A 288358-nucleotide genomic window follows, 5' to 3' on the forward strand; every position below is an offset into this window, starting at 1 on the left:
AGATATTAGTGAGTACAGCTGCTTTCAAATCCAGATTGTCAGTTATTGCAGTAAAATCCAGGTTTCTAGCAACAAGATGAGACAGTGCTTCCTTTGAATACTTGTTCCAGCACTTGATTTTATCTCTCTTTTCTTCACGTTCACTCTATTCATTCTCAATATAAATGAAAATTGTTTCATGATGCGTTATTTTAAATTTGGCCTCTATAAAAAAATGAACTGTATTAAAATTAGAGAAAACGTGATCTGTTAAAGATCTACTTTTTTTTTCGAAATTCTTGTAACTTCTGTTACAGTCTGTTTCAAGTTTCAAAAATCAGATAGTTGCTTCAATTGCCTCGAATTCTGCTCGTTGAGCCAGTCGATATTGAAGTCACCAGCAACTACATTCAATTTACTGGAGTCAATGAAACTCTCCCACCAGTTTTCTAAAATTTCTAAAAATCACTAGAACTGGGGGAATGATACAAAATTCCAAAGTTTCCCATCTGCATACCTCTTTACACTGAAATTGCCAGGAACCAACTATTTTCAACAGATTCGTTTAACTGAATGTTAAATTTAATCGATTCTTTTACGTAAATAGCAACTCCTCCAGTGTGTCTGGAATGTGAAAGGCAAAAAGCAACTTTGGTTGGGGAAAAAGAAATGTCGTATATTATCAATATATGGCAACACTTAAACATATCTTGTGTTGTACTTATCGCACCGGGTCATTTAAAGACGACAATCTGTGCTACAAGTGTCGTTTTGACAGTGTTGTGATTGCCTTTTCAGTCTCAAGTTGTAGCGCGTCAAAGATGGAGTCCACCAAGCAAGCAATTCGCCATATTTTACGTTTTTACTACCTGCGAGGTAAAACTGCAACGACGGCGGCCGAAAAAATTCGTGTAGTTTATGGACCCGATACTGTAACGATTCGCACAGCACAGCGTTGGTTTGATCGATTTCGTTCTGATGTAGTGGCTCTCGAAGATACACCCCGTACTGGTAGGCCAATCGTCGTGGAAACCGATAAAATCGTTGAAATCATCCAAGTAGACCGGCATGTGAGCACTCGCTCGATTGGCCAGGAACTGGGTATAGACCATAAAACCGTTTGGAACCATTTGCAGAAGATTGGATTCCCAAAAAAGCTGGATGTATGGGTGCAACACGAGTTGACGCACAAATTTTCTTTTATTGAAATTTTAGGATGCGGCTAAACGAATGTCCACCCTGATTCCACATATTTGAATTACTTAGAAAACAAAAAGTGAATTTATGCTTTTTTTTAGAATGAATTCGATGAAAATAAACAATAATCGTCTTTTATGAACAAAACTGTACAAATAATTGACTTATTTTTAAAAATATTGAGAAAAAATAGGGTGCGGCTGAACGAATGTCTACCACTGTAGTAGCTCTAAAATGACCCTCCAAATTGAAATAATTAATTTAGCTGTAGTTCAAATATCACCAGAGCATTGTAGCGTTGCACCCGAAGTGACACTGGAAATTATGGAAGTAGCAAGTTTCTATATTATTTTGATAATTCTGTGTGTTTGATCTGTATTTTCAGTTTCGATTTCTAGTTGGCGTGTTTATGTAGATGAGTAAGTTTTAACCGCTGTTGAATTAAATTTCAGATAGCCGCGCGAGATAGCTGGTGGATGAAAATCCAGACGACCGGAGTTCGAACCCGCATCGGAGCAGTTTTCACCAAACATCAATCTGTGCCATTTTAAACATTCATATTCCACTCCCAACACAAGTCAATCACACAATTATTATTTCTACGAACATAAATACTCATATATAAAAATGGCGATTCGTGAGGTTGTAATAAACATTTCACGAAAATATTTTGCACCATTTGTTTTTTTCTATGTCTGTAATAAATCGTATATAAGTATGGCAAAAGTCGTATTTGGTGCTTTGACAATTCATGAATATATTCATATTAGATCGCAATTCAATTCCAACATAATCGCTATTATAGCCGGTCAAAGTTGCATATTCATCCAAACAAATTCGGTAAGCATTTGCCATGTATGTATATGGCCTCCACTTTTGCATGCATATGCCAGTTAGGCGCATTATATGCCAACCAAATTTTAGGGCATATGATGTTATATATACGCTTGTTATGCGATTTAATGTTTGCTGGGTAATAATGGATTATATCGCTGTTCTTATTGGTTTTAGAGATGTTTTCACGGTTACCTTTTCAGGTTTCCCAAAAATAACTCTCCGTAGTTGTCGCTGGTCTTATTGGTTTTAGAGGAGTTCTCTCGGCTACCTTCTCGTATTTCCCAAAGGTAACTTTAGCCCGTCGTGTTTGGAGCTCGATAAATGTACGTGTGATAATGAACAGAATATACAGCCGATCCAATTAGTTTCACAGGTTTTCCTTCTCAGGATACCTAAAGATAATCTCCACGTTTTTAGAATCACATCACTTACCGCAGTGAATCTTGATTTTTCTTAACCATTCCCACTAACAACAATCCCTTCCATGATAAACGCTAGGGAACCAAGCTACAGAGGCGACCCTTCTGGCCTTCGGGCGGCGAATATCATACTAATATTCCTTCCCTTCCCCTGTAAGGACGTGGCCGGCGTCGTTATTGACCATTCATAGCTCGAATAACCGAAAACAACGAGAATGATTTGCTAGTCCCAAGCGTCATTCTGTGTATTCTTTGTGCAATTTGGTTGGTTCAGGTCAATCACGGAGAGCAACTACTTCTTCTTCTTCTTCTTTGTTTTTAAGAGGCTTTAAACTTTGCAGTTCATTTGCCTCTATGAGAGCAACTACGAATTGTACAGTCTACCCAAGCTCAAGCTCAAGCTCAAACGGCATTGGTGCGTCGGGTTCATGAAAGGTTCCCTTCAAGGGCACCAGCACCAGCTTCGATAAGGCTTTCCGCTTAGGGAGATAAAGGCTGGGTATTGAAGATAGCCACCACACACACATACGCACAATTCTTTTCGTTTGTTGTTTTGAATTATACAGACTTAAAACTTCTTCAGTTCATTCGACTCTATCAATAGCTTGCTCGCATCAATAGTTTGTATGTAGTGCATTTAATTCATGTTATTTCCTTCCACGAAATGCAAGAAGTTGTATATTACAGTTGTTGAGCGTACGTACCGGAGTAATCAAGATCTGATGCGTCGTTTGATTTTTAATGTTTAACGACAAATTGAAGGCGGAACATCTTCAGGAGGAGAAACCGTCCGATAGTATGTAGCGGTCAGTGGAGTCGTCAAGTTGCTCTTTTGTGGGGAATATCGAGAGAAAACTGAAGGATTTCCAGGGTCCGACTGAAGATCCTGACGATGTTAAATCAAAGGAAGAAAGGGATGGTCCGACGATATTTCGTTGAAGACTACGAGCCCTATCTCCTGCTTTTGACTGAATTCAGGATTACATTGCCCTTAAAGAGGCAGGACAGTGTCGGTTCAACCAAATAGTTTATTTGAACGTACTTTTGCTCAAATTTGATATTAATAAGGTCAACATATGCAACTGAAGCTGATTGGCATGAAACGATTGGGATTGAATCGATTCGTGTGCTACCTCAAGACAACGACTGATTGTGAGCTCTGATACACCTATGTACAACTGGAATGTTTTGTGGGCCGGCAATGTGTTCGATCGCAATCAAGTTCCGATTATTTTTTCAAATTTCGTGGTGGATCCATCTGATATGGCTATCACAAACAAAGGTACGTTGTATTGTCGACCACTGAAGACGAGCATGTATGTTGTATCGGCGGAGTTTCCTCAGGAGCTTCAATGCATTCGAAAGCTCATAGAGCTAAAAAGAAACAATTGAGTTCAAACCGGCCTTTTTCGAGGAGGAGTGTAGACGAAAAGTCTATTCTAGAATTTGCCACACAGAATACACCCAGAGCGTGCTATTTGGCATAGAATTCTCAACTAAGTACTTATCAAAAATAACCCAAACTATTAAGGAACAAATGGTATGATTACAGGTCATCATATAGAAACCGCATTGTTGAAAACACCAGTGAGTGAACCAAATCGATATTTCCATGAATTTGCAACTACAACAATTGTTCGCGCTCTAACATTTAAGTTTGTTCCGACTGTTTACTCATAGTTTTATCGTGTCAAGTATTGATGAAAGAAATATTTGACAAAGAACACTTAAACAACAGAAGAAACAAGAGAATGGCGGTTCTTAAAAGGATAAATGTATTCATGCAACGAAACCCACCACGAGAAGACGAGAAACAGAAACTAACGAAACCAACACATAACAATGGGACATGTGAAAAGCCGATAGAACACAAAAGAAAACAATGATTTGAGAATATTTTCAGCACTTGTATTATTGTATACCATTAAAAATATTATTACTGCGTTAAGAAATAATTACAATTTAACATTTACTACAAGTCTTACATTGTACACATATATTCTAGAGAAGGAAAATATTTTACACTAGAGGTACCGGCTAGTAAATTACGAGCTAAACAAACTAAGAGTATGAAAGCAGCACAATCGATGGTGCGAAAACGAAAAAAAAACACACACAGAACGAGTAAGAAATTAAGTTTCATTACAAGCAAAATGGCCTTTTCCGTTCCGGTGTCGCGCGCCAATCGGTTGAACATGTTAGCTAGAGGAAAAAAATCAAACTAAAATTGTGCTCGAACATTTACTCCTTCCGGGTAATAATGGTGGGACGAATATTGGACGCGCCAGCATATCTAGCGCTGAAATTAGTGATACGAAAAGTGAATTGCTTTAAAACGAAAGAAGCCATGTTCGAGAAATATACTAAAAGTCTATCCAATGTGCTACACGTTACGTGTCACACTTTTTGTTTATAATTTTTCTTACTTAAAAAGTAAGTCCTAGTATCAGACAAAAATTAATTTAATTCAGTTTGCCACGAAATTTTTATTTAATAAAAAAATTTAGCTCAGTCCAAATGTCAGTGAAACTAATGTGTGCATTCATTTCCTTTGATCTTCGTGTTTCGGCAGGAAATTTTGTATGCAGAATCCTATGATGGAGTCGTGAAAAGAGCAGCATACCTCGCGTTTGCTAACTTGGGTGACTTTAAATTTGTGATTATAAACGAGTGCCAGCACTCGACTCTTCTCCCGTCCCGTTGCCCGTCAAAATGAATACTATTCCATAATGGCAGTGGCATATATGTCTATTTTGGTGTTTCCCTCCCTGACTCGATTTCATTGAAACCAATTTGATTTGTTTGTTGTTTTGTTCTTTTTCCTAAATGTTTTGGGATAAATTTAGTTAATTTTGAAAATGTAAGTATATACTTAGTCTATTTTGTTAATTTATGGCAGTGTCAAAATCATTGTTTTAGGTTCGAAATGAGTTGGTTCGAAAAATGGTTACATCACGTGTTTGTTTGGGTTGGTGTGAAACATATTTGGTTGCGCGATGAACACTGCACTAAAACAACAACACAACATGTTGCGCAAATTATTGAAATTGCTCTCCCATTCATCCGACGTGTTTCTTCCGTATTCTTGGCGCACCATTTTCCTGTTTTTTTTCTGTATTCGCTCTTATTTCCTACGGTGGTTTATATTACCACTTAAGTGTTTTGTTTTTCATCTTCACTTGACTTTAATCACTTAATCAGTCATTTGTTTTGGCAGTGATCTTGTTTCGACAGAATACTCCCTTCAACACATCTTCGTAACGAAAGTTACATGTTTTTTCACCTTGTTCTTTAATCTTGTCCTCCCCTTTTCCTCTTACGCGGTTTTCTATTGGATGAAACGAGTGATTAGAATTTAACGCAATTTCTCTGACTCTTTTCATATTGTTCAAAAAATTGTTACTCGATAGACACCGATAGTATTGTTGGCCACCTCCCCCGCGCTATTGATCTTCACGGGTGCACTCTTCCGAGGGGATGCGTGCCGGCATTATGTGCTTGTGTGTGTGTGTATTGATATATGCGTAATATTTGCGACAATGAAATTTTCGTTTTAACAGTACAGAAATGCTCGCGTTCCTCTCCCTCTCATTGGTTCAGCGATACCTAGAACTTAGCTGCTTAAAATCCTACCAGACTTCGTAAACTAAATACACGACGGATAAATAGATTCAAATACACATTGTAATCTCGCGCTCGCGGAAAGACGTTCTTGGGGCTGGAAAAATGGTTTGTGGTTTTTTCTTTGCAAAATAGAAAACTCTGAATAGCACACACTGATCGAGGGAAGCTATGGAAGATTCTCGGCCAGTATTGGTTCAAAGTTGAATTTATGAGATAATGTGTCCGTACGAAAACGGACATTTGGTTAACGGTTCAAGCCGGTTTTTGTTTTTGGTTTGTCGTCGTTTTGGGACGCAGTATTCTGCACAGATTAGCAGAATTGGAGGCGAGCGACATCTGCAGACACGTTACACATTATTCTCTCGGATCATTGCAGCTCTCCTGCTTTTCTGTTGAATGTATTTGCATGTTTTTATTTTTATTTACAGATTGCGATTGATGTGTTAAACTATTTACAAGCGTTAGGTACCAACGCTCGGACAACGGCCGGATGATCGTTTGTCGTTTCGGAGAAAGGAAAATGTGAAGCACACATGCTGAATGAATGGATCGAAAGCTTGCTGTATGAGATTGCAATTTGCTTCCGGGATGCCAGATGAAGTAACCGCAATAATCGGGCATAACGCCCAGACCTCATTGTCCACTAAGAAAGAACTGTGTCATGCTACCAAGACAAGTCTACACTTGAGAGAGAGAAGTACCCTTAACTACCCAGAAGTTCTCAAAGAAAATAGTGTGAATGGCATGCAGAACTAGCGCGATTAAACCCGCAGATATTTACCAATTTGAGCCGAGAGATATCCGTTGTGAACATGGATATCCCTAACGATCGCTATTGGCACCAAAATTGCTGAGTAGCTAAGCTGTCACCCGTAGATACGTTAGCCGCACAAGAAAAACAATACCAAAACAGCAGTGTAACTCCGTCATCGTTCAATGTGTTCTGATTTAGTCCGTTCAATGTAAATATTTCAATTCGTTTATAATTTACGTTCGAAAAAGTGTTCAAGACACGGCCGCATTGTTGATGTAGATCTACGCTATGGTTTAATTCAAGTCGCTTGTTTATAACTGCGGATATTATTTTATAATGCTACGAAAATCTTGAAATAACCATTCTACCGGTTCGGTCGCCCTGAAATGTGTTTCTATTGTAAAATCATTTGACGATAAATGTTTGATGATTCGTTCTTATGCCCGCAGAACAACCCATGCTCGAGATAAGCGCAGCTGTCATCCTTAGTGGAGAAAGTTAGTTGCTACTGGCAAGCGAAACCAAATTACATACATAATTCCAAAACGACATTTACTTTTTGGTGACTAAATAAACAAAAAAACTCTATCTGTTAATCTCAACAACCTCGAAAAGAGTAGCACTGCTTCATTATGATCAAGATTAGCGCAAATGCAATCCTAGTTGAAAGCAGTTTTGCGACTGGCACGCGAATCCAAATAAATTAATAACTTAATATAACTTATTGAATAACTTGGTATTCCCCAAATAATTTTTTGATGCACAACCTTAACACCTGCTTCATCATAGCGTCAGTTCAATACATTGATGACAGAAAACAAACAAACGCCTTGGAAAAAAACTGAATATTTGCCTCAGCAGAGATTCATTACTAATACTCTAGCGTAAATATTTCCCTTCCGCTATCTCCCCTCCTTGTTTATATTTATCATTACGACTGCATAATTTGCAACACAAAACAATCGTTAATCATAGCATTAAAAAAAATAGGCGATTGTTGCATCGTTACAGGGCCACTTCACACGGCAGCAGATACACATGGGGTTTTCAGCGTAGCGAAGATGCACTATTTTTACGTACGGGTTATGAAGCACGCACGTACGCACACAAATATCCAACTAAATATACACACTTATCTCCGTTTTGCGCTCTTCTCATCAGAAGCCCTTTCTGATAATATTGCCAGTCTAGATTAGCTTAGCTGCCATCCTTTGTTGAGAGAGTTCCTCCTCTGAAGTTAGGGGGGGGGGGGAGGTTTTGTGCGGGGGGTTGGTTCCTATAGAAATAATACGCATATTTCAATCAAACATTCCAACCAAACATGACAATTGAAAATTTTCGGAAAACTCTGAAGGAAATGGGAAAATTTGCGAATCAATTCCCATATGTTCTACAATTTCATAGTGACAAGCATTGTTAGTCCATTTGATATTTGCGCTAACGGACCTGATCTTTTTTCGAAAGTGGAAATGGATTTTAATGTGATAAAACGCACTCCTATATCGGCTTCTATCTATATAAATAAAAATGGATCGCCGAATGTGTTGATAAAAGCAAAACTTGAGAAAGGAATTGTCCGATTTAGGGCTGTCTATTTCTTAAGAAATATGTTATTTGCAAGTGGTTGAACATTCTTGAACAAGAATTGTGTCTGAAAATAATCTGATATTATAATGACGTGTTTTGGTAGAAGTGCTAGGAATTTCAAAGTAAAAGGTAATTTTAAGGGGTCGGTCAGAAGATCAATCAATGAAATTCTGCGATTGGACCCATGAACGTGCGCTTAGTAAGAATAAAGTGAATGTGATAACGAAAAATAAATTGTGGGCGGGACGAAGTTTGCAGGGTCAGCTAGTATTATATATATTTTACTACTGATTTGATTGTTTCATTATCTACCTGAAAATTCAAATGCAGAAATTGAAGTAGTTACAACACAAAAAAATTGCTTCTCTACGTTCATCGCAGTGCGTTTTTTCAAAATTGCTCAAATGTTTGTTCGCATGTTCAGCATACGTATTACTTTCATCCCCATTCTGTTTTCCGACGGATTCGTTTGAAACCGTTATTTCGTTCGAGTTCTAATTTCGCATTCCATATTTCGAACGTTTTGCCCATTTAATGTTTGAAGAGAAACAGATCGAACGAAATGCAAAAACAATTCGAACGGAATACAGAATGGAATTTTATCAAGTCGTTTGAAATATTTCGAATCGATCGAGATACAGAATTGGGGTGATTGTGTAGAATGCGTAACAGCGAAAAGGTCGATTTTGTTCATTTTGTCGTTTACGTATCCTATACAAACATGGGCAGAATAGGAAGCCCACAGGAATGGACCATGCATTATCGTATGACGAAACACCGATGAAAGTAAACATCTTTAAGTCAGTTGAAGATATTTACGCTTTAGAATCATCAATGAATCAACATTATAAAACAGTAACTATCCACGAGCAACCTGAAGCCACAAAAGAGTGTTAACAAGGTCAGGTACAAATTTGCACATACAATAGCGACGACAATGACAATTATAATCAATGCTCGCTCAATAAAACCTATAACCAGCGACGGAATAATATTTGATCATGAAGGAACATGATTGCTGAAAAGAGGAATGTCGTAATCCCGCGAGAAGACATCCAAACTATTGTAGGAATAAAGACAAATTTGACTCAAGCTACGAAAAATTCGGAAATGGTATTTGAAGATTCCATCTTAAATCGTATTGCAACATCGCTGGAGCGTTTGTTTTGATGCAATTCAAGAAATCGGACAGCACTCGAGTTCTAGACATCAGACGCAGTAAGAATCAGTTCTTGAATGGAATGATGGAATTGTTCAAGACATACAACATAGGCGTATTTAGTAAGCGAAACCCAAAAAAAAAACTTAGAAGACACGATTTTGTAAATTTTTCGTTCAGAATGCTTTCGGGTTGTCTACACTTCAGTTTTATTGATTTGAAGTGTAACATTATAATCGTATTCGTGGTATTCGTATGAGTAGTAATAATGTAGAAAATTAATAGCTGTGTGAAATAACGAATTTTAGATTCAAGAGTTTTTATAATATACTCGTCGGTGGAAATCGCGTTGTATTCATGTTCGTAAAAATGATAAAACCGCGTGAATTTTTTCCTCGACTGGTTGCAAGAGGAAAAGGGCGGATCTGCAGTAGCTGAACTGTTTTAATTATTAAATCTGGAAATTTCGTGTTGACCTTTTGGATTGAAGGACATTGTTAAGAAGGCTGAGCCTGATGCTGCCTGGTTACCAAACGACGGTAAGGCGCACACTCTGATCGGGTTGTCCATTGAGGATGGCCCATCTTGCCGCTTCATCCGTTCAACAAAAGCACGCGAAATGTTGAAGGCGTTGTCGAAACATCACGCTCGTTCGACGCACTCATCGAATATTCATGTCTTGCGGAAACTTATCCGACTGCAGCTGCCGGAACACGGAAATATATCGCCAAAATCATTCGGCTCTCGAATCGTCTTTCGAGTGGGGGCGATCCACGGAAGAACTATTGGCTGGTGGCAATTATTTTATCCAGTCTGCACGAGTCATACGATGGGTTGATAACCGCCTTGGAAAGTCGACCAGAGAACCACTTGAACTTGGAGTTCGTTAAAGGGAAGCGCGTAGAACAAGAAAGCTCATGCGCAGATGCGGAGATACATACATTCAAGATTGGAGCAAAGCCAAAACAACCCGGGAAGAATAAGGAAAAGGTCTACCACTATTGTGGCAAAGAAGGGCATTTCCGGAGCGAATGCCGAAAGCTGGAAGACGATCGACAAGCGAAAAAGACGACGGAGGAAAATTGAGTTACGAGCAAATCTTCTAATCAGAACGCGCACTAACAGGGTCTTTCAGATTAAACGCTCACGCAAAAAAAAAATCAAATAGCTCCATATAATTTTTTTTTCGCTTCATCGATGGTAACACTGCATTCGCCACTTCGGGACGATAATATTCGGCTACTCGTTCAGTCTGACCGGATGGGTTTTAGTGTCAAGATGTACAATTTACAACAACGTGTATTTTTAGTGAAATCGTATCACTCGAGCAATCGAAGCCTTAATGAAACTTTGTCCTCTTATGGTAAGAATTTCAACATTTCTCGTCGTCGATTACTACCTCTGGAGGTACGTGAAGTTGTGCATGAAGAATTTTGTTCGCCGTTTAAAACGCGTTATCGAAAAAAGGAGTGATCACATCGAAAATGTCCTGAAATAAGCTTTATTTTGGTTTTTTTTAATAAAAATCGGTTCACTTTTGCAGAAGTTAATTAAATTTGTTGCGTGAGCGTTTAATTTGAAATACCCTGTAGTTGTTGCAGGAGATAAACAAGAAGCGGATGAGGTATGTTTGACGGCTGGACCTGTACCGGAATGTGGTTCTACGTTGTGGTTCCTCGACTCAGGGCCCTCATATGACCAGCAACGCATCGATTCCGGTCCGACACAATCACGAGTACTGGCCTGGCCGATGGAGAGATGATCCCTGCAGCGGTGTTGGGTTCCACGAAATTCCCAAGTCCTTCTGAGAAGATAGTAGAATATATCAATATGATGCAGACTCAGTTTGGTAAATCGCCTAGAGTGATTCGTACAGGTGGTACGAAAAGATCCACGGCACAACATTAACGTTTGCATTTCAAAAATTGGACAAAAATGGCCGATTTTTCATGGGTTTATGGGTGTGTCACTTTGTGAACGCCGGATACGTCCGTTCCGGCATCTACAACATCTTGGCACTTTTGTACAACAATCAGAGCATCGGAAGAAATGCCGATTCCGGACGGCCAACGACCCTGAGCGACAAGAAGCTCCAAACGATGCTGAAGAGAAAAATCGAGGGAAAAGTGGCTACATCACTGCGTGCGCTTGGCCGGGAGGTCGGTGCAACCGGCCAAACAGTGAAAAAGGACCTTGCGAACATGGACATACATGTCAGGAAGCGGAAGTTCCGTTCACTGGTCTCGAAGCTCCAGGCAATGACGCAGCGGCAGCGGGTGAATAAGACGATCAAGCCGATTTTCCCGGCGAATGGCAACGTGGCGGTGGTGATGGACGACGAGAACCTAGGCACTTCGTATTTTACTTCTCCCACGAAGCAAGTGAGCTCCGAAATGAAGTTTATTTCACACACCAAGTTCCCCAAGAAGGTTCTGCTGTGGTTGACAATCAGCGAGAAGGAGATGTCGAAGCCGCTCTTCTTTAGCTCCGGACTGGCCTTGAACGGGGAAATTTATAGTACGAAGTGCCTGCCGGAAGTAGCGTCGTTCATCAAGCAATACCATAAGGGCGAAGACACTAGCGTTCGGAAAAACGGAACATCCAGCTAAAAGTTGTTAAAAATGCGACACATTGACTTTCTCCGATTATGCAGCCAATCATCAGCCAGCGCGCTATCACGAGAAAACGGATGATGCATCATGCTCCCGACCAATACTTATTAGAAAAGAACGACTCAACAGCAGCAGCAGCTACAAGCTAGAATTTGGAAATTGTCTAATCATCATCATGTGCCTGTCTCATTCTCCCATAAACTCTGACTTATCCGAACTTAGCACATCATCATCCGATAAAGTGATTATCGTGTAGTTTTCCTTTTTTTTTCACTTACTCTGAGATCAACGAATTTTTGCTCACTTCTAAATTGCTTAAAAGTCTTTTTTTTCCATTTAAATTAAACCTATCGTTTCGCCCCTAACGCGCGCGGGCGAAGGACGTAAAAAATTAGTCTAAAAACTGTTTTACCACATACTCTCACATATGATATTATGTATAAAAAATGCGCGCACCTTAAGCTTACACAAAAACACTTTACGCTTCCTCTAAGAAAAATAGATCTAAGTTAAACTAAATATTTAAATATCCTTACATTTCGCCACGACCCTTATTTGTGAGTGTGCGTGTATTTCCCGCGTCTCGCGTCTTCATGGACTAACTTTTTTTTTTTAAATGCACCTAAAAGAAATACGGAGACAACCCCTTCCGCACAGGTGTTTCGCAAGCGCTAAGCCTTCTGAATGCGGATCGAGGGTCGAAATCATTGATGGCGGCAGTTTCGTGGTTTTGTTTGTTCGCTTACTTGAAATAATTTTACTCTACAGACAAAGACACCCACACTTATCATCGTTCCTATGTACAATCGGTTTTTTTTTCTCACAGCTCGCTCGCTCTCGCTTTTGGTGTATTGTTCCCGGTTTCAACCGATCAACCGTTCGTTACCTGCCAGGGTGACTTTTCGTGTTGTGCGTCGATTGGGGGGACGAGGATATCGAATCCGAAACCGTCGAGAGGAGGGGCAGAATTATTATTACACTCTACACAGCTAAAAGGTGGAAATTTTCGGCTTACAACCTAGTTTCGAATTAATCGGTCAGAAGTTTAGTGGTTTCGCGCCGGCGGATACAGTTGAGTGCCTTGCGCATGCGTTTCTGCGCCAGTGATCCCGAGAGCATCATCTGCAGGGCTGATGAAGGCTGGGCTGACATCGGTGTAGGTCAGGATGAAGAGGACGTGGTACTACTACTGCAGCTGCTGCTGCCGCTCGAGCTACTGCCACTCGAGAGCAGCGATGAGGACGATGACGAGAGCACCGACGAGAGCTTTGAGGATGATGATGAGTAAGGTTCCTTGAGAGGCTTTCTCAGCTTCTTCGGCTCCGTTCGTGAATTGAACGGAATGGGTGTGCTGAGAGAACTTCCGGCGCTGCTGCATCCACTGGATGAACTTCTGGAACTACTACTACTACTGCTGCTGCAGCCGCCGCCACCGCCGCCGCGGCTACTGATGCTGCAAGCAGTGGCATCCGCTTGCAGTTTCAGGTTGAGCTCACGCAGACACAGAAGCAGCTCTGCGTTTTCTTTCCGATTGGTTTTCAGGTGGGCCTCCAGCTCGAACCGTTGGTCTGGATTGAGCTCGTGTAATGAGATCTCTTTCGTGAGGGAAATCGCTTCCGCTTCCGGTATCCAGTCGTCGGAAATGCTGTGAGTTAAAGCGAAAATAGAGATGGGAGTTAGCGCATATTCGTTCGAATTCGAAAAGGATGACTGTATTCACTTACATATCCGCTGGAAGCCACCTCACGTACACCTCCGTCCCAGCGCTGGTAACACGCCGTCCTGCGGCCTGTCCACGGAATGTCACTGTTCCCCGGCGAGCGCTGGCAACACTGCCTGCTAAAATCAGTCTATGCTGCAGTCCTTCCATTACTCCAATGTCGAAGAAATCGAAACGGCGGGCTGTTGGTTGATAGAAAAAAGAAATTATTATTAGCAAGTGCCCAATATGAGTATAATACTAAATAGTATTACCGATCTCCTCTTCGCACTTTGCTTAGAAATGATCTGTGCAAATAAAACTGTAAATCCAAAAACAATCTTCGGAAAATTATGATTATGCGGTGTTGTACTGCCATTGAATATTTAATGTCCATATTATCTGCTTGAGCAGCATTTTGACGAAGTGCAGAAAATCATATGCAAAGCGACGAAAATTAGGCGCCAAACCCGTCAGATTCAAGGCGCCAAGGTAGTAATGCTCTTTTTTCCAGTGCTGAAACCGAATCAAACTGCCACGGGAAAGTTCTACAGGCAACCAATTGATACGTTTCAGCGAACATTCACCAAAAAAAATTACTTGAATTGAGACGACCAGACACGGAGCCGCAATGCACCATCATGATAATGCTTGGCCTTATGTTGCTATACCTTTGTAAATTCAAGGCTAATACTGACATAAGTGCTGCCGTGGCCGAGTGGTGAGCGTCACACGTGATCATGCCGAGGGTTCGGGTTCGATTCCCGTTCTGGCCGGGGCATTTTTTCATCAAAGAATTTCTTCTGACATGCGCTGTAGCCACGCGTATTCTACAGCTTGCCACTTAGAATACATTCAGAGCGTGTGATTTGGCATAAGCCTTCTCAACTAAGTAATAATAAAGATTACACAAGTAACACAACACTGCCCATGTTTGTATAGGAGACGTAAGCGACAAAATGAACAAATTCGACCTTTTCGCCGTTTTGCATTCTACGCAATGTAATACGTTTGCTCAACATGCAAACAAACATTTTTTGTTCGAAAATATTTGAGCAATTTCGAAAAAACGTTTCCGAAAAATCGCGCGACCATATTAACGATGAGAAGTACGACTATATCGAAAGTTTGCCAGATATCCGTGATGTAACGAACATCTGCGGCGGTACTTGGGAGACCTCAGTACAACATCGCGACGGGCACATGTGGTTAAGAAGGGAGGAGGAAAGTTGTGATGAAATTGGAGAGATCCAGCTATCATCGTTGGAGAGAACGATGTTCGCGAAGCCTCGCAGTACTGGACAACACCGGGCGTCGATGGTATTCAGAGCTTTTGAAACAAGAAGCTGACCGTATTTTCAAAGATAGCTGAGTGCTACGTGACCCACACAACCTTTCTGAATTCGATTTTCGTCCGGGTATTGTAGTTCTACAAAATTGACGCGGCCGTCGTGAAGTTCCTTCAACATGCGATGATTTAGTGGAACACGTTTTTGCATCTCAGTGATGGGTAGAATGTGTTGCAGACTAGAACACTGCAGATAAAGAGGGAGATATTCCAAGGCGACTCTTTCAGTCCGCTTTGGTTTTGCTCCTCAGTAGGACGCCCAAGAGAAACGATCATGGCTATGAAACAAGGTATGGCGACGGCGCTCACGAAGATGTGACCCATTCCTTTTACATGGACGTTCTCAAGGTCTGCGCTGATTCATAGCGAATCTTATAAATATCTCGGATTCCGACAGCTCACCACGATTCGTCACTCCGACATCAAGACGGAGCTGAGAGACCAGTTTTTGAGACAAGTGAACTGTGTCCTGAAGACTTCCATCAACGCGAGTAACAAGGTACGCGCGATCAACGCTTTCGCTTGTACTGGCCTTCGGTTTTGGAAAAGTTAAATTAGCTAAAAATGATCTTGAGAGGAGAATGAGGTGAGCATTCAGAGAGACCGGAATGCACCATTCTCAATGGGCGCTGGAGAGAGTAACACGCAAAGGGGGACTTAGAATCATCTACGTATCTGCACTGTTCATTGCCCAGGTATGACAACTGCGCGAGTACCTCGCGGAGCGCGCCAACCAAAACGCGCTATGCCGGGCTGTCTGTGCCGCTGACAGGGAATACAACGTTCTGCATTCGGTGCAAGCGGAATACCAACTCAACTGCACTCTGTAGAGTGCAATCTTGGAAGCAGGAGGCAGTGCATGGTGCACCCCCATCAACTGGATGTCGACAAGGCCGCATCTTATCTTAGACTAACGCGTGGTGAACTCTCTTCAGTAATAGCAGCGGACATGATATCCATCCAGGACAGGATAATGCAGACAAAAAACTGCTGGCGGTACGTTTGGTATTAAGACGTTGATGACATTTACCGGATGTGCCATCAACCCGGAGAAAATAATGAGCAAATTATGGGAGGCTGTCCCGTTTTGGCCAACGCACCTACACCGAGCGCTACAACAACGTGGCCTGCATTATCCATCGACCTAACCTAACTATCGGTGCCTGTCTGCACTGGAAAATGACAGTCGCTATTGCACTGAACCGAAAGCTGGAGGAGACCCACGGTCGCAAAATTTGCAAGTACCGACCGTTGGCCGTGGAACTTGTTCCAGCCGTTCTCTATGAAACTGGAATCGTCCCGAAGACTCTTCTGGAAGCGCCTAAGCGGTGTTGTACATCGAGAAGAAACTGGACGGCATCCGACAATTCCTTGGTCAAGACTAAACGAGCATGTGCATTTTACAGAGTCTAGTCCCCTTTGACATTGAGAAAACCGGAATTTTGGTTGATCTGCTAGATTATGTAAGAGAATGAGCGTGTTGACATCGAATGAGAGATAAGCCAACAAGAATATAAATGCATAATTCATAGGCAATCCTGACAATCAATGACAGCATCCTACTATGTAAATATGACAGTTGTAACTTGTTTTAACAATATTAAAAACAATTCCCTCTCGAGGTAGCTTCTGATTTAATTCTCTAGATAATTTCTGTATAATTTCATTGGTTGAAAAAGAGTCAGAGACCAAATTTGTAGATCGAATACATTAATTACAATATTATCATCACTCCTCATTCCCCTACAAAGGTTTGAGCGGGACGAGTTATCTTATTGATATTAATTATGACTGTGCTTATTTTATGACATCACATTAACCAGTTAAATTGAAGAGAAAACGGACTGGTTATCTCGCCGACTTACTCACAGGCTTTATTTATCTGAACTTGTTTATTTCATGGCATGTCGAGAGAATTACCAACCCGGTAAGACTCTAAACCGATCGGGAATTGGACCCAATATATTAGCCTTGGATTTATAAGGGAAATCCCGCTTTCTAAGATCTCCGGTCCCGGTCTGCAAAAGTGATCGTTTCTAGGAGCTGAACAAACCCAAGTCTAATTCTAGTCGATACTTCGGGCCCATTATTTCACGCATCCCAAGTCAAAAAGGCATCTTTGGAAAAAAAAATTTAAAAAATATTTTTGGACCACCCTAAAATGGAAATGGGCACCTCAATGAAAACAATAAAAAAATACGGGTCTAATATTTAGCGATAAGGAACAAAACTACCAATTGTGATATCAGTCAACTTAATCTGGTACAAATTTCATCGCCATTATCCACAGCATGAGCTTCTGAAAAATGTTCAGAAGTTACTACTCATAATCTATATGCATTAACTTGCTTAAAAATTTCAAAGATTATCTATGACTTTTGTCCAATCACGTGTTGAATCCATCGTAAATATACAAAGCGTAAATATACAAAACTTCAATTTTTAGTTGCCACCTTTTACTTTTAGTTGAGCATTATTAGTAGATCGGCATCTACCCATTACAATAGAAAAGAGTCACGTTGTTTGTAAAAGATTTTGTTTTTGCAAGATAATGCACTGTTCAGGATCGTCACAGCTGCAGAATCCAGTTCCGATTAGGCCAACTAATCGCAATGCGAATATCGATTGTTTCGTTCAAACTGCACACTTACACCTAGAACACTACGCACTGTAATCTTATAACTAGAAATAAATATTCAGTCGTTATCAATAGTCCAATCTATCCAGACGTGTTTATTCAATCTGCAAACGAAACGATTTTGTGTGAATTTGGTCCGTCGATGACCAAGTGATCGTTGAAGTGGTGAGTCGCTGCCAATCCTGTAGGGTCCGCCAAGCCATATCCTGGCACTCTTGAGCCGTTGCCTCAACATAAATTTGGTGCCGTGACCAGAAAGCGGCATTTACGTGAGTGAAAAGTCGCCGACTGTTTCTATCATTACGCCCCGGAACAACGAGTTCCCGTTCGACTCGCCATTTTGGACGCCACGCTCGGAACAAAGAACTTCATTGTGTCCTTTTAAGTGGAACAATTTGAATACCATCGCCATCCTGCGTATTGACCTGAATAGGAACAAAGGCCTCCTATTGTGAACTGGAGTAGCGCCAACCGCCATCATTACCACATCGATCTGGATCATTGAATACCAGCAATTATTCCCGTTCTGGTTCCTGATTTATAAAAATTCAAGGCCTGATTAGATCAGGCAGAAGGTAATTGCAGGTCCAATTGCTCTTCTTTGTATTTCGGGTGCTTTTAGATTTTCTATTTTGCATGTGCATGCTGATTCGCTGCTAATCGATCTGCTACGGTGGAAGTGAACATCCGCCTTCTTCAATCTGCTCCTACGTCGAGCGGTCAACATTTTCCTGCTGGTTGCCGACGATACCCAACCACGCCGTGGTTCTACGTAATCCTAAATTGGACACTGCCAGTTCCAAATTCCGACGACAACCAGTTGTGAATCCTGAAGTTTCTGTGCATGCTGACATCAAGTAGTGGATACGTGTTGACGACCTCTACCTTCCAGTAGAATTATTCCGTGATCTGTGGAGCAAATATTTCGTTGGCGTTCCGCTGTGTTGCTGCGTACTATAAATATACAAGGCAAATTCTTTGCCTTTGTCAGGTGAGAAGCTCTCCAAGTGTATTATTTTCCTACGCCGGTGCTTCCTGGTCTTTTGTTTGCCAGATTTCGCTGCCATACCAGACGTCGGACCATCAGCATCATGGCTGATGCTCAGAGGAAGCAAGTTTTAATATCCCGTCGCGCTATCCTACTCGCCTCGCTGGGCCGTGCGGAGCGTTTCATGACGGAATACCAGGAGGAACGGGACATGCTCGAGGTGGAAGTAAGGCTGGAGAACTTGGACGTGATCTGGAAGGGGTTGGAGGATGCGCAATCCGGATTGGAGGAGATGGAGGAAGACAATGAAGATATGGTGAACAATTTGTCTTATCGTTCTAATTTTGAATCGCTGCTCTTTAAAATAAAAGCTTTTCTACGCTCTAAGCTTCCCACTCTTACTATCATGCACGCAAGCAATCCTCAAACTACTACTACTGGGGCTCCTTCCACTCTAAAGGGTCTGAAACTGCCAACTATCTCTTTGCCCGAGTTTTCTACAAAGACTGGCTAGCTTTCCTCGACACTTTTCTAGCACTAATACACAACAATGCGGATGTGGCGGACATCCAAAAATTTCACTATTTAAGGGCTGCTGTCAAAGGTGAAGCAGCCCAACTTATTGAATCGATAGGCATCAGCACAGCCAATTATCCTTTGGCTTGGGATGCTCTGGTAAATCGTTATGCGAACGAATACCTCCTCAAAAAGCGCCACTTGCAAGCCTTGTTGGACTGTCCAAAGATGAAGCGAGAATCTGCGTCCGCTCTGCATGCCATAGTCGACGACTTCGAAAGGCATGTGAAAATTCTCGGTCAGTTGGGTGAAGCTGTTGATGCGTGGAGCACCATCCTGGAACATATATTATGTACGCGACTTCACGACGATACACTGAAAGTTTGGGAGGATTACGCGTCTACTTTGAATTCCGTTACCTACAAACATCTCATCGAATTTCTTCAGCGTCGTATGCGGGTCCTCGAATCGATCTCGGTGAATCAACATCATCAACCAGCGTCTATGCAGACTCAAGTTTCGTATCCCAGAAAGCCGTTCCCAACGAAAGTTTCCTCCCATGCTGTTGTAGAAAGTTCGTCGTTGAAATGTCACGCCTGCAATCAACGTCATCCGCTAGTAAAGTGCAATAAATTCGAGAAGTTGCCAATCTCAGAGAAGCTGAATATACTTAACTCCAAACGACTTTGTCTCAACTGTTTCAGCAGAGATCATTTCGCCCGGAATTGTGTTTCAAAATATAACTGTAAGGTTTGCCAGAAACGTCACCATTCATTAATTCATGCTGCGTACACTGAGAGTTACATCCGTTCCAACGTCGATTCGTCATCGTCAAGTTCACCTAGGTCCACCGTGCAAACTAATGCGACCACTTCCAAAGAAACATCGCTATTATCAGCATCAACTTTAAAGAAACCAGAGAAGCGTGTATGCTGTGTGCCAATGCAAAGTTGCAATCGGAACGTTTTTATGTTGACTGTTGTTCTCAAAGTCATCGATTGCTATGGTCAGGAGCATCTCGCGAGAGCTCTGCTCGATTGTGCATCCCAGCCGAATATAATCTCCGAAAATATGGCGCAAATTCTACGTTTACGACGTAACAAGGTGAATGTTATGATTCATGGAGTTGGTGAAAATCCGCAGCTCGCACAAAATTCCGTCCGAACCCAAATCCGTTCACGAAAAGAAGAGTTCTCACTCGATGTTGAGTTTCTGGTACTGAAAAACGTCATCCCTAAGCTTCCTGCCTACAATGTATCCGTTGATGATTGGAATCTACCACAGGACTTATTTTACGCTGATCCATACTTCAACAAAAGCTCCAGTATCGATATGATAATCGGAAACGAGCATTTCTTCTCCTGCTTCAAAACTGCTGCTCAGATCCATTTGTCGGAACATTTACCACGGCTAATAGACAGCACTTTTGGTTGGATAGTTTCTGGTGCTGCCAGCATTCCCAAAAATTCCCGAGAAGCATCCGCTTGCTCCATTACGACCGTATCTCTAGTTACCCTCGAAGAAAGTCTGAAAAAGTTTTGGGAGATAGAAGAGCTTCCATCCAGGTAGCGTGACGTAGGTAGGTGACGTTGAAAAAATGTACCGCCAGGTTCTTCATCATCCTGACGACACATCGCTGCAGCAAATACTGTTCAGATTTGACAAAACTGAGAAGGTGCAAACCTATCGTCTTCTGACCGTAACCTACGGCATGGCACCGTCTGCTTTCCTAGCTACACGCACTTTAGTGCAGCTAGCCAATGATGAAGGAGATGCCTTTCCACTAGGAGGACCAGCACTCAGGAAAGGATTTTATGTTGATGATTTGATCAGCGGAGCTCAAACTATTCCTGAAGCAATTCAATTGAGGACCGAACTGGGAGAACTTATGGCAAAGGGTGGATTCTCCTTGAGGAAATGGACTTCCAACAAGCTCGAAGTATTGCAGGGGCTCGAACCTGACCAAATCGGAACGCAATCTGCGATCCAATTCAACAAGGATGACACGATAAAGACGCTGGGAATCAGCTGGATGCCCGAGGCGGATGTATTCCGATTCGAGTCCGCACTGCGATCACTACAAGGACCTATCACGAAGAGAGCCATCTTATCCGGAATTTCTCAGCTTTTTGACCCTTTGGGAATTGTCTCACCTGTGGTCATTCGTGCAAAAATTATGATGCAGCTCCTGTGGTTGCAGCCTTACGGCTGGGATGACGAAGTTTCAAAATCGATCACTGAGAAGTGGGAAAACTACACAAAACAGCTGCCGAGACTATCCGAGTTCCGTGTACCACGCTACGCTCTGCTTCCAAATGCCAACATCCAGTTGCACACATTCTCAGACGCGTCAGAAGCAGCATACGGTGCATGCACGTACGCTCGATCTATAGATACCGAGGGCAATGTAGCTGTTCATCTACTAGCATCCAAATCACGGGTCGCTCCCCTGAAACGCATCAGCCTTCCACGGATAGAGCTTTGTGCAGCCGATCTGGCAACGAAACTTCACGCTAAAATAACCGATGCACTCCACATCGAAATTTCTGATTCCTACTTTTGGTGTGACTCCACCGTAACGCTTCAATGGATCCGCGCTCCACCCAACTGTTGGAAGACATTCGTGGCTAATCGCGTTTCTGCCATCCAGTCAGCAACCATCGGGGCACACTGGAACCACGTAGCCGGCAAACAAAATCCAGCTGACTTGGTATCCAGAGGCATGGAGATTGACGATTTCTTTCAATGCCAGGAATGGAAGCACGGACCGAAATGGCTATTCCTACCCACACAACAATGGCCATGTCAAAGAGTACCAGAGTACCCTGAAGACGGGAAAGAGCGTCGTAAAGCCGTAGTGGCCGCAGCAATCAGAAACGAATCTCGCGTAAATCCCTACTTTGATCGCTTCTCGACGTATACAGGAATGGTTAGCATCACTGCATACTGCCTTCGATTTGTCCGCCACTGTCGTGAGAAAATTCGAACACAACCCTCTAGTAGTAGTCCACTCCACAGCAAACTACTTACACGAGATGAGTTTGCCGCTGCCGAATCAGTACTCGTAAAGCTAGCCCAGTTCGATGGATTTAAGGAAGAATTAAAAGACCTCCGCAGCAGCAATGCAGTTTCCAAAAAATCGTCAATTCGCCGTCTTTGCCCCATACTCGACCCAGAAGGCATCATCAGAGTGGGAGGTAGATTGAATTTGCTAGAGCAGCCATACATAACAAAGCATCCCATCCTCCTACCTAATCCTCACCCCTATACACGTCTTCTCACTATACTTCACCAGCTACGACTAATTCACGGTGGCGGCCGCCTCACCCTGGCCTCCATGCGTGAAAAATTTTGGCCCATCCGCGGGCGACAGTTAGTTCAATGCGTCATACGTGCCTGCTTCCGATGCACCCGAGCAAATCCCGTTCCACAAACCCAGCAACTAGGACAACTTCCAATTCATCGTATCCGACCTGCTCGACCATTCAGCATCGCCGGCGTAGATTTCGCCGGACCTGTATACTTGAGAGCAATCCACAAGCTAGCCCTACCAGCGTACCTTTGCATCTTCGTGTGCTTTAGCATAAAGGCAGTTCACATCGAACTGGTCGGAGACCTGTCGACAGCAGCATTCCTAGCAGCGTTCCGCAGATTCGTGTCCCGTCGGGGTCGACCATCTGATGTCTACTCCGACAACGGAAAAAATTTCGAAGGTGCGAAAAATGAGCTCGAGGAGATCCATCGACTGCTGCGGAACAACGCCGAAGAGATCCACTCCTTCTGCACGAAGGAATCTATCAACTGGCATCTGTGTCCACCTAAGGCGCCTCATTTTGGTGGACTTTGGGAAGCGACGGTAAAAGTCGCCAAAGCCCATTTGTACAAGCAGCTAGGGAATTCTCGTCTCTCGTTCGAAGAAATGTCGACACTACTGACCCAAGTAGAAGCAGCAATGAATAGTCGTCCTTTGGTGCCACTCTCAGAGGATCCAAACGACCTAGCTTGCCTAACTCCTGCCCACTTTCTAATTGGGTCAACCATGCACGCGGTACCTGAGCTGGATCTGACGAAGATCTCTGTGAGCATTTTCGACCGTCATCAAGCAACTCAACGGCTATACCAAAAATTTTGGCATCATTGGCGCAGCGAGTATTTGCAAGAGTTGCAGCTTTCGTTCAAAAACAACAAGCCGAACGACGCGTTCCATCCAGGTCGGCTCGTGATCCTCGTCGACGAACAACAGCATCCTGTGAAATGGCCACTCGCTCGCATTGTCGATGTCCATCCTGGCCACGATCAGCTTATTCGTGTGGTGACCGTGAAAACGCCCCGTGGTATAGTCAAGCGGCCGATAACAAAAATTTGCCTGCTTCCTGGCTATGATCGAGACTCAGATACTGTTATTAGAGACGACGAAAGGCGGAATGACACCGACCGAGATGACAGCTATCAACCACCAATACGAGGAGAATGACAGTAGATACGTCAAGAAGTAGAATGAACTAGTTCACATATTGTTGAGCAAAGATTAATCTTTAGTTGAACTCTTTACTTGAATTTTGTTACATACTATAAATTATAGCATTAGGTTTTTTGAAATTGAGCATTTCAAGGTGGCGGCGATGTTCAGGATCGTCACAGCTGCAGAATCCAGTTCCGATTAGGCCAACTAATCGCAATGCGAATATCGATTGTTTCGTTCAAACTGCACACTTACACCTAGAACACTACGCACTGTAATCTTATAACTAGAAATAAATATTCAGTCGTTATCAATAGTCCAATCTATCCAGACGTGTTTATTCAATCTGCAAACGAAACGATTTTGTGTGAATTTGGTCCGTCGATGACCAAGTGATCGTTGAAGTGGTGAGTCGCTGCCAATCCTGTAGGGTCCGCCAAGCCATATCCTGGCACTCTTGAGCCGTTGCCTCAACATGCACCGTTTCACCGAAAATTTGCATTTCTATCGCATGTATTACGGGATGAATATGGCTTCTACTGTTCCTATAGTATAAAATGGATACTAGCAACTAAAGATTGTACTCGAAAAAAATGCAACACTTTCTGTTGTGTATAGCTTTTTATTGCATGGGTAAACATTGATGAACTTTTTCGTAAAACTAGTTTACAGTGTAATGTTTACATGTGTAAATTTTTGTCACAATCTGTCAAATGATTATCGAGAATCTAACGGTGGGTTTAGACTAGTGATACATTCTTGTGAAGAAATCTTCTTCTTCAATGGTACTAACGTTCCTAGAGGAACTTCGCCGTCTCAACGTAGTATTACTTGCGTCATTTTTATTAGTACTTAGTTGAGATTTCTATGCCAAGTAACACGCCTTGAATGCATGCTGAGTGGCAAGCTCTAGAATACGCGTGATCACAGTGCAAGTCGGAGGAAATTTCTTTGACGAAAAATTCCCCCGACCAGAACGGGAATCGAACCCGAACACCCGGCATGTTAGTTGTGACGCTAACCACTCGGCCAAGGGAGCACTTGTGAAGAAATATGATGAGATTTATAGAAATCGCATCAACCATTTACACTAGCGCGAACTTATATAATGAATATATTCATGTTTTCGGTGAATTCATTAACCTGAAGAAGAACTGCTTCCAACAAGAATGATTTCTCACCAGTGAGAAATTCACCAGTGTTTACAAATGCCTGAATTTATTCTATTCATAGTAGTTATATATCCCTCGAAGAAATGTTTACATCTATTTTCGTGTGAATAAATCCATCTATAGCTATAGATCTCCCTGATGTAAACCCACCATAACAGATGGATCGCAAAACAGTTGGGAATCGACTATTCGACCGCGTCTCGTTTGGTAAAATCGTTCAAGGATACCCAGACAACTAAGCGGCGAGCTAGCTAGTGACGGAAGAAAAGCGAAGACAATCGACACCGTGAATGCATAGAAGATGATGGATTACTTCAAACGCAATAGGCGTCTAACCGAATAACACAAAATACGGTGCCCAAACAATCCGCCAAGGAGCTGTACCGCCAAACAGATCCCCGACCTGAAGTTTTTCGTCTGCAAGTCCCGCCTGAATGTTCTGAAGAAGTTCCGAAAGAAAAATGTCGACAAATTTGCCATGAAGTACTCAGTGTGCCGTCGATCTGTGGGCGCGGTGAATTCCGCAAGTTGTACATAACGATCGGCACCATCATCGGCCAAATATATAAAGAAGAATGCCTCCAGAAACGCCTGCTGCCCTTCCTCCGGTCTCACGAAGGTGACACTTCGTTTTGGCCGGATCTTGCATCGTGCCATTACGTAAAACCGGTGATGGATTGGTACGAAGCCAACTATGCTGTTTTTGTGCCGCCAAACTCGCCAGAACCTCGCCCAATAGAAAAATTATGAAGGGCAAGCTCCGGAAAACAAGGAAGGTCTTCAAAAACGACCAGGATTTGAAGAAAGAGTGGATGAAAGTGTGTATGAAAGATGGTGCAAGTGTTGCACAGGTTTTGATAGGTAGCGTTAGGTCCATGGTGCAAGCATTTAGTCTAGGAGAGGAGGCTGAACAAACCAACTTTGCAAAAACATAGCTAATATGTGTTTAATAATCCATGTAAGTTTCTAAAATTTCCGACTTAAAATGAATTTTGGTGATTATTTTTGTCAGTTGCATTTTTTTTTCGAGTACGGTATGTAGTCCGTCGCTAGCTGCTACTTTTTCCTATTTTCTGGCAAATTACTGATTTCGTCGCGAAAGAAGCGTTCATCTCTGGCTAGTGACCATTCTATCCTGGATTCCTCGAGTCGAGAAAGACGCACCACGCTAGATATGAGGTACAGACTAGGGGGGCGTTGCTGATTAAGGGTCAGCTGCATCCCAATAGGAAGTATCCCGTGTCGGGCACACGTACAGAGCATTGGAGACAGCAACATCCCAATTACGAAACACTTGTAATACTAACCTCGAGCCAACCGCGAGTAATCGGTTACATATTACTAACATAGATAATAAGAAAAATTGTCAAAGTATTGAACTCCCGGCCCCGCGAGGCTAACGCCATATGAGCCTTGATCAAAATATATATTTTGGAAAAAAAAAGCGTTTATCTTTTGAAGCCAGGAAGAATCCAGCCAATTTTTGATACGCTGTTCTGCGAATTCCACTCTGAGCGTTCTACATCGATCGATCAGATGTTAGTCGGAAGGGGCAAGATGTGGGGTATATTGCGGGTGAACCGAAATTTCTCATCCACTATTTTTCAAATTGTTTTGAACTCGAACTGCCACATGAGACCGAAAGTTATTAATATTATCGACTCGTGTATGCCCGCATAATCCGGACGTTTTTCGGCAAAAGCTTGCTTTGAACGGATCAATTGTTGCCTTTAGAAGTCTCCAGTGTGGATCACACCCTTTTGAACCTACCAAATACAGAGCATTACTTCAGCACTGTTGATGTTCGGCCTCGGCTATGCTTCTGCAAGCACCGTTTTACTCGATCACGAATGTCTCTTATTTTTCAACTTCAATCTATTTCTGATGACCGGCACGCTTTTTTATCTTTAACACTGAAATCACTACTTTCAAATGGCTCTACGAAATCCAGCCGATGGTGCATATGCTTCAAATAGCACTCGATGCGCTTCCCGCAAATGGTGCTTATTTGCAACGAAACTCTACATTTTCGACGCAGTAAAAACTGAACTTGTACAAAACTCAAAGACATGTGACTTATGTTTGGTTGACAGATGTCGACACGTCGCAATGCAGCAAAAATCAGCTATTCGACTATTTATTATAACACCTTGAGCGATAACGTGGTTGAACTCGTACTTGACTGGAAAAATACTTCGGGTGCGACTCGGTTCGTGCATCTCTTCCGGCGTACCGCAGGGAAACAACCCGGGCCCAATTCTGTTCATGTTGTTCTTCAACTTGACATCCATGTTCCCCGAAGGACTTTGCGGCAATCATCTCTGCTACAGCCAAGTTTTCATCGAACTCTGTACGGGTATTATAAACCGATGACAGTGATGATTCGTGATTTTCTGTTATGGAATCTGTGTTCGAGCTCGGAGAATCGTCAGACCGATTTAGGAATCGATTGAGGAGAGCATGATTGTTTTCATTCATGTATTTATGTCATGTTTCATGTATGTATTGTCTTGTCTAAGTTTTTATTCGATAACACAAACACATTGTCGGATGAATTATACAATATACAATCTTGGGTAAACGGAACGAATTAAGTTGTACATCCAATAGAAATTTAAGGAGAGGCCTTTCCGGGAGATATATTTAAGCCCTTTAACAAAATATGTTCGAAATAAATTAATGTCCGTTTGGGAGTATATTGAAAAATAAATTTCCTTTAAATTATATGAAGTGTTTCAATACTTTGTACTTCAAGATTCACCAGTCGCTCACGAATCGATTAACGTTCTGAAAACAACGAAGGAATTCTTTAGCTGTTATGGAAAAAATCGGTGGATTGATTCAATCCAGCTTCGAATACATGTACCGATTACAATAATCGGTAGTGTCCTCTATATAGTACATCACAATAGCATCGATACCAAGCGATACGATTGGTCATAAAAAACAAGAAATTCACGTTCACTTTTTCAGAAGTGTCATTATTATTGAATGAATCATAATGAGCGGTTGTTCTAAACACAATTTCTACGTTAGGATCCCCTAATCGATAGACTCACCTGACCACGGTTGACGGCGGTAGCGCAACTTTTTGCCACTCTTGCGCAAAAGTTTCGGCAGCGGCGGATCTGACGATCGCTTGTTCCCACTGACGTTGTCCGTGCTGCTGAAGTGATTGTTGACGTGCTTCTCGAGGGCCAACTAAAAATCAAACCAATAATATCCAATAAATACTCAAAGATATCTCGGGGGCCAATAACAACACTCACCTGCGACCCGAACCGCATTCCGCAACCTGCTACGATGCATTTGTGTGGCTTGGAGCCACCGTGCGAGAGAACGTGCCGCTCGAGCCACCGTCTGCTGCAGGACTCCTTGTTGTGCACCTTGCAGCCATCCCACAGGCAAGCGAACGGCCCGGTCTGGCTGTTGACGTGTTGAATCTGCAGATGATCCAGCAGCTTCGAGCTGCTATCGAACTGGGCGTCACAGTTGCTCCAGTAGCAAACCCCAAACAGCCGCCCATCCGACAGCCGACGGAAGCCTTTGCGGCCGAAATTGTGATGCGCCCCGTTTAGAGCCGGAAAGCGGATCGTCTTCGGCTGCGAGAGGATTGGACTCTTGGCACATTCGGCCAAGTGTGCGGGTAAGTTCAGGAAGTCCGTATCGATGCTCGGCGGGGAAAGATCCGCCGGGGTGGTGGATCGATGCGACTCGGAGGGAGCCGTCGAGGGGGGCTGCTGCTCGTCCAGGGGGCTCTGGCTGCTGGTTAGATCCTGATCGGAGGACATCGATTCCTGTGGCTGGACGTCTGGTTGCTCCGGCAGTTTCAGCTTGATCTGCTCGAGGATCAAGCTCTTGGGAGATTTTTGGCTGGGAGGTAGATTGGCACTGTCCGCACTGTCCATTGCCATGGTTAGCAGAAACAGTGGTGGTGGTGAGGGCTGAGGAGGGGGCGGCAGAGCGGCGGGTGAAACGTCCAGCGCGGTAGCTTCTTCAGGTTCGGGTTCGGTTTCTGCCTGATCTCCATGGTCGTCCTGTTCCATCGGTTCGTCACTCTTGGGACATTGTTCCACCAATTCGGGCATTGATGATGGAGAGAGGGTGGCCTGATCACGACATTCGTCTTCTTCTTCCACTTCTGCTGGTCTCTTCTGGGGTGGAGAGTCCGGAGTTGTGGGCGAGCAGAGATCAATGGTTAGCGACTTGTCCTCGGTGTCGCTGGAGTTGGCAACAATACCACTGTCATTGCTGCTACCACAGTCCAACGAGAGTGGATTCAGCGCCGGTGGTGAATTGTTCTCGAGCGCCCGCGAGGAGACCAATGTCGCTGGCGATGGGATGGTAATCGGAGCGATCGGCGGAGGAGCTGGAGCCAACGACGTCAGCTGTGACAGCGATAGATTTGGTTTCGAGATCTCCTTGAGGGGAACGGTAGCTTGGGTGGCTTTGGTTGCGACCGATGCGGATAGCACTAGCTTCGGAACCGGAGCCGACGGGGCAACCAGCTTTGGTGGATGGCTCGACGACATCACGGGAGTGATCGAGATCGACGGTTTGCCCATTTGCACCGGGACCAGTTTCGGTGGTTCGGTGCTGGAGATGGGTTTGATGACCTGCGGCTGCGGTGGTTTGGCAGAGGCTGACGTTGTTGTGCTGGTCGAGGCGATGGCGATGATCTTCTGACTGTTCAACGTGTTCATGATGGGTTTGTGGGTGGTGGTAAATGTGGGAACGGTGGCAACCAACGGTGGCGGAGAGAGCGGCTGCGCTATCGTTGTGGGTCCAGAGCAGATGGACGAAGTGGAGATCGTTATCGGGGTGGTTAAGGAGCCGGACGAAGAGTTACTGGTGAAGGTGGTAGGCGTTGTTTGGTTGAGGAATAGGTGGGATGAGATAGGAACGAAATGAGGCCCTTGGCCGAGTTTGGCAGAGGCTTGCAGATTCTGGAGAACCGCTTGGGGGATATTGGCCAGTAATTGATGATAGTTTGGCTGTGGCTGAGAAGATTGCGACTGCTGCTGCTGTTGTTGTTGCTGCTGCTGCTGGATAATTGCGGTGATATTTGGTAACTGCGTTGATTGAGGTTGGCTGGGTTGAATCGGATGAAGCGCCGGTATGTTGGCTTGGGCAGCCTGGTTGAGTGCCTGCTGGAGACTCGCTGCGGTCAATCCGGATGTTAGCATCGTTGGCAGAGCGGCTGCGTTGAGAAGAATTCCTCCGGTAGGGGTCATGAAAAGCTGTTGGGGTGCAAAGGCAGTGGCCGTGGCAGTGTTTGTCTGCTGGAACAGCTGAGTCGGCTGCTGCGCGTGCAGTGCATATGTCTTACTTTGCAGCGTTTGTTGTTGATTCGGGTTGACAGACGAGGATGCTGACAGGGCGACTGCGCTTGACAGACCGGGTGGCTTTGATAGAAGCCCGTTAAGACTCATGTTAACTGCGGTTTCCATTGACAGACTCTGCTGGGAGGTTGGGGTCTGCTGTGCGGATGACACCGTTGCTTGTTGCTGTTGCTGTTGTTGTTGCTGGATTTGGTGCAGCTTGATGACTGCCCCATTCATGAATAGCTGCGTTGTTCCGTTGTTCAACCGGGTTGCTGTCAATCCGTGGGTTGCATTGCTCATGAGGAGGCTTGTTGCTGCCGAAGGGCTGCTGGTGGTCGAGGTAACACTGTTGGCAGCTGATGCGCTTATTTTGGGGGCCGAGGAAATGGGTTGCGTTGGGACAAGGTTAGGTATCTGGACCAAATTTGGCATGACGGCTGTGGCTTGTGGGTGAAACTGGAACACAGTGGACCCCAACTTTGTGGGCGTTCGAGGAGGACTACTGATTTGGGGCTGTTGCTGGACCACTTGTTTGAACGCCTGTTGGGCTTGTAGTTGGGCCTGAGTGGCGGCAGACTGTTGCGACTGTACAATTTGGCTAGATTGCTGCGACTGCGTCTGCTGCTGCTGTTGTTGTTGCTGTTGAGGAATTCGAATCGCTGTCAGCAACACAGTAGGCTGTTGAGCTTTCAAAATTTGCTCCTGCTGTGACTTGTTCTGACCGTTGTTTGGAACGCCATTCGCAGAGTTGGAAACCAGTTGTTGGTTAAAACTCAAACCTATGCTGTTGTCCGCTGTTCGAGGAGCAATGGTTACGGGTTTTTTGGGCTGTCCCACCCCGATAACGCCCTGGCTAGTGTGACTGATTTTGCGGGTAAGTGAAACGGTCGGCGCTATTCGCGCCGTCTTGCGTTCCACTTTCTTCAGTGATGTCGATGGGCTTATCGTGGTGGTGAGGGTCCTTACATCGAGGTCCGTTTTCTTAACCAGCTGCTGCTGCTGGAGAAGGTTGAGATATTTCTCCAGACTCGCGTTGGTACCCTTTATCGGGCCGGCACTGGTCTTGATGATGCTCTTCTGCTGCAGCACCGTCGATGTGGTTGTCATCAGTTCGGTGGTGGTCGTGATTTCCGCTTCCGCTTCCGCCATCGCTGTCGTCGTCGAGGAAGCCGTGGTCGTCTTCAGGGTCGTGGCTCGTCCCGCTATAGTTTTAATATTTTTCTTTAGATTATTAAAAGTGTTCGTGGTTTTCATTTGGGACTTGAAGTAACCTGTTATTTTGTTAGCGCTCGCAAGGTCGCTGTTTCCGTTGGCAGTGAAGTTTTTCGTATTTCTCGTGATGGTCGTCGTCGTTCCAGCAGCCGTATGGATTTGCTGGTGCTGCTGCTGCTGATGATGGTTGATGTTGCTGGCGGTAACGATGGCCATCTGGGTGAACTTTTTATTGGCTGCCGAAGTCGCTACACCTACACTACCACCATTCAACGCCGATCCGACCGCAACTAGACCGGGTGGACCGCTGAGGCCTGTGGTGTTCGTTCCAACCGATTTGTTGACTTTCTCCACGCTGTTCGAACGTATCCTTTTGGCACCGTTGGCATTACTGCTGCAGGGTATGGTGTTTGTGGTAGTGGTGGCGACTGCCACGGCAGTGTTATTGCTTCTGCTGGTTCCACAGACCTCCGACTGTACCGCCGCCGATTGTAGCCGTTTCAGCTTGTTGATCGGAGTGACTGATACGGAAGCGGCTGCGACAGCCGCAGCCAAGGCAGTGTTCTGTTGCTGGCCCGTTTGTGATTGTTGCTGCTGTTGCGTCAAACTCATCGCATTGACTGAGGATGAACTGTTGTTCTGGCTGTTGTTGCTATTATTACTAGTGGCTGTGTTGTTGCTATTGTTGTTTTGGGCTGTACTATTGCTATTGGTGGCATTGGCATTGTTGTTGCTGGTGTTCCACGGCCATTGGTGGGGCTGGTATTGCTGTTTTATTGACAAGTTGGTTGCTTGTGTGTGTGGTGCCATTTTGGTACTCATGGAAGCTGCTTCGACGGCTTCGGCGTCGAGGTTGAAGAATGTGGCGCGCGCTTCCGCCTAGAACCTTCCGTTGCAGTCTCGCTTTACGCCACCACAACACCACAATTCATTGCTGGAGCTTTCCTGAGGTGTAAAGTTGCGGATGCGCTGCGCGGGGATCGTTGATGCAACTCAGCGTCGTCAGTACACGACTGTGGGCGAGAAAGAAAGAAAGATAGGCACAATTAGTCACTTGTATATTTCCTGTGATGCTGTGATGAATGAAGCGTGAGACCCACACGTTGTTGTTGAAATACGCCAAACAAAACCATGAATGGATAGGAGAAGAGTCGAGCCCACCTGAATGAGTAAGTGCTCAATCTATAGAAGGAGTAGGTTTACCCATTTAGAAAAAAACTACCAAAATGTTTGTCTGTATGTGGCAATCATGTTGTTTGAAATCGAGACGCGCGAGCCGGAAATGTGTAGGATGTTTTTGGGCTATCAGACAATCTCACACCGTTTCATTCACAAACGCGCCGTTCGAAGCAATCGCTAATCGCGTAGAAGATTTCCCGTGTATTTCAAACCACCATAGAAACGCCTAGAAAATCGGTGTGAACTAACGCCCATGCTAATTTTTGGCATGTTTCGGGCTGTGATGTCACATCCACCCCGCCATATGTATACGCGCTGCGCTCTTTAGCATACCAATTTTTTTCGATTAATCGTTGTGGCCAAAACCGGTTTTCGTCAGGATAGCAGCAGCAACGCAACGTTAGTCGGACCATGCCGTGCCCGATTTGCAATCTGGAGTAAGTTTGCGGGGCCATTCATGCCGCGGCTTCGGAAGCCGCGCGCGTTGGACTATAAATTAAACATGAGGGGTCATAAAATAGGAGCAAATTGGCAAAAAAAGAAGAGCGAGCGAGTTGTGCCTGTAGCGTGTCACCCCGCTCCTGGCAAGGTGTTAACAATGAAGATTTGGTGATTTGTGACTTTGTACGACGAGTTCCAACCAACCGAAGTTTTATTATAATATTGTTCATTTTTAAGATTTTAAAACAGACCAAATCATCCTTTGTGGAATTGGATGGATTAGTTTATTTTCAATCTGAAATATTTCGAATCGAAATGCCGAAAACACATATTTCATACCAATACAATAAGGGCATATGATTAAAAAACTTTATTTCAAGTGTTTTCTAAATAGTTCTCAACCGATACAGAGCATTTGGTTGATCATTCTATGGTTACCTTGGTGGATATTTGGCTTCGGCATTGTAGTTTCTTGTTAACATATTGACTTTCGACTTCTCGCCAGGGTTACCATCAAGTATGGAAAAGTTCATTCGCTCATTCCTCCACACCTAATTATAGATCACTCTTGTATCTGCTCAGAATAATCATGGCGAAAAGAATGCAGCAAGCAATCATGAGATTGCAGGATTAATCATTTTTCACTCTCCGGCCATCGTCATTCGGAACTAAGAGTGAACATAACAAAACAAAGAGTGGAAAACAACATTCAATGAATGAATATTCCTTTGGAAGGATCGCACGAAACAAAATAACGAGTGAGTCAAAATAGAATGAATCTGTGTGTATGTATTTTATTTTCCCTTGTACTCTTTTCCTTGTCAGCATTCAAGTGCACATGAATCCACATTCCTGCTCACCAATAACTTGCGTTAATATGGTCTTTTGCGTTGGCTTAGATCGTTTCATACTACACCCAAAGTTAATTTTAGCACATGTTCTGGTATCCCGATTTATTACATTAAATGAGCTGAAAGATAACATAAAATGTTCTACTCCCCAATACATGTGTATTATTTGTATAATATATATGCTAGAGCCAATACGAGGGAGCGAAACAGGAGACACATTTAAATGAAAGCATATGAGAGCTTTACGTATAGTTTGCCAAATACACAGCCCAGACAGAGAAAGATATATTCTCGTTCATGTTCTTCTTTATCGTCTTAGAAAACACCTTCCAACTAAATTTTATGATGAGGTGTAATATTATCACGTTTCTTTATAATAGCGCTGGCAGCTATATGAATAGCGTGGTCGTGTAAAGTAACTTTGAATTCCAGCCGGCCTTGGTTCGATCCCCATCGACGTCGTATGAACTTTTTTTTTTTGCATAATTCCAAATGAAAAGAGAAAAGAAAACAGAAAGAGATGTCTGCACGCATACATACAAACCATTTTTAAGCTTTCAAAATAGCTCATTATTTGCGCATTTGACTCTCATGAACAGGAAATGGCATCATTTTACTGCCGCGATCGAGGCTTCAATGATTGCTATTTGAGTGAAAAACGAATGATTGTACAGAGACACTCGCTGGCTCAAGCAAAAGTTTCCGATTTGATTCTCTCACCATCTAACGTCATTCCAAGAGGCAAATGAGAGAATGCAAAATTCTCTGAGAATAGATGAGCGGAATCGAGACAGTATTTTTCCGTTCAAATCGAGAATGAACTTTGCGAAGATGATAGGTGAATGTTTTTTGTCTCAAATAAAGTGAGGCATAAACGGAGAATAGAAGGGTGAGTTTTATCTATGAATAAGTGTTGTTAAACGAATTTCGATGCGATTTACCACACCTGCCATACCTGCCCGCTACTTTTTTTTAAATGTTTGGTAATTACTGCTTAATTCATTACTAATAATTTTGCAAAATTACATTGCGTTAGCAACGAGTTTTGATCGAGTAGTGCTTCCAACTCAATGACTTGATTTTTTTTTCAAGTCCAGGTCGTTCCTTTAATTCAAAAAAGTATCTTCGCCAATCGATGACATTCAGATGAGGTTTTCTCTGCAAGAAAGAAGCTCACAAAAAAAGAACTTCGGCAAAAGTAGTTTTTTCTGAATAGTCCATTGATATTTATAAATTAATTTAGGGAGAAATCCCAGTTTTACATTCCTTACATTCCCATTTGATTCGATTTTTCTCCCATTAAACCATTTTTTAACGCTTGGAAACACAAAGATATTACAAACAGCAAATCTGAGCAACACGGCGCTTGTCATAGAAATCAATTCTAATCACAATTTATTTTGTTTCTCCCTTACAATGATGGGCACAAAAAAAATATACACCCATTCGAAATTAAAGTATTTCAATGTTGAAGTTTTTTCAAAAAGTTTTTTCGGTATTCCAGTCAATACTACGTGAAATTTCGTTAATTGGTAGACTATTTTGACATTTCAGTATCGTTGATTTTTTTTTTAAAAAAACCCAAAATGATGTTTGGCTTGGGTACTTGGGTACTTTTGGGTACCCATGGGTACTTTTAGGGTATGACATAAAGTAGTATAGTAGTTTTGAAGTGATAGCGGATAGCGCAATATAATTGCGAATGAAATTCACATGCGATTACATTTTGTTCTATCAACACTTTTATTTAATCAAAAATTTGTGCGTATGATGCAAACATACAGAAGCACTCTCCACAACACGGCATGCAAATCGACGCTGTGCCTCCACCGAACACAATTGCACCAGGATATACGTTGTATTGATATAACAATTTTTTTTTTTTAATAAAAGGCTTCGGTAAAAACGCTACGCACTTATTTCCCAACCCAATAAATCCGGTTTCGCCGAATAGTTCAGAGTTCCCGTTTTCAGAATCACATCAGTAAGTATGGACGTGGCCATAAATATTTGTTTTTCTCCATGAAAAAAAGTCGTGAGTTACGGCATAATTGACGTAGGATTAAGGTACGGTATTAGTTGCATGTTCATTTTGAATATATTTGAGAAAGTCGAAAAAAAGGCAGTCGCATTACTTTCTCTCGCTCGGGGATAACGAGAAAATGGATACTGTATATAATTGGGTTCGCCCTGCACTACGCAACTGGAATAAAAATCAATTTTTAGCGAATGTAACGCTCCTAGCTGAAAAAAATCTACAGGTCAGGGTTCAAAGCATATGACGCAAAAGGCTAAGTTATAGTTATTAGCAGACTATCATCGGTTATGAACCATACTTAAATTATCGGGCACGAAGACTATGGAGAGCGCAACCAGGCCAAATTACCCGGTCGCTACCTCGACCCTCTTCGTTTTTTCATCAAAATGTTGTACAAAAAAGTATTCAAAACCATTAGAGCCATTAGAAACAGCTGGAAGATTGCCATTAAAAAAAACTGGATCTTGTAAAATAGTTTTATTTTAAGAAGTTCGGCTTTGGTTTATAGGTTCGGCTTTGTCTTTGGTATATCAAAAAATTTTTTACCCATTCCAATGCTTGAGAAATAGAATTTCCTTCGAAGCTTCGTGTAGTACAGGTCGGACTCGATTATCCGGAGTATTGATTTTTTTTTCACTCCGGATAATCGAGTCAAAATAATTTTTTTTCTTTGTTTCTTTTGCATGTATTTTTCGTTTTTTGAAAATAAAAGAGGAATTTGATTTTTGATTCATCCCCTTAAAATCAGAAAACACCTTTCTCACATGAAAAAAAATAATTTATCCAGATTCTCTCATTAGGTGATAGATGATCATATTTGATGAAAAAAATCCTATGTTCGAATTTGAACAATGACAGAGACAGAGAACTTTTTTTTCGGACTCTGTTGCTTCATACATTAAAAATTAAAAAGTACGCTACGGAAGACGATTCTGATGATTTCATTTGAAAGGTGAGAAAATTTAGCACAGGATATAGTAGTGGAACAACTAAACTAGTGAATTTCAATAACATTTTGGAAGTGAAACACTCAAAAGTTAACAATTTTTTAATGTGTTATCAATTATTCAATCCTAAAAAATTATATTAAACTAGATTGTTTCTATCAATTAAAATGAAGTTCTTTAACCGCTCCACAATTTGTTCTTTGGCGCACAACTTCTATCTTTATTAATTTGGCTGCAATATCGATATAAACAATTCCTGATGAAAATTCAAGCAAAATCTTCAAAAATCACGATTTTACCCCACTGTACATGTAATAACCGCTTAAACTTCACCTTAACGTTGAAAGTATACATTTCTTCATGCAATAAGTCATATTTGAAATATAAAAAAATATTTTTTTCCCAAACTGAATATAATCGAATCCAAAATTGTATATAATCGAATCACATATAATCGAGTCTGTATATTCGAGTTCGACCTGTACTGTATTCTATTAGTCAAATCATTTCATTTGATACCAATATTGAGGGGATTGCAAAAAGTACAAAGTCGACCATTTTGTGGCGGCGATCTTTTCGGATTTATGTTGTTCATAGTGTAGTGCATTCTCCAAATCAAGCCATTCAGCCATTTTTTTTGCGGCGGCCAAACTGAATTTTTCAAGATCATGGAATACGGAGTTTTATAATGACAGTAGAATTCAATGTATGCTCCAAATTTCAGATCAATCATTCAACAGGAACGGGGTCAATTTTCTATTAATGTGGGACAACCCAACAAACATTCAAACATACATAGAAACAGGTCAAGCTGAATGAAACCATTCAAAAAGTAATTACAGGTAAACTTCGATATAACGTACATTTCACTTTCAAAATTATACGTTGAATCGAATTGTACGTTATATCGAAGCATAATAAAGTACTCACAAACGTGGTCTATAATACATTATTATGTTGCTGTTTTAGTACATTTAATGAATAACTTCAATCAGAAGACGAACCCAGCCTTTCTCATGATGTTTCCCTTCGTACTGTTGATTAAAGATTGATTGATTTAGAATCCGGAATCACAAAACCAGCTGTATTTCGGGATTGATTGAAGGTACAAAACTTGTTTTAGCATCACAATACAGATAATTCATTGTTCTATAAAAAAAAATATTGAAAAAAATTTTCCTTCACACTTTGGAAATGTCTACGTTATATCGAGGTAAAATGTACGTTATATCGAGGGTACGTTATAACGAGGGTACGTTATATCGAAGTTTCCCTGTAATTGTTTGGGGACTGCGGCCATCTTGAAATTGGATTTTTTATCATCTGCTATGTTCTACTAGTCGAGAACTTTCTTTTGATACATTTTGGGCATTTTTCATAAATAACTGTGTTCTACTAGTCAAGCATTTTCATTTGATACCCATATTGATGGAGTTCTGAGAAAATAGGTAATCCGTCATTTTGTAGTGGCCGCCATCTTAGATTTACATTTTTCATAAATAACTGTATTCTACTAGTAAAGCCCTTTCATTTGATACCCATATTGATGGAGTTGTGAAAAAATTATATATGGCGCCATTTTGTGGGGGTGGCGATTTTGGATTTGAATTTTTCATAAATAACTGTATTCTACTAGTCAAGCCCTTTCATTAGATACCCATATTGATGGGGTGTTAAGAAAATATATGTAATCCGCCATTTTGTAGTGGCCGCCATCTTAGATTTGCATTTTACATGAATAACTGTATTCTACTAGTCAAGCTCTTTCATTTGATACCCATATTGATGGGGTTGTGAGAAAAATATATATGGCGCCATCTTGCGGTGGCGGTCATTTTGGATTTGCATTTTTCATAAATAACTGTGTTTTACTAACCAAGCCCTTTCATTTGATACCCATATTGATGGGGTTCTGAGAAAATATGCAATCCGCCATTTTGTAGTAGCCGCCATGTTGGATTTGCATTTTTCATAAATAACTGTGTTCTACTAATCAAGCCCTTTCGTTTGATACCCATATTGATGGGGTTCTGAGAAAATATTTAATCCGCTATTTTGTAGTGACCGCCATCTTGGATTTGATTTTTTCATAAATAACTGCATTCTAAGCCCTTTCTTTTGATACCCATATTAGCTATTCAATATAGAATTATTATACAAATTATTCAAAATTTCCGAAAATCTAAAATAAAATACTCCGGATAGTCGAGTCTAAAATTCCGGATAATCAAAGTCCGGCCTGTGTTTATAAGTGGTTCATAAATAGCGAAAAAATCATTAATTGAACATTCGAGCAGATCAAAATAATGTTTTCCATAACTCGAAGATTACTGTGAAATAATATTTGAGGATTTTTTTTCTAGAACCTCTAGGAAATGTGGTTATATTTGTATAAAACTTGAAAAATCTCGTATTTATTGCTCAACAATAAAAAAAAACTCTGCCTGCGAATGATGGACATGTGGCATCTCCGAAAAAGCATTTGAAACTATTGCGAAACAGAGCAGAGGGCCCAAAGCCCCTAAGGAGAACGGTTGTAATAGTTATTATCCATGGCTATTACGTAAAAAAAGATAACTCCCTGCTGTCGCGAATGAAGTTCGATACAGAGTACGCGCGATTAATAATGGAATATATCGCCGGGAATATTGGTATTAGAGGTGTTCTCTCGGTTACCTTCTCAGGTTACCAAAAGATAACTCTCCTCCGTGGCGAATTAATTTCTATAAAGTGTACGCGCAATGCATAATGGTTACATATCTCCGGGACGATTGTTTCTAGAGGAGTTCTCTCGGCTTCTTAAATTTTCAAAAGATAATGCGAATGAAGTTTTATAAAGTGTATACGCTATGAATAACATGAGATATCGCCGGGATTATTGATTTTAAAGGAGTTCTCTCAGTTACCTTCTCAAGTTTCCCACAGTTAATTTTCCATCATCGTGGATTTTGATTTAAAAAGATGCGATAAATAATTGAATATATAGCCAGTCCAAAAAAAAAGTGTACAGGTTTTTCTTATCAGGTTACCTAAAGATAATCTTTGCCGCATGTTGTGACACAAAAGATTTTCTGATTTTCATTTCGTGAAATGGCCAATTGATGAGAACGGATGTAGATGTTCACCAAGGTAAATACATCTTGGATCGATCGAACTAAAATTGGTCAAAGAATAGGAAGGATGAGGAACGGATAATATTAATGCATTGTGAATTTATTTTACATAAAATTGGTAGAACTGAAGCACACATATAAAAAAGCTGGATCAAACTGGACAATATTTGAAAAACTGGAAGATTTTAGGGTTTGACTGTTTGACTGGATCGAGGAAAAAAACTGGAAGAATCCAGTTTAAACTGGAACATTGGCAACGCTGGCTGACAGTCGCCGCTGACTTGATCAAGATCGTTCGACGTGAATCTCAATCAGAATTGGCTTCTGCATTGAATGTACATCGACCGACTGTTCAAAAGCAAAGCATCGAACGTCAAAAAACCATTAATGAAATGTTTCTTCAACGACAACAAAATACGAGTTTTCTGCATCGAATTATTTCTGGAGATGAGCAATGGATTTATTTCGAGAATCATACACGCAAAAAAGCATGTGTAAGGCCGAGTTAGATAAAAAGAGAGAAAAAAAGGTGAAATGTTTATTTCGACCAAAAACATTGCTTTTGCAACCATGATCAAGTAACGCTTCCAAATCTGCATCTTCGAAAAATCTTCTATCGCTACATCGGTCGTCGACTCCCAAGTCATAGTTCATGAAGTGTTGAAAACACTCACTATCCATAAGCATTCGGGAGCATTCCGTGAACTTCGACCACAGATTTCTTCATTGCGAAGCAGAAAATTAAAATAAATCGAGATAAAATTTTAGATGCAGGCACAAATTGAAAATTCCGTATTCCTATGTTCTACTTTATAGTATAAACCACTTAAAGCCTTCATTGGAAAAAGACAATCACACAATTGCACACCTAAAAATTTATTTTAACCTTTCGTTATCATCGTTCACTCATCTTGAATGCAATAATTCCTGTCACTGCAATGAATTTTGCACCTTTTCTAGCGCCGTCCACGCCATCCGACTGTGAGTCGGAGCTTTGACCACACGAATCTCAGTCAGACCGGCGGCGACGGTGGCAGATGGGCAATAAATTATAAACATTAGGAACAGAACTCTCCCTAATCTTAATTAGCAGCAGCAGCTGTCGAACGGGACAGAATGGGTCATATTTTTATTGACTCGAGATGGAAGAAAAGTCAATAAAGTCGCTCCGTCTGAGAGAGAGAGAGAGGGAAGTCATTGGCACGGATGTAGACTCCTTTTTTTGCTGTTTTCTTCCCATATTTTGACGCTATCAAAGGCGTCGCGACGTCTCTGCGGGGACCGACCTTTCGGGAACACACGCCATGAAAGATCAAAACAAAAGTGAAACCGACCCGGCATGCAATATTCCCATCTAGACTCTCCAGGCGCGCTGCTCCCGGTATAGCTTGAAGCGCACGATCCCCACTGTAAATGCGCATTAATTTCCGTGAGTTTCGCGTGATGTTAATAATTTGGCTGCACGAACGACGAATGCGGATCTGGGCAGACATGCAGTCGAAATCAGCCTAGCAAGTAAGCGCGAATCATCGAGACGAATTCGTCAGAATTTCTTCGGTCCCAGACGTTACGAGAAACACGCGAAGCCTTCTGGTTTTGTGTGAGGGATGTTAAGGACTCAGTTAAGATTGGACGAATGCAGTGACGGGACTATTAGTCGAAAACACCAGACGAAGAAAATAATTTACCACGCAATAACCCAGTTCTTTCCACTGCTCTCCATCATATGTTACGGAGAGTTGTGAACCATTTATTTGAGAGAAGGAGCACGGCAACGGCATCAACCGAAGGTGCAAAGTGGATTCGAACAGAAACTAACCAGCAGATGATGAAAATTTACAAAACATGAGAAAAAAGACTGCCTCCCTATCGTCCCTCACCTCACACCAATTGAACCGCAGTAGAAAGAACAAGTATCGCTTGAAGAAACCGGTTCTGGAAAAAGAAGGTGCATGTGGTGGAAACTGCGTGGAAACACCACCGAATCCACGCATCTTTAGTTCGATCCAGCATCATCACCAAAGTGTGGTGCACGTGTGTGGTGGACGCGCAGTTCCTCCTTATACGCTACTAGACTACTTGTCCCGAGCAGCAGAGTTTGCGAGGTTCGGGTCTTTATCGTTTGTTTAGTAGGTCTTAGGATCAACGGACTCGAGCGCACGGTGAGTTCGTGGAACTACGTTGGTGGGAAGAAAAAAAGATTGGGGCGAAACACAGAATAGACAACGAATAGAGCTGCTGCTGATGATGCTGCAGCATAAACAACAATCCGGGCGAATGAAACCGGTGAATCGCGCCGCGCAGGTATTTAAATCTTTCGGCCTGCCGTCGCGACTGGTTTTATTTTCGGTTCAGGAATAGTAAGAGTTAAATTTTGTCGGTCGATGATCTGCAGAAATGAATGAACATTGCATCGCTCTAGTGAACTTTTGCGCCGCAAATTATATTCTCGCATAATTGGAGGGTGTTGTTTCATTTCAAAAAGTGGTCGGTTCTGTCCTGAACCTCTCCGATTTCTCGATATAATGAAGACAACTCAAAAAGCCCTTTTAATCTCCATGGGATCTTTTTTAACTGAGAGTAATCATTTATAAGAACGTGTCCAAAATTGGGAATTCTTTCGACTATTAGGTGCACAAGTACAGTCATACCTCGATATGAGGCAACCTCGATATAAAGCAACCTCGATATAACGTAACTCGATATAGCGTAACTTTGACCTCGATATAACGTAACTTTTTCAGATGTCTTAGAAGTAAAAATAAGCAATGCAGAAATAGTTTTTGGAGTATGAATTATGTTTCCAGTAAGTTTTCAAACAAATAAGTACCGTGAAATGGGGTAGCATTGGTTTCTTCTCAATGCTTTGTGAATATGTCCTATATAAACCAAATAATATTACGTTTCATATTTTCAAAACAAGTACTAACCTAGTTGAAACGGAAAGAAATAAAGCTCACATTTAAAAAAAAATAAAATATTTAAACTTTTTAAAATAAATGTTTCATGTGCAGTTTTCATTTTGGATCTCAATCTGGATGACGGAATTATTCAATAAAGTTGAATTCAATTAGTTCTGGAAACTTCCGACGCATATCGATACATGGTTGAATTTGTATCTAATGGACATTTCACAAACGTAAACAATGACGCCGATCGGTACATTTAGCTGATTGAAACATTTCAGGAAATATGTTTATCGATTCGTGAACATGTTTCGAGAACAAAATTCAGAGGTAAGTAAGTAAGTCAAACATAGAAACTACAAAATAAACATTGATACTAGAGATGAAAAGGATATCTGGTCTATCCGGCCCATATTTGCTATCCGGACGGATACCGGATATTGGAAAAATTAACAATTAATCATTAACACAACATAAATCATAACAAAATTAGCAAGCTAGTATAGCATAGCAAAACCATTTATCCATAATTAAAAATAAGGTTTTGTTACTGAAATGCCAAATTGTTTTTTTAAATTAATATTTACTCATAACATTGATTTATGAACAGTACTAAAAATTACCCAGTGGTAAATTATGATGAATAAATAATAAATATTCAGATGTTGATAATGATTTTGCTTCGTACATCAGACCAACTTACATTAGAGAACAGTCTTCGCTGTAATACTACTGCCAAGAGGTGAAAGATAAACTCTAGGAATCCTTGCCCTCGATTGATTGCTTAGATTTTAATGACCACCAAATTTTGAACCGACCGCAATCGTCATTCACATTTCGTCGATTTCGTTAGCAACGGTTTTTTTTCCTGAACTCAGCGCTAACTATTATTTTCATTTGCCACTTCGTTGAAACAGTCCCAAAAGATGGGCCGTAAGTTTCGTGTACCGTTTTGTCTCAAAGTACGAACAGTCTCAAATTCCGAACACTTCACTTTTGAATGTAAATTTACTGAACTTTAATGTTATAAATAGTTTAATAAAAAAAAATCCTGACATTCTTTGTGGTATTTTTTTTTATTTCATTTTGACATTATTAAGCATATGCAACGATGAAATGTTCTCGAAATTTGAATCAAGTTTCGAAGAACAAATTACATTTTTTGGGGTATAGTATTTTTCCAAAGAAAAATATGTTATTTGGTTTAATTTTATACATCGATCATCTGAATCGGTCTAGTAGCTCAAAGGTTATGATTTTTAGAAGAAAATTGCATTTTTGCTGTTCGGAATTTGAGACAAATGTAATCAAACATATTTTTAGTTTTTGTATCTAAAAACCACATTAATTCCGCGAAAAAGTAGCATTTTGAGTAATGAGACTCTGTTTAATGGCCAACAAAGCTTAAGAGAGACTTCGAGACAAAGCGGTATAAGGTTTGATTCAATTTCGTCTCTTTTGTTTCATTTACAGGTCTTGAAGACGACAATGAGCTGTTACTCTCAGAAGATTCGTCGCAAGATATTTTATGTACTCCAATAATATTTCCAGCAAGACTGTTTACGTTTCAAGAACTCCTAAATAGTCTGACTTGATCCTCGGGTCTAAAAAGGATGCAATTAAGTAATTCTGATCTTCTCCTAAGTAGTTAAATCCTTATCAGAAAAAACCCTGTTGAAGATGACTTGCAGAAAACTTGAATCTCTATTAAATGATATACATGAAAACGGGAAATTTATTCGTAGTGCATTATTTTTATGTAAAAATGTGTTTATTTGTAATCCTTTATTCGCTTCGCGGAGAAACGCAGTGTCATCCAGTTTGCAAATAAAAAGCCGAATATCCGACTGCCAGACATCCGGCTATCAGGTCTTGTAGCTATATGGTATTCAGACAAACTACTATCCGTTTCATCACTAATTGATACCAATTTCCCTTAAATTTTTTCTTTTTTCTCTACTTAAAACTGATCATGTTTGTTTACGAAAATTATCTTAAATAGGCATAAGAAAGGTTCATAAATTCTGCTGGGTGATTAAAAATTAGTTTTTGCGCATTCTTGAATAATCAAGAACGGTTCTGCATCAATCAACGAAAGGTTTTTTTTTTTGCTGCGATATAACGTAACTGGATATAACGTAACGAGGAAATAAATAAAGTTGCCTTATATCGAGGTATAACTGTATTAGTTTACGTTTTTTTCATACAATATAAAAGGAATCGGTAGCCACAATCTTGGCTCATCGTGACCAAGTTGAAGTCAGATTGTTTTGAAACGAACTAAATTTTTGACATTGCGGATCGCTCACGAGTTTTCTCGTGTTTCGCGTTCCGTCTATTACGGATGAATCACGAAATAACCCGTGTTTTCTACACTTCATGGTTAAATCCTTGATCTGCCAATAACCTAACAAGGCCTACCGATGTCTCATCCACGCCGAAGGAAGCGATATCATTCGTGGAATCCGAACAAATGAAGCGCACGAGGTTGCCCAAAAACGTGCGGTCCTCAATGTGTTAAAACCATTTTAAACAATATCCGAATATATATGGGAACACCTTGCATCATCGATTTTTTTAAAGACTGCGTAAAATCAACGCAAGAAGGAATTAGAAACGTTAACCATTTTAAAGGTTCACGTTTCTAGTTTCAGAATGTTTTATGTTAATAATTGCATCTTGCTGTGTAGATGTAGATGTAGTAGACATAAATAACAAGAAATAAAAAAGTCGATTACGTACTATTTTTTCGAAGCTTTCATAGACTAACACATTTTTTGCTAACTAATTCGATAGAAAATTCAATTAACCTTATCAATCAGCTTTCATTTGTTTCATATAAAAAGTTCCTGAAAGACCTTCTACTGCAAGGATGTTCCTGATTTGATGGGGAACTACTATTTCGTCCTCAGTGATGAATTAGTAATAAAATAGTGATAAATAAGTAATAATCGCACCGCAAATCGGAAAGCAGTTTTGAAAACTCCGATAAATTGTGTACAAGATTCGTTTTGAAAGATGATGAAAATTGATTTTTTTTAATTGTCTACAGCGATTTTCAGTCGTTGTTCTTAGCTAATCGATCAATGTTTAGAGTAAATTAGAGGAGCAATTCACCTCAAATTGTACCAAAGATACAAAGTGCCTCTATAGAGAGCTTCTAATATTTTCCAAATCGTTTCCAGACCATGAGAATGATAAAAACAAAAATAAGGAATTTGGATGCCTTTTTGGAATTCTCCTGGAAATGATACTCATTTATATCTATATAAATAAAAATGATTTGGAGTCCGTTCCTCACGATTTAACTCAAGCAACAGATTTAACAGTCAGTATCAGGATTGATACCTCTTAGTATGCGTCAGGTTTATATCCCAAAAAAGTTATGAAAACCATTCGGAAAGTTGGAAAACTCAGTTCATTCGCTTCTAGCCTTGAAAAGGACCAATTTGAAAATTCAAACTAAACAACTTGGCTTTGCAAAATACCATTTGGAATGCAGGACTGCCGTTCTGGCGCTAGCTAGATGACTAATAAATCGTGAATAACTTATTTGTGCTTTTTTTTTCAAACGATCATACAATTTTCATGAATACTGCAAGTGAACGCAGGACGCAGGATTTGTTTGTTAAAAACCGTTCTGGAAATTGCTATGTCAAAAATCGACCTCGGTCTAACCATCCATTCCCTGAAAAAGTCGAAAAAATTTTGCAACTGGTCTAGCATAACCGGTAAGCAAACTGTCAGGAGATTGCCAATATACTAATAATCAACCGTGTGACAATTTAGAATCATTTGAAAACCACAGAAGCTCTACGCAGATGGAATTATTGAATTACCTAAAATATGGCGAAAGGTTATTATTGATAATGACCAATATATATTTGATTGGAAATCTTATACATAAAATATGTTTGAGGTGTATTCATTTTGCTGTGTTCATCAGAATGATGGAATGAATACACGGATATTGAAGAAATATAGGAAAAAATCGAAAAAATAAATTACGCATATGTTCTGCAGCGAATAGTTTGTCCAATAAAAACACATTTCTTTAATTAGAAATAACGTTGACATTGACAATCGTGTTCCGTTATTGCGAAATATAACTCATCAAAGTGAATAAGAGGTATTAAAGTCAATTGAATTCGAATAGCATTTAATTCATTCACTTAATGAAATTCTAAAGGAATCATCGAAGATGAAAATTACGAATGAAAACTTTCTTTGTTGTACATGTCGAATATCTATTCCATGTAATAGAATAACATGTTTTCTTGCAATGAAATCAAAAATCTTGAACGTGAATTGTGTCTGATAAAAATTTTATATTAGAATGATCAGTTTTGGTAGAAGTATTAGAAAATTTATAGAAAACTAGCTGACCTGGCAAACTTCGTCCCGCCCAAAATTTATTTTTCGTTATCATATTCACGTTTTTTTACTAAGCGCACGTTTATGGGTCCAATCGTAGAACTGTTCATTGATTGATTTTCCAATCTACTCTTCAAAATTACCTTTTATTATAAAATTCCTAGTACTTCTACAAAAACTCGTCATTATAATATCAGATTATTTTCAGACACAATTCTCGTTCAAGATTTTTCAACCTCTTGCAAATAACATGTTTCTCCGTTACATGGAATAAATGTTTTATATAGAAAATATGATAGAATATAGACAGCCATAAATCGGTTAATTCCTTCCTCGAGTTATGCTCTTATCAACACATTCGGCGATACTTTTTTATTGGTATAGATAGAAGAACATATACGAGTGCGTTTCTCACATTAAAGTCCATTTCCAGTTTCGAACAAAGATCAATTTCGCTAGCGCAAACATCAAATGGACTAACAGCACTTGTCACTATGTAATTGTAGAACATATGGGAGTTTAATTTTCCGAATTTTTTCCTTTTTCCTTCAGCATTTTCCGAAAATTTTCAATGGTCATGTTTGGTTGAAATATGGGTAATATTTTCGTGGGGCCCCCTCTCCATTCCAGAGGAGGGAGGCATGTCATACCATCATAGAAACATTTCTCATACCCAAAAACCCTCACATCCTAAATTGTGCTTGATTAGTTCTCGAGTTATGCAAAGGTTTGTATGTGTGTGTCACCTGTAATTTGTGTTTCATGTGTATGGTACCTCCCCCTTAAAGAGGGGGGTGGAGTGTCTAACCACCGTAAAAACATTTATTGCACCATAAAACTTCCACATGTCAAAGGGCCTGGCCGGGTAAGGGAGTAAAAAGTGCCCCCAAACCAAATCACTAGCTGTATGGCAAATATTGTAAAGGATATTAAATAAGAAATTTTGGTGGTTTATTTGAACCCCTATGTGGTTTGACGTAGGATCTATAGTGAAAAACGTACTTTTTCGATTATTTCACGCCATCCTCAAAAGGTCCGAGATAAAAATTTGAAAAAAATACTGAATGTGGATCTTACTACGGGGTATCAAAAAAAATTATCAAAAAAAAATTTCATCAAAAATTTTAGTACTAAAAAAATATTGAAATTTTGAAAAATTTTTTTTTTAGATTTAGAGATTCAGTACTACTCTAATTCATATTTAAATTTGTTTCTACGGCTTTTCTAGATATGTGTGATTTTTTTCAGATTTTTTTCAGTGTTGCGCGGTATCAAAAAATATTTTTTTTATATTTCAAAAGAGTGGTTAGGTAAGGGAGTAAAAAGTTCCCCCAAACCAAATCACTAGCTGTATGACAAATATTGTAAAGGATATTAAATAAGAAATTTTGGTGGTTTATTTGGACCCCTATGTGGTTTGCCTACGTCAAACCACATATTTGAAAAAAAAACAGTTTGAAGATAATTATCAATCCAGAAAAGCCGTAAGAGCACATTTAAATATGAATTAGAGTAGTACTGAATATTTTTTTAGTACTAAAATTTTTGATGAATTTTTTTTTGATAATTTTTCTTGATACACCGTGGTAAGATGTACATTCAGTATTTTTTTCAAATTTTTATCTCGGATCTATTGAGGATGGCGTGAAATAAACGAAAAGTACGTTTTTCACTATAGATCCTACGTCAAACCACATAGGGGTTCAAATAAACCACCAAAATTTCTTATTTAATATCCTTTACAATAATTGCCATACAGCTAGTGATTTGGTTTGGGGGCACTTTTTACTCCCTTACCTAACCACTCTTTGGAAATATAAAAAAAAAATTTTTTGGTACCGCGCAACACTTAAAAAAACTGAAAAAAATCATACATATCTAGAAAAGCCGTAGAAACACATTTAAATATGAATTAGAGTAGTACTGAATCTCTAAATCTCAAAAAAAAAAATTTCAAAATTTCAATATTTTTTTTGGTACTAAAATTTTTGATGAAATTTTTTTTTGATAATTTTTCTTGATACACCGTAGTAAGATGCACATTCAGTATTTTTTCAAATTTTTATCTCGGATCTTTTGAGGGTGGCGTGAAATAAACGAAAAAGTACGTTTTTCACTGTAGATCCTACGTCAAACCACATAGGGGTTCAAATAAACCGCCAAAATTTCTTATTTAATATCCTTTACAATATTTGCCATACAGCTAGTGATTTGGTTTGGGGGCACTTTTTACTCCCTTACCCGGCCAGGCCCTTTGGTTTCATTTGTTTAATTAATTCTCGAGTAATGCAGAAATTTGTGTTTCATTTCTATGACAGCCCCCCTTAGAGAGGGGGGTGGAGAGCATCCTAAAACCTCAATATGCCTAATTTGGTTTCATTTGCTTGATTAATTCTCGAGTAATGTTGATCGGTTCAGTAGTTTCCAAGTGCATAAGAATCAGACAGACAGATAGACAGAAATCCATTTTTATATACATACTAGCTGACCCAACGAACTTCGTCCCGCCCAAAATAGATTTTTTGATTTGAATACTTTATAGATATAAGATATGGAAATGCGTTATTTCGCCTGAAAATCCGTTTCCACTTACGAACAAAGATCAATTCCGATAGCGCAAATATCGAATGGACTAACAACGCTTATTATGATGTAATTTTCGAATATGTGGGAATTCAATTTTCCGAATTTTCCGACCTTCCTTCAGGATTTTCCGAAAATTCTCCGGTTTTTCTCTCCACTACATTGATCTACGGGAAGAGACGAATACAACGAAATAAAGAAGGCTAAAATCGGACCATCCCTTCTTCGGGTTTTCCGCTTACCAACAGATTTTGCCTTACATTTTTATTTATATAGATAGATAGATAGATATAAGATATGGTAATGCCTTATTTCGCCTGAAAATCCATTTCCACTTACGAACAAAGATCAATTTCGATAGCGCAAACATCGAATGGACTCACAACGCTTATTATGATGTAATTTTCGAACATGTGGGAATTCAATTTTCTGACCTTCCTTCAGGATTTTCCGAAAATAATCCGGTTTTTCTCTCCACTATATTGATCTACGGGAAGGGACGAATGCAACAAAATAAAGAAGGCTAAAATCGGACCATTCCTTCTTCGGGTTTTCCGCTTACCAACAGATTTTGCATTACATTTTTATTTATATAGATATAAAATAGATGATTAGGCAAGGGTCAGGACTATGTGTCTCAATCATTCGAATAACACCAAGTAATAATTTTAATTACATTTATACCATTTTGCTTTCGAGCAAAATTATTGCTGATAGAAATAATTACTTCATAACACTGCACATTCGTTATCGCGAATTTATTGCCTTTTTTCTATTAGTTAGGCTTTAGATTGCAAAGTTCATTCACCTTTAACCTTGAAAAAGACCAATTACCAATTAACACCGTAGATCACCGAGATTCCACTGTACTTGATATTATTTAAATAAAATTTAGGCCTTTTATGGCAAACAACGCCTTTAAATGCTCATCCGGAGTAGAGGTGCGCAAACCAGCTCATCATGATGAACAGCTCAGATCAGCTCAGCTCATCTAAAAGAGCTGTTCTGTTGCACCTCAGCTGTCAGTATCGACGTCTGGTGGCGACTTTCAAACTCCCAAACTCGATTGTGTAATCTCTATCAGATTAGAAGACACGAAGCCAGTTTTAAAATTTTTAAATTTGTATGAAATTTTTCACAGTACAGGTAAACTTCGATATAACGTACATTTCACTTTCAAAATTGTACGTTGTATCGAATTGTACGTTATATCGAAGCATAATACTCACAAACGTAGTTTATATTACATTATTGTGTTGCTGTTTTAGTAAAGTTAATAAATAACTTCAATCAGAAGACGAAGCCAGCCTTTCTCATGATGTTTCCCTTCGTACTGTTGATTAAAGCTTGATTCATTTAGAATCCGGAATCACAAAACCAGCTGTATTTCGGAATTGATTGAAGGTACAAAACTTGTTTTAGCATCACAATAAAAATAATTCATTGTTCTATCAGAAAAAAATATTGAAAAATTTTTTCCTTTACACTTTGGAAATATGTACGTTATATCGAGGTAAAATGTACGTTACATCGAGTGACGTTATATCGAGGGTACGTTATAACGAGGGTACGTTATATCGAAGTTTCCCTGTATGTTATTAAATTACTTGAAACACGTATTGCTGACTCTCGTTTAATCATTTTTCTATACATTTCCGACATTTTTACTGAGACTTATCATTATAATATAAAGTTGTTTTCAAAAACAATTTTCTTATAGGATTTTTTCACCGCCTACAAACAAAGTGTTTTTCATTCAATTAGAATACTAATTTGATACACAGAAGTGAATTTTCATTCATAATTTTAATTTTAGAAACGTGTTCATTCTGCCTAAAAGTCAATTGTTATCTTTGGCGCCCCCTACACTAGTAAACGAAGCTCAATGCCGTCAACGCGAATATAACAGCTGAAAAGAGGAACAAATGAAACTGAACTAATGTCATAACACGAAAAGCGAGAGGCTCTTTTCCCTCCTGCATCATTATCAAAGTGAGCTGAAGAGCTAACTTTGTTTTTTTTTGCGAGCTGTTCCGTATCAACTCACTTCAAAGGGTCGATTCCTCGGGCGGATGGAACATCTCTAATTCCGAGTCACCCTCTTCGAGTTAATAATGTCGCATATAATTTCTGAGCGCTGCGTCGCCGGCCATCATTTTTACTTAAATAAATTGAACTGTCAGTGCAACAGCGTTTTTTTTTTGTTTCATTTTTATAATAATCAAACTCAGTAAAACATAACGGTAAAAAACCTAGCATTAAACGCAAATCATCAGTGAATAACAAAACAAAAAACACTATCTGTTTCAAGCTAATGAGAGCAGCGAAAAAAAGGCGCGCAAATATTCCAAACCATTCGCACGAAACGAAAGAAAACAGAAACAGGGGCAAAAGAGAACAAACGGAAAAAAAAGTATACACACATCACACCGACGGTCAGCCGATTGAACCCAAGAATCATGAGAAGAGAGAGGACAAAAAACTGCGCTTGCAGCCACTGACCAATAAAGCCAGAAGAGAAAGAGAAAGAGAGAAGAAGTGCAAAACGAACCAAACGGTGTTCGGAAACAACCGACGAAAAAACAGCGTCAGCCAGGTAAGTCATAATTTTTCAACCTGACTTATCGACACTGACTGTGTCGATTCCGTAAGCTGGGTAGGCGCAGGAAGGCAGGAAGCGGTGTGTGAAGTCACTCTTCGTGACCTTGGCTGTTCAGGTACAATGACCGCTTCCCGATTCGAATGCGCGTTCTTTCTCTTCCCTCACACTTTTCTCTCGTGACGGATGCTCCCGCTATTCGTGCTGTTCTACAGACTGCAAATCTTTCTGCACGCGAGCCCTCTTCCTTCAATCGAGGATGGAGGCACTGACGGCTGAAGGCCAGCTCTCACTGAACGTCATGTTAACGCTACCAAATTCACCGTCAGGTATTTTTTCCCACGAAACATTACAATTGTTTTGATACAAATCCATTCCGGTGCCATTGCGTTGGGCGCGGATGGGACTTGATAATGACTGCGATGATAATTGTTTTCCGCTCGGCTTCGGCCAGAACTCGGGGAGATGACCAACGACGCTCGTCGCTACGATCGCTAAAATATGCACCGCAATCTTGTAAGCTTTATGGCTATGTGTCGTCATGAAATCGACATCGTATTATTTTTTTTTGTCATGTGGCCGAACCCGGGTATCATTATGAGAACGAATCGTGTTTCGGTTTTGCTCGGATAATCATCGGCTCCGCTCGATTTCGTTCGGTCAGCGCTCGTGGGTGCGGAATGCAAGCGACATCATACCCTTGGCTTTGCGAAGAATCAAATGCAAGAAATCAAACGAGCTCGAGCAGCTTAAACAATCGCCAAAATTCGTGCCCCGTTCGCGCTAGTAGCGCGACAGTGACAGTATTGCACTCTCGCTCTCGCAACGCCTCGGAAAATATTGTCTCCTTCGCCGAAGCTGGGGGGTTGTTCGCAGATGAGTTCCACTTTTTGTGTCGGTGAGAACCTCTATTTCTCTCTCTCACTATTATATGATTATGCTAATCTCTCGACGTAGGAGCATTTGCCCGGTCTGAGCTGGAACTGAACACTCACACACTAGGAAAAAATCTCCCTTCCGTGAACCTTCGTATTCCTTTCAAGTGTGTGTGAGAGAGAGAGCATTTCTTATGATTTCGTTGCATAAAACAAAATGCCTGTAAGACGAACGAATGCGGGTGGGAATGGTACTCCTATTCTCCATTTCTCGCTTCTTTATACTTCTACTGCCCTTTGCCACCCCCTAACATTCCACTGTATTCCACCCCAACCACCAGAGGTTCGCACTGAAAGCGGCTAGCAATGCTTCTCTCTTCGTGTGATGAAATTTTATCACCATCGGAACGTGACGGTTTCCTACGAAGCCAAGCATCGGATAGCAGCACTACTCTGTCCTGTTCTGGCATTCTTCTTTTTCTTCTTCTGCCAGCGAAGTTACCTCGGGGCTTAGTAGCTGATATATCATCGTCATCATCATTAGCATGCGTGTGTGTGAGTGTGTTATCAATGCGGAAGATGAAAAGCGGGTTAAGAAAAATGATGTTTGCTTTGATCTCCAAAAGTTGTATTATATGCTAGGCGAAGGTGTTTGAAATATTGGTTCTCTTGAATCGGAAGTTGGTTGAAGATGAGAAGATGCGAAGATAGAAGCGGGGAACACAGTTGGTGATGAAAGCGGAAGTGTTGGTGTAGTTCTTGGAATGGCTGTGTGAATTAAAGTGAAATCACGTGTCTGGAGAACTGCTTCCACGAAATTTGTCGGGACGGAATGAACGTGAGCCGAGGAATTGAATAATGTTGTTTCACGTTGTTTGAAGTGGAATCAGTCTGATTCGAAGTATCGCCAATAAAAGATATCAATTGCTAATGATTTGAAGGTTATTTTACTAGCTATTTTTGAAAATTTGTAAACGTATTCTATTTTGAAAACGATCAGTTTTAGGTCCAACGCTATTATCTGATTCTTCATACAAGAATATACATAGAATATTCTGCACTATGATCTCGTAAAGTCATATCTGGAAAACCGGAATTCACATTTTTTATAAATCCGACACGGTTTAACTATACGTTAGATTTTCAGAAAGGCACTCATTAATTTTCAGTTTAAACCAAGGAATGAAACAACTTTCATTTATATGTTTTCTCAATCATTTTTTCGAGGACCACGAAAAAAACATAATTTTTTTAGAGAAAAGGTGACTGGATTCAAATAAGGCTATCTAGGGCGATTCTTTGGGGTTTTGCTTATTTTCAGCGAATCCAAATTCATTTGATCTTTCACTCACTTTCTTCGACATTCGGTTGTCGTATTAAACCACTACAACAAGAAAGAAGCACTGATTTCCACTTACACAAACTTCTTCAACAATCCGATACAAACGCGAACTGTCACTGCATTGGTACTCTCACTGTTAGAAACGCGCGTTGTTGGTCCACGACTTCACAAACAGACTAGAAAAATTTGACTGATTTGTAGAGAACGTCTGCCAAAAGAAAACAGAATCTCTACCTGATGTACCATTGTACCAAAAAGGGTGCGGCATATACAGTATCGAACAAAATTTAATAAACAAATGAAGTTAGGATTCGGTAACAGATGAATTCTATGGATTTAGAATTTGTTCTTACTGCGGGTCACAAGGAACACTTAACTTGACGAGAAGAGATCAAACACTTTGGTTTCAAACTAAGTTTTAGTTAATGCGTGTGCTGAATATTCTAAAACATTAATTAATCAATCTTTAAAAAATCGAAAAACATTTTTTCCATTTTATCTACTTATTGTATATGACTATTGTCATGATTTCATGATTCTATTTAAAAATTTAAAGCAGCTTGTTTCGCTTCATGTTGAGAAGCCACAAAAAAGTTAGATCTTCGAAAACAAATGTTTTCCAGAGCGTTCATCTTGTATCATCATGGATCATCATAAATTAAAAGAAGAAGGGTCTGAGCCTAGGGGCACGGACGGAAGTATGACGTAGGACTGTGATCGTTCAGAACACTTGGTTATTTTAAGTGTAATTCTTTACATTGTTCAGAAATCTCTTAGTTTACCTCTTTCGAAACTCTAAATAGTAGCCCTGAAAAGGGTCGTTTGTTGTATGTACTCATAACCTTCAAACGGTTTGTAACGAACAAAGAAAGGCAATGAGCTTCTGGCAGGAAGTTCAACTGTCTAATTGAAAATAATTAATGAATATCAGTGGAACACATAACAGGGCGGAATGGTAGATGAAGTATATGTGAATGGGTAAACAAAAAAATTATATCGTCATTGATTACATTGAATTTGAAATTTATCGGGAAGAAACGAAAAAAACAAGTTGTAAATACTCACGATTTCGTGATATTTTGAGGTAAAATACACATGAAATCATGAAATTGCTTTATTTTTAATGAATAGCTATGGTATTGTGATTTCTTTCCATTGTCTTTTTCTTATTATTAGGCATCGAGAGCAACAGCTTTTTCGGTGAAATTATGAAATTATGTTTGCAGACTATCACAATCAAATCGTATTGGTTCTACTGCTCAATCTAGCATAGAAGGAATCGAGTCATTGAGAATTATGAATATGAGTCATGATAAGATTATTAATATTTCATTTCGTTTCATTTTTGTGATGCGATGTAATGCCGATATCAATAAGTCCTCGCATGATAATCGCTACCTCCTCCTAATTAATGAACGATCACTGTATGGGTGACACTTCTCTCGTTGCTTTGATGAAATCTTGCATAAAGTTTGAATGATGCATGAAATCTTGCATCTGATTACTTCAACATCTTGCTGATTTGTTAGATAGAACGAATATTGCACGCAATTTTGTGTTACATACAACATTCATGGGAACGAAGTTAGAAGAAAGAATGCATAATGCATGACTTACCTTTGCATCCGCTCGATATAACGTACATTTCACTTTCAAAATTGTACGTTGTATCGAATCGTACGTTTTATCGAAGCATAATAAATTACTCACAAACGTAGTCTATAATACATTATTGTGTTGCTGTTTTAGTAAAGTTAATGAATAACTTCAATCAGAAGACGAAGCCAGCCTTTCTCATGATTTTTTCCTTCGTACTGTTGATTAAAGTTTGATTCATTTAGAATCCGGAATCACAAAACCAGCTGTATTTCGGGATTTATTGAAGGTACAAAACTTGTTTTAGCATCACAATACAGGTAATTCATTGTTCTATCAGAAAAAAAATATTGAAAAAAATTTTCCTTTACACTTTGGAAATGTGTACGTTATATCGAGTGACGTTATATCGAGGGTACGTTATACCGAAGTTTCCCTGTATGCGTTTGAAAACTCATAATAATCGTTACATTTTTCGTAGAGTGACCCCCCTATATAGAAATCAAAGACGTAGTCCTACGTCAAAAAAAAATATTGAAAAAGCATCATTCAGACGTTCTCTACAAATCAGTCAAATTTTTCTAGTCTGTTTGTGAAGTCGTGGACCAACAACGCGCGTTTCTAACAGTGAGAGTACCAATGCAGTGACAGTTCGCGTTTGTATCGGATTGTTGAAGAAGTTTGTGTAAGTGCTCCCGTGGCCGAGTGGTTAGCGTCATAGCCGAGTGGTTAGCGTCATAACTAACATGCCGGGTGTTCTGGTTCGATTCCCGTTCTGGTCGGGGGAATTTTTCGTTAAAGAAATTTCCTCCGACTTGCACTGTGATCACGCGTATTCTAGAGCTTGCCACTCAGAATGCATTCAAGGCGTGTTATTTGGCATAGAAATCTCAACTAAGTACTAATAAAAATGACGCAAGTAATACTACGTTGAGACGGCGAAGTTCCTCTAGGAACGTTAGTGCCATTGAAGAAGAAGATCATTAGACACTCAACAAAAAAAACCTTAGTAGCTGTCGCTAGTTCTGAATTTGTACGGAATTAAATTTTAGTCAGAAAATGAAATATAGGAAAATTGAAACTTTCATAAACAATACAAAAATATATAAATTACGCTGCAAAATTGAAATTCATTCTTCTCAAAAATATATTTGTTTTTAAATTCTTATAGAAACTTATATGAATAGTCTATACAACTACCATTCTGACTCCGATACATCGCAAAAAAGATACTGTTACAAAGAAAAACAAGTAAGCGGTCATTTTACCAATTTATCCTCAATCAACAGTATGAAGGAAAACATCATGAGAAAGGTTAGCTTTACTTTCTAGTTGGATCCTTTCATCATTATTTACTAACTCTGTCCAAACAGCATCACAATAAAGTGATATGAGCTATGTTTTGAGTTCTTTATTATGCTTCGATATAACGTACAATTCAATACAACTTACACCTTTGAAAGCGAAATGTACGTTATATCGAAGTTGCCCTTTACCTACAAAATTTTAGTCAGAGAATGAAGTATAGGAAATAATTAAAAAAATAATAAAAAAATGCAAAAAAAAAAATATAAAAATTACAATAAAAATTACACAATTACACTTGGTTCTCAAATGGGGATCAACATAGGGTAGGAGCCTGCCTGTTGGTCTCAAATGTTCCTATCTCACGCCTCCACGAAGATCATATGACGACATTTTTAGATCGGGCGTGAACTGGAAACACACACCTGGTCTTGGCTCCGAGAACGGGTGTCGAAAGTGGCTAAGTGAGGGGGTGCGAGCGAGTCAGAGCGCTATATCTCTCCCGGGGAAGGCCTCCCGGGTCATGGAGGCCTTGCCAACCCGCTGTCTCCCGGGCAAAGGAGATACACCCAATAACATGGAGCTACGATCACGAAGATTAATTAGAATGCGATCACCCGAGGAGGGTCCCCGAACTGGAGCTGGTCCTGGAACGGGCGTAAGAGCGAGCGGCCAGCGGCTGGAGGGCGATGTGCAAGAGCGGGCCACCAGCCGGGTTCAACCCGAAGAGCTACCGCCACACGGAAACAGCAGCCATCGACATCACCCAAGAAACGCTGCGCCTACGAGACGTGTTGCGACTGCCAGACGACAGTCGTCCACACTTGTGGGTACCACTAGGCGCCGGATCATGTGGACACACGAAATGAATGAATTCGTGATCCGCGCCTATTACATCTGCACTGCTTTGGAGACGGACATGAGCGGTCGCCCTCGAATACTAACAATGTTCGAGGAAGCGTATCCAGAGTTCGTCGGGAGGCTTGATCAGAACGCGATGAACGCGAGGCGTAGAGCGATAGTACGCAACAACATGCTCTCCCAAACGCAAATCGACGAGATCAAGCAGCAGGTGCAGAGAGAAATAAGCTCCAGGAACAACAGAGCAAGCGATGTGTCGAGACGAAGTTCAGTACGGCTGAGCAATTCATTCGCGAGTGGGGCACGCGAATCAGCACCAGTGGAGGCCACAGTACTACAACCCCCTGAGCCGGAAGACCCACAGCCAGATCAACAACTACTACGCGATCTGGTCTTCCACTACGACGAGGCGATCTCACAGTTCCGCGACACAGACCCATTGTCGCGCCCCAGGATCCCGAAGTTGCAGCATTCCCGCAGGCTGACAAGTGCAGTAAAGCTCATGAACGAGCACGTTCTTCCGCTGCACTTGGTTGATGCTGAGAACATGGAGGAGCTGCAACTGAAAGTTTACTGTGCTGCTGTGGCGACCGCCAAAAGTTTAGGATACCGTATTAGGCCAAGAGGCGGACTGCTCCAACATCTCCGTGAAAGGCGTGAGCCTCCATGGCGAAGGAGATTGGAGCAACGGATCCTAAACAAGCGCGCCGCAATTGGAAGACTGATGGCGTACAAAAGAGGCAACAGATCGGCGAAATTATGTCGCCAAGTTGCTGTGATCGTGCGGCCTACTGAACTTCGCCAGCTGGGAGCTCACCAGCTGACGGAAAAACTCGACACACTGGTACAGCAATTGAGCGTCCTAACTAAACGGCTGAAACGTTACTCTGACTCTGCAAAGCGCCAGGAACAAAATCGGATGTTCAGAGATAACGAAAAAGCGTTCTACGACCACATTAGCGACGAGAAGCCCGACTACCGCGAAGGTTTGCCAGATATTAGCGATGTGACGAACTTCTGGGCTGGTATTTGGGAGACCCCAGTACAACATCGCGACGGGCAAATGTGGTTAAGACGGGAGGAGGAGAGTTGTGGTGAAATTGGAGAGATGCCAGCTATCATCGTCGAAGAGAACGATGTCCGCGAAGCCTCGCGGTACCTGAGGAACTGGGCAGCACCGGGCCCCGATGGTGTTCAGAACTTCTGGCACAAGAAGCTGACCGTCGCACATCAAAAGATAGCTGAGTGCTTCAACAAGGTGCTACGTGACCCACACAACCTCCCTGAATTCGCCACCCGTGGCGTCACATTCCTCCTCCCGAAAGACAGCAACACATTGAACCCATCAAAGTACAGGCCGATAACGTGCCTATCGAGTCTGTACAAGATATTAAGCAGCATCATAACCGCCAAAGTTTCTGCCCACTGCGAACAACACCATATCATCGCAGAAGAGCAGAAAGGATGCAGGAAAAATACGCATGGCTGCAAAGACCAGGCCATCATCGACGCAGCCATAGTCGGCCAGGCGGTATATAACCAGCGGAACCTAAGTATGGCCTACATCGATTACAGGAAGGCTTATGACTCCATACCTCACTCGTTTCTCGTCCGGGTATTGGAGCTATACAAGATTGATCCCGTCGTCGTTAGGTTCCTGCAGCATGCGATGAGGCAGTGGAGCACGTCTCTGCACCTCAGTGATGGGGAAAATGTGTTGCAGTCTAGAACGCTGCAGATAAAGAGGGGGATATTCCAAGGCGACTCTTTCAGCCCGCTTTGGTTTTGTCTGGCACTGAACCCCCTCAGTAGGACGCTCAATAGAAACGGTCATGGCTATAAAATAAGGTATGGCGACGGCGCCCACGAAGAAGTGACCCATACCTTTTACATGGATGATCTCAAGGTCTACGCTGATTCACGTCAGCGTCTAGGTGTAGCTATCCGGGTTGTCGAAGACATAAGCAGGGACATCTGCATGGAGTTCGGCCTCGACAAGTGCCGCTGTGTCCATCTGCTGAAAGGGCAGCTTACCGAATCCGGAGGTTACGAGGTCTATGACGGCGAGTTCATAAGAGACATGGTTCGTGGCGAATCCTATAAATATCTTGGATTCCGACAGCTCACCGGGATTCGCCACTCCGACATCAAGACGGAGCTGCGAGACAAGTTCTTGAGTCGAGTGAACTGTGTCCTGAGGACTTTCCTCAACGCGGGGAACAAGGTACGCGCGATCAACACATTCGCGGTTCCCCTGCTGACCTTCAGTTTTGGTGTAGTCAAATGGAGCAAAACTAACCTAGAGGACCTTGAGAGGAGGATGAGGAAAGCATTAAAAGAGGCCGGAATGCACCATCCTCAATCGGCACTGGAGAGAGTCTCACTGCCACGCAAAGAAGGGGGACTTGGAATAGTCGACATATCTGCACTGTGTGTTGCCCAGGTACGACAACTGCGCGAGTACTTCGCAGAACGCGCCAACCAAAACGCGCTATACCGGGCTGTCTGCGCCGCCGACAGAGGATACAGCGCTCTGCACTTGGCGCAAGCGGAGTACCAACTCAACTGCAATCTGCAGACAGTGGAGGAGAAGATTGCAGCTTGGAAGCAGAAGGCAGTGCATGGTGCCCACCCCCATCAACTGGACCGGCCACACGTCGACAAGGCCGCATCTAATCTGTGGCTAACGCGTGGTGAACTCTCTTCAGTAGTAGAAGCCGACATGATAGCCATCCAGGACAGGATAATGCCGACGAGAAACTGCAGGCGGTACGTCTGGCATCAAGACGTTGATGACATTTGCCGGATGTGCCATCAACCAGGTGAAAACATAGAGCACATTATGGGAGGCTGTCCCGTTTTGGCCAACGCAGCCTACACCGAGCGCCACAACAACGTGGCCCGTATTGTTCATCGACAACTGGCGCTCCAATGTGCTCTACTGGAAGACAACGTACCAAACTACCGGTACCTGCCTGCACCTGTCCTGGAAAATGACCGTTTCAAGCTGTACTGGGATCGCACTGTTCTGACCGACCTCTCGATCCACCACAACCGCCCAGATATAATGGTTTACGACAAGAGCGACCGCAAAGTCACCATCATCGATGTCGCTATTCCACTGAACCAGAATCTGGAGGAGACCCACGGTCGCAAAATCTGCAAGTACCGACCATTGGCCGTGGAGCTCAAGGAACTGTGGGGGCTAAGGGAGGTCCCAAGAATTGTTCCAGTCGTTCTCTCTGGAACTGGAATTGTCCCGAAGACACTTCTGGAAGCGCTAAAGGTGTTGAACATGGAGAAGGAATTGGCCGGCATCCAAAAGTCGGTCATCCTTAGCACCTGCGCGATTGTCCGACAATTTCTCGGTCAGGACTGAAACAGCACGAGCATGCAGATACGTGCATTCCGCAGAGCCTAGTCCCCCTTTGGCATTCAGAAGCCCGGGGGCAGGTGAAAATTCTGGCTAGGTTCGCCTAGTTAAGAAGTGAGATAAGTCTGACACAAAACCACACACAAAAACACACAAAAGATATTTTGAAAATTGAAATTCTATTTTTTTTAATTCTGAACGAAAAGTATGTGAATAGTCCTTACAACTACCAACAAATCAAGTACATCGGAAGAAGGGCACTGTTACATGGAATTTTTTTTACATCTATTTACCCTCAATCAAGAGTATGAAGGGTAAGGTTAGCTTCACCCTCTAGTTGAATTTTTTCATCACTATTTACTAACTTTACCCAAACAGCATCACAATCAAGTGATATGAGCTATGTGTCTAAGTTCTTTATTACGCTTCGATATAACGTACAATTTTGAAAGTGAAATGTAAGTTATATCGAAGTTTCTCTGTAGTTTTATTTTTCTTTGATGGCACTAACGTTCCTACAGAAACTTAGCTGCTTCAACGTAGTATTTCCAGCATAATTTCCAACGACTATGTCTTTCAGTAAGGGTATCAAATCAGAATACATTCTTAACGTCACGTTTTTATGAAATAGTTTTAACGATAATAATTTGAATTGCATACGAATCGAATCGATTTTTTTAAAGATTTGTTATAAATAAATAAATAAATAAATAAATTAACTGTGCATTCCCGTGCAATGATGTTTAACTAACGTAGCTGCGGGGCTCAGTTTTATATACCACTTCCATTGAGAAGCCAGTTGGGCGCGGATCGCTCACTAGAAATGCAAATGTATTGTCGAAAGGTGATAAAGGAAAATATTGCATGAGCTCCGCTTTTGCACAAGGTTGAGTATACAAAAAATATCGATTACGATGTTTTCTGTTCACTGTGCGAAAACATGGTACACCTATCTCCCTATTTACACGGTACCTGTTTTACACGATTTCGCTTTTACACGATTTATGAAAAATTTTTTTTTGAAAAACTTGAACATGTATATTTGTAGTTCATATGTAAGCAAGTAAAAAAGGATTATAATTTTGACTACGAGTGCGATTCTATGTTCCAGAGCTGGCAAGTCATCAATTTATTACCATTTTTGGAGTCTTGACGTGTAACTTGCGTCAATTTTTCAAGCTTTTAGAATGCCAAGAACATCGACAAAAATGAAAAGTAAAGGAAAGTTATATCTTCGGCTTTCGACTGGAAATCTCTTTATTAAATTTAATGATAAATAAAGCAAAACAAATCTACGCAGCTGTTAATTGAATCTTCTATCACTTATTCTGAAGTCAAATCTGAGATCTTCCCGAATCCGTCGACTATTGAACCAGAATCGCATCAGGAATGCTGAAGTGATAAAGATGACATCATACTAGTCAGAATAAAAATACTGGTAGTTCCTTAAAGTGGCGAAAGCAAATAAACTTATTACAATTTAGCTTCTTGAAGAATTATCTGTTTATTTTTATCCAGAATCTATAATGAATTCCATAAGTAGATTTTTATAATTGTTTTACTTAAATAAATGCTTGAATTGAGTATATATTGAGGGCTTATTTCGTTTTACACGGTTTTACATAGCAAAATCGGAGATTTCATTCTACACGGTTTTATCGGGAACCGATCTCCAGTGTAAATCGGGGAATAGGTGTACACGATTTTATAGCCCATTGCGTGTTCGTATTTCTCGCAGTAAAGCTCCGTAGTATTTAGAGTGGCTCATGCGCTCCTTTTGACAAGCCGCATCAAATAAGTGGTTCGCGGGCGTTTGTTTATCCCTATATCCTACACTTCATTAAGCAACAAAAATATAATTTGAGCAAATTGTGAAATTACTGAATTAACATTCAGCATCAATATGTAGTGTTGATTGCTCGCTGTCTGGACTATCTATGTAGTAAACAAGTACGTTATTTCTGTATCTTTTTGCAAAATTATATCTCCGACGCTTCCAAAACACCATTTCCCAAAGAAACCACAAATTATGCTACGCAACACCTTCCGCACAACGGCAACAGCAACCGACGCGGGACAAATTTTCACCTTCAGTTTTCCACCGAAAAACACAGCTCTCACCGCTGGAATACTTTCTTCACATCCGACTTGAATAGCGCCGCACAAGCCGCGAAACTGTCTAAATGGTCTTTTTCAAGGTTAAGAGTTCCGATTTTCAAGGTTTTTTGAATTGGCCTGGAGGCGGATGAACCGAAACAGAAACAGTTTAGAGTCTCTGTAATTCGAACATCATCATCATAAGCACCAATAAGTTCGAAGACTCTCCTTAATAAACGCAGGCTCCTATCATTTAATAATTCTTTTCTGCTTTGCTTCTGTACTTCAGGGCAAGTTCTGTGCTATGATTTTTTCGTGCATATTCTGAGAATGCATTTCAAGGTGAAAAATAAACATTTGAAGGGAAGTACTACTTCGATGTTTTGGGAGTTTGCATAGAGTAATTCGGCAGAAGCGAAATGTTTCGTGAATTTTGCATCATGATAGCCTCCCGCCACATAACGTCATGATTACATGATATCTTTATCAGCAACATTTTTATGATCGATCGGGAAAAATCGGAGAAGAGTTTTTAAACCTTATCATATATGTGGTTAACACGTTGAGCCCCGACCGAAATAGGGGACCGGGAGTGAACCTTTCGTCTGGCCCGTGTCGGTCCCAGCGAATCGATAGTGGACTTTTCTAAATATCATTTTGTAACATTGTTGTTACCATTCCCAATGCCGACACTATCCGAACGAAAAGTCAACTGTCGGACCGAACCGGTTAGGCAAATATTTTAGAAGTTTTTACCTAAAAGAAGGCATTGAAAGGGGTATACAATATTTTTTCAGAAAAGCCTATTTTCATATATTTTTTATCTACATTTTAGGAATCGTAAATCATAATCATGCTGTTTCTCATAAACGAAGAAATATACGGAAGGTATATTTTTTATTGTTCTTTTCAATGAAAAAACGGAAAAATTTAAATGACTTTTAGACTTTTTGATTCAAGTTATCTTTGAGGAGAACATCAATTGACGGGGTGTTCAGTTTATTCTGGCTACCACTGTATAATTCTTAGGGAATCCACATCGTGCATGCGGTACAGGTAAAGATATCGTGTACAAGCTGACTACTTTCTGGCAATGAAGCGAGCAAGGAAAACTTTGGGGTTGGTTAAACCGGCACTCAAAATCTGTATTTGGACTTTTAATCCTGAATTGGAAGGAGAACCTGATGACAGGTACTCACAATAAAATGCAGTTCCAGTTTCTGTTCATGTCATTGAAAATTTGACTTATTCTCCACCCATGTTGTGCCCCCGCTACGACAATATTCTAATATGATTTACAGGTTCTTTCTTGATTGAGGATCATGAAAGTGTTGTTTTTCAAATTTATATCTCTTTCCTTCGTCACAGATGTTAAACCGTTTCCGTAGAGTTGTAGGCCAAGAATAACACTTCGGTCAAGGTCAAGGATCACTGTAGAAAGCGACTACATAATTAGGTGACAATGAGGGGAAAATCCCGGTGAAACCCAGGAAGACAACACAGAGGAAATACCGTGAAAAGCAGCAATGGAGAGAGTATCAGCTGACACATTAGGATAAACGCCAGTGAGATTCCGATTACGACATACTGGTCCGTCCCGGTAAAATCATGGCAGACCTCTTGGTACTAGAACCTAGTACCTAGATGTGTTCTGACATACGCTGAACTCCATGGAGGTTTATGTAAACCACAGCAGTACATAGAGGAACTGGTAAAAATTCGGTACCCCATTTTGTTTTTTTGGACTTAACTCTTGGCCAATACTCGGAATTTCTTCATATTACGTCAGCTTATGAAGTGATCTATTGCGGACATTTCCCCGCAAACCGATTTCAAAAATCTTGATTTGGCTCGGAGCTTTGAGCATAGAAGGGTATAAATTTGGCACTCCATTTTTTAATTTTTTCAAATTAAAGGAATCGTCCTGAAATCACTGAAAAATATATTTTTTGACATTTTCATACAAAATAGAAGTGAAGTACACTATCTTACGTAAATTAACTCAACTTTGACGAAAAAGCATGCAATTTTACAAAACAAAGAGGAACAAAAAAAAACGATTTTTTCGAGAAAAAATGAACAAACTTCATCTCGATTTATTTCTAACTAAAAAAGTAAAGTAAAGTAAAATTTTGCTGCATGGGCATGCAATACTTAGTATAGTGTATCATCAACACTATGTTTACATTGGGGTGCCAAATTACCCGCATACCGAATTTTCACTTTGGAATGAAATCTATGAAATTTGTGATTAAAATCTCGATACGCTTACTCGAATTCGTTGAAGAACATCAATTTTTTGATCCAAATCAGCTTTAATATTTAAAATCGGCTCACTATTCGATTTTTAATGATTTTTCAAAAGACGCACATGAAAATTTTTCGAGATTTCAATAACAACAAAACTTGATTTTTTTTTAAAACAACACAGATATTTTGGGTTTTTGGCATCTGACGTTTGTTACTACATTACTAGAACACTTTTTTTTATTCACCACCAGAGTGCGCTCATTACCGCCGCAGATCCGAGTGGGTACCAAATTACCCACGGGGTATCGAATTTGTACCAGTTCCTCTATCAGTAATATGGGCTGTGGCTGCTGAAATGACACTCAGTGATAACATGATCAAGATGAAAACTGAGGATGATGAACTACGACAAGATCATGTTTCCGTGTTTTCCGAAAAAAGAGCTGTTAGAGGAAGGAGAGCTGGAAAAACTAAGAAAGACGATGTAGATAACTCAGAGCAGTCGTATACCAAGAAGAGAAACAAAAGAAGCAAAAAGGAGAGAAGAAACAAGAGAAAAAGAAATGTAGGCCTCGAAGGAGAAGAAGAAAGGAAGATATCCTGATAATTGATAAATGGAAAGGAGTGGCAGACACTGGAAAGTACAGGAGAAGACGTTGAAGAGTTGTTGAGAGTAGAAAGAGTGAAGAGAGAGAAGAAAGAGATAGAAGAAAAAGAGAGAAGAGAAAGAATAAAGAGAGAGAGTGAAAGAGTAAACATTATGAAGAAGAGAGAGAGTGAAAGAGAAAACAGAATGAAAAACAGAGAGAGAGTGAAAGAGAAAACAGAATGAAAGAGAGAGAGAGAGAGAGAGAGAGTGAAAGAGAAACAGAATGAAAAAGAGAGAGTGAAAGAGAAACAGAATGAAAAAGAGAGAGTGAAAGAGAAAACAGAATGAAAAAGAGAGAGAGAGAGAGAGAGAGAGAGAGAGAGAGAGAGAGAATCTTCCAAGGAAGGGGTGTCATCTCGAAAAAAAAAAATTTGGCCGAAAATCGACTTTCTGGGCCTAAGGCAATAAAGGTATGGAAAAAAATAATCTTCGAATTTAAAGAACCGACCATGTACATTTTGTTTATTGGCCCAAAAAAAGGCAAAAAATTTCGATTTCCCAAATTACATGCCATAAAGCCATGAAGAGCTGCGCCGAGATCGAGAAAGTCAATCCCTCGGGAATCATATACCGTAAAGAGATGCCGAAGATCAACGTCCAACGACACCCGCGGAATCGTGTCCCATGTGAACGAAAGTTATCGTGGAGGGGCTCTTCCTGGAGCACGAATCAACGATGTGGCCAACTTCACCATACAGGAAGTAGCAGAACGTTTGCAAGTCTCCAACGAGGAATTCATGGCCTGAAATTGAATAAAAGCGGCCTACCTCGAAGGAGTCCCCAGCGTAGCACTAAGAGTGACGATCCAAGAATCTCCAAACATGTTTAGGATAGTGTTGCACCCTTGACGAAGGTCACTTTCAAGATAAAAGTGAAAACCACCAGGTGGCGCTGTTGTTGAAACCGGGCAAGCCACAAGGAAATCCTACTCCTTGAAGATCCCTAGATCTGCTGGATACACTCGGGAAACTACGGGAGGAAACATTCTCAATTGGCTATCTAAATGCACGGAAGAAGGGGAAGAGAGTTCCCAACGCAGGCAATTCGGATTCTGCAGATATTGGTCGAGAAAGCCGTGCAGTTGTTCGAACATCGATATCAAGGGGAGCGACGTAAAGAAAGCTTTCAATAGCGCCAGAGGTGAGCCTGAACTGATCTACGAAAGATCCGTGGAGCAGAGATCGATGAAGATCACGATAGAAGTGCCACAAGGCTCCATTCTTGCACCTATGCTACAGACCATAATGTAGAACGTTGTTTTCGCGGATGATGTCGTATCAACAGTACTAGCCGAAACACTTGAAGAAGTGGATTTATAGACGATGTCGTAGAACACTTGATGCAGGGCGTGAAGCTCAGGGTGCCAATGGATGTATGGAAAAAAAATCATTATCGAATTTCGAAATCCGACCATGTACACTTCGTTTATCGGCCCGAAAAATGTTCTGTGCAAAGTTTCAGTTCAATCGAATATGGTTTAGGGGTGCCTCAAAGCGCCCAAAGTTTTGATTTTTTCATCCTCGAAAATCTTCCAAGGGGGGAGGTAAAGGAAATTTGGAAAATCGAAAAATTTTTTTCGATGCCAAATGACTTAAAAATGCATAAAACGTCTCTCGTGAAAGCCACTTTAGTGCACAAGGATGCTTCCATTGAATATGAAATCGGCTTTTGTCACGAAAATATCAAGTGCTCTAAGAGAGATCTGCATTAACTTTAACTACCACTGTACGGAAAAGTAAAAGTTCTTCATTCATTCTCTTCACCCTTCATTCCTCACTTCCTCAACTGGTTCAACACAGCCAGCTATTAACCATTAAGCTAAGCTCTATATAAAACTACATCCATTATGCCACTGCTTCCCTATCCCGCTCTCCCTCCCACGCTCGTTGTGTCGATGCTCGGATTGGCTCGCGTTGGAAGCTGAATTACACGTTATAAAAACGTTCTACAACATTAATTGGTGACTTCCTCCAGCCTTCTTCTGTGTTCTTGGGATTCTTGTTTTGTTCCGCGCCCACAGGAGGAAGTGCTAACCACTGCCCCCCTCCACTCTCCCTAGCGGCTGTGGGTCGTTCCTAACCCACATACCGACAACATATACACATGCTGTTATTGGGTCTATAATTAATTAATGCTGGTGCAGTTGCCGACTCTAGGACCGGAAGGTTCACGCATTGAAGCTACCGTGTTCCCCACCGGGAACATGACGATCAATAACGGCGAACGCGCTCGTATTTTGGTTCTGTCTCGTCCCGGTGGGATACGGGCGTGATCATTACATAATTGATTTCAAAATTTTGATTTCACTGAAGAGCCGCGCGGCAAACATCAATGGGAAAGCTAACCCAGCATATGCGTTTTACACGCACACACTCTCACTCAATCTTCCGCCCTCTCTAAGCAAGTTTGGAAAGGGAGTGTTGTGTTACGACGAACGAACTGGTTATTTTTTCGATGCTAACCTGAAGCGAAGTTGTTTTCGCCGGCGGCGGCGGCCCACCAAAACAGAGATCCGGCGAGTTTTTTTTGGGCCACTGCAGAAGTCGCAGCCGCAGCCTGGCGAGATGATGCTGTGGCGGCGGTCAATGATCGATTCGTCTCGGAGGCACAATTTTTTCGAGACTGTCGACGATTTTGCTTTGTCTCGGGCAATCGTGTGTTTGGTCACAGCAATGAAGCAGAAGTGAACCGGTTGTTTGGTCCTTTGATCTTACCTGGAAAGATAGCCAAACAGAACGGGGGAAAGAGAGGAAAATGAAATCATTATATTGCGCTTTAGGATTTAGGAACTTTCGTCGGATATAGATCTAGATATTATAATGTATGCATGCAATGGCAGATGAAGATCGAAAATGTTGTAAACTATCTTTTTAAGAAGTTCCATTCTGTCTTATGTGTTCCGTGGCTAAGTTGCTAACTTTGTTTTTGTAAGTTTGCAACAGAAGAACCGCATAATGAAGTTGTCAACATAATAAGTCAAAATACTAAGTACACAAAAAAACAATAAAGGATGAGAATGTTTAATGGAATGAAAATGGGGTTTCTTTATATATTTCAGTTGCATCGTTCTGCTACACACCCCGATAACGTAGCTTAAATTTGTAATTTCGATTTCAACAAAAGATGACTGATCATGAAAGGATATATTCAAACTGATGTGTGACATGATTTGTCAGCCAAACAATAAAACGTGTAGAATAAGTGGTTTCAAAGTCACTAAACATATTGTCAGAAAATAAAGGTAAATGTTACGATTTCTTATTGAAGTCTGACGGAAAAATAAAAATTTTTGGCGCGACACTCTCCAATTAGAGTGAAACTTCGAAAAATGTTAGTGTCAAGAAAAACTTGGATGACAGGCCAAAAATTTAGAAACACGTAAAACCAATCATGTTTTAGATTAACAGACTAATGACGCTCATTTTTGATTCGGTTTACGTTCGTATTTACGTAACTCTCGACAATAAAGCAAAAAGAATAATTCATTTTTACTCGCACTAACAGTTTCGCGATAGTTCATCCAACTTTCTTGATGCAAAACGATAACTTAAATTTTTTTTTCGAAAATATATGTTGTTGTAGACGGAAAATCATTTTTCCGAAAAAATTAATTTCATTGAAATAATTTTTATAGAAGAAAATGATTCTCAATTGATTTGAGGTATCTTGAACAATCTCATAATATTTATTAGAAAACATCATGGTTTAGTACCAAATTAATAATAATAAAATGAAATTCTTCAAAATCATTTCTTCTACAAACTTTTCGTTGGATTTTTACTGCACCATAGAAAACATTTTCCCTTCTTCAAATGGATTAACCGGAAAAAATGATTCTGACAAAAGGATCTGTATTTATTTGTAATCGAAATCTTTTGATTATTTTTTCGGATGTGCTCATTTTTCAAAAATTCTAAACGGTCTTAAGGAACCGAAGAGACGGTTCTAGTTGTTTATATATTTTTTGGAAAATAGACTTTTTAATACAGGTCGGACTCGATTATCCGGAGTATTTTATTTTTGATTTTCGGAAATTTTGAATAATTTGTATAATAATTCCATATTGAATAGCTAATATGGGTATCAAATGAAAGGGCTTGACTAGTAGAATGCAGGTATTTATGAAAAATGCAAATCCAAGATGGCGGCCACTACAAAATGGCGGATTACATATTTTCTCAGAACCCCATCAATATGGGTATCAAATGAAAGGATTTGACTAGTAGAACATAATTATTTATGAAAAATTCAAATCCAAAATGGCGGCGGTTACTACACAATGGCGGATTACATATTTTCTCAGAACCCCATCAATATGAGTATCAAATGAAAGGGCTTGACTAGTAGAACACAGTTATTTTTGAAAAATGCAAATCCAAAATGGCGCCACTACAAAATGGCGGACTACATATTTTCTTAAAACCCCATCAATATGGGTATCAAATGAAAGGGCTTGACACAGTTATTTGTGAAAAATGTAAACCCAAAATGGCCGCCACCACAAGATAGCGCCATTTATATTTTTTTCACAACCCCATCAATATGGGTATTAAATGAAAGGGCTTGACTGGTAAAATACAGTAGATCATGAAAAATCCAAATCCAAGTTGACCGCAGTTCCCAAATAAACAATGACATTTTTAAGGTTCCTTTCAGCTTGCCCTGTTTGTGTGTATGTTTGAATGTTTGGTAGGGTTGTCCCATATTAATAAAAAATTGACCCCGTTTCTGTTGAATGATTGATCTGAAATTTGGAACATACATTTAAATCTACTGTCATTATAAAACTGCGTATTCCATGATCTTGAAAAATTCAATTGCGCCGCCGCTAAAAAATGGCTGAATGGCTCGATTTGGAGAATACACTACCCTATGAACAACATTAATTCGAAAAGGTCGCCGCCACAAAATGGTCGACTATGTATTTTTTGCAATCACCTCAATATTGGTATCAAATGGAATGATTTGACTAATAGAATACAGTATATGATTAAATTATTCCGAAAAAAGTTAAGTAAGAAATAAAAATTTAAAAAAAATTTCTTGCTCAAGGCTGAGAGTTTTCTAAATTGGCCTTTCTCAACGCTAGAGGTGAATTTACTGCAAAAACTTTTTTTTTTCTATTTCAGAATCGTTTTAGCTAACGAGCAGAGAAAAAAAATAGAGAAATAGTTTGAAAATTTCCAAATTGGCTTTCCAAAGGCTACGAGAAAGTTTCGACGGCTTTTAAACACGATCTTAAAAAAAATCTATTAAAGAGTTTTTATATATCAATACTAATACGAAACCAGTCGCAGCTTAAGTATGATTATACAAAAGCGGAAGGAGAATAAGAAGCAGCGCAATATAATATGCGTTTAGTGCTTGTTTTTCTGTCGCTGCGTGGTTCGGTCGCGCTCATTGCTCGTTGCACCGGACGAGAATACAAAAGATGTCTGTTGCGATTACTACGGTTGATTTTAAGGCTTTTTTTTTGGAGTCTACGAGAGCGTTGCGTTAATATTGATTGGAATACAAACAGTCTTAATACAATGAGATGAGAACTAATATTTGTTTTTTTTTGCATCGTTACCAAAAATGCACATACCAAGAAAAATAATATTTTACAAGATATTTCGTTTTAAAATCTATGTATAATAAAAAAAGCTTTCTTCTTGAAAATCAATTCACGAAAGTTCATAGAAGTAATTATTCAAAATTTGTTCTCTACAACAGAATATACTTCCGAAAAAATGTCACGTTTTTATGGAATAGTTTTAAACGCGAACAACTATTTTCGCTGCGAAAGGATTTTGACGATTTACATACCAATCGAACCGAATAGGAAATTTTCAAATTTGTTCCACATGCGATACACTACAATAAATTGATTCGTAAATGCTCTTAACTAACGACAATTGGAAGCATTCCAATTTTCTCATGCATTTATTCTGTGAATCTCTGCCCGTACCATTAATAACGGATGAGCAATAACGATTTTACACTGTGAAATAGTCACGCGTCAACCGCTCGCTCGAAATGCAAATATAGTGCTTGCACTACGGATACTAGCTAGTCAAACTCTCGATAGCGATCAGCTAACACCGTTTATCAAATCTGAGAGGAAATTTGGGAATATTTGTGCTGTACCGGTTGCTCGCGCCGCGCTGTGGAAGCAATCTAAGAAATGAAGTAAGCAATCGTTGAATAGAACAAGGAACTGCGCTAATGGATTTGTTTGCCAAATCACCTATATTTCCATGAAGAGTTAATTTTATCGGTCAACTCATTCATTTTTCGGATAGATCACCTCACGCAAAAGTTACATTATTATTTGAAAAAATTGAACAAACGAAAATGAAATAATATATTTAGATATTTATATGGACAGCCTTTGGTGTAGTACAATCCGTACGTCAACGCTCAAAACACATTTTTATAGAAAGAAACCACGTTTGTTAAAAAAAGGTATTTAATCAAGGTAGGCTCAATTTACTGCTACAGCCTTTACTCTTTTTTCAGAGAAAATACGGAATCCGTGATACATCTTCATGAACAAGCGAAAATAAGAGGATGGGTAGCACTTCCTAATCCTGTCCATTTAAATATGATTCCGACACTTTACATTAAATTATTTTTCATGTATTATTTAGCCGCTGACACAATAAGGGACCAACTTTCCACCACATTTTCCCGCATTACGCCTGCTATCTTACCACTGACCCGTGATATATTTGTCTTCCAAGGTCTCAATCGTTGCTGGTTTATCCGAGACTTAAGTAACTTTACGTAATCCAAATAAAAAAGTAGTTTGGAGATGTCAATATGCACGATTTAAGGCACCATCTTACAGATCCAAAAAAGTCTAGATTAGCTGCTCACCAAACTCGCCTCTCAATCGATCCATTGTTTCGCGCGCGGTTGGGTAAGTAGCGACTTCTTGATGAATCACATATAGACCAAATCCAATGCTTGCATTTCGAGCCAAAATGTTCGTATGTTTTCGACCGAAAGCGGGCTCCAATGACAAGTAACGTGGTGACTATATTTATCTTTAAAAAAGTCAGGACTAATGCTTCCACCAGACCATGAAAGACACCGGACAGTGCATTTTTTCCTGGTTGCATCAGGCTTTGTGGCTAGAAAAGTTCGCTCACTAAAGGGTGTGTCACATCAAATTGCATCACGGAAAAAACGCTGTAGAAATTCGCCCAGTAGACCGATCCTTTTGAAAATTTTAGACAGTAAAATAAAAACTATTAAACAACTTTTGGCATTTTCTTTTTATTCATACTTCGTGCCCAAGCCCGTATGCTCGCACCTTCCTCTTTACCCCGTCCATAAGGTTCTGTACAACGTCAGGTTGTAGTTTTTTTTGAACAGAAATCCATTTGCTCTTGAAGCCCGCCTCCGATTTGACAACTTTTGGGTTCTTCCGGAGGGCCTGCTTCATAATCGCCCAATATTTCTCTATTGGGCGAAACTCCGGCGCGTTGGGCGGGTTCATTTCCTTTGGCACGAAGGTGACCCCGTTGGCTTCGTACCACTCTAACACGTCCTTTGAATAGTGGCACGAAGCGAGATCCGGCCAGAAGATGGTCGGGCCCTCGTGCTGCTTCAATAGTGGTAGTAAGCGCTTCTGTAGGCACTCCTTAAGGTAAACCTGCCCGTTTACCGTGCCGGTCATCACGAAGGGGGCGCTCCGCTTTCCGCAAGAGCAGATCGCTTGCCACACCATGTACTTTTTGGCAAACTTGGATAGTTTCTGCTTGCGAATCTCCTCCGGAACCCCGAATTTGTCCTCTGCGGAGAAGAACAACAGGCCCGGCAGCTGACGAAAGTCCGCTTTGACGTAGGTTTCGTCGTCCATTACCAGGCAATGCGGCTTCGTCAGCATTTCGGTGTACAGCTTCCGGGCTCGCGTCTTCCCCACCATGTTTTGCCTTTCGTCGCGGTTAGGAGCCTTCTGAACCTTGTATGTACGCAGGCCCTCCCGCTGCTTGGTCCGCTGGACGAATGAACTTGACAAATTCAGCTTATTGGCCACATACCGGAGCGAACTTCTCGGATCACGTCTAAACTGCTTAACTACGCGCTTGTGATCTTTTTCACTGACGGAGCAACCATATTTGCCGTTCTTCACCTTCCGGTCGATGGTTAGGTTCTCGAAGTATCGTTTTAGTACTCTGCTGACCGTGGATTGGACGATTCCCAGCATCTTACCGATGTCCCGATGTGACAACTCCGGATTCTCGAAATGAGTGCACAGGATTAATTCACGACGCTCTTTATCGTTTGACGACATTTTTCCAAATTTACGAGAAATTGGCAGTGAAGCATGGCCAACGTTATCTATACACTCTTATCTGATTATAAGCGAAAGCTGAAGATATAATTCCTAAAAATTAAATTTCTACAGCGTTTTTTCCGTGATGCAATTTGATGTGACACACCCTTTAGGCCGATTGTGAGGCCGATTAGGGCGGCCATAAAATGGCCTAAAATTGAGAAACACATCTTTCACAGAGCACGTATTTTACGTATATAATTCAATTATTTGTTAACGATGCTCGGGAAACAGTATTTTCATTATGGAATGGCATTACAAACTGATCTGGAAGCTCGGAAAATGGACCTCTTAAAAATCATCCATTTGAAAATCATTGTGCTGGTGCTGCCTAGAAACTACGGTTCAGCTGTCCTCGAATGCCCCTGATGGAAGTTTGCAGTAGGATCTTGGATGCGTCTGTATCTGTATGTTAGGAGGAACTAAAATTAAGCCCAGACTCTGAACAGTTTTGTACGTAGACAGAAGGTTGATGTAGGTCTTTCACCAATTTGGAACAGCCATGTGACTTGGAATTAGCTAGTCAATAAATACGCCAATGCTAATCTGGGTGCGGGATCTACGGCGTGTGAACCAGAATGAAACTTTAGGTAGAATTTGTCAAATGAAGGATCAAGTGACTGAAAAAAGGTAATTTAAGGTGAATCTTAGTACGATGCAGGTCTCCTGCATGTTCATGGAATGCCGGCGAAATGTTCGGCGGGAACAAATTCTCGAATATGCGATAAAATGCTTCTGATGGCTCTTATTTACATTGTTACAATCTGCCACAACCTGAAAAGTTCACAACTATTTCCAAGTTTTCAGCACTCGCATACTATCTGAACTGCTTTTCCGCACAGACATATACACCCACTTCTAATGAGTCGGTTTCATGAAATGCGGCAGTCGCCCAGCGAACGGAAAGTGAAAAGTGCCCTCCCATCACGATAGCAGTGTCGTAACTGCATCACTTCCCCAATATCCACACTCACGGCTCGGGTTGTTGGTTCCGATCCGGTCCATGGCAGAGCGGCGAGAAAAAAAGCTCTCCCAGTGACGGTGTAGTCGACAATGGGTAGAAGTACGGTTCATACATTACGTTACCAAGGTTTATTTCTCTCAACAAGTGTTGGCGATTTGTCGGCATTTATCCGATAAGCACCAAGGAGGCGCTACATATGTATTCGTACAGCATAGCATAAAGTGCAGCTGTGAAACGCGCATGCGCGATGATCTTCAATTTGTCAGCCATGGTTGTACCCAAATAACCCCCCCCCCTTCTCTCTCAATCAAATTTTCTGTGACTTCCTCTTCTCGACAGACCAAGAGCAAACCTTACGAACATATGATTCTATCACCTTTCCCTCATATCCGTCCTCTCTTGGTTTCGATTGGAGCATGTTAATTCGAAGTCTATTGCATGTTTTATTCATTTAACCTCACAGTCATTGTGTATATCAAACATACACGAACACAGGCACACATGAACAACATGGGGAAGTTTATGGGTAAGCGTTAGGGTAAAGTTGGGATTGGTTGTCCAGCGGATAGCGATTGCAAGAACTCATTATTTTCTGTTGATAACATATACCAAGGAAAGTGTCCCCATTTCGACAGAAGCCCTCTCGGTCGATATCTAATAATGTAAAACCACTTTGCGCCTATGGTCAGCCTTCCTGTTCTGACCCTTTATTTACAAACTTTGCCGACATAGAATGAGTGCGACGCAAATAAACACACAAATAAACAAACAGAAAAAGCACAAACGCTAGAACTTGGGGCCTTCGTTCCGCCGCTGCAGCCTCATAAATAACGCGATAAATGCAACAGCACGAAATCGACCCACCGAACAACAACATCAGCACCACTAATAATAATAATAACAATAATAACGGCATGCCATTGGAGTGCTCTGCCCTCCGAATCGGACGATGGCGACAACGGGTTGACCGGCGGTCGGAACTCGGAAGGTGGACCGACGGAACAGACGAAAAACCTTCGGAAAGAGAAAAAAAAAGAATAAATCAAGTTTATCGGATTGCATTTTTTTGTCTGCATCCATCGGCTCTCTGTTCTGCTGGCTGCTACATGCGATGTTTGTGTGTCGGCCACAAGTCCTCGACCCACACTCAAATACAGTTAAGCGAGCATTTATACATGCCAACCAACACACACACACCTGAACCCAAGGAAGGCGGCAATTGGGAAGGAAGACATTTTGCGGCTGGAGGAGCTGGAGCGGGGGCGCGAAGTTTCGCTCTCCATATGATTTTCAGGTAGAAAAGTGGAAAAACTACTTTTGCTCGCAGAGGAGTAGAGATGCGGACGGGTTCGTCGGATTGATGGTTTGTTCCGAAAACCGAACGCGAGGGCCAACTGTTTCAATAGCAATTGAATGGTGCAGATTTAATCCCGGGGCCGAAGGGTTGTTAAGGGGAGCGAGGAAATGTGTCATTATTTTCGTTTTTTATCTGCATGTTATTCGATTATTGAGACTGCGATGACAGAGCGTGATGCAATCGAACTGCTGCTGCTAGTGCACAACAATGTCTCGTTGTAGTTCCAAAAAAGGGAGCAAGGACAAGGCTACATCAATATGTGTGTAATGTTGTTGTTGTTGTTGGCGGTGGAAGCGATCGGTCCAACCGGAATGTCTCGTTCAGGGTTGATCCTTTTTTGTATAATTTTGGCTTTAAATGTACGGTTTGCCATGAATGAATTTGGTGTGGCCTGGGGCTTGGTTTGGCCATTTTGCTTTTTGTACGTTTATTCTGGTTGCCAACTATGATGTTCATTTGATACTATTGAATACTACGAACTGTGTAACCTAATTCAATTGAACTCGTTTTTTCGTTTCTCGTCTGTAAGGATAAACCAACAACGATTGAGGCCTTTGAACACAAAATTAAACAAGTCATTGGTAAAATACCAGCCGAAATGCTCGAAACGAGACCTTAAGCATAGTTGCGGCGAGTAGTTGCATGAAAAGAAAAATTCCTACAATTTATGTATTTTATTTTGAATTGAAAAATGAACCTTTGAAAATCATCACCCTCTATTACCAATATTTTCTGCTCCTATGTATTGGTTAGAAATTGTATTTCTGAACTAGTCGTTTTAATTTTTTTGTTGCTTAGGAGTAAGTAAATGTATTGGAGATATAACGCTACTACCACAATGTAGAAAATTATTATTTTTAAAATAAACGATTCAATAATCGTAAAATGACAAGTATTATCTAAACGCGCTAAATTCCACGGTCCCTAGGTAGGGCAGGGAATTAACTGTAAAACTTTAAAGCCTTTAGAAAATAAACAAACAAACAAACGAACAACGGTCAACCTCAGTTTCTGTTGTGCAACCGTGTTGAATGGACGTGCATTTTTTCTGCTTCAGAATGCATTCCCAGACTATGCACAAAGCAAGTATGGTGCGAAGCTTGCACTGACGCGCAGAAGAGAATCACTATAGATTGCTATTCATACTTTAGCCACCGAGCAAAGGTTGAGGGAGAGTTGTGAATGAAACGTAAGGTGGAGAGTATTTGTGTATGATTGAGTTACACCTAGGCATTTCGTACACATATGGAATCATCTACAATGTGTGTGTGTCTAGAAGAAGAGATGCACATCGGCAACAAGGACACAAACTTCAACATATGACCAGCTTGTGTATTGTTCTCGCGAGAATAAGAATCTAAACTCAATCATCTTCGGATGCTTTCATGAAATCACGCCTGCAATCGGACCTTTTCAGGGCCACCAAAACTTTCACTGATGAGTTATATCAACAAGCTCGATGCATTCTAATTGATTGATTTTCATATTTTTTTACCGAGAAAGATTGTGTAAAATTAAGAATGTTTTTGGACATATTGGTTACATTTTTCGATCAGTCATTATATTATCGCGAATTCATGCATTATTTCCGGGTTAAAAACGCCATCAAAGTGCAACGCGTTTCATGTCGGATGTGAAGGACGTATTTTCCAGAGCTGTGTTCTTCGATTCAAAAATGAAAAAAATATTACGCTGCGTTTGCAGTCGCCTCCGCCGGCATCAAACAACTGATTCGGTTCGGATTTTCTCCTGCCGCTCAGTGCTGCTAAGTTATAATTTGTGGATTATTTCTTTGACAATGATGTTTTATGGCAGCATTGGAGATGTATTTTTTTGAAGGTTAGAGACTGTTAGAGGTGCCTTGGACACAACCTCCTATATATATTTTTTAATGGAATGGAAGTCATGGTCCGAGTGAAGTGACGAAGCAAAAGGCTGGAAGTCAACAAAGCTTCAATACACATTCCTTTATGCTCCTAGACTCGATTCATTTCATTTTGTTCAATCTTACAGAGGTTTCTCCGGTGAATTATACTCGAAAGCACAATCGGTTGATCGAAAATTGTGGTCAATCTCTCAAAAACATTTAGCAGGATGACATTAAGACTTCGAGGACAAAATAATTTAAAGACAAGTCGGCACAGGAGTAATACATTGCTGGATGATGAGGTGATACCGGGCAGTACTTCATTCGCAAAAGAAAAAGACGGTCATGTCTAAGTGGGAGAACCTAGGAGGACATCGAGGCCAACGAGGGAAGCAGTGCGATATGTTTCGGGTCAACTATGCAGTGGAGCATGTACTCTTCAACTACCCACAATATGAGGATTCAAGGACCAAGTTCAACACAGGATTCATATTGTTTAAAAGCAACTCAACTCGAGTACCCTAAAATACATTTGAAGGATTTGTATAGATGAGGAAATCAGAGGAACAGAGAAAAAGAGACAGTGAAAGAAGAAAGAGAGAGAAGAGAGACAGAGCGAGAAAGAGAGAGAGAGTGAGAGAGAGAGCGAGAAAGAGAGAGAGAAAGAGAGAGAGAAAGAGAGAGAGAGAGAGAGAGAGAGAGAGAGCGAGAAAGAGAGAGAGAGAGAGAGAGAGAGAGAGAGCGAGAAAGAGAGAGAGAAAGAGAGAGAGAGAAAGAGAGAGAGAGAGAGAGAGAGAAAGAGAGAGGGGGAGAGAGAAAAAGAGAGAGAAAGAAAGAAATAAAAAGAAAAACAGAAGAAGAGAGCGTCTAGTTCAGGTACGAGAGGTAGCAAAGGTCATGGATATGTTGAAAATGCAAGTTTGGACAATAACAATTCCAATTTTATTTTGTTTATCATGTGATGGAGAGTCTCTTATCACTGGTTCAATTGTAGTCGTCAGTGTCAAGTATGATGAGCATAGTGACAGGCTGTCACAGGTGGATATTGAAAACCGCCGAAAGCGTTGATGAAATGTAATAACCACAAATGGACAGTCCCACAGCTGGCAATGGTCTTGAACATTGAACATTGCTTATGGCTTTGATAGAAAGTTGAATCCGATCCAACATACATCAGAGTGGAAAGGAGTGGAAACGTGGGTTCATGAGTACGACACACTATCGCAATATTTGACTACTGGATTGATTTTCGATTTGTTACCAACGACAAAGGGTATTCAACTGAACTTCGAATGACTATTGCTAGACGAAATCTTTTAAAATTTATTTTTCTGAGGCTTTGAAAAGCTGAGACTTTTCTACATAACACATCAAAAATTTAGAAAGATATCTTGGCCAATTTTGACAAATACACTCATTTAAAGAAGTTACTTCGAACCGCTTGATCCATTTCACAGCAAATGAAAGATGTTTAAGTTCAATTTCTTGTTTATCGAAAACTGCCTCAAATGATGTATCCTTTTGGGCCAAATACTGATAAATTTTTTTTATGGTATTCGAGATGTCGATACCACAGAGACCCATGCTTGAATTTTTGATGTGTTATATTGCAGCTTCAGAAAAAGCTAGGATCCCTTTTGCCATAGAAACGTTGGTCGCTCAATATTATTTAACGATATTGAATTTGAATTTTGTAAAGAAAAAAAATCATATCAGAGTCATATCAGGTGAATACGATGATATTTGATATTTGAGTTTTTAGTCTGAAACCACATTGATACAGTGATAGTCTAATGCCGTATTAAGCAGAAGCCATCTCATTATACATTATCATGTTTCATTACTAAAACATTTTCGTTTTGAGTATGCAGAACAGTATTCATTCATGGAATCATACATAGAAATAAAAAATACAGAATCCAAAAAATGGTTTACACATTCCAAATTCTTCGTGGATTATATAAAAAAATATCAATTCACAGAACCGGGTTTTCGCTCGTTGCGTCCCGATGAATCATTGTTGTTACTCACATATATCAGCGAATTATGATGCTCTTCAGCAGCATTTTCATCGGAAAGGAGAGAGTGATATGCTGCTTTTTTTGATTGAAATGATATCGAAAACATTGACAATGAAATATGAAATTGGACATCGGAATGTCCACTACTGCGATTTATATATAGATCATGCATGAGCTCATCCAATTATTCAGCGCTCAAAAAAACATTTCCTTTTTTTTTGTTAGAAAATATTTTATATTTGGTTGCGAAATTCTTGGTGTTGTTGTTCCAAAATCTACAACGGGCTGACTGGTTTATATATGAGTATATGCAAGCCAAATCAGTCTACCGCTGCTCCGGACCTCTCTGATTTTTTGTAGCTTTTGACATATGGTGGCAGCTACTCACAATTTTCATTATCAGATAGCCAATCCTAATTACGAATGATTTTATTTTGAGGGTGCATCAGTAATAATTGACCTTTTCTGCAGAACTCGAAGTACAGAAGTCCGATTGAAATATGATGTACAGGAATGTTGTAGGGAAATCAATGAACTATTTAGGAAAAATAACATTTCAAATACACCAAAATAATCTTTCTCAAAAATTGAATTCAATGTTAAAAACCTTTAATAACTACACACCCTTTCGATAATTTTCCGTATATTGCTAGTAAAAAAATCACTTTCAATTCAATTCAAAGTTTGACGAAGAGTGGTGCCGCGACGGACTCACCAAAATAGAGATAAGAAAATTTTTGAAATTTCAACATTTTGCGAAATCGTAATCATCTAAGAATAGTAATATAAAACATGGAATCAGCATTGGATTTTACATGATAAATTATAGTTTTTTTTTTATCACAGGCCTAGCGGTTCTTGAGAGTTTTTCAAATGAAAATATGTCTGAAAATATCGAAAGTTTATTCTATTGTATGTTATAATAGTTTTCAACATTAAATTCAATATTTGAGTTAGTAAGCGGTGTAAAATGTTATTTTTCCTGAAATTAATCAATGAACTAGGTTTCCCAACAACTTCACCGTATATTATTTCTCGAACATCTGTATTTTGAATTACGATTTTTTTTGCAGAAAAGGTTATGCGCCCCTACGAAAAAAATCTTCCGTAATTAAAAATGGTCAACCGGTGCTTCTGGATAGCAACCACCATATGTAAAGATTGTCAACAAAAACCGGAGAGGATCGCGTCAAAATAAGCCATTTTCGGCAGATTTGACGCGGAATTGGTCATATATGAACCATTGCAAAAAGCAGGAATAGTACCTCTAGCGACATCTTTTGACATCTTTGGGTGCAAATTTATTTACTTTCTCGTGTTGATTAGGGCCCAGAAGCACGCAAAGTGGATATACTCAACGGGATGTCCGAGATCGATAATCAGGACATATTGCATATCGCGAATATTTACCTTTGCACATAGTCCAGCGTCCGCGTCGATCTCTTCGCAAACGACGGCTAAATTTAGAGAGGTGAGAGATTTAGAACTTGATCGAGATTGAAAAACAGTGAGAACTAGATGCTGAGGCTGCCCACGCAATTGATGTGGTTGGGTTGCTTGATGGTTGGTGGTTCTTTTGTGCTACTGCAGAGCAGATCGTGCTGCGAAGGAAGCTGAGAAGCGAAATAAATGTGTGAGTGATAATTACAATCTTCATGTTCACTACACATCTCACTCAAGAATCTAAAATATGTCATATGGTTTCATTGAATGGTCCGAGTACACGTAAAAAAACTGGCTATCAAAAAAAAAAAAAAATCATTCCGTTGCTTTGGGGTCAACAGACAATTGCACATTATTCAAAGTTGTGCTTCCTTTCGAATCATGCGTTGCTTCAACCGTCGGATCCCATTCGACTTTGGTCAATCATTCTTCGTCGCAAGTCAAACACCAATTAATCGATGAGTGATGTATGTGCACACGGTAGATGTTAAAAAATGGTTTTCAAACTCACTTAAATTCATTAATATCAACGTGATTTATTTATTTATAACGTTGCGATAGTTAATTCGACAAAAAGATTGTTTGCGGTAATGAATGTTCCTACATTAACTGCGAAACGGGAGAAGAAAATATTCATTTGTTATTCATTCTCGGGAGCTCAAATTTCAACATATTCGCTATCGGATCAGGGTTAATATCGGATATCATACAGATAAATCTAATTGAGGGAAATTATTGCTCAGTGGTTATAATAGATTGTATAAAAATTGTGCTTTAGAATCTCCATGAAAATTAATTCGGGATGTTTAGTAACGAGATCAGGTTCGTTAGTCACCTAACTTTGTTTTGTTGAACGCCGGAATTAAACCGCTCTTTCACAACAGCTCGCCGTCTCGGTCACTGTCACTGGAAAAAGTCAAATCTAACTAAATTTTGTGTTTTCTTAACCGATTCGATACTAAACAACTGATGAACGAAGCTAACGAATAATTTGTTTTGATCATTCTACTCGAAAACTCAGAGTAAAATACGTATGGCAAATGCAGTTTTTTTCGATGAATCTTTTTGATTGTATTGAATTTTATCATTTATCATCTCATTCCATCTCAACAAAACTCCTTGGTCGGCGCGTCTTTCTTCATTGGATCTTACAATTCGCATTTTTTTTTAATTTGTAGCTTTTGAACCGCTCAACCGATCTTCGATTTTGAAATTGGAAATTAAATAGTATTTTAGTATTTATAAACATATTATATAACACCCCAAATCCCTACTTGTTGCCAAAAATTCAAAAATGTTTTTGTGGTTTTAGATGTGTCGACACCGAAGAGGTCCTGGTTTCTTACATCCTTTTTTGAGAAAGCTGATACTTTTTGTATAAAATATCAAAATATAACGAATGTTTTTTTTTCGTTTTTCAGATATATTATATTTTTCCATGAACATGAAAGAATTTTGTAGGGAGATTTTCAAACTGCGTTATATGTAATGCGGAAATATTATAAAATTTGTTTTCAAAGTTCTGTGTTTGAAACTTTTTTACTTTTTACTTTTTTACATAACATATAAAGAATTCAGGAAACTCTTTGATTTCATTTGAAGTGAATAGATCGAAAATTGGTCAAGTGGTTCCAAAGTTATTATACAAATTTAACAAAAAGAGAAATACAAATAATGCCATTGACTTCGACGGTAACACTAAAGTTTGGGAGCAAGAAGACTCATAACGTGCCAATTTACTCCGCTTTAGGTTATAACGAATTCGTATCAAAGAACAAACAGCTAAAAATATTTGATTAGTTGATGAACGATTAGTTCGACAAATCAGACACCACAAAGTGCATCGTTCTGAATTGAGGTGTTCTGAAAGTTTTGATGCCAATTTTGTCAAATGTACTCATTTCTAAAAATTTGTTACCTTTTAGCCGCAACGAAGGAAAAACATTTGAGACAAATTTTACATATTATTGCACCGTTCCTGGGTCGCACATAGAAGCACTTCAAGTTCAAGTGTTGTCTTTGAGGCAAAACATTTTGAACAATTATTTTTTGTTATGTTTTCGAGATTTTAGAGAAACCATAGTATTATGTATAGTGTAAATTTATAAAGTCAAAAAAATTTTTTTTCCTTATGCGTTTTTTATGCATGTGCTATTCGTTCTTTGAATAAAAAAAAAGAATTTGATTTTTGATTCATCCCCTTGAAGTCAGAAAACTCTTTTTTTCACATGAAAAAAATAAATTTACCCAGATTCTCTCAGGAAGTAATAGACGATCACATTTGATGAAAAAATTCTTCTACGCGTATGTTCGAATTTCAACAATGACAGAGTAATTGAACTTTGTTTTGTTTCGGACTCTGTTGCCTCAAACTGGCTCTACATTGCAAAGTACGTTACGGAAGACGATTCTGTTGCTTTCATTGAGATGAGAAAATTTACTACAGGATATAGTAGTGGAACATCTAAATTAGTGGATTCCAATAACATTTTGGAAGTGAAAATCTTCATAGTTAATGATATTTAATGTGTTATTATTAATTTTATCCTAAAAATTTGTATTAAACTTGATTGTTTCTATCAATCAAATTGAAGCTCTCTAACCGCTCTACAATTTGTTCTTTGAAACCCAACTTCTATACTTTTTAGTTTGGCTGAAATATCGATATAAACAATTCCTGGTGAAAATTCAAGCAAAATCTTCAAAAATCGCGATATTAACCTACTGTCCATGTAATAACCACTTGATTTTCATCCTAACGTTGAAAGGTTACTTTTGTTTGGAAATAAATGTGGTTTATTATTGGAAATATATTTTTTTTAAATTTTTTTCAAACTGTATATAATCGAGTCTAAAATTGTATATAATCGAATCACATATCAATGAGTCTGTATATAATCGAGTCCGATCTGTATTTAATTTGTTGAATAACTCAGACAGCTGGATGTCGAGCTATAATTTTTGGAAAAAAAATTAAAGAGAGCTGTTCTCAAAACACGACCGCGTTGTTGATGTAGGTCGTGTTTTGAGTACGAAGCAGTTCCAGAAAATTCGCTGGATATAATTTCGGATATGTATCATAGTAAAACGAAGCTTGAAAATCAACTCTCCAGTAGAAAGATTGGTTTGTCGCTTGAGAAGTATCAGAAGATAAACTCAACCGTAGAAAATCGAACATAAACACAGGAAACTAGGTGTTGTACAGTTTTCTCATACTGATATGTGGAAATGTACATGCAAAGCGATATAAACACAACACACAAGAGAAGATTTAATGCTTTTTGTCTTAAGTAGCAATGTGAATCAGAATAATCTTCCATGTCAATTTTTGAAGTCATGAATCCTCTATTTTTGTTGTGGAGACATATGGTAATATAATTCAGCATTCCTGATCAGTAGATATTCTCCTAAACAGGCCAACACATTTTTTTACAATTTTTTTGTTCATAACATAAACCTTTTTTATTAATATGATTAGCCTTGAATTGAGCAGATTGTTAGGTGAGCTGCAGTTGCATTGCTTTCATATGCTCCAACCAATCGTAAATGTCGTACACTTCTCACTCTCATATGACAATATCCGCTAACTGGAAGTACGGAAAATGTAAAACATACAACAAGGTCTGAAAAGTCCCGGGATTTTTCAACAGATGGCACCAAATGAACAAATGAACAAGATGCTTTTCGAGAGGTTCATCTATCACTAGCTTATGTGTGTATTCGTATTCGCATTCGTATAGAAAATGGAAAAAGAGGAATATTGAACTAACATTGTTGTTTGAAAAATTCCTGAACAATCAATGCAGTGGTTGACGTAACGTTAATTCACTTTTGTGAACAACAGAACAACTGTTTATCGGTGGTTTAGTGAATTTAAAATGGACCGTACAAGCATCGCAGATGCATCTCGCTCTGAAAGGCCAAAAGAGGCTACGAATCCAGAAATCGTAAAACAAGTACATCGACTCGTTTTGAGCGATCGTAAAGTGAATTTATGCGAGTTGAGGCCTTAGGCATTTAATAAAAAACGAGTGGGACACATTTTGCACGACATTTTGGACATAAAAAGATAACCGCGCGATGGGTACCGCGTTTGCTGACCGTCGACCAAAAACAGTGGCGCGTTGATGATTCATCAGCCGGTTTGGCGTTGTTGAAGCGTAATCGAGTGTACTTCTTTCGACGTTTTGTGGCAATGGATTAGACGTGGATCCGTTACCACACTCCTGAGTCCAATTGGCAGTCTGCAGACGTTTCGTACTACAGAAATGGTAATCGAGATGTTGCAACGTAGCTATACCAAGTGTATTGTCCTTGAAGGAAACTATGTTGAGGTATACATACAGCTTTGCTCAAAAAACGGTTGTTTCATTAAACCGGGACTTTTCAGCCCGTGTAGTATAACATGACTATGTGTTCCCGTGGCCGAGTAACAAGCCGGGGGTTCGGGTTCGATTCCCGTTCAGGTCGGAGGAATTTTTCGTCAAAGAAATTTCCACCGTCTCGCGTATTTCTAGAGTTTGACACTAAGAATGCATTCAAGGCGTGTTATTTGGCATAGAAATCTCAACTAAGTACTAATGAAAATGACGCAAGTAACACTACGTTGAGACGGCGAAGTTCCTCTAGGAACGTTAGTGCCATTTAAGAAGAAGAAGTATAACATGACATCTATTTTGTACGATATTTTAGGTGAGTAATAAATTCATACTGAGCGTCAAAGCTACTGAACAGTATCATACAAATATAGACACTAACAGTTACTTTGTCTCCACAATGTTGTGGGTCTTCAATGCCACATTACTACTATCAGTGAGAAAGTCAACCAATATAAGATTCGGACATTCATGTTTGTGCGCGAGCAAAACGTCATCTCCAATTCCATCTCCGTTTGGCTACATCAGATCCGATTGGGTTGCTCTATACGGAGCGCGCCCATAAAGTGGGCCATCACATTCTCCACTTTGAAGGGAGGGGGCTGGCAAGCACTATTTCCATCCACTGTCAGCACTGTTCCCGCATCGAACTACGCGGAGAGTGAGTGAGCAAACGAAAACGAAGGAACGGAAAGGAAGAGAATAAATATCTTATCGCCAAGGCGACAACTTTTATTATAATAGTAATATTTTCATTAACACATTCCCATCCGTTCCCATCAGCGCGTTCCTCCAGATGACACCACCGTCATGAGGAATACATGGGACGAAGTGAAGTGGGGCGTTCTTTTATGGACCTTCTCGTACTTTTATTATTATTTATGACATCCAGTACACACGATGGTTAGCATCGTGAGCGAATTGATAACAGAGACACAGCAGGAGGGAATGAAGAGGGGGAGGGGGGATCAGTATTATGTCACCGTGATGCACATCCCACATTCCACGAACTCACCCCCTTCTCTGAACGCAACAGATGCCATCGCTCAATTGCTCTGGGAAACCATTGCAAACATCATTACTCATTGGGTCGTGAAACCTCAAGTTAATCCAACCGGAATCGCCAACCGAAGACAGCACGGATAGGAAATGAGAACAAAAAAAACAACAGAATCTTATCGCACTTTTGTGATGCGATGTGGATGTGGTTTTGCTACTTAATCATTGTTTACTACCGCGTATTGGGTTGGGGGTAATCGAGAAGCCGAAATTGATTGAGATTGTTATTGATACCGCGTGATACGCACTCGAATGTTTCGAAGAACCACTTAAGAGTTGGTGAGATATAGAAGTGTGAGATCTTGATAGACTTGCATGATCCTTGAAACTTTCTATCGACAATTGTTACATGATATGTGTACCATAAATAGTATTTCGAAGAATTTCAAACTTTTTTCTTTTTTTTTTCAGATATGAAATGACGTTGTAAAAGATTGAACAAAGAATTTATCAACGAGAACGTTACATACTAGTACAAAAATAAAGCACATCCAGCGGTAGCAAACAGATTCGATTACTAGCCGACAATCAAATTCGATAGAAGTTCCAACGCTTCCAATCGTGGATAGAATATCAATCGGATCTGCCAAGCTTTATATTTAGTGTCTCTCGACTTGGAGAGTAGGTGTATGTTTTATTCAGCGTTGTATGTCTAATTTCAACAAACCAACAACAATAAAAACAAAACAGAAATACATATCTAGTGCTTCCCGAAACCTTAACCGAACACGTTGCTGTGTCGTCGTAAATTCATTGAAAACGAAAACAACGTCTTCCATTCCCACATTCCGTCGGTCATTTGTTTCTCAGTGTACGACACGAAAGTGGAAGACGAGAGTGGCCGGTCCCACTGCACTTCACTCACGCCGTTGATGCTGGTGCATTCGAACAGCACCCATACTTGTCCGGGGCCGCCACAAAGACCTGATCCTTCTGACAAAAAAAAAAGAAACACCTCAACGAATGAGAGGGAGAGGAAGAGTCTTGAATGTTTTTCTTTCTTTCCTCCAATGCTTCAATGGTTCTTCTTGCCTGGTATCCACGCTACCCAAAAACAGACCATAAGGAACAAAACAAGCTGTTTATTTATTTATTTTGGTATGCACCGGTCGTAAACACATATCATCAACCGCCCGCTCGGTGTTGGGTACACAACAATATTAATAGCGGTAATGGGACACCCTGCCGGTAGATTGAGTGAGAATAGAGATGTCTGAATTTTTCGTTTAATCGACTATCGATTAATCGTTGGGCCATTTTTCAATATTCGATTCATTCGAATAATTCTGGGTCAACATGTCAAAAGGGCCTATCTTCTTTGATCGATTCTCTTCATCTACATTCTCTTTCATTAATAACTCATCAGTAACAGGATTTCCTGATGTGTTCAACGACAAGGAGTGTGAAAGGGGACCTCATTTATCAAACTACAAGGCAAAACTGGAGCAAAATTTGTCTGAAAGGCCGTGGTTATAGAAAAAGAAAGACGGTGAAGAGAATCGATCAAAGAAGACAGACCCTTTTGACATGTTGATCTAGAATTGTCTTTTAGTGTTCGATTAACGGAGCGAATACTTCTATCTTGTAATAAAAATGGACGGACATTGATAATAAAAAGACCATGATGTCACAATTTTAGAAGCTACATTAAATATAATTCAAAAATAAACATTGAAGTGCAGAATAATGGTTTTTAAATGAAATGGTGTTACATTATTTTTACCAATTTTATTTACCAAATTTACCAATTCATGATTTTGTGTTCTATTGACTACTTGTATGATAGATTTTCCTTGGCACATTGAATTAGAATACTACCACTGCAGTACGGGAACTTAGACCATTTCCCGGTTCAATCCCGTCTATGTTTCCTAGATCTCCTCCATCACCAGGAGATTATCTTCATGCTTCAACCGTAAATGGTTTAGCATTTTCGACGTATTTCGACAAAGCACCATAACGGGTAAACAAATATTGCACTGCACTTTTTCGCCTTTTTTATTTTTATGTTTCCGAAATAGGTACATGCGGCACCAAATTCATTTTTTGACTGGCTGTCCATTTTTATCTATCATATTCTGCAAAATTCGAAAAAGCTTCACGCCGGGATACACAAACTTTTCCGAAAATCAATAAAAACTAATTTTTTGTAGAAAACTTCGCCTTTGAAGACTGGGAATGCGAGTTTCAATGTTATTTTTATTTCAAAACTATGATGAGTAATGTGAATGAATTTCTTTCAAGAAATATAGTTATGAATAGAATAACAGTAATGAATGAGTTATTAGAAATTTATAAATTTAAATATTGGGCCCTATTGTGTAACTCTAGTTGAACAGAATTTTCTTCGTTAGCTCTATTTTGCTGTCATTGATACAGTTTGGAATAATTTTATGAGCTGTTTCGCTTGCTTGTTGCATTTCTGATATTTTGCTTTGAGAAACATTCGGGCAACATTTCAAAATATTCAATTCGCAACAGATGACGTTCGAGAAAGAACTCGATTCGATAAAATTCTATCGATGTGTGCATGAGGCAAATAAAGGTTTGATTTTTTTTAAATAAATACAAAAATTTACATAAAAATAATGAACTATGATAATTTTCCGTATAGAATGAATATTCCCTAATAGAGTATCATGTTTTCTGCATAGAATATTGAACAGATGTTTTTTTCTATTGATTTTTTTTGTGTGAATATATTGAAATAATTTTAACCCTCCTGACTCGCGCGCAAAATTGTAACTCGTATACTGTGCATGTCTCTGTGATACAGTTATTGTGTATTTATTTAAATTATTGATATTTATTTAAAGAAAAAAGTATAAATGAATGAATAAACTTCAGAAAATATTTTTTCTTTAACTTCATTTAGTTTTACTAGTCATTTAATTCAGACATTGATTATCGGTCTGTCAGACCGTATGCGAGAGTATGGCAGGGTTAATACTAGTTGAGTAAGAGTAAGTACTACGAATTAAAAAAGACAAAGTACATAATTGATTTTTTTTTTTAAAAAACTTGAAACTGTTTTCAGGGATGATAATCTGAGAAAAGGTACACTTACTTCACCACAAATCAACTTAAACGAAGCAAAAGAGACGACACTGAACTAAACCTTACAAGCGAAACTCATGGCACCTTTTGGGACAGTTTCAACGAAGTGGGAAATGAAAATAATATTCAGTTTCCATTGAAAAAAGTAGAAGGGTCTGAGCCAAGGGGAACGGACGGAAGTTTGACGTAGGACTTTGATTGTTTAGAACACTTGGTTATTTTAAATGTGATTCTTTTCATTGTTCAGTAATCTGTTAGTGAACTCTTTTGAAACTCTAAATAGTAGCCCTGGAGAGGGCCGTATGTTTGTACTCATATCTTTCAAACAGTTTGTAAAGAACAAAGATAGACAATATGTTTCTGGCAGAAAGTTCAACTGTCTAACTGAAAATGATTAATGAATATCAGTGGGACACATAACAGGATGGAATGGTAGATGAAGTATATATGAAACGGTAAACGAAAAAAAATATATCGTCATTGATTATAATGAATACGAAATTTATGGGGAAGAAACGAAGACACAAAATGAAAATATTCACGGTTTCGTGATATTTTGAGGTAAAATACACATGAAATCATGAAGTTGCTTTATTTTTAATGGATAGCTATGGTATTGTGATTGCTTTCCATTGTCTTATTCTTATTATTATGTATCGGGAGCAGTAGCTTTTTCGGTGAAATAATGTTCGTTTGCAGACTATCACAATCAAGTCGTATTGGTTCTACTGCTCAATTTATCATAGAATGAATTGAGTCATTGCGAGTATTAATATTTCATTTCATTTCAGTTTTGTGATGCGATGTAATGCCGATCTCAATGTATCCTCCTAATAAATGAACGATCACTGTATGGGTGACACTTTCCTTGTTGCTTTGATGAAATCTTGCATGAAGTTTGAGTGATGCATGAAATCTTGCATCTGGTTACTTTAACAGCTTGCTAATTTGTTAGATAGAACGAATTATTGCACGCAATTTTGTGTTAAATACAACATTCATGGAAACGAAGTTGGAAGAAAGAATGCAGAATACATGATTTACCTTCGCATCCGCTCGCAAAACATCCCTCTTTTATTTGTTAAATTGTTCACCTGTTTTATTATTTCTACTGTTGATGTCTCAGGCGAAAAAAAAGCTGGTTAAATTTGCCGTCTAATGGTATATATTATAACATATATAGTAAGAACGATTCTGCGTAATATGCATTTGAAAACTCTTAATAAACGTTACATTTTTCGTAGAGTGACCACCCTATATAGAAATTAAAGACGTAGTCCCATTGCTAACGAAATCGGCTGTCATGCGGAAATATTTCGAATCAATCGCAATCACGTTCCTTACGTATGGTGTTCATCAGACTCTAAGCAGTACCCCCAATTGGCAAGGTTTGCTAGAGTCTTTAAGGTCCTTGCACGAAGCGAAGCGTAATCGATTTATAATAAAAGTAATAGTGTCAATGAATAAATGTTATGAGTTAATATTAACTTAATCTTGGAAAAAAAATATGATAAGTAATAGTGTCAATGAATAAATGTTATGAATTAATATCAACTTAATCTTGGAAAAAATATGATTTATCCTGTTATAGGAAATTATTGATTTTTTACTAATATTCGGCCGGATAGTTCCTGGATATCCGTTTGATCTCCAGTTCTTATACCTCTAGGTAATTGAGAAATATGTGTATTTAAATGGAAAATAATGGCTTTGTATGTTCATAAATGACAATTTACTTTAAAAAAATCAACGATATTGATTTATGAGATTTTACAGAAAATAAAGTATTATTTATCAATTATTTAGTAACTGATAATTATTTTTATTTTACAGAATAATTTATCATTGAATATTTATATATTATTAATAATTATTAAAATATTTTCTAGAGTTTTTTTACATACCAATAAAGCCTAGAAATACACAATAGCAAAATTACAGAGACACGCAACGTCTGTGACATCGTGCTCGTGTATACGAGTTATGATTTTGCGCGCGAGTACAGGAGGGTTGAATCTTTGTTTAATCGTCTAGTACCACATTGATTTTCTAATGACTTTTTTGATACAGTCAACGTTGGTAGACCGTAGCCTAACATTTGAATAATTAGTTGCCCGTAATGCCCAAAAGTTTGGCCACCCCTGTTATATAAGATTCCATAAAAACGTCAAGTTGATTCTGTTTGCAACTATTTGGAATGAGAAATAATTATTATATGAAAATTATGTTATGAGATTCGAACCAAGGTACTTTTGCAACATGTGTGTTTCTCTTTTGTGTCTTTGCTATCTCTGGACGATTGTTGATATAAATGAATGAATTGAAAATAGTCCTATTAACACGTTGACTGCCACGTCAATCACCGGTGACTGACACTGAGTTTTCACTCAGGCTGCGTCAGTCACCGGTGACTGACAATATAACATATGATAATAAAGTTAACTAATATCAGCATATAAGCTTATAAGCATTCCTTTTCGGACAAAAATACCTTCCACTATGATAAGAAACGTTTGTCCTAATATGTTTAAGAATTTCCATAGAGTCGCTATGAAACCGTGGTTAAGGGGGAAAACCCAGGTCAGGAAAATCGAATTTTTGTTTTTTGCATTTTTGGGATGCTGATGCCCTCGGAATATAAAGTATAGTATTGCTGTACGAATTTTGAAACGCGTTTTTCTCGATACCATGTTTTTCAACTGGTGGTATATCTCAGGCTGAGTTTTTTTCAGCATGTAAAAATGGATTATCTAAAGTGTTACATAGCCGTTTTTCATTAAAAAATAACTCATTATTAACAAAAATTGCCGCCATTTTGGTATTTTTTCGAATATTCAAAAACCCCTACGTAACGCTTTAGATATTGCCCTAAAGTTTCAAAATATTCATTGCAATTTGTTCTACAACACTCCGATGTTTCAGAGTCGATACCAACAGCAAGGTACCGATTTTCAGACAGCATCTACGCATCCAGCTGTCAACAGCGTAATAATCATTATTCGTGCACTGAAAAAAATGGAAAATATATCTTCAAATATACCTTAAACAATAACTGAAATACCCGAACACTTCACTTTATTCGTAACATCTGAAAAAATCGAAGGAATTTCATTTCAAACTGTTCAAAAGAACTAGTTCACCAAAAAGAGTGAACGAACGGTCGTTCTTTTTTACTGGGCAACAGTTCACATGAACTGCTTACCCAGTTCAGAACGAACTGTGTACGAAGACCGCTGGCTGAACTGTGTATACAGTTCAGTTCAGAACGAACTGTACGGTGAACGATGAACTGTGTATGCAGTTCAGAACGAACTGACCGCTGGCTGAACTGTGCGTACAGTTCAGAACGAACTGTGTATGGTGATCGGTGTATAAGAGTAAGGCGAGTGAACGTGTGATAGACGAATGCTGCTGCAAGGTAAATAGTCCTCAAATTAACGAATGGAAACAAGCTAGCCCCATGAAATAACAAAAATAAAATGTCAGTATTGTCGTTTTCGTAATAAAACGCAATATAAAATTGGATTGTTCGATCATTTATCAAATAAAGTTTTAATTTCATATTTTCAAGTTGAGGGTAATAGATCAGTAAGATATGCAAATCTACCTCACAAAAAAAACAGTTGAAAGTGAAACGACCCAAACAGTATTTTTCAACAGTAAATAAAAATTTGTGTCGCTAATACGAAATGTTTTTATATTATATCACATTGTGCTCGATCATTTCGAGAAAGTCTTTTGCGGTTTGGTAGTTTTGCTATAGCAGTTATTGCAAAACATTGAAGAAAAGCAGCGCAACGCTAGATTGTGCTGAAAATAAAAAAAATCAAAATCATAGTTTGATTTTCTATTCTGCTAAGATATTTCTAACAAAATTCGGACATATAATTATTGCTAACAAACAGCATTTTTTGAATGAAAAGAACAGTCCTACATAACATCTCACACTTTTTTTATACATGATATGGCATACCCCTCTAATATACGAAAGAGTGAGTGAACTGCTCAAAAGAACTAGTTCACTTAAGTGAACGGTTGGTCACTGAACGGTTCATTAAAGTGAACCATTTTGCCCATCTCTAGTTCGCAGTGGCAATAGCTTAGGTTTACTACATCACTTTGAGCAAGAGCAAGACAGCACTGTAAGTCTGCATAGTGTATTACGTTTAGAGATGGGCAAAACAGTTCACTTTGATGAACGGTTCACTCATTAACCGTTCATCTAAGTGAATCAGTTCTTTTGAACCGTTCTTTCGCTCTTTCGTTCAGCGGTATTAAGAACAACATAGAATGTTAGCTGGAACCCAACACCAATAGATAGCTATAATTTGATATCGTTGGATTGGATAGTGTACGTATGGGATTTATATTTTTGAAATTTAGTGGGGAAAGATAAGCTGCTTCTTCTTTAAAAGTCGCAAACTGTATGTGAAAATATGTTTATCGGTCGATAAAAGTTTATGTAATAATTTGATGCGCGCAAAATATGTGCAATTTTTCATATTCTCTTTTTGGACAACACACAGGTTCCATGTAAGATCATATTTCATAATGTTCATTCAGGTGAAAAAATCAGCAGCGATTTTCACTAACAAACAATCACGATAACACGTACACACAATAGGCCAAACAATGAATTGAGAGCAACGAAAAAAATTTGCCCTCACTATAAGATTTTATGTTTACCTAATCCATGAATCGCCCCAGCTTCCCCCAGATTTTTTTTCTGATAATCGGGAAATATGAATGTTACGCGGAATTGAAAGAATACATGAAATTGAAAATATATAGTTTTGCTTTTAAAACTACGAAAATGTACTTTAATTTTTAACCCAAAATTGAGTATACATTAACAAAATAAACCCTGCGTTAGATGCATTTTGCTCATAAATGACAATATCATTTTATTTTCCTTACAAGCGTTCTCGTTATATTTATCCAGTCCGTCCAGCGCAAATCAGTTCAGCTGCACTAGTTCGTTCGCAAACAGTTCGCCCTCATACACTTCGTTCTCAAACAGTTCGTTCCCAAACAGTTCACTCTTAGTCAGTTCTTTCCCATACAGTTCATTCGCAAACAGTTCGTTCACAAACAGTTCACTCTCCATCAGTTCACTCTCAAACGGTTCACTCGCAAACCGTTCTTTCGGAATCAGTTCGTTCACAAACCGTTCGCTCGCAATCAGTTCGTGGGGAGAACTACCGTTCTTTGAAAAAGAACGACCGTTCGTTCACTCTTTTCGGCGAACTAGTTCCTTTGTACCGTTCGTGAACGGTTTGCCCATCTCTAATTACGTTGTCATTCTAGTCGCGTGGTCTATCGGGTTGTCGATGTTAAATGGTCGCTGTTAGATTAAAAAAACAGCATAGCCTAACTCTTAACCTAAAAATCTAAAAATAGTTCCTTTTTTCATTAAACACGATTCCTGTGCTAATTATTCGATTTATTCAGATTTAGATTTTTCATTATTCGATACAGCATTACTCGATTATAATTGCACATATTCGATTATTTGAGTTAATCGAACGATCAACCGACGTCTCTAAGTGAGCGCCCTGTCGTGGGCAGTTCAAGATCCAGGCAGGTCATTTCTATCTCAGTAGAAGAATGCAAAAACGGACGGCAGTTTTAGGTTCGTTAAATTGCACTGTTTTATCTGATACAGATCGGGCAAAAACAAACAAACGCGAGGTTTTTCAACAAACAGCAACACATTGGATTGATCACGCCGCGCTTTCAATAGGAGAGGGTAATAAACACACAAATAATTAATTCCAACAACGTGTTCGCGCGTCTTCCTCTTTCGCACACACCCTGCGTCTTTTCGTGCAATTCTATAAACTGATCATCACACCGCGTGGTGTTGTTTTTGTGCTCGAATAATTCCCTCGTACTCAACTAGGGAAGGGAGTGAGTAGTCGCGAAATTGCATCGCGGCATCAAATCCCGCCGCGTGGTTGTTGTGAGCGCATTAACAAACACACGGTTGAGTATTTTAATGTTTCCTTTTTTTCGTTTTTGAAGAAAGAGCGGGAGAGCGAAAGAAGAACTGAACGAAAACATCGCGGCGACTACTTGCCGAGTAACACCAATACACGGTTCCCGCGAGTTCGATGCACTTGCGATGACGACGACGACGACGACGGCGACGGAAGACGTCATCTTCAGCGTCGATTGCTTGTCACTCGGCTCAATATTGCTCGTACCGTACACGCAGAGGTGCCAGATCTATGGATTTGTTTGATTGTAAGGAATGTCTGTGCCTGGTTCTGAAGTCCATGGACCTATTTGGATATACAGGGGAACTTCGATATGACGTGCCCTCGTTATAACGTACCCTCGATATAACGTCACTCGATATAACGTCACTCGATATAACGTACATTTTACCTCGATATAACGTACACATTTTCAAAGTCCATAATTTTTTTAATATTTTTTTTCTGAAAATACAATAAATTATTTGTATTTTGATACTTAAGCTTGTTTTGTAGCTTTAACCAATCCCGAATACAAATGTTTTGTGCTTCCGGATTCTAAATGAATCAAACTTGAATCAACAGTACGAAGGGAAACATCATAGAAAGGTTGGCTTCGTCTTCTAGTTGAATTTATGAATTAACCTTACTCAAACAACAACACAATAAGGTAATATAAGCTACCTTTTTCTTTATTCTTTATTATGCTTCGATATAACGTACAATTTGATACAACGTACAATTTTGAAAGTAAAATGTACGTTATATCGAAGTTATCCTGTATTCCGTTCAAACATTGTTGATTCAAAAGATCGTTTGATCTGAGCTTCAGAACGATTTATAAAATCTAGAACGTCTAACAAAGGATTCCATTCCTGGCGAAATCGTGTCAATCCATACTGTTCTGTTCTGCTGAATCTGAACTTCAAGACTATTTGAAAATCTGGAACATCTTAAATACATGAATAATTGTACATTATGTTTGCGATCTCTACGTTTCATTGCTGGGGACATCGCTCTTTGTTGATTAAACTATTATTTGATTCTACATACAGAGTTATGTGGAAAACACCCAACAACTTGGCAAAGGACTGTACGTAATGTTCCTGAGCTCTATGGAGCTATTGGAACATGTTAAGTTGCTTATGGTTCACTCTGGTCTAGGTTAGTGTCGATATACAGGGTCTTTCAGATTAAACGCTCACGCAACAAATTTTAATAACTTCTACAAAAGTGAACCGATTTTTATGGAAAAAAACGAAAATAAAGTTTCATTTAGAACATTTTCGATGTGACCACCCCTACCTCTAACATTACGACTTCGATGCTGTTGAAAATCCGAGCATTTCTTCTTTGAGTTCCTCCAAATTTTGCGGCTTATTAACATAGAAACGATCCTTCACGTACCCCAAGAGGAAGTAATCGACGACGATAAATGTTGAAATTCTTACCATAAGAGGACAAAGTTTCATTAAGGCGTCGATTGCTTGAATAATACGATTTCATTAAATTACTCGTTCATGTAAATTATACATCTTGACACTAAAAACCATTCGATCAGACTGAACTAGTAGTCGAATATTGTCGTCCCGAAGTGGGAAATGCAGTGTTACCATAGACGGAGTGAAAAAAAAATTAATACGAGCTATTCAATTTTTTGCGTGAGTGTTTAATCTGAAAGACCCTGTACAAACCTGATGTTTATTTTTTATTTTTAGATAAGTAATAGGTATTTTAGGTATACAGTATGCAAACAAAGTTTATCCACCCCTTACCAATTTACATTTTTTGACGTAGAACCATGTCTTTCTTTAAGAGTGCGTAATCAGAAAACAGGTCACGTTTTAATAAAGTTAACGTTATTAACTATTTTTGCCGCCAACGGATTTTGGCGATTTACATACCAACGAATCGGAAATTCACCGAGATTTGTTTTCATATGCTATAAATTACAATCCTCTGGTGTGTAAATAGTTTTAATTGATGAAAACTAGAAGCATTTCCATTTTCCCATATATTTGTTTTGCTCATTCGTGAAATTTCCTACCCGTGCCATCAATAACGAGCATCTTATCGACGAACAACGGAGGGCAAAGTCTCCATGAACAAAGGAAAAAAAAAGAAGAAGTACGAAGGGGAATATTTGTCTAAAGTATAAAAATTGGATCTCGCTGAGGCAAACTTTCAGTATCGTTCTACAGGGGTTTCCAACTTCAAATTTCGAAAGTAAATTGAAATAAAACACACTTAGAATTCGAATTTCGATGAAACTTTTGTTTCAAATTAAAGTTTGGTTTATGCCATTATGTGTGAAATACAACATCATTCAAATGTCCACCTAGGGCTTCCTCGCACATCTTGATCCGGAACAGGTAATTTTCGATGACTTTTCGGCACATATGGGGCGGTATCTTGGTCATAACTTCACGAATGTTGTCTTTCGAATGTTCAAGAGTTTGCGGAGAGTTGGCATAGACACGGTCTTTCGCATAACCCCACAAAAAAAGTCTAGCGGGCTCAAATCGCATGATCTGGACGGCCAATTGGCATCACCAAAACGCGAAATTATGCGTCCCTCAAATTTCGTTCGCAATATGGCCATGTTCGGTCGTGTTGTGTGGCACGTGGCGCCGTCCTGCTGAAACCACATGTCATCCGTATCCATATCTTCAATTTGTGGCAAAAAAATCGGTTAACATGCGGCCATAGCGCTCACCATTCACAGTTACCGTCTCGCCGTCCTCATTTTCAAAGAAATACGGCCCGATGACACCACCAGACCATAATGCGCACCAAACAGTGACTTTTGGCGGATGCAATGGCCTCTCAACAATCACGTGTGGATTTTCTGAGCCCCATATACGGAAATTTTGGGTGCCCGAGCTCGAAATGTGCCTCATCGCTGAAGAAAATTTGATGCGAAAATTCAGCATTTTGCTGCTGTTGTTCGTTCACCCAATCGACGTATGCTCGACGCATTCCATGGTCACCACGCTCTAATTTTTGTACCAGTTGGACTTTATATAGATGTAGGTGCAAGTCCAAATGCAAAATTCGCCACAATGATGTGTTTGACAAGCCCAATTGCTGAACACGCCGTGGAATCGAAACATTCGGGTCATCCTCCACACTGGCAGCAACAGCAGCAATATTTTCGGCCGAACGCACATTACGATGATGCACAGGTTTCACAATATCCGCTACGGATCCAGTTTGTTCGAATTTACGCACTACATTAGCGATTGTGTGCTCTGTAGGCCGTCCATGACGACCAAAGTCCGTCCGTAATGCTCGAAAAACATTTGCCGGTTTTTCATCATTTTTATAGTATAATTTTACAAAATTAACACGTTGTGCGATGCTAAAACGATCCATATTGTAAAATGGCAGACATTCAATTAACGATATGACGCTTTGGTTGACAGATATGTCAAACGGTTGTCAGCGCAGGGTTGTATACTTTCGGAAGCCCGAAATGGAAAACCCTGTATATTCGAAGCATCGGCTCACCAAGAAAATAATAGTACTGGAGTTTAGTTTGTGATTTGGTTTCACATGAAAGTAGCAAAACACCAAGGATGACAGCTAAACTAATCGAGACCGACAATATTATTAATAATATTATTAATAATATTTGGTGGAGCAGGCGTTAAAGTTGTGCGTCAAATAATTATTTGGGGAATATCAAGCTAAACCATCGTGAATGTCGTACTGGAATGTTATGAGTTATTGGAGTTCGCTTGCCAGTCGCAAAACTACCTTCAACAAGTATGACATATGCGCAAATCTTTATCATAATGAAGCTCTTTTCGAGGTTATTTAGAATCACGGAAAGAGCAACAAAGTACATGTCGTTCTGGAATTTTGTATGCGATTTGGTTTCACTTGCCAGTAGCAAAACTTGCTCCAGTAAGGATGACAGTTGTGCTTATCTCGAGAATTAGAAAATAATGCAACTTTTCTCGAGGCCAGAAGCGTTTGTTTTGAGAATAGCGGATAATGAAAATTTCGTAACATTCTAAAATAATATCCGAAGTTATAAACAAGCAACTTGAACAAAATAACAGCATTGTTCTACGTCAACAATGCGGTCATGTCTTGGATACAACCTCCTATATATTTTTGTTTGTTTTCTGATGAAAATCCGGTTAATTTGATGAGTTTTCCTCCATGATCTATCAATTTATGTTTATTTATCACATTGCCACTGAAAATACGGCGATTCACCCCGGTGAAAGTTTCTTTTCTTGAGATTTTATGTGATGGATTATGAAAAAGGGTAAAAAATTATGCAAAAATAGTTTATCCACCTCCAAACGGATACTACGATTTAAGTGCAGGATACAATGTGTATTCTGAGACTTTCTCGAATGTGAACATTGTGTCTAGCTGTCATTTAGTGCTCTTAAAATTACCATGTTCAAAATGTCTGTTCCGTGTTCAAAATTGGAAGTTATTTATTGCAAAATGCAAGAAAAAGCATCAAATTTCGATCAGCATCCGAAATTCGATCATTGAACATCACAAAACCGGCAATAGCTACCGTGATATTGCCAATATTGTCCAGCTTCATAAAGATACGGTCGCACGGATTGAGCAGATTTCATCTCACCAGCTAAGCGATCGGGGCGTCCTTCAAAGACAACTGGCCGAATTGACACAGCTATCGTGTAGAAGGCGAAACTGGACTGGGGACTATCAGCTCCGAAAAATTGCAAAACAGATTGAAAGCGAGTTTTCCATTCAACTGACATCACAATCCGTACGAAATCGTCTTCACAAAAAATGTCTTCAGGGCAGAGTAGCACATAAGAAGCCATGATTGTCCTCAAAAAATATCAAAACAAGATTAAAATCGGCTCAAGATCACATTTCATGGGCCAGTGATGACTGAAATAAGGTGATTTGGTCAGACATGACGAAAGTAATGCTTTTTGGGTCTGATAGTATCACAAGAAAATGGCGGTGAACCGCTGAAAGTTTGAAAACGGCCTACAATTTGCGGCCTATAATCAATCAGTTACTTTACCAACACTGATTTTTCAACCAACTGAGCATGACTTTGATTTTTTTTTCTGCAGGTACAGTCATGATGTGAGGATCTATGGCAACATCCGGCGTTGGAGAACTTGAGTTCAACGATGGAATCATGATCAAGGAGGTTTATTTGGACATTTTGAAGCGAAAACTACCAGCGTCTGCACAAAAGCTAAAATTATATCTGCGCCCTATTTTTAACTTTTGTAGCGTTCCAACCAGATGGAGATTCTGAGCACATATCAAAGTTGGTTTCGCGATGGTTGGAGGTAAAGCGTAACAAGGTTATGGAGTGGCCAGCACAGTCTCCCGAGCTTAATCCGATCGAGTATCTCTGGTCAAATTTGAAAATTAAGATCCAGGAGCAAAAACTAACAAGCTTCCAGCAATTGCGGCAGGTAATCTCAACTGAATGGGACAAAATCACTCCGGAAACAACTGCTAAGCTTGTTGAGGCGATGCTGAGAATTATTGAAGGTAAATATGGTAACACGAAGTACTAAAACTATGGTAGCCAGAGGGGTGGATATAGTTTATTTGCGTTATTTTAAAACCTTTTTTTTAACATCATGTCTCAAATGCAAGAGAATTTGTTTTATTTTTTTTATTTTGGACTCGCATGAATTGGCTTTGTTTTTAACATAAATAATAATAAACTGAACAACAATTAACCGTCATTCCTCGCCAACAGTTTGAAGGAGCTGGGTGCACTTTTCATCACTCCTCACGCATTGTTCTCGAAGTTTTTTTTCCTCCCCTCCGCAACTAGTAGTTGAATACATCAAAACTGTTCGTTCTAAGAGTGGAGGAGGGTGGGGGTCTAGACATGGACATTTCAGATTCGCCCGCTTGCTCAACCAGGGAGTAGAAAATATTTTCATATTTCATTTCAACGTCGAATATCGAATTTTCATTCCCTCCCATAACGTAGAAATTGGGAGCGTTACATCTGAAACGGGTCTGTCGTTGCGAACCGGTACAAGGCATGGGAGTTGGCAAGTTCAAGATGGAAAAAAAGTTTATCCACCTCCCTACCAATTTCCATTTTTTTTTGTTTTTCTGGGAAGTCAAGATCATGGAATATCCTCAACTTGGAAAAGTGACACAGGAAGAAGAAAAAAATAAATTTATGCCGTCCGACTCGTTACGACACTTTTGCTGGTTCCGCTCTCCCTGACTACGTTATGGTGGACAAATTGAGCCTGCCGGTGCGACTCTTTGTGCCAAAGCCCATGACTTGCCAAAAATGCAAGTTCATCGCTAACTGGTAACGCAAGTGGAACCAAGATGAAATTGGGCCGGTGGTTTACTTCGATTATCCCTTAGGACGGGACTTTGTTCGCACCTTCTCCCGACTCATGTCTAATCACTGTTCGTTAGACGCGCTGTTATTTCGTACAAATCTCGTCAGCAACAATCTATGCGTTTGTGGTCAAGGTTATCAGGACATCGATCGTGCGAGATGTATCTTGCAGCCAGATCGAATTTAGAAACCTCTCTTCGGGCCCGAGGGAAACAACCCAATGTGCCGGTGCGGAATATGCCGGCTCGGTTAGACCTTGATTACATGTTCCAAATATATCTTTTCCTCCAAAACTATCAATCTTTTTGTTTAATCATCAGTACTGTCCAAACCTCTTTATGTCCCTTCCTCTCCCTGATAAAAAATTGTCACCCCACTAACCTCGAGTCGTCCGCGAGTAATCGGTTCCCCATCCTCTTAACCGTAGAATAATCAAAATTGTAAACATGTTTTAGAACTAAAATTAGATATGGAATTTAAACGATTTATAAAAAAAAATAATCGTGTTTTTATTTCCTGGTGTATTTTTTTGGAAGAAATCTAATTTTTCATTGGGGATGGATACATTTTTTTCTTGTATACTGTATTCGCTGAAAAAATTAGACCATCTTACATGACTAAATATAGATGATCGAATATAATCGATCCCAAAATCATGGTTTACTTTATTTGCATCTAAAAATACATAGAAGACCCCATTTCGGCCTCTTCCGTGATCCAAGTAATCATCCAAAATGTGACTTTCAGAAGTTTTGGAATATGTACAAAATTTTCATGTAGATAGAATCGACTGGAAATAAATATGGCTTCGATTTTGCTCAAACCTTGTATACTTCCTTCTTTTCCAAAAAAAAATCAAACTGTTTTTGACTTTTACGTATTTTTTCTAGTCTGCCGAATTCCAATATTTCCATACATTTACTCCGTGCTTACTAAACAAAAAACCGTTAAAAGATAGCACTTAACATCGAGGTTTTTCAACTTTTATGTACTAAAAACAATTGCGAAGCAAATCGTAGCTAAGTATCGTCCATCACATAATCAAAGCGAAAAGAATAATACGCGCACAATAAATAGTGCATATGCTTCGGTGAATCGTCAGTTATTGCTCCGCTGTCGTGCGGATTGCTCGCGCCCTGATCATTCGCTTCGAAATGTATGCTCAGAACAAGCACAATACATGCTCAGTGCAATACTTACACTAAGAAGAAGAAGCGAACCGTTTGTAACTAGTGCTTGGCCCTTGCACTAAAACTGTTTTTTTGCTATTTCTATCCCAGTTAACCATGGAAATTTTCAAATTGTCTTTCAAAAAAACTAAGAGAGAGTTTGTGTTGGTGGTGATAGCTGTTTCTTATTTTCTAATTTTCCTTTTTCAAAATTAGATGCGGATATGAACTTTAAAGTTCAATAGTATTGTGTAAGGGATCTCAATTCGACTACTTCTTCGAAACTGATGAAGCCTAGAAGAAGAAGCTAAAATTCATTGAAGAACAGCCGATGTAGCAATCGCATGCTCAGCATGTAATGAGATCCGAATTCAGGTTGTAGTTAAAGTTGCAAGAAATGAATGCGACATGACATATGGTCTGGCTTGTATATTGTTCTCGTTAGGTCGCATCGATCCTATTCATCTTTTTGAATAAGGGTAGCCTGAAAAATCAGCTCTTGAGGATTTTGTTGTTTATACACATTTTGAGAATTTGAATCTTTTGAACCGCTTGATTGATTTTTCGTAACATTTTTTTGCGTAACATTCCAACTGTTATAATTATTCGTTCTTGATTTTTTTCGGATTTTGGACGTAGGACTGCATCTTTCATTTCTGTACCGGGGTGTAAGTTCAAAGTTTCGAAAACGAGAGAGTGACGCTGGAGTGCAAGGTTTTGAACGTTAATACCTCTTTACCGGCTGAATGGAGTGGTATGATAATCACTTCATTCGAAAGATAAAATGTCCAAGAGTTATATGATTGTAATTTATATTTCCAAAAAGTCGTTTCAATAGCTTAAAAATTGCTTTGAAAACAGGCTATTGAAATCATAAAATCTGGCTCATTGGTAATGGTTGCTTTTGTGGTGATCGGAATGTGTTCCTGAAAACGGACGCAAAATCAAAGCACCTGGAGAAATCGCCATCGCGAATACATGCAGGCTGTGATTTCTTTTACTCGCTTACAAATGCACTCAAGCAAAGGAAGATTTGCGCATTCGGTTCCCGTGATGCAATCGTATCCAAGAGCATCAGTTTTGTATTTTGCTTCCGCGTGTAGTGGTCATGAAAACTCTCGTCTATTATTCTCACGAGAACAAAATAGAATTATGTATCAAACTTCGTCATTTGTATTCGCAAAACCACACAAACCCAACGGTTCTTTTCTGTACCACCAACAAGTTCGAAATAGTTGAATTTCATGTTAATAACAATTTCATACTCATAGTCATCCACTCACACACTAACAAGGAAAACTTTTAGCAATCTTTAGAAATAATTATTCATTCAATTCAAAATTGATTCAGATGAAAATAATTTCTTTGTTCTACGTAAACCAAGCGATCGTGTCTTGGACAAAACACCCTATAATTAAAAAAAAATTTACCCCAAATGTAGCAATTTAGGGTAATGTCTAATATTTTTTACAGGAAATTCATTCAAATACCTTTCATTTTCTGTAAAAAAGCGGAAGGAAGTTGAGTGGTTCAGCAGTCACAATTTTTTCACAAATGGGTATATTTGACAAAAATTGGCATTGAATGCGAAAATTTTTTATGTTTCTCAAAAGTGAAAAATGTACCTTTCTAATACCAGAAGTGAAAAATATACCTTTCTTTTTTGCTCTACAGTAAAACCTGTTTTTATGTGTTTTTTGTGTGCGAATTTTTTGTGCGATTTTCTGTTCTTGTGCGGTTTTTTTGTGCGATTTTTTTTATGCGGTGTATGAATAGAAGCATATTCGACGAAGTTATCGTCCATTCAGCTTTTTTTGATGGTTTATATGCATTTCAGTGCGAGAAAAGCATATTTGCGTCTCAATTATCCAATTCTGAAATCATTCCCCTTCTCTCATCAAATGCTCTAAGTTTTTACAAGTTTTTGCATGACATGATTTCTAACAGCAACACGTTTCGACATGCAACTTAAAGCACAAAACAGCCACGCGCAACCGAAAAGGCAAAATGTCCCATCGCAAAACAGGGGAACAAAAGAAAATCGAATGGTGAATGGCGTGGATTTGAGTTATTTTCTCGGGGGAAACTTTTTTTATGCGGTCTCTATCTACCGCACAAAAAAAAGTTTTTTTTCAAAATGTGTACCGAACACGATTTTTTCAAGCTGCTGGTGAAGTTTTGCACGATTTTTTTTATGCGACTTTGTTTGTGCGGTCCCTATCCCCCGCACAAAAAAGGTTTGCCTGTGTTAAGAAAAACCCTCAACTTAAAAAAATATTTGTTTTTGGGGTCTCGTTTTTGTTCACGACTACGCAAAAACTATTTGAAGCAGACCCGGTGGAATTCGTCCCGCCCAAAACTGTTTTTTTCAGTTATCTCTCGAAATTATTTTTGTTTTCTAGGTAATGATTCCAGCGAAATTTTAATCGAAATCAAAACAAAATCTGTGTTCTTAGCAAGTTTTAGTTTAGTTGAAGAAACTAAGACGATTATTTTTCTTTAGCAAGTTATCTGAATTTTGTTAAGATTTCAATGGATTTGCGTCTTGCGATTCTTAATAATTTTCAGGAGAAAAATCCTGAAAAACAGCGTTTTGTACTGATGAAAGCTAATATTCGTATTAAACCTTCGCTGTCGTATCAATTTTCAATATAGGTGCCGTACTGATTGATCTTCTTCGAAAAAGCAGTGATGCATAACATGTAAGATTATGAAAAATAAACAAGATCTATTTTTTGTGAATTTTAGATATGCAATTACTGAACAATTTCTTTCAATGTGATGTGTTATATAGAATGTTTTTTTATGTATAGGAGAATTCTCTGCATCGCGACTATCTTTATATTTTTCTACGCTAATAATTTTTTGTTATACCGACATATCGTTATCTATTATTCATAGGAGCTCCGTATTGATTCTTGAACAGGTTCACTATAAATTACAAATTGTTCACAAAAAGTGTAAACTGATACATGGTTAGATAAAGTATGAGATTAGTATGGTTCCTTGCCGTAGTGGCTGAGAGCAGACATACGACCGCAGATGGTCAAAAACTATTCTGCTCACTTTAATCTATTTATTTATTTATTTACAAAAAATATAACTTTTTTCTCGATGTGTTGCAAAAAATGCGAATTTAAGGGAAAAAATCTGGCATCCCTGTCCTCTCAACGCTAATGTGTTTTTTTGCGCATCGTTGAAGATCGTCTCTTTCGTCTGAGGAATCACCGCAACTGATGTGCATTTCCTGTCTTCCGATGGCGATAACCATTAACGAGGTTCAAAGCAGAATTGTACAAACACTGTTTGAAATCAACTTACTTGCGAATTAATTGCTGATGAGTTCAACAGAACAAGAAAAAAATGCATTCACTTCCCTATTCGTTTTTTTTGTGTGTGTTCACCTAAGCCAACAAAGACTAATGATCATTTAATGCACTAGACCATCATTGGCGGATCGGTCAGATAGCAGCGGCCGCCATAAAGTTGCCACATTATGGCGGATGCATAATTAAACCTCTCACGATAAAAAGTATCCACCTGTACCGCACCTTAGTGCGGTATCGGTGGATACATCGGCGCTTCCGATGTTCTCAGCTCATAAACTGCCAATAGTGAGCAACAGCAAAAACTAAATGATGAACATGCACACAGCAGCGCTTACACATTTAGTTGCTTGCGATGCACTCCGCCTTGACGTTTCATACATTTCGGGGTCATAGTCTCGTGTGCGTCGTTGAAGTAGCGAGTAGCGAGTAGAAGCCTAATGTGGACAGACAGCAGGTTTGGTTCCGCATGAAAACGTCGAACCCCCCCCCCCCCCCTCCTTCCTTTCTCTGGACTTGAGGAGTCAAGTTGCAGTCGCACATAGCGACTGTTTGAAGCGTAGCTGGGGCTCCATTGAGGGTCAACCGGACAGTGGTCGGACATAGTCATAGTGTGATGCTACCAGCAAGTGAATAACGCCACTTCCGGGGAGTTAGAATTGATTCATTGTAAAGCGAAATTATATCACGAACGATGTTTATGTTGTGTTTGCCTCTCATCTAATCAGTATTAACTAAGTTCGTTAGCTGCGCGGAGTAAAATTGACAGAATGCATGTTTTCATTTACCCAAAATTTCCAGTTAAATGATGATGAACGTTTGGTGTAATGCTGCGGATACGAACCTGTAAACGAAAAGAATAGAAAAAGAGTTCATTAGTATCGTCTTAACAATTATTAGGTGTACAAGTATCAAATGTACGACATATGTGGCAAATGTCGTACTGGGAACATGGAAAGTCATCGAAAAAATTTCAAGACACACTATTGGAAGCACCTACCGTCTGAAACAGCGGTACTTGAGTACACGCGTTAGTCATGGTGTAGCGGGCCCAAAAAATAAATAAAGAAGGGTGATGTCCAAGACACGACCGCGTTGTTAACATAGAACTATCTTCTTGAACACATAAGTAGTTTTTCAGTATCTTTTAGCAAAATTACATCTTCAGAGCAGAACGAAATATCTCAAGGACGCAGCACGGCAACAGAAAATCCGAATCGACTCTTAATCGTCTCTTCCAAATGGGAAAAATAATCGAAATCACGAAAATTTTATGATCGTTTGAAAAAGGCCAGGACGCCAGGACGGCAGTCCGGCTTTCCAAATGGTATTTTGCAAGGCCAAGTTTTTTAGTTTGATTTTTCAAATTGATCCTTTTCAAGGCTAGAAGCGAATGAACTGAGGAAGCTTTAAACCTCTGTTTGCGCAGGAAATGAACACCCCGAGCCAGCATGCGATCCACAACAGCGAAGGCAACAAAGATCACGTCTCTCGGGAGAGAATTGTTTTGCATATTTGCTTTGTGCGGACTTTCGTTGTAACGTAATGAAACAGCTGATTGTGTGCAGCAATAGAAGAACAAAATCAGGTTCAGAAATATACGGTCGGAGAAGCAGAATAAATGTGTTCGCGTTAAGTTTTGTGTTTAAATTTGAATGTCTGATTTGCTGTTAAGTACAGTAAAACCTGTTTTTGTGCGAATTTTTTTTCGTGCTTTTTTTTCGTGCTTTTTTTTTGTGCGGTTTTTTGTGCGATTTTTTTGTGCGGTATATGAAAAGAAGCATATTTGACGAAGTTATCGTCCATTTAGATTTTTTTCCATGATTTATATGCATTTCAGTGCGAAAAAAGCATATTTGCGTCTCAATTATCCACTTCTGAAATCATTCCCTACCTCCCATCAAATGCTCTATGTTTTTCTAAGTATTTGCATGACATGATTTCTAACAGCAACACGTTTCGACATGCAACTGAAAGCACAAAACAGCCACGCACAACCGAAAAAGCAAACTGTCCCGTCGCAAAGCAGGGAAACACAAGGAAATTGAACGGTGAACGGCGTTGATTTGAGTTATTTTCTTGGGGAAACTTTTTTTATGCGGTCCCTATCTACCGCACAAAAAAGTATTTTTCAAAATGTGTACCGAACACGATTTTTTAATGCTACTGGTGAAGTTTTGCACGATTTTTCTTATGCGATTATTTTTATGCGGTCCCTATCCCCCGCACAAAAAAAGGTTTGCCTGTATCCGAAAATTAAGAACGGTTGCGCGCGAACAACCTCTATAATTCGAAACAACATTATTACACCAAACACAATCTTGAATTCACAGAAACTCCCTTCAACCGAAAATAAATATAAAATATATTTTTAGAATGCATCCCAATTTCTAAAATAAGTTTTAGTCGAATGTTTCAGTGGCCCTGAAAAAGGCCGATGGGTTTGCGTTGTTTTGTAGATGCAGCTGAAGATGGTTGATTCATGATTCATTCTTGTTTTCGCGTATTCATATTTATAGATTTTTGGAATTTCGATAGTTTGCCTTGAAGCAGTTTTGAGCTATTGGAACAAGTCGAATAACCCCAGCATTATTCATACACCTTTTATCTTTCGAATGAAGTGATTAACATATCACTTTTTTCAACTGACAAAGAGGTATTAAAGCTCGAAACTTTGCACCTCAAAAGTAACGCTCTCGTTTCAGAAATTTTAAGTTTACACCCCTGTTGTCGTAAGCTCAACGATGGCAGGGATAAGAATGGTCCAAGTTTTTGAATACCGTAGAAACGTGTATTAAAATCTTTGCTTAGTAGCAGTATATTGGAATACGGTGTAACTGTTTGGGCCCCATACCACGCTGTTCACATCGCTCGTCTGGAACGTGTGCAGAAAAGTTTTATCCGATATGCTCTTCGTCATCTCCCCTGGCGCAACGACCAACATCTGACCACATATGAAGAACGCTGCGCACTGATTCACTTACCGACACTGCAAAAACGACGAGAATTTCTCCAGAGACTGCTGATTTTCGACCTTCTTAACAACAATCTTGACTGTGCTGAAGTTTTGGGCAAGCTTCGAATCAACGCTTCAGGTAGAACAACCAGACAATTTGTTTTCTTCCGGCAAGCAACACATCGTACTCTATACGGACAGAATAATCCCTTGGATGTTTGTTGCCAACGGTTCAATGAAGTGTATCATTTGTTTGAATTCGATATGTCCAGAAATGTGTTTGTTATAAGGATTCAATAATTGAATTTTAGTCTGTCCGACAATTTCTTGGCGAAGACTGAATAAATAAAAAAAAAAATATTCTTTATCCCTGGTGAATCTTCGCTTATAACTTGCGTCACGCGCTGTGGGCATGGAATCTTCAGAATGGAATGGTTCCTTATACAATAGTTCAGAATTTTAATTAGCTTTAAGTTCAATTTAAGTGCAACATTGCCAAATCGATATCTAAGGTTACCAAGTAAGTAATTCTAATGTAGTTTAATAAGTTCACAATTAGGTTTAGGTATAATTAACTATTAATTTTAATGTAGCGCGTAAGAATAAACCTCGCAAACACTACTATTCATTCAGTTGTCCGCTCGCATTGTGAGACGCGCCGACCGAGGGTCGTGACACCCCAATACAGATTGAAATATGATGTGATGCAAAAACATAGAGGCACTCTTCACCAGACCATGCAAATCGACGTGTCTCCACCAAACATAATTACATCATACTGTACGATATCTATCTTTAATTCTTCATCTGAATCGAGTAAAACCACTGTGTGTGTGTGTGACATAAGCATTGAAAAAGACTACTGTCTGATAGCTGAAGCGAGACGACTTAAATGATGGTAATGATAATGTTTGAGGCTATCAAACTCACCAGGGGCCTCCAGCCTCGAAAAAGACCAATTCGGAAAACTAAACCAAACACTCGGCCTTGAGAAAGGTCATTTTGAGAGCCTCGCCGTCGTCTAGCCGGTGGATAGATGACTAATGAATTGTGAACATTGTAATTTGAAATCACGAATGGTTTATTCAATCTAGAGGTGGGCAAAACAGTTCATTTAAGTGAGCGGCTCAGAGTCGCTTGTTTATTGAAACGAGCCGGCTCATTTGAGCCGCTCTGTTTTGAACCGCGGCTCTTTTTTGAGCCGAGTCTCTTTTGAACCACGGCTCTTTTATGAGCCGAGACTCTGTCAAAAAGCGGTTCTTTTTGAGCCGAGACTCTTTTGAAAAGCGGCTCTTTTTTGAACCGCGGTTCATTTGTAAAGAACCGTGGATCGTAGGCTCGTTCTGACGAACCGGCTCAAGTGAGCGCTCGCCCATCTCTAATTCAACTCAATGAATAGAATACGGGGGGTTAAGATTGCAATATGTTCTCTCTCCATATTGCCCAAATGACGAATTTCATGCCAACTCGACTGGCCATTGGCAGCAACATCTCAGATCGTAGTACAACGTTGTGGGTGTAAAGACATAGGACATTATTTGAAAAATTCAAATAAGAACTAGATTACTTTTTGAAAAGGACGAAATATTTTTTTTTCTTATTTTTTACCAAATTTCATGATTATTCTATTCTATTCTTTATTTTTGAGAGGCTTCAAACTTTACAGTTCATTAGCCTCTAAGAAAAAACTTTAATGCATAGAAAATTCTGGTCAGAGAACGAAATGTAGGAAATTAATTTTCATAAAAAAAGACCAACATTTTTTTTGGAACAAATTACGCTGAAAAAAAAATATTTCAAAAATTGAAATGCATTCTTCTCAAAACGCATTCTTTTAAAATTCTCAAAAAAAAAGATTAGCTGTAACAATTTCCAACAAGTCACCAATATATCGGAAGATGAGCACTTTTACAGGAAAAAAGTTTTTCTAACAACGTTTTGTTTATTTTTGAAAAAAGTTAAGAATAGTTCTGATGTTATTTAGACTCACGATAGCGATATAGTGTATTCGACAAAGTTTTAGATCTCACTAAAATATGAACTTTTGTCGAAGATATCAACTTTCTACTTTTATAGTTTCTGGAATATAAGGCATTTTTTTATGTACACTCCTGTTTTATCCTAGCATTTTTGTGGGTGAATTTTCGCGTTTGTTCTTGACGTGTTTCTAAATAAAAACTAGAAGTGGGTTATATCTTTGATAGAACCGCAAGGTGGACGTAGAACTAACGCCGACTTAGCAATCAATAAGTAACAAGCATATGAATCTTAGACGTTTCATCTTTCGAATAAAGTGATTATCACACTTCGTTTAGCCGAGAAAGAATTATTAACGTTCAAAGAGGGAATCGATTCCTCCTCGGAAATACCCACTCCCCAAACCCCGACAATTGGAATCATCGTTGATCCGGATCAGAATTATTAACGCTTGAGAAGGAATGGATTCCTCCCAACAATTCCAACTTCCCAATAACGACGATCGATTGCAGCATTCGTAAGCAAATAATTTTATAACGCTGCTTCTATAAATGTGATTTCTTCGATATGCAATATAATATCCACTTCGATCATATCCACTACACCGTATCATACCATATCAAATCCATAATCAATCCGAGTACAATAGTACCCGCTGCTTGCATCTGATTTGCTATGCCGATTTCCATAGGCTCTATGGTTTTGAAGTCTGTGTTAGGGAAGCATTCCGATTTCCAGAAACGCAAGCAAGTACAAAAGTACCCGCAGCTCGCATCTATTTTGCAATGCCGATTTCCCCAGGCTTCATGATTTTGAAGTCTGTGTTAGGGAAAAATACCAATTTGCAGAAACTCAAACGAATACAAAAGTACCCGCTGGTTGCATCTAATTTACTATGCCAATTTCCCCTAGCTCCATGGTTTTGAAGTCTGTGTTAGGGAAACATCCATCCATTCCAGCGATCGTACCTCAATCGTTGCGCAATTATAACTGAGTTGATTTCCAAGCGGCACTCGCTTATATACCGATTGGTGTGATTTCAATAGCCTGTTTTGAAAGCAATTTTAGGGCTATTGAAACAAATTTTTGGATCAAAAAGTAACAATCATATAACGCGTAGACTTTTTATCTTTCGAATGAATTGTTTATCTTACTATTTCATTCAGTTGTTTAGGAGCTATTAACGCTCAAAATCTCGTTCTCCGGCGTAACGCTTTCGTTTGCGAAAGTTTGAACTTACACCCCAGTATAGAAATGAAAGACGTAGGTCTACGTCAAAACAAGTTTGCAGAACATGTAAATCGCGATAACTTATAAATAAAAGTGTTACGAGTTAAGTATTAATAGTATTTTGACGTAGGACTATAGTTTGAAAATTGCTTTGAAAACAGGCTATTGAAAGCACATGAATCCGTATATAAGCTGGCGCCCGTTAGAAATTCCAATTCGTTGTTATACGATGCGATGATTCTAATTGGAGGGGGATATTATTTGTTCTGGATATTTTCGAGGAAAAATCGATTGCTCTTTGAGCGTTAATAATTCTTTTCCAGCTAAAGGAAGTGAATTGTAACCATTCTGTCCAAAAGATAAAATGTCTAAGAGATACATATATGCTTATTAATTATTGACCGGAAAACTTGTTTCAATAGCATAAAAATTGCTTTGAAAACAGACAAATTAAATCAAAAATCCGTTTAAAACTGGTGCCCGCTTGGAAATCCATTTCAGGAACGTCGTTTGATGTTTGCTGAAACGGACACGGTTTGCTGAGGAGCGTCGAACGACAATGAAGTGTCCTTGTCAAGGCAGGTGGAGTAAAAGTTTGGATTGGGTTGTTCCCAAGGGCCTTTCTCAGGGCTCGAGACGAATGAACTGCTAATCTATAATTCAACAACAAGAAAAGAAGAGAAAGACATTCATATAGTTGTGATTGTGACTATGCTCTTCTCTCCTAATCCCTTTTCTTTTCTAACCAAACGAAGCCGCATTTTTTGGTAAAAGTAGCAGTTCTGTAATAGAATGTTCATGAATGCCGCTATCGAGCAATGATTCCAATGAAGTATTTTTTACGCTGGGTATTTCCGCGGAAAAATTGATTCCTCCTTTGTGCTTTAATATTTCTTTTCCGGCTAAACGAAGTGGTATGATAATCACTTTATTCGAAAGTTGAAATGTCTAAGAGTTACATGATTGTTACTTATTGTTTGAGAAGCCGGTAGTCCTACGTCCACTTTGCGGTTATATCAGATATATAACCCACTTCTAGTTTTTTTTCGAAGAAAACTTGAAAAAGTTGTTGTTAGAAAACTCTTTCTCTGTAAATGTGCCTATCTTCCGATATATGAGTGACTTGTTCGAAAACGTAAGGGCGATTCATATAATTTTTTTATCAGAATTTTAGGAAACACGTTTTTGAGAAAAATGAATTTTAATTTTCAGAACATTGTTTTTCAAGGATTTTTTTCTTTAAAAATTTGTTTGATATTTTCGGATGAGAACATGAATAATTTCCTACATTTCATTCTTTAATCTGTATTTTTGAAGGTCTTATAGTTTTTGAATGATTTTTTTTTTAATTTTGAGTTTTCTATCAACTTTTTTCCGAGAAATTTTAACTTAAAAACTATAGACCTACAAAATGATGGTTAAAAAATGAAATATAGGATTTATGTTCTCATTAAATAATATTAAACAAAGGATAATTTCATCAAAAAGAATTTTTTTAAATCCTCAAAAATATGTTTTCTATAAATTCTAAAGAAAACAAAGATAAGAATAGCCATTGATTCTAGAAGTTTCAAACGATAGAAGGTTGCCGTTTTTGACGAAAGTTCATATACACTATATCGCTATCTTGAGCTTGAACAAAATTAGGATTAGTTGTATGTTTTTCAAAGAAAATATGAAAAAAATGTTGTTAGAAAAACTTTTTCTCTGTAGATGTGCCCATATTCCGATGATGACTATTCCCGGAATATTGATATTTGTAGAGGTGTTTGAAGAATGTCTTTCAGTCATAATCTCGATTATGTACACTTAAGATGCAATGCTGAACTTTTTGGTATTTCGGTATTTTTTTATGAAATTTCAAACAATTTTCTATATTTTATCTTTTGACCTGAATTTTGCAGGTATTATAGTTTTCGAGTTATAAGTTGTTGTAGAAAGTAAAGACAACAAATAAGGCATTTTTCAAAAAGAAGTTTAATTATTTTTTGAATATTTTAAGTATGCAAAGTTGCTTAAATGATCATTGTCTTTACACCCAGAACGTTTCACTATTATCTGAGAATCTGAGATGGTGCTGCCAACTCCTAAGACGAATTGACATGAAATTCGTCGAATGTTGCATTTGCATTTCGAGTGACCGATTTACGCTCGACTGATTGGTATTAATATTTAAATATTGTAACTCGCTGATACAAATTCGGCAACGGGAACACAATAGAAAAATGTGTATTTTTCCATTGTTCCAATGTGTTCGAAAAACTTCCGATTCGTTTGGAATGCAAACCATCAAAATCCGTTAAGAGCTAAAATAATTATCAACGTTCAAACTATTTTGTAAAAAACTTGACCTGTTTTCTGATTCGGTACATTACTGAACATCGTAGTCTTATGATATCTAATCTACTTATACTACTCAACTACATATCTAACTAATGTGTAATAATGTGTGATGTGTCAAACTCCATTATTCTCATCTCATTTTTCCTAGATGATTTCTTAACTTTTCGTGATTGTTACTCAAACAAAATGGTAGCGGGTCGGGCGTGCCAACCATAAGAGCCCGGTGGGACGCAGGTTGAGTATCGTTGGTCTGAAACTATCACTAATGAACAGCACCGACTACCATTAATACGTTTGAAAAAAAAACTCTGAAGGAAAGGCGACCGCAACGAGAGAATAGAAGCGTAAAACAATTTTATAGCATGACAACGCCAGATCACATGTTCACGGATCTTTCAAGAATTATATAGAAAAAATGAACTTGGAGGTTTTATCTCACCCGCCATATTCTTCAGACATTGCTCACTCAATCAGATTTATATTTGTTCCTTTTCAGAAGAGCGATTCCGATGTTATGAAGAGACCCAAAATTGATAACTGAATCGCTTCAAAACAACCAGACTTTTTCCAGCGTCAAATCCGTGTATCGCCTAAAAGTTAGGTGAAGGTTGTGGTTTCTGATGAAATATGTTTTGGATAAATTACCAGTAAGCTTTATTATGTACACCTAATAAATTGGATAGTATTAACAAAACAGTCATCCGTCTATAATCTTGATTCAGTGAGAATCATAACACACGCACACACCCGACATAGCCTCACCTCTAACAATCTATGCATATAATGCAAGTCCTCCATCCGAATGCATCTGCCGCCGAGTGAACGATCGAACCAATGGCACAGTCAAGGTTTTCCTGGCATTATTCGTTGGGTTTTGTTCCGACATAACGTCGTTGCATCGGTATGTGTGAGTGTATGTGTTGGTACGCTATACTTTCCGCGAAGCAACAACGGACACAAACGAACAAAAAAAACTGCAACTGCCGTACGATTCGGGTGCTGATGTTGTGTTTGGTTGTTTTGTTTTATTTCGTTTGTTTTGAGAGCGTAAGGCCCCAAAATTGGAACACCGGCCCCGCCGGATTGCGTGTATGTTGCACTTTTTGTTTTCATTTGTGTTTTCGTTGCGCACTGTTGTTATTATTACCACCACCTCCTATTATCTGCGTTATATTTCATTTTTAAATGGCGGTGTGGTTATCGCGGCCCGTTGCATGCATGACCGGTGGGGTGTTGGTGGTCAAGAGAGTGAGTAGGCGGAAGCGAACAATTAAAACAATGGCACACCGCGCGCTCATTACCACCTTGTTTTCGTTCGTTTTCCCGAACAGGTTGATGCACGGGGTTCGGAACTGTAAGGTAACGTGCGGTTTTATAGGTGTGATTCAAACCAAACTTTGGGATGAACGGAACAAAGGAAGCCCCTGGACTTCACCCGCGCAGAGTACTTGCAATTCTCGCCCACGGCAATGACAGACCCAAGACTGAAATGTGACACAAAAGTGGCATTTTACGCTGTTCAGTCATTTGATTGATTTGCTACGTTGCACACACTCCACACACACACGGGGATTAGTGCAGCACACCATTCGAAAGACCAAAAAAACCCTTCTTCTGATTTCTCTTTTCTGCCGTATCATTCTTGTGTTGCGTGCTTTGTAGAGGAATTAAATTGTAATTTCAACAGCAGCAAAAAGGTGCGCTTGGGGCTTTGTATGTTTCCTGCAGCGTGAAGGGGAGAACCAGAATGATTAGGGGACCCCACTGGTCATGAGAGGAGGCTAATTTTTGTCTCTACTGCTAATGAGAATTTTTGCTCTGTAATTGCAATTAATTTTCGCAAGCAAAACTGTGGTCGCTGAGTTCGATCGCTGCAAACGCTAAGGAATGTTCGCTATCCTTGCTGCACAATAAGTGGAGAGAAGGTAGGGCAGCATTAGAACTGGTTGAAAATGACCGCGAGGTGCAAGGTGACTTGTTGAGCTTACTTATTTGCAATTACATTGTATCGAAACAAGCAATCGATAAAAAAACATATTGAATCAATCAACAGAAATGTAACGCGTATTTTATCATGAAGTTCAATACATCCTTTTTCGTAATCAGCATGAAAATCAATGGAAATATCATTCAGGTTTTTGAGAAAAAACTTATGAACATAAAAGAGTAAATTTGAAGCCAAAAATGTATCGAATCGCCTATAATCTAGACGCACTGTTAATTTCTTAGTAGTATAGGTTGGACTCGATTATATGCAGACTAGGGATAAAATTAGTAATCACACATTAAAACTTACTAACTTTGAATTTTTTACTTCCAAAACAGTTATTTGAATCCTCTAATTAAGATGTTCCACTAGTATATCATGTACTAAATTTTCTCATCTTTTAAATGAAGGCAGTATAATTGGCTTACACAACGTACTTTTTAGTCTAGAGCCAGTTTGAGGCAACAGAGTTCGAAACAAAAAAAAGTTCTATAACTCTGCCATTGTTGAAATTTGAACATATGCGTAGGATTTTTTCCATCAAATATGATCATCTATCACCTTCTGAGAGATTCTGGAAAAAAAATTAATATGAGAAAAGTGTTTTATAACTTTAAGGGGATGAATCAAAAATTAAATTCTTCTTCTATTTTCAATAAACGAAAAATATATGCATAAAAAACGAATAATTTTTTTTTGACTCGATTATAAACAGGATTTGATTATATACAGTGAAAAGAAATCGGAGACTGTATATAATCGAGTCCGCACTGCACTCATAGCAGTGCGGTAAAAATTTAAACTCCATCGAAATTAATCGACGAAAATGACGAAGAATACCATTAGTCGTCGAAAAAATTATTACTCGATCGTTTGAAATTAGTTAACATGGTCAATTGAGATTCGGAAGGTTCATTCTCAAACGAGAAACTATTCCTTCTCATTCGATTGAGATGAATGTATGGAGTCGAAGAAAAAGAAATAATCTACTTTTATGACCTCGGCTTTCCGCAGTAAAGTACGATTTTGGTTCATTCACTGTCATTGAAGCAAGGCACTTTTCACACTTTTCATTTTTTTCAGCAAAAGGGGTTTCAAAAAAATATGCCAAATGTCTTGAAAATGAATCCAAAACGTCGAGATTTACTGTCTCTATTTCGAAAAAAAATGGTCAAAAATGACTTTCTGGTACTCGGTCGTTTTTCCGTCTGAAAGGTCCGAGGGAGCATGATTACCATAATAAAATTTGTGTTTTTGGTTTGAACAAATCTTTTCATCTTGTTTTTTTTTCAGAAAATCTGTATTAACTCTCAAATCCAACTTTGAAGCATCTTAGGTTTGTTATCATTGATTGGCATAGTTATCACGAGGATGTTGATGGTATCCAAGTAGTGCGATGGTATCCACTATCACAGTTGCCAGGGTGCGTTTTTTTTAATTGCGCTACGCAACTACCTTTATTATAATATATTCCTGGTACAAACACAAAAATGTTTTGATTCCCGTATTAATCTAAGTGAAATTTAAGTCTAAACATATAGTAAAATGCCTATACAGTTCGGACTCGATTATATATAGTCGACCATTTTTTTTCAACAATTATTTTCAAATCCTATACATAATCGAATCTCAAGAAAACAATTTTTTCATTAATGTATGAATGTCAAACAATAATAGAAAAATAGCTTTTTTTGTGATTCGATTATGTATTGGATTCGAAAATTAACGTTGAAAGTGAAATTGCGATTGTATATAATCGAGTTCGGTGCCAATGAAAATGGTCATCTCGAATTTCAAAAAGTTACCCCATAAAAAATGTTCACCACCTCGAAAAAACACCCTATGCAAAATATCAGCTCTGGGAGAGTGGCGCAAAGCGGTCAAAGTTTGAGTTTTTTGAAAATCGAAAAATCACCCAAGGGGGGAGTAAGAAAATCGGGGTTTTCGAAAAAAACAATTGATGCATGAAACGTCGAGATCCAGTGTCATCTCGAAAAATATTTTTTTTTGTCAAAAATCGGCATTCTGGGACAGACGGTTTTCAACGTTTGTGACACCAGTAAATGAATGAATGAGCTGATATTTTGCATAGGGTATATTATCGTGCAAATCTACATTCCGTAGCATGTTCCGAATGAAAAATCGAGATAACTATTTTTATTGGCACCCAAACTATACTTTTCGTTTCGTACTCCGAAAAACAACAGTCAGTCCAAGAATGCCGATTTTTGACAAAAAATATTTTTCAACGTTTCATGCAATTTCAAGACATTTGGCATAATTTTTTTTAAAAACCCCGATTACCGGTGATTTTTCGATTCTCAAAAAACTCAAACTTTGACCACTTTGCGCCACTCTCCCTTAAGTCCGATTGAGCTGAAATTCGGCATTGGGTGTTTTTTCGAGGTGGTGAACATTTTGTATAGGGTAACTTTTTGAAATTTTAGGGTAAATTTTTACCCATACATTCATTGGCATCCTAGCCTATATACATATGATTATGTAATCACGCACATTACATTGATACGATGGAACTTAAACCTAACGTAAAAAATATACATGGAGATTCCGCGTATGAATGCCTATATTAAGGTTAGAATAGGGCGCTGTTCCATCCATGCAATCGATTTTTGTGAGTATAGCTCAAGAATTTATATGAATCAAAACTAATTTATTCAAATTTAAGCAAAAGCTGCATTACAAGTAAGCCGCAGTTTATAATCAGAGGTCTACGCCTAACCTTACCATCGCAACAGAGTAGTTATAATAATACGAAGTCCGTTCCGCTGTTTGATTTCAGTCGTGGTTGATCTAGAAATTGACTTAACGTAGAAAAAACTACGTCGATAATAACACTTTTTACAACTGATTACGACTGATCAAATTAAAATGCTATAAGAATGAAAAAGGAGAGGCGGGCAAAATATTAATGACCTTAAGCTATAATTAATATTGGAACGTTATTTTGAAAAATCTGTATATTCTGTACAAAACCCAAAAATTCAGTAATCTGTATCTACAGATTCTTGGTTCTTGGCCAGAGAGTCAATTTTTAACAAAACAAAATTCGTGATGACAGTAGATCTCCACATTTCCGGAAATTTGACGATATTTGGTAAGATTTTTTTGGAAAACGCGGGAATCAACGTTTTACAGAAAATCCTGTTCGAAAATTTGAGTTGACCATTCTGATTGGCACCCTAATATACAATGTAGTGAAAGTACTCTGCTCCATTGAATAGTAAAATAGTTTACTATATTATTCATAATACATGGGTCAAAATTTGGATTTATCAATTAAATACATATATCAGCACAGATTATCTGAGGAAAAATCAAAATGGAAAGGTTTTTTAGAATCGAAAATATAAATTTTACTTTGGCAACCCTTGGTTTTTGTGCATTTTGTGGATTTGCAGTATGCAGTCGGCTAACAACTGTTCGAGAGTAATTGACTACATGAAACAACTCTACTTGAGTGTCAATTTCTTTTCATTGTAAAATAATATTCAAAGTTACAAGCAAATTGAATGAACAAATTTTGTCGTCCTACGTTAACAATGTGGTCGTGACTTGGACACCACCTTCCAAGTAAAAGTTTTGACCTAGACACATGTGACAAATCACGCGTGTGCGTCAGAAATAAAAGTTAAAAAAATGGGTGAGTTATATCTGTGATATAACCGCAAGTTTGTCGTAGGACTACCGTTGGCTTAGTAGTTATTTGTTTGTATTGCTTAAATTATTGATTGAATGAAACAGTTCCTGAATTCAATCAAATTCTTTGACATGCACTGACTTGCATGCATTTGCAATGGCAATTTCCTTAGTCACCTTGGCTTTGATGGCTGTGTTAGGGAACACATGTCGATGGTAACAAAAGTTATCCCAACTTGTATGTATTTGCAGCGCCAATTTCCCCGGGCACCATGGTTTTGATGGCTGTGATGGGGAAATCGAGGTAATCAAAACAGGGCAGTTGGGGCTTTTAGATAACGTTTGACATTTTACAGTTATTCAATTGCTTCTCTCAGGAAAAAATATCATTTTATTAGTTGTGATAGATGTGTAGAAATATTTCCTATCAATTGATACAAACATCTTTCCGATCTATTGAGAAATGTTCGAGTTATAAGCATTCGAAATCTTTCATTTTTTCCTGCATGTCCTGTGTTTAGGTTTTCATTTTACCCCCCATGTATTCCGGTTAGACGTAGTCCCACGTCAAAACATGATTGGACAGGATGATTCTGAATCTGTCATGGATTTCCTTCGTCCTATCAAATGTGGAATGTGGAAAAGCCGGGTCGATGGGACAATGTAGAATTATGATCAATGAGCTAACCAGAGAACACAAAAAAACGTAAGTTCGACAGGCCTTAATTCTTTCTTCAATTAGATCCTGTGCGTGAATAATCAGGTTCTGTGTAAAATTCGGTGTAAATAAGAGTCGTAAATCGAAAACTCGACAAACACTCGGATAAAAAACTTACGCTGATAAGAAAAAGCTAGAAGGGTGGTGTCCAATACACTACCACATTGTTAACGTAGGACTAGGAAATGATTGCTGGCCAAAATGAAAATTTTAGAAATTCATAGAATAAGTACTATTTAGTACAAGTATTTGGTAGCCCAGACAAGGGCCAATGTTATCGGAATTCCTCGCAGCTAGCTTGCATCGTCTATAACGATTACGTGACGGTGCCTGCCTTTTGTAGTACGTTTTAGGTAAACACATTCAATGTGCATAATGGCATGCGGATACAAGAGCACCCACAATTTGCATGTATCTGCAATGTTTTCTTCTTTTGCTTCGTTGACGGAGACTTTCAGTCATATCAGTAATAAGGATTTCCCAAGGCTTCTTGATTTAGTAGTTCGTGTTAGGGGAACGCATTCCGATTTGCAGATACATACGGGTATCAATGTCCTCGGCTTACATGATTCGTCAATGAGTCAATGAGAAATGAAAGAGGTAGTCCTACGTCAAAACGGGGAGCTGCCAAATTGACAAAAATCTTGCGTTTGGCGGTCCCTTTAGGATTTCATGACATTGAAATGTATCTATGAATGTTCTGACAACTTTGTGTTTTGATAAGGACATATTGATACATAAAATTAAAAAAATATAAAGGGTGTGTCACATCAAATTGCATCACGGAAAAACGCTGTAGAAATTAAATTTTTAGGAGTTATATCTTCAACTTTCGCTTATAATCAGATAAGAGTGTATAGATCACGTTGGCCATGCTTCACTGTCAATTTTTCGCAAAAAAGGAAAAATGTCGTCGAACGAAAAAGAGCGTCGTGAATTTATCCTGTGCACTCATTTCGAGAATCCGGAGTTGTCACATCGGGACATCGGTAAGATGCTGGGAATCGTCCAATCCACGGTCAGCAGAGTACTAAAACGATACTTCGAGAACCCAACCATCGACCGGAAGGTGAAGAACGGCAAAAATGGATGCTCCGTCAGTGAAAAAGATCACAAGCGCGTAGTTAAGCAGTTTAGACGTGATCCGAGAAGTTCGGTCCGGGATGTCGCCAATAAGCTGAATTTGTCAAGTTCATTCGTCCAGCGGACCAAGCAGCGGGAGGGCCTGCGTACATACAAGTTTCAGAAGGCTCCTAACCGCGACGAAAGGCAAAACATGGTGGGGAAGACGCGAGCCTGGAAGCTGTACACCGAAATGCTGACGAAGCCGCATTGCCTGGTAATGGACGACGAAACCTACGTCAAAGCGGACTTTCGTCAGCTGCCGGGCCTGTTGTTGAGATTCGTAAGCAGAAACTATCCAAGTTTGCCAAAAAGTACATGATGTGGCAAGCGATCTGCTCTTGCGGAAAGCGGAGCGCCCCCTTCGTGATGACCGGCACGGTAAACGGGCAGGTTTACCTTAAGGAGTGCCTACAGAAGCACTTACTACCACTATTGAAGCAGCACGAGGGCCGACCATCTTCTGGCCGGATCTCGCTTCGTGCCACTATTCAAAGGACGTGTTGGAGTGGTACGAAGCCAACGGGGTCACCTTCGTGCCAAAGGAAATGAACCCACCCAACGCGCCGGAGCTTCGCCCAATAGAGAAATATTGGGCGATTATGAAGCAGGCCCTCCGGAAGAACCCAAAAGTTGTCAAATCGGAGGCGGACTTCAAGAGAAAATGGATTTCTGTTCAAAAAAGACTACAACCTGACGTTGTACAGAACCTTATGGACGGGGTAAAGAGGAAGGTGCGAGCATACGGGCTTGGGCTCGAAGTATGAATAAAAAGAAAATGCCAAAAGTTGTTTAATAGTTTTTATTTTACTGTCTAAAATTTTCAAAAGGATCGGTCTACTGGGCGAATTTCTACAGCGTTTTTTTCCGTGATGCAATTTGATGTGACACACCCTTTAAATGGTCAGTATTGAAACAAGAAAAATTGATACAATATATTAAAGGCAAGATTCATATCAATAGCGGCTCTAAACGACGATAAGCTGTGGTTGCTCGGAAAAGTCATATTCAACTGAGGATAGTCAGGGGACTATGAAGAAATCCGCCCGCCTTCGCATTCAATTGGAAATGAGTTATGGCTTCTTTCAGCAGTTTCTCCGTCAACATGACTCAACAGTCATTCGGGCGTTTAGTCGCTATCACACTCTACGATTCGATTATCTCATTTCATACTTGCCCGTTAAATGAACATCATTGCATATTCAAGTGATTCCCCCCAAAATGGATTCGTTTCTCTCTCTCATGTATCACGTATGCAAGTATCGATGTTGAGTTCAACGTGGTTTGACATATCAGCAGCCATTCCATGTCAAACCGATATAGTACTTCTCAGATTTTCGTAAAAAGTGGTAGTTTCGTTCTTTATCGCAAACTATTAGACCCGTATTTTTTTAATTTTTCATTAGGGTGTCCATTTCCATTTTAGGGTGGTCCGAAAAATCAATTTTTTCGCATTTTTGCAAAAAATTACTTTTTTCAAAAATTCATAACTTTCGAACCACTGGACCAAAATTCAGATGTTCGACATATTAAATTAAAGCCAATTAGTTGGTCTTTTTTGGAAAAACACTGCTGTTGCAGAAAATTTGAATTATGTTTTCGTTATTATTGATTGTATTTGTCTTTTATAGTTTTCATGGTCTTGGGACCAAAGGCGCTATTTTTTATATTTTTTCTTGAAAGCTGTGGATTTTTCACATAACATATCTTGAAACTAGAGAGGCGTTTTTTTTTCGTTTTTGAGTTATGATTTTTCAAAGTTACCCGATGGTCCAAAAAATCATTTTTCCCTTTTCTCCCAAAAATTCCTTTTTTCAAAAATGTGTTACTTTTTTGATTCTGTTGATCGACATATCAAATTAAACCCTACTAGCTAACCCGTGCAAAATGCCCTGTGGCTTTTTTGATACATTGATTGCGTGAGTACTAGAGCGCTCCTACCAGACGTGATACATCATCACACGCGTTTCCATTCTCCAATCGTCCATTCCAAACATATTTTTTTCCAGGAAATAAATAAACCACTGCATCCTCCTCTCTGTCTCTATCTCATCCTGCGGCGAATGAACCGACGAAAAAGTGCATCACGTAGGCAGACGGCAATAGAAATTCTACCAAGCCAGCAGCTAAACGCAATTTGGAGGTTATTCATATGCTTACTCATTCCTTTTCGTATATCATCATCATCATGATCATCGTCATCTCGGCTTCAAACGCTCGCACACATACATTCACGGGTCACCCGAGGCGCGTAGCGGGGAGCGGGGAAATAGTAGGGTCTGCACTCTGTCCATGGTTCCTCCTCCAATGAATGTTTTTTGTTGTTCGATCGCGCTGCTGCAGCGGCTGCGTTGCGCGCTTTGGTCAAGGTGGAATCAGCGGCGGCATGTGGCGGACCTTCTCTCAGTGTGTCGCTGCTGCTGACGAAGGCCAATGACCTCCTGCACACACAGTCTCTCTGTAACAGCCGTCGAGCGGCGCGCGGTACCCTCAACCAGTTGGGGTAAACACACACACCCTCGCGGTCAGTACTCACACAAACAAAGCCAGAAACACCGAAAGTAGTGCCTCCCCTGGGTACTCCCCACTCCCCGGAGGTGGTGGTGGTAGATTTTGTTCGATTCGTTTGTCATGATTTTCGTCGTCGTCGATGTTTTTTTTTGTTTCTTCTTTTATTGTCTCTTTATTTTCGCGCGCACGGATGCACTTTTTTACGTTGTTTGTTTTTATTTGTATATTTCGCGAAATCGTGAAGGCTTACACTCTCGCTGCCCCGGCTCTGCACTGTTGTCTTATTTTTGCGTTTGTTTTTATTTGTTTTTTTTTTCTAGCTGTTTCTGTGTCATCGACTTGCCTCGATTTGGTGCGGCGTAATATTTCGTTGGAAGAATGATAGAGAGAGAGAGGGGGCGGCGGGATCTCGCCGTGAGCTGCACAAAAAAGTGAATGGATCCAACCGCATCGAGATATTTACTCATTCTTAGAGTAGCCTGGAACTGTGTTGTGGAATTACAAATTCTACCTGTTGTTATGAACGAGAACATACAACGCTCTCAATTCATTTTGAAGATTATGCTCATAAATTTCTCATACACCAATTAGAGGGAGCTGGTATCCGCACCCATTGGGGAGTACAAGGCAAACATCGAAAGATAGCAAAAAAGATAACGTCTCCAACTAATATCGATGAGTTTGAAATCAGGGCCTCACAAAACTCAACTGTGAGACACGATATGCACTAAACAAACGAACATAAAAGTGAAAGAAAAAACCCAATGAAGATAGGAAGCTCTACAACAGCAAGATAATTTATCGCGCACTGACTGTGTGTGTGTTGGAACGAAAAGAATGAAGACAATAATATATCGAATGGAAACCAAACAAAATATGGTCACGGGTTGATGGGAAACCAGGCATCCAGGCAGGCAGGCATGCGGACAAGAGGGGAGAGCGGCTGTACCTTGTCCTATATTTGAGTTCATTTTTTCGTTCTTTGTGTTTGAACACACTCGGTCGAGCTTTGTGATTCATGCATCGAGCAGGGTGCTCAGTAAATATCCAAGAAAACATAAACCGCTCATCGCACATATCACAGAGGATGGGAGATTAGGTTCGTGACAGACCTTTGAAATGTTGGAAAAACCGGGCTCAAGTTTCCGATTGAGTGACAAGAATGGATTGGAAAATTCTACCTCACCCGCGTAATGGGAAACCCTACTTGGAGTCGATGTTATTAAATTCAATGAAGCAACAAATTTGGAAAGGAAAATTACCGGCATCCTCTCTACGTGGCTGCTTTGGTTGGGATTGGGATTTGGGATTTGAATTTAGATGCGTCTATATTTGAAGCGATTGCAGCTCGTGCCATTGTTTTGAATTTGACTTCCTAAATGGAGAATATTATTTTAAGAACATGCAATTCAAAATAGTGAATTGTCACTATTTTTCTTTTCATTCTGGGAGTTTATGACCGGAGGAAATGTCTGTCTGTCATTCGAATGATATTATAGTGATTTTAAACATGCGTCTTCAGCCCTAGAAAAGGTCAGTCAAATGATCAATGAAGGGCCTTGAAGTTGGATCCACGATCGTTCGCTTAGTAAATCTTAGTCAATCAAGCCACTATAAATAAAGTTTCGGACTATAAAACGCAAAAGTTGAGCTATAAAACGAGTGACGAGAGGTTCTCCACCCACTAGCGACATGACATCGAGCGTTGTCATGATGTCATGATGGAGTGTTACGACCTCATATCTAATCGTTTTTCAGACAATTCATATTTCAAAAGAATCAATTATCTATACAATTTTGTCTGTACTGTCAAAATAACCTCTTTTGAAATTGAGTTTGAGCTTTGGCAGTTTGATCTAAACCAAAGAAATTGCCCAAAGAACACACTGGATAGTGTTTTTATCAATTCTCATTATGCATTCGATTCAAATTTGAAATAATAACGGGAAGAGGACTGATAGAATGACATCCACGGTCAAGGCTGTCTTCATAGCTTGGTTCCCCTACAATTGTTAGTGGAAAAGAGTCAGAGCTCGAGTGAGTGCTGTGATTCTGTAAACGCGGGCTCTCAATCTTTCGACGAAACAAAATTTCGAAAATTCAATATAATTTTACAAACGACTAGCTGATCAACGATGAATTGAGGGATTCAGCATGCATCACAAATTTCAATGCGCGGCGGCGGAGATATCTCTTCCTTCTATAACGTTTTTAACACGTAAATTGAAAACGAATTGACGATGTATCCCGTGATTAATCGCATCACCAATTTTCGAATATTTCAAAGAAACTTTACGAATGACGATTCCGAGCTTGCGATTTACAATTTACAATTTGCGCTTTACGATTCATGAAATACTTCAGCTTCAGGATCTCAGATTCAAGATTCTAGATTTGAGGCACTAGATTTGAATTTTTAAATTGTAGATTTCCAATATCTGTTATTCCATTTTTCAATTTCTAATTTTTAATCTTTGATTTACTTCAATTTTCAAATTTTCCTAAACTTCTAAAATTTTCAATTTCCTTCAGTTTTCATTTCAAAAATTGATCAATTTTCTTCGATTTACTTTTTCAATTTTCGATTTTATGCAACTTTCAAATTTCAAAAATTTTCATTTTTTCAAAAAATCACTGGTATTCAATTTCAAATTTTCTTTAGTTCTAAATTTAACAAAATTCTAAAAAATTTCAATTCACAAATATCTTTTCAATTGCTTTAAAATTCAAATGTTCTTCAATGTTTAATGTTTGTTTTTCTTCAATTTTCAAATTTCTTTTTTCAATTTTCTTAAGTATTCATTTCACTTCAATTTTATTGACGTGGGACTACGTCTAACCGGAATATATAGGGGGTAAAATGAAAACCTAAACACAGAACATGCAGGAAATAATGCAAGATTTTGAATGCTTATAACTCAAACATTTTTTACTGGATCGGAAAGATGTTTGCATCAATTGATAGGAAATATTTCTACGCATCTATCGCAATTAATAAAATGTTATTTTTCATTAGATAAACAATTGGATAAATGTAAAATGTTAAGCGTTACCTTAACGCTCTAACTGCCAAGTTTTGATTGGCCCGATTAACGGTTTCCCCAACACAGCCATCAAAACCAAGCAGCCTTGGGGAAATCGGCATTGCAAATACATGGAAGAAGGGGGACTTTTGTTCTCACCGAAATATGTTCCCTAACACAGACTTCAAAACCAAGCAGCGTTGGAGTAATCGGCATTGCAAATACATGAAGGTAGGGAGAGCTTTTATTCCCACCGAAATGTGTTCCCTAACAAAGATTCCAAAACAAAGGTACCTGGGGGAAATCGGCATTGCAAATAAATGCAAGTCGGGGGTATTTTTGTCCCGACTGAAATGTCTTTCCCTAACACAGACTTCAAATCCATGGAGCGTGTTGAAATTGCCATTGCAAAATCATGCAGGTCGTGGGTATTTTTGTTCCGATTGAAATGTGTTTCCATAACACAGACTTCAAATCCATGGAATGTGTGAAAATTGTCAAGATGTCTGGGGAAATCGGTTTTGCAAAAGAATGCGAAATGCGAGCACTTTTATACTCGCTTGCCTTTGTACAGTCTAGAATATGTTTCCCTAACACGGTCTTCTAAACTAAGGAACCTGGGAAAATCTTGCAGACACTAGATGAGAATGAACATTCAAGTTTAAAGCATCTGTAGTATAAAAACTAGAAGTTGATGTTATTGATTCATGCAAGCCGGGGATACTTCTGCACCCGTATGTTTTGTTTTGCTCTCAAAAAAGCGTTCTCCTAACACGGATTACAAAAAGCTACGAACACAACGCTTTGGCTCCGTTATTCAAGATTGCATTGAAGGATATGCCTTCAAATCCTCTACTCACTGAATTTCTACGCATACCATTTGATGATTAGGCAAAATGTTGATAACCGTTTACTGCGATAACGCCTATTGATTAAACAATGTGCGTTCGACGTACATGTCAAAATCGAAACTGAGTGCCTGAAGTTCATCAAATCCAGCAAATTCGCAGTTCGAGAAGTACGTACACTTGAGAGATGCAAACTTCAGAGGGTAAATGTAAATGTAAAATAAAATAATCGTTCGATAATTCTTCCGTTCATATATTTTGTCCTAGGAATCATACCTAACGTAAAAGAACTTTCATTAAATTTACTTGTAACGGATAAAATGATCTATCACAATGTATGAATTGACCTTACATGGCATTTATTCAGTCTTTTTACTCACAAAGCAAATAAATTGAATTCAATTGAATTCGGAAATTGTTTCATTCAATCAAAAGTTTAATCAACACAAACAAATGATTACTAAGCTAAGGTAGTCCCACGTCAACCTTGCGGTTATATCATAGATATAACCCACCCATTTTTTTTTCTTAAATTTTTAAATTTTTAATTTTCATCAATTCTCTTCAATTTTCAGTTTTCTTCTATTCTAAATTTAATAAATTCTAAAAAAAATACAATTTCTTCCATTTTCAATTTTGTTAAATTTGTAATTCTAAATTTTCTTTAAATTTTTGATTTGAATTTTCTTAGATTTGCAATTCAGAAGAGTTTATTTTTCTCCAATTTTCAAATTTCTAGAATTTCCTTTATTCTTTACTTTTCAATTTTTTTCAATTTTAAGATTTCTGAAATGTTCAATTCCCTTAAAAAAATAAAGATTTTAGATTTACGATGAGCGATTGATGATTTAAGATTTACGATTTACTATTGATGAAAAATGTTTTCCGTTTTGTGATTCACGATTAACGTTCATCGATAACGGTAATCGGCTAACGGTTTACGATGTATGTTAGATTTAAGATTTTAAATTCGCGATTTACTTTCAGATTTACGTTGAGCGATTTACGATTTAATATTTACGTTTGACGACTGACGGTTCATGATTTACGACATCTTCTTCTTCTTCAATGGCACTAACGTTCCTAGAGGAACTTCGCCGTCTCAACGTAAGTATTACTTGCGTCATTTTTATTAGTACTTAGTTGAGATTTCTATGCCAAATAACACGCCTTGAATGCATTCTGAGTTGCAAGCTCTAGAATACGCGTGATCACAGTGCAAGTCGGAGGTAATTTCTTTGACGAAAAATTCCCCCGACCAGAACGGGAATCGAACCCGAACACCCGGCATGTTAGTTATGACGCTAACCACTCGGCCACGGGAGCACAATTTACGCAATGATTTACGACATACGATTTGTAATTTTACGATATACGCTATACGAAAAACGATATTTGCTTTTTGTTTACGATTTTCGATGTATATCAGATTCAGGATTAAAGATTCTAGATTAAGGATTTTAATTTATAGTTTTTGGCTTTAAATTTTTTGTTTCCGGTTCACAAATCAACATTTCAGATAAACGATTCACGATTTTCGATTTGAGATTCATTTTTAGATTTACGATTCTCGATTTTATCTTTAAGATTGCGATTTACTTTTAAATTTATGATTTTGGTTTTACGTTTTACGTTTTGTGATTTCCGATTCACTTTTAGATTACGGTATATGTCAGATTTGAGATTTGAGATTCAAGATGTAAGATTTTAGTTTTAGGTTTTCAATTTTTCGATTTCACATTTACGATTTTCGACTTTAGATTGACGGTTAACGATATGCGTTACGCGATTTGCGATTTTCCATATGTGATTTACGATTAACTATTTACCGTTTACGATTCTCGCCATATGAAAAACGATTGTCGGTTTATTGTTCACGATGTATGTCAGATTTCAGATTATAGTTTTTAGAAATTTTAGAAATTTTTGATGTCCGGTTTCCGATTTCAGGTTGACGATTTTAGATTTGAGATTCACATTTTTAGATCTACGATTACTTTTTGATTTACGATTGGCGATGTGCGATAACGGATTAACGATTACGGATAACGATTTACGATTCACGCCATACGAAAAACGATCATTGTTTTACGATTTTAGTTTTACGATGTGCACCCGTGGCCGAGTGGTTAGCGTCTCACATTATCATGCCGGGTGTTCGGGTTTGATTCCCGTTCTGGCCGAGGGATTTTTCGTCAAAGGAATTGCCTCCGACTTGCACTGTGGTCACGCGTATTCAAGAGCTTGCCCCTCGGAATACATTCAAGGCGTGTTATTTGGCTTAAGAAATCTCAACTAAGTATTAACAAATGACGCTAGTTAATGCATACGTTGAGGCGGCAAAAGTTCCACAGGAAACGTTAACGCCATCCAAGAAGAAGAAGAAGAAGAAGAAGAAGAAGTATTACGATCTTAAATAATAAATTAAATAATAGTTAAATTTATGATTCCAGACTTCATATTTTAGATTTGAAATTTTGGATTTCAGATGTTAGATTTTAGATTACAGATTCCGATTTTCCGATGTAAGAATTCAGTTTTCAAATTTTATAATGCAGATTTCAGATTTTGGATTAAAGATTTTAGAATTCAGAGGTCAGATTTTACATTTTTGTTAACATCTTTTTGTGTAATTGTAGGTACTACGTTAATACAACAATGATTGAGTGACGATGATCCAGTCTTTTCCGCTCACATGACGCTACTTTGCAACAAGAAACATCGGACTATGTTTGCTATTATTAACAAAATTTTGCTTGTGCATTCAAATTTATGAAAACTTCAATTTGAAATATATTTTGTTAAAGCATAATATTTTTGAGTCGATGGAAGTGACACGGAAACATAGGGCATAGAGCAGAAGAGAATCTTCGCTGTCAAGTTGGCGTTCATAAATTTTGGTTTCACCATAAATAATTACAGTAATTGGAATAGTATGATTGATGAAATTGCTCTACAATCAATGGTTTGGAGTGATCAACGTATTTTCTGAGTTTCAATATTCGAACTCGAATATGAAACTCAGCTTGGGTGTATTGGCGGTTTAGGGTAGCGATCCATCATCGTTGCGTTAGTTTCTGTGATTAAAACTTCAAACAGTAGATATCGAGGTCTGCTACAGACACCGGTTTAGATGGATAATCTCGATCGATAGGCTCTCCGCTATAATCCTTCCTCTTTGATTAATAGAGTTTTTGGTAAGACCACTCTGAGTTTAAGAATGACTTTGAAGGACGACTGACGGAAATTTGGCACTATTTGAAACCTTCCGCACAATAATTCTGAATTGCATTCAATTTTCCCAACGGAATGTGTTGAAAGTTATTTTTTCCGCGCAATCAGTTTCCCATCTTGTTTCCAAAGCTTTCTTTTCCCATTTCCCTCCACAACAACAAAAAAACAACCCAACGATGAGTTTATCGAACTTTCACCCCAACCCCCGAGGAGTCTTTCGCCACTGGCATTGTTGGGGGTACCCCCGTCCTACCCTATAACTCTCCCGGAACAGCAGACACAGCAGCAGTCCCGATGGTGTCACAGGAAGAGGCAAACGCCGGGAATTGTCGTCATGCGCAATGTGGACGACATGACACAGCACGGCACTCGACAAACACTCGTAGCACGCGAGATCGCTTTGTCTGTCCGAAAGCGAAAACTGACGTTCACCCACACACCCCCCTAACGGGTAATGGAGTTGAGAGGAGGGGGAACAGGAAGCGGAATACAGTATCCTGCTATCTTCCTGCTATCATCGTGTGTTGGGGATGTTTGAAGAGAGTGTGTGCTGTTGTCTCTTAGTGTTGTTAGGTGCGCGATGGAAAATGGGGACAATCTTTTTTTTCCTGAGAGTGGTTACGACTTTTTAAATGGTGTTATGTGAAAATGTGCGAAGGCATTTCACCGTTCACGAGGGAAGGGGGTGATCGCAGGAAATGGAAATCTTTGGAAACGTGCCAAGTAGTTCAAGGGGGAAGAAGGTCCTCATCTAGGAGAGATATGCACCTTCGGAGATAACCAGTATTGGCGTTCGGAGTACTGATTCGATTATTCTTGCATTTTCTCTGTCTATGTTCTTCAGCCGTGTTCTCCTTAGTTTTTCGGAGATGACGAATCAGGCTTTTTAACTATTTTCAATGTAAAATATAAACCCTATTACCCACAATACACAATACAGGTAAACTTCGATATAACGTACATTTTACTTTCAAAATTGTACGTTGTATCGAATTGTACGTTATATCGAAGCATAATAAAGTACTCACAAACGTAGTCTATAACACATTATTGTGTTGCTGTTTTTGTACAGTTAATGAATAATTTCAATCAGAAGACGAAGCCAGCCTTTCTCATGATTTTTCCCTTCGTACTGTTGATTAAAGATTGATTCATTTAGAATCCGGAATCACAAAACCAGCTGTATTTCGGGATTGATTGAAGGTACAAAACTTGTTTTAGCATCACAATACAGATAATTCATTGTTCTATCAGAAAAAAAATATTGAAAAAATTTTCCTTTACACTTTGGAAATGTGTACGTTATATCGAGGTAAAATGTACGTTATATCGAGTGACGTTATATCGAGGGTACGTTATAACGAGGGTACGTTGTATCGAAGTTTCCCTGTAGATGCAACGATTTTATGTTCAAATGGTTCAAGTTTCAGACATGGTTCAATTTTGAATGTTGTTCGACCGCTCTGAAACGTTTGAAACATTAAAATCCCCTTCCATTTTTGTGAAGAAGACCGTGTCTGATCCAGTTATTGAAACCTTGTCAAAAGCCTCATCCAAACAGTATAGCATGCATCAAATACACAAAGAAATGCATAAGAAAAACCATTTTTGCTTGTGTTTTTGTGTACCCCTTCGGAATGTGCATCACTATTTGCCAGCTTGCTTGTAAATTTTTGATCACAAACAAAAAGTTTTGACATTTTCTGTTTCATGTAAAATGTTGTAAATAAAATAAAATATAGGAGATTGTTCTCGAATTTGAAGAATTTTCCATTTTTTTGTTGTTGTAACATTTGTCTATGGACGGAGACGCACACAACAAAATAAATATAGCTTGAATCCGATGATCCGTTATCGAGTCTTGCGCTTAGCAAAACTTATGTATTACCTCAAAACTACCCTGCGACAGCGTTGAACAAATCAGGTTATATTTTACTAATGGAGACGCATGGTATTTTTAAGGCAAAACACAGGACATACGGGCGAAGATGAAGCATACATTTCTGAGATTTGAACGTTGTTTAAAAGGAACTGAGCTTTTCAAAACCAAAAGCAACAGACGGGGCCGCTTAGGAAAAAAGTTATAAGCGATTGCATCAAGGACACGACTGCTTTGTTGACGTAGGACTACGGGATTAATTCACTCAATTCGTTTGTTTATCACTTCACCAATTTAATCAGGTATGTATCGATATTTTGGTATTAATTCTTTGGCAAAATGTTGTGGTAGATCCGAAGAGGGCAGATAGTTTGCGTGGTTTTGTAGAAACATATGAAGATGCTAGATTCATGATCCATTCTTGTCCTCGCGAGAACAATATACAAGCTGGGCAAATGCCGAAATTTGTGTCCTTATCGTCAACGATGCACGTATTGCATCGCGTATTAAGCGTATTAAGCTTGAAACTTTTGCCTTGATAAAGGTCAATTAAAAACAAAACCAATCAGCTGACGCGGCTATTTTTTTACTGCGGTCACAGGTGATTACCACCGTCAAGATATACAAGCACCCTCCATCAGACGACCAACTTTAAGAAACACTGCTGGCTGGTGCAAGGCTGTGTGAAGGAAGTCGCGATTTCTGCGCGAATCGCGAAATAAATGCATGGATTATTTCTCGTTGTTGCCACCAAGAGCAGGTAAGCACTGAAATGCACAGAAAAAAACGTACGGGAAAATGGAAAGGCTTTAAATTTTCGTTGATTTCAACCATATACGGACTAGGGAATCATAATGTATATCATACCAAACAGATCTAAACCTTTGCACAGCAAAAAATAGTTACTGACGATAACACTTTTTCATAGAATCGTGACATGTGACCCCAGAGAAAATAATACAAAATCTGAGTATTCAGATCAACTGAATTTTGAATTGTGCACCTAATAGGCAACATAAAATAAATTATTCAAAAATTTCTTGAAAATAATTTTTTCGCAATACAAATCTTTTTTTTCGTGGAATTTTTATATGAATTTTAGAATTATAATCGCTTTTACAATACGCAAAAATCGTTTGAAACGCGAATGAATTTCATGTCTAATTATTCATTTAAAAAATAGATCATCTGAATGGAACCCTCAGCAAATACCTAATCATTATTCAACGTGTATTTCGCTCGAACATTCTTTCTAGTTGGTATACTATAAAAAGACTAGTTTGGTGATAGAAGTCGTGATAGATTTTTTTAAAGTAAAATTAATTTAAATTTTCAAAGTATTTTTTTCAATGTAATTCTATTCTAGGAAATTATTTAAATTTTCATTGAAATAACATCATTAACATCTTTTTCCCACACACTTTCCCATGCTCAACAATAATTCATTCTTTTTCCATGCATGGTTTTTCTCATTTCACACTTAATGAAATTTGATTAACCGAAACCCCGAACCCACATCACACCACACGTCGTAAAGCATGACTCGGTTGTTTTATACAACAACCACGAGTGTCTTCCTCTTCCCCATTTCTTCTAAACTCATTTCCCTCATGTACGATGCTTCTTCCCTAGATTAGCTCACCGAAATGGTGTGTAGAGTTATAAGGAAAACATAGTATTTAAGGAAACACTTGTAAATAGTCTTTTAGTCATGAATCCTTCAGTTATAATTGGAATATACGCCAGACAAATGCACGGCGTTTTACCAACGCGAAGTAAATATCACACGTCCCCGACAGATGAGACAACCGCTATAATATTAAAAAATACATTGAAAGAAAAAAATATTTCAAAAAGTAAAATTCATTTTTCTCGCAACCGTATTTTTTCGAATTCTGAAGTATATTATATAAATAGCCCATAAAATAACCAACAAGTCATCCATACTGTTAAACTGAAAAAGTTTTTCCTATAACAACTTTTCCATGTTTTCTTTGAAAAAACATTACTACTTCACGTGTTTTTGAAAATGCTCAAAAAACCTGAAAATCAATTCTTACTTCCGAACGCAGATATCGAATGAACTAACAACGCTTATCATGATGTGATTGTTGAATATATGGGAATTCAATTTTCCGAATTTTCTGACCTCCCTTCAGAGTTTTCCGAGAATTTTCCGCAATTCTCTCCACTCTCTCCACTACGGTTAGAAACGAATGCAACAAAATAAAGACGGCTCAAATCGGAATATTTTTTTTTCGGGTTTCGCGCTTACCAACACATTTGGCCTTCCATTTTTATTCATATAGATAGAAGATTTACACCCAAACTAGCGTTGGCAGAAAAAATGCGTTTTCATGTGCTGAAGGGTGAAATGGCAAAAAAGGATCTGTTTAAAAATCTTTAAAATGTTTGTTTGTATGAGATAAGACATCTCTTTCTTTTTTCTTTTTTTCATTTCTCTTCGGATTTTACAAAAAAAAATCCAAACGATGTCAACGGGGACTGAACCAAGGCCGGCTAGAATGCAAGGCTGTTTTACACGACCAAGCTATCCACATGGCTACTGAGGCTGTTGCATAAATGCGTGATAATATTACACCTCATTATGAAATGATGATGGAAAGTGTTTTCTAAAAATGAAAAGAAGAGCATGGAGATATAGATTCATCTTTCTCTGTCTGGGCTGAAAACTGAGGATTTTTTTACATAACATATCTGAAAATCTGAGAGATGTTCGTTCGTTCATTATCGTTTTTGGGTTATTATGTTGCAAATTTAACATGTTTTAAGTCGTCGTTTAATATTTCTATGTGACTAGACTAGACCTATGCTACTAAAATCCAATCATCCCTCAAGTGTAATATTTTTCCAAAGAAGGTTTGATATTATTAAAATGTCGATCATCGAACATCTGAATCGGTTCAGTAGTTCAATTGTTGGGTAAAATGAGAAAAACGGATGTTTTACATAACATAACTCAGCTTTCAAGAAAAAGTATAAAAAATATAGCGTCCTCTAGTCAAAAGTCATGAAAACAATAAAAAACAACTAACGATAATAACGAAAACAAAATCCATTTTTTTTTTTGCAAGTTCAATATTTTTTTTAAATAAGAAGCTAGCTCATTGCTTTCAATTTTATGTGTCCATCATCTAAATCGGTTCAATGATTCAAAAGTTATGATTTTTTGAAAAAAGTCATTTTTGGGAACAAGTGGAAAAACTGATTTTTCGGATCACCATAAAATGAAAATGTGCACCCTAATAAAAAAAATCGGGTCAAATGTTTTAGGACAAAATTACCACTTTTGATGAAAATCTGAAATCCACTATATCGGTTTGCCATGGAATGCCTGTATAGATGTCTACTCGTTACATTTTTGTGTGTAAATTATCACGATTGACATGTTCTGAAAACTGTTTTCTAAATAGAAAAAAAGTTTGCAGGACATGTATGAATGACTTGCTGGTTATTGTGTGGATTATATACGTAATTTTTTGACGTAGAACTACGTCTTTTAGAAAGGGCGCCAAATCAGAAAACATGTCACGTTTTTATGAAATAAAGTTAACGTTAATAACTATTTTCACCATGAACCAATTCTCATGATCTGCATACCAATCGAATCGGAATCGGATTCTCTAAGATTTGTTTGATATGCTATACATTATAATTCGCTAATCTCTAAACGGTTTAAATTCATGAAAACTGGAAAAACTTCCTTTTTTCCTATACATTTGTTCTGCCGATTTGTGTGCTACCCATATTTCGAATGCTTATAACTCGAACATTTCTTAACAGATCGGAAAGATGTTTGAATCAATTGATGGGAAATATTTCTACGCGTCTATCACAATTAATAAAATATTATTTTATCATGAGATGAACAATTGAATAACTGTAAAATGTTAAGCGTTATCTAAACGCCCTAACTGCCAAGTTTTAATTGGCCCGATTCACGGTTTCCCCAACACAGACTTCAAAATCGATGTACCTGGGGAGATCCGCTTTGCAAATATACATGCAAGTCGGGGATATTTTAGTTCCCACCGAGCTGTGTTTCCCTAACACGGACTCCAAAATTCATGTGCCTGGGGGAATCCGCTTTGAATATACATGCAAGTCGGGGGTAATTTTTGGTGTTGAGTACTTTTGTACTCGCTCTGTACAGAGAAGCCTGGGAAAATCGTCATTTCAGATGCTAGAGGTGAATGAACTTTCGCGGTTCGAGAACTACGTAAACATGATATGTGCAATAATTTCAGAGGGAAATGTAAAATACAATGATCCTTTGACAATTCTTCCGTTCACATATTTTGGTTTTTACTATTTTTTTTTTCAAATCATTTTTGGTTTAAATAATTATCTTATAGTTCCTGAGATAGAATTTTTTGCAAAAATGTAAAAAAAACATTTTAAAATTATTTCAAATGGAAACAATCTGGGAATTGTTTACCAACAGTAGCCAATTCAAAACACCAGATTTCAGGTTTCACATGTCACATTAAGATACTCTAAATACCATTTTGATTGGTGAGATTTATGATTTCAGATTCTAGATACAAGCTCTACATATTCGAATTCCCGAATCCTAAAATCAAGCGTCATTGATCGTCGGATTTCCGTTTTCAAATACAGGACCACATTTCGGGTTCTAGATTTCAGAATTTAGATCCAGTAAGGCAGGTTTCAGTTAGTGGATTTTATTTTCAAATCCTGATTTGAGATTTCAGGTACAAAACCTATCGGAGTTGTTGTAGATTGTATAGTAGATGCGGAGACTAGATTCAGTTGAGGTATTCTGTATTTTTTACTTTGAATCAAACCATTCAATCCTAGTTATGAAATTTAATTGAAGATTTCAAATGCAAGAATCCGTTTTCCGAATGCGATTTCCATATTTAGATTCGTTATGCCGTATTTTTTCACAGAGTCTGTCATTCGGACAGTGGGTTCAGATTTCAGATGTTTACTTAGTTGAGCACTTCTTTGATTCATTATGAATTATTCATTCCTGATTCCAAAAGCGGATTTTAGATTTAGTTTATAGATTTCAGAATTCGAAGAAGCAACTCGACGGTTTAGGAAACTATATTCAAATTCCCAATTTTATCATACAGATCTCATATGCAAATCCCAGATACATTATCTGATTCCCGTCTCCTGAATTCAGATCTGTCGTTCATATTCAAGGTGAGAAGATCCATTTCCGATTCAGATTCCTGATTCTATATCCAAACGCCTGTATTCGCCAGACATAGCTTTTCTTTATCGCCACTCATTCGGACGATGTAGTTAGATCTTACGGAAAGTGATTCATTTTTTACGGAAACATTAGAATTCGGCTTGGTAATTGGACTGCTTCAAAACACCAAGATTTCTCGAGGCGAAAAATCTGTCAATTGTCTACAAGATAGAGGAAGGTTGTAACAGCAGATTTGTACAAATAATTCGCACATTCAAAATACAGATAACTCCTCGCGGGAAGTCAGCCAATATCACTTTCATCGGTATTTGTGGAAATAAATACTTGAAAGCAATATCATAACCTCGATTTAGACATACGGTCAGACGGTTGATGATAAGTGATTTGAGTCCAACCTTAAAGCGATAAATACACAAAGTTTCTGCCAGAAGAGAGGTATCCCAACCGCGCAACACCACCACCCCACGCCGTTTTCGTCAACGAATCGATCAAACATTTAGCAGCAACGGAATTTTCGGAGCAAACTCACCATAAAGGAAGGCGGAAAGTGTGGTGGAAATATGTCACAACTCACCCTCCCCCGTGTTCACATATACACACATACACACACACACATGCATGGTGGTATCGTGTCACGAAACAGGAAGTGAACACTCACTCCAACTCGAGACGAAGTGAGGCACGGTAACGAATTTCGGCTCAGCTCTGAGAACACGGCAAGTGCAAAATAGAAACAGAAAGAAAGAGCAAGTCATGTATTGCCCGCTTCGTGTCGGTTCCAAAACACTCACACTCCGTACTTATTTCGCTCTCGTCGTCGTCGTTCATTATTTGCAATCGTCGCTTTTCGTCCGAATCCGAGGGCGAGTTCGGGTGGCGAGTTGGGTTGGGTGTGATGACGGCGAGAGGGAGCGTGAAAAAAAAATAAGAAAATGAGTGTTGTTTATAACACACACGCGAAACGTCCGATGTCGCGCGCGTCGTGTCTTTGAACATTGAAATTTATTGTTACCGTAGGTCGTGTGCATACAAATATACTTATATAATTTTGTGTCTTGCCGTTTCGTTTATTTGCAGATTGTATTTTTTTTTGCTCTGTTGTCGCCTTACGTTTCATTTGTTTCCGTTTCCTCTCTGTATGTTTGGAGAAGAGATGGAGAGACACACAGACAGAGAGAGTGAAGGGGAACATTGCTGTTCTCTCTTTGAGTGCTTATTGAAAATGATTTTTGCGATTGCTGTTGTATTTATATACAACTTATCAGGTTGAACAAAAAAAAACTCGACAAGCTGTAAAATGACATTGAATGGGTCTTCTAAAACCCTTTTTCGAGCTTTCTTTTTCCAATTGAGACGTAGAAAAGTCTATGTCAGTTTGACAGCGATACCATGTATTCCGTATGTTCCATTGATTTTTTTATGTTGTTGATTGGCAAATTTCTCAATTCAATCGTATTTGATTTGGGGAACCCTTTAATTCTACGAGAAAATCCAACTTTCAAGTTTCAGAATGTACACAAATAATTTGCCTCGAAATTTCACTCTCATATTTGGCCATGGAGGTAAAGTGTGTGCGATGTGCGCGTTCGCGTGTGTTCAAAATAATTCTACTGGTCTACACTCACGTTGTCGGGTCTGATTCGTTCGTTTCAGCACCAAACGGAATGAGCAGAGGAAACGGCAGCGGGGACGAGCCAGGAAACCCTTCTGAGATTGCCTTGGCGTGGATCCAAAAATATAAATACACACGCTTTGCGTACACTGAAGGAAAATTTGTCCAAAAACGAAAGACAGAAAAAGTATCAATAAAACAGCATTCTCAAAAGCGTAACGATGCTTCCAGTATTTGTAGTCTTTTTTCACAGCTTCCCAAATAACATCCCTCCGTGCACAACCACTCATGCGAACACTCAAGTGCGGGGTCCTTCGATGTGGTTGGTTGATTAGGTAGAGGAAAATTTATTATTTTCCCATTTTTGTTTCCTCAACGACAGTCGACGAGGACAAGGTTAACCTCCACAAAGATGATTTAATCTTCCGATGCGGGGGACGCAGTTCAAGTCCAAATCGTCCATTCGCAGCAAGCAAACGAATGAAGGGAACGCTGAAAAAAAAAATTGGTGATATTCGATCGTTTGCGATTTTCTGGTTCGCTGGGATGATTTTTTTCTGCCTTGTTTGTGCTCGGTCGAGGAAGATGAGGGGAAAGATGTCACTCTGAATTAGTTCCATTACACGATGATGAACCTGTTTCAGCTGTTCGAACCGGTTCCCAGCCGTCTGGTGGTGCGATGAACCTCCAAACATTGACGCAGTTCTTGAACCCCGCTCATCGGGTTATTAATTACGACGTAAAAGAACAAGTACTGGCCTGGCTGTCAGCAACAAGTTTCAGAGTGTGGAGAAAGCAGTGAGCGGACACAGGAGGAACACAGGTTGCGCATGCACATTCCCTGACATGTTGCCAAAAAGGACACGCGATTCGAAAAGGCAGCTCAATGTAAATAAAATTAAAACTTTAATCATCTCACGTCCGCGCTTCGTTCCTATTAGTACGGAACCCATCGGGGGGAAAACAGGACGGGACCAAAAAAGTCGGCAAATTAATGATGACAAATTTGGACAACGACGTCTGCCCTGACTGGTCTACCTCGGTGGAGGTCTTCTCGTTCCACTTCGAGCTTCGAGATTCGAGCCGGGAGGTTCATTTACACCTTCCGCGAGTGGCTCGTGGCTTTGCAGAAAGATCCAAAGGCAGACTTGCTCGATCCTGATTTGGGAGTGAAGTAAACTTGTTCTCGTGCTAATGTATTGACCATATATTAGTTCACCGTCTCGAGGTGCCGAGGACCACACAGCACCATTGTCAACGAAGCTGAAGATTCAAGAGCTACCGGAGAATAGATCCTTTGTTTAAAAAGGAACATGTATATCACAGGATTATCGAGAAACCTTCGTCTATTGAACTCGCATTGATCTGCGCCTGATGTTTAACGATGACGATGTTTAGTAATACATTTGAGATTCGGAATCAGAATCCAAAATTACAGGTTCCAAATTTAACACTCACTCGTTGAGGTTTCAAAATCGTCAATTCAAATTTCAGATTTATAGATTCTGCGTCATTAAATTCAGTGCCAAATGTCGTATTCATATTCCATGTTCCATATTTAGATATATTATGATTTCGATTCTAAAATTTTAGATTTCAGATTCTAATTCAAAATGTTAGATTCCAGAATCCGTAATGCACTTCCAAATTTTTCTTTGAACAGGCTAAGAACAAGTTATACTTTCATGAAAAAAAACCAACAGAAAACTTTTTTTAAAATCTGTATCCATTCAGTTTACATTTTTTGATGCTTTATTTTAGAGACCTTCCGTCTCCTGGATTGGGCTGGCGGTCCTTACAAATTTCAGAATTCTAACCCCGAATGGTTTTTAGGTCTTTGGGTCTTTGAGCTCAAATAAAAAAGCAGATAGAATATTTTGGAACTAATCTTCAAATTCCTAATTTTACAATTCAAATCCCGTATGCCAAAAGATGCACTGTTTGATTCATGTCTCGAACTTTTGAATCCAAATTTCACGTTCTTATTCAGAGTAAAGATGCGTATTTCAGATATAAATTCTAGATCCCATATCAAAATGCATCGTTTCAAAATCTCTACTGCATACAAGTTAGTGAAGGAAGTATTTTATTCGTCAGATATCGATAATTTAGGCATACAAAAGAATAATTAAATGTTTTTTGACGTAGGACTACGTCTTTCATTTCTATACTGGGGTAGATGTTCAAAGTGTCGAAAACGAGGGTGTTTCGCCTGAGCAACAAGATTTTAAGCGTTAAAACCTCCTAAACAACTGAATGAAATGGTATGACAAACTTGGTGATCCAAAAACTTGGTTCAATAGCTTCAAAATTGCTTTGAAAACAGACTATTGAAATCACACGAATCTGTATATAAACGGGTGCCCGCTCGGAAATCCACTCCACTGAATACGGATTTGTTGACAATTGAATTTGTAAATTGTTTGATTCGTTACCTAGTTTAACCAATAATTTAATCAATACACACAAATGATAGCTATGCGCAGTGACGATATCATAGGTATAACCCATCCATAGTTTTATTTTTCATTTTCGAACATAGCGAATGATCTGTCTTAACACATTGGGGACCGCACGTTTTGTGGCAAACTTGAACGCTTCATTTGTTCGGATTCCACGGAGGACTCGACCTCATTATGAGGTCGTTTCCTTCGATGTGAATGAGACGAAGGCGAGCCATCGGTAGGCCTTGTCGGCTTATTTCGTGATCCATCCGTAACAGGCAGAACGCGAAACACGAGAAAACTCGTGAGCGGCCCGCAATATGTTAAGAATTGACTTGATAACTCGATTAACATAAACGATGAAAAACTATTCAGGCTAGAATTCTGTGAATTCCAAATAGCGGATACAGTTTTTTTATATATGATTTATTTACAGATTATTCGACGATTCCAGATCACGCAATTAAGATCCCAAATTGTATATCTATCTTGTTCTGATTCCTAATTGATGATTTCGATGCAGGATTCAAGCTCTACATATATATTCGATCCCAGACACGAGTATAAGGTTCAAATCTAAGATTTTTGGAACCTGTTGTGTGAATCTCGGTTCTTGAGTCTGGGATCTGAACCAGATTCAGTTTTCCTATCACCATATTTACGTTCGTTTGATGTTTGATGGCATTCAGGATCTGATTAAGATACTAGTTTCTGAATAAAAGATCAAAGAAATTTATGAATGAATTTATGATTCTCCAAGCTTCGGATTCCAGAAGGGTCTGGTCTGGATTAATGTTTCGGATTTCAGATTTCAGAGAACAACTACAGAATATTGGGTTCCTGATTTTGAATTATACTTCCAGTTTCTGATCTCGTTTCCAGCCAGTCGAGTACTGTTACCATAGATTTTAGAATTATTTGTTGAGATTTGGATTACCAGGTATCCTATGACATCATCCAATTTCATTCTGATTTTAGATTCTAGCTTCGGATTTGTTTTCTACATTCTAGTTTCACTGTGAATATATGAATTTGAAGGTTGCAGATTTTTAATCATTGATTCCAGACGAGTTTTACAGATTTGAATCACATTTCACGATGCTATCCCGATTGATAATCTTGATTTTAGGAAAGATTCGAACTCGGAATAGCGGCTTACAGATTTTGGATTCAGTATGTAGATTTCAGAATATTCTGATTCTATACTCCATTCCCGGATTACAAATTGAAAAATATGAGTGTCATCGTAAGTTTCGAAATGTAGACTTAACGACAAACAATGGGTAAAATTGGTTGTGAAAAAATATGTCCTCTTGCTAATGAGTCATCACGAAGAAAACAGTGATTTTATATTCAGGATGAACTAATTATTACCGATCTCGAGCGTATTATCAAGACAAATCGTCACAAACCTGAAACGAAAAAAAAAAAACAAAAAAGAGCATTATTTCATTTGTCGATTGCGAATGGTAGAAGATAATTTGTATTAGAATAAATACTGACTTCGAAAATATTTGAATTCGAGCGTCTTGAAATGATTCTCAGAATTATTCTTTTTTTTTTGAAATGATTTTTTTAATAAGTGGCATGCAAAGCATTCCATTTTCGCTTCCAACACTTCTGGGCCAAAATCAACGTTGAAACCATTCACAACATGCACGCCATGTTTTCGTGTTCAATTTCAGATTTTCAGCGATTTCAGCAGGTAATTCTATCCCAAATGACCAAAAATTGGCTTGTGAATTGGCATTTCCTGGGCTATGATGACCAGATATACAAATATGAAGAATTGTATCCATTTTGAAGACATTCGAGTTGCTGTGGAGACACATTGACATTGCAAAGTATGTGTAGACATTTAAGTATGAAGGTTCCGTACTAATAGAACTATCGTGGGTTCAGTTCCAGGGCTAAGCGTTCTTCTAATTGGCGTTTTTCAAGGCTCAAACGAAATCAAACGAAAACAACGAGAATTTCTTCTATTTTTGCAAACGTTTTAATACTTACGAAATAAGACAAACTTCTTTAACCAACCGCAATTGTCCAGATTTCATTTGCTCCCTAGAACTTTCCAGCAAGACAATACTACAGAGATTCTTTATTAGACGAAGAAACTAGAAAGGTGATGTGTTCAAGATACTGTTGCATTGTTAACGTGGGATTACGAAATTATAGCTGGGGAGAACAAACGTTAAAAACATTTTAGAATTAAACTCATTAGTACAAATATGCGCTAGCCAATTCAGCATCTCTTATCGAAAACACATTTCTAACGCTCACAAAGGCACGATTCTACGACGAAATAGTTCACAAATTATGATATGCACTATTTTCCAAGGCCAAGAGTTCAGTTTAGTTTTACAAATTGGTCTTTTTTAAGGCTAGAGGCTCCTTATACCCTCCTTTTTCTTCCTTTGTGAGTAATTGGTCCCTTTGCTATAAACAGAATAGAATAAGTTGAAATGTAAATACACTATAGATATACGAATAGATTTAAGAATTGAGTTTGATCATCAACATTTTTAGATTCTCCTTATATCTCATCCTTGTACTGAAAAAAAATGTCACCCTTCTAAACTCGAGTCAACCGCGAATAATTGGTTTTCCACCATAGAATTAGGAAATTGTTTCTATATAATCATAAACTTATAGTTAAGAATTCGGCTCCTTAAAACTTATGTAACTGAGCCTGTAAAAATAAACGAATTAATAAAAAAAAAGGCTAGAGGCGAATGAACTAAGAAAGTTAAAGGTCCCCATAATACACGCACTTGTTATCGGAATGTTAAATTTGCTCCCCAGTACAGAAATGGTATTCCATTTGGAAATCGTTGTATTCTTGGGAATTAGCAAACAGGAAAGTATAATTATGATAGCCAGAACCTCCACATGAAGTGAGCGAGCTCCAATAATGTTTATATAGCGCGATTCCACCCCAAATCAGCCGAAAACAGCCAATTTTGACACGATTCTCTTCGATTCGTGCATCAAAATGGAAGCTACATAAAATCACTGTTTTCATTATCATATGATCAATTTAAATTACGTCTGATTTTTAAAACGATTTTTAAACGAATAAACGAATAAACGAACAAATTAAGTTACGATTACGCAAGCGACATTCAACAGTTTCACAGTCAATGTTAAAATCGAACAAATGGTAAACAGTATTCAAAAAACAGGAAGGTGGTTATATCTATGGTATAACCGCAAGGGTGACGTACGACTATCGTTGATTTAGAGATCATTTGTTTGAAGTTGAATCTAAATCCATTCTGAATGAATGAATAAATGAATATTTGGGGGACTTCGAAAACGAGAGCGTTACACGTTGGAGGCACAAGGTTTTATGCATCCAATATACGATACGAAAAACCTTGTTCTGAAGAATAATCTTCAGAAGCTTTCCTGCTAACTGCACTTAATTGACAAATCACAAAACCAAATGTATTACATGGATATTTTATGGATAGAAAACATTAAAATAAACTCTTTCACATGAATGTATTTTTAAATTCCTAGAGGAACTGGCAGATTATTTTCAGTAACGATTAGATATTTCCACATTTTCCTCGATACTGGAAGCCCACCAGTGGTTAATGCTAATTTGATAACCACCTGTTAATAGCACTTGATTGAAACATATTTGGTCACAGTGTTACATGGATAGAAAACATTCAAATAAACTCTTTCACGTGAATGTATTTTTAAAATCCTCAGAGGAACTAGCAGATTATTTTCCGGATCTTTCTCGATGCTGAATGGCATCCAAACGGAAAGAATTCCGCGCGTGTATATGTGTGTGTAGCGACTGCTTCGAGATCTTCCCGGGGAACCGTTTGTGGCATCACTCTCCTCCTGATGGATTCCCTTCTGGCCTAAGGTGCGCAAACAGGCTCTTGGTGATACCGTTCATCCGCGCTTTCATGATAAACGAAGAGCTTCACCACAACAGCGACAACATGCTCCAATCGCTGTTCAATAAGAACTGAGTGGATTTCCGAGCGGCGCTCGCTTATATACCGATTGGTGATTTCAATAGCCTGTTTTGAAAGCAATTTTAAAGCTATTGAAACAAGTTTTTGGATCGAAAAGTAACAAGTATAGAACGCGTAGACATTTTATCTTTCGAATGAAGTGTTTATCATACCATTTCGTTCAGTTGTTTAGGAGCTATTAACGCTCAAAATCTCGGTTTCCGGCGTAACGCTTTCGTTTTCGAAACTTTGATTTTACACCCCGGTATAGAAATGAAAGACGTAGTCCTACGTCAAAAATTGTGACTCAAAATCCAGATTATAATATGATGTTTGACAAAGTTGTTGGAAAATAAATGGACCATTTAGAAAAAAATACATTTTTAATGTGCTGTTAAAAAATCTTACACAAAAATATGGTTCTAAGAACGCAACAATTCCCGAAAGTCGGATCGGAAGCCTTATCAGTGAACTTTTAAAGGCACTAGCACCACATACTAGACGTAATCTAACATTGGGCTTCCGAAAGTGCGGTATCGTACCATGGAATCCCCACGAACTCATTCACCAGCTGCCATCTGACAGCGTAAAGCTCATACTCATTTGAACAATTTTTAAAGGAAAATCGTAACGACGTGATCGGCTTCCAGTAAAGGTTTCTCCTGGAAAAAAAGTGTTTCTCCTGATGACATTTTAAAACGTGATTCGAAACCCACATTGTTTGATGATTCATTCTTGTGCTCGCAGAACAACACATGCTCGAGATAAGCGCAGCTGTCATCCTTAGTGAAGAAAGTTTTACTACTGGCAAGCGAAACCAAATCACATACAAAATTTCAGAACGACATTTACTTTCTTGGTGACTAAATAAACGAAATAAACTCTATCTGTTAATCTCAACAACCTCGAAAAAAGTAGCACTGCTTCATTATGATCAAGATTAGGACAAATGCAATCGTAGTTGGCACGCGAGCCCAAATAAATTAATAACTTATAACTCATTAAATAACTTGGTATTCTCCAAATTTTTTTTTTGGCGCCCAACCTTAACATTTGCTTCACCATAGCGTCAGTTCAATGTATTGATGACAGAAAACAAACAATGTTAACTGCTTGGAAAAAGGCTGAATATTTGCCTCATTACCAATACCCTAGCGTAAATATTTCCCTCCCGCTATCTCCCCTCCTCGTTTCTATTTATCATTGCGACTGCATAATTTGCAACACCAAACAGTCAAACACGGGAGCAGATACAAATGGGGTTTCAGGGTAGCGATCTCCACTTTGCGCTCTTCTCAACAGAAGTCCTTTCTGTTAGTATTGCCAGTCTAGATTAGCTTAGCTGTCATCCTTTGTGGAGAGAGTTTTCCTACCATCATGCGAAATCAAATCACTGACAACATTCCAGAACATTTATTTTCTTGGTGAGCTGACGATAGCCTAACTTGATGATACCCCACGCAATTGTGTAGCTCAGAACCTTAATGCAATGGCGTCAGGTTGATGCAATGATTGCAATGCCAGAGAAATCAGCGAGTGAGTAATTTGGTCGCGTCCATAGCTCAATCCGAAACGAAGACATGTGATGACGCAAAACAAGGAGGAACAAGCGATATTCATTGCTTTGAATACAGAACGATACTGAAAGTTTGTCTTCTTTCCTTGTCGGTCTCTAACCATCAAAAAGGCCTGTGGAAAACTTTACTTTATCCGTAATATTACACCTCCACCCCCATTTCCTTGAGGAAGGCATTCAATCCCTCGCCCGCCAGCTCGCCCAGCAACGATGTTGTTCAGTCGATTTCCTCACGAAGAATGAAAGTTTGCCTCAGCGAGATACACCGTTTCTACTCTAGGCAAATATGCCCCTTCGTTCTTCTTCTTTTGCTTTGTTCACGGAGACTTTACATCTTACGATTCCTCATTAGTTGCTCGTCGACAAGTTGCTCGTTAATGACAGCTCTGTTCGGGAAAGCACACAAATGGACAAAACAAATGTATGAGGAAATGGGAATGCTTCCATTTTTTTCAGTTTAAACCATATTATGTATTATGCTTCGATATAACGTACAATTCGATACAACGTACAACTTTGAAAGTGAAATGTACGTTATATCGAAGTTTCCCTGTACAGACAATAGATTGTAATGTATAGCATATCAAACAAATCTCAAGGAATTTCCGATTCGTTTGGTATGTAAATCGTCAAAATCCGTTCGCGACAAAAATAGTTATTAACGTTAACTTTATTTCATAAAAACGTGACCGGTTTTCAGATTTGGCACCCTTAATGAAAGACGTAATTCTACGTCAAAAAGTGTCAAAAGAAGTCCCGCACGACGGCACGTAGAGACTTGAATCAATTTTGAATCAAGAATCAATAAAAAAAGACGATATAATCATGATTATATTCATGATTATATATCAATATTTATGGTCAATTCCAACGGAAATCCGCAATACACGAATTGAAATGAATGATTTCCGCAGTAAATGCTCTCATTGAACCGTGCGCACGATCTGCATCCGAAAATGCTTCAACTGCAAAACACCCAGAACGCTACATGATGTCATTTGGAGTGGAAATATAGACACCATAACTTATACTCAAATGTGACGCTAAAATCAGGGTCAGTTGCAGATGACGAAAAGCAAAACAAAGAAAAAAAAAGCGCAGCAGTTCGTAAATAAAAGGTGCAGTGACGCCATGCGCGGCGTTCAAGAATTTGCGACCATTACAAAGGTGCACCGTACTCACCTTGGAACCATATCGGTGCTCGGTTTTTATCCCAACCTCAATGTTGATACTGTTCTTTTTACAAGATTATTACTAGCAAGTACATCAGCACACACTCGCGATTAGAACTACTCGAGAACCAAGGATAATCGACAGATAATGCGTCGCGAACGGAGAGCTGGCACACCACTGCGCGCGGCTATTTTGCTCCTGCCAACGCAAAGCTGTACCAACGCATCGCAGCAGCAGCAGCAGCAGCAAACCAAAACAACCAGACGGAGGGACGTTTTTTTTCAGTCATAACCTAGTTTAACGTTGCAGGCAATCTCTGAGGAGCGCATTGGGTGTTGTGTGTGTGTATATAAACAAAACGGAAAATGTTAATCTCGTTCTTCACAAAATAAGCAAAGCAAAGAAAGAATAGTAACACACGGAGGTGAGGAAGACTACGAAAGGCAATAGTAATAACAATAAAAATAACATCAATCATCAGGCATTAATCTCAAAGCAGAGTGAGTTGAACGGAATAGTACCGACGACGATGCATTGCAACACAACACAACTACAAACCAATGTTCTGCACCGGTTAAAGGCAGAGGAAAATGAGTGAACGCATCGAAATACGGTGCGGCCGACCAATGGACTGCATGTTTTTGGGGCACTTTTCCGTACATTCTTAACTGTTGACTGCTGGTTGATGGTGGATCGAGAAGAGATGAAGGGGGAGGCAGAGCCGACATAGAATTGATACCTCCACTGAGCGCAGTGATTCGGGTCACGACGAATGACAAACGCGGAGTGTAGAGAGAGCAGCAATTTCAAGAATGGGCGCGTTCAGATGAAGAAGACAAACTCGAGAAAACACCAAGTACCGACGATTCGACCAAAGCTGTTCGCTGCTCTAAGAAGAAATGGAACCAGAGGCAAACTCTCACTCGCGTGGTCTCTGTCATGGTCTCGATATTTTTGACACTAATGGAACAACTGTGTGGTGCTTGGTGACAAGCGCGCACAGTCAGAGACAAGTCTCGAGAGCTCCGCGTTGGGATGAGGAGAAGGCTAATCGTTATCTCTGTTTTCATTGGATGTGTTCTGGGTGGGATCAATTACATGTCTGTTAACCGTTTTTATTTTTGAAACTAATCGGATTGATTATGTACTTAGAGAGAACGAAATTAGATTCAGTGTATCTTAGGTGTTTTTTTTTTTCGAACAAAAAGGCGTTTCTAGAACCGGTTGAGGAATGTGCGCAAGCACACGTGAGCACCTAAACAATGGTTCCATTTCATGCTATACTGGTTTCTGAATAGCTGGCCTTGTTTTGATGCAAAAGTAGTAAATAATATAAACGTATTCAGAGTGAAGGAAAACAAATTTATGCTCAATGTGTTACGTGTCCGCTTACTAAGCTAATGGACAATTCTCTGAAAAGGCTATCGAAACTTATAGTTCAAAGCATCTATAATAAAAAAGAAGAGAAAAAGTTTAAAGATTCATTAGTCACTGATAGGGCGAAGTCAGAGGTCAAATGATAAGCAAAACACTCGTTAAATTTTGTCCGATAAAACGTATACTAAACAAAACATCCCTTTTACAATGATCGTTTGGCAATTCTTCCGTTCACATATTTTGGTAGTCCTAGGCATCATACCAAATGCGAAAGGACGGTCATCAAATTTACTTGTAACGAAGAACGTAATCTATTACAATGCATGATTCTTAAAATTCTTCACTTAGACAAAATTCGAAAATGGTTTCTTTCAATCAATTATTTCATAATACAAACAAATGATTACTAATCCAATGTTAGTTCCACGTCAACCTTACGGTCATATGGTCGGAGTTCTGCCAAAACGAACCAAGCACCAACAACATTATTTTGAGATATTTCAATTGAAGTTTGGGCTCCCACTTATCGTTCACGTGTTACAAACAGGATTTCAAACATAATACTCCCTTCCATGCGGGGGATACACATCTTCGTCAATTTCTGATTCAGAACCTTTATAAAAATGAAAAAAAAAACTAAATTTGGTTGCCGCTAGACACGCAAAACTTCGTTCTCTTTGCAGCCAGAGCGAACCTAGTACATGCTAACTATTGACATAATATCATTACACAACACATCAGTATTTTGTAACGGTTCTGGACTAACTTCATGAATGGTACGAGGGTCACTATTTATTTTTCGGGAATTGGTAACACTGATGTCATGTGAGTCCATCTGACGGTTCCATCGTAAAGTTTGACATTTTTGACGATATACGTACTCAAAACATTTTGTCATACGGACGCTATTTGTTTATTTTATATTTAGTTGAAAGTTTGGTCTCGGCAAAAAAATGGAACTGAATCGTGAACATTTTCGTGCGATGATTTTTTACGACTTTCGACGTGGATTATCACAACAAGAGTGCGTCAATCAACTTAATTTGACTTTTGGTGATGAAGCTCCATCAAAAACCACTGTGTATCGCTGGTATAGTGAATTCAATCGTGGTCGTAGTTCGCTGTCCGACGAGTTTCGTGAAGGTCGTCCAAAATCGACTGTAGTGCCAGAAAACATCGATGCTGTGCACGAAATGATTAAGCAAGATCGTCATTTAACCTATTGTGAGATTGAAGCATCCCTAAGCATTAGTTCCACCAGCATATATGCGATTTAACATGAACACTTAGTTGTGCGAAAATTATGTTCACGTTGGATCCCACATAAATTGACAATCGCTCAAAAAAAGGCTCGTGTCGATTGGAATAAATGCTTTGAAAATTGGTTTAACCGCATGCAAAAGTGTATCGATCATCGTGGCGAGTTCAAAACAATAAAAATATATTCGCAGCTTAACTATTTGTTTTTGTTCCTATTCCCGAAATATAAATAGTGACCCTCGTATATGTATTGACTCACTTTTGCTGTAAAGATGTTGTATTTAGCCCCTACGATTTCGATAACACGAAGATTTCGAACACTATTGACTAAGACCATTTATTACTAGATGTTTGCATCGATCGATTAGAAACATTTCCACATGTCTATCACAACAAGGAAACTATTAAACGATTACAAAACGTCGGACATTATCTAAACGAAAATCTTACGTTCTGATTGGTCTGACTTGTGCTCCTGAAACTGTGCCGACTAAAACTAAAGTAGCAGCGAGCAGTAGCGTAGTGTGCGGGCGGCAAACCTGGCATTTGCCGGAGGCGCTGACCTTTTGGGGCGCCAAACTTCGCCGTTTCAACGTAGTATTACTTGCGTCATTTTTATTAGTACTTAGTTGAGATTTCTATGCCAAATAACACGCCTTGAATGCATTCTGAGTGGCAAGCTCTAGAATATGCGTGATCACAGTGCAAGTCGGAGGAAATTTCTTTGACGAAAAATTCCCCCAACCAGAACGGGAATCGAACCCGAACACCCGGCATGTTAGTTATGACGCTAACCACTCGGCCAAGGGAGCACCAAATCCAAGAATATTCGATTGAATTTTTTTCCGTATTATATTTTATCCTTCAATTGAGTTAAAAAATATCCATCATGAGTAGTTGCTTGTGTCCTCTGTTTGATTTTCGCAAAATTCAAACACCCAACATCACATTACACCAATATCCTTATAATTTTACGCTACGCATGCCTGGGCGCCCCTCCATTATTATTGCTTAAAGGCGGGTCCCTGTCTGGAAGGTCGAAAAATAATGAATTTTCGTAATTTTTGTCGGATGTCAGGAATAAAATGAAGTATTCGGATATTTTGGTTATTATTTACGATATGTATTATACATTTTTTGAGTGCACGAATAATGATTATTACGTTGTTGACAGCTGGATGCGTAAATGCCGTCTGAAAACCGGCACCTCGCTGGTTCTGAAGCAACGGAGTGTCGCAGAATGTATTCCAATGAATATTTTGAAACTACAATACCTAAAGGGGGTTTTAAAAATTCGAAAAAATTCCACAATTGCGGCCATTTTTGTTAATATCTTCAGGAAATATGAAAAAAAAGGGTTATGTAACGCTTTAGATAATCCATTTTAAGTTTTAGCCAAATTGGTCGAGTAGATCCTGGGATATCGATATCATCAGCTGAAAAAAAACATGGTTTCGAGAAAAACGCGTATAAGAAATTGTACAGCAATACTATATCCCTTGAGGTGACCTCATACTTTTGCCTGGAACTTTCCAACGAAATCAAATATCGAAAAATCCTTTTAGCATAACATTTCTGATGGCATAGGCATTCCAAAAATGCAAAAAACAAACTTCCAGACCGAAGTCCCCCCTAGTATTCTATATTTTATCAAGAACAATTGTATTCATCAGCAAACACTGTTCGCAAAAATACTGAAATTGGATGATGTGAGGAATTTGGCAGTCAATATAGTTAGTTAAACTAGTTAACGACACATGTAAAGCAGTTTGCAGAAAGGCAAATTCAGGACAAGAGAATTGTGAATCAAATACCGGAGAATTATTATTATACTCCGAGGTGCCAAGTTCTTTTTAAAAAAGAATTAATAGCAACTCCCAAGAAATCATATCCGCAATGAATGATTATAAATGGGTGCATGATCTCGTTTTTCATTGTGTCATCATAGCGAAGGAAAATTATTTAAATTTGAAACATCAAGAAAAAAAAACTGAAAAAACACTGAGAAGCACTATTTAGGAGACGAGATTTAAAGCAATTCGAAAATATTGCGACCAAATCAGCAGGTTAAAACACATGAATACGATCGTTATGAATATATTTTTTTGTTATTATTTCGTTCGACAGAAGATTTGAAGATATTTCAAAAATAGACCACATAATATAATTCATGTCATTTCCATTCGATGATGGAATCAACATAGAAGAAATATCAATGAAATTAAAAAGCTCTAATTGAAATTGAAATCTTCAATTTTAATAGCGATATGTTAAAATCAAGAAAGATGAAGCTTTTGACTTCAAAAGTATTTCAATTTCAAAAATATATTTACTGTGCTATTTGGAATTTACTCTGCCCAAGAAATGTTTATGGGAATGTGAATAATAGTAAAATATAAAAGAATATATTTCGGATTGCGCACCTTCTCCGCGCCGTTGGAGTAGCCTCAGTTTAAGGGGGTATTCCAGTGTAGAGGCACAAATTTCAGACGTTCAGACGAACTCCAAAAAAAAAATAAAACAAAAAATATTTTTAGTATCCATTATATCATTATTTGTTTATCTATCTTGCAACAATAAAACAAAAATAGAACGGAAGAAAAAAAATCGTAATCAGAATATTTACAAGATGATGAAGTTGCTCCATGGCGTACACGATTCCAGCCCTTCTGGTTATCTGTGAACACACAGAGGCTTCGTTCGACGCGAGGTCTGAGAAGTCTGAAAACTACTACACGGTTGAATATATCATTCAATATGATCTCTTGTTGTGGTGGCTGAGAGAAAACATACGACCGCAAAGAGTGAATCTTTTTAATTTTTTCTTTTGTTCTCAAATCCGAGGTTTAGGCTCGACAAAAAGATTCATCGCGTCGTCTTTCATACCGTCAGATGGAGAATGTTTGTGTATTGTTGAATTACGTGTACGCATTGTTGATGTTATGCATTGTCAAATGTGTTCAACCCATTTTATGCCAAGCGTTCGAACCATCAAACAGTAACTTTGATAATTTTTCATGGTTTTGGAAAGCAACCATACGGTAAGGTTTTGGCATTAAATGATAGCTTAGTCTATTAGCTACCACTTACCATCAATTTCATTTAAAGCAACGAAGTGTGGAAAGTACATAACCTCACATAACCTAACAAATAACAAATCCTCATATAATTCAAAAGTTTGTAAATTTTTCAACAGTATTACTTTGATTAAAAATCATATATTGTGAAGTAGGAAAAAAGCCTCCTACAGGAACAAAAATGCAGGTTTTGGTCCATGTTTTTGTTTGGCGATTTTCCGATTTTTTGTCATTTTCCGGAAAACGAAAGAACGGAAAAAAATAATTCATGCAAATTGGGGTTCCTGTAATGCCAATAATCAAAATTACACCAATTGTTAAAAAAATAATTTTTACAGCTTGGTCATTAATGGGTTAATGTTGTGGAACAAATATCTAACCGCCCGTAGACACAGAGAGCGTCAGTTGTGTGTTTAGAAGAAGAAGAACGATCAAGAAACATACTGAGCGCACTTCGTGTATTGGCAATAAAGACACAAACTTCGGCATATGGTCAGTTTGTGTATTGTGCTCGTGAGGACAAGACTGAATCACAAACCAACAATATTTTGCTGCCTCTAAAAAGCTTTTAAAGCGTTTTGCTAACGAGTTATTTATGAAATGTCGATACTTTCTAGAATAATATTCGAATTGATAAACAATTCAATATTCTAAGAAAACAAAACATAGACGAAAAACGAATTTGAATTAACAAAATTTGTTACGAATTCCGAACAAATACACACTATTTTATTTGTGTGAGTCATTTCATCTATGACCCGAAAAGTCTAGTATATCTGTAGTGAATTCTGAGCAACTTTGAGTAAATATAGTGAAGCTTCAAGAATTCACATGGAATGTCACGCAGAACCCCATGACGATACCTACTTTGCAATGTCTTGTTTCGACATATTGATGATATATGTCAGAAGCAACGAACTATTCGCTCGAGTCTCTCTTAATCTTTTCCATAACTTCAATTTTCAAGCTCATTCGCGAATTTGAAGTGGCCACATTCATCTTATGGTGTAAGCACTACAGTTGCATTCCGAGCGCTCGAATGATTCGCACAGTAGCAGAGTAATTAGTGACGCTTTGAACCGGAAAATGCTTTTGACGTAGGACTATGTCTTTCGGCAAGGGCACCAAGTCAGGAAACAGGTCAAGTTTTTATGAAATAACAAGTTGATCCGGCGAACTTCACCCCGTGTGATGATTTTTGATATGAACACATTTGAACCATCACATTTTCTTACTAAGAACGATCTTGGGTTGAATCCCAGAACTATCCATTAATTGATCTTTTTATTGGTCGTTATACAATATTCCCTTTCTATACATTTTCTAATCTTCTACCGAAACTCATCATTATAATACGAAATTATTGCCAGACATAATTTTCGCTCCAGATTCTTTAATCATTTGCAGAGAAAAAACATGCTTCTTCATTACATGGAATACAGATATAATTTCCATGTAATAATTTTCATTCATTTTTTTTCAAAATGTGTAATTCCACCTGTGAATCCATCACCATTTACGCTTCACGCCAACGTAACACGAAGATCAATTATATATTTTCTCAGAACCGCTTCAATATGGGTATCAAATGAAAGGGCTCGACTAGTAGAACACAATTTTTTTTTGTGAAAAATGTAAATCAAAGATGGCTACCGCTACAAAATGGCGGATTACATATTTTCTCAGAACCCCTTCAATATGTATATCAGATGAAAGGGATTCACATTAATAGAAAATTAAACCCTTCCCTGTTGACCGATTGATCTGAAATTTGGGAGACACCTTTAATTCTACTGTCATTATAAAACTACGTATTCCATGATCTTGAAAAATTCAATTTGGCCGTCGCTGAGAGATGACTTAATGACTGGACTTGGAGAACACAAAACATAATAAACAACATAAATTCAAAAAGGGTGGCCGCCACTTAATGGTTGACTATTTATTTTTTTGCAATCCCTCAATATCGGTATCGAATGAAATGATTTGACTAATAGAATACAGTACATCATGAAAATATTTTGAAGAAAATTAGGTACGAAATAAACGTTGGATTTTCATTATCCACAGTTAGTTGTTTCATCATATAAATCACGATTTTATTTTAGTCTCATCATTGCCCTAAATTGACGAAGGAACGAATGTGATAACTACTAACTGCTACTTGCTTCATTATTTTCTAGTTTTTAGTACATTAAACCGCTTAACTTAAAAAGTTTTTTTAATTATTTTATTTTCTAGTTTTTAGTAAATTATCTGTATTATCAGTATACTATTCTACATTAAAACCATTCAAAAAAATTTATTTTTATTTTTATTTCTTACCTAACTTTCTTCGGAATGTTTTGATGATGTACTGTATTCTATTTGTCAAATCATTTCATTTGATACCAATATTGAGGGGATTGCAAAAATATATAGTCGACTTTGTGGCGACGATCTTTTTGAATTTATGTTGTTTATTATGTTTCGTGTTCTCCATAATATAACTGTATAACGACCAATAATTTTAAACATTTTTTAACGACGGCCAAATTGAATTTTTCAAGATCATGGAATACGCAGTTTCATAATGACAGTAGAATTAAATGTATGTTCCAAATTTCAGATCAATCAGTCAACAGGAACGAGGTCAATTTTCTATTAATGTGGGACAGCTCTACAAACACTCAAACATACATACAAACAGGGCAAGCTGAATGGAACCATTAAAAAATAATTGTTTATTTGGGAACTGCGGTCATCTTGGATTTGGATTTTTTATGATCTACTGTGTTCTACCAGTTCTACTACTTTTATTTGATACCCATATTGATCTGAGAAAATATGTAATCCACCATTTTGTAGTGGCCGCCATCTTGGATTTGCATTTTACATAAATAATTGTATTCTACTAGTCAAGCCCTTTCATTTGATACCCATATTTTTTATTCAATATGGAATTATTATACAAATAATTCAAAATTTCCGAAAATCAAAAATAAAATACTCCGGATAATCGAGTCCGACCTGTACTTTCTACTATTGATTCATTTCATAAATTTCGATGCATCCTAAACTAACATCGGAAGTGATGAATAAGCAGATTGAATAAGATAAATTTCATGCCAACTCGTCTTAGGAATTGGCAGGAATCTAAGATTGCAGTGAAACTATTCAAATTTGTATTGAAAAGTATCACAAAAAATTAAAAAAAAAATTACACCGAAATTTTTTTTTTAAATTAAAAATCCATTTTTTTTAATCATGAAAAAATATATCAATAACCCATACAAAAACCAACAAGTCATATATGCATCGGAATATGAATACCAAACGATATCTACCGAAAGACTGAATGGTAGGACAACCAAGAAGGCCTTATAATATCGGAAAAAGGATCCACCGGAATTTTCAAATCAACTATTAATGTTAGTATATACCTGCTCGCTGTCTAGAGCGACACTAGAACACTGATATAGCTTCTATACTTCTGAACGGTTAATTGTGCTCCCCGCTATGTTGCTTGCTCGTTTTAGACGGAAAAACTGGGGAACACAGATTAGACCAATCAGAATGCGAGATTCAGCTACGATCTACGATCTACGATCGAGAAATGGTCGAGTTATAAGCGTTTGAAATCTTTCATCATATGTCTACTTTTAGGCGAAACTTTTCAAAATTTTAGTTTTTTCGAGGATTCTTGGAAAACTAAGGTTGTTTTAGATATAAAATAAGAATTTGAAACACGTTTTTCTTTTTTGAGTTATTTACTACTTTTTTCCAATTTTTCTACGATTCCTACGAACAAAATCATTCCATAAATATATGTTTTTGAAACTGCAACATCGTCGGGAAGGAATGCACAGTTTGCCTGAGCGATGGACGAAATGTGTAAAATCAAACAGGGATTACTTCGAATGAACATATATTGAGGTTCTCCTGAAAATTATGTGTTTTTCCATCGAATTTTAAATTTTTACTCGTACGCCTGGTACTTTCATTAAATAAAACATCTAAGTCAATACTTAGAAAGAGATACCACATCCACATGAGCTAAATAGGAACCTGCACAGGACAAACCTTATCTATGTCGGAATCCACTACGCATTGTGGATGTTTCTTCAAGTCATCCAGTCGTCAACTGGTTTGATCACGCCGTCTACGCTCGACACCCAACCCTGAACTATCCAATTGAAACTTACTGATTTAATCCCGCATTGAATCGTCAAAACTATTTGAAAGAAAACAAGCAAGTAACATGCATGCATAACTAGAATGGAAGAAATCCCTCAAATGTTGAGAGCCGGTACTCAATAGTTTGACAGCCCAAGTTATTGCTGCAGAAAAGGTAGAGTGGAAGTCTGCCAAAAGTACACAAGCAATCATCGGTAAATCCAGCTTAACCATGTGCTGCTGCTGTTGCCACTCAAGAAGTGAGTACACGCATGCTTTGTATACTTCAACTTTTGAAGGGCCCTCGTATTTGGTTGCCGCGTAAGCTTAAATTCATTGGGTTGAATGGTATTCGAGAAATCAACTTTTTTTTCACGAACAACGTGTAGTGACTGGTGGGAGTAAAACACGAGAGCAAAACAATAACATCGGAGAACTTTTTGACATGCAGGCTTGACTGGCGACTGGCGAACTCTGGGGTACTCTTCATCAGAGCGCAATTGCAATTCTGGGCGGGTTGCAATTGTTTTGTTGGTTTCCCCCTCGTTTGATTCGTTTTCCTCGTAGAAGAAAAAAAAACAAGGAAGAGGATTATCGTGATTCTGGTGTGTAACTTCGCGTGGAAGAAGGTAAACGTTGTGTCTACCCATTAAGTGGTCGTAAATGTAGCCTTTTGAGGGGCTTCGACTTGTCGAGAGCAAATTGTGTTGAAAAATACCAACCAGAACGAATAAATTTCACAATTTGTGGGATAAGCATCGGAAACACGATCGTGTCGAGCCAGCGAATTAAAGTGATTGTGTCACTCGTCGTATTCTCTAATATGTTTCAATGTTTGGACACAAAATTCAAGCGCGAGCGCGGAGGGAAATACACAGTAAAAGCTTTTCCTGCCGCAACATCTCTTCCCCAACCTGTCAAATAAATTCTAGTTCTCAAAGTCGATTTGAATAAAATGCAAATCTAGACAACAAAAGGAAAAAGTTTGCGAAAGCTCGGTGAGGGAAGGGCGGTCTTAAGGAAGCGATTTTATGCCATATTCCTCAGGAAAGTTTTCTGTTATCTTCACGTCTCCACCACATGGCGTTCTCCCCGTCGCTTTCCTTGTTTCGATATTCGAATGGGAAACAGGAAATACGTACGACTCTTCAAGCTGTGTGTCGGTCTGAATTTTGATGAATTTCCAACACAGCTCAAGGGTCTTTGTAGGTAGAGAGAGAGGTTCCTGGCGTTGCTTACCTATTACGATTTGAACGCCTTTCGGATGGACTGAAAGTGGGCACAGGTATGGAAGTTCATTCTGAAGGGAAAGATTTTTAGAATCAATTTGAATCAAATTTTCGTAAGAGCGATAAATACAGGAATGGATGTTTATTGCCATAGTAAGGTTAAGAAATTGAAAAAAAAGGATTTTGAAAACGGATCTTCGGTTGTTAGTAGCAACAACCGTTTAGGCAAGCTAAAAATTCTACAAGACCAAGAAAACATTGAAGCCAATACATCAATACACAATAACATTGAAAGATTTCGAAATGACAATCCGTTTTGAATAGACTCGAAGAAAAAAATCCTATAGATATAATCACACAATTAATCTTTGAACCCTCGTTCTGCTGAAACAGCCACAAACTTCAACTCTCATTCGGAGGATCATTCTACAAATCTCCGATGGGAATTCAATGACTCAGGTCGAAGAAATTTGATGATTCGGGAAACCTCCACACAATGTATATGTGCTTGAACTCCGATAATGAAACTCGCATTCCTCACACTGATGATGATGATGATGATGATGATGATGTTACGACGGAGAGGTCCGATATGTGGAGCCTCGAGAGAAACCGTTGACATAGCACGTGAGAGAACAAAACTCGAAGCAAAAGATGCTCGATTCTATTCAACTTTTCTTCTTCTACTTCTACTACTCAAAAGCCATCGCCATTCCGTGGCTGGATGTATTGACGACGTTCCACCATATATCGCATTCCTAACGCATTCTCCAACTTGTACCGGTGCCATGAGAATTTCTCATACCTTCCCTACCCTCGGTGATGATGATGGCTGATATGTTGTGAGTGGTGCTTACCTGGAAAGAGATTTGAGAGAGTGAAACAACAAAAGATTAGATTCGGTTTGGGATTGGGAAAAAAAGTTTACGTTCAGATCATCGTGTACAAAAAAAGTGGTTACCGCACATGAAAGAAACCATAAACATTGATAACGTCAGCCGCTTCAAAAAAGTTGTAAATTACATAATTTAATCAAATAAAGCTTGCAACAGGAAAAGGCAAACTCTGGATTCACTCATTGTGTTCATGCTTGTATGTGTGCGAGTGCGCTGAAGGAAAGAATTTAGAACTTCCGGTCTGTTTTGGTTGCCGCGACCCGTAAAATATACCACTCACTTTCGCTTCTCTTTCGAAGTTTGAATCCGAGCCGAAGCCCATAAAATTCAAATCATTTCTGTTTCTCTTCCCCATGTGAATGGGTATGTTTATTTCTTTTTTTTTTACTTCTTGTTCGCCAGCATGATTCGGGCATTTCATTCCCTTTCCCGGTTCGCACCAACAGTGCTAACGTTTTTTTTTTCTTGAGCGTAATTAAAAATTATTCAATAATAAACATTTTCTCGGCTTTTGCTGCTACATCTATTCGCAATGATTATGTTTGATTTGAAGAGAGAAGCCCTTTTGGTGATGTATATTTTTTGTATCCGAGCGAGTGTGGTTATCGCAGAGGTGGTCATTCTATGAATCGAGCTGACATAACGGCGAATTAATCCAGATTTTTTTCGTGAAAAAACTTTACATGATAAATTCAAATTGGCAGTGCTTCGGCTTTTAAGGGCATTGTTATCGCATGCTTTCCAACAACAAAAAAACAAGTGATCTTTTTTGAAAAGCCTCCAAGACATTTTTAAAAGCTTTGTTGGCGACAATCTCAACGGCCATCTTTTTGAGTTTTTGTCAGATTATGTGGCATCCAACCAGCTTTCGTCAGCAAGTCAACGGCAATTACGATTAAATTTGTTATACCAACTGCATATACAAGTCATACAGTATGACTTAAGTGTGCATTTCGGCTAAACTTCATGGTAAATTAATGAATTTTACACAGCAACATAAAGTCAGGAATTAGTTTCAAATTGAACCTACAATTGAAAAAAATCTAAAAAATTTAGATTTTCTCTAAAAATTTTAGAGAAATTAAAAAAAAAATTAAAAAAAACGCCGGATCTGCCGGAAAATAGAGAAAAATTCAATAATAATTCAATAATTTAAAAAAATTATGAAAATCAATAATTCAGAAAAATACAGAAAATCACAATAAATGCTGAAAAAAAAATAATTAAAAATCGTAAAGGTCAAGAAACATTTGAAAAAAAATTTGAAAAAAAAAATAGAAAATCAGGTAAATTTTGGAAGAAAAATCCAAGGAAATCGAAAAAAAAACAATAAAATTAAGAAATTTCAAAAAATTCAGAAAAAGTCACAAAGTTAGGAAAATTCTGGAGAAAGTGGAGAACATACAGAAAAAGACAAAAAATAGAAACAGGGAAAAATGAGGAAAAAAGTTTTTTTCTAATTCCAGCAACAGCAAAATAAAAGCAAAAAAAAATTAAAAAGTTTGAAAAATTTTAAAAATAAAGAAAAACAGAAAAATTAATAAAATAAAATTTGAAAATTAAAAAAAATATATTCAGGGGATTCAGAAAATTCAGAAGATCTTGAAAATTCTCAATTCAAAAATTCAAAAATCGAAGAATCAATAAACCAAAAAAATTAAAAATTAGAAGAGTACATAAAATATAGAAAGAAAAAGAAAAACAATTAGAAAAAAATTAGAAAAATTTGAAAATTCAAAACAACACAACTCCGGAAATTCAAAAGAATTCAAAAAAAATCAAAAGATACTTAAAATTCGGACGAAAATTTAAAAAAGAGCCAAAAAAATCAGAAAAAATCAGAAAAAAAATCAGAAAAATTCAAATAATCAGAAAATTAAAAAAAAACAAAAAAATCATAGAACATAGAAATGTAAAAAAAATAAGAAAAAAAATCGAAAAAAATAAAATTTAAACGATGTCATACATTTTATTCTATGACCAAAATTTTGTGAATCTTGTAATTTTTGAAATTTTGTTTATCACAAAAGATTACTCGAAACCTCTAGGATCTGAAAAAAAAATTACGATAGAATGAAATGTAGGAATTTATTAAAATTTTCATTATAGAACATCAAACAAATTACAAGAAATTATACTGAGAAAGCTTATTTTATAAATGAAAAATAATTTTCGAAAAACTGTTTTCTTTTTAAATTCTGAGAAATTATAGAACTAGTCCATACAATAACCTCTGATTCATCCATACATCGTAAGATGATAATGCTGCCCTATATGTAAATTTTGAAAGCGAAACATAAAAAGGTTGTTAGTAAAATTCTTTGCTCGATGAAGCGCTCGTCTTCCAATGTATGGAAGATTTACTGGCTATTGTATAAGCTATTCTTATATTCTCTTCGAAATTTAGAGAAAAGCTTTTACCCTTTTAAAATATCGTGTTTTTTTTTAGTAACTTCAATTGCAAATGTAAAGGTAAAGTTGCTCTAAGAGAGGAAAGAAGAAAAATATAAAAGAGAGCAAGACAAATAGAGAAAAATAGAGAGAGGGAGAAAAGAGAAACAGAGAAGTGAAAGAGAGAAAAGAGAGAAAAAGAAGATAAATAGAAGAAAAGAGAAGAAAAAGAGAAAAAAAAAGAAAAAAAGAGGAGAGAGAGAGAAGAGAGAGAGAAGAGGTAGAAGATAGAGAAGAGAGAGAGAGATAGAGAAAAATAGAAAGAGGGATATAGAGAGAGAGAGGAGAGTGAGAAGAGAGAGATAGAGAGAGAGGAGAGAGAGATAGAGAGAGAGGAGAGAGAGAGAAGAGAGAGATAGAGAGAGAGAGGAGAGAGAGAGGAGAGAGAGAGAGATAGAGAGAGAAGAGAGAGCTAGAGAGAGAGGAGAGAGAGATAGAGAGAGAAGAGAGAGATAGAGAGAGAGAGAGAAGAGAGAAGAGAGATGGAGAAGAGAGAGATAGAGAGAGGAGAGAGAAGAGAGAGAGGAGAGAGAAGAGAGAGATAGAGAGAGAGGAGAGAGAAGAGAGAGATAGAGAGGATAGAGAAGAGAGAGATAGAGAGGAGAAAGAGGATACTGCCACGGAGAAGAGCAAAAATGTCTGCCTGGCAACGCCTGATCGTGGCCTGGATGGAGAAACACTGCGAACGTTTCGAAGGAGCGAGCATCAAGGATGAAACCATGATCAAAATGGTGCATACCCCACGAGAGTAGCTGTGACGGAGTGCGCGTCATGTTGGAGGGCACTACCTAATCGGCGCTCCGCTGGGAGAGAAATCCTGCGAGGGTGACTGTGACGGGGCGCGCGTCAAGTTGGAGGGCGCTTCCTAATCGGTGCACGTCTCGACAGGTAACCGGATACTGCCGTGGAGAACAGCAAAAATGCCTGCCTGGCAACGCCTGATCGTGGCCTGGATGGAGAAACACCGCGAAGGATGAAGCCGTGATCAAAATGGTGTATACCCCACGAGAGTAGCTGTGACGGAGTGCGCGTCATGTAGGAGGGCACTACCTAATCGGCACTCCGCTGGGAAGAGAAATCCTGCGAGGGTGATTGTGACGGGGCGCGCGTCAAGTTGGAGGGCGCTTCCTAATCGGTGCACGTCTCGACAGGTGAGAAATCCCGCGAGGGTGACTGTGACGGGTTGCGCGTCAAGTTGGAGGGCAATTCCTAATCGGTACACGTCTCGACGGGTAAATGGATGCCTGCGAAGAGGACATAAGCGCAGTGGAATGAAAAGCGAATAGAGAGAAAAAATGTCGAGAAAAAGGGAAGGACAACGCTAGTCAGCGTTGAAAACTCGAAGAGTGCATGAGCACAGCCGCCCCCTGAAGTAGTCGCTTAGATGTGGTCCCAGGGGGAATAAGGCAACGAGTAGAGGGCTTGGTTTTTGTGGGTGCGATCCCCACTCGACGTCTGGGTTAACCCTTCCCAGATAAGGCTGGTAGAGCGTTCCTCACCTCTATAAAAAAAAAAAAAAGAGGAGAAAGAGGAGAAAGAGGAGAGAGAAGAGAGATAGAGAAAGATAGAGAGAGAAGCGAGAGAGAGAGAGAGAGAGAGAAGCGAGAGAGAGAGAGAGAAGGAGAGAGAAAAAAAGCGAGAGAGAGAGAGAACGAGAAAGGAAGAGCGAGAGAGAGAGAGAACGAGAAAGGAAGAGCGAGAGAGAGCAGAATAAATGAAAAGAGATGAAATAGAGAGAAGAGAGATGAAATAAAGAGGAGAAAGAGAGAGAGAAGAAATAGAGAGAACAAAGAGATAGGATGATGCAAGGGGAAAGAGAGATGAGCGATTTCACCTCAGAGTGGCGGCTCATACAGCGCCTAATATTGACGGACATCGAACCGAATCAAATCCATTTGCGAGTATCGCTAAAAATGTCGATGGGTAACCGACGGCATTGTAACCGATCACGACTGATGAGCATCCAGCGGCTGCAGTTCTCTCAATCTGCTGCTAACTACGCGCAACAATTACAAAAGACCTCCTCTCTATGACTAGGTGACTAGGTGAGGTTTTACTGGACGATGGGTGGAAGAGAATCTACAACACAGTGCGCAGTTCGGCGAAGACTGCACTAGGTAGTTTAGTGCTGAACACTAGAAATGACTGGTTCAATGAAGTTTGCCAGCAGTTGTTTAACGAGAAGAAGGCAGCATGGATGGAAGTGGTGCACTACCGTACACGATCGAAGGAGGAGCACTATAAAGATATTGTGAAATCGCCAGATCTCGACTCTCCAAACAAAAAGAGGGCAGCAGGAGAATCGAGACTTCGAAAATATGGAAAAGTTGTTCCGTTTGAACAAGACGCGGGAGTTCTATGAGGTTCTACACGAGAAGGCTTCGTACGCGTACCGATTTATGAGGAAGGATTTGAACGGTAATCTTTCAACAAACGGAAACGAATCGGTCGACAAGTAGATGCAGTATTACGACAAACACCTCAACGCCTCAATGCAGCAGACAATCAACACAGTCTCAGAACCTGAATTGCGAGAGATTCCAGAGGAAGCAAACAACCTGTTGTCATGCGAGCTTTTGAAGTATGGACGAGAGAAGCTGGTGATGGGTTAACTCCAAGATCTTGCATGAGGAGGGAATACTACAAGATTGGATTCGTGGTAATGTGTGCTCGATCACATTTATTAACTCCTTCTCGTATTAATCAACCAATTCCCGTATTATTTAATACGTTACACATCAAGTGATTTCACTACTCTGATGAGCGTTCTAGCGCCCTCTGTTATGCAGGTACACCACGAGTGAGACTTTGCATGAGATTGTACGGGAAAGCGTTAACGCCGCCTAAAAGGTACTCTCCTAGATCCTTTTCCGCCGTCTATCACTTTTGTCTAAAGGGCACAACACCTAGCGGGATTCATTGGGATTTACACTCTGTAAAAAATGGGTAGGAACTAGTACTTCCAGGTATCACATATTTTTGGACTTCATGGCAGCGTACAATACAGTGGATCGAGAACAGCTGTGACCATCAATGCATTAGTCTTCTTCTTCTTCTGGGTGGAGGCGATCTGGCGTAGTGGTAACATACATGCCTCTCACGCTGAAGGTCACGAGTTCAATTCTCACTCCCGACATTCTTCCAAAAATGGAAGTAAAAGGTGACGAACCAGCCAAATGAGTTGAAAATCACTGTAATACAGATAAAAAAAAATTCTTCTTCTTCTTCTTCAATGGCACTAACGTTCCTAGAAGAACTTCGCCGTCTCAACGTAGTATTACTTGCGTCATTTTTTATTAGTACTTAGTTGAGATTTCTATGCCAAATAACACGCCTTGAATGCATTCTGAGTGGCAAGCTCTAGAATACGCGTGATCACAGTGCAAGTCGGAGGAAATTTCTTTGACGAAAAATTCCCCCGACCAGAACGGGAATCGAACCCGAACACCCGGCATGTTAGTTATGACGCTACCCACTCGGCCACGGGAGCACCAATGCATTAGTATTGTTTTCTAATAAATTAGCTCGACATGTCAGAGATGGTGAAATTATTGCGTTTTATGCGAGTTTCAGGGATTCTCTTGGATTCCTTCGCCTCGCGCAGAGGATTACACCAAGGGGGCGGTTTATTATGTTCGCTGTTCAACATCGCCCGAAGAGCGAATTTCGAGACGAGAGACATGATTTTTACAGCGAAGTTCAGCTACTTGTCTTCGCCGACATCAACTGATCGAACGACTTGGCAAACACAGGTACATGAGAGAAAGAGGCTCCAAAGACGAAAACCTACGACTCCCCCTTCTTTTATTGTAGACGCTGATAATTTCGGCGATCTTCTATGGGCATGCAACGTGGATAATGCTGGTGGATGACCAGTGAGTACGCGGTGTTTTCGAATGGAAGGTGTTTAGACATTGGATACTTGCTCCTTGAAAATGGTCCTTCTCATCCCATATGGCACCCTACGGAGAGAAACACAGTGCACTATATGGCTCGATCAGGTTGGGGGAGACCTGCGGATAGTACGGGCCTAAGCATTTGGAGGAATATAGCCAACGACTTGAATTCCTCCCTTGCTCTCAGACTGAACGCCAGCATGGGATTGTACCCAAAAAATAGTCCAAACGATGCCAAGCGAGGATCGAACCAAGGCCGGCTGGAATGCAAAGCTGTTTTGCATAACTACGCTCTACACATAGCCACCGGTGTTGTTGTATAAATGCGTGATAATATTACACCACATTATACAATGAAGTTAGAAAGGTTTATCTAAGATTTCTAAAGAGGAGAGCATAAACGTGAACCTATATCCTATATCCGTGTATGTGGCAAAGTATGCGCAAAGGTTTAATGCGTGCTTATTTGCAATGGGTCTCCTGTTTCGCTCGCTCATATTGCTCTTATATTCTATACAAATGGTGTACCAGTATGGAAGAGAAGCTCATTTTCTGTTATTTTTAAGCTCATTTAATGTTATAAATCAGGATGTCAAAACATGTGCTAAAATTAAAGTTGGGGTGTACGAGTATACTCTCCAGATTTGGACCCGGCTGTTTTTTTTTGTTTTTTAAAACTCAAACTACCACTACTCGTTTTAAATGATGGTGAGGATGTGATAGAGAATTGATGTTGAGAACTGATTCCAGTAAATGTTATGACGTTGATAATGTATCATTCGTTGATATGGATAACTTGGAATACGACACAATAAATTTGAATGAAACTCAAACATGTGGTGCTTTATTGACCAATTATCAGTTTAATTTTGAGAGAATATATTTCCAGAGCTTTGAAGGGACTTTTGCTCATCTACTGTATTACTTGCTCGATATAAATCCTATAATTCTCGCACCGTATGACTGTCAGCGGGAGTAGCCAACGACATCGGTGGCAGCAGCAGAATAACTTTGCATTGGTAATAAAATCTCCGAAGACGATGATGACGATGAACGGATCGTCTCTCTCACCTCTCTCGAGCATAAGGAGAAAGAGAGAGCGAAAAGGCCGAGCAAAACACCATCGGAGCCTACACTGGTGGCAGGAAAGTGTATCTCTTTTGGTAAAGCTGGGTTCACAGCAGTCCTCCGCCTTTTAGTTGCCTGTGCTTTTTCCCCCTCCATTGACCGGATAGCTTGGAACAGAGAGGAAGGAAACCGGAGGCTCCAGAGACGACACATCGTTGTAATTTATTTAGGAAGTTTAACAGTTTTCCCCCTTTTTTTTGTTGCTCTTGCTGTTTTTGTCTCCTTTCCCCTCCTTCGGAGTGATGCTGAGGCACGATGCGATGCGGGAGTAGTTTATTTCTAGCAGTTTTTGTCAGTGTGTGCGAAGGCGGCGATGAATGAGGCAGAACACGAGGTTCCATAAAACAAACTGCATATTTAAGTGAGCAGGAGGGATAATAAAAATTTGTAAGCGATTCTTTCGCTGGAATTGATAATGAGTTCTCGGACCTCGGTCGTTGTGCAGGGCGGCTTAATAGACTTAGTGCCTTCGGTGTAGAAGATAGTTGTTATTAAGCTTCAGTGATTTAAATGGATTGAATGCATAATTTACAGCTCACAGTTGAAGGAATGTTCGTTAAGACCCCCGTACATAAAATGATGCGTCTTTTGACTTACCAGAACCGGAATCCGTTTGTACCCCTGTTCCATCGGAGCTCTTTGCAAAAGTTCTAATGTTGATTAATGCCGCTTCCCTGGTAATTTTTGTTTTTCTCCTATTTCACAGAAGAGTGGCGGAAGGTGCTACTGACGGCAAACAAAATCAATTAAAAGTTTTCCGTGGCGCACCGTCGCTCATGCCGTGACGCACAGCTCTCTCTCTGTCACATTGAAATCCTGACGGGCATAATTACCGCACATTTGAAACCTTAATCCGCTTCAATTGAATTTTCACGATTTCCCAGGCTACGGAGAAATCAGGGTGGCACTTAATTGTGGGTGTTTCCTCTCTAATTACGTACTCGAGCTTTGTTGTAATACTTGTGTTTGTTCGATTAGGTGAGTCCGGGTATGCGTCTCGAAGAATCAGTGATTACAGTTTAGTTGTCTGAATGAAATATTTACTTACGTCACTGATATTTGGATAATATTTGATGCTAGTCGTTCGGTAATCGAAAGCATCCAAAGTTATAATTGATGAAGCCATGGAAGTTCAATTTCGTTTTAATGGCTGATACAATATACCATCGCAGTCATGTAACTAAACAACTTGTTCTTTACAGAATGAGATGAAGAAGCAAATCACATGGTCTCTCCTATCCAAAATGAATGGATATCATCTTTCGACTATTTGGTTATGGCTACTGAATGTGATATTTGATCACTAAAAACGTCGTGACATGTTTCTGAAGATGTCTTTTGATTATAATTATGCGACACTTTCGATGTAATGAAATGTAGAAATCAGTATTATTAAATTTACCGTGGGGAACCATGCATTTCTTTGATTATCGAAAAGTTGTGATCAATGATGGAATTTATCCTAATCTGGCATTCTCTAGGATCTGCGTTCGGGATCCGAATCTAGAACCTCAAATCGGAAACTGAATTTGCAATTGCACTCAAAATTCCAAACCCAAGTTTGGTATCGGGATTTTTAATTTGAATCTATAATCCAAATTTTGTATGTAGAACCAAAATCTGCATTCTAAATATGAAATCTGAATTTGTAATCTAAACATGTGATATAAATCGGAAACTTTGAGTATGAATTCAAAATATGAATTTGCATCTTCATTTCGAATCTAGTATCTTGAGCCGGAATCTGGAATCTTGTAAATGCTTCTGGAATCCGAATCTTGGATCTTGAATCAAATCTTGAATTTATAGTTGCAATTTGAAGCTGGATTCTGTATCCGAATTTGGTATTTGCATTCTGAATCCGGAGTCTCGATTTTAAATTAAAAATTGTATTCTAAAATTGAATCTTGAATCTGAACCAGGAATCCGAATTTAGAATCTGAATTTGAATATGAATTTGAATCCACATCTGAAACTGAAATCCGAGTAATTGGATTCCATGAATCAACAATCTTATTCTGGAGTCTGGAACTGCATTCTAAATCCGAGTTTGGTACCTGTACTCTGAATGAGAATTCCGAATCTTAATCTGTAATCTGAATTTTTAATCTAAATCTGAAACCAGAACATGGAATATCAATTAGAAATCTGAATTCAAATCCGAATCTGATTTTGTAATCGCAATCTGGAATCGGAATAGGAAGTTCTGAATCCAGAATCTGTGTTTGGAATATCAATTTTGGAATCTCGAACTTGAGTTTGAATCGGAAATTCGTATCTTGTATTCGAATCTGAAAACTGAAATATTAATCTCCAATCGAAACCTGGAATATAGAATCTGATATCTTGAACTCCAATTGAATTAGTATTCGCGATCTAAATTCTGAATCTGGAATCAAATTCTGGAACTTGGAAACAGAATTCGAGTTCTGAATCTGTATTTGTATTTGGATTCTGAATCCGGAATCTGAAATTAAGATGTTCATTCGGAAGCTGGAATATAAATCTGGAATTGGAATTCGGAGTTGAACTGGGATTCGAATTTGATATGCTGAATTTGAAACGGGGACCTGAATACAGTATCCGAATTCGAAATCTGAATTTGAATATGGAATCCACATTTATTATCTAGAATCGCAACGAGAATGATCTGCGACTGAAAACCAAATCTGGAATACTGAATCTGAATCAATAATCTTAACCTGGAATATGAATCTATATTCTGAATCCAAGTTTGGTACTCGTATTTAAATTTTTCGAATATTCTATTCTCAATCTAAATCTGTAATCTGAATCTGGATCTGTAATTTAAATCTGAAATTTGGTTTGAACTATGGATCTGTAATCTGGATCTAGAATCTTTATGTGGAAATCTGATCTGGATTCCGAATCTGGATTCTTAATCAAGCATCTGAATCTATTTTTTTTTCGTTTTAAAGTCCAATCTGGAGTCAGAATCCAGATTCCGAAATTTGTAATCGGAATCTTGATTTAAATTCTGGTTTCTGAGTCTATGATCGAATTTGAATCTGGAATTTGTTATTGCATTTCTGATTCTGAATATGGATATGCATGCAATCTGAAACTGAAATCTATATATGTCTGTTATTTGGAAACGTATCTAAAATCTGATTTTTGAATCGGGTATCCGAATCAGTTGTCTTGAATCCGATTCTGAATTTGTAGTCGCAATCAGGATTCTGAATTCGAATGTAGTATCTTAATGCTTAGTCCAGAATCTGAAACTGTAATCTAAAATTAGAATTCGAATCTGGAATTTGAATCTAGAACCCGAATTTGGTATCTCAAATGTGAATTTGAAATCTAATTCTGGAATCTAATTTTGAAATTTGAATTTGGAATTTATATCTGAGAATTTAAACGGAAATCCAAATCTGGGGTTTTCAATCAGATTCAACAATCTCAATCTAAAGCCTAAATGTTTGATTACGGAACCAATTTGATACTCGTATTCTTAATCAGGGATGTGAATTTAAAACTTGAATAATTTGAATATGAAATCCACACATGGATTCTGAATCTGTAATCTAAATCTGAACCCTGAATCTGAATATAGAATCCTAACCGTAAATCTGAATTTAGTATCTGAATCTGGCTTTGAATACGGAAAAATTTGGACTCTCTGCGCCTAATTTCCGAATCAGAATTTGTAAACAAAATATATATTTTGGACAGAATAAATTCGAAATCGCATTCTAAATCCGGAATGTGAATTTTGAAATCTGAAATTCTCATCTGGTATCTTGTATCTGAATCTGATACTGGAATCTAAATGCGAAATATAGAATCAGAATCAGCAATTTTAGTCTGGAATCTGAATCTAGCTTCTGGATCAAAATTTGACTTGAACCCTGAACTCCGCCTGCCAATGACCGATCTCTATAGTAGCATGTCCGAAAAAGAACTCGAAACTATTGAGAACCAGAACAGAAGGTCCAAGGAGGATGGCTGTAATAGCTGTTATCCATGGTTATTAGGCAAAGGAAAAAAATGGGGAAATCCCTAAACCAGGAATTCCCTCAGTGACCTTCTCAGGTTGAAAAATATATCGTCCATTCGGAAATATTAAACGGGTTTCTCGGTGACCTTTGCAGGTTACTAAAAATCATCGGTCGCCACGATTGAAAAAAATTGATAAGCAATACGTGATGAATAAAAATATATAGTTCGAAAGTTTTTGAAGAAGTTTTCTCAGTAACCTTTTCAGGTCAAGAAAAAGACCTATGTACTACGCACGATGAATAACGAAATGTATGACCGGTCCGATTAGAATGGATATTATTTCCGGAATATTGTTTCGCCCAATAGTTCAGTGTTCGCATTTTCATAATCCCATCACTCATTACCGTGAATCCTTATTTTTCTTACCCATTTCCACTAACAATTCTTCCATCCATGATAATCGCAACACTTTGACCCTTTTGGCTGCGAATATCATACTAATATTCCTTCCCTTCCCCTGGTGACTATATGTACTTGACTGGCGGCGTTATTGATTAATTAAAGCTAGAATCTTCGAAACTTGCACAATGAGAATGATTTGCTACTCCAAAGCCTCATTCAGTCTATTCTTTGTGCAATTTCGCTGGTTCAGGTCCATCCAAGTTCAAGCTCACAATTTGGTACTTGAATTCTGAATATGAGCTTGACATTGGAGGTTAGTAGACATTTGATTATTGAATCTAAATTTGAATCTTAATGTGAATCAACTAAAATATGAACTTGTAATTGGAATTCGGGATCAACGATGGTGTAAACTTAGCGAGTCCGATTGCGTAATGTCATTGTCTGTATTTGTTTTGTTTCAAACAAGTCGTATTTCACCGTGTATTTCTGACAACAAATGTGTTACTTGTTTTTGAACCGATAATAAAATATAACCTTGGGAGAAATTGGAGGCATGATGAGTAGACAGCAATGCAAGCATTTTACATTTTTTGAAAACGTTTTTCATTCATCTTTCACATAAACTGTTTGGTTGAACATATTAATTGAACATTCCATCGGATCCAGAGGTCTGCATAATAAATTTAAGCTCTAAAACTCGTAAAACTAATATCCAAAATTTTAAAATCCTAAAAAAATATATATAAAAATCTAACGACAAAAAATGTAATATGCATAAATCTAATAATCAAAATCAATGAAATTCAAAACCTGGTTTCTGAATCTGGAATCTTAATTTGAAACTGCAGTCTGGATCCGGAATCCGGATTCCATTACATAATTCGGAATCTGTAACCTGAAACTGGAATTAGTATCTGTAATCTGAATCTGGTTTTAGAATATGGATTCTGGATGTCGATTCTTCAATCGGAATTTGTTATTTGAATGTGGATTCCGAATCCGAATTCTAGATTAGGAATCTATATTTGCAATCTGAATCTGGAATATAAATCTAGAATCCGAATTAGGTATCTTGGATCTTGGATCTGGGATCTGAGACAGGAATCCGTATCTGGAATTACGAACCTAAATCAGCAATCTCATTTTGCAGTCTGAACCAGGATTCTGAACCCGAGCTTGATATTTGTATTTTGTGTTTGGAATTTAAATTTGAATATAATTTATAATTTGAATATAAATCGGGATTCTGAAAACTAAATCTGGGGATTGAAATTATTATCTTGAACCCGAATCATGAATCATGAATCCGAAATTGAGATTGGAAACGCAATCTGAAATCTGAATCTTTATTATGAATCCGAATTCAGTGTATAGATTCCGAATCCGGTATCTGAATTCGAGCTCTAAATCTAAATCTTGGAATCTGGATTTTTTTAGCTTAGTTCTTAACTTGGAATTGAATCCTAAACTGAAAACTGATACCCGCATTCAGTATCCGAATCTTGAAACTGAATCATAACCGCAATCTGAAATCAGAATCTGAATCAGAATATCCGAATTCCGTATCTATATGTTGAAATTTTGGTATCTTAGATCTGAAATCTAGGACCTAAAACTGGAGTTCGAATCTGGAATAATGAAATAATTAATCTGAATCAGCAATCTCAATCTGCAGTCTAAATCCGGATTTTGGACCCGAGTTTTGATTTTTTTTTCTACATTTATAATTTCAATCTGTACTCTGAATACTAATTTGGTATAATTTGGTATCTGAATCCTCAATTCCGAATCCGAAATTGTCATTTCAACCTTGAATCCGAATTTGGAATTTGAATCTCGGATTCCATTTTGGTATACTGGTATCTGAAGTCTAAATCTGGAACCGACATTTGTCATTTTTATTTCAAACTAGCTGACCCGGAGAACTTCATCTCGCCCAAAATTTATTTTTTGTTATCAATACCTTCAAGCATCCACGTTTTCTTGCTTAGCGAACGTTTATGGGTTCAACAGAAGAGCTGTTCATTGATTGATCTTCATCTTCTAAACGACCCTTTAAAAATATCTTTTAATATAAAATTCCTAGTACTTCTTCCAAAACTCATCATTATAATATCAGATAATTTTCAGACACAATTCTCGTTCAAGATTTTTCAGCCACTTGCAAATAACATGTTTCTTCGTTACATTGAATGAATCAGTTGCTGATTGTCTAGTTGCAATCTGAATTCTGAATCCGAATATGGAATTTGAATCTCGGATCCAAATTTGGTATCTTGGTATTTGAAATTTAAAAAATGCAATCGCTTGCATCACAACAGTGTCTTGATACATCAGTATATTTTTCGAATAGTTATGCTGCCGTTCTACGCATAATTGTCCCATGTTACTTTTTGACGATTTTCACTTTTTTTCATAAAACGATGTTTTTATGCTCAATCTCCCGGAAAAACATATAAGTTATTGTTTGTTCCCAGCTTTTGAAAAAAAAAACCAAGCTCAATTGTTCCATGTTGATATTTTAGGCATAATTGTCCCTCCATGTATTTTTTGTAGATCCATAATAAATAAATCGGTTCAAGTACAAACATTTTATGCCAAGCTTGCAGCAGGGATAATGCACTCATTTCTGGTTTGGAAGAACGAACCTAATAAAGTTTAACAGAACACGGGTACACCTTGTTAGTGAATGTCTAATAACAATGAGATTTAGATTTAGCAAAGGTATTGCAGATCACTCACTTCTTCATAAAACAATGTTTTTATGCGCAATCTTTCGGAAAACACAAAAACATTATTGTTTGTTCCCAGTATTTCAAAAAACAACATCAAGTTCAATTGTCCCATGTTGATATTCTAGGCATAACTGTCCCACCATTAATTTTAAACCCGTAATCAAGCTTGATTGATTCAAATAAGGGGAACTTGTCACATTTCATTAGACAATAGCTAAATAGAAATGCTTAAAGCATCTGGTAGACAAATATGCTAGAAAACCTTGATTGCGTTTTTCTCAGTTGCTAATTTTGGAACATGGGACAACTATGTGTAGAACGGCAGTATGTTTAGAACATAGATCGAATTTTGCCTGACTTTTTTTTGTGTCTTAACTTATTATCCCTTTTGATTGACATTGAAGCCATATAGGATAAGATGGAAAATAAATATTGATCAATTGTCCAAATGAAACAACAGTACATTTTAATATGCGTTCCTCTTACTGTGTTCGAATTGGTGGTGGACCCTGCGTGAGCAGTATTCATTTAACACTTTCGTCGCCCCGTCAAATTGAATGGGAATTTTAAAAGGAATTTGATAGAATAGCCTAAGTGTAACTGTAGGATATGTAGAAAAATAATAAAATTATAACCATATCATTTTAATGTTTATACTATAGTTTTCATTAATTTATAGAGCGGATGGTTTGTACAGCAGCTTTTTGCGAAACCCATATAATATAACTGTGGCATGTGTTATTGTTGTCAATTCATCTTCAAATCAAATAAAATTTTGCTAGATCATTTAAAAGTTGTCTGCAAACTATGTTTGGTCTTCATTCAATAATTTATACGTATGTTGGGCTCCGTAAGAAACTCAGAAAGGTCGCTTTGGGTGACGAACGTGTTAATCTGTGACAAGACTTCCTTTAGGTTCACCAGACAACGAACAATTCAAGCACTGATCAGCGGCGACTCGAAGAAAGTTATTCACCAAATGTTAGACTTCCACATGCGGTTCATGCAGTGAAAAAAATTCTTTGGTCACGGATATAACGGGACACCAATTAAGTACCTACCAACGCAAACTCCGAACATCTTGTTTATTCTTTTCTTTCCCTCACAACTTTAACCGGAAGAGGTGTGGAACATGATGTATTGAAAATATCTTCGCTATAAAAATGTAACGCACAGACATAACTTATCAGTTAATTCTAATTTTAAACAAATTTTTGGTCATTCCAAAGTCAAAAAAATCTGAAACTTCGTTGAAGCGATTGCAGCAGACGTCCAGAGGATTATTCATCCCATATAAGGTGCGATGGTTTGAACGACGGAAAAAATCCACTTGACGCGTCACTCGAAGAGGAATGTTGAAGCGTAATTTCCCAAGTAAGTCAACACAATCGACGTGGTTTGTCAGAACATCAAATATGAGCATACGTTGAAGGAGTATTCGTCTGCTTGATAGTGTCGGTAGGTCGATCAACATGCATCGGCTTTCATAAGATGGCAGGATCGTCCTATCCCTCCAGTTTAGGCGCCTTAGAGCATATCGAACAAAATGCTTTTGAATCCGTTCGATCCGGTTGATTAAACGTTTGCCCAAATCGAGCATATGGGTATGGATATGGGCAACCAGAGGCGGCGCTGTCGGTGGCTGCACGTGTTATTCCGGTCGGTTGTCGTCGTCTGGCCCTTCGTTTTCTTTTGTTTCCACAGAGAACGAGTTATGAATGCAAAAGTAGGGGGAGTGAGGGAACTGAGGCCGCTGATATGCTTCTCATGAGCCGTGTTCAGCTGCATTCTATTTTTTGCATGTGAGAAACTCAATTAAAGCCTAAAAGCATTGAATCATAATTTATCGATGGAGAGATCGATATTTTTGAGATATCACTATATTCAATTCCAGTTCACTTTTGACGACGACGCGCTCTCTGAAGCTCTACCAACAACGGCAGAAATAATAGACAACACTGAATGGTCCATAAATCATATCCACTTTCAACATAAAGCCTTCCACGAATCAGTTTTGTTCTGTTCATCTCTCGCTCGAAGGGAACACATCCAATGGCGGCACCCGATGGATGCGGCTTGTGTGTGTTCTCCGATGCTACCGTTAGCGTTATGTGCCACTGAAGTGCATCCGGGCGCTCCACGGTCTCATCATCGGATGAAATTTATGGTCTATTTGCCCGACGCCGGCTTTCTGACCGTCCGTGCGCACTAACTATTCATGTGTTGTCGTCGGGTGTCCTTACAAAAACAGTAGTCACACGTCGAAGATAAAAATTTGCATTAATATGTAAATCGCTTCGTCCCTTTTTTTCCATTCTTTTTTCTTTCTTCCACATCCCTCCTTCCAACTTTATCTAGCTTTAATCTTTCTGTCATGCACTTCCTCGCACCCATCCCGTTTAGCCGGGCAAATTTATACCCCGCGGCAGCTTCTCCCCCCATTTTTGTTTCCACGCTTCAGTTGCAAACATCATTATGTAAATGATTGTTATGAAAATGGTGTATCCTTCCCCTTCCTTCCAGCGGGATATGCATTCGCAAATCCCTCGGACCCCGGTTCAGCGGGTTGAAATAATGCTCAGAACCGAGCGAAAACGAGTTTTATTTTTCCTTCCCTAATGATAAATCCCAAAAGAAGAAGGGGTCCACTGAGCAGCAGAACAGCATCTCTCTCTCTCCCCCTGCTCAGCTGCTGTCTGTCACGTTTCGTGCCATATGTGTACTCGCCTGCTGACATGAGGCGCTTGTGGCGACAAAACCCTCCACCGAGATGCATCTTCTTTTGACCCTAATTGCAGCAACGAGTTGGAAGCTCGTCAACAAGGATGACGCGGGACACACGCGACGAATGCTGCCACCGAAAGGATTAAATTGTGAACGGGCGTCATCGGCGTCGTATTGTTCGCGTCGCTACGGATTCGTTGTCTCGTGCGCGACACACAACAATCACATTCTCCCTCGGAATAATGCGCGCGCTCGCGCTCTTTGATGATTTTAATAAGTTGTTACTGCGCGACTGCGACTGATTTATTCCATCCCCACGATGGTGTGCACATTTGCACATTTGCACGTGAGTCAAGCTCAAGTCAAGCTGACACATGTCATATTGATTGTCAGAGCGGTCAGTGTTTTTGTTTTGTGTTAAACTATCCATCTATAAGGTCGGGTACACTAGGGGACAGCTAATGTGAGAGCCATGACCAAAACAGAAAAGGCTGAGCTTGTCACTCACTAACAAATTCTGGGAAGCCTTATACATTCACAATGGAACTCGCTTTCGCGGATAATCGGGGTTCTACTGTATTTATTTATTTGTGTTATGGGGTGAATGCGATTACAAAATAATTCGAATTGACATTACCTACGGAGTCGACCACAAACCGCCAGATTTAGACCAACCCAATCTCTCCAATATCTTAAAAATCTTAGTGTTTTTTCGATTGTCCTGATTTTTTTTCGATTTCTCTACATTTTTAGTTTCGTTTCATAATACTTTGGTAATATTTCTTGTTGACTCTATGGCCTTATGAGAAAAAAATCATAATGAACGAAACCAGCAGTAAGCATATTTTTTTTTAATAATCATCAACATCAATAATCAAAAGGGGGTCTCCGTAGCCACAATGGTTGCGCGTTCGCTTAGTAAGCGATCGATCGTGAGTTCAAAACTCAGGGCCCTCATTGACCATCTTTGTGTTGTTACAGAATAGCTACGCCCACGCAACAATCATCAGCGATGGAGAGCGATCCACGGTCGAAATAAGATCGATTCATCCATACAACTGCTCTGCTCTGCAAGACACATCGGGCTGCTGTTCTATAAATAACTCAACAATGATCAATCAACTGTCTCCGCTGTCCGGTCTAACTGGATAATGGAAGAACAGATAGAAAACTCTTACGCCTAAATGGCTATTGTGTGAATGTACCATATGTAATGGTATAGAAGGAATACTGGCGAATGGCAACTGTGTGTAATGTGCTAATTATAGATATGATAATCATGTGACATGTACACGATTAAAATTCGGCTCTGTTACAGCTAGAATGCTAATGAGCCTCAAATAAATAAATGGGATAAAAAAAAATCAATAATCAAACAATCAAAATATTGAACTCCGGCCCCGTCAGGCTAACGCCATATGAGCCTTGATAAAAATATATATTTTGGAAAAAAAACATCAATAATCATTTACCATCATGACTGAACGGAGAAATTTAGGATTACGTATTTCAGTAAGAATGACAAACCAGAATTTTGTTTTGCATTTGTTTTGTGCATTTCTGTGCTTACTAATTCGTGCTCCCAGTAACGAGCAACAAATCAGTGGCGTCTCGTCCGCCTGTTCATACTGTTTATAGGACAGGTAGACATTCCAAAAAAAATTGTGTTATTTCACATTTCTAGCATGTATTAAGAATTATCGAAGGTAATTTATTTATAATTTCCATATTATCCCGATATTCTCATTTTCTTTTCTATTTGGGTGAAACTTCGCCACCGTGCAGAATGTAACCTGGTGGTCACACTTGACTAAACCACAAAACCTGCACGCAAAACAACACAATATAGGTCGGACTCGATTATATATAGATTCGATTATATGTGATTCGATTATATACAATTTTGGCCTCGATTATATACAGTTTGGATTTTTTTTTTGTATTTCAAATATGATTTATTTCGAGGAAAAATGTAACCTTCCAACGTTAAGATGAAATTTAAGTGGCTATTATTTGTACAGTGGGGTAAAAATCGTGATTTTGGAAGATTATGCTTAAATTTTCACCAGAAATTGTTTATATCGATATTTCAGCGAAATTAAGATAAAAAGAAGTTGGATATCAAGGAACAAATTGTAGAGCGGTTAGAGAGCTTCATTTTAATTGATAGAAACAATCATGTTTAATACGATTTTTTAGCATAATAACACATTAAAAATAACTAACTTTGAAGTTTTTCACTTCCAAAATGTTATTTAAATCCATTAATTTAGATGTTTCACAACTATATCCTGTACTAAATATTCTCATCTTTCAAATGAAAGCATCAGAATCGTCTTCCATAGCATACTTTTTAATGTAGAGCTAGTTTGAGGCAACAGAGTACGAAACCAGAAAAAGAACATATGCGTTGAAGGATTTTTTTCATCAAATTTAATTTTTTCATGTGAGAAAGGTGTGTTCTGAATTTAAGGGGAGGAATCAAAAATCAAATCCCTCTTTTATTTTCAAAAAACTAAAAATAGATGCAAAAAAAAAACGAATAAAATTTTTTCTCTTTTGACTCGATTATATACAGTGAAAAGAAATCAAAAACTGTATATAATCGAGTCAGCGCTGTACTACGAAATAAGCAGTAAAGACTACTGGATTCAAACCTTTCATATGAACACGCCGTCAAACACATTCCTGTATCTTCAGCTGCAACAGGGCAAACACAGTCAGCTATATATGAAGCGATCACTACTACTAATGCGCCGCCTTGCGTGAAAATGACAATTAAGGTTCAAACTTTTCTGCTGAACGAAGCCGATGGAAACGAAAGAAAACACACACACCACACCTCCTCAGTGATTTTTATTTGTATTGTTTTCCTTTCTGTTTTTCATTCTACTCCCGACGTCATTGAAATTTGAGAAGGACCACGAAGATTTATCGGAATTATGATGATGGCTATGGAAGCAATTTTTTTTTATGAAAAAATTATTGATAAGTTTGCGCTTATAGTTGACCGTAGAATTTCTTTGTTATATAGATAAATGGTAAGAAATAAAAATGTTCAGATCTGTCATCACAACACAGGTGTTTCAATGTTGTAAATATTGATTGAACATGTAGATAACTTACTTGGTCACGCGCCGCCTCTGCAACAAATGTTGCAATTGAAACTCCGTACATATAAGTGAGCCACTCGCAATTCTAAACTCTCTGAGTTCACAGTTTCTTCCGCACTCTTTCTCTTTGTCCCCCTCTCTCTCTTTCTCTTTTTCCCTCTCTATCTATATTTTTTTCTTTTCTCTTTTTTTTCTTCCTCTCCCTCCCTTTATCTCTTTCTCTTTTTTTTTTCTTTCTCTCTCTCCCTCTATCTCTTCATCTCTATATTTCTTTCTTTCTCTCTCTCTCTTTCTTTTTTTTCTTTCTCTCTCTCTCTCTTACTCTCTCTTTCTCTTTCTGTTTTGTTCTCTCTCTTTGTTTCTTGCTTTTTCCCTCTCTCTTTCTCTTTTTTTTTCTTTCTTTCTTTCTTTCTAATGAAGATAATGAAGTTGTCTTCTAAATGGCAACAAGTTTGCGAACAAAACGGCGCATATTTGACTTAAATTGGATAATTTTAAGTATGTTAAATAAAGCGTAAAATTTCGATCAGAAATACGACATTTCTTTTTCCCCAATCCTATATATAATATTCTTTATTGAAAGAGGCGCGTAAAAATGTTTCCGATCGATTAATGCAAGCCATACCTTAGACTTATCGTGAGATGTTCACTTCATAGGCTTTAATTAACTCCACAGCGTAAATCTTCGATAAAATCATAAACGATCGACGAAAGTCCGTATGTACCCTGGTCAATTCTACGTGGCGTGGCCGGCTCAACAGAGAACAATGGAAATAAACTGTTTCGACTGGCTTTCAAATTATGATTATGGCGAGTAGCTTCATTCCTGCTATAAATTGGTTACAATTTGAATATTGCAGATAACTTATTCAACCAATTTCAAATCAACGATCCACATATTATTTGCAAGATACGGGTCGTTGAAATGTTCATAACAGATCGAATAGGTTTGAATGGTATCGTACGATAATTAACTAAGGAACCTTTTCGCACAGAAAGCACAACAAAAGTTTATGAGAGGGTTACAATAAAAAATCTAAATCGAACATAATATTTTACAATCCAGTCGGACCGTTTGATTAAATGGAAACAACGAAAAAAAGTGTTTGGTTCGATTTCTCGATTTTTATTAACACACCGTATACTTATGAAGTCAGTGTAATCGAATATTATTACATAGCAATTACATCGACTATAGGTCGGTAACAGTTGGTTATAACACATTTTTTAATCACACTTTCCTCAAAAACCACCACTTCCCAATCCGAACATTGCAATTTGCAAAATCAATCAATCCAAACTCCACGACATCCGCATCGGTGCAAATTAGCCTATCACGGTCGGTCGGCATTGCGCGCACCGTTTACCCGAACTCGACTGTCAAACTGTTTCGTTTTGTGTTTGTTGTTTTTCGTCTCACTTTCATTCGTGTGTTTATCCATTGACAGTTGTCAGACGCTAAGCTGCGCTCCATAAAAAAAAAACCGGTACCGGTTGTGCCTGAAATGTTTGTGCGTGTAGATTCGCGCGCGCGTGCGTGCGTTCGGCTCTTCTCGGCACCACTCTGGAATCTGGACGAAGAAAGGGAAACAAGAGAAAAAATGGCGCGCACTTGTTTCTTGTCGACAACGGTTATCGGCAGAATTCGGCGGCTTCGGGTGTTTTGCGAAAAGTGAAATGCAAAGCGCGCAGTGCGGAAAGGCAACAGCAACAACAATAATGACAGCATTTATAATAACGGTAAACGTAGAAACACTCATTCATGGAAACCGCGGCGCAGCCGGTTGTAAACATTGACTTAACCCAAAAGAGAAAAATGATGGGCGCGGAGCGTGTGAACTCGATTTGCGTGTGTTTGAGTGAGTCATTTTTTCGAACCGTTTACTCGCGTTTCGCTATCATTGGATTCAAATATTTATATGGTCAAGGCTTGGTTTCAATTTGATAGCGCAGTTTAGAAGCATTATGATTTCATCTTTATTGACTCACTGCTCAGGAGCAGTGCTGCATTAGCAATCGTGCAAATACAAATCCACTGTATATTCCGCTTTAAGGATCTATGTCCTGCGGTCCACCCTCTCCATTCGAGCATAACAGCGAGACTTTGCAACTCCCCCTTCATAATGGTCTTGCTTTTGTATTTCCTCCTCGGGCGGCAGCGCAGCAGTTGGTAAACGAAATTATGAATTAATGAACTATTGATGCACAAATTATGCAGCGAGTTGCAGCAATTTGTTCGGAAATTGGACGCCGGAAGGCGTCTAGAAATAGAGCCGGGGATGATGATGCGAGAGAGAGTCAAGGACCCACGGAGACAAGAAATTCGCATTCGGTATAATCCCCTCTAATCTCCCGAGGGTGGGTCTGCAATTCGGTGAACGCATTCACCCCGCGCTCAATGCGAAAACCGAAAAGGGAGGGAAATTCAATATTAACATTATAGCTGCAGATGTGCGGCGGCGGGATGCTGCTGCTGCTGCTGCCATCCCGTCGTGATGCATTTCCAATGGCTTCGGTCATGCTTCTGTGTTGGTTGGTCAGACACGACGGGGAGGAATATTCATTAGAAGATCCCCTCAAAGAGGAATTTGTGCTAGGTGGGGGTAAACTCAGTCCAGAATATCTGGAAAATGTTTGTACTTATAACATCATATTTACTTTCATTATTATGTTTTTTCTATCTTTTGTGCCGTTTTGATTTGATAATTTCAACAATCAAAAATCTAACAACTGGCAAAAAATAGAATGAATTAGATTTCTGATTACCGTGATAAAAACAAACCCGCCATTTTGAAATAGACGCACAACTAAACGCGTGTCCCCTCGAAATATATTAATGATGGGTAGGGTTCGGAAGATTCAAATTCAATTCCCCTGTGACTACTATATTTACTGCGTGGTTTTATTAGCGAATGTATGTCTCCATAGGCCATATCGGCTAACCCTTTCTGAATGTTGATCATATCAATATGGCGGATGCCAATTCTTCCATGATTTGTTCTATCAGAGTGAAAAAGCCCTAAAGTCTTTATTTCACAAAAGCCTTCAAAAACAAACAGGCTACATTTTGGCAGAATGTACAATGGGGTGTTGAGTCTAAACTCAATAGATTGGAATCCGACGAAAAGCCTTACGTGTGGCGTCCATCTACCTAATCTTCCACATTCGCGCTAAAAACCGTTGTATTGAAGCCGCCAGTCAATGAACTTTTCCTAGTTGAGAAAGTTCTCCGTACCCTCTAGTCCATAAAAAAACATTCGAGGGGTTGTATCCGAGACACGACCGCTTAGGACGTAGGACTACGCAATCTTTTTTATTTAAATTTGTTGGTTTATCAATTCGGATATTATTTGCGAATACGTCGAAATTTCATAAATAACTCTAAAGTAAAATTTCCGGGGACCCTGAAAAGGTTTAATGGCTTGCGTGGTTTTGTAGAATCATTTCAGGAAGCAACGATTCTTTCTTGCCTTTGCGAGAACAATGTACTAGTTGGTCGTATGTCGCAATTTGTTTCTTTATATCAATGCACGCATTGCACTGAGTATTTAACGAGAGGCATATTTCGTGCATCGCCATTCAACAAGCATCAAACACGCGTCTAAGAGATGCACACAGTTGCAGCGATAAAAATGAAACATCTCGAGAATGACCGTTTATGAAAAATCGTTTCTCGACTCTCGGCCAAAACCGTCAACAAAGCTAGGAGCTTGTTGCATTAGAACAGAGCCGATGCGCACGAGAGCAAATACGAATGACAACTAAAAGTATCGAAGTAGTGCTATTCATATGTACAGGAAATGAATAAGTTTTAAGTTTCGCGCAACGAAAACAAGCAACAAATATGTCACAGAAAGATTCTGAGAATTTTCCCCAGAAGAGATGCAATACTTATACGCTAGTGACAACTTACTTACTATGCGAGGGTGAAGTTTACTTCTAGCGGCTGCATGAATTTCCCGTTATTGACAGCTCTGTTCGGGAAAGCACACAAATGGACAGAACAAATGTATGGGGAAATGGGAATGCTTCCAATTTTCATCAATTTAAACCATATACAGACTATGGGTTTGTAATGTATAGCGTATCAAACAAATCTTTGAAAATTTCCGATTCGATTGATATGCAAATCGTTAAAATCCGTTCGCAGGAAAAATAGTTATTAACGTTAACTTTATTTCATGAAAACGTCACTTGTTTTCTGATTTGGCACCCTTAATGCAAGACGTAGTCCTACGTCAAAAAAATAGAAGGGTGGTTTCCAAGACACTACCGCATTGTTAACGTAGGACTATAACATTATTGCCGGTCGGAACGACCATTATATTGGGAGTGAAACATAATTCGTTCCGTTTTCTTGCATTGAAAACACATTTATTTGAATAATAAAATGAATTAAAACATTAGAATTGTCCATCGCTAGCCACCACTTTTTCCCATCTTCCTGGCGATGTACGGGTTCCGTCGCGAAAGAAGCTTTCATCTTCTGAAATCTAGATTGAATCCAGCCATTTTTTATCCCCTTTCCTGAGGTAAAGGGTTTTCCGCTCAAAGCGCTCTGCATCGATCGAAACAAATGGCAGTCGGAGGGGATAAGGTTTGGACTATAGGAAGGGTGAACCAGAATTTCTCATTCGTTATTTTCCAAACAGTTTTTAAAACGAACAGCAACATGAGGCCAAGCGTTGTCATGATGGAATACAATCGACTCGCTCATAATATGTACGTTTTTCGGCAATAGCCAATAACTCACTTGAAACGTAATAATTATTGCCTCTAGAAGTGTCCATTGATCGTTTTGCAAGGTTTTAGCAGCTCATAGAGGATATCACATCCTTTTGATCCCACCAAAAACAGAGCATTACTTTGGCACTGTTGATATTCGGTTTCAGCGATCTTTGGTGTGTTTTTGATTGTCGTAGTGAATCAATTTTCTGTCCCCGGTAATATTTCGATGCAAAAAAAAACTTCTTTTGTGCCATTCAAGCAGCATTTCGAATATGCAAAATCGCTGTTCGACAGCTCTCGTTTTCAACACGTATCGAATATACGAAGCATCCTTATTTCCGGATGTATCCTGCGACTTGGAGTCGTTTAGAAATAGCTTGACGAACAACTTCCAATGATTCTGCAAGCTATGTTTGAGTTTCACACGAATCATGATCGAGTAATGTCTGTAATTCTTCTTTTTCAAACTATTTCGGTAGACCCGAACGCTTTTTGTCTTCAACACTTTCGTCGCCCCGTCACCCAGATATGAGTGACACTTTCCTCGTTCAAATTGAATAGGATTTTTTGAAGGAATTTGATAGAATAGACACCTAAATGTAACTATAGGATATGAAGAAAAATAATGAAATCATAACCATAATATTATACTGTTTCTACAACACTTTTTATAAATTTATAGTACGGATGGTTTGTACTGCACTTTTTTGCAAACCCCATATAATATGACTTTGGGATGTGTTCTTCTTCTTGAATGGCGTTAACGTTCCCTATGGAACTTTTGCCGTCTCAATGTAAGCATTAACTAGCGTCGTTTATTAATACTTAGTTGAGATTTCTTAAGCCAAATAACACGCCTTAAATGTATTCCGAGGGGCAAGCTCTAGAATACGCGTGACCACAGTGCAAGTCGAAGGAAATTTCTTTGACGAAAAATCCCCCGCCCAGGACGGGATTCGAACCCGAACACCCGGCATGATAATGTGAGACGCTAACCACTCGGCCACGGGTGGGATGTGTTATTGTTATCAATTCATCTTCAATTGGAAAGTGATCAACAAACTAAGCTTGATCTTCATTTAATAATTTATTCGCAAGTTGTGCCCTACAAGAAACTCAAAAACGTCGCATTGGGCGACGACAGTGTTAACACGAACATCAACACTTTTAAATCGTCCATAGCATTCCCCACAAAATCTATCCGATGATGCAGAGTTAACATCAATTTCCACAAGCATTCGATCCGCTTCAGCTGCACTTTTCTTCCAATGGAAAAAGAAAATCCAAACTTCCCACAAAATGATGCTTATTTGCAACGAAACTCAACATTCTCAATGCAGTAAAAATAGAACTTGTTGTGCAAAACTCAAAAACTTGTGAACGATATTTGGTTGACAGATGTCGAGACTGCACGATTCAGCAAAAAATCAGCTGTCGCCATCGATTATTTACAGCACCTTTAGCGAATTAGAGCACGGAACGAATTAGATTGCATCCTTAATACCTCCTCTCTCCCCAATCTTTCTTCTCTTTCACTCTTTTTCTCCTCTCTCTGCCTATCTGTCTTTCCTCTCTCCTTCACCGCTTATTTTCATTATCTTTCTCACCACTATCTCTCTCTCCTATCTTTCTTCTCTCTCCCTCTCATAATAATTTTTTCTATCTTTCTCCTTGTGACAGAAAAAGAGCCCACATTTGCATGAAAAAATGATTAGGCCGATTCAGACAGTAGCTTGCACTGTGTAGATTCTGTATAAATTAGCTCTCGAAACTCATACAATTTCTCGAATCGATTCGCATTTGTTTTGAACTGATTCGAACTGCAATGTCTAGCTTACACAGTACAAGTTACTTTAAATATATATCTTTAAATCCCTATTTCAGTTATTACAATGCATTTCAGATGTCTCGCGGTAAGCATAGATAGCGCTTTTTGGAATACTGGCATTTGATTTTCAATACACTCACTCGCTCTCTTCATTCTAAAAAGAACAGAAACACACGTTATGTTATTTCATGTTCAAAAAAAATCGGGTTCATTATTTAAGTAGAAAATTCAATCTATTTCTTAAAACACCTGAAACTGTTCAGGAATAATCTGCTTCAAGTTGAAAAAAATGGGTGGGTTCAATCTATGTGTAAGGGAACATATGTCGGTGGAAAAAAAATTCCCCTAAATTGCACGTATTTGGAATGCCAATTTCACCAGGTACCTTGGTACTGATGGCCTTGTTAGGGAAACCGTAAATCGAGCCAATCGAAACGGGACAGTTAGAGCGTTTAGATAGCGCTTGATATTTTACAGTTATTCAATTGTTTATCTCAGGAAAAATTGAGGCAAACATCATCGTATTTGATGCAAACCGATGTATTATGAAATGCTCGAGTTATGAGCATTCGAAATTTTTCATTTTTTTTTCCTGCATGTTCTGTGTTTAGGTTAAAAACGGCCGATAAATCGCTCCGAACTCTGCACATTGAGCCAATCGATGTGGAAGTCATCAACAATGACATGAACAGTGTGTCAATTATGTCAATGTTAGTGACAATAGACTTAAAAAAAAGGATATGTTATTTTGGATGGCTCTAACTCATTATTCTGAATGGCGCTATATGTCTCGGATGAATTTGTTTAAGTGGACATTTTTAATATCGACATAATTTTTGAGAAAATAAAAAAAATCACTTGCTTGCAGGGCCAAATCATATAAATACGGTGAATGATTTAATTTCGAGTGTTCGACTTGAAATTAACGTTCATAGTATGTGAGCGTTGCTACACACAAAATAAATATTTAGCACATTTTTTTATATCCTCATACATTACATTAAAAGTATCTTAAAAGTATCATTAAAAGCGCTGTCTATCCATACTGATACAGCATTTATTCAAGCGAGCAATATAAGAGAGCAAAATAAGAGACACTTTGCAAATAAGCACGCATCAAAGGTTTCAAGTGAAAAAAAAACCGTTGTTTACGCTCTCCGTTTTACTCTCAAAAATCACTTTCCGTGTATACTTATAAGATCCCATTCCATTTTATAATGTGATGTAATATTCTCTCTGCATTCGTATGACAGCACCAGTGGTTTTGTGGTTATTGTAAGGCCGTCTTCTGCTTGGCATCGTTAAAGATTTTCTCTTGGGTACACATCCAATCTGACATTCAGTCTGAGAAGTCTGCTCAATGCATACAAACTTACACATAAACACTCTCAAAAACATGTGCTTTCATTTGTGCATTTGACCCTGTAACACAATAAAAAGTACCTTTTCTGCCAAGGAAAAAGTGTATCTTCCGAAACTCGTTTGTGCCATTGGAAAATTTTTGACTGAGAGAATCAATCATAGCTGTATACACCCTTCATCAACTGCAAGGTTTCTGATGTACACTTTTTCAACATTTAACAAAAACGTCTTTTCGAAAAACGCTCATATGTTTGTTGTCTGAAAATCAAAGCAAGATAAACAGATTGACGGACGGTACATATGATAAAATTCGCAATAGATTATGTATCAAAACATAGTTGGCACCCCTTGTTTGCTAAGATATACAGTGGTGGCCTTATAATTAGCACTATGCTTTTGAAAAACATTCGCGTTTGATCGAGTTTAGGAGTGTTTGGAGACTTTTTCTGATCGATCATTTAATTTTCGCCAAATCAAGCATTGTTTTCGTGTTAGAAGTGGCACCAAATAGATTCCTAAAGGGATGAGCGAGAGTAGTGAGTAACCTGGCTACTGTAGTGGTTTATGTGAAGTTTCTACCTAATTTTCGCCTCGACGTGGACTTATTCTGCAACACGATTTTTCTAGAATCATCACCGGATGCAAAGCATATGAAGTGCCACGCTCTGAATTAGCTACAATCTCGTCTTCAAACCAACTCTGTTGCGCAAATCCAATATATTCTACATCTATAGTCATTGTTTCATTGGTAACTCATTTCACGATTGATCCGTCATAACAATCGACTACGCTCCGAACGGGTTCATTCGCTACTAACAGAAGCAAAACAAAGTGCTTTTACGATGGTGAGAGGTGGAATGGTGGAATGCAAATAAACATTCGAGCGAGGAACTGGATGAATTTGACACAGAGAATTTGATGAGAGATTCTGAAAAAAATAGTCAGATATTCAAAAATTATTTAAATTGATCATTTTTGGAAAATTGTCGGGAGAGATAACAAAACTCACCGGCCGCACCTGGCTATTAGCCTAAAACAGAATACAGTACGCCATCAAACTGCTTAAAAATCAAATGGGAGCCGATTATATTATCACACGCATCGGCAAGAATAATCCATTTATAACTTCCGCAGATGCTCGTAATAGAATCACTAACCATTTTGAAATTGAACAGTCGACAACCAGAAAAAAAGGCCTGAAGAGTAGTCTGTGCGATTGTGTGGATCAACACAAACCTTGTGTTTCAATTCTAAAATTCAATGGCCCGATTTCGTTTCCAAGACCCTTAAAAAAATAATAGCGCCCACCTAAGCAATCCCAAATCTGAAATGAATCTCATATATACTGCAAAAATTGTACCGCATGGAGGATGATATGACATGATAGATAGGGCTGTGTTTTCTTGGCATGTAGTAGGATCTATTGCAAAGATTGATGGCAGAATGAACCAAAATCCCTTTTAGCGCATTCTTCAGAAAAATATGGAATCATATGTTGCGAGAAACCTACCGATGAGATGAACCTTCTTACATGATAATGACCCATGCTTTCAAACTTGTGAAGTGATGGTTCTTGGTTCAGTCTCCTCAAAATCCAACAAAGATGGTTTCATATTCCTGATAAAAGATGCCAACGGCATGTTGAAAGTCTACCACAGTGTTTGGATGAAGTTCTTGCTCGGAAGGCATAATTTTTCACATTTGGCTACTGTGTGTATAGAATATAAAATGTAGGGAAAATTTACAAACTTGAGTGTAAGCTCATATCCATAAAAGCTGACCGAATCATTCATATTCGCGCTAAAAATCCATTGAGTACAAACCGTCAGCCAACGGACATTTCCCCGTCGACAAAGTTCTCCGTTTAAAGGGATTATCCTCCAGTCCCTTTAAAAGAATGTAATCACAAAACGTTATATGTAAATTGGCAGTCAGATTCATTGCCAAGAAAGGGACGCTTAACCATCCGTGTCACAAACACATGCTCACAAACTGACGCATGTTTTAATTGAAACCCCTAAACATCCAACCTCATCCCATCAGCGCACACCAAAAACCGGTATCCGAAAAAGGGTCAATCCCGTGGAAACCTAGGAATCGTGCGTGTGAGAATCGACATCCTTCATCCTCGACATAAACACACACATGTGAGTGAATTATTAGAACCGAGCGATCATCAAAACGAACCCCTCGGTTACACACACTCGGGGCGTATCCTTTTCTTGCTCTGCGCTCCGAAGAGTTTCATATTTCAAGGCCCTTCGAACGATTATTATTATGATTTTATCGTTGGTCGATCCCTCAGGCAGCACAAGAGAACCATTCATTAATTGATGTGACACAGAGCCAGAGGAGGGGTGGAAGTTTTTAGTGTGAGTGCGCCGATTTTGGCGACAACAAAGCCAGCAAGCGAAGGGTGTGCCATCTCTTTAAAAATTACAGTGGCCTAATTTCTTATAAAAATCGGAGGGAAGCTGCTGTTCCTGGAGTCAGTCAAGCGTATCGGGAAATGTTTCACGCACTGTTGACAGTTGAGAAATTCGTTGTTTCATTGCATGGCTGAAGGAGACCGGGAGTGGCACGATGGGAGGGGGAAACATATTCTCTGCCAATGTATTCATTCACACGTTGGGAATTTGGGAAGGGAAAATTTGAATAGTCCTTCCCGTCGAGGGGTTGTGTTCTTCTTGGATTATTAGATTGAGATTTTATCTTAAGATTGTGGGGAAAGAAGGCGAGGGATACCTAGTGGCATAGTTTCATTTCAAGCGGAAATACTGTCAACAAGTGGATTCCTTTGCGCTTGTGATTTGGCACGGTGATTGCTGAATCGTTTTATTTTACCTCAATGTGGTAGCCTCGATTGCTAATCGTTATCGGAGAATATAATTACCTGCAAAGAAACGGAAAACGAAAATAATGTTAAAAAATGTTACAATATGTTTAGCATTCGCCATATTAAAATATGTTCTGCATGTTTTTTTAGTGATAGAGAGTCTTAGAGTCTTGAAAAGAAGCGATCATCTAAGAAGTAAACAAGAATTAAAAATAACCATTATAGATCCTTTAAGGCTCGAAAATCTTTCTTCAATATTTCTACATGATTTTGAAGTCACTGACGATGTAGATGACCCACTATACTCTTATCACAATTATTGTTTGTTATCTTGTTATCTGAGTTTACCAAAACGTTTACTAAAATCGTCAAAACTAAAGACGAGCATTGTCCATGAGTGAATTATAGCCTTCGGAAGCTGATACCGATAACAAACAACTAGCTTAACAAAGTGAAATGCTGTCCCAACGATATAGACGTTAGAGAAATGCTAATTCATATATTTCATTTAATGAAATTTCTGGTCGCTCTAAACCTGATGTAAGAATTAAATTGAAAATTGATACCAAAATCCTAGACTCAGACCTTGATGTTGCCGAAGTTTTCAATGACTAGTTCTCCAGTATTGGTAATAATTTGACCAGTGAAGTATGTTGGTAACTCTATTTTTCTGATACCTGCTACTGTGAATGAAGTCAGCATCTTGAATCACGTAAGCCAAGTCAGCCAACTTCACGTAAAGAAAAGCAAGAGTTATGACAACTTTCCAGCAGACCTGATAAAAACAAACATAGGCCGGTTCTCTGAGATTATTTCTAAAATTTTCACTAGAATAATCACTACTAGTGTTTATCCTAATGCTATGGAAATCTCCAAAGTTTAGCCAATGCGATCCTTTGAACTACCGACCAATTTTAACGAAATTGACCAGAAATGGATCATAGGAGGATTATTGATCGATCTCAAAAAAGCTTGTTGATACACTTGACCATGAAATTCTCTTGAAACAACCTTCTCGATATGGCGTAGGGCCCATGACATGTAAGGAGAATCTATCTGATCGAAAACAAGTTGTTGCAATAAACGGTGTTCGCAGTGGTTGGCGACAGATCAGTATGGAAATTCCACAAGGACGTAACATAGGTCCTTTACTTTTCCTGATTTTCAACAATTACTTTGGTAATCTGTAGCTTCACGGAATTTTAAGGCTTTTTGCAGATGATTCAGCTTTATTTTACTCTCGGTTGAATATTCAATCAGTTCTAGCAGACATAGAATCAGATTCGGAGACTCTCTTGGAAAATTTTAGCGACAATCATCTTACCTTAAACCTAACAAAAACGAAATACATGATTTTTCATATTTTTTTTTTCGTTTAATTATTTCACATTGGTATCATGGATGAGGAATTATCGCAGGTGATTTATTTGTAATGTCCTTATTATGCTGAATATCTTTATTTTCTTTTCTGTTTGGGTGAAACTTCTCCACCGTGAAAAATGTAATCTGATTGCTACACTTGACTACACCACACAACCCGCACGTAACACAACACAACACTACGAAACAAAACAGTGATGACTAGCGGGTTCAAACCTTTCATCTGAACTTGCCGTTATTCGAACACTGTTCTGCATCTTGCAGTGCGACAAGGCAAACGCAGTCAGCTATGTATGAAGCGATCACTACTACTAATGCGTTATCTTGCGTAGAAAAGTAAACATTTGAGGTTCCAAGTTTTCTGCTGAACGAAGCCGAGGGAAATGACAGAAAACACACACAGCATTGCTGATTGAACAGGTAGCTCACTTGATCGCGCATCGTCTCTGCTCGCCCGCAAAAAAAGTCTCAAATCCCGATCCGTTTGTCAGGAACCTGTCTATTGAGAAAGTTGCAAATTTCAAATACTTAGAGCTACTTTCAGATTCCTGTCTTTCCTGTGATTCTCATATAGACCATGTGTCGAAAAAAGTTTCAGACACAATTCTCGTTCAAGATCTATCAACTACTTGCAAATAACATGTTTCTAGGTTACATGGAATAAATGTTTGATACAGAAAATATGAAAATATGAATTAGGACAGCCCTGAATCGGAGGGTTCCTTCTACGAGTTTTGCTCTTATCAACACATTCGGCGATCCATTTTTATTTATATAGATAGAAGAAGACATAAAAGTGCATTTTAGCATTTTAGCACAACAAATTAAAAATTGAATTTTCCGAATTTTTTCATTTTTCTTCAGTTTTCCGGAAATATTCAATTGTCGTGTTTGGTTGGAATATGTATAATATTTTTATGGGACCCCTCTCCATTCCAGAGGAGGGAGGGGTGTCATACCACCATAGAAACATTTCTAGTGCCCAAAAACCTTCACATGCCAAATTTGGCTCCATTTGCTTGATAAGTTCTTGAGTTATGCAGAAATTTACGTTTCATTTGTATGGAAATCATTTGGCAGATACTTTTTAACAAAAACATAAATAATATAGTACATTTCATTCTTTGACTAAAATTTTATAGGTCTGATAGATTTTGTATGAATTTTTTTTGCTACTTTTTTTTTGAAAAATAGAAAATAAAAATTAGAGATCTACGAAATGTTGGTTAGAGAATGAAATGTACGAAATTATTCAGGTTTCCTTATAAAAACCAATTTTTGAAAGAATATTTCATTGATTGAAATACAGTCAACTCTCCCTAACTCGATGTTCTGTATCTCGATATTTTCCCTAACTCGATGGAATTCATGGCACAAGCATTCTTCTCTCCATAACACGATACCTCCCTAACTCGATGCCTCTCTTACTCGATGTGTTTTGATTCATTTTTCCATGGATTTTCACCTCCCTAACTCGATTGATTTTCGCGTACATGTTTTTGTGCGTTATTACCTCAGATTTCAATTGCCCTTGAAAGTGAAGACGGAGTGTTCGTGTCATCAAACAATTTCTTTTCAAGTATGGAAAACCACGAGAAACCTTTCAAGCGAACAATCAAAACGCTAACCATTGCGCAAGGTTTGAGCATCATCGAGCAGGTCGAAAAATATGGTCGGAAGGGGTCTGAAGCTGCAAATAATTTCAGTATTGCACAAAGTGCGGTATCAACACTACTCAAACTAAAGTAAAAATGGAATCGGAATGGAAAATTGTATCTAGACCAAAAGCATATAAGGTTGGTCAGAATCGAGAAGCTGGAGCGGTCAATGAATTTTTGTCTTGTCAAGCTAGACAGAATAATTTACCCCTCTTCTATTCTTCGGGATATGGCTTGAGAATTTGTCCAGAAACTGGGAATTCCTAACTTCAAAGCACAACCAACATGGACGGGAGTGATATTCCGCTGGCATAATTAATGCGTCGTGAGCTTGCTGATGTCGACGGTACAATACCGTTCGATTGCTCAATGTCTTTTAATAATTAGTGCAAAAAGGACCAAAACGTGATTTGCTGTGATCTGATGCCAGATACCGATATACTGGAAAGTGTTGAAAAACCTGAGAAAAACGCTGAAGAGAGTAGTTCTATTGAGATGTTAATTCGAACGTTTAATCAAACCTGAAGAATATGTCCGGAATATTGAAATCAATTGAAAATGTTCCTGTGAACATTTCTTTGTGATTGAACAGTTCCTGCGTGATCGTTACAATTCAGTTTGAGTAACATACTTAATCAATATTTTCTTTGTTAACCTAGTGCCTCATGCAAGTTGGACTCGATTATATACAAACTCGATTATATATGATTCGATTATGTAAAATTTAGGACTCGATTGTATACAGTTTGAAAAAAAAAGTTTTTTTTTATAATTCAAATATGAATAATTTCAAGAAAAAAAAAACCTTTCAGCATTAAGGTGAAATTTAAGTGGCTTTTATAAGTACAGTGGGATAAAAATCGCGATTTTTGAAAATTTTAATTGAATCTTCATCAGGAATTGTTTATATCGATATTGCAGCGAAATTAAGAGAGATAGAAGTTGGGCGTCAAAGAACAAATTGTAGAGAGGTTAGAGAGCTTTAATTTAATTGATAGAAACAATCAAGTTTAGTATGAATTTTTTAGGATAAAATTAATAATTACAAATAAAAAAAAAACTTGTAAATTTTCCACTTCAAAAATGTTTAATCCACTAATTTAGATGTTCCACTACTATATCCTGTACTAAATTTTCTCATCTTTTAAATGAAAGCAACAATTACAAACAATCAACAATTACACACAAACATTACAACAATCGGATTACGTAGCATACTTTTCAATGTAGAGTCAGTTTGAGCCAACAGAATCCGAAACAAAGAAAAAGTTCTATAAGTCTGTCATCGTTGAAATTCTAACATATGTGTAGAAGGATTTTTTTCGTGAAATATAACCGTCTATCACCTCCTGAAAGATTCTGGAAAAAATATTTTTTTTATATGAGAAAGGTGTTTTTTCACTTTAAGGGAATGAATCAAAAATTCAAATTCATACCATAATTGGGACACTTACCCTAATATATGACAATTTTTCCAGGAGTCTACATACAAAAATGCTTTATATTCTAGGAGCTAAAAAAGATAAAAAGCTAACGTCTTAGACGGAAGATCATATTCAAGATCTCAAACTTTGTCGAATAAACTATATCGCTATCTTGACTTTAAACAAATTTAGTATCAGTTGTTTTTTTTTTTTCAAAGAAAACATGAAAAAGTTGATAGAAAAACTTTTTTCCTGTAAAAGTGCCCATCTTACGATGTATTAACGACTTGTTGGAAATCGTAAGGGCTGTTTTGTATAATTGTTTGAGATTTAAAAAAAAACGTTTTTGGCAAAATGAATTTTAATCTTTAAAATACATTTTTTTCAGCGAAAATAAAAAAAAACCTTTTCTTAAGAAAATTTTAACCATTTCCTACATTTCATTCTCTGACCAGAAATTTCTAAATATTATAGATTGTGATTTTTTTTTAATGTAATAAATCAAGAAAATTTAGGCTCTTTTCAAATAGTAATCTAATTCTTCTCTACATATATACTTGAAATAGAGGTTGCTTGAAAGAACCACGTTTCACTGCTATCTGAGATGACCTAAGACGAGTTGGCATGAAATTCGTCATTCGTTATAATATGTTCTGCGTGTTATTTTGTGACAGAGAGTCTTTTTGTACGCTAGACTCGTTTTGTTTATCGCTAAAATTCACTTCATTAACATCAATAAATTCCGAATCAGTAACTTATAATTCAATGATACACCGTTTTCAATTCTCACAGTCCACACCTATATCTGCACAGCACTTCAATTAGGGCTGTCAATCTATCCAGCAGCAATGTGTGACACATTTCAAAACATCATTTCGAGTGTGTATCAATTCACACCCAATTATTACGGGTTACTTTGTAGGGCGGGCGGACAGTCAGTCGGCCCATGGCCTTATCGGAGAGTTGATGTCGATTTATTATGTGTTTTACTTTTTTTTTGCAACAAAAAAGGGGGTGCGCCAAGTGGCCGAGACAGCGCATAAACGGGTGACAAATCGAGCCCGAGATAAATATGGTTTATATGGAAAGAAAAACATCCTGCCCCATTCGAACTAATCACACACACACACACATCCCTATGGGAAGAGAGGGTCGATTTTATGCTTTCTTGCTCATTAATTATGACAAAATTTGGGGCATCCCTTCCGGGAGAGAGTTCAGCGCTCCGCAAACAAGGGTGGAGAAATGGAACGAGTGACGATTATCAGTTTTTATCGTTCCGTTTTATATTCTTTGTGACAGTGAATTGACTGTGGGGAGTTTGAAATGGGAGGAGAAACATCGAAATTGATTAATAATTCGATTGGAAAATCGCCCTCAGGATCTGGCTGAGATTTTTCTGTTAATGACCTCAACCAGAGGTCCATTGACCGCTATCGTTGTGCGCTTGTGGTTTGTGGGCAATGGAGCTCCGAAGATATTTTTTTTGCTTTGCAAAAATGCTGACTTATTCATGGGCATATAGTTTTTTTTTCTTTATTATTCTTACAACTGTTTGACGAAGGCAATATGTGTAAGTGGCAGCTGTGCTTCCACAGCGCACAAAAAGTTCAACAATTACACAATGCAATCCCATCGGCATCCAGCGGTTGCACTTCTCGATAGGAAAAAGTTGTTTCTGCAATTATCGTTTGCATGCTAATAATTGTGCTTTGCGGCGCTATCTCTCTCTCAGCTGAGTTTACTTCTTTCACGGAAGAAGAAATAGATGACGGCGAAAACTGGTTTTTCGTTGAAACGCAACGTCGCTCCGATGGCAATGTTTTGCTGCTTGCTTATTGTGTTTGGCCTTGAAATGTCCACTTGAGCATTTCGCATAATTATATTATTAAAATTTTTTAGAATAAAGAGGATTCTGTGTAATCCAATTAGGGACCAACTATCGCCTTGGTCCAGCCAACACCATCCAGCAGCAGCAGCAGCTGGTGTGGGTCGTTTTTGTCCGAAACAGGTGTTGATGTACCCAGATAAAGTGGACTTGTTGCACCGTTTAACCGACAAGCAATGCACAGACCAGCGAACAGCAGTGGGAAAAAAATGAGTTCAATTAAAAGCACATGTATCGAAATGCCCACTTAAGGGGCCACAGCTGATTGTCGTCTCCTTCGAAACCGGAATATCCATTATATCTCCCCCCACCACCCAGATGGGGTGAAAAATTGCAACAATTTATCATTTTTTACGCACACGCGCGCCCCTGCCAATCAATAATGGATATTCTCGCTCGCGTGTGCCAACCCACAGCTGCATATGTTAACCTTCGGCGGTGGTGCACTGACAGCATTAAAACGCTAATGTTTGCGCTCAGTGTAGCCTTCCGCAGAGTGACGCGTTTCGCGTCGCAGTTCGCAGAAGGATTATTAAGAAATTATGTGCAAAATCGGTAAATTACGACCCTTATCGATATTTTTTTTTATTTTTCTCAATAAAACGGTGGATACCCATGTATCATGATTTTTTTTATGTTTCATATGATCAGTTTTTGTTGAAATTATTTTTAATGGAGCACGGAACCAAAATCAGGGACGCTTCTTCCACAAATTCAGAAACTTGTTGCCGGATCGAAATGATCGAAAAAATTGTTGGAAAGGAAAAATAAAGAAATTTTACTTGTAATGAAAAAAAATAATTTCTCCATTCCTCAGATTTTTTAAGCAGATTTCTCGACATTTTTCCATCTGTTATCCCAAAAATCTAAATTAAAATTTATCATAATCCACCTAATTCTCCTACAACGGTTCGATCGGTACGAGTTATCTTATTGATAACTAGCTGACCCGGTAAACTTCGTCCCGCCGCAAAATTTATTTTTTGTTATCAATACCTTCAAACATTCACGTTTTTTTACTAAGCGCAAGTTCATGGGTCAAATCGCAGAACTGTTCATTGATTGATCTTCTAGTCGACCCCGTTGAATTTACCTTTTACTATAAAATTCCTAGTATTTCCAACAAAACTCATCATTATAATATCAGATTATTTTCAGACACAATTCCCCTTCAAGATTGTTCAACCACTTGCAAATAACATGTTTCTCCGTTGCATGAAATAATTGTTTTATACAGAAAATATGATAGAATAAAGACAGCCGCAAATCAGATAATTCCTTCCTCGAGTTCTGCTCTTATCAATACATTCGGCGATAGTTTTTTATTGGTGTAGATAGAAGAAGATATAGAAGTGCGTTTTATCACATTAAAATCCATTTCCAGTATCGATCAAAGACCAATTCTAGCGCAAACATCAAATGGACTAACAGCACTTGTCACTATGTAATTGTAGAACATATGGGAATTTAATTTTCCAAATTTTCTCTTTTTCGTTTAGAGTTTTCCGAAAATTCTCAATTGTCATGTTTGGTTGAAATGTGTGTAATATTTCTATGGGACCCCCTCTACATTCCAGATTCTCCATTTTATAGCACCCTAAAGCCTCCACATGCAAAATTTGGTTCCATTCGCTTGATTATTTCTCGAGTAATGCAGAAATTTGATTTTCATTTGTATGGCAGATCCCCCTCCCCCTTAGAGAGGGGGGGGGGGTTTGTGGAGGGTCTAACCACCATAGAAACATTTATTGCACCATAGAACATGCCAAATTTGGTTTCATTTGCTTGATTAATTCTCGAGTAATGCAGAAATTTGTGTTTCATTTGTATGGCAGCCCCGCCTTAGAGAGGGGGTGGAGAGTCTAACCACCATAGAAACATATGTTGAACCCTAAAACCTTCACATGTCAAATTTGGTTTCATTTGCTTGATCAATTCTCGAAAAACGAATCGTTAATTCTGAGAGTCTCGTAGGATTTTGTACTTCTGGTACGATCTGCGATGAAATGCTCCTCTAATTTACTCCAAACTTTGAAAAATCGGCTAGAAAAAACTGAACGACTGAACGTATCAATATGAAACGTTCACGGATGTTCAGGGAATACACTAAGCTAAAAATTTGCCTGTAATTCCGAGGAGGAATCTATTCCTTTTCAAGCGTTAATAATCCTGCTCCGGATCAACGATGATTGCAATTGTCGGGGCTTGGGGAGGGGATACTTTTCACGCTGGATATTTCCGAGGAGGAATCGATCCTCCTTTGAGCATTAATAATACTTTTCCGGCTAAACGAAGTGGTATGATCATCACTTTATTCGAAAGATGAAGAGTTATATGTTTGTTACTTATTGATTGCTAAGCCAACGTTAGTCCTACGTCCACCTTGCGGTTATATCACAGATCTAACTCACTTCTAGTTTTCTGCTGTGTGTACTATTTTAATTACCTCGACCGGACATCAAACATTGTGTTTTTATTTGCAATTTTCGACAAGAGTCTGTCAATCAATTTAATAACATATTCCTTAATTGAGACCCTTCGGAGACCATGGCACTTTGAACAAAACATCACAAAAATACATATAAAATTAATAACGATATTAATGCGAAATTAATGTTGTTTGAGGACTCGCCGACATCAAAAGCAACAGCAGCAGAAGATCGTTTTTCGATCGTAATTTGCTGCCATCTGAGGAACCAGTTTGCAAGGTGCACCACAACGCGTGTTACTTAGTCTACATTCTTAACATAAACGCTATATTTTTTAAACGAATCAACAGCAGCAGCTGCTGCTGCTGCCACTGCTATTTATGGTGATGGTGGTATGCTATCAGCCGAAACATGTGTCAGAAAAATGTCCGTGCTGTCCTGTCCTGTTGCGGTCCCTTGTCCATTCAAAGTTGAGCTGTAAATTTTTCCGCGAGTATCTCGAGTCGTTTAAAACAGAGTCAGTCGCCGATAGCCACAAATAATAAGCACTTCTCGGGGTGGGAAGAAAAAAAATCACACGAGTGGCAGCCGCCGCTGCAGCTAGCTGTACGGAAAGGAGAAGCATCCTGTTGAAAGATGTTATGAATAATAAAAACTGGCACGCGACCAAATATATCATCGCCGCGCGCAGTGTCTTTTTTTTTTCCAGACGCGAGAACAGAAGACTCGAAAAAAATGGCTTTGAGTGCGGCCAAAACGTCGATATGTTGCGTGTGTACTCAGCGCGATAATGAAAAGCAATAATGGGGATGATATAAAACCATGTGACAGGCTATGTGTTCATAAAATTGATACTGTCGCACAAAAGCTAAACGACAATTCTATTACGGTTATTTAAGCGGCATTCATCGCTTCCATAAATATCCTAGTGATTCACAGGACAAAAATGAGATTTTTATTTTCGAGGCTGTGGAAAAAGAAAGAATTTTCTACGCTAAGCAGCTGTCAACATATAGATTACAATACGAAACAAATTAACCTAAAGGCACAACTAAAAAGTTAAAAAAAACTTTGGTAAAACAAACATTCGCAAAAACGCATTCCAATAAAATTCTCGTAAAACGAATCTTATAAATATATAGTATTTTATAACTTTTCCATTTTTTATATTGATTATTTTTTATACAAATATAAAATTTGTATAGTATATCGATAGTGACTTTTGTAAGTTTTTTTATACAGAAACAAAAAAATAACAAGCTTAAAGAATGATTGAAAGAAAGATTTGAAAGTTATGTCATAATGTTCCAAGTTTGTTTATGTCTATGTATATTTTCAATTGACTGTATCTCAACAACTTTATTTTTACGATAGTAAACTTCAAGAGTATTTTTTATGCAGAATATATTGAAGTATACATTTCTGCATTAAAATTAGAAAAAAATAGAAACATTACAGAAAAATAATTTTAGTACAAAAATAAAGGATACTTCATGAAGGATCTTGTGAACTACATAATTTCAAATCTCATAAAGAACCATTAAAAATCCAATCATTCCAGTAATAATAATTCAGCATGGATTGAATATACTGACTTAGGAATAATATGCATCGTTTTGTGCTTTATGCATAAAGTTATTTGTGAAATATTTTTTGACGTAGGACTACGTCTAACCGGAAGATACGGAGGGTTGAAATGAAAATCTAGACACTAAAAATGTGAGAAATATTTACTTTTAATATTGTACCTTTGCTGCGGCAAACCGTCAGTGTGGATCGGACCTATCTGCTTCGATCGATTATCTTCATCAACATTCTGTTTCGTTAATAACTCAGGATTAAAAGCATTTCCTCTCGTGTTCGACGATCAGGAGTGCAACTTTATTCCGACAGTGTGTTAATTTCATCTGAAACCATATTAACATCTTTACTTCACTGCGCATGCGCTCTTATCATTAGGAAATAATTTTTTCGAAATGCCTCATTTTCCTTCAAAAATTTCCAATTTTTATGTCGTAAAACAATAAGCGAATTGTATATTGTGTCAAAATTTGAGCTCAATCGTTGGCAAACTTTTCGAGTTCGAGTACACGAACGACCAGGACATTCTTGTTTATATGGATGTGCTTTTTTTACCTGAAAATCCATTGTTATCGCAATAACGGAATCGAAGCTCAACGTCGCCAACGTCAATTCCAATTGTAGAAATGAACTCCAATTGAATGAATTCTTCATAGAAGAACATATGTGATAGAACAAAAAATAGGATAATAATTTTATATTTTGAGAATTCTATTTTTGGGTGAAGATGAACACAACGAAATAAGGATAGCTCATATCACACCATCAGTTTTTCGTGTGATGATGAGTGATACGTACGAACTTTGTTTTATATATCAGAACAGTTCCATGATTTGACTAAACAAATTGCTTGACTTTTACTCAAACCGTATTTTTTCTTTTCACTATTAAGGATCATCAGTTCAAAACTAGATTGGTATGAAAAATCGACTTTTTTTTCAATACTCTCATTTTTGAAAATTCGTAACTTTTAAATCGCTTGATCGGTTTATGATTTCTGGAATGCAAATGAGAGGTATTTTGATAGAATTTTCAAGAAAAAATTACTATTATATTACACCTCAGAGGTATATTTTCCGCTGAAAGCTTTAAATACTGTTTTTCGTGCTTTTTTGAAGTCCAGCCTGAAAAAACCTCAGTGTTTTATATTTTTTCCGAAAGTTCAGATTTTTTTTTCAAAAAATGGCAAGTTTATTTTTCCACTAGCGGCCCAGTATCATGTTTTCATAAGTTTCCCGCAAAATCATTGGAATAGCTTTGCTGTTGCACTCGAACAGACCCTCGCAATTTTTTTTTCCTTTCTTTTCTTCAATGTTTCTTTTTTACTCCAAATGTCTCTATGTTTCATTTCTTCTACTGCGTTCAACTTCGACTTTAACTTTTAACTCTCTATATATCATTTTTTACTTTCTACTGTCTACTGTCTGCTGTCTACTCTCTACTCTCTACACTTTATTGTCTATCCTCTACTCTCTACTCTCTATTCACTATTCTCTACTCTCTACTCTCTACTCTCTACTCTCTACCCTCTACTCTCTACTCTCTACTCTCTATTCTCTACTCTCTACTCTCTACTCTCTACTCTCGGCTCTCTTCTCTCGGTTCTCTACTCTCGGCTCACTACTCTCGGCTCTCTACTCTCGGTTCTCTACTCTCGGTTCTCTACTCTCGGCTCTCTACTCTCGGCTCTCTACTCTCAGCTCTCTACTCTTGGCTCTTTACTCTCGGCTCTTTACTCTTTACTCTCTGCTCACTGCTAACTTTTTCTCTCTCTGTTTTTGTTTATTTCCACCGCGCTTTTGGACACGATTTTTTTTAGCAATTATTATTCATAACGAGGTTTCGAGATATATTTTTTCAAAAAAGATTAAAGTAGTATAGCAGCCATTCCATGCCAAACCGATATAGTGGTTCTCAGGTTCACTTTTCACGAAGCTTTGTTCTTCATCGCACACTATCAGACCCGTATATTTCATTTTTTTGTTAGGATGACCATTTCCATTTTAGGGTGGTCGGAAAAAGCCTTTTCTTCTCATTTTTTTTCCAAAATTTCATAACTTTGAACTACTGTACCGATTCAGATGATCGACATATCAAATTGAAGCCACTTAGCAGATTTTTTTTGTAAAAATACTACAGTGACAGTTTTTTTTCCGTTATTATTTATTGTATTTGGTTTTTCATAATTTCCATGCTCTCGGGACCATATAGGGGCTATATTTTTTCTTGAAAACTAAGGTTTTTACATAATATATTCAAAAATCAGAGAGGCGTTCTCTTTCGCTTTTGAGTTATGATTTTTCAAAATTAACCGACGTATTAAAAAATCATTTTCCCCCTTTTTTCCAAAAATGCCTTTTTTCGAAAATGTATTACTTTGGACTACTGGACCGATTCGGATGATCGACGTATCAAATCAAAGCCAATTAGCTAATCTTCCTTGAAAAAATATCACACTCGCGAAAACACTGGATTCTAGTTGCATAGATCTAGTCTAGTGATATAGGAATGTTTAACGAAGACTGAAAACATGTTAATTTTGAAAAATCACAACTAAAAACGAAAAATAACACCTCTTTGATTTTTGAATATGTTATGTAAAAACCTACAGGTACAGTAGTTCAAAAGTTATGAGTTTTTGAAAAAAGTTATTTGAGAAAAAAATGATTTGCCGGCCACCCTAAAATGGAAATGGTCACCCTACCAAAAAATATTTTAAAAAACGGATCTAATAGTTTGCGATAGAGAATAAAACAACCACTTTCCACGAAAATCTGAGAACCGCTATATCGGTTTGGCATGTGATGACTGATAGAGGCTTTAAACTTATGTTATGTTTCATTAGGAAAAAAAACACCATGCGTCTCCATTGATTCGATATATCGAGACTAAAATTATGAACTTGATTTAATGTATTGAACTATCCGAAAAAAATATGACAAGTCGGGGTCCCTTTGGGTTGGATACCTCAAAAACAAAGTGAAACAAACATATTTAAAGCTTGGTTCAATATGTTTCCCAAAATAAGTATACACGGGAGTCGCGGGGGTCGTATCGTGTAAAAACCGCGTATATTCCAAAATCCACGTAAAAATACAGCGTGAATTTCAAAATCCGTGTAAAAATCTAAAAAAACAGTGAATTATTAGTTTAACATGCAACCCATATTCATATAATTCATATATTCATATAACAATTGATCAACTGATTTTTTTTTGCATGCTACAATTATGATATTTGTTTTTCCTTTTATTTCTCAACTACAAACTTATTTCGTGAAAAGTCACATCAATTAACACATTAAATCTGTATACACTGGAGTCACTTTTTACGCGGTTGATACGTGCCGCGTAAAAAACCGCGTAAATTTCGAAATTCGCGTAAAAAGCCGCATAAAGAAACGCGTACAAACCGCTCAAAGAGCAACTTAAGTGTAGTTGAACTTTCCGATTTTTTTCATTGTTTTCAAAATACCATCATTATAATTTGGGTGGAGACGAACACAACGAAATAGAGACAGCTCAAATCTGATCATCCGTTCTCTTATGATGATGAGTTATCAGAATGTTTGTTATTTATATCAGCAATTCACTGGACAAAATAATTGCTTGGATTTTGCTGAAACCCATATTAATTTTTTATTTGACGTAGGATTATGTCTTTCGGGAACATATTGGGGTACAAATTGAAAATCGAAAATCGAGCACATCTTGAAAATTGACCAAACGCGTATTGCTCAGTCATTTCATGATGGATTGATGAAATTGTTGCGTCAATCGATTTGGGCACACCATAACAATATTTCATATTGAATAAAATAATATATGTCATGAAACTAACTATCGAACAATTGAAAAATCTCAACCCCTATCCTAACGACAGTACCCACATCCGATTGGTCGAAATTGACGACACATGCGGCGGTTCTCTAACAGAGACATCCGAACCAAGCTGCCTGGGGGAAATCGGCATTGTAAATACGTGAAACTAGGGTTAGTTTTTTCCCACCGAAATGTGTTCCCTAACAGAGACATCGAAACCAAGGTGCCCGAAGGAAATCGACAAAGGGGTTCCCGACATTGAGCTTTTTGGTAGGAGAGCGCAGACTGACTGGGACTGAAAGTTACAAAATATAAATATAACATATATAACACATAACATATCTCGAAACCAGGGAGGCGTTTTTCGTTTTTGAGTTATGATTTTTCAAAGTTACCCGATGATCCAAAAAATCATTTTCTCCTTTTCTCCCTAAAATGACTATCCTTTTATTACCTTATTTATTACTTATTTTATTACCATATTTAGTACTTTTGAACTACTGGACCGATTCAGATGATCGACATATCAAATTAAACCCTACTAGCTAGCTTTTTTTGAAAAATAACACATTTGCCAATTAATTGGATTATGATCACATACATCTAGTCTAGTCGCATAGAAATGTTGAACGAAAACAGAAAACATGTTAACTTTGAAAAATCATAACTTAAAAAAGAAAAATAACACCTCTCTGGTATTCGGATATATTATTATGTGAAAAAACCTCGGCTTTCAGGAAAAAATATAAAAAATATGGCTCCTTTGGTCCCGAAACGATGTAAGCTATAAAAAATTACGAAAACAAAATCCATTTATATTTAGAGTGTAATATTTTTTCAAACAAGACTAGCTCATTGGCTTTAATTTGATATGTCGATCATCTGAATCGGTCCAGTAGATCAAAAGTGATGATTTTTTGTAGTCGAAAAAATGGGAAAAAATGATTTTTCGGACCATCGGCTAAAAAACAAAAATAACGCTTCGCTGGCTTCGAGATATGTTATGTGAACAATCCTCGGCTTTCCAGAAAAAATTTGAAAAACTATAGCGCCCTTGGTCCCGAGACTATGAAAACAATAAAAAATGAATACGCGCTTTTGAAGATTACAGCTTAAAAACATAGTCGTAAAATCTAACCCGAAACCCGAAAAGTTTCTTTAATTACATAAAAACAAAATTAAAAAGCAATAGTTTTCTATCACGCATGCACCTTGACGATACCGTGGGGAATGACCCAGAAAAAATTTGCAACATCTTTGCAACATTTTTTCAAGAAGTTTATATTGTAACAGCTGAGGAGGACCGAGATCGTGACTTCTTTGCATTTCTTCCAGAATTTCCATGTGATGTTGGAGTCAGAAAACTAACTTACATTGAAATTTTTGACGCATTGAATAAGCTCGATGTCTCGAAAGGGCCAGGTCCTGACGGAATTCCACCGGTTTTTATAAAAAATTTGGTATCTGAATTAACTCATCCACTTTTATGGCTTTTCAATACGTCATTGGAATCAGAAAGGTTCCCAAAAATATGGAAAAACTCTTTTCTTGTACCAATATTCAAATCCGGTAATAGATCCGATGTAAGAAATTATCGTGGAGTAGCAATTATTTTTTGCATTCCAAAACTCTTTGAAGCCATAATAAACCAAAAACTTTTTCAACAACTAAAGACACGAATTACGAATAAGCAACACATAAGGTTTTTTCAAAGGACGATCAACAACAACAAATTTGCTGGAATTTGTCACATTCACTTTGAATGCAATGGATAATGGTAATCAAGTTGAAGCTCTATACACTGACTTTAGTAAGGCTTTCGATCGTGTTGATATACCCTTACTCCTTCTTAAACTTCAAAAAATAGGAATAGAAGTCAAGCTATTGAAATGGCTAGAATCATATTTGACTGACCGCACCCAAATGGTAAGATTTAATGGGGAAATTTCAAAACCAATATTTGTTACATCCGGAGTTCCTCAAGGCTCTCATATGGGGCCACTTTTGTTCATTTTATTTGTTAATGACGTTTGCGTTTTTCTTAACAGTGTTAGGGCACTTATCTACGCAGATGATATGAAACTGTATATGGAAATAAAGAATGAAGAAGACTCTCAAACATTCAAAAATGAAGTTGACATAGTTTATAATTGGTGCACTAAGAGTTTATTACAGCTCAATGTTAGGAAATGCACTTTGATTACTTTTACAAGAAGAAGAACACCATTGAACAATGGTGTTATAATACTGGGTAATCAACCCATCAGTAGATGTCAACGAGTAAGAGATTTAGGTGTGATCTTAGATTCAAAACTAACCTTCGTGGATCATTATAATACAATCATCCATAGAGCAAATAATATGTTGAGCTTCATTAAACGCTTTAGTTACCATTTCCACGATCCGTACACAATAAAAACATTGTATATTACATACGTCAGATCAATTCTCGAATACTGTAGTATTGTATGGTCCCCCTACATAACTTCACACGAAGACAGAATTGAATCTGTACAAAAACAATTTTTGTTATTTGCACTTCGTAAACTAGGCTGGTCTTCATATCATCTACCTCCATATGAAGCACGCTGTATGCTAATCAATATTAAAAGCCTAAAAGAACGTCGGAACTCTGCCATGATTCTATTTATTATTGATATCATATCACAACGAGTGGACTCAGAAGAAATATTAGGAAACCTGAATTTTTACGCACCGATTAGGAACCTGAGAAACCCTAACATTTTTTACATAGATTATCGAAGAACGAATTATGCCAAATATAGTCCTATTAATCGTATGATGAGCCTCTGTAACGAACACAGTGAAACAATTGATGTAACCATGTCAAGATCAATGCTCAAAGACTATCTGAATAGCATAAGATATCGTTAAATTTCACTGTAATATTTGGGCAGCATATTTAGTCTACGCTGGTTTGACGAAATAAATAAATAAAAAAAAATGATTCTGTAACTTGTTAAAATCGTCTTTTAAATTAAACGAATAAATTATCCAGCCAGCTCTCTTTAGATTTTTAGTTTTAAGTAAGTAGTTTTAAGTAGTATTAAGAATGTATCGGTCTACAATTTAGATTGACGACAATAAAAATTAAAATAACGAGTTTGTTTTCGGTTGTTTTACAAAATGTGACTACTTTCTAGTCGAATTGTTGACTATTTTCTATTCATACAATAAGTATCTTTTGGAACTGGGACCGACACTGATATTGTGCAAACCCTCTTGATGAGGGCTGAATGGAAAGCGCAGCAAGAAAAAAAGTACATAGTGGATGGAAAAATTTCCGCCCTTGCTCCTTCCGACTCCTATTTTTGTCGAACAAACAGGGCAGGGCAGGAAAACCTTGCGAGAACTGTAAGAAAACACACCATTTGAATGACTTGTTCTCTCAATCATCTCACTTCTTAATGTTGTGCACATTTTTACAGGGCCTCCTGACAGATTCCAGTTGGCTGCAGCCCTAAAGCTCTGGCTATTAATTAATTCATTAAATCCTCGAACAGCTCTGCGCTGCGAAAATCACCTCGGGCCCGTTCAATTCCGATCTGACCATTAAATTCTGCATTAATTACTTCTGCGTAAAATATTTCATTTCCATTACTATACACACAAACAGTCATTCTCCCTTTCATCTGTATGAAATTCACGTCCAACACACCCCCACTCCACAAAGCTTCTATACTTTTTCCAGCCGTCGGAAATTAAAGCTGCAACAACGGAAAGTGAGCGGAGAAACTTCTTGGGAAACGCCTCAGGTAGTCGTGCAGCGCTACTCTCGTTTCGTTTCATCTCTTCCCTCTTTAAGAAGATTCACGACCACTTCCCCTTCGTGCCCCATCGAAGTTCTTCTTCTCGATCAAGACGGGGCGCGGCGGGTGGAGGGCGCAAGAGAAATCCGAAAAAAGCTGCTCGAACCGACTCTGCTCTCTGCTGGGCAAACAAAAAGAATGGAAGAAAAAAATACAAACTAATGTAATCTTTCTGGAGAGGTTCTTTTCCTCGTCCTATTTCGTGGGCTGAGCCCGCGCCCCGCCTTTAGTCCCCCCCACGGATTCGGAGAGAATCAATCACTCTCCTCACTCCAGGCGGATGTGACGATGTGAAGGTGTGTATGTGTGTATGTGTGTGCTGCCGCCACATGCTCCACTTTTTCGAGATCTGTGGACATAGAAAGAGCCCTTATAGTTGGTTTTTCGATGTTATCTCAGAATCATCTTCCCTCGAAGAAGCTTTTCTTTTTTGTTTCGTGTTCCGCGTCGTTCGTTGATCTTCGAGAAGACGGGTATTAAAATAGCTTCAGGCGGAAACTTTTTGCTTTCAACCCGTTTTCGTTTTTGTGTGTTGGTCCATAGAATTTCTCGGAACCGAAATCAAAAACGCATTCACTGAGAAAATGCATTCCCAGGAAGAAGAGGCTACCCGGGAGTGGCTTTCAATTTGAACGAGATCCTATCGGAGCTATAATGATTGATCGATTTACCTTTTTTTCGATTTCAACAACGAAACAGCGAGCAAGCGTCAAGTTCCGACTTTGTTAGTGGGGAGCGCAAAGGGCCCCAATCAAACTGTCACTCCGGCGAAAGTGAGAACAAATGAGCACAATTAAAAGTGCTCTGCCAAAAAATTAACCCTTGGGAAGGGCAGCAGCTCAGCGCAGTTCATTTGCGACAGCAAAAACAGCGTCGACACGGAAGGGCCAAATGATACGAATCTAACCTCTTCCCGTCGCTTTCTTCTATCGCATGAAATCGATCTTTTCCGCACCCTTCAGGGAATGAACAGGGAAGAAGCACAGAACATTTCCTCCGCTATCGCCACCACCCACCACTACGGAACTCCGGTCAGCATCCCTAGGAATAGAATCCTGCCTCGAGCCGAGTGGCGTGACGCGTGAGGATACGAATCTAGATAAATAATAAGAGGGTATCAAATTACCTCTCACAGACGACGGCGGAGGACTGCGTGTGATTTGTAGAATGGTTTCCCTCAATATGAAGCCAAACTTGGAGTTGCCTTAGCGATCGGCAATTAATTCTCCTCGGGTTTTTTTTTCGTATTTCAGTGCTGCTGCTCCTACTGCTGCTTGGGGGACCGATCTAAATCAGTTTGGTGGATTAGATTCACTTCAGGGTGGGCTCGGTTTTCTCCGCACTCACACCCTGGACAACATCAACGTGGTGATGGAACTTTGGATGTCACGTAGGCAGGCGTCCAGTTGTTGTTTCTAGGAACGATTGTATTATTTGGAAAGTTTGTTTCGGAAGAGAGTTGTTTTTCCGGTTATATTCAATCGGAATTATGGGCTTGTAAGCGTTCACCGTTGCGATAATTTTTCCTTGAACGTTGTTATCTGGCATTCGTAATCCAGGTCTTCATCTATATCGCGATTATTGAGGTTTCAGCAGAAAAACTCCACGTGGTTGCGAGTAAACTTTCAGCGTTATAAAATGACCGTGATAAAATAACTCGAATTAGTTCTGTTTTCGTCACTTCATATAACATCACCAATGTGGATCAGAGAAATGACAGATCTTTTATCGTGTAAAGCCTTAGATTTTTTGAAATCTGCTCATTGGGTACTAATTCTTGCAAAAATTGACTTTAGACCTGTTTTCAAACAGATATAAATACAAATATGGCGAAAGACAATGAAAGATGATGAAATTTGGTTGAATTCTCACGAATTCATCTGAATGTGAACATAAACCAATTTTTTTCGAAATAATGGATCACTGGTAGAACATTCGAAACCGAGCTAGAATTTGAACCAACTAAATGCTGATGAAAAATACGAAAGTTGTAGTATGGATTGTACACTGCCTTTCATAACTATAGAACCTGATGGAAAAAAAAAACTCTCACTCCTTTACAAAATTAACGCCAATTCACATGAATTACAATAAGTTTCTGGCTCGTAGGTCATCTTCATTTCCCAATCGGTTCAAAGAACCCATTCGAGGTGGTTTAGACCAAGCTGCGCCATGTTGTAATGTGTATCTCGTTCTACGCAGAGGATACTGCTCGCTAAACTCTTCAAATCACTCATTCTGCTTGTAAGCTACATCTTCTATTCATACCACACAAATGAAGCACAAATTTCTGCATTAGTCGAGAATTAATCAAGCAAACGGAACCAAATTAGGTATATGGAGGTTTTAGGGTGCAATAAATGTTCCTATGGTGGTTAGACACTCCACCTCCCTCTCTAAGGGGGGCTGCCATACAAATTAAACACAATTACTGCATTACTCGAGAATTAATCCAGCAAACGAAACCAAATTTGGCATGTGGAGGATTTAGGGTGCAATAAATGATTCTATTGTGGTTAGATACACCTCCCCCCTCTCTTAGGGGAGGGCTGCCAAACAAATGAAACGCAAATTTCTGTATAACTCGAGAACTCTCACTAAAGCAAACGGAACCAAATTTGACATGTAGAGGTTTTATTTTTTTTTTATCCCATATATTTATTTTAGGCTCATTAGCATTTTATCTGAAACAGAGCCGAATTTTTAATCGTGTACATGTCACATGGTTATCATTATCTATAATTAGCACATTACACAGTTGCCATTTGCCAGTATTCCTTCTATACCATTGCATATGGTACATCTACACAGTAGCCATTAAGGCGTAAATGTTTTCTATCTGTTCTTCCATTATCCAGTTAGACCGGACAGCGGAGACAGTTGATTGATCATTGTTGAGTTATTTATAGAACAGCAGCCCGATGTGTCTTGCAGAGCAGAGCAGTTGTATGGATGAATCGATCTTATTTCGACCGTGGATCGATCTCCACCGCTGGTGATTGTTGCGTGGACGTAGTTATTCTGTAACAACACAAAGATGGTCAATGAGGGCCCTGAGTTTTGAACTCACGATCGATCGCTTACTAAGCGAACGCGCAACCAATGTGGCTACGGAGACCCCCATGTAGAGGTTTTAGGATGCAATAAATGTTTCTATGGTGGTTCGATAGTCCTTCCCCCTCTGTTAAATTTCTGCATAACTCGAAAACTAATCAAGCAAATGGAGCTAAATTTGGCTTGTGAAGATTTTAGGTGGCACGAAACGTTTCTATGATGAATAGACACTCCTCCCCTCTCTCTCTAAGGGGTGAAGAGAGGAGGGGTCTGTCTTCATTCTATCATATTTTCTTTATCAAACATTTATTCCATGTAACGGAGAAGCTTGTTATTTGCAAGTTGAAAAATCTTGAACGAGAAATGTGTCTGATATTATAATGATAAGTTTTGGTAGAAGTACTAGGGTTTTTTAGTAAAAGGTACATTCAGCGGGGTCGATTAGAAGATCAATCAATGAACAGTTCTTCGATCGGATTCATGAACTTGCGCTTAGTAAGGAAACGTGAATGTTTGAAGGTATTGATAACAAAAAATAAATTTTGAGCGGGACGAAGTTTGCCGGGTCAGCTAGTATATTATACAAATGCTGTACTAGTATGGGAGAGTATCGAGGTGCCAAAGGGTTATTTTAAAAATGTCGTTACATCCAAATATCCAAAAAAATATAAAAATCAATTCGATTTTTGTTTTGCCCAGAGAGCATGTACGAATTTAGTAGTGCATCTGGACTAATCGATTACTTTTACCGATCGATTTTTGTGTGTTGCATTGTGTCCGGGCTAAATGTAACGTCCAAATGCATCGCATTTCAAGCCAGATGTGGAGAAGATTTTCTCCTCTGGTGAGAACTTGGTTCTTCAGTGAAAAACTGAAGGTAAAAATTTCAATTCGACAATTTGATTAAATTATTATTCCATCGCTTTGCGAATCATTCACACCCCGCAGTGCAAGCATTGAATCATCGGCTCTTGTCAGAACTAACAGATAGTTGTACAAAAGAGTTCATTCATAGATTTCTATAATGTTTATTCTCACCGACAATAATTTTGTAGTCCTACATTAACAATGCGGTCGTGTTTGGACATTTGACATTTCTAATGAAATTCCAATATATGACGCATGGGATTTTTGTCAAGATTTTACGAAAAGTTTAAACAAACTTCATGCGGTTTTGAATAATTCGAAGAATATGTTTGGATGTGGATGAATCTTTCATTCCATGGCAAGGCAGACCTCTCATTCTGAAAAGCTACAAGCTCTACAATTCCGTTACCAGAGATTTCACGACATTCTAGAGTCTGAGAGTTGTCAACGCGTTTTCAAATTCATCTCAGCAATTTGCCATAAAAAATTATGAACATTTCATCTTTGGCAAAAAAATGCCATTCGTGTGCTGGAGGGTCAAATGCGCAAATAATGAGCTGTTTTAAAAGCTTAAAAAAGGCTTGCATATATGCGAGCAGACATCTCTTTCTGTTTTCTTTTCTCATTTAATTTGGAATTGCGCAAAAAAAAGTCCATACGACGTCAATGGGGATTGAACCAAGGCCGAATGGAATGCAAAGCTATTTCATACGACCACACTATCCACATGGCTGCCAGTGCTGTTATATATAAGCGTGATAATATTAGACCTCATCATAAAATGAAGTTGGAACGTGTTTTCTAAGAGGATAAAGAAGAACATGGACGAGTCTATATTTTTCTTTGTCTGGGTCGTGTATTCGGCAAACTATACGAAAAGCTTTCGTATTCTTTCATTTAAATGTGTCTCCTGTTTCGCTCGCTCATATTGGCTCTAGCAAATATATTATACAAATGATATACACGTATTGGGGAGTAAAGGGTGTGTCACATCAAATTACATCACGGAAAAAACGCTGTAGAAATTTAATTTTTAGGAATTATATCTTCAGCTTTCGCTTATAATCAGATAAGAGTGTATAGATCACGTTGGCCATGCTTCACTGTCAATTTTTCGTAAATTTGGAAAAATGTTGTCGAACGAAAAAGAGCGTCGTGAATTAATCCTGTGCACTCATTTCGAGAATCCGGAGTTGTCACATCGGGACATCGGTAAGATGCTCGGTAAGATCGTCCAATCCACGGTCAGCAGAGTACTAAAACGATACTTCGAGAACCTAATCATCGACCGGAAGGTGAAGAACGGCAAAAATGGATGCTCCGTCAGTGAAAAAGATCACAAGCGCGTAGTTAAGCAGTTTAGACGTGATCCGAGAAGTTCGGTCCGGGATGTCGCCAATAAGCTGAATTTGTCAAGTTCATTCGTCCAGCGGACCAAGCAGCGGGAGGGCCTGCGTACATACAAGGTTCAGAAGGCTCCTAACCGCGACGAAAGGCAAAACATGGTGGGGAAGACGCGAGCCCGGAAGCTGTACACCGAAATGCTGACGAAGCCGCATTGCCTGGTAATGGACGACGAAACCTACGTCAAAGCGGCCTTTTGTCAGCTGCCGGGCCTGTTGTTCTTCTCCGCAGAGGACAAATTCAGCGTTCCGGAGGAGATTCGCAAGCAGAAACTATCCAAGTTTGCCAAAAAGTACATGGTGTGGCAAGCGATCTGCTCTTGCGGAAAGCGGAGCGCCCCCTTTGTGATGACCGGCACGGTAAACGGGCAGGTTTACCTTAAGAAGTGCCTACAGTAGCGCTTACTACCACTATTGAAGCAGCACGAGGGCCCGACCATCTTCTGGCCGGATCTCGCTTCGTGCCACTATTCAAAGGACGTGTTGGAGTGGTACGAAGCCAACGGGGTCACCTTCGTGCCAAAGGAAATGAACCCACCCAACGCGCCGGAGCTTCGCCCAATAGAGAAATATTGGACGATTATGAAGCAGGCCCTCCGGAAGAACCCAAAAGTTGTCAAATCGGAAGCGGACTTCAAGAGAAAATGGATTTCTGTTAAAAAAAACTACAACCTGACGTTGTACAGAACCTTATGGACGGGGTAAAGAGGAAGGTGCGAGCATACAGGCTTAGGCTCGAAGTATGAATAAAAAGAAAATGCCAAAAGTTGTTTAATAGTTTTTATTTTACTGTCTAAAATTTTCAAAAGGATCGGTCTACAGGGCGAATTTCTACAGCGTTTTTTTCCGTGATGCAATTTGATGTGACACACCCTTTAGAACATTTTCTGTTATTTTTCGGCTCACCTAATGTAATAAATCGGGATACCATAACATGCGCTAAAAATTAACTTTGGGTGTAGAAGTCGTTGTTTCGTACCTCTTTGATAAGTTCAATATCGGTCCTTTCACACAAAAGAGGAACTATTCTGTTGAATATGGTAAATGTAAATTGTGAAGTTCAATTCTCAGCTGAATAGGGGTCAAAATCACGTTTCACCTGTTTTTGAATATGAATCACAATAAAAGTATTCGAGACCTAAAAGTGCTTTCGTTTGATCCTATCGAGAAATTTTGAATTCTTGTTATTTTTGGCACCTAACCATGACACCGTCATCTTTTTCAATTTGCAAGATTATAAACTTTTCTCTCAAACCCTCTTGAGCAGCTTTACACCTAAACAATGTGACCCGGTCATAAACATATTTTACGTCTTCATTAAACCAGATATGTTTCTTAGCTAACAACATTCCGCTCCGCAGCGCTCGCAGCCGTCCTCCCTGTTCCACCAGCATAATTGTGTTGAAATTAAGTGAAATGTGTTCCGAAAACGATAATTGTAATTATTAGCCCTTTCCACGAGCATAAATATTAATAACATCCCATCAACTGGCTGCTACCTGGCGCAGTAAATTTAATAATTTACATTAACGTTTGTCTTTTTTCCACTCTTGTGTTTTTAATGAACTCCTCGCTTCTCAGGCTGCCCGCCTCGCTTGCGTTTACGCCCTCTCAGCATCATCATCATCATCACCACCATCATAATCAAGGATAGCCTTTCCACGTAAAAAACACGTCAATAATGATAACTCACAATTACTCCTTATGTCCGTGAAAAAAACGGGCATGCCTTCGAGAGCGAGAACAACGACTGCTGCTGCTGCTGCCAGCAAAAGTTAGCAATGCAAATGCTTCCACAACATCCTTTATCCTCTTAGCGTTTCCATGTCCCAATCTTCTCCTTAAAGAAGACATATGTCATACACAGTTTGGTCACTTTGTGTTCGCAGCATTCGGGCTAATGAACTTCCGATCCACGGGGAAGCGCAACTACGACAACAGCAGGTTTCGCCGTTCGCCACAAAGCTTCCCCGAAAAAAACCGGTCCTTTGGTATGATAACACAACAAACAGCGACCGACCGACCAACCGATTGCGGTGTGATGGCTTGGTGGATCGTGACTTGCGTTTGCGAGAGCGCCTTTTTTGTTTTGCCCGACCACAAAGAGTGACTTCTTTCTTTTTCGAGGAACAGCTGGTGGAGGGATGATGTGGTGGTTTGTTTGGAGCCTTTGGAATTTTTCGATTGGATTAATTATGTGTGGTTTCGGGGTCTCGTTTCGAAGATCCTCGAAGGATCTGCAATCTTAAAAAGTGATAGTGATTCTATCTCTATGGTGGCGTATGTATAGATTTGATTAAATTACACAACGGATTGGATTCCTCCTCGGAACTACACAGCAAATTGCGACGATTGCGACATTCGTAAACAAATAATTTTATATCGCTGTTTTCATAAATGTGATTTCTTCGATATGGTAAAAAAATATCCACTGCATTATATCAAACATTCCGTATTCTTCACTGTGAAATCCATAGTCAATGGCACCCAACGGTATCGAATTATCATCGATTCCTCTGTTTTCGCTTAATGTTTCGGCTGCAGAAACGAAATGGACTTGGGAGAGAAGAGTTGAAGAAGGAATGGATTCCTCCTTGCAACTACTCAGCAAAAATAATGCCCTTTCCCAACAATTGAAAACGACGATCTATTGCGGCTTTCGTACACAAATAATTTTATAACTCTCACAACTTTCTTTGATATGGTGCAAAAGTCACTACGCCATATCAAATATTTCGTATTCTTCACTGTCAAATTCATCAATCCGTCAATGGCACCAATTTGTATCGAATTATCATCGATATCTTGATTTTCGCGAAATGCTCCTTTTAGTTCGGATGCAGAAACGAAACGGAATTGGGAGAGAACAGCATAATGCACAGGCGTGTGGGCGTGATCTTCCGCATCTCACATCGCATCGCATCGTTTTTACATTTTCGCATCGTTTTTACGAAATGTCGTACATTTTGACATTTTGTCTTTCGAATGAAATGTTTATCATACCACTTCGTTTAGCCGGCACCGAGTTATTAACGTTCAAAACCTTGCACTCCAGCGTCACTCTTTTGTTTTCGAAACTTTGAGCTTACACCCCGGTACAGAATTCAAAGACGTAGTCCTACGTCAAAAACACTATCAATTTGGCAACGCATAAAACCACTTATTGAGCAAACGATCGTGAATTTAAACCCAGGATTTTCCTTCGATTGTTCGTTCTAATAGACCTTTTTCAAGGCTAGATGCAAATGAACTTCGTAGTTTAAAACTTCTATAATAGAAATAAAACATAATCTGTCTCTGGCCCTCTGGGGAACTAACACTAATTCTTACTGTCGGTCTTGAGGAAGGCAATTTGGCAGCTCCGTTACCGCTACCGTTCGGTCGCTAGTCGGATGACATATGAATCGTGGATGGTGTGATATTTATTGCAAATGCTCTGATTTCATGCTCTGACCTTTTTCAATAAGTGACCATCGGTGGGGCTTAAATTGCAATACTTCCTCTCCCCCACAGTATCGGTTCACATGTTGCAGTGTTTGTTCTCTACATTTGCATTTCGAGTGACCAATATCAATGCTCATGATATGCTGTGGAATATGACAATAGCCTCCAGTCCAAAGGCTGCTCACTATTGACGATACGAGTAGCTAAGTACACAAATAGACAGAACAAATGTATGGGAAAATGGGAATGCTTCAAATTTTGAATAACCTAAACCATTTTCCGACGAGAGGATTTCCATTTAGTTGATGTGCGAATCATTAAAATCCTTTCGTAGCAAAATTAGTTACTAACGTGAATATTATTTCATAAAAATGTCACCTGCTTTATGTTTTGTCACCCATACTGGAGAATGTAGTCTTATGTCAAAATATAATGAAGGTTATATTATTTTTAACAATAAACACACTTTGAATTGACTTAAATCCAAATAACTACTAAATGAACCACATACAATACAAACCAGAAACATTAGGTTTTAGTGCGAAATGCAATCTTGCTATCGAGCATGAATCTTAAATTTTTGATTTTGATTTTGATTGATAATCAAAAAAGGGATTTTTACCCAATCGAATATTTGCACAGCACCAACATTTTGTGATGCTACGATCGATTTAGGGCGATCTAATTTAGAATAACTGAAATGGTTATAGTATGAAATATCCACTTATTTGTAATTCGCGTTGGCAAGAGTAGTGTTGACATCTGGTGGCAACATTTAAGTTTGGGACCCAAACTATTCTCTATCAGATTATAAGGTCCGAAGACCTTCTTTCAATGCTACAATTCGAATGAAAATTTCCACTTGGCGTTATTTCATTACTTGAAGCACGTTGTCCTGACCCGACCCTGAAACCTATGTTCTCTAAATTTTACGTTATTCCCACACTCATTTTTTTTATTTAAATCGTTTATTTTTACAGGCTCAGTTACATAAGTTGAAAGGAGCCGAACTCATTACTGTATTGTTACTAGTATATACACATTTTTCCTTAATTCTAATGTTAATAACGTAGGAAAATTCCCACACTCATTATTGTGATCAAAATCACAATCTTCATCTTCAGATTTAATTTTCGTATGAGGCCGAAAAGAGTGGTTTTTATTTAAAAGGAATACTTATTTGATTCGGAAAAATGAATTTCCATTTAAATTTTTTTCAAATGTGTTTTCATTCTATCTGAAAATCCATCATTGTCATTGTTGTTTCTCAAATTCGGATTACGAAGCTCAATGTCGTCGACGTGGATGGAATCGTCAGTGTTGCCATTACTTACAGCCACACTAAATGTTACCATTTTCATGTACACTAAAATTATTACTTACAGCCACACTGTATGAAGCGGACGTCAGATTGCAATTTATGCTAGAAAAGCTATCGGAGCAACTATAGGAAATTTCGAAGCAGCTGCTCGAAGCCCCGATTGGAAAGATTGCAGAAAGACGTTTCGTATATGCAGATTTGTTCCCGTATATTAGGGATGGCCAAACGGTGGTCATCGGTCTACCGTCTGCCCGCGTAGGTACTCCTAGGCACCCGCCACCTGGTCTAGGATGGTGACACTATCCAAACGCAATGGATTAAGATGTAAAACTAGATATTTCTTCTTAAAAGTTTTCGTTTAAATATTTTTTCTCAGATGTTAGTTATTTAGGTACATCATTTGTTAAATGACCAATTGAAAATTCTGGAAACATTCTGCATAAAGTTTCAAACATTAATAAAAACTAAATTTTTGGAGAACACTTAGATTTCAAAGACTGCGAATGCGAAGTATTGTTATTTTTATTTTTAAACTATGTGAATGTGATTTAATTATGCAGATTTCTTTCATGAAATATTGAATTATGAATAGTAGAATTATGCTCTATTTTGCAGTCGGGTGAAAGCTGTCGGTATAATTCATCGAGCTGTTTGGTTTACTTGTTGCATTTCTGATATTTTACTTTGGGAGAAAAATCCCAAATTTCGTTTCAAAATATGCAATCGACCGTTCGATTTAATTTACATAACAGGGGTCAATGTTTCCGACAGATAGTTCTTGTACCTCTCGGTAATTGAGAAATATAATAATCGTGTTGGATGTATTTTTATGGAAAATAAATGTTCTGAATCTTCAGAGGGGCAATTTTCTTTAAAAAATCAACGATATCGATTGATGAGATTTTACACAAAATTAAGTATTATTTATCAATTATTTAGTAACCGATAATTATTTTTATTTTATAGAATAATTTATTGAGTTTTTATTAGTATGGCCTATTTTTTCCTTCAATTAACCATCCTGTACTCGATCATACGATCTCAGAGACCGGGAATCAATAACCCTGTTCTGAAAAGGCTGAATTAAATGACTATTGAAACTGAATGAAGTTGGAGAAAAAATATTTTCTGGAGTTTGAAGATTCAATTATATATTTTTTTACTTTAATTAAATACCATCACGCCTAGAAAAACACAATAGCACAATTACAGTCTGTGACACCGTGCGCGAATAAAGGGTGTGTCACATCAAATTGCATCACGGAAAAAACGCTGTAGAAATTAAATTTTTAGGAGTTATATCTTCAACTTTCGCTTATAATCAGATAAGAGTGTATAGATCACGTTGGCCATGCTTCACTGTCAATTTTTCGTAAATTAGGAAAAATGTCGTCGAACGAAAAAGAGCGTCGTGAATTAATCCTGTGCACTCATTTCGAGAATCCGGAGTTGTCACATCGGGACATCGGTAAGATGCTGGGAATCGTCCAATCCACGGTCAGCAGAGTACTAAAACGATACTTCGAGAACCTAACCATCGACCGGAAGGTGAAGAACGGCAAAAATGGATGCTCCGTCAGTGAAAAAGATCACAAGCGCGTAGTTAAGCAGTTTAGACGTGATCCGAGAAGTTCGGTCCGAGATGTCGCCAATAAGCTGAATTTGTCAAGTTCATTCGTCCAGCGGACCAAGCAGCGGGAGGGCCTGCGTACATACAAGGTTCAGAAGGCTCCTAACCGCGATGAAAGGCAAAACATGGTGGGGAAGACGCGAGCCCGGAAGCTGTACACCGAAATGCTTGCCTGGTAATGGACGACGAAACCTACGTCAAAGCGGACTTTCGTCAGCTGCCGGGCCTGTTGTTCTTCTCCGCAGAGGACAAATTCAGCGTTCCGGAGGAGATTCGCAAGCAGAAACTATCCAAGTTTGCCAAAAAGTACATGGTGTGGCATGTACGATCTGCTCTTGCGGAAAGCGGAGCGCCCCCTTCGTGATGACCGGCACGGTAAACGGGCAGGTTTACCTTAAGGAGTGCCTACAGAAGCGCTTACTACCACTATTGAAGCAGCACGAGGGCCCGACCATCTTCTGGTCGGATCTCGCTTCGTGCCACTATTCAAAGGACGTGTTGGAGTGGTACGAAGCCAACGGGGTCACCTTCGTGCCAAAGGAAATGAACCCGCCCAACGCGCCGGAGCTTCGCCCAATAGAGAAATATTGGACGATTATGAAGCAGGCCCTCCGGAAGAACCCAAAAGTTGTCAAATCGGAGGCGGACTTCAAGAGAAAATGGATTTCTGTTCAAAAAAAACTACAACCTGACGTTGTACAGAACCTTATGGACGGGGTAAAGAGGAAGGTGCGAGCATACGGGCTTGGGCTCGAAGTATGAATAAAAAGAAAATGCCAAAAGTTGTTTAATAGTTTTTATTTTACTGTCTAAAATTTTCAAAAGGATCGGTCTACTGGGCGAATTTCTACAGCGTTTTTTTCGTGATGCAATTTGATGTGACACACCCTTTATACGAGTTATGATTTTGCGCGCGAGTACAGGAGAGTTAAAACTAGAAATGAAACGGACATCCGGTAGCTATCCGGCCAATACTTGCTACCCGGCTGGGTACCGGATAGTGACCGGATATTACAAAAAAAAATCTTATGAACTTAAGATGAATCATAAGACAATAAACAAAAAAAATCTTTCACAAGTAAATAATGTGTGATTACTGACATGTCAGAAATGTTATCAACTTTAGACGGACTTCGCGGATTCTCTTTTCAAATTATTCAGACATTATTTTCAATATTCACCCCCATATACATTGTTTCTATGCTGGCAGCTTTATGCTAGGAGCATTTTATGTTGAAAGTCGGAAATTCGAGATAAAAGTGGAGTAGGTTTTTTTTAGATAAATAAAAAACTTGTGCGGTAGAGGGTCAATGTGTTATAATTTCATTATAGATTAAATATCAATTATTATCAACTCATAACAGTATTAACCTTATAACAGCACTCAAAATTATCCAGTGGTAAATTATGATGAATAATGATGATGATGAAATAATGAATTTCCAGCAGAACACCGAAGTGAAATCGATGTACTTTGGGCGGTCTCGTCTCTGTCTAGATACTTTTTTGATTCAACGACATGCAAAATTACCTCGAATATGTAGAAGCTACAACAAAAATATAAAAGCTATTATGAAATATATTAAAGCGAACTGCTTCAACCGTCGGTCGATGGTCATAATAATTCAGATTTGATTTGTAGTGAAGTAAGTGTGCCCCCTTTCAGATTACCTTCTCTGAAGACAACTCTAAGTACAACTTACAAAAATCTCAATATTATGATATAAAATCATTATCTAGAAAAAAAAATGTTCCAGATTCCTTGTAGAAAACTCGATACATTATTAAATAGGACATTTATTCTGAAGGAAAAATTTAATATTCGTTCATAATTCTTATTAAAAAATGACGCTCGAGGCTGGCCGGATATCTGTTATCCGGTATCCGGCCAAACCACTATCCATTTCATCACTAGTTAAAACTTTGTTTTATTGTCTTGTACTACATTCAATTTCTAGTGACTTCTTGACACAGTCAACGTTGGTAGACCGCAGCCTAACATTTGAACAATAACTCGTCCGTAATGCCCAAAAGTTCGGCCACCCCGTCGTATAGTTATTCTGCTCGTGATCGTGACACAATTAATTATGACTTTGGCGTCTTCTATCAAACGTCACGGACTGCATTGATCAAGCAGGCATTTTAAATTGTTCCTGACTTGATCAAATTTGACGATGATGATATTGATTCAGTAGCTGGACAACAGAAGGAAAAAAATCCACTAGACGATGCGAAACCTGCAGTTGAGCATCAAGGAAAAATTTGAACGTGGATTGCAACAATCAAAGGTATCAACGTCCAGCCCATGCTCAATTTTTTTTTTATCCAAAATATATATTTTTATTAAGGCTCATATGGTGTCAACCTGACGGGGCCGGGAGTTCAATATTTCGACAATGTTTGCCTTATAACTATGTTAGTAATATGTAACCGATTATTCGCAGTTGGCTCGAGGTTAGTATTACAAGTGTTTTCGTAATTGTGATGTTGCGGTCTCCAATGCTCTGTACCTGTGCCCAAGCTCAATTGCTATAAACAGATTGATGAAAACCCTCGGACAAGAGTTTTCGTACAGAGGGCATCAAAGGCAAATACATGACAGTGATATTCGGTACTCTTCGTACTGTACGCCCAACATAATGGAATCTAGATTAGATGACGACAGAATTAACATTAGCTGTGTCCTTAAGTATTACTTTAACCAACAAAAAATTGCCAAATGGTTTTTTATTTTGTAAACTAATCATTCTAAATATAAGCCGTTTCTTCAAGAAAATTGGGTATTTAAAAGTATGTTTTTTATCGGCGATTTACCGGTTTTACCGGTAATGAAATTTTCATTACCGAATAACCGGTTGTCGAAATTTTGGCATGGTAATGCAATATTAAATATTAATAAAAAATAAATATTATTAAAATATTAATTCAATTTTGACAATAAATCTGGCATTTCAGTAGTCAAATCTTGTTTTTAGTTCTGTATGAAAGATGTTAATGAGCTATTTTGTTTTGATCTATCTTGTGTTGATGAGAAATTGTTTATTTTTTTTAATATCCGATATGCGGCCGGATAGCAAATATTGGTAGGACATGCCGGATACCGGGTAGTAACCGTTATATCCGTTACATCTCTAGTAATCACTAGTGATGAAACGAATGGTAGTTTGGCCGGATACCGGATATCCGGCAACCTTCGAGGCCGGATAGCCGGATAATCGGCTTTTCTTTTGTGAATAAGGAACTGAAAGAAACTGCATGTGTGCATGAACTAAGAAAAGGATTACATTTTAGGAAGAGAGATCAACACATTTTTTTATTAAAATAATGAACGATGATTAAATTTTCCGTTTAGAATAAATATCCTTTAATAGACTATCAAGTTTTCTTCAAGGAATCTTGAACAGATATTTTTCTGATAAGGATTTTCTATCACAATGATGAGATTTTTGTGGGGTGTGTCTTCAGGGATGATAATCAAAACATGCTTTATAGCTTTATGGAGTAACGCGTTTGGCTTTTGATATCGTTTGATGAAATAAAAAGAATTATAAGTTATAACCTCTCCAGTATATTCGAGGTAATTTCTCATTTTGCTGCACAAAGAGCGTTTGGACTAAGACGAGACTGCACACTTAGTCAGCGTCGCGTTCAGGAAAAATATTACAATGCTAACGAAATCGACTGTTATGTGAAAACATTTTGAATCGATCACAATCACGATTCTTACATTTGGTGGCCATTCTAAGGAGTATCGCCAATTAACAAGTATCAATATCAATTTAGTTTTGGAAAAAAAAAAAACATCTAACATTATTTTTAATTATGTATGAATGATGTTAAAGAGCTATTTTGTTATGGTTTATCTTGTGTTAAAGAGAAATTATTTATATTTTCTAATATCCGGTATCCGGCCGGGTAGCAAATATTGGCTGGATGGGCCGGATACCGGATAGTTACCGGATATCCGTTTTCTCTCACATCATCCTAGAGAGCATTATTTTGAAGAAACCCATATCACTTTCGATGAAATAATTGTATATTGAATTTCCTGAAATTCCAAAGTAACATCTCCAACAGCAAAATCCTCAACATCGCAAGTAATCTGTAACCGTTTCATGAAGTCCTCTCTTGGTATTCACGGTTTTTTTTTTGTCCATTTCCGTCCACTGACAAACAGCGTTTAATATCACAAAGCACTGTCGCCATCATCTGAGCGGCTAATCCAGCTCGACATTGAAAGCTTGGATCTGTGCAATCAAAGATTCGCACCTGCTCCTTCCGCGCCCCGTTAGAAGTCCCGATTAATCACTCAAGGAACCAATCGCGTAGAACCGCGTTGCTCCAGAGTCTCGTTGAGAGCGACGAAATTGGCGAAATTTCTTCAGGGAAAAAATACTGAGTAGAACAACCGAAAAAAAGGATAAACTGTGCCTGGCTCACGCTGGTGCCTCGCCTACGGTCTTTGCTGCTGCTGCTGCTCGCGAACCACCACCATTATCATCATCGGGCATCAGCGCGGGCCCTGCCGTCAGTGGAACTTGGGAAATCATGCAGTTGGTGTAGCTCTGTGTAGTGTCAAAATCAATGTTAGAGGAGGGAATCTTTGTTGTTGGTGCTTCTGCTGCTGCCGTCGCGCCGTTGGTCGTTGGGTTCGTTGGTTGGTTCGTTCGGTCGGTCCGTCGTTTTCTCTCTTTCTATTTCGCTCTGCGGGGTTCTTTCCGAGGCGGTTTTCTGACACGGGACACGGGTAGCTCTGGATGAGGATGATCACGATGATGGTGATGTTGACGGTGACGACGACGATGACGATGATGATGATGGTGGCGGCGACGAAGCTCGGCAGCAACCATACGGAGCAAAAGAACCACAAGAGAAAATGTCCGCATGTTCGACATTTTATGTTTTCGAGGCCCGAGACAGGAGCATCCCATTCGCATCCCGCACAGATTGCTTTGTTGTCAAATTGGGGAGAGAACTTTTCGATTGTTGGGTTTCGGAAGGCCCTTCCCACGGTGACCACACGATGGGGGAAGAAGCCACAAAGTAAATCATTTCACTGTATTCTACTGTGACACCGACGTTTGTGAGTTATAATTACCTTTCGTTTGGATGTTTGGTTATGTCTCACAGCTTCCGCAAATAATCCATTGTAAGGAAAGGGGGTGGACAATTGATATTTGGGATGGTTGATCGGATCCAAGAATCGCACACACTAAAGTTGTATTAAATTCAGTTTTCACTCGATTTTCTTCTTCTTTTTATCGCTTTCTCGGTAATCCTAGTGGCAGCCTGTGCGGGCTAACTCTTCGATTATTTCTCGGAAATGGCACTTTTCCACGAATACTATACACGCACTGCAATCGCGCCTTGCTTCCGCTGATATTCGAGAGACAAACCGCCCGCCGGAAATGGGATCCGTTTTCGCAGTTGTGCCAAGAGAACGAGGCAACCAGCGCACTTCGCGCGGATATCTTTCCGAGAAACCTTCAAATTCGAACCGAATGGGCCGAGACTTTACCCCGATGGAAAAAACATATTTTTAATGCTAATACCAGAGCCAACATAAAATTTTCTTCCTGCTCGGTGGTGCTTCTTTTTTCTGCTTCTCTTTTCCTGGACTCCTCTCCAGGCTGGCGACGGATGCACACGTACACATACGGGCACCCGTGCGCACGTATGCTTCCTGGTGCACAGGCACACCACACGAACACAGCGGGCCACACGTGAACCCCTGGGGCGCAAAAAGGAAGCGGGCAGTGCGATAATTCCACAAACACCACGGAAAACGCGGGCGCACTCCGATCTGTGCCCTTCGCGTCCTATGATACCACCCTGCCACAGGCCACCGCCGCCGCGCACGCACACTCTTGGTTCACAATCTCTCGCTTGCTCTCGCGCGCGCACCGTTGATGATTTCCCTCAGGAAATACACTCTTTCCTCTTCTCGCATTCCCTTCTTATATAATAGTAGTAGACATAGAGAGGAGGCTGATATGTTGCAGAGGGCAGCAGCAGCATAAAAACATACACACACGGACACACGCGGGAAAATATCAAAATCACCGAGCAGAAAATTTCTATCGCAGGAAGCTTTGCCCACATAACATAATAATACACTCTCTCGCTCGCCACTGCATTGTGCCGTACGCAGCCATAACCGATAATAATCACCAAGTTGTTTAGCTTACAAAACTACCCTAAGCATCGGAGCAGGGGGGAAAGGGGGCGCGGAACTATTTCACTATCGATATTCTAACAATTAATCAGTCTTCTTGAACAATAGTGAAGACACATAAACACACACACATACACGGGCGGGGAGCGTCTTTGTAAACACTTTCGCACACACAAAGCGAATACTACTCTCACACCGTCGTTTGATTGATTGATTTGTATGATACTAAATGGTGAGAGCTGCTTAAAAGAGTTGTTCCATAACGAGAATGACACACGCACGCAGTAACCGACGGTCACGATATCATCCCTTCGGAGGTTCAAGGCAGACTGGATTCGAAACTCAAACACTCACAGTGACGAACCCCCCCGTTTGAAAGCATACCTTTTGCGCTCCGCGATGGTGTTTGTGAATGAGCGCGCCCCGAGTCAGAACCAAGAGAAAGAGAATAACGTCTGGCGGAGAACATACGGATGAGCATAAGTGCAGAGGCGCAGCAGCAGCAATAGTAATCAGCACCCAGCAGAGCATGCTGCCGTAGCATAAATTCATAGTGTGTTATTCAGAATAGCAGTCTTTCGTGGATGTGTGCATGATAAGTTTCTATGTTCGTTCCCACTCACACATCCGCTTGCTTCGTTAAACGGCCGACGGATTCCGAGTTGATTGGAATAGAAATACCACACACGCACACAAACACACACACACACACATACACACACATTTGATGAACGAATTTTTATCTTTTTCCACACTCTTTCTCACTCATTCCCTTCTTTCTCCGTTTCGTTTGTCATGTTTGGAATCATTGCGCGCTCTCTCACTCAATATAAACATCAATTCCAGTCGGTGTGTATGGTTTTCTTTCGAGTGTGTTTTTTTTCCTTCTGTATTTTTCCCGCTTAGCGTTTATGTTCGTCCATTCTGGCTCTATGCGCGATGCTTTGGATGGGATATTTTTGTTGATGCTGCTGCTGTTACTACTACCGCTAGTATTACTCAATGGCCTAATGATGATGCAGTCTATCACTATGGTGGTTCGATTTGTAGAATGTATATCAATTGATTCAAACAAAAATCGCGTCTCAATTATTTTCGATGTTTCTTGGTTTTGTTAAGGGGTATACACAGCGGCGTAGTGAGGGTAGACAGCGCCCCCGGCAAACAATGAAGATACCATTTTTCCCTTTCTTTTGTACTAACTTTGAGATTGTGATATTTTGAGAAAACTACTCACTTCAACAAATGTTCACTTTGAGCAGTTTGTTCGTATTTAGAAGGCTAGAAATATCATTACCAGCCTTGCTTATTCTTTAGTCAAATATTTACCTTGCCTGCTTTAACTGAAGCAAAATGATCCACAATTTCACCTAAATCAAGATCTGCTAGCGATTCTTTCTCAATCGAAAAAATTGCCAAGCCATTGAGACGGTCTTGGTTTTTAAGCTTGCTGAAACTGCGTTCGCATGATGCGCGGTCTGTGCCATTTTTACTTTAGTGTAAACCAGACTAGCTGGCTCTTTCATTCCAGTAATTGTTCATAGAATAGACCTTTCAATAACACATTATCTAGAAGTATGCGTTCTTATAATGCAGTTTAAGCAATAATAAACAATAAAGTGTGTTTCTGTTAGAATTTGGTCGCTTATTTTTATTCAATACAGCGCCCCTAGTTGTCACATCGAGAAGCTATTGACAGCGTTTTGATCGGGATGGTTGGTTTCTTGGCGATCTAACGTACAAATCTACACCTAGGCGGCGCTGCGGTGAAAGCGATGATAGTTTTAAATTTTGCAATGTGAGTTTATGGAAGGTTTGTAGTTCTTTCTATAAATTACAACAATATAATCATAAACGCTTATTTGATTGCGAAATTTAATTCTGCGCAATTTCATATACAACATGTTAGTTTCTTACCTCTTTCATTTGTGAAAACTGTATAAATATTGACAATGGTTGAATCAAAAAAGGAAATTCGAGAGCACAATCAAAGACAAGTTGAAAAATGCATGGTTACTGCATGTGAGAACTACCTTGGAAAGCCCAGAAGTAAAATATACGTGATTTATTTTTGAGTTTTAGGTTACATAATCATTATTTTCCTAGTTCAAAAACAAAATCCAGATGTCTCACCGATCGTTTACGTTTTGCGTTACATCGCCAATTCAGTAGTGAAAATTTCATCAAGACATTCAAAAGCTATCGACCGTGGAACGCGAAAGGCGGAAAAAAATTCCAGAAATTTCCATAACCGACAGTAAATACCGTACTCAAACGTTACCGGAAGGCTGTCCTTACGAGATTTGTCGAAAAAATTCACACCGGAACGCTGCACGCTGAAACAAAACCTGGTTGCTAAAATCCGTATAAAATAACATCCTTCCTTTTTTTGTACGTTATTTCCATGCTGAGAAATGTCTGTTAATGCGACAAAATTCTAACTGAAACAGGCTTTAACTGTAAAACATCGCACGGCCATTCACGACCTATTTCGGCGCACCTTCGCCCCTCTGTATTGCCGCCATGCATCTGTTTTGCATCGCATGGAAGGGCGCCCAAACAGAGGCAACTACTCATGATGGGTGTTTTTTTTACTCAATTGAAACATAAAATATAGTAATTGGAAAAAAATACTATTCAAAATTCTCGGATTTTGGCGCCCCGAAGAGTTTGCCACCCGCATACTACGCTACTGGGTATGTAACCTTGTAAGCATTCAAAAAACGTATTCTTGTGTTAAGATGTTTTCCTACAAGCTACACACATGAATCGACTGTTTATAAGGATCGACAATAACATTTTTATCGGGGTCTCCTGTAGAAATAAATTTGCCGACAAAACTTGTTCCAGTCCACCGGAAGCACTCATTATCATGGTATTCATACAGATAGAAGTAATTTTTTTTTCTTTCTTTATTAAAGAGATTTTCAGCCAAAGGCTGGTTCATCTCTACTGATTGAAGTAATACCTAATGAATAAAATATAATTAATAATTATTCTAACGGTAAACACTCGACAAAAAAGGGGATGCGACGGACAAATTTTTAAGGGATTAGTTTCCGACAATTTTCAATTGTCATGTTTGGTAGAAGTATATGTTTCATTTGTATGTGAACTCCCTCTCCCTCTTTCCAGAGGAGGAAGAGAGAGGAGTATCGAACGATCGAAGAACCATTTATTGCCCCCTAAAACCTCCATGTGCAAAATTTGGTTCCATTTGCTTGATTGATTCTCGAGTTATGCAGTTATGCAGAAACGAGGTCTGCTCAAAAAGAATCACGACTTTCGAATTTATGCGGGTTACGTCTTTTCTATCTTGGTATCTTGGTTGTCACCATTTTTACAGGTGGTTTCCTCTCTTTCATCAGGTTCGATACTGCAGCTGTCTTTCTCACTGCATCCCAAATCACACCGCTCCTTTTTTGTTCCTTCGTAATCTGATCCGATCGATAAAACCTCATCGAATTTGAATGTGTCAATTTTTGACAATTTCTATTTGTATAACAATAATAATCATGTTCTTCGAATGAGCGCTTTGCCCGTTTCGAGCGCCGTATGCTTCCGCCTTTCTCATTTAGCTCCCGAAAACCTTTTTATATTTTATGTAGTGATGACGAGTGAAAAAAGGAAAATAGAAAAACTTGGACAACGCCATCCGCCAATCTTTGTTTCCTATTCTGGAAAATCAAGAATTTTTTGTTGCTTTTGTTATATTAATCTGGACAACTAGCTACCTTGGGGGTCTCCGTAGCCACATTGGTTGCGCGTTCGCTTAGTAAGCGATCGATCGTGAGTTCAAAACTCAGGACCCTCATTGACCATCTTTGTGTTGTTACAGAATAGCTACGTCCACGCAACAATCATCAGCGATGGAGATCGATCCACGGTCGAAATAAGATCGATTCATCCATACAACTGCTCTGCTCTGCAAGACACATCGGGCTGCTGTTCTATAAATGACTCAACAATGATCAATCAACTGTCTCCGCTGTCCGGTGGTCCAACTGGATAATGGAAGAACAGAAGGAAAACTCTTACGCCTAAATGGCTACTGTGTGAATGTACCATATGTAATGGTATAGAAGGAATACTGGCGAACGGCAACTGTGTAATGTGCTAATTATAGATATGATAACCATGTGACATGTACACGATTAAAATTCGGCTCTGTTACAGCTAAAATGCTAATGAGCCTTAAATAAATAAATGGGATAAAAAAAAACTAGCTACCTCCAGAGAGCTATTTGGCTCAAAGTAGAACTGATCTCATTGTCAAATGTCACTGAAATTTATCAGTTGACACATGCGTTACCTGTGTTACGAACGGAATCCGGCTCCGACTACACTGTAACAATATTTCATATTAAATGTAGACATAACAATCGTGTTGATTTTTTTCATTCCATCTGTTTTATTTTTATTACTAGGCTCATCAAGCAATTCAGCTGTAACAGAGCCGAATTTATTGTGTACATTTTTTCTCATATTGTATATTACACAGTAGCCATATAGGCGTTTTTTGTTTATTTGTTTATTAGGAGCAGGGAAAAGCCCATTTTAGTGTGCTTGAAGCTTTTTTCTAAAATGGGCATAAAACCTGCTCATTTTTGCGTCAACAGAAAATACAGTCCAAATGACACAATCTTAATCCTAACAAAAATACGAGTAACTTAAAACTAGGTTAGTATGTCCAAGCTCTCCACGGAACCTATTCTTAAAGGGTGTGTCACATCAAATTGCATCACGGAAAAAACGCTGTAGAAATTTAATTTTTAGGAATTATATCTTCAGCTCTCGCTTATAATCAGATAAGAGTGTATAGATCACGTTGGCCATGCTTCACTGTCAATTTTTCGTAAATTTGGAAAAATGTCGTCGAACGGAGAAGAGCGTCGTGAATTAATCCTGCGCACTCATTTCGAGAATCCGGAGTTGTCACATCGGGACATCGGTAAGATGCTGGGAATCGTCCAATCCACGGTCAGCAGAGTACTACGAGTAACGATACTTCGAGAACCTAACCATCGACCGGAAGGTGAAGAACGGCAAAAATGGATGCTCCGTCAGTGAAAAAGATCACAAGCGCGTAGTTAAGCAGTTTAGACGTGATCCGAGAAGTTCGGTCCGGGATGTCGCCAATAAGCTGAATTTGTCAAGTTCATTCGTCCAGCGGACCAAGCAGCGGGAGGGCCTGCGTACATACAAGGTTCAGAAGGCTCCTAACCGCGACGAAAGGCAAAACATGGTGGGGAAGACGCGAGCCCGGAAGCTGTACACCGAAATGCTGACGAAGCCACATTGCCTGGTAATGGACGACGAAACCTACGTCAAAGCGGCCTTTCGTCAGCTGCCGGGCCTGTTGTTCTTCTCCGCAGAGGACAAATTCAGCGTTCCGGAGGAGATTCGCAAGCAGGAACTATCCAAGTTCGCCAAAAAGTACATGGTGTGGCAAGCGATCTGCTCTTGCGGAAAGCGGAGCGCCCCCTTCGTGATGACCGGCACGGTAAACGGGCAGGTTTACTTTAAGGAGTGCCTACAGAAGCGCTTACTACCACTATTGAAGCAGCACGAGGGCCCGACCATCTTCTGGCCGGATCTCGCCAACGGGGTCACCTTCGTGCCAAAGGAAATGAACCTGCCCAACGCGCCGGAGCTTCGCCCAATAGAGAAATATTGGGCGATTATGAAGCAGGTCCTCCGGAAGAACCCAAAAGTTGTCAAATCGGATGCGGACTTCAAGAGAAAATGGATTTCTGTTTAAAAAAAAAAAAAAAAACTACAACCTGACGTTGTACAGAACCTTATTGACGGGGTAAAAAGGAAGGTGCGAGCATACGGGCTTGGGCTCGAAGTATGAATAAAAAGAAAATGCCAAAAGTTGTTTAATAGTTTTTATTTTACTGTCTAAAATTTCAAAAGGATCGGTCTACTGGGCGAATTTCTACAGCGTTTTTTCCGTGATGCAATTTGATGTGACACACCCTTTATTGACGTAACGAGACAAGTGATAGTCAAATACATGAAAAAAACGGTTGAACACACGACACACACTACTAATAGGCTCATTATAGCCATAATTGGTACGAAATGTACGAATTCGGAGGAAGTCATGGGTTCTCAGAGTACGACGAGGAATATTCATGTTAAATTCATTCAGCACAGCAGGGCAGTCTATTTGAGACTGAACAACATCTGCGACGAAAGCAGCCTTCGCTACGTTCCGTCTATTTTCGAGAAGCTCTAGATCGATTAATCGACAACGTACTTTGTAGCTGGGAAGGTTGAAGGGATCGTTCCAAGGCAACCGTAGCAGAGCAAAGTGGACAAACTTACGTTGTATTGCTTCTATTTGTTGAATGTTGTTTTGATAGTACTGAGCCCATACAACAACAGCATACTCCAAAATAGATCGGACTAACGAACAATACACAACTTTTAGACAGTGGATGTCTGAGAACTTCTTAGCAGCTCGGAAAATGAAGCCCACGAACTTCGAAGATTTGGAAGTAATGTAAGCAATATGGTCTTTAAAATCTTCTCACTAACGAGTGTGAGGTGGTTGAAAGGTGGAAACAACATTATGACGAACATCTTAACGGCGATGCAGTAGTAGATTTAGGAGCACGTGCAGTCGATGACCGATTTCCGGCCCCTGATCTCCAAGAAGTAGAGAAAGAGATTAGACGGCTGAAAAACAATTAAGTCGCTGGTATCGACAATTTACCGAGCGAGCTACTCAAATACGGTGGCGATGTACTAGTTAGAGCACTGCACTGGGTAACCGTCAAGATTTGGGAGGATGAGCGCTTACCGAAGGAGTGGATGGAAGGGATCGTGTGTCCAATCTACAAAAAGGGCGATAAGCTGGATTGCGGTAATTACCGTGCGATCACGCTGCTAAGCGCCGCCTACAAGGTACTCTCTCAGATACTTTACCGCCGCCTATCACCGCTTGCAAAGGAGTTCGTGGGACAATATCAAGCGGGATTTATGGGTGCCCGAGCCACCACGGACCAGATTTTCGCGATACGACAGGTTCTGCAGAAAGGTCGCGAGTTAAACGTAGCCACACATCACCTTTTCATCGACTTCAAATCAGCCTATGATACAATCGATCGGGACAAGCTATGGCAAATTATGCACGAACACGGTTTTCCGGATAAACTGACACGAATGATCAAGGCGACGATGGACCGAGTAATATGTGTAGTTCGAGTATCGGGGATCCTCTCAAGTCCCTTCGAATCTCGGAGAGGGCTACGGCAAGGTGATGGGCTTTCCTGCTTGCTATTTAATATCGCTTTAGAAGGTGTGATCAGAAGAGCGGTGTTAGACACGAGTGGCACGATTTTCCGAAAGTCAGTCCAGTTTTACGGTTTCGCAGACGACATTGACATTGTGACACGAAACTTTGAGACGATGAAGGAGACCTACATCAGACTGAAGACTGAGGCCAGTAGGATTGGACCTGTCTTCAATACGTCGAACACAAAATGCATGCGAGGAAGAGGCTCCAAGGAGACAAATGTTAGCCTCCCACCAAGAATTCAGATTGGCGGTGACGAAATCGAAGTGGTAGATGAATTCGTGTACTTGGGCTCACTGATGATCGCCGATAATGACGCCAGCAGAGAAATACAAAGACGCATTATGGCAGGAAATCGTGCTTACTTTGGACTCCGGAAGACGCTACGGTCGAATAAAATTCGCCGCATCACGAAGTTAACCGTCTATAAAACACTGATTAGACCGGTAGTCCTCTACGGCCACGAGACGTGGGTTATTCTCGCGGAGGACCAGCGTGCCCTTAGTATGTTCGAACGGAAGGTGTTGCGCACCATCTACGGTGGAGCCATGAGCTGCACCAATTGCTGGGAGAACCACCCATCGTTCATACCGCGAAAATCGGCAGGCTGCGTTGGGCTGGGCACGTCGTTAGAATGTAGGACGATAGCCCAGTGAAAATGGTCCTCGACAACGACCCGATAGGAACGAGGAGAAGAGGTGCGCACGGGCAAGATGGCTCGACCAAGTAGAAGCCGACTTGCGGATCCTACACAGACTGTATGGCTGGCGACGAACAGCTATGGACCGAGGTGAATGGAGACGACTTTTGTGTACAGCACAGGCCACTGGGGCCTTTTGCTGATTAAGTAAGTATGGTCTATAAAATTGAGCTTTGAGTCTAGGAGCACGCCCAAATCCTAAACCTTATCCTCCCGGTTAAGAATTGTATCGGCAATAGTGTAGTCGAACGAGAATACGGAACGTTTGCGAGCGAAGGAGATGACGGAGCATTTGTCAGCGTTCAAACTCATATGATTTATTGCATACCAGTCGGAGAAGCTATCGAGTTCCCGCTGAAGGAACTGCGCGTCTTCTTGGCAAGTTATCACATGACAAAGCTTGATGTCATATGCGTACGAAAGTTTGAAACATTTCAGAGTGAAGTTTATGTCATTCAAATACAGCAGAAATTAGAAGGTTCCAATGTGACTACCCTTTGGAACACCGGAAGTAACGAAGAAAGGTTCAGTAATAATATCACCTACTTTAACTGCCATTGAACGAGCAACAAGATAAGAGTTCAGCCAACTTAGTAGCGTACCAGGAAAACCGAGACGTTCGAGTTCTGCTATTAGTACTTCATAGTTAATTTTGTCGAATGCTGCTGTGAAATCTGTGTAGATTGCGTCTATCTGCTTATGGGCTTCCATAGCTCTGATGATGAAAGACGTATAACTAATAAGATTGGTGCTTGTTGATCTTTTCGGCATGAATCCGTGTTTGGTAGTGCAAACGTAGTTGAGACAATTGTGCTTGAGAAAGTCGAGAACAATCAGCTCGAAAAGTTTAGAAGAGGTACATAATGAAGAAACTTCCCTTTTGTTCGTAAAAGCATTCCCTCATCGATACACTTTTTTATCTATTACACATTAGCCATTTAGGCGTAAGAGTATATTCATTCCTATTCTATTGATAAATGACAAATGTCGCATTTTTCGGCGTAAGAATATTGAATCCAGGAGATTGGGGTTTCGGGGATGTCATTGAGCATTCGGAACAATTTCGATCCGTTATTCATGCTGCACGCGTGATTTTCCATATCTGATTAATGTGGTATGTAGCTTATGAAATGTTTAAACAAATGCAATCAATAATTTGAAATTTTTAATTTTGCGACCGACCATATGATCATTGTTGTGTAATTAATAGCACAACAGCCCGGACTTAGATCATGAATCACTGATGATTGTTGCGTGGACATAGTTGTTCTATAACAACACTAAGATGGTCCATTGAGAACCCCGAGTTTTCGACTCAAGATCGATCGTTTAGTAAGCGAACGCGCAACCAGTGTGGCTACGAAGACCTCCTTTGATGGGGGCATTCAAAGTCGTCAATTTATGTGGCATGAAATTGACGTTCAAAATTTTAATAACCCCATTAACCTGATTTTATTTTCTTAGTTTTAAGAGGAGGGATTGATAACGACTAATGATGAGTAATAAGTTTCAAATGTATGCATGTATTCTCAAAACGCTCCGGAAGATATAGTTTCTGGCGAGTCCAGCTCGTCATTGCCAGTTTGTTCAGGAAAGTTTATGACGGGCTGGACTCGTCATTTCCGCTCATGGCGTTAAACGCTTTTTCGATATCTAAAGAGAGTGCACCAACAATCGTCATAAGATCGGCATCTATATTTGAATTGAAGCTTGTAGACCGCTTCTGAGCATCTTTACATTCATTAAGGCGAAATAATTGAAACGAACTTTAATGTATAATCTTTGAATAATTGAAGGTTCATAAAAATAAGAAAAAAAAGTTCCCTCATAATTCAAGGTGAATTGACATAATAATCTCATTATTTTGAGAATAAATTTCAATGAAACCATTCCACTCAATAACTTTTTTACACACATCGCATCATAAGCCTTGGATCATTGCTGTTGTTTTTCTTTCCTTATCATCAACACAAAGAGCAACACGTTTGCTATCCATCGATCGCTATAATTGGGTCGTTCAATAACATGATTCAATTTGGGATGAAACAGAAAAACAAAATAGAACTAACGAGAAGGCACCACCGCAGACGCGGTGCTACAGGACTACAAACAAGGGTCTCGAAGAGGAGCACTTCTTCCAACGCGGCGGCTGACGCAGAAAATAGCGGAGCAAAGAAAAGTAAATTAAAATCGAGCAGATGGCGGCGAGAAATCCTCATAAGAATATCCCATGCATAAAAAAAACACGCTGACGGATGGATCAATGGATGCACATTTTGTTGTTGTCAAAACCGGGCACCAGGCCCAGGTAGGTGTATAGGCAGGTAGAGGACGAAGGTGGAACGCCGCCCCTGCTTTAAAGTATAAGCGTTGCTTCGAAATGGCTAATCGATTTGGACACACAACAGAAGGAGAAAAAAAACGCTACATCGAGATATTGTGCGAGGGTAAGCCAATGCTTTCGAACTGATGAATTTCACCTGTCCTATGATAAAATGAATGGATAGTGAAGGAAAAAACAAAATGTCGAATAAATCATTCAAGGCCTGGATTTTTATGAAATTTGTCATCTAAGCGGAAAATATTTCATATGTTGTAGATTCTCGAAGAAAATGTGTGTACACAATGAAAACAAAGAATCTGTGACTAACAACTTAAACTAATCACTAATTCATGAACTAATTTTCAATTTGGTTGTGTCATAAATTACACCCAATATAATCTCGACCTAGGAGGATAGTCTGCGGCACTAATTCCCAAATTCGAAATTGCCCACCAAAAGTTCTACAGGAAACAGGAAACATCTTCCCCGAGACGACCAAAGTGTCTAATTTATGGGTCTCACCTTCACGCCCTGCGGCTTTTCCTACCCGTGCTTGTTGAGAAAAGGAATGAAACCAAGTGTTGATAGTTTTATGATCTCCACAGCCGACTCCGACTGTCTGGGTGGTGGTGGTTTTGAGCGAAAATTCATATCCTGTGCTGGGAGAAGGAAAATCGGTAAACTCAATGAAGGCAGCATAGGAGCTTTTCTCGTGTTATTTTCCACTTAATGATTGTGCGCTTTCCGGTTGCCATTTTCGAATCCGTTGCATGGTTTGAAAATGTTTCGAGACTTTTCAATTTTGAGATTTACTTTGAAATTGCATTTATGACAGAATGTAAACCGTAATGTAACTTAATGTTCAGCGATAAAATGAGAATTTAAAATAAAATAAGAGCAAAAGTAAGAGCAAGAATAAGAGCATACAAAATAGAAGAAAGAGTATAGAAAATAGAAAATAGGTAATATAAAGTAGAAAACAGAAAATAGAAAATAGAAAATAGAAAATAGAAAATAGAAAATAGAAAATAGAAAATAGAAAATAGAAAATAGAAAATAGAAAATAGAAAATAGAAAATAGAAAATAGAAAATAGAAAATAGAAAATAGAAAATAGAAAATAGAAAATAGAAAATAGAAAATAGAAAATAGAAAATAGAAAATAGAAAATAGAAAATAGAAAATAGAAAATAGAAAATAGAAAATAGAAAATAGAAAATAGAAAATAGAAAATAGAAAATAGAAAATAGAAAATAGAAAATAGAAAATAGAAAATAGAAAATAGAAAATAGAAAATAGAAAATAGAAAATAGAAAATATAAAATATAAAATATAAAATAGAAAATAGAAAATAGAAAATAGAAAATAGAAAATAGAAAATAGAAAATAGAAAATAGAAAATAGAAAATAGAAAATAGAAAATAGAAAATAGAAAATAGAAAATAGAAAATAGAAAATAGAAAATAGAAAATAGAAAATAGAAAATAGAAAATAGAAAATAGAAAATAGAAAATAGAAAATAGAAAATAGAAAATAGAAAATAGAAAATAGAAAATAGAAAATAGAAAATAGAAAATAGAAAATAGAAAATAGAAAATAGAGTTATGAGTTATGAGTTATGAGTTAAGAGTTAAGAGTTAAGAGTCAAGAGTCAAAAGTCAAGAGTCAAGAGTCAAGAGTCAAGAGTCAAGAGTCAAGAGTCAAGAGTCAAGAGTCAAGAGTCAAGAGTCAAGAGTCAAGAGTCAAGAGTCAAGAGTCAAGAGTCAAGAGTCAAGAGTCAAGAGTTAAGAGTTAAGAGTTAAGAGTTAAGAGTTAAGAGTTAAGATGTAAGAGTTAAGAGTTAAGAGTTAAGAGTTAAGAGTTAAGATGTAAGAGTTAAGAGTCAAGAGTCAAGAGTCAAGAGTCAAGAGTCAAGAGTCAAGAGTCAAGAGTTAAGAGTTAAGAGTTAAGAGTTAAGATGTAAGAGTTAAGAGTTAAGAGTTAAGATGTAAGAGTTAAGAGTTAAGAGTTAAGATGTAAGAGTCAAGAGTCAAGAGTCAAGAGTCAAGAGTCAAGAGTTAAGAGTTAAGAGTTAAGAGTTAAGAGTTAAGAGTTAAGAGTTAAGAGTTAAGATGTAAGAGTTAAGAGTTAAGAGTTAAGAGTTAAGATGTAAGAGTCAAGAGTCAAGAGTCAAGAGTCAAGAGTCAAGAGTCATGAGTCAAGAGTCAAGAGTCAAGAGTCAAGAGTCAAGAGTCAAGAGTCAAGAGTCAAGAGTCAAGAGTCAAGAGTCAAGAGTCAAGAGTCAAGAGTCAAGAGTCAAGAGTCAAGAGTCAAGAGTCAAGAGTCAAGAGTCAAGAGTCAAGAGTCAAGAGTTAAGAGTTAAGAGTTAAGAGTTAAGAGTTAAGAGTTAAGATGTAAGAGTTAAGAGTTAAGAGTTAAGAGTTAAGAGTTAAGATGTAAGAGTCAAGAGTCAAGCCATTGCTCTTGACAGCTCTTGAGAGCTGTACGCTCCAGTTGCAGGCTTAACCACATGACATAATTTCACCGATCTGCTGCCTCTTTTGTACGCCATCAGTCTTCCAATTGCGGCGCGCTTGTTTAGGATCCGTTGCTCCAATCTCCTTCGCCATGGAGGCTCACGCCTTTCACGGAGATGTTGGAGCAGTCCGCCTCTTGGCCTAATACGGTATCCTAAACTTTTGGCGGTCGCCACAGCAGCACAGTAAACTTTCAGTTGCAGCTCCTCCATGTTCTCAGCATCAACCAAGTGCAGCGGAAGAACGTGCTCGTTCATGAGCTTTACTGCACTTGTCAGCCTGCGGGAATGCTGCAACTTCGGGATCCTGGGGCGCGACAATGGGTCTGTGTCGCGGAACTGTGAGATCGCCTCGTCGTAGTGGAAGACCAGATCGCGTAGTAGTTGTTGATCTGGCTGTGGGTCTTCCGGCTCAGGGGGTTGTTGTACTGTGGCCTCCACTGGTGCTGATTCGCGTGCCCCACTCGCGAATGAATTGCTCAGCCGTACTGAACTTCGTCTCGACACATCGCTTGCTCTGTTGTTCCTGGAGCTTATTTCTCTCTGCACCTGCTGCTTGATCTCGTCGATTTGCGTTTGGGAGAGCATGTTGTTGCGTACTATCGCTCTACGCCTCGCGTTCATCGCGTTCTGATCAAGCCTCCCGACGAACTCTGGATACGCTTCCTCGAACATTGTTAGTATTCGAGGGCGACCGCTCATGTCCGTCTCCAAAGCAGTGCAGATGTAATAGGCGCGGATCACGAATTCATTCATTTCGTGTGTCCACATGATCCGGCGCCTAGTGGTACCCACAAGTGTGGACGACTGTCGTCTGGCAGTCGCAACACGTCTCGTAGGCGCAGCGTTTCTTGGGTGATGTCGATGGCTGCTGTTTCCGTGTGGCGGTAGCTCTTCGGGTTGAACCCGGCTGGTGGCCCGCTCTTGCACATCGCCCTCCAGCCGCTGGCCGCTCGCTCTTACGCCCGTTCCAGGACCAGCTCCAGTTCGGGGACCCTCCTCGGGTGATCGCATTCTAATTACTCTTCGTGAACGTAGCTCCATTTTCTGGGTGTATCTCCTTTGCCCGGGAGACAGCGGGTTGGCAAGGCCTCCATGACCCGGGAGGCCTTCCCCGGGAGAGATATAGCGCTCTGACTCGCTCGCACCCCCTCACTTAGCCACTTTCGACACCCGTTCTCGGAGCCAAGACCAGGTGTGTGTTTCCAGTTCACGCCCGATCTAAAAATGTCGTCATATGATCTTCGTGGAGGCGTGAGATAGGAACATTTGAGACCAACAGGCAGGCTCCTACCCTATGTTGATCCCCATTTGAGAACCAAGAAGCCCAAGAAGTTTTTTTTTTTTTTTTTTTTTTTGTTTTTTTTTTTTTTTGGCAAGGAGGTGGAGATCTTCATAGACTCCCCGTCGCCATGTTGACTGGGTAGTGTGAGATTTTTACTCACTAAAACCACCTCCTTGTACTTCATGCCTGGACCCCCCGGAACCACCATTTGGTATTACTTCGGGAGGGGGCTGTGCTCATGCACTCATCTCTCTAGATTTGCTATGCTGAATCTTTGCTCGTCCCTCCATCTTCGTTGGAGCGTCGTCAACATTTTTGTTATTGCACGATTCACTGCATTCCACGTACTTTCACTTTCGCACATCTTTTGGACGATGTTCTGAGCATTTAGGGTTGATCTGCTAGCGAGGAACATTTCTTCCCTTTCAATAGAAAAACGGGGGCAGTCGAAAACCACGTGTTCTGCTGTCTCCTCTATTGTGTTACACTCTGGGCAAAGCGGCGAACTTGCATGGCCGAATCTGTACAAGTACCATCTGAAACAACCATGACCGGATAGGAATTGCGTCAGGTGGAAGCTCACTTCTCCGTGTTTTCTTTCTACCCACGTAGTGATGTTCGGGATCAAGCTGTGGGTCCATCTACCGTTAGGCGTGTTGTTCCACTCCTGCTGCCACTTTCTCATGGAGCCAGTCCTTGCTCTTACCCGCACTTTTCTGTTACTCTGCACGCTTTCTGTTCTCTGTTTGTAACACATGTCGTCTTCGGCCAGAGTGAGATCGATCGGGATCATTCCGGCTATGACACAAACCGCATCCGCAGATATAGTTCTATAAGCGCTCGCTACTCTCATCGCCATTATTCGGTATGTTCTAGTCAGCAGCTTGCGATTTTGTTGGCATTCAAGCGCTGCTGTCCAAACTGGACCGCCATATCGGAGTATTGATGTTGCTACACTGGCCAGGAGGCGTCTCTTACAACTGCTAGGCCCCGCGTTATTCGGCATAACTCTAGCTAGCGCCGCGATGACTTTGGCCGCTTTCGTGCATGCGTATTTAACATGACTCTTGAAATTTAGTCGGTCGTCGATAATCACCCCAAGGTATTTCAGCTCACGTTTGGAGACGATAGTATGCGCCCCAACATTGATCTTCGCTTGCTTTACAACTCTGTGATTGCTGACCAACACCATTTCGGTTTTGTGATGTGCTATCTGCAACTTAGCCTCTTTCATCCAATTTTCCACTATCTTTATCGCCTCTGTAGCCAGCATCTCGATTTCCTCACGAGTCTCGCCTGTCACCGTCAGGGAAATATCATCGGCGAAGCCGGTAATCTTCACTCCTGTAGGAAGCTTCAACCTCAGCACACCATCGTACATCCCGTTCCACAGCGTTGGACCCAAGATGGAGCCCTGAGGGACACCCGCTGTTATATTCAATGCCTTCTGTCCCTTCTCTGTGTCGTAAGTCAGAACCCTGTTTTGAAAGTAGCTTTTGAGGATCTGGCACACATAATTCGGTACCTTCATTCGGTGCAGTGCTTCGGCAATAGCTTCCCAACTGGCGCTGTTGAAAGCATTTTTCACGTCAATCGTTATTATAGCGCAGTATCGATCGCCGCGTCTATTCTGTTTTAAGGCTTTTCTGGCTGCTTCGGCAACTAACAGGATGGCATCCACCGTGGATTTATATTTCCGGAACCCGAACTGCGTCTTCGAGAGTCCGTTGTCACTTTCTGTGTACTTCGTCAACCTGTTCAGAATTATCTTCTCCAGCAGTTTTCCGAGGGTATCCAGTAGACAGATGGGCCTATAGGAAGAGGGTTCCCCTGGCGGCTTTCCTGGTTTCGGCAACAGTACCAGTTTCTGCTTCTTCCAAATATCTGGAAAGCATCCTTCATCCAGACACTTTTGCATCGTTGCTCTGAAAAGATCTGGATACGCTTCAACCGCGGCTTTGAGGGCCACATTTGGGATTCCGTCGGGGCCAGGTGCTTTATTCACTTTCAGTTCTTTTGCCGCCGCCAGCAGCTCTTCTGTGGACACTCTCTCGACGTGTTCTTCATTTTCACTATATGGTGTTGCTGGCCAGCTCGTTGGATCATGCTGCGGGAAGAGCCCTTCTACAATATTCTTCAACCGCACCGGACAGCTTTCACTGGGTGTCGATGAACCTTTAATCTTTGCCATCACCACCCTATATGCATTGCCCCAAGGGTTCGCATCGGCATCGCGGCATAGTTCTCTGAAGCAGTTTATCTTACTACGTCTTATTTCATGCTTAAGGGCGGCTTTTGCTGTTTTGAGTTCTTCCCTGCGCTCTACTCTGTCGATAGCATTTCTGGCCCTTTGCATCCTCCTCCTGGCTCGGAGACAGTTCGACCGAAGGGAGTTAATCGTCTCGTTCCACCAATAAACTGGGCGACGTTCGCCTTTCGGTATTAGTTTTCGTGGCATGGTAACGTCGCATGCTCTCACTACCAAATTTGTTAGTTCGCCGGCACTAAGACTGGTGACTGTTCGCTCCTCTCGGAGTGCTTCAATGAATAAATTCTTGTCGAATTTCTTCGACTTCCACCTGCGACCTTTTGTTTTTATATTTCTTGTTTTAGATGAACTCTGACAGCGCACAGTGTAGCGGATTGCTTGATGGTCGCTGTGAGTGTAATCATCACATACTCTCCAATTTACTGCCAACATCGGACTGCAGAAGGTAACATCGATGATTGATTCTCGACCGTTTCTATGGAAAGTGCTGGTGTAACCTTCGTTGACCAGTCTCACATTCAGCTTCGCCAGGGCTTCCAGTAGACTAAAACCCCTCGCGTTGGTAAATCTGCTCCCCCACTCCACTGCCCAGGCGTTGAAGTCTCCACCGATGACTATGGGACTCCGTCCGATGAGCTCTTCTGTTAGGTTATATAGCATCAGATCAAACTGTTCTATTGTCCATCTCGGGGGGGCATAGCAGCTACATACGAAGATTCCATTTATTTTGGCTATCACGAACCCTTCGTATGTATTGGATACCACTTCCTGGATGGGGTATCTTCCCATCGTCGATAGTGCAGCCATTCTAGCTTTATCGGTCAACCAGTTTCCGTTATCTGGAGGTACTTGATACGGCTCTGCTATGATCGCCACATCGCATTTGGTTTCTGATGCGGCTTGCGATAGCAATTGTTGCGCCGTGTCGCAGTGATTCAGGTTTATCTGGGTTACCTCCATTTGGTTATTGCTGCCATCGCCCTTTTATAGACCGGGCATCTCGATCCCCCTGTGGCGTGGTCTTTTTCTTCCTCCGTCGTGCAGAGCATGCACCTTGGGGGCTTAGTACAATTCTTTGCCAAATGCCCCTTGTCGCCGCATCTTATACAGAGCTCCGATCTGTCAGGTCCTTTACAGTACTTTGCTTGGTGGCCAAAGTCCATGCACTTGAAACACCTAGATACTTGCTGGATAGCTCTCAGGGAACACACCGTCCATCCGACTTTCATCTTACCAACCTCCAATAGCTTGCTAGCTGCGGTTCTTGGCAGTCTTAAGGTTGCTATTTGAGTATTTCCAAATGCTTTCCTCAGCCTGATTGATATGGCGACTTCTCCCAGCTCAAACTGTTCATTCAGGGCTACTCTCAATTCGGTATCTGTAGTGATCTCATCCAGGTTTCTACATTCTACAACTGTTTCTTGGGACAGAGCTCTCACTTTCGCTGTTTCGCCCAAAGATTTCTCGACAAGCTCTTTATAAGTTGAGCTTCTAATCGTTGGGTCCTTCTTCAATTCGAACAGCAATTGTCCATTTTGAGTTCGCCTTACTTTGGCCACGTTTTCTCCGAGATTTTTCAGGGACGGATCCTCTTTAACTTTTCGCAAAATCTCAGCATATGTTGCAGCGCCCGCTGTAGCCACAATCAGAGCGTCCGGCTTTGGCCTCTCCAGCCTAGGCTTTAATTTTTCTTTCTTCTTCTCTTCTTTTTTCTTTCTTTCGATCTTTTTCCACTCATTTATCTCTTCGTTGTTCTGTTTGCTTTCACCATTAGCCACTTCGCTACCATCTTTTTGTTTCTTTGCTGCCCTTTTCTCTTCAGGAGTTAGTCTTTTCCTTTTCGCGGTTAACGGGGTACTGTCACTCATTGGTGTCGAGATCGCTTCTATCGGCTTACTCTGCACATTCTCTTTCAGTGCGTTCTCCGCCTTTTCAGCTTTTGCTCTCCAGAATTGTTGCTCGCGTTCGGCTGCTGCAAGCGCCGATTTGATTTTAATCGTCAAGGTCCTTATGACGGCGTGAACGTTACTGCGAGGCTTAATGTACTCGTAGAGTTCATCAGATGCCCTTTTGGCCTCACCCAGCTTAGTTTTCTCGTGTTGCAGGTTTGGCTGCTCTCCGATGTATTTATCGCTTGTGGATTTTGGTGCTGGTAGTTGGCTCAGCGGCGGAGATCTCATCACCTGTCCCCTTCTGGCAAAGATGCCTACCTCTTCGATTTCGCTCTCGATTTCTGTTGAATTTGTTTGGAAACTCATTTTTGTTGTTGGGTCCCAACTCCGGGCCGCTATCTCCGCTCGTTGCACATAGTCGCTATCAGTGATCCCATGGTTATCTATGCAAGCAGTGAGGCCATGCAGGGGGTTGACACGGTCCTTCATGGGGACCGTGTTCAGAGCCAGATCAGCGCAAGTCAGGAATGTGACATCTGACGCCTAGTACCTAGTGCCTGAGCCTAGACGAGCATCGAACGTACCCGAAGACTTGCCAAGTTATTACCGGGGCAACCGCGCTATTAGCCCACACGCCGTTTCAGGAAGGTGTCACCCTTCCTTACTCAGGGAACAGGATAGCACGATTGTCAGCCTTTAGCGTCGAAAGTAATTCTCATCCTTAACATGTCCGTTTTCCGTGTCGTACCAGTATATCGTAATCAGGATCTTACTGGCGTCAACCCTGATGTGCTCGGCACTCCCTACGTTGCTCCTGTACACGGTATTTCCCCCGTGCAATCTCCATAGGCTTTACCGCGCCCTTACTCGCGTTGTCACCCGATTAGTCGCCTTCTACGACAGGGACAGGGACCAAGACCCGAAGTGCTATTCTAGGCCGGCAGCTCCACGGCTCGAGTCAAGAGTCATGAGTCAAGAGTCAAGAGTCAAGAGTCAAGAGTCAAGAGTCAAGAGTCAAGAGTCAAGAGTCAAGAGTCAAGAGTCAAGAGTCAAGAGTCAAGAGTCAAGAGTCAAGAGTCAAGAGTCAAGAGTCAAGAGTCAAGAGTCAAGAGTCAAGAGTCAAGAGTTAAGAGTTAAGAGTCAAGAGTCAAGAGTCGAGAGTCAAGAGTCAAGAGTCAAGAGTCAAGAGTCAAGAGTCAAGAGTCAAGAGTCAAGAGTCAAGAGTCAAGAGTCAAGAGTCAAGAGTCAAGAGTCAAGAGTCAAGAGTCAAGAGTCAAGAGTCAAGAGTCAAGAGTCAAGAGTCAAGAGTCAAGAGTCAAGAGTCAAGAGTCAAGAGTCAAGAGTCAAGAGTCAAGAGTCAAGAGTCAAGAGTCAAGAGTCAAGAGTCAAGAGTCAAGAGTCAAGAGTCAAGAGTCAAGAGTCAAGAGTTAAGAGTTAAGAGTTAAGAGTTAAGAGTTAAGAGTTAAGAGTTAAGAGTTAAGAGTTAAGAGTTAAGAGTTAAGAGTTAAGAGTTAAGAGTTAAGAGTTAAGAGTTAAGAGTTAAGAGTTAAGAGTTAAGAGTTAAGAGTTAAGAGTTAAGAGTTAAGAGTTAAGAGTTAAGAGTTAAGAGTTAAGAGTTAAGAGTTAAGAGTTAAGAGTTAAGAGTTAAGAGTTAAGAGTTAAGAGTTAAGAGTTAAGAGTTAAGAGTTAAGAGTTAAGAGTTAAGAGTTAAGAGTTAAGAGTTAAGAGTTAAGAGTTAAGAGTTAAGAGTTAAGAGTTAAGAGTTAAGAGTTAAGAGTTAAGAGTTAAGAGTTAAGAGTTAAGAGTTAAGAGTTAAGAGTTAAGAGTTAAGAGTTAAGAGTTAAGAGTTAAGAGTTAAGAGTTAAGAGTTAAGAGTTAAGAGTTAAGAGTTAAGAGTTAAGAGTTAAGAGTTAAGAGTTAAGAGTTAAGAGTTAAGAGTTAAGAGTTAAGAGTTAAGAGTTAAGAGTTAAGAGTTAAGAGTTAAGAGTTAAGAGTTAAGAGTTAAGAGTTAAGAGTTAAGAGTTAAGAGTTAAGAGTTAAGAGTTAAGAGTTAAGAGTTAAGAGTTAAGAGTAAAAAGCTAAGAGTTAAAAGTTAAGAGTTCAGAGTTCAGAGTGAAGAGTTAACAGTTAAGAACTGAAAATTAAGAGTTATTGGTAAGATGAATGGCAAATATAAAATAAAAAATAAAAAGTTGAAAATTGAATAGCGAATAGGGTTCAGGAATTTAGATGATTTTCCCAGTCTAGTATCAACAACATGAAAAAAGCTCGCTACTTTTTGGACTCTCACTCAATTTGTCTAAATAAGGGGTTCCCAAAGTGGTCAATATCGACCCTTGGGGTCAATATCGGTTTTCCAGGAGTCGACGAGATCTAAAGATCGACCCCTATTAATTTACACAAGTTCATATTTGAAACTACCAAGATACTGCATAAGTTGTGTAACGTGAACCAACTTGTTATAAGAATATTATAATATTAGGCTGTCAAAAAAGTCCTGCGGTATTTTTTTTTTGAATTTTCATTTGTTCATAAAATTAGTTACAATCATCTGTTTTAAGTCAAATATGCGCCGTTTTGTTCGATGACTTGATCCCAACGAGATGCCAACTTCATAATACCCCTGTTATAGAAGCTCGCTTCCTTATTGGCAAAAAACTCGGATAGCCAATTTTCACAGGCCTCTTTTGTGGCTAACTTCTGACTACCTAGCTCGTTCGCCATGGACAAAAACAGGTGGTAGTCACTTGGTGCAAGGTCCGAACTATACGGCGGATGCAAAAGATCCTCCCATCCGAGCTCCCGAAGCTTCTGGCGCGTCACCAAAGAAGTGTGTGGCCTGGCGTTGTCCTGATGGAAGACAATGCGGCCTCTGTTTATCAAAGATGGCCTCTTCTTCATGAGTGCTACTTTCAAGTGATCCAGTTGTTGGCAGTACAGGTCCGAATTGAGCGTTTGGCCATAGGGAAGCAGCTCATAATAGATTATTCCTTGACAATCCCACCAAACACACAACAGAACCTTCCTGGCCGTTAATGAGGGCTTGGCCACCGTCTAAGCCGCTTCAACGGGCTTCGATCACGACCGTTTGCGCTTCACGTTGTCGTAAGTGACCCACTTTTCATCGCCAGTCACCATCCCCTTCAGTAACGGGTCGATTTTGTTGCGATTCAGCATCGATTCACATGCGTCGATACGGTCAAAGATGTTTTTTTGCGTCAACGTGTTTGGCACCCATACATCGAGCTTCTTTGTGAATCCAAGCTTCTTCAAATGGTTAATAACGGTTTGATGACTTATCCCCAGCTCTTGACCGATGCTACGGCTGCTACTATGCCGGTCTTCCTCGGCTATATCAGCGATTTTGTCGCAATTTTCGACGACAGGCCTTCCGGAGCGTGGCGCATCTTTGACGACCTCTACACCAGAACGAAAACGTTGAAACCATCGTTGTGCGGTGGAAATGGAAACTGTATCGGGTCCATAAACTGCACAAATTTTATTGGCAGCTTGAGATGCATTTTTGCCTTTGTCATAGTAGTACTGTAAAATATGTCTGATTTTCTCTTTATTTTGCTCCATATTTGCGACACTATAACTCACGAACGACTTAGCCAAACAAAACACTGTCAAGGACTATATTATAGCGCGCAAAAATACCTTTCCAACAAGCTATAGTATGACTCGATACAATGAATACAACTAGAACTACGCGCTTACAACGACACCTCGCGGAAATACCGCAGGACTTTTTTGACAGCCTAATATTGATGCGAAGATTACGTCAAGATGCTATAGGGGTCAATGATATCACTTAAACCTGGGAAAGGGGTCTCTGGCCAAAATAGTTTGAGAATCCCTGGTCTAAATGGTCAGTTTGATCGATCTTCAAGCTTTTTCTCGCGCGCTTTTGTTCTGACCAAAACCCATAAATACTAAGGCACTACGTAGAATCACTCTTTTCGGAAATACATGCTGAAGTATCCAACATCTATCGTGTTGTCGCTGGAATATCAGACAGAGTTAAGCTTCAATAAAAAATAATCAACTGATCGCGAATAGCGAAAATGAAAATAGTGAATAGAGAAATAGCGAACAGTAAAATAACGAAGAGGGAAATAGCGAATAGGAAAATATTGAAAAAAAATAGCGAATAGGAAAATAGAGAATAGCACGCAAGGTCAGGAGTTCGATTCTCACTCCCAACATTGTTGCAAAAAAGGAAGCAAGGTGACGAACCAGCCAAAAGTGTTGAATGTCACTGTAATCTATAGAAAATAGGAGAATAATGTAAAAGAAAATAGCGAATAAGCGAATAAGGATCAGGAAAATAAAGAATAGTTAAATAAAGAAAGTAAAACAGTGAAGAGGAAAATAGTGAACTAAAAAATAGCGAGTAGGAAAATTAGGAATAGTAGAATAGATATTAGGAAAATGGCAAATAGAAAAATAGCGAACAAGAGAATAGGAAATAGGAAAATAGTGGATAAAACAAGTGAATAGGAAAATGAAAAATAGGAAAAAAAAAAGAAAAGGAAAACAGCGAATACAAAAATAGCGATAGGAAAACATCGAATAAAAAACTAGCGAATAAAAAATAACGAACAGGAAAATATTCTCTATTTTCCTGTTCGTTATTTTTTATTGAAAAAAAAATGGCGAAAAATAGTAAAAATAGTGAAAGCGAAAAAAACAAAAATAGTGAACAAAAAATTCACGAATAGGAAAATGAAGACTAGGAAAATAGAGCATAAGGAAATAGCGAATAGGAAAATAAAGAATACAAATATTAAGAATAGGAAAATAGAGGATCCGAAAAAATGAACAGGAAAATAGCGAACATGAAAATAGAGGATAGAAAAATAACGAACAGGAAAATAGCGAATATGAAAATAGAGAACAGGAAAATGTCGAAAAGAAAAAATAGTGAACAAAAAAATCGTAAATAGGAAAAAAAGAATAAAAAAATAGAGAATAAGAAAATAGCGTACAGGAAAATAGTCAATAGGAAAATAGATAAAAGGATAAAAGGGATCAGGAAAATAGCGAAAAGGAAAATAGTGAACAGGAAAATAGTGAATAATGAAATATAAAATAAGAAAATAGAGAAAAGGAGAATAACGGATAGGAAAAAAAGCGGAAAGCAAAATAGTGTATAAATAAAAATATCGAATAGGAAGATAGCGAAAAGTAAAATAGCGAATAGGAAAATAGAAAACAGGAAAATAACGAACAGGAAATAACGAATATGAAAAAAAAGATTGGAAAAATACGAGTAGAAAAATTGGGAATAAAAACAGCGAATAGGAAAATAAATAATATAAAAATAGAGAATAGGAAAATAGCGTACAGGAAAATAGTCGATAATAAAATGAATAATGCGGTGCAAATTATCCGCTAAAGCAAGTTCTATAGAACTTTCCGAAATTTGTGAGTGAGTGGATGTGTTGAGTGAGTTGATCTTTCGTTTTGGTCATGGCTTTCACATTATCCGTCCTCTCAAATGGACAGTTGAATGATTTATGTATTCAACAACATACACCTCAAAACATGGCCTGTTCCAATATTTCTAGAGAATTCTACGTAAACATTTCCACAACCTTTACGATCATTACAAAAAGTGTTCTCAATACACATTTTAACTTCCACTAACTGCTTGCAGCAATCTTTGTCAATCGTTTTACGACTTCCAATAAAGTGAACCAACTATCAAACCGGCTTTATTCCGATTCTTATCTACCATCGTCAAATCATACTCACAAATTCTCCGTACGAAATCGCCCCTTCTATCTAATTTTTTCGTTGTTGTTGTCGCTCTACAATCTTTCCCTCTAGTTTTCCACCCCATTTCAGTGCAGCAGCATCAGAAGCATCGGGGCAATACAGGGCAAAAAAGGAAAAAATTAGAATGGATACACACATCAATGCATCTCTGATCCTTCATCCCTCAATCAAACAGCGGGTGGATTTTTTGTTGTTGTTGTTGTTGTACTCCAGAGCACGGATGAGGGATTTTCAGTCCTTCGATCGTTGCTGTTGTTTGAATGGCATCGGCTTAGGAATATTCGGAAAATCCCATCAAGGCACCCGACCCGACTCCAACCAAAAGGATCAGGATTCGAAGCCAGCGGGAACAGGTTTTTTTGCGCCTGCCCTCGCTCTCTCGACTTTCCGGATGGATTCGAGCGGTGGGGAGCGGTGAACGGAATTGGAAAAATGCACATCTGTTCGGGTAAAAGTTGTCGAGGGGTCATAAATAGCACATGATTGCCATGAATTAGATATTTGATAATATAACTCATATCTGAAGTTTTCACGTTGGGGTTTAATGGTAGTGATTGTGTGTTGCATTGAGCATGAGGCGCCCTTGATTTCGGTTGGAAAAGGGTGTTCGTTGTGAGGAGAATCGTATGACTATCGGTTGGTGGGATGAAAATGTTTTGGTTGATAGTTGTCTTCCGATTCGCCAGAACTTTTTATTTTTAAACACAAAAACAAAAAACTTTAAAAATTATAGAAGGTGTAATCCAAGCATTGTTGACGTAGGACCACGGAATTACTTTGCTCAATTCTCTTTTCGTGGTTTTAGAAAAGGTGGCTCTGAAAATGGCTGTTGGTTCGGCTTCCGATTCGCATAGCATGTACGACGAGCATACTTTCGGAAAATTGCAAGGTGTGGTTCAAATTTCTGGAAAACCACCGAAATTTTCTGAGAACGCTAAGTGCAAAATTTGATAGACATGTTATTCGATAAACACGGTAAAAACTTGGTTTCCAAATCATCAGAATCCGTTCACAGTAGAGAGAGTTATTATTGTTGAAACTATTTATATGAGATGTGAATGCTTTTATTTCCGAATCGGCATCCGTAGAGATAAACTTTATCTTACGTCAGAAAATCACGGATGTTTTCAAACCAATTATTTCAGTATTGTTTGTTGCATCACAAAACCACATCAACTCTCTAGGTCCATATTTCACTTGTAATAGCTAAGCTTCTTCACAACATGAACTAAACTTTGTTAAATTTTCGGTAAATGTTCCGAACGTTCAGTAATGTCGATGCTGCATTCATTCCGGCACCGTCGTAACAGTTGTCTAATGCAGATATGGTCGATCTGGTTCTCGGTATAGCCATCGCGGGAGGCCCACGTGATCTTGTGCCCTGATCAATGGGGACAGAGCGATCCCCCAATTACCATTTCATCAATTGTGTCAAAATCACTCATCTCTCCTTGTCCATGGTGGTCCATGACACGGTCATAATCCGTGTTGTCATAGCAAATATTTGCATTTAAATCGCCCATGTAGATCGTGGTAGCATCTTTGGATATCTTATTCTTGATGACGTTCAACTGGTTCTCGTAGCAATCCTTTTCCTGGAGCTCTGTAGCGTTGGTCGGCGCGTAACTTTGGACGATAGTAAGGTTGCACATATGTGTCTTGAAACTGGCAAGGATCACCATTTCGTTCGCAGGTGGTTTTGCTCCTTGTATGCCGATAATACCTGTTCCAAAGGTAGTCTATGTTCATCGAAGTACGGCCGAAGAGCTTCGCTAACTCCCAGGATTTCGAGCTTCATGCGCAGTGCCTCGCTAGCCAGTTGACCGAGTTTACGCGACTGAGATAGGGTCAACAAATTCTTAGTATCAAATCGTGTCCTTTGTTCCATGCTGAATGGCATTGCCGTTAATCCGTTTCGTAGCCTTTCTACGTCGGTTTTCGTAATGAATTTGTTTTCGGGATCAATGAATTACTAGACCAATAACCTCTATCCTCATTCAGTTCAGTCTGAGAGAATGAGAGTTCTGCTCCATACATACAAACATTATAACACTCTTGAGAGAGGTACTTTTGTTTGTGCATTTCACAATTCACGAAAAAACATTTTTTCTGCTTTTTCGTATCAATCTTGCCGGCAGTAACCTTTGCGTTTGTGGTCGATGACATCACGACATCGAGCACGTTGTTTGGTCATGCGAGGTGTATTCTGTCGCCAGATCGAATTTAGAAAACTCCCATCTGGCCCGATGAAGGCAGCCCAATGTGCCGGTGAGAGATGTGTTGACGGTTAAATCTTTGATAATTTATATCTCGAAAACTATGAGCCGTACCGAAATAGTGGACCTGATCACGAACATCACTGCCACGTACGCTTTCACTTCACTTAATATTTTCGTGTCTATCATAATTGTCACGGCAGTTGCGTGTAAAAATAAACATAGTTATTGAACATATGGGAATGTAATTTTATTTTCTCTTTCTATAAATTACTCTAGAGATAAAACATGACTATTATGTATAATAATGAACATCTTTGTCTTTCTCGTTTGAATAGTGAGAAGTATTTAGTATAGGTCAAGGTTAGAATCCTTCTGTAAGAACCATTTCTACAATTCTGTTGAATAATAATACCTTCTTTAACTCATAGAAAACTGGAAATTATCCACCTCACGATCAGTATAATCTGAGTTACTCCCATATGGGATTCTGAATTTCAATCCTTTTATCCTTCCTATTCTCGGGTAATTTGATGTACGCGACACGAGGTTTGATTTAATTATTTAAATAGAAACTGGATAACAGCATCGGTCAGAAATATAATCTTCATTTCAGCAATTTCAAATGAAATCGTCCTAAAAATGCAAATTTTAAAAACATGTATTTTTGATTCCAATGAAAGTGTGTATTCCGTTTGGGTTGGAGGAAATATGAGTTTTTCACAGCAATTGGGAATTTTTTGACTCAAGCGTAACTTTTGAAAAGGGCGTATCGATTTTAGTAAGAGAAATCTTTGATAATTTATATCTCAAAAACTATGAGTCGTACCGAAATAGTATTCTAGGAAGAGTTATAGAGTATTGATGGTTGAATGTGAAAAAAATATACATTGAGAAAAAAAATTAGTACTCTTTTTTTTATTTACATAATAAAAATTCAATTTGCAATATCCAAAATACATATTTTTTAATTTTTTTTTAAATTTTTCATACAAAACAGAAGTCATGCAGAAAATTTAAAAAAAGGGCCCAAGATGGTAAAACTATTTTTGAAAAACTTTGTGGAACATCGAATTTTTATGAATTTTTGAAACTTCGAATTTTTGTATGTTAACAATCATTTTTTAGCCACAAATTATGAATCCTGATGTGATTTAAAACAAAAAAGGTTATTATCAATCTCCTTCTAAATGTAGCCATTCTCGAAATATTAAAAAAATGTTTCTAATTCATTGTCTTTTTTATAGTAAATAATCCCTTTTAATATGTTTGTCGTGTTATATCGTCATGTTCATGAAATTTTATGAATAATTTTACCATCTTGGGCCCATTTTTTAAATTTTCTACATGACTTCTATTTTATATGAGAAAATTGAAAAAAATATTTAAAAAAACATATTTTTTGGTATCACAAATTAAAATTTTATTTTTGTAAATAAAAAAGAATACTAATTTTTCTTCTCAGTGTATATTTTTCAAATTAAGCCAACAATACTCTATAACTCTTTCTAAGACACTGGGCCTGATCACGAACGTCACTTCACGGTGAAAACGAAATGAATTGTATGCAATTTGTAGGCATTTTATTCCGTTTTCACCGTGAAGTGACGTTCGTAATCAGGCCCACTATTTCGGTACGACTCATATTTTTTGAGATATAAATTATCAAAGATTTCTCTTACTCAAATCGATACGCCCTTTTCAAAAGTTACGCTTGAGTCAAAAAATGAACCATGATGATGTATTTGGAGAAGTTGTTGGAAATTATAAGCAAATTCATAAAATTTGATGAACATTACGATATAACACGACAAACATATTAAAAGGGATTATTTACTATAAAAAAGACAATACATTAGAAATATTTTTTTAAATATTTCGAGAATGGCTATATTCAGAAGAAGATTGATAATAACCTTTTTTGTTTTAAATCACATCAGGATTCATAATTTGTGGCTAAAAATGATTGTTAACATACAAAAATTCGAAGTTTCGAAAATTCTTAAAAATTTGATGTTCCACAAAGTTCGTCAAAAATAGTTTTATCATCTTGGGCCCATTTTTTAAATTTTCTTCATGACTTCTATTTTGTATGAAGAAATTTAAAAAAAAATAAAAAAATATGTATTTTGGATATTGCAAATTGATTTTTTATTTTGTAAATAAAAAAAATAGTACTAATTTTTTTCCTTAGTGTACATTTTTTTCATATTCAACCATCAATACTCTATAACTCTTTCTAAGACACTATTTCGGTACGACTCATAGTTTTTCTCAATTCTCAAAAATATCAACAATTCAATATTATACGTAATCAACCATAATGATCGTCCGAGTTCAAGTAAACAAATTCACGTCCTCTGGATACGTCAGGATTTTGTCCAAAAATGCCACCAAGCGGGTAAATTCCTAAACAAGACAAGACAAGATTCAAAATGTTAGCAAAAAAGCTAAATAAATACAAAATTAAACTTACCCCATTCCGCGTGACTAGCTTTCACCATCTAAAACACAAGTGACAAATATACCTGTTTTTCCCCGTGACGTGACAGTATCGTGACAGTATGGTACAGTAGAACCCCGATTATCCGCGGAATAGTCTGGCTGCTCACCGCGAATAACGAAAATCGCGGATAACGCAATAAAGGACTAAAATGAGCTTCAAACACGAAAAAAAATATTTCAGCATGAAAACTATGTTTTATCAATACACAAATCACTAAACTATCGGGGTTCCACTGTATTTAAAATAACACCGAGTTCATCAAAGTTGTCACGACGGATGAACTCTTCCGGATTCTACACACACGGTGGCAGCCGTAATAACGTTTTATACAATTCACTTCGTTTTCACCGTGGAGTGACGTTCGGCCCAGTGTCTTGGAAAGAGTTATAGAGTATTGATGTTAAAACGTGAAAACATATACACTGAGAAAGAAATAGTACTCTTTTTTTATTTACAAAAATAACTTTAATTTGCAATATTCAAAATATGTATTTTTTATTTTTTTAAAATAAAATAGAAATCATGCAGAAAATTAAAAGATATGAGTCCAAGATGGTAAAACTATTTTTGACAAACTTTGACAAACATATATTTTTACCATAATGATGAATTTTGGAAAAATAGTTGAAACGGTATAACACGACAAACATATTAAAAGAGCCTATCTATATATATAAAAATGGAGTGATGTCTGTCTGTCTGTCTGATTCTTATAGACTCGGAAACTACTGAACCGATCGACATGAAAATTGGTATGTAGGGGTTTTTGGGGCCGGGGAAGGTTTTCGTGATATTTTGAGACCCCTCCCCCCTCTCTAAGGGGGGGCTGCCATACAAATAAACACAAATTTCTGCATTACTCGGAAATTAACCAAGCAAACGAAACCAAAGTTGGCATGTAAAAGTTTTAGGGTGCAATAAATGTTTCTATGATGGTTAGACAGTCCTTCCCCCACTCAAAGGGGGGGCTGCCATACAAATGAAACACAAATTTCTGCATTACTCGGAAATTAACCAAGCAAACGAAACCATAGTTGGCATGTGAAAGTTTTAGGGTGCAATAAATGTTTCTATGATGGTTAGACAGTCCTTCCCCCACTCAAAGGGGGGACTGCCATACAAATGAAACACAAATTTCTGCATTACTCGAGAATTAATCAAGCAAATGAAACCAAATTTGGCATGTGGAGGTTTTAGGATGCAATAAATGTTTCTATGGTGATAAGCTACTCCTTCCCCCTCTCTTAGAGGGGGCTGCCATACAAATGAAACACAATTTTTTGCATTACTCGGAAATTAATCAATCAAACGAAACCAAAGCTGGCATGTGAAAGTTTTAGGGTGCAATAAATGTTTCTATGATGGTTAGACAGTCCTTCCCCCACTCAAAGGGGGGGCTGCCATACAAATGAAACACAAATTTCTGCATTACTCGAGAATTAATCAAGTAAATGGGCGGGACGAAGTTTGCCGGGTTAGCTAGTTTACAATAAAAAAGACAATAAATTAGAATTTTGTTTAAATATCTCGAGAATGGCTGCATTTAGAAGGAGATTGATAAAGAGGTTTTTTGTTTTGAATCACACCAGGATTCTTAATTTGTGGCTAAAAATAATTGTTTACATACAAAAATTCCAAGTTTCGCTAATTCATAAAAATTCGTTCCACAAAGTTCCTCAAAAATAGTTTCACCATCTTGAATTATTTTTTAAATTTTCTATATCACTTCTATTTTCGCGTTTCTCTCGGAACTAGTTTTTTTCTAACTGGCGTACACGATATCTCAAGTTCTACTGAACCGATTTATGTCAAATTTATAAAATCTATCTGCATACATCTCTCTATCGCATGAACCAATAACAAATTATAACTTTTTAATTTTACTATTTTTAAAAAATCGGTAAACGCAAAAAAAACGTTTTAAACAGCATTTTTGTTTTCAAACGGCCGCCATTTTGTTAAAACCCATGTTTTTGACTTGTCCGAGGTTCATGCCATAGCGACATCTTTACTGATTCAGAATCTGTTCGATTTTTTTGTTTCAGATAATCAGAAGGACTGGAATCGTGTACGCCATGGCACAACTTTTTTTTGAACACCCTCACTTCACCAGCATGTAACTATTCTAATTATGAATATTTTTTTTCCGTCCTATTTTTGTTTTATTGTTGAAAGATAGATAAACGAATAATGATATAATGGATAGTAAAAATATTCTTTGTTTTATTTTTACGGAGTTCGAAAAAACGTCCGAAATTCGTGTCTCTACACTAGAATACCCCCTTAACATACATACATACAAAACAAACAAACATTATTAACATACAAAAATTCGAAGTTTTAAACATAAAAATTCGATGTTCCACAAAGTTTTTCAAAAATAGTTTTACCATCTTGGACTATTTTGTTATATTTTCTGCATGACTTCTATTTTCTATGAAAAAATAAAAAAATTAAAAAATACATATTTTAGATATTGCAAATTAAAGTTTTTTTTTTGTAAATAAAAAAGGAATACTCATTGTTTTTCTCAATGTATTTTTTTTCTCATTTGAACATCAATACTCCATAACCCTTTCTAAGAAACTATTTAGTTACGACTCATCGTTTCTGAGATATAAATTATCAATGATTTCTTTTACTAAAATAGATACGCCCTTTTCAAAAGTTACACTTGAGTAAAAAAAATCCCAATTGCTGTGGAAAACTCATATTTCCTCCAACCCAAACGGAATACAAACTTTGATTCGAACCGAAAATACATGTTCTTAAAATCTGCATTTTTAAGACGATTTCATTTGAAATTGCTCCATAACAGGGGTGGCCAAACTATTGGGGCGACTAATTGTTCAAATATTAGGCTGCGGTCTACCATCGTTGAATATATCAAAAAATCATTATAAGTAATTAGCGAGAAGAATAAATTTTTCCCCCTTTTTTTTTTCTTCCAAAAATGACTTTTTTTCAAAAAATAATAGCTTTCGAAGTTTACATGGTTTCGGGACCAAGAACGCTAAATTTTTCTTGACAGCTGAGGTTTATTTACAGAACATATCCAAACATCAGAGAGGCGTTTTTTTCGCCTCTCGAAGGCATTTCTGATTTTTGGCTATGTTATGCAAAAACCTCAGATTTCAAGAAAAAACATAAGAAAATATTCCTGAGACCATGTAAACTACACTCGATAAAAAAAATTTACGTAACAGAGTGCGAAGTCGAAAATTTTAGGTTATTTTCGCAATGCTGTGGGATGTATGTATATTTTACGTACATATTTTTATCTTGATGTGTAGGAGTAGTGGGCAGCAATATCGGGGAGAGTTAAAAAAAATATTTTTTCCTGTTTTCTTTTCTCGAAGATTTTGTGGGTTAAGAAACATTTTTGCAAGCCAACTCAATAGCAAATCCAATTAACCTTATCCTTACCTTAGCTTTCATTTGGTGCATGAAACGCTGTTTTAGGACCTTTCCATATAAATATATTTCTGTTTGAATGATCGTTTTTTAAATCGAAAGGCAGTTTTGAAAACTCCAAAAAATTATGTACAAAATTAATCTATTGCTTTGACGAAAAAAAAAATTATTTAAATTCGATTTCGCATCGATTAAAAAAAGTGCCAAAAACAGTAAAACTTAAATGGTTCAGAGTTCATGAATTTTAGAAACAAGTCATTTTCGGAAAAAGGGGAAAAAGTCCATTTTCCGGACCATGGAAATGGACATCACAATGAAACAAAATTAAAAAAAACGGGTCTAATGTTTTGCGATAAAGAACAAAATTACCACTTTTGACGAAAATTTGAGAACCATTATATCGGTTTGGCATGGAATGGCTGTCATCATTGTACTAAAATAGAAATAACAATCTGAGAGAAATTATTAAAACGGAAACTTTAATGAAGAAATATCTATTTTTAAGGTTTTCTATTTTTAAAACTAATATGTTCTATTAAAGCAATATCTTATAAAATGATCACTTCAAAAGGTGGACGGATATTTAATCCGTTGCGTTTCGAGGTGACACTATCCTAGACCAGCTGGCGGGCGCCTAGGAACACATACGCGGGCGACCGGTAGACCGCGGATTACCGTTTGGCCATCCCTGCTCTATAACATGGGTGGCCAAATGGTAGTCCGCGGTCTATCGGTCCCCTGCGTAGCTATTTCTAGACGCCCACCAGCTAATCTGGGATAGTGTCCCTTTCAAACGAGTTAAGCTTTCAACGAGTTGAATATCCCTTTACATTTTGCCGAGATTATTTTGTAATGTGTTTGTATTGATCTCAATAAAACATGTAAGTAGAGGAGATGTTCCTTCGTGTAAATTTTTGTTTTAATTTTATATTCAAATTGTTAGTTATATGATTTTTACATATTCAGTTGTTCGACCATAACTTTTACTTTCGAGAAGCAATGAAAAATAAATGTTTGGAGAAAATTTCGCCTTTGAAGACTGTTAATTACAAAATTAATGAATTGATGAAACTTTGTTATTTTCATTTAGAAAATTTGAAAAGTAATGTGAATAAATAGTACAAAATATTGCTATCAAGAAATATAGTCATGAGTATAACACCAATGATGAATGGGACAGAAGACACTCTAACACTAAATAATAATAGTGAGCTTCTATTTTTACAATTCAACATATTCAAACGGATTTTAGTGATAACGCATACTTTTTTGAATTTATTTTTTAAATATGCCCTGGAGAAAATTTATAGAAAATTTTACTAATAACGGTTCAAACGCAAATTCGAGAAATAACCAACTAACAATTCCCTATCAGTACAACGGATTTATGATAGTTTTATTCAGCTCTATACTTAATAATGTCTGAACTACTTGTCATCAAAACCGCTGCAACCCTTGTTCACGCAAGTCAGAAGAAATGATTAAGGTTTAGAAAATATTGTTCGTTAAATGCAGTTTAAAGTCAATACGTTCATCCAATTCCAAGGTGTGGCGAAAACGTATATTCGACCATATTTTGATTCGTTCAGCTCACTTAGACTGCGCTATTAAAGAAGATTCTTTTTGTCTGATTGCATTATTTTCTTTTACCAAATTTCTATAAATATAATTCACTTGTTAGTATTTTGACAGACTACTTATCAATCATTTAGTATCCGAGAGTTATTTTCATTTTCACTTATCATTGTATACTTATTAGTATTACTAGCTGTCCCGGCGAATTTCGTTCCACTCACAATTGATATATGATTTAAATCATTTCGAACACTCAAGCTCCCACAGAAATTATTTTTATTTGCGTGATCTATACTCGCCGTTGGAAATTTCTTTTTTGACATATAAACCTGACGCAGACTAAGACGCATCAAACCTGATACTGACTGTTGAATCCGTTGCTCCGTTCTTGAGTTAAATCGTGAGGAAAGGACACCAAATCATTTTTATTTATCTATATATATAACAATCTCGTGCCACGGTGTTTGTTACCAAACTCTTCCGAAACGGCTCGACCGATTTTGATGAAATTATACTCAAAATACTTGGTAGGTATGAGAATAGGTTGTAAACTATATATGATACCGGTAGGATACCGATAACCATACATTTAATACCGAATAGGGTGGCTCTATGCAGAAAAAAAAGATCTGGATATTTTTTTCAAAAATTTGACTCCATACCATACATATAACCTTAAATTTTGACCCCAATTGGCTGATGGCGTAACGCCCGCTTCATTGAACATCCATCTACAAATACACAAGTAACATCAATTCATCTAAAGCAGGGAGCATCTCCGACGAGCTGGAAGCCTTTTTGAATGTGCACAATGAGTTATCGAAATTCTTCAAATCACATTTGCTCGGATTACAAAATGACAATCACGCTATTGCCATCAACCCTGATAAAACATCAGCTGGAGAGCACGTTTGTAGATCCAAAGCACAAGCGCTGCTTGAATCATGATAGCACGGTGACACGAGAAATTTAATGCGAAGAAAAAACAATAATCTGGAATTCATCGTTGACACACACCGTTCATACGACCCTCGCTATGTTCTTCTTCAATGGCACTAACGTTCCCAAGGTTTGCCTTCTCAACGTAGTACTACTTGCGTCATTTTTATTAGTAAATAGTTGAGATTTCTATGACGAACAATACGCCTTGAATGTATTCTGGAGTGGCAAGCTCAAGAATACGCGTGACTACAGTGCAAGTCAGAAGGGTTTCTTTAACGAAAAATCTCTTGCATAAACATTAGACCAACGAGACCCCGTCACAGATACTTAATTCATTATGAACATCATTTATCATTTTGATTTAATATTTATGAACATGCGACGAAACAAACAGAGGGCGCGCTCGATGGATTTTTATGTTTATCATATGGTGATTCGACGTGGTCAAGAAACGCCAATTCAAGATATCGTAAGCTGTGCCAACAATTTATGGTCGACATATACGCGAAGGTAGAGATTGAACGACTGCAATTCTTACTACACAATCAACAAAAGCGGTGCGAGGAATAATACATTCACTTGCGAGACACTATCATGAGCAACGCCGACACAGCTTTAGTTATAGCCAGGCCAAAGCGCAATGCATTGTCATGACATTGCGCGTGTGTTCAAACACAAAATTAAGTTCGATCGTATTCGTCCCCACATATTGTTGGTTGTATTCTGTTGAATACAACTTATTTTGACCATTGTTTCGCGACAAGGCGAACGAATTTAAGAGTGTAAAAGTCGATTTCGATCGAATTGTAAAATCCGATCACTCATATGCATATATGAATATTGAGTTCTACAAATCGGTGAAGAGTAATAAAAACATCCATGAATAAAGGAAGCAATATGGCTGTGTTTCAAACTTAGATTACCGATGTGAATTGTCCTCGATTGAATGACAACAATAAAATAACGCGATTCCAAACAGGCCGATTAATTTGAACGTTTTCCAATTTATGAACGAGACCAAGCTGTTATAAACTAATCCATGTTGAAAATCACATGCACGTATTTTCTAACAAGGAGACAGCAATAAATATTGATTTTTTATATTTCATTTTTTCTACTTTACGTCAAACTTATATTACTTTTTTCAGTTGACGTTTAATTTTTAAGAGATCAAACATGTCAGTTACGTTAATGAATTACACCAAGAAACATCATATAACCATTCGTTCAAATCATTTAATTGGTTTTTTTATCGGTCACATTCGATTTATTTTAAAGATCGTTAAAATATTCAAACACACTTACAATACATTAGTGTGTTTTATTCAACACCCAAAATATTCACTAGAGATAATTTATTTGGCAGAACAACGTTTGCCTGGTCAGCTAGTATAGATATATGTTTTTCCCTTAGGTTCAACCTGTTTTATAATTTAGTATCAAATTCAGTCAACGATGGTAGACCGCAACCCGACATTTGAAGAACTAGTCGCCCGCAATGACCAAAAGTTTGGTCATCCCTGCTCTATAAGATTTCGTCTTCGATTTGAACGTACAGACTACTCATAAAAATCTTAATTCTATTTTTGAACACGCATCTATTAATTTCATAGTCAAAACAGTCATTTACATCGTTGTAAGCACGGAGGGCTGTGTCCAAAGGGTTAAAATAACCGTAACCGGTCCGGTGTGCGGGGACAGCAACAATTCGTGAGTTCCTCAGTTGCCGGGGGGCACGTTCAGAGGAACGTCCTGCAAGAGTTGAGGACAATCAATGTTACCACGTAGAATGTCAAAGACCATCAGTTGTTGAATTGCTCTGCGCCTAGCATGAAATGTGTCCATTTTGATTAACATACAACGTGTAGAATAATCAGGCAGATTAGACGGGTCATTCCATGGTAGGTTTCGTAAAGCGAATCGAATAAAGCGCTTCTGTATTCGTTCAATTCTGACGATCATCGATGCGTGATGAGGTGCCCAGAGAGGGACCGCATATTCTAAGCCGCTACGAACCAGGCTGCAGAATAATGCTTTCTGTGCGTAAATATCAGTAAATTGCCAAGTGAAACGTCGAATGAAACCTTGAATGGTAGAGGCTTTCGCCGCGATAAGTGCCACGTGTTCATTGAATCTTATCTTGGAGTCGATCGTGACACCAAGATCACAGATCGTGGTAACGCGCTCTAGTGGAGAAGATCCGATGATAGTATTTCTTCGGGAAAATGAAATCACCTTGCATTTCTTAATGTTGACGTTCATACCGTTTTCATTACACCACAGTAGCAGTTCATCGATGTCATTCTGTAGAGCGAGGCAGTCGTGTGTAGTCACAATAACGCGGAACATCTTCAGGTCGTCTGCGAACATTTGTTTAAAAGATGATAACCGGGAAACACGTCTTTGACGAAAAGAACAAACAAAAGCGCTCCAAGCACGTTTCCTTGTGGTACTCCAGATTTGATTTTGAAAGTTGCAGAACGAGTGGAGTTAACCGACACGGAGAACTGACGGCCCGTTAAGTAGGATAAAAACCACTCAACCAGCCAGGTTGGAAATCCCATGGCTTTTAATTTTGCGATCGCATATTGGTGTGGCACGGTGTCGAATGCTTTCGAAAAATCGATGTAGATGGAATCGACCTGCCTACGGGATTCAACCTCACGTAATAGTATCTTGGTGTAGCACATCAAATTTGTGGTAGTAGATCGCTGCTGGACGAACACGTGTTGAAACTCCGATATTACAGGATGAATCGCGTTGTAAAGGGCGTTGTGAACAAGAGTTTCAAAAACTTTATTCATCCTGCAGAGAAGCGATATTCCACGATAATTCTCAACTTGATTCCGATTCCCTGCTTTGTGTTATTGGTACGATCGTGGTTATCTTCCACGCGCTAGGAAAGGATCTTTCGCTCAACGAACGATTAAACAGACAGGAAATTGGTGAAGCAAGCAAACTTGCACAATATTTCAAAAGGGACGGAGGAATGCCATCTGCTCCAGGACCTTCTGATGCATCAATGTCAACCAACACTTTCATGACGTCGTGTGGTGAGAACTGCAGCGTTGTAATATTGAAGTCATATCCCTGTATACGACTGAAACTCATTGGGCTAAGAGGTGGAGAATTTATGTTGTAGACCAAATTGAAGAACTTCGCGAAAAGGTTAGCAACTTCAAGAGGGGTGCTAGCAGTGATCCCAATGAATATCTCTGTTTCCGGAATACGATTACCTGATCGCTGTGATTTTACGAACTTCCAGAATTCCAACGGGTTTCGCTTCAGGTTTGCTTCCGTTCGTTTCACGTATTCCTCGTGGCATGACTTTAGGAGTTCGTTATACTGCAGTTCGATTATTCTGAGACTGTTTTTACTGTCGGTTGTTCGGGTATTCAGATAACGTTTGCGCGACTTACGCAGTACATTCCGTAAATTTCGTAGTTAAGAATTCCACCAGGGTTGCCATGAAGTACGCCTCACCACGCTTCGTTGGATAGGGACACGTGTGTAAATGATTTCGTATAATTTGGCATAGAAACGATCAGCCAATGCATCCACGGAGTCTCCGGTTAGAATTTGTTGCCAGTCGATAATAGACAAGTCGTTGTTCAATGAGCCATAGTCACACAGTCTGAAATTAGGTTGTGGAGAAGATTCGAAATCAGACGTGATGGTCGGATTGCTTTGAGCGTCCAGTTTGATAATGAACGGCCTCTGATGTTCGTCTATCTCCAGTAGTGGAGTTGAAGGCTCGATAAGGTTAACATCATCTAGTTCACTGTTGAAGGCTAAATCTAGCAATCTATCATTCGCGTTTGAAAACTAATTCACTTGAATTAGCCCGCAGGCAAGCATCGGTTCAGTGAGAGCAAGTTCTTGCTCCATATCACTACGTGGTTTGCTGGTCCTACCAAGCATAGTCCTGGAAATCACTATACTATCAGGGAACGAATTGGCCATTGAATCAGAGTACTTGCCTGACGATGCCATCTGGAAGAGCCCCTCACCATTTTCAACCGCAGGGCCGAGACGACTTCGATGGCGGGATACACAGGAGGACGTGGAGTGAAGTGATGTAGGCTCGATTGGGTTGAAGGGCTTAGGGGCTTCCATAGTGATAAGCGGCGTGCGTCTCGGTGGTGCGAGTGATGTGTCCATAGGATTCGATGTGATGGTAGAAATCGATGATCGTAGAGCAACAAAACTGATGACATTGGTTTGAAGGAGGTTCAAGGAACTGCGATCACAGAAGCTGGAAATCGAAGGGATTTCAGGTACCGAAAGTTCAAAATTTTCAATATACTCGCCTGAGCTTACAGGCCGGAAGCCCCCTGAGCCATCACCGACCGCAGGACCGGGACAATGATGGCGGGAGTTCTCATGGGGCACAACAGCTTTGTGGATAGCGTGGTTGTTTCAAACATTTTTGTATTCCATCTGGCGCTGGTTCGATACCAGTTGACATTGTATGGATTTTTTTTGGTACAATCCCAAAAAAAGATGAAAAAACACACATTATCATGCCGGGGGTTCGGGTTCGATTCCTATTCTAACCGGATGATTTTTCGCCAAAGAAAGCTCATCCGACCTGCACTGGTATACACGTATTCTAGAGATTGTCAGATTGCAATCAAGGCATGTTATTTGACATAGAAAATTCAACTAAGTACTAATAAGCAGGACGCAAGTAATAATACTACGTTGAGACGGTGAAGTTCCTCTAGGAACGTTAGTGCCATTCAAGAAGACGAAGAACAATCGATTCCGACCTGGGCAGATGTTTGGTTTTTTTACGTTGATATTTCCAGTACTTAATAAAAGCCAAAATATGAAAAATTTTCAAACGACTTTGACCTTGAGCCAATACTCAAAATAGTTTTTTTTTAATTTCTTCCGGTTCACTGCAAGTTTAGCTTGTATCGCATAAAAAATCGTACCAAACTTCACCAGTAACTTTAAAAAATAGTGTTCGCTACACAATTTAAGGGGGTCTCCGTAGCCACATTGGTTGCGCGTTCGCTTAGTAAGCGATCGATCGTGAATTCAAAACTAAGGGCCCTCATTGACCATCTTTGTGTTGTTACAGAATAGCTACGTCCACGCAACAATCATCAGCGATGGAGAGCGATCCACGGTCGAAATAAGATCGATTCATCCATACAATTGCTCTGCTATGCAAGATACATCGGGCTGTTGTTCTATAAATAACTCAACAATGATCAATCAACTGTCTCCGCTGTCCGGTGGTCCAACTGGATAATGGAAGAACAGACAGAATACTCTTACGCCTAAATGGCGTAACGCCTAAATGGTATAGAAGGAATACTGGCGAATGACAACTGTGTAATGTGCTAATTATAGATATGATAACCATGTGACATGTACACGATTAAAATTCGGCTCTGTTACATCTAAAATGCTAATGAGCCTTAAATAAATAAATGGGATAAAAAAAAATACACAATTTAAAGAAAACTTTTTTTTGCGGTGGATAGGAACCGCATAAAAAAGTTTCCTTAAGAAAATAACCCTAATAATCCTAATGATTCCTTTCATGATCAGCATTCGATTTCCTTCCTTCTTTTTTCTCCGATTGCGATCGCATAAAAAAAATCGCACGAAAACAGGTTTTACTGTTTATGCTAGTCAACTGTATTAGGCCGCTGTGACATTGATTCGTAGTACGCACGAAAATTTGATTCCACGATCTCTGACAAAAAGAAACGAACTATTTTGTTCGCTTGGAGAAGACGAATTCGAACGAAGCGAGAAAATAGCAATGTAACCACACCAATACAATTCTATGCCACATTTTCGTAAGAAGCTGCAAGTAGTGTTACCGCGGTCTTAGTGTATAACAATATTTTATGCAGAATAAATGCTTTTAATGGCACATTTGAACAGTCTGAACAGGCAATATCATCTAAGTTTAACGATTATTTCATCAATAGTGTTTCATTTCATCAACCAATCTATTGAACTGGTCGATGAACCTGATGAAATAAAACAGTCCGTCAATAGTAGTTGTAGATTTGAGTGTTTTCACCCAATTACAATAGACAAACTTAGAAGTATTTGCTTTTCTTTAGGAAAAACGGCTGGAGTAGAAAATGTTAACGCTAGAGTTATTCAAGATTGCTTCCATGTCATTGATTACATCTTGCTGGACCTTTTTAATAAATCTTTATCAACTGGGCATGTGCCTCTGGTATGGAAGGAATCCCTAATAGTCCCCATTCAGAAGGTTGCTGGAACGATTAAATCCGAAGAGTTTCGTCCCATCAACATGTTGCACACATTAGAGAAAATATTGGAACTAGTTGTTAAAGGCCAGCTGTTGGACTATTTAAACCGCAACGCTTTGCTAATACCAGAACAATCGGGATATCGGGAAGGTCATTCCTGTGAAACCGCATTGAATTTGGTGTTAGCAAACTGGAAAGAGAAATTAGAATCTAAAGATACCATCATTGCTGTTTTCTTGGATCTAAAACGCGCTTTCGAGACAATTTCTAGGCCCTTGTTGTTGAATACGATTAAGCGCTTTGGAATTACGGGTACTGCATATAAATGGTTTGAAAGCTATTTGTATGACAGAACTCAAAGGACTATTTTTAACGATTTCATATCCTGTCCCGTAGGGAATAATCTTGGAGTACCTCAGGGAAGTGTATTAGGGCCCCTTTTATTCATTATGTACATTAATGACATGCGACGAGTTTTACGATTTTGTGACATCAATCTTTTTGCAGATGATACTGTGTTATTCATTGCAGCTAATGATTTAAATCAGGTCGTGCTACATTTGAATGGAGATTTACATTCTTCAAGTAGATGGTTGAAGTATAAGCAGTTAAAATTGAACATAAATAAAACTAAATACATGGTAATCTCGCGAAATCGTTCTAATGAAAACGTCTCTATTGTAATTGATGATGAGACTATTGATCGTGTTCGGGAAATTAAATATTTTGGCGTGATTATTGATGACAAACTCAAGTTCAACACTCACATTGACAATGTCATCAAGAAAATTGCCAAAAAGTATGGAATCTTATGTCGATTGAAAAACGATTTGACCATTCACAGCAAAATACTACTGTACAAATCAATCATCTCTCCTCATTTAGACTTTTGTTCATCCATTCTATTTCTAGCCAATGGAACACAAATATCGAGATTACAGCGTTTGCAGAATAAAATAATGCGATTGATTCTAAAATGTAATAGGTTCACTTCCTCATCTTTGATGCTGGACGCTCTGCAATGGTTATCCGTGAAGCAAATAATTGTTTATTTAACTATGGTGTTCATTTTTAAAGTAGTAAACGGTTTGCTGCCTCGATATTTGAGTGATCGAGTTGAAAGAGGAAGTGATTTTCATAGATATAACACTAGTAACGCGAATGAATTAAGAACACCTCATTTCTTGTCATGTGCTTCACAAAATTCGTTGTATTTCAAAGGAATAAATGTTTTCAACTCGATGCCAAGACATATTAAATGCGCAACAACACTAACAGAATTCAAGAGGCACTGTATTTCACACATTAAAGCTGTATTTTCTTAACAGCCGAATAATGTTTTTTTCTTATTTTTGACGAATTATAGTAACTGACGAAGTTTTTTTAACGGATTATATGTGGAATTTGTTTTTTTTTTCAATATTATTTGTTTTTTTAATTTGTATTTATCAGTATTATGTCTGTCATGATCTTGGTGATGATGGACTATTTTTATTTTTCATTTTGTTGTTTTCTTATGTATTAGTTTAAAAATAAATAAAAGTAGTCTACATAAGTTTGAGCCTCGCGCGCGTCTCACAGATATAAAGGATATAAAATAAAAGTTTTTGTGAGAGCCGGTCTAGGATTTTTCCGTAATGGAAAATTTCTCGACTTCTCTGGATGGGGATAGTCATTGTCTGTCCAAAACTAGGCTGGCGGTTGGACTCGTGCTCTGGCGGACCAATTGGCTGCAAGGGCCTCATCGGGACCGTATCGGCTCAGTGGAGGATGAGACTGAGTATTGGCTTCTCTTTTGATAATGTAATAAAATAACATTTTTTGAATTTATATCTGTAGGTAAAATCAGTTCGTTTTTTTTTGGTAAACTGATTTCAAAGCTAAGAAAAAAGTTAATATCTTCTAGATAACTCGTCTTGCTCAAACCTCTGTACCATCATCATCATCATCATTATAAAGTATTTTCAAACCACGTTTGTACGCTCAGTATTGCATTGACTGTATGTATTCCCGATTCATTTATGCGTATTCCAACAAACTGTCTAACAATTAATTATACGTTCGGCGTTTTATTCCATCCATTTAATTATAAAGAAGAAGCCTATCCGCTCAAAAGGAGTCGTGATTTGAAGTGCTTCCCTGTGGAGTGTAAACAAATAATATATTTTTGTAGTTCTAAACACATTTAACCAAAGGGACAACTTACCTCAGAGGGAACACCATTCCCCTCGCTCTTTTATGGGTTTGATTCTTATCGCCGGTTGAAAGCGTGTTGTCATAAGACCGTGACGAGCAAGTTGAACCTCGCCGTAATCACCCTCATAATTTTATCTCACTCTTTGTATAATTTCGCTCGAGTAAGTGTATGTGTGTGCGTGTGTGTCAGTGTATGTATACGCGTTTATTGATCTTTTTTCTATCCTTGTGATATCAGTATTACTTTATTTTTATCGATTTTGATGAACTATTATCGGTCTGGCGTGTTGTACATTTGAAAGACTTCTTCCGAGCGTCACTGACGACGATAATAAAAGAGTACATTTCGCCCTAATGGATGTAACAAAGACGCACGCTTGAAGGTTTCTGGGACTCTATTCAAATCAAATTGCATGTGACGCGCGAATGAATTAACATCCAAGTGATTCACTTATACGCCTGCTATGTTCGACAGATGACGGAGGAACAAACAATAGTAGCGAAACGTGAATGACAGCCGTCTGAGTTTCGCACAGATATTTCATGAAGGCTCGTTTCTAATTGCCTCGAGTGGAATACAAAGACGCGACATTATTTTGTGATTTCTGTTGCAGCAATGTTTGATTTATTGTGAAATATTTCATGAAGCACAATTCTCTTCTTACGCTAGCTTATTTCAAGTGTACCTTGTTTAAGAGTACAGAAAACTAAATTACCACGAGTTGTTATTAGGCTTCCCTTCCCTTCCGCCAGACCGAATCAACCATTTTCCGATGGTTGCATTGTTATTATTTATTATTAAATTACGAACGCGTGCAGTAAACACCGCATTTAGAATCCACTCCTCATTCGGAAGCTAGCGATGGAAAGCATCTTCTTTATTTTGTCCCCCTTCCAAGCTGACGGCGTGAAAATTGAGTTTTTCCAACCCCTCCGTATTTACTCGGAACGGAACGCACGCTACAAACCGACAGGGATCCTGGAAACAAAAAAAAAATAAAAATAAAGGATGGAATGGCTTACGCCGTTTCCTGGACTGATTCCTGGGAAAGCTGTCTTCCCCTATTTTGTTTCACTCTCGTGCGCGGGGGGAGGCTATTCCCGTTATCTTCCAAATGATGTTTGGCATCAGTTTAAAGCTCGTAAAATTTGAACTCAAATTGTTTGTAACTCTCTGAGCATTGGCTAGCATTGCCTTTTGACGAATCAACTGCCGACGGGTAATAAACTGAAAACAGCTTTTCACTTTGAGTTTGACATCATTTATGGATGATTCCCCGAGTGGTCTTCGTTCAGGTTTATCGATCTTCGGGTCAGTACAATTCCCAGAACAAAAAGCAAAAACGCATCAAGCGTGGAAATTCAATCTTTTTTTACCAATTGTTACTGGGATCGGAACTAGTGTTCTTGGAAGTGGACTGAGTAATGGTTTCCACCGATTACCTGCCGATAAACGGGAGTGAACAAAGGGAGAACCGAATGGCCATAAAAAATTATCCGAGAAAACCAATCAGGCGAGAAATATAAACATTTTGTAAGCCATTCCCGTTGCAGCGTTTATGTTTTTGTGTGCATTAGTTTTTCTATTGGAACTAAAAATGTTACGATTTCTTGTTCCTAGAATAATAGGTTTGGTGAACTATCAAGCCAGCTATCGAGGCAGAAAACGGTCAGAATTGGTTTTGATTTTTGATTTCCAGCCTTTGAACGACTTCTGCCACAAGTATCACAGAGCTGCAACATGTTTAGTTTTGAAAAATATGATACAAATGATTATTATCTAAAAAATTACTTGTCAGTCCTTGTGTCACTTTTCATACTTAAGGCGGAAAGAATTTTCTTAATTTGATAATATTGGGATTGTGATTTTTAAGATAGAATTTTCGAATGCATAACGAGGCACCAACAAACTGGACAAAAAGAAACTTACTTTAGCATCATCAACAATTCGTAGGTGGCACGAATTGAGACTGAAGTGTTAGGACAAAAGCTTGCTTCCATCCGTTACTGATTTGATAATAACTTTAAGATATGTAATATCTCTTAGACGAAGCCATGCTCACTCCAACAGTTGGGTATAATCCCGTGCACCTTCTTGCAATTGATAAGGGAAGGAATGTTATTTCGACATTTGCTGAAGAGAGATCCAGAGAACTCTGGATGGTAAACGACTGGACTAAGCGTACCATCGGTACTTCGCCTACCCGCAGGCATAAAATAGACCCCATTCGTGGTCCTTCTTTGTAGGAGCCACAGCGACCATTACTTTGATCTATTGTAATTCGTGGTCCTTAGCTTGGTGCAGGCCCTGCAAGCCATCCGTAAAAATGAAACGCACAGGAAAATTCACAAAAAAAAATCGTGACAGGACAATCGAATAGACCCACGCAAAGAACACGGACTAGAGATTTGAGAATTATACATAAGTGTCCTACCTTATGTCCGTCTTTCCCGACTTTCCTCAACTATTACTATTACTATTACTATTACTATTACTATTACTATTACTATTACTATTACTATTACTATTACTATTACTATTACTATTACTATTACTATTACTATTACTATTACTATTACTATTACTATTACTATTACTATTACTATTACTATTACTATTACTATTACTATTACTATTACTATTACTATTACTATTACTATTACTATTACTATTACTATTACTATTACTATTACTATTACTATTACTATTACTATTACTATTACTATTACTATTACTATTACTATTACTATTACTATTACTATTACTATTACTATTACTATTACTATTACTATTACTATTACTATTACTATTACTATTACTATTACTATTACTATTACGTATTTGCGTGGAAAATTTAAAAAAAATACGTTTTGCGAAAAATGTATTTTAATTTTGAAAATAACTTTTTTTCAACGAAATTTTTTTCCAAAATTTTTTTGGTAATTTTTTGTGAAAATTTGAACAGTTTCATAAATTTCATCCTTTGTCAAGAATTTTGTAGGTATCATAGTTTTAAGGTTAAATTTTTTTGTAAAAAATTAAGAAAAAAATTGGCTTTTCCAAAAAGTAGTCCAATTGTTTTTCGAATTTTTCAAGTATGCAAAGTTGCATTACTATAGTTGCAACATTACAAAGTTGCAACTCCTAAGCTGAGTTGGCATGAAATTCGTCAATAGACGAATATAAAAAACCATTGAAACACTGCTCATATAATTACTGTTTTCCGTGCACTGCACTGCGATAAACAAAGAGAAGCAATTGTGTTATAACTACCTAAATGTCTGCATTTGAATCTTCAAGTAGATAATGAAACAATCAGATCAGTAGTAAAATTAAAATAATACTGGTTCTTAGCATTATAACTCTTCGGATACATTATCAAATTACTCCACATACTCAGCACTTACTCATACCGTTGGTGTGAGTCACTCCACCACCTTTATGCGATTGATCGTGACATCGGTAAATCATGTTGCAAATTACCAACATTGCGGATTCAATTGATTGAAAAATACGAACCTGCTGTTCTTATCATATCACAGAGTTTTAAGGAAAAAAGTACCATTCTAGACTCGCAACAAATCCGGAGCACCTTTTCCAGACATTTCACCAACTTTCTTCCAAACCCTTTTGATTTCATCCGATAACAACCGAACTACCGACGGAGACATTTTGACTATTATCGGAAATGTAAATACTAACGCAACAGACAGAGCAACCTGGTGATTACGTCTAGCTATGTGAACAAATGTTCATTGAAACGATTGATTGCCCGCATAAACAGACGTAAGCGTTTTCCAAATGGAAAAAATATGTTTTAATCCGCAAAATCTTCTAAGCCCTCTTTTTGCCGATAATATCCTTCAACTGGACAGATTATTTCATTGGAAATTTGCATGGTTACGCTAGTAGGCAAAAAAAACATCAAAATTGCGTTTTCGCAACACTAATTGTGTTGGTGATTACGTCTCCTATGCAATCATGGGCAGTTATGTTGAGGGTTTAAAAAACGGAGGGTCACGTCAAAATCGGCTGTTTTGGCATGAACTTACCCTTGCTACAAAAAATGGCTTGCTACAAAATACCATGGCGAAGAACTCATAGAGTACATTGAATAACTATCTTTTTTATTTTTTGAACAAACAAGTGTGATGTATTTTTGTGAAGAAGGCGATAATAAATTTCAAATGAATTTACAACTTTACCACAATTCTCCTGTGGCAAAATTTCCCAGATAAACAAACTCTTCACAAATAATAACCATGCAGCTCGAGTTGCCCTCTGATTGGCCACATGCTGGAAGGTTTATAACCTGGTCTAAAAACTAAAACAGGAAAGGCACACTTTGGCTGAACATTTGGTCTGGGTTTCGTATCGCTCTCTTGTGGCTCACATTCCCTTTGTGTGTTTCTGAGCGCAACTCTTCCAGCAGCAGCAGCAAATTCAAAAGTGTACTGTTTGTTAGAAAAATAGTTGAAAACCGGTCCTGATTCTTCGGCTCAGACGACGACACGGTTACGGAAAACGAAGGAGAACACAGCAAGAGCAAGAAAATGCATCGAGTTTAATATCTTTTTGTTATTTCATTTCTTTTTTTTTGCTTTGAGTGCATACACACTTGCATTTGCTTTCGCTCTGCGCTCTGCACACACAACCACCTTTGTATGCCTGGGCTGCGCTTAGGGTGTTAGTAATAGACGGAAGGTATTCGTGGTTTAGGGTGGTCCAACTGGGCGGAGAACCGATGGGATGTTCTGGAACCGTGTTCTTGAACGCTACCCTACTGAGTTTTGGTGGATTGGTTTTTTTGACAAGAACGAAATGGGAAGAAAACGTAATTGTTCCAGCTGGATTTGTACGGAAGGGCAACACATAAAACCAGTAGCAGCTCCGTATACTGATGGGACGTAACAGTTGCAGGGTATTGATTTCTTTGTGTTATTGGGATAATCTCTGTTGGGTGATGAAAGAACGATTGGCCGATATTTTGGCCGTATTTTTCGGTGGTTGCGGATTTGATTGATTTCCTCCCTAAATGGATTATTTTGATTATATTAAAGCTGACAGCATTCGCAGAAACATTCCATGTTCCATTTCAACCCTTGATGAATTGGCTACCTGCAGTAGCCTAAATCACCCGCCAAATTGAAATTAATGAGAGTTGTTAAATTGAGAGAAGAAAAGCAAAAAAAAAATAAACCTCTTCTCAGTATTTTATCACTTCAAAAGTCCCTGATTTGAAAATAATCTCTTGTTTTTTTTAGCTTCGCGTCAATACCCCGATCGACTAAAAGTGTATATCAAAAAGGGCATCCAAACGAACCACTTTAATTGATGGCCCAAATAACTGTCAACATTTATCATACAAACCGTCCGCTTACATGTTACATATTCAACTCGGAACCGATTTTGGTGCTAAAACGCAGAGGTAACTTTTACTCCCCCTCGCTGTCCATCCATTTGTTCCGAAGACCACAGATAGATGATGATTGATGGTGTGAAAAAGGGGAAAATTGGTCAGCTGGCAGTCTGTCGCCTAGCTATGTGTTGTATCCTCCTTTTAATTCAATTTGGTCCTTCCCAAAGTTTTACTGATCTCTGTGATAAGAATGATTAAGTGGGTCAAAACATTAAACACATCCCCAAAATAGACGCATAATATGAAGAAGGGCATTCATTAATTTATCGTGGTAAGTTTGTGGTTATTTGAGTGATGAAGTCAAAAAATAAAACCAACATAAATTTTTGGATGTATGGGATCTTGAGCTGTCAAAAGGAATGACATATACTATAAAAAATGTTATTCTGATTTTATTGATTTTTTGCCGTAGAACTATGCCTATCCTTAAGGATGCCAAACTGAAGAAACATGTCACGTTTTTCAACATTAATAGGTCTTTTCTTTGCAAATGGGTTGGGATGGTTTGCATACCAATCGAAAAAGAATTTCACAAAGCATTCTCATTTCTTCATACAAGTGTTTCGTGTTCATGCAAGTGTTCCGTGTTCGCTCGCTAAAGCTCGGTCGGACATTGCTAAAATATCGTATGTTTCAAACAAACCGGGCAATCAGTGGAACACAGGTTTGCATGTGATAGACCGCCGCTTCCGACGACGGGTCGGCGGTTGACTCAGATAGCGTCATCTTGGCGACTTGGGCCACCTCGATTTCTTATCCCTGTTAAATGGGAACTTCGTCCCCATTACATTAACCTCAGAATAATTTTGGTCTGCCATACAAATGATAAACAAATTTCTGCATTCCTCGAGAATTAATGTGAGGGTTTTTGGGTATGAGAATTGTTTCTATGATGGTGTGGCATCCCTCTCTCCTCGGGAATGGAGAGGGGTCCAATAACAATATTACACATATTTCAACCAAAAATATACCAACTGAATATGACAATTGAAAATTTTCGGAAAACTCTGAGGGAAAAAGGGAAAATTCGGAAAATTAAATTCCTATATGTTCTACAATTGCATAGTGACTAGTGCTGTTAGTTCATTTGATGTTTGCGCTAGCAAAATTGATCTTTGTTCGAAACTGGAAATGCATTTTAATGTGATGAAACGCACTCCTATATCTTCTTCTACCTATACCAATAAAAAATTATGTGTTGATAAGAGCAGAACTCGAGGCAGGAATTGTCCGATTTAGGGCTGTCTTTATTCTATCATATTTTCTGTATAAAACATTTATTCCATGTAACGGAGAAACATGTTATTTGCAAGTGGTTGAAATATCTTGAACGAGAATTGTGTCTGAAAATAATCTGATATTATAATGATGAGTTTTGGTAGGAATACTAGGATACTAGGAAAAAAAGAAAATTCAACGGGGTTTTTTTTATTAATCCGTTTATTTTTACAGGCTCAGTTACATAAGTTTAAAGGAGCCAAACTCTTAACTATATTTCAACTAGCATATATCAACATGTTGTTTCCTTAATTCTATGGTTAATGAAATAGGAAACCGATTACTCGCGGTCGACTCGAGTTTAGAAGGGTGACATATTTTCATTAGGAAAAGGATGGGATGTAAGGAGATGTGTGTTTACACTCGCACTCACATTCACATTCACATTCTCATTCACACTGACACTTCACACTCAATTCTTAAAACTATCCTTACATCTAATATGTATTTACAATTTAACTTATTCTAATGTTAGTAGGAAGGGAACCGATAGCTCGCAAAGGACGAAAAGGAGGGGAATAGGATGTATGACCAATCACACTCGAAGATCGATAGCTTTAAGGAAAACATATATTTGGGACATGTAATCAAGGTCTAACCGAGCCAACACATCTCTCACCGGCACATTGGACTGCTTTCCTCCAGCCCGAAGGGAGTTTTCTAAATTCGATCTGGCGACAAGATACAACTCGCACGACCAAACAACGTGTTCGATGTCGTGGGAACCATGGCCACAACCGCAGAGATTGTTGTCGGCAAGATTAAAACGAAAAAGCAGCGCGTCTAACGAACAGTGATTGGACATGAGTCGGGAGAAGGTGCGAATAAAGTCCCGACTCAAGTCCAGACTTTTGAACCATGGTTTGAGGCTAACCTTAGGGATAATCGAGTGGAGCCACCGGCCCAATTCATCTTCGTTCCATTTGCGTTGCCAGTTAACGATGGTATTTTTACGAACTAAAGAATAAAATTCATTGAAGGCGATTTGACGCTGATAAATTTCGCCTTCAATTGCACCTACCTTTGCTAATGAGTCAGCCCTCTCATTACCCGGAATTGAGCAATGTGAAGGGACCCAGACAAAGGTAATGACATAACAGCGTCTGGTTAAAGCACTCAAAATTTCTCGTATTCTCTCAAGGAAGTACGGTGAGTGCTTTTCCGGCCTCACTGAACGGATAGCTTCGACAGAGCTAAGACTATCCATTACAATGTAATAGTGTTCAACAGGTCGTGAGGCGACGCTGTCCAGCGCCCAGTGTATTGCTGCCAATTCAGCAATATACACTGAGCAAGGATACTGAAAACTGTGTGAGGTGCTAAAAAATTTGTTGAACACTCCAAATCCTGTGGACTCATTCATAGGTACCCATCAGTAAAGTACATATTATCACAATTGACACGCCCATACTTTGCTTCGAAAATCGTAGGAACGATCCCCGATCGATGATAATCTGGAATTCCATGGATATCCTGCTTCATGGACAGATCAAAATGCACAGAGGAATTGATGTAGTCAGGAAAACAAACACGGTTGGGAATATACGAAGAAGGATCAACCTGCATGGAGACGAATTCATGATATATGCTCATGAATCCAGAATAAAAATTTAGCTCGATCAGCTGCTCAAAATTTCCGATCACCAATGGGTTCATAACCTTACACCGGATGAGGAACCGAAGAGATAATAAATTGAAGCGATCTTTTAGTGGGAGTACGCCTGCCAAAACCTCGAGACTCATGGTATGCGTTGAGGGCATACATCCCAACGCAATACGGAGACAAAGATACTGAATTCGCTCGAGTTTGATGAGGTGTGTTTTGGCAGCTGATTGAAAACAGAAACTGCCATACTCTATCACTGAGAGAATAGTTGTTCGATACAACATAATAAGATCTTCGGGATGGACTCCCCACCAGGTGCCGGTAATTGTACGGAGAAAGTTTATTCTTTGTTGACATTTTTTACTCAGATACCTAATATGGGCCCCCCAAGTACATTTGGAGTCGAACCAGACCCCAAGATACTTGAAAGACATAGCATGAGTGATCGGTTTACCCAAAAGTTGAAGCTTTGGTTTTGCTGGTCTATGCTTCCTAGAAAAAACCACCATCTCTGTTTTCTCCGTGTAGTATTCGATCCCTAGCCCAATGGCCCAGGTTGAAAAATTGTTCAAAGTATCTTGTAAGGGTCCTTGCAGGTCGGATTCGTTTGATCCTACGACAGACACCACTCCATCATCTGCAAGTTGTCTTAGGCTTCAATTTTGTGTAAGGCAATTGTCGATGTCGCTTACATAGAAGTTGTACAAAAGGGGGCTTAAACATGAGCCCTGGGGGAGTCCCATGTAAGAGAACCGACTTACTGTCGAATCCCCGTGAGAAAAAATCAAATGTTTCTCACAAAGCAAGTTATATAACATATTATTCAATAGAGGCGGCAGACCTCTATTGAAACTGAATCAAAGGCCCCCTTTATGTCCAAGAATACTGAAGCCATTTGTTTTTTTTTCGGCGTAAGCCATTTGAATTTCTGAAGAAAGCAACGCAAGACAATCATTCGTCCCCTTGCCCCTGCGGAACCCATATTGTGTATCTGAGAGTAGGCCATTCGTTTCAATCCATCGATCAAGGCGAAACAAGATCATTTTCTCCAACAATTTCCGTATACAAGACAGCATTGCTATTGGGCGGTACGAATTGAAGTCGGACGCGGGTTTTCCGGGTTTTTGAATAGCAATAACTCGTACTTGTCTCCAATCATCTGGAACAATATTATGCTCCAGAAACCGATTGAATAAATTCAACAAGCGATGTTTCGCCACATCAGGGAGGTTTTTCAGCAAGTTGAACTTAATTCTATCCGATCCCGGAGCAGAATTGTTACATGAAAGCAGAGCAAGAGAGAATTCTACCATCGAAAACTCGGAAGCAAGATCGCACCTACCTTGTGGTAAAGGGTGTGTCACATCAAATTGCATCACGGAAAAAACGCTGTAGAAATTTAATTTTTAGGAATTATATCTTCAGCTTTCGCTTATAATCAGATAAGAGTGTATAGATCACGTTGGCCATGCTTCACTGTCAATTTTTCGTAAATTTGGAAAAATGTTGTCGAACGAAAAAGAGCGTCGTGAATTAATCCTGCGCACTCATTTCGAGAATCAGGAGTTGTCACATCGGGACATCGGTAAGATGCTGGGAATCGTCCAATCCACGGTCAGCAGAGTACTAAAACGATACTTCGAGAACCTAACCATCGACCGGAAGGTGAAGAACGGCAAAAATGGATGCTCCGTCAGTGAAAAAGATCACAAGCGCGTAGTTAAGCAGTTTAGACGTGATCCGAGAAGTTCGGTCCGGGATGTCGCCAATAAGCTGAGTTTGTCAAGTTCATTCGTCCAGCGGACCGAGAGCGGGAGGGCCTGCGTACATACAAGGTTCAGAAGGCTCCTAACCACGACGAAAGGCAAAACATGGTGGGGAAGACGCGAGCCCGGAAGCTGTACACCGAAATGCTGACGAAGCCGCATTGCCTGGTAATGGACGACGAAACCTACGTCAAAGCGGCCTTTCGTCAGCTGCCGGGCCTGTTGTTCTTCTCCGCAGAGGACAAATTCAGCGTTCCGGAGGAGATTCGCAAGCAGAAACTATCCAAGTTTGCCAAAAAGTACATGGTGTGGCAAGCGATCTGCTCTTGCGGAAAGCGGAGCGCCCCCTTTGTGATGACCGGCACGGTAAACGGGCAGGTTTACCTTAAGAAGTGCCTACAGTAGCGCATACTACCACTATTGAAGCAGCACGAGGGCCCGACCATCTTCTGGCCGGATCTCGCTTTGTGCCACTATTCAAAGGACGTGTTGGAGTGGTACGAAGCCAACGGGGTCACCTTCGTACCATAGGAAATGAACCCGCCCAACGCGCCGGAGCTTCGCCCAATAGAGAAATATTGGGCGATTATGAAGCAGGCCCTCCGGAAGAACCCAAAAGTTGTCAAATCGGAGGCGGACTTCAAGAGAAAATGGATTTCTGTTCAAAAAAAACTACAACCTGACGTTGTACAGAACCTTAAGGACGGGGTAAAGAGGAATGTGCGAGCATACGGGCTTGGGCTGAATTATGAATAAAAATAAAATGCCAAAAGTTGTTTAATAGTTTTTATTTTACTGTCTACAATTTTCAAAAGGATCGGTCTACTGAGCGAATTTCTACAGCGTTTTTTCCGTGATGCAATTTGATGTGACACACCCTTTATATCTCGAACAATGTTTTGCACAGGAGCGGAATCAGGACAAACCTTCCATGCAAAATTAAAAATCCATCGATGTGAATATTCTTCGCTTTCATTCGTTGAAGAGCGATTTCTCATGTTTCGAGCCACTTTCCATAATTTTTTCATTGACGTTTCTCGTGACAAACCTCCCACGAAATTTCGCCAATAAGCACGTTTTTTCCCTTTGATCAAATTTTTGAACTGATTCTCAAGGGCTAAATACGTTTGAAAATTTTCAGGAGTTCCACGTTTCCGAAAAGCTTTAAATGCATTCGATTTTTCTACATAAAGCTTGGAACATATGCTATCCCACCATAGATTGGGAGGCCTTCGACGAATAGTGGAACCTGGAATGGGTTTCGTTTGAGCGCGAACCGCGCTGTCATAGATCAATTGGCTATTGATGGAATTGATGGCTAGAGTAATCGCGTCCGCATATTTTTTCCAGTCAATGTGTCTTGTGAGGTCATATGCCATGTTTATAGATTCAGAAGAATTCGACCCAATGGTGATGGAAATTTTGATTGGCAAGTGATCACTACCGTTGGGGTCCTGGATTACATTCCACTTGCAATCTAACGATAGTGAATTCGAGCAAAACGAGAGGTCAAGAGCACTTGGGTTAGCAGGAGGTTTAGGAACACGTGTTGTTTCCCCAGTATTCAAAACGGTCATATTGAAGCTGTTACAAAGGTCATATATCAACGATGAACGATTGTCGTCGTACTGTTCACCCCAGGCAGTTCCGTGAGAGTTGAAGTCTCCCAAGATCAATCGTGGCTCAGGAAGGAGTGAGCACATGTCAACAAGTTGCTTGCGGCTAACCGCAGCTCTCGGAGGCCAATACAAGCTGACAATACAGAGGTCTTTGCCTCTGATGTTTGCTTGACAAGCAACAGCTTCAATCCCTCCAATAGGTGGAAGGTCAATTCGAAAAAATGAGTGGCACTTATTGATGCCCAATAGCACCCCTCCGTATCTGTCATCACGGTCCAAGCGTATAATATTGAAATCATGGAAAGAGAGATTATCTCGCGAAGAAAGCCAAGTTTCGGACAGAGCAAAAACATCACAATTGAACTTATGAATTAAAAATTTGAATGTATTCAATTTAGGGATAAGACTACGACAATTCCACTGTAAAACAGTGATATCTCCGACCTCTCTATTTAAATTAGACATCAAGAGAGATAATCATTGCAAGGAGGGGCCATGTTTGCATCAATTGTTGCAAAATTGTCTTTAATACTGGAAGCATTGAAATGACAATGGTTCTGATGGAGTCGGAAACGTTAAAACACTTGAAGATTTGATCCAAAAGGTCAGACAACTTTATAAATCCCGATTGGGGAGTTGAGCTGGACGGAAAAATAGGGACAGTTGGGGTTTTTGATGTCCCCTCGAGTGCTGGGTCGTTCGAAGGTGAACTATTCCCACGGAAGCCAGGAGGAACCTGATTTTGCTTGTCCGCTGCACTCGTTTTTTTAGGCAAGCTAACAGGGGATATCACCGGAGGGACTTGTGATTGAATTTTGGGAGTGGTCACATTTTTGCGCCGGGGATTCTCTTGGGAAATAAACGGTGTACCCCCGTGAGCTGTGTCCGCTTCCATTTCGTCAACTGGCAACGTGGAAAAGATATTGTGTGAGGAGATTGGATGTAGTTGTTGTTGGGCCTGTGGAGAAACGCCCTTTAAAATTTCCGCAAAAGTGCGTTTCGAGCGTTCCTTTAAAGAGCGCTTCTGTTTCTCCCAGCGACTCTTGTAAGTTTCACAAGCTGAGAGCTCATGTGGGGTCACCCCGCAATATGGACACTTATGCTCAGTCGCACTGCAGGATTTGCCCACATGTTGCTCTCCGCAAGTGGCACAGCGCTCCTTGTTGGCGCAGTAGTCTGCTGTGTGACCAACTGACTTGCATTTTTGCAAGTCATGGGCTTTGGCACGAAGAGACGCAGCGGAAGCCTCAATTTGTCCACCATAACGTAGTCAGGGAGGGCGGAACCAGCAAAAGTTACTCGAAACGAGTCGGACGGCGTGAATTTTGTTTTTCCCTCTTCCTGGGACACTTTTCCTAATTGATGGCAGTCCAAAATTTTAACTTTCGTCAAAGGGAGCTTTTTAAATCTGCCATCTCCGTCTTTTATTAATGCGCTCGTCAGACCCGTTTCTGTAACCACCCCCGAAATTTCTACGTTATGGCAGGGCACATAGACGCGATATTCTAGTACGAACCTATTGTCGACAACAATCTCGTTAGCTTGCTTCCGATCAGCCACGACAACACGCAGTTTCTTCGGTCGAACCGTTCTAATTTCGACCACGGAGGAATAATTGTTTGTCAGATCTTTCATGATCTGAATGACGTTGAGCGATTTCCCGTTGGGTTTTGGCCGGAAGAAAACAACCCATGGGCCAGATCCAGATGCATCTTCTGGATAGACCTTGACACGCGGAGAGGGGACAACTGAGGGGGAGGACGAGGTCGATTGTTGAGCGGGAGCGGGAACAGTTGGGCTGGGAAGCAAGTTCGGGAGATAATCGGAAGCGGGAGCGGGAGATTGAGGGGGCGAAGTGGAAAAGTTTGCCAATTTTCTTGAAGGGGGCTTGTTGAGTTTGATTAACTCTTCCTCTGGAAAAACATCGTCTGAGGGGGGAACGCGTTTAAGCGACTTCCCAGTAGTTAGTGAGGAGGAAACATCAGATTCAATGTCCATATCAAGAGGATCGCACTCTGCCATTATGGCAGATATACAAATATACTTTTTCTTTTTTTTTTAAATCCTTAACCTAATATATATATATATATATATATATATATATATATATATATATATATATATATATATAAGTTATAAGCGAAACCAGGCTTAACCTTCAAAACCATCAACACAGAGCACGTGTTGTCGAGCGGGTAGTCATTGAACGAGGGTAATGATTTAAAGCAGGGTAGTTGAAAGTGTAGTCAACGGGTAGATTAGTCAAGTTCTCGCTGGATATAAAATATGGAGCAATGTCAAAATAAAGTAGTTCTAGCCTAGAGCTCAACCATCCAACATGTTCTTGTTCAACCATCTTTCAGAACCTTAGGTGATTATAACTGGCGCAGTCGGTAGGATCTCGTTGGTTGTTTCCTAGTGCTGGTGAGTGGAGCCTGTTCGCGACCGGAAAAAAGTGAGCATAACTTCAGGGAAGGAAGCGTCGCTAAGGGAATATTAGCGATTTGAAGCAGTTCCCCACGGGCACCGAGGGCAGCAACCGACGGGACCAACATTCTGTTTACGAGAATATCGATCTTATCATACCCGGAGAAACTTACGATTGGCACCCGGCGAAAATCGTCACCTTCTTCCAAATCCAACGATTTGTGCGACAGAGGGAATATCTGTACAGCACAATTGAAGCAGGAAAAACCTATAGATCACACAGCAGAGGGAACATCTGTCTAGAAGTATAATCGGCATCTGTGTTTAGATACACTGTGG

At 38.8% G+C, this 288358-nt stretch overlaps 1 protein-coding gene across 5 annotated transcripts; it reads right to left on the reverse strand.

Annotated features, from left to right (window-relative positions):
* Positions 1 to 4318: 4318 nt before the first annotated feature.
* LOC129769182 (zinc finger protein jing homolog) lies at positions 4319 to 231051 on the reverse strand. Of its 5 annotated transcripts, XM_055771273.1 has the most exons (7): positions 229657 to 231051; positions 82852 to 83054; positions 69369 to 69620; positions 28261 to 32540; positions 28051 to 28192; positions 13893 to 14070; positions 4319 to 13813 (listed from the first exon to the last, which is right to left on the reverse strand). In XM_055771273.1, the coding sequence occupies exons 4-7, from the start codon at positions 32347 to 32349 to the stop codon at positions 13330 to 13332; spliced, it is 4893 nt and encodes a 1630-aa protein (XP_055627248.1). In that variant the 5' UTR covers positions 32350 to 32540; positions 69369 to 69620; positions 82852 to 83054; positions 229657 to 231051; the 3' UTR covers positions 4319 to 13329. The 5 variants fall into 5 exon arrangements, with proteins under 5 accessions (XP_055627248.1, XP_055627251.1, XP_055627250.1 ...); XM_055771276.1 differs by lacking the exons at positions 69369 to 69620; positions 82852 to 83054 and having other exon boundaries at positions 28261 to 31517; positions 31587 to 32540; XM_055771275.1 differs by lacking the exon at positions 82852 to 83054.
* Positions 231052 to 288358: the final 57307 nt, after the last annotated feature.

This window comes from Toxorhynchites rutilus, chromosome 2 (assembly GCF_029784135.1).
Source record: "Toxorhynchites rutilus septentrionalis strain SRP chromosome 2, ASM2978413v1, whole genome shotgun sequence".
Lineage (NCBI taxonomy): Eukaryota > Metazoa > Arthropoda > Insecta > Diptera > Culicidae > Toxorhynchites > Toxorhynchites rutilus.

Excerpts from the sequence above, each read along its gene's own strand:
- LOC129769182 (XM_055771271.1), bottom strand. The coding sequence starts at position 32,349 with ATGAGTACCAAAATGGCACCACACACACAAGCAACCAACTTGTCAATA. Across the intron at positions 28,193-28,260 it reads GAATGCGGTTCGGGTCGCAG|TTGGCCCTCGAGAAGCACGT; the intron begins GTGAGTGTTGTT and ends TTTGATTTTTAG. Across the intron at positions 13,814-13,892 it reads AGGTGGCTTCCAGCGGATAT|CATTTCCGACGACTGGATAC; the intron begins GTAAGTGAATAC and ends TTTAACTCACAG.